This window comes from Micromys minutus (assembly GCF_963924665.1).
Source record: "Micromys minutus genome assembly, chromosome: 10".
Taxonomy (NCBI): domain Eukaryota; kingdom Metazoa; phylum Chordata; class Mammalia; order Rodentia; family Muridae; genus Micromys; species Micromys minutus.
In genome coordinates, this window is record NC_137979.1 from 10,383,763 (window position 1) to 10,656,990 (window position 273,228).

Here is a 273,228-nt window from a genome sequence, read left to right on the forward strand (position 1 = left end):
TTTTTGAGACAGGGTCTTAATCCATAGCCCAGGCTAGCCTTTTTGAGATGGGGTCATAATCTACAGCCCAGGCTAGCCCCGAACATGCTCCTTCTGCTGTGTCAGCTTTCCAGATGCTGGATTACAGGTGTGAGTCATCACAGCTGGTTTGTTTGTTGGTTGGTTTTATCTTTAATCTTTAATTTTAAATACTTGGTTAAAAAAAAAAAAGAAGATAAAAGGGGCTCAGCAGTTAAGAGTCCCCACTGCTCCTGTAGAGGATCACCATGCTTGTTGGGTGACTCATAGCCACTTGGAGCTCCAGTTCTGGGCTTCTCGTGCCCTTTTCTGGCATCTCAGGGGTGTCCTGTGAGCATACCCATAGATACACATGTACACACATAAATGAAAATAAAATAACCTTTGAAAAAGAAAGCAGCAGGCAAGAGAGCGCTGGAGCTCTGTCCACATCTAAAGCTAAGAGCAAGCGGCCGGCCGGGATACCCAGGACTTCTGCCGGCAGCTGTGGCTTGCTGCACACAGTCTCAGCCCTGAAGAGGTGGAAGAGAAGCATCCAACAGGCCCTGCACTCGAAGTGCTTCAAGATGCTGCCAGTGTCTGGAAAGGGAAAGGTGAACCCCGTCCGCCATCTTTATTCAATTCCACCCGCCACTTGTCACTTTCCCTTAATCTTGGGACAAGTACCAGGATCACTTCTGGATGTGAATGCCGTGGCCTGGAATCCATTTCTGGAAACAGAGACTCTGTCACTGAATTACACTGATACCCTTGCATGGCCAGTGAGCACGCGCCAGTGCGCTCACACATTCGCTCAGCCCGAAGGCAGGTCCCTCTCTGCAGGATCTGATTACACTGGCTTCACATCAGAATTACACGTGCAAATCGAATCCCACCGCAATCCCAGAGAGAAAGAGGCCCCTCCGCACTGACAGCAAAACAGAAAAGAACTCAAGCTCCCTGGGGTGAGGCGCCCACAGAACCTCCTTATGGCTTCAAGAGTCAGGGTTGAGTGCCTGTTGCTGGGCCCAGAACACAGGCCATACTTAGTAAACTTGATGAATACATCATGGCAGGAAAGGGAATACCAGGGGTGGCCTGCTGTGGTTTAGAAAAGTGGTTCCCAAAGTTTTGTGTTATTAAAGGCATGGTCTCAGGGAGGCACTATTGGGAAGTGGTGGGACCTTTATGTGGACCCTCAAGGGAGATCTTTATCTGGATCTTGTATCCTTGAAAGTAACTATAGGACCCCGGTCCTCTTCACCGTCTCCAGGTTTCTTGGCAATAAGGTAAGAGGTTTTTGTCCCACCCTCTCAGAGCCCTCTAGGGACCCTAGAAATGAGAGCTGGGAGAAATGAGGGCTCTCTTACTAGTCACAAGTAGGTGAGTGTTGTGTATGGTCTGGTCATACTGAGAATCTTAGCATGAGATTCTAAGCCTCAAAGCTGTGGTCTACTAGAGGCAAACCTAGTTTGTCTTCCCAGCTGGTCCAGCATCTCCCTGAAAGATGGTCATTCAACATCCTGAAACCTTCCAACACAGTGAGGAGGGAGAGGGCCCATCCTGGGCTTGGAGCAAAGCCTGTCTTCCTCACATGTGGCCCCATGGTGACCTTTATCCATCCCTCAAGACTATAGACTGGGGCAGTTGTTGAGTTCTGTGAAAACAGCTTCTTCCTACCCAATGCCACCAACTCCAACCTGCCCGGAACCAAGAAGAAAACCATAGAAAATTATTCCTTGTGGTGCACAAATCAACTCCCAGGAAGTGGTGATATCTGTATTTTCATCTGGTAAAAACTTATCCCAAGTGGCTCCCTGGTTTTTCAGTCTTGTAGCTGGAGGGAGGGGTGCTATATGCCCCAAAGTACATACAAAGTTGCTTGTTTGTTTGTTTTTAAGAAGGGCACACTGGAGTGATGACTCAGCCGTTAAGAACACTTACTGTTTCTCAGCATCTGTAACTCAACTGCTTGTAACTCCAGCTCCTTCTTCTGGCCTCTCCAGGCACTGTATTTATGTGCACATATCCCCACACATGACATATGTCATACACGTAATTAAAAACAAAATACACACCAGGGCTAGTGAGATGGCTCGAAGGTTACGAGAAGTTGGTTCTTTCTTCCTTTCTTTCTTTTTGAGAAGTTGGCTCTTTCAGACAGGACCCCAGTTTAGTTCTGAGCAAGTGTAGCACAAGGTTCAGGATCATCTGGGACTCCGATGCTTCTGGCTTCCTCCGCCTCCTGTATTCGCAGGCACATATCCACTTGCAGACAAACGTTTAAAGTAAATCCTAGGCCAGGCATGGTAGCAAACCCCTTAAGTCCTAGTACTCTGGAGGCAGAGACAGCTATATTTCTGTGAGTACCAAGCCAGCCTGGTCTAGAGAGTTTAAGAACACCCAGAGCTATGTATTAGAGACCCTGTCATACACACACACACACACACACACACACACACTAAACATAATAAAGTCATGTAAGCTCCATTGCATGTATTTATGTACTGTGTTACACATGGGCACTTCATACAGTTTTATATACGCCATGTTAAGAACAGTTTGCCTTCATGAGGTTGGTTTTGTCTTCCTCTTACCTGGTTCTATGAAGAAAAATGTGCATGTAAGAAAAATTCCCATCTCCAAGAAAGAAAGGTCAAGAACACAAGCTTTAGGGTCAGGACAGCAGAACTGTCCCATGAGAAGGGTCTCCCCGGGACTCAGTTTCCCTATTTGCACAATAAACCAAATGATTCTCAGGCACCTCCCCCCAGAGCGAGGCTCCCTACCCAGTATTCCATATTCCCCAACATGCTGCTATCACCATCAGAGGCCTTGATTTCACTTCCCTGCTCCGTTTCCACTGAAGACAGGAACCCGTCTGTCTCTCTAGTGCCCAGTGCAGTGACAATGACAGTGAGGAATGAATAAAGGAGGTAGGAGTATAGAAGACCAGTGTAAACAGGCTTTTCTTTGTCCACCCCCTGAGCCTCCTATTAGCCTGGGCTGTGCCTCAGGTGCCTGGCTGTTCCCTCCTCTTCCTGCATCTCGATGCCTGCCTGTCCTCTCCACGATGCTCTCAAGGCCAAGGACCAGCAGCCCAAGCCCTTAGTTCATCCTGGGCCCACCATTCACTACAGGCTCTTTCAAGTGGGCTTCCAGACAGTCTCTGCAGGAGAAAGCAAACGCTCTGTGCCTTGTGTGTGTGTTGGGCTCATGCACTTTTAGGAAGGTGGTAGAAGCTTTGGGGAGTAGAGCATCAAGTACTACAGGTTTTTTTTTTTTTTTTTTTTTTTTTTTTTTTTGGTTTTGTTTGTTTTTCATGACAAGGCTTCGCTGTGTAGCCCTGGCTGTCCTGGAACTCCCTCTGTAGACCAGGCTGTTTTTGAACTCAGAGACCCGCCTGCCTCTGCCTCCTGAGTTCTGGGATAAAAACCATGTGCCACCATTGCCCGGCTAATGTTGTAGCTTTTGTACCCTGGCCCTGCCTCTTGTTCACTCTCTGCTTCCTGACAGTGTTCACCACGTGACCAGATGCCTACTTCTTCTGGTAGCCAAAGCGACTCCGCCCTCCCTGACATTGCTTCTGGTCAGGTACTTTACCACGGTAACTGACATAGGCCCGTCACTGTGGCTTTGTAGCATTTTGAAATTAAGAAATTCGAGATCTCTAATTTCTGTCCTTTTTCAAGTCTGTATTGACTTTTGAAATCCTATAGATGCTGGGGACACAGCCCTCTTGGGGGAAGGTTTGTCTAGAATGTAACCAGGTGTGACGGTCCACACCTATAACTTTACCTCAGAATTTCAACGAGGCAGGAGGATCAACGGCTCAAGGTCATCCTTGGCTGCACAGGGAGTTTGATCCCAGATAAGCTACATGAAAGCCTTCTCAGAATAATAATAATAATAATAATAATAATAATAATAATAATAATAATAATAATAATAATAATAATAATATAATGATAATAATAATATAATAATACTATAATGATAATAATAATAATAATAATATAATGATAATAATAATATAATGATAATAATAATACAATAATAATAATATAATGATAATAATGATATAATAATATAATAATAATTAATAATAATATAATGATAATATAATTATAATAATTAATAATAATAATAATATAATGATAATAATAACAACAGCATTGCTCAGTGGGTAAAGATGCCTGCCATCAAGCCCTATTGACCTGAGTTGGATCCCCAGGACCTGTGTGGTTGGAGAAAACTGACTCCTGCAGATTGTCCTCTAACTTCCACATATGCACTACAGCACATTATTATGATCTGTATATGCTTGGCCCAGGGAGTGGCACTACTAGTAGGTGTGGCCTTGTTAGAGTAGAAGATGTAGAACTCTCAGCTCCTCCTGCACCAGGCCTGCCTGGATGCTGCCATGTTTCCACCTTGATGATAATGGACTGAACCTCTGAACCTTTAAGTCAACCCCAATTAAATGTTTTTATAAGAGTTGCCTTGGTCATGGTGTCTGTTCATAGCAGTAAAACCCTAACAAAGACACACACACACACACACACAGAGGGGGGGGGGAGGGAGGGAAGGAGGGAGGGAGGGAGAGAGAGAGAGAGATAAGAAGAATAAAACAACAATACAATGTAGTATAAATTTCAGGGTGGCCTTTTCTATTTAAAGAAATGCTTTTAGGTAATAATTTTCATTTCTGTTTCTGTGACAAAATGGTTTAGGAGAGAAAGGGCTTATCCAGGTTATAACTCCAGGTTATAATCCATCTTTGGGGGGAGTCAGGCAGGAGCTTGGTGCAGCTAGACTCACACCCTCTGCGAGGGCAGAGGGATCTGACGCACGCACGCCACTGCTCAGCTTCACTCCCAACGCAATGTAGTGTTGTCATTGCAGTGCTAACCATGGAGGCACACTCTAAGTCAGACTTTGAGCCAGAATTTGAACCTGGGACACTCTAGGACAGGTCCCCACTATAGCCCTGGCTGGGCTGGCTTTGGCTTCCCTCTGTGCTGACTGCAAGCCGAGAGCTCAAAGAGTATCTAACCCCAGGAGTCCTGGAGCCAGTGGGCAGAGAGGGTCCTGGACAGAGTCAGGGAGGTCACATCATGCCCAAGTCCTCAGGTGAAAGGCCCTAAACCCAGCTGGGCTCTGCTCAACCTGCTTACACATTAGTGGACTCAACGTCTGCACCTAAATCACTTGGGTGACTTTGCAGAGGAGCCCCACAAAGACCAGAGGCCCAAGGGGGAGGCAGGTGAAGATACCAGAGCCCATGGCTGTGCCTAGCTCTGCCCTACAGGGGTGAGTCACTCTACACTCACATCTGACCCTGGTGACCTTTCTGCGGGCTAGTAGCATAGTTTAAACACTTTGTGGGAGAAAGTTGGGGCACTTTCAGAAACAGCCACCATCAGTCTAAAGTGAAAGCAGGAAAAAAAAAAAGAAAAGAAAAGAAAACTGATGACTCTGTTGGTAAAGTGCTCTTCCTGCAAGAACAAGAGCCTGGGGTCCATCTCCAGAACTTCTGTGTGTGTGTGTGTGTGTGTGTGTGTGTGTGTGTGTGTGTGTGTTTGTGTGTGTTTGTGTGTTTGTGTGTGTGTGTGTGTGAGTTTGTGTGTGTGTGAATTTGTGTGTGTGTGTGTGTGTTTGTGTGTATGTGTGAGTTTGTGTGTGTGTGTGTGTGTGAGTTTGTGTGTGTGTGAATTTGTGTGTGTGTGTGTGTGTTTGTGTGTGCGCGCGCTCGAGCGCGTGTGCGGGCATGCGCCTGGCTGAGGATGTCATGCACACTAAGTACAGACTCAACATTTAGGTACATCTCAAGCCTAAGGCTGCCATCTTTGTTTAACCGAATGAATATCCGGCTTCTGTGGACTGCTGACTTGGGCCAGGCATCAGGTTACCTCCTGTTGTTACTAAGGAATAATCCTTAAACTCCAACAAATAAATCTTGATAGCACACTTATGAGATGGGTAAGGTGGCCACTCCCATTTTACAGACCAGACCACTGGAGCTCTAAGCAGAAACAGAATTGATGAAAGCCAAGGTTATAAAATATAAAGGTGAGATTCAAATCCCAACATGTCCACATGGCCATGAACTTGTGACCTTGATCATTCCTGTACACGCCTTCTTTCTTCCAAGCAGGGTTCTTGTATATAGCAAACACACAAACTGAACATGGGGCAGAAGTTGTCTGAGACAAGAAGGCTGGGCTTAAGGGTGGCCTTTGCCATTCGAAGGCCAAGGTTCAAGCCCCACGTCTGGCACTCACTAGCTGATAAGCCACTTTGATAAAGACCAAGATTACAAAGCCTGAATCCTGGTGGTGAGGGGGGAACCTCTTTTATAGGAGAACAGGTTCCGCCAAGCAGGCAGCCAAGCGCTCTATCCAAAGCAGCCTGGCGTTTCACACCTGCTCTTAAGGAGCCTGGGAGCTGATGCAGGTGCAACTCCACACAGAAATCCAGTTGACAAGACGGCTCGGTAAGTAAGAATGCTTGCTAGGCAAGCACAAGAACCCGAGTTCAAATCCCCAACAACCACAAGAACCAGACATATCCATCCCAAAGTACCACCCAAAGCAAATCCATGTGCACCTGCAAACCTGGGGCTTTGGGAGATGCAGACCGGCAAATCCCTGGGGCTTGCTGGACACTACCCTAGTTCCGGGTTCAACGAGAGGCACTGTCTGTATTAGTCAGGGTTCTCTAGAGTAACAGAACTTATGAATAGTCTCTGTATAGTGAGGTATTTATTGGTGACTTACAGTCTGTAGTCCAAAGATCTAGCAGATGCTCAGTCCCACAAGGCAGGCAGGCTGAGAGAGAGCCTTCCTTGTTCCAGTGTCCTTGTGTAGGTCTCCAACTGAAGATTAATGTTGTGTGTCACCACACCTGGATCTGGGACTTGCTTGTCCCAGATGACCTTGAGCTCAGTGATCTCCTTGCCCTAGTTTCCTAGGATTTTAGCCTCTATGCCTCAAGATCAAGATCAAAGGTGAGTTTCCCAATTCTGGATTGTGGTTCATTCCAGATATGGTCAAGTTGATAACCAGAAATAGCCACTACACTAAGGGAGTAGGGTGGAGCATGATGGAGCAGAATATCCCATTTCCTCCTACACACACACACACACACACACACACACACACACAAGATAGGGTGAAGAATGAAACTTAAAGCTAGAAAAGGAAGTAAAATTTTTCTTTCTTTTAAAATTATTTTTGATAGCCAGGTGTGGTGGTGAATGTCTTTAATCCCAGCACACCGGAGGCAGAGGCTGTCCAATCTCTCTGAGTTCAAGGCCTGCCTGATCTACAGAGTAAATTCCAGGACAGTCAGGATTATTACACCGAGAAACCTTGTCTCAAAAAACCAAAAAATAAAATAATATTATTTTGTATTTAATTTTGTTAACATACATTAATCATACACAAGAAAGAGTTTTAATGTGCATTTTCTTTTTTTTGTGTGCATTTTCTTTTTTTTTTAAGATTTGTTTATTTTACTCATGTGAGTACACTGTTGCTGTCTGCAGACACACCAGAAGAGGGCATCGGATCTCATTACAGATGGTTGGGAGCCACCATGTGGCTGCTGGGATTTGAACTCAGGACCTCTGGAAGAGCAGTCAGTGCTCTAACCACTGAGCCACCTCTCCAGCCCTAATGTGCATTTTCATACATGAACATAATGTATTTCCATCATATCCTATTTGCTTTCCTGTCTCTCCCCACTCCTAATGGTGTTCCCCCTTCTACTTTCATCTCTCTCACTCCCTCTCTCTCTCTCTCTCTCTGATTTTATTTTTTATTTTTTCAAAACCCTGTGAGTTTTACTAGCATTGCTTACAGACTCCCAGATTGCTACATTACTGAATAAAATGTCTCTCCCCACTAACCCCAGAACTATTGCCTGCCTGTAAATCCTCAGGGCAGGGTGGAACATCACAGCTTTGATGTGAATCCTTACAAGCAGCAACAGTGTCACACCCAACACTTGGCCTTCTTCCTCTGGCTCTTACATTCTTTCTGTCTCTTCTTCCTCCATACTGAGATGGCTCAGAGATTAAGGGCACTGACTGCTCTTCCAGAGGTCCAGAGTTCAAATCCCAGCAACCACATGGCGGCTCACAACCATCTATAATGTGATCTGGTGCCCTCTTCTGGCCTGCAGGCATACATGCAGGCAGATCGGAGGGGGAATAGAGATGGCCCATTTTAGGGCTCCACAGCACAGTAGAAATGAGCCTAACCACCACTAGGAAGCCACTCTGGCAGGAGCACTGTCCGTGGACACGAGCACACAATTCAGATGGCGATTTGACATCATGTCCATCCAGTAACACAGTAATCTCCATATTAGCACCTATGGCCTCCCCAGCTATAGTTCTTTGACCAAGTCTACAGTACTAAGGATAAGTTCCGCACTATGACGGAGGTTGCAAATCCAATCAGAATGCCGCTGGTTACAAACAACCTAAACAGTCATGCCACGACTACACCAGATGGCACATCTCACCTGGCAGGTTGGTACACAGTGTCCACATCTGACTTAAGGTAACTGCTGGCAAATCCTCTAGTGGGCTGCATAGCACCCTCTGGCACCGTGAAAGCTAGCCAGCAGAAAGCAATTGCCAAGTCAGTTTCAACCTGCGCTTTTTTTGTTTGTTTGGTTGGTTGGTTTGGGTTTTTTGTTTGTTTTATTTTTTTTAATGTCCTATAAGTTAAACCTGTGGTGACTTCAGCAACCACGTGTTAACTTCTCACCATCTTATAGTAGGCAACCAAGAACCATGGTGATAGCCTATATTGTTTTGGAGCCTCAGGGACCTTGACCAACTTGTAAGTAGGGTAGCTCTTCCATGCATTGGGGTGTTATTTACTGCTCTATGGAGTCTGGGAACATCTTGCCCAGAATGGAAACTTGGTAAATGGTGGCGGTTCACTACTGCCTGGCATTCTGTACCCCACTGCCTGTACCCGACCACCATTCAGGCTGAGAATAGGTCCTGTCACTAACTGTTCGAGGCATCTCCGATGGCTCTCATGAGTACATGGATAAGTGGGTAGATGGATGGATGAGTGGATGGACAAATTTCTCAGGAGTAAGAATGGGTTCGGGGGCCAGGCTTGACAGTACACAGCTTTAATGAATGAATGACAGCTGTCCAGTCAGTTACCAGCCTGGAGGTTTTACCCTTGTAGTTTCTTCTGTCTGGATTATTTTCGGAGATACACCCTTGGCCTCTCTCTTTTGGTTGATTTAGCTCTGATTACATGCCACTTCCCCGGAGTGTCTTCGCAGAAGCTGAAAGCACACTATTATAAATGGCAACACTGAGTCATCTCTCCATCTCTTTACCCCCCCCACATACACACACACACACACACACATACACACACACATACACACACACACACACATACACACACACATACACACAAATACACACACATACACACACACATACACACACACACATATACACACACACATACACACACACATACATATACACACACATACACACACATACACACACACACATACACACACACACATACACACACACACATACACACACACACACACACACACACACACTGTGGCACACCTGTGCCCACCCCCACAAGTATAATAAAAAATGTTAAGAATAAAATAAAATAGGAGCTTGTTGGCTGAACATGGTGGACCGAGCATTCTCAGTGTGGAAGAAGGATGACCAGGACTTCAAGGCCCATCCTCAGCCACACTGCAAGTCTGGGGCCCAGTTGAGAAGTATGAAAACCCATCTCAAAAACAAACAAATAAAAAAGCCCTAAATAAGTGAATAAATATAATGCTTGCCCCCTGCAGTGCCTGGAGGAGGGGTAGGAAAATATGTAAAGTGCCATGAGAGTTACTGTTCACAAGGTCCCCATTGTGACTTCAAGGACAACTTAACCTCTCCTGGCCACATTTTGTGATACCTGAGTACATCATAAAAATGGAGGAATGGAAGCAGGGTGTGGGGACACATCTTTAACCCCAGCGCTCAGGAGGCAGAGACAGGTGGATCTCTGAGTTCAGGGCCAGCCAGGGCTACACAGAGAAACCCTGCCTCGACAAACAAACAAAAAATATAGGAACAGGGCTGGAGAGACGGCTCCCTTGTGAGAGTTCTTACTGCTCTTCCTGGGGGCCTGGGCTCAGTTCCCAGGACCCCCATCCGGCAGTTCACAGCCACCTTTAACTCCAGCTCCCGTGGTATCCGCCACCGCCACCATCTGAGGGCACCTGCGCTCATGTGTACACTCCCATACACAGGTGCATAATTAAAAATCAAGATGAATATTAAAATTTTTTGAATGTAATAACAATAAATGGATCCTTACCAGTGGGCATTAAATGAAATAAAACATACACAGAACCCTGAAGCGGGGATTCATAGGACGTAACAGCCATTGTTCTAATGGATTTTTATTATTATCTACTTCAGGATTTGAGCTGGCCAGCAGATCCCTGCAACTCCGAAGCCATCTGCTGCTCCCTGCGGAGGGCGGGTCCCACCAGAGTCTCTTCCCACCCCCATCCCTGGCTCCTTTGAAGTCCCCTGAGGCCCGGGCCATGATAAATGTCCCAGTCCTATAGGTTATGACGCGCTGCCAGATTTGACGTTAACCATCACGCCCTGGTCGGGTGTTTGAAGAAAGTGGCTAAATGCTTCGGCCTGATGGGGAGATAGCAGCCAGGGAACCCGGCTTTGAAAGGCCCCCAGCCTGCCGGCCGCCCTGGCTGCAAGGAGGAGGCCGGCTCCGCTCAGCTGTTTAGTCTACCAATCACGGTGGTGACACCGAGTCTGCCCTGGCACCCAGGCTGACCGCCTGCAGCCACCGAGGGACCCCTGAGCTTCTCCTCCCTTCCTGGGGTGTGCCTACGGCTTCACACCTTCGCCAACAGCCGGGGAAAGATAGGAAAGGAACAGCCTCGGATAGTCATCGAAACTGAAGCCACGCCTCCCCCTTTGTCACTCAGGGAAGGGATTGTGATCTGCAGAAGGAGAGGCAGAAGGAGGTCCATATTCCAAATTTACCCAGGTCCCCCTAAATCGGCCTCTCCCCTCAGTGAGCTTTAGGGAAAGAAAGATCTTTCGGGGCCCGGAACCTCAGTTTCCCCAACTTTATAACAATGGAGTGATTACCAGCATTGTGTTCCATGGCCAGGTGAAGATGTGGTCAGATGCCCCGCGTATACCCTGGCCACCCCCATGAACTGCCAGGTAGAGCTTTCACCATCAACATGGACATAGTGGGAACGCTGTCCCCAGACAGCTGACAGCTTCCCTCACACAGCTCTTTCCCACTGGTGAACTCGTCCAAACAACTTGCATACTAAGCTGAGGAGCAACATGAGGAAAATCTAGGCAGGCAGGCACTGCTACAGCAGCAGCTGGCGGGCATTGAGCCTCATTTTTCTAAAATGGTCACTCTTTTTAAAGATTTGTTTATTTTATGTATATGAATACGCTGTACCAGAAGAGGGCATCAGATCCCATTACAGATGGTTGTGAGCCACCATGTGGTTGCTGGGAATTGAACTCAGGACCTCTGGAAGAGCAGTCAGTGCTCTAACCACTGAGCCATCTCTCCAGTCCTTTTTTTTTTTGTTTTGTTTTGTTTTGTTTTGTTTTAATTCCCATTATTCACCTGTTTGGGTGGGGAGTCCATAGGGACCAAACTCAGGTTACCAGACTTAAGTATGACTGCTTTTACCCATGGGCCACATCTCCCCCCCCCCCACACTCTCTTCATCCTTTTCCTAACATTGGTGCCGAAACCCGGGATGTCATCTTTTAACAAAACCCACTCCCCCATCTCTGGCTCTTAGCATCATGATGGAACCAATGTACACTGGAAAACAGAGACGTCTGTAGCTCGGGCTGACCTCAGACTCACTAAGTAACTCACGCTGACCTTGAACTCCTGATCCTTCTATGTTCACTAGAGTGTCAGGTTACAGGTGTACTTGAGGTACTGAGGATCAAACTCAAGGCTTTGTGCCTGCTAGGTAAGCACCGCTCTGAAGCTATGCTCCCAGAAGCTCCCCGCAGAAACTCAGCATCTTTTTTCTTTCTTCCCCTCTTTCTTTTTCTTTTCTCTTTCTTCCTTTTTTGTTTTTTATTTTGTTTTTAAGACTGTGTGTGTCTGTGTCTGTGTGTGTGTGTCTGTGTGTGTGTGTGTGTGTAGTCCTGGCTATCCCTTGATCAAGGCTGGCCTTGAACCCAGAGATCCACCTGCCTCTACCTCCTGAGTGCTGGGATTAAAGAAACACACCAACACTGGCTGGCACTGGGAACTTCCAAGAGAGAACTGTGCACTTTTTTCCAAAAAAATCAAAACCAAAACCAGTCATTGTTAGGTCACCAGATGGTCTCAATGTCTCTCCTGCTTGGGAATTTGTGTTAAATACATCTTAGCATGAGACAGTAAAACTACCTGCTACAGCCAGCCTGGGCACGCACCCAAAGCACAGTGCCAGCCAAATATGGTGGCTCCTGCCAGTAATCTCAGGCAGAGTTTGGGAGCTGGAGGCAGGAAAATCACAAGTTCAAGGCCAATCTGGGCTGCAGGAGAGCCTGTCTCAAAATCTAAACAAACAGAAAACACACAGGAGCTGCGTGTTACACACCTTTAATTCCAGCAGCTGGGAGACAGAGGCAGGTGGGAACCCTTTGAGTTTCAGGCCATCGAGAGCTATACAGTAAAATTCTGTGGAAATGAAGGAAGAAAAGGAGGGAGGGAGGGAAAGAGGGAGAGAGGGAAAGTACACAGGCCTGGGCCTGTCATAACCAGTAGTTTTCGTGGAGGTATCTTAAGGTACTCTGCAGTTTAGCCCTAATGTTCCTCATCTGGGAGACCCTCTGTGCTGAGGTAGCCTTTCAGTCCAGTAGCCCATGTCGGAGGCACAGGGAAGGAGGTGGGTTGAAGCTCTCCTCTCTGCCCCACTGCACAGGCCCACTCACTGAAGGAAGATGCCCTTCCTTCGGGAGCTCCAACAATGTCACTTTGTGAAAGGAAGGCAGACAAGTCATTCGACAGTGTAAAGCCTGGAAGGGTACGGCCCATGTCCAAAGTAAAGTCCAGGCGGCCAGAGACCATTTGGCAGAAGCAGACCCTGACCGGTACGCCCCAGCACTCCTTGCTCGAAGTGAGACAGGAGACCTGAGAGGCCCCCTCCAATTCTAGAGGCCAGACTCAGGCAGGACTTGCATATGTTCCCAAGCTGCCAGCTTTGCCCATGCTTCCCAGAGCCTGCCATGCTGTAACTATGGCTACCAAATCCCTCCCACATGTTCCCCCAGGTCCTCAGACATACAATCTTTTGTACCAGGAAGAAGGGAGCCCTCAGACCCCCAGATCTGCCGAGGAATCTGGTGAACATGTTGACTGACAAGATGGCTGAGATCGAGGGCCAATAAGGGTTCTTTGCTTCTGAAGTGGGGTCCCAGATCTGCACCTTAATAGGTTCTGGGGAAATTCTAGACTCAGCCAGATCCTGAGACCCCCACAATGGTATCCTGACCTTGTAGTGAGTCTACTCCACGAGGGGCCCTTCCTCCTCCCTCGATGGGTCACCCTTGCTGCTAGTGTCCAGTGGCTCCCATAGCTCCCCCGCCCCTGGCCTGAGGCCCTATCGCCTGAACCAGGTATGTAGAAAAACTGAGTGGGAGAGGAACCCGAGGCAGGAATACTTAATACTGCATTGAAACCTCTGCTCAGGTCCTGGAGCCTTGATTGCTCTGAGGTTTCTCTCAGGTAGAAGATCAAGGTCAAACCTTAGCAGACAGGTAATAAAGCCTTAGCCCCTAGCCTGACCAGAGAGCTCCTCTGGAACCCTGCTTCTCCTCCACCCCCTTCTTTCTTAAATAGGGCTCTATAAAATCCACACCGCAAGAGGAAGTGTAAAATTGCTGATCTGGCACATAGGAAGCCACCGCCACCTTAAAAGGGTGTGGGCCCCCAAGGGTGCCCTCGAAGGATGAATTCTTTCACATTCCCTCTCTCCCCTCCCACACACACCTCCTCCCCCAACCCTCTGCTAGTGGGGAGCTTATCAGCAAGGAGTGGCCCCCTGCTAATCGCCTGGGCTCCAGGCCCAGGATTAACCTTGCAGACCTGGGGCCAGGGTCAGCAGCCCTGGCTACCAGTCCAGCCCCATGGTCTTAGCTGTAGAAGGGGGGTCAGGATGGGGGCTCAGCTACAGACTGGAGCCAAAAGGGAGCCTCTGAGTCTCCACTTAGAGCCCTGCAGGGGTTTCCCCTCTCTGAATAGAATCCAGACCCTGCCTGCTTCAGGCCTCTCTGACAGGTCCTGCCACTGGGGTGACCCTCCCCCTCCCTCTTCACTTCCTCCTCTCTACTCTCCTTCTCTGACTTGGGTCTGGCTCCTCCTAAATCTAAACCCTTTCCCCCCCCCCCATGGCTAAAATGTCCTTTCCTGAATTCTCTTTAGCTTCACACTCCCCACAGTCCCCTACAGTCCCCTCTGTCACAATCACCCTTTTGCCCTGGATAGCTTTCTTCTTCTTCTTCTTCTTCTTCTTCTTCTTCTTCTTCTTCTTCTTCTTCTTCTTCTTCTTCTTCTTCTTCTTTTTCTTCTTCCTCCTCTTCCTCCTCCTCCTCTTTTTCTTCCCCTCTTCTTCCTCCTCTTCCTGATCTTCCTTCTCCCCCTCCTCTTCTTCTTGATTTTTTTGGTTTTTCAAGATAGATTCCCTCTGTGTAGCTTTGGCTGTCTTGAAACTCCCTCTGTAGACCAGGCTGGTCTCAGACTCACAGAGATCCTCCTGCCTCTGCCTCCGAGTTCTGGGATTAAAGCCATTGCTCATCACCTGGCTTCTCTATCTGCCTTCACCCCGTTCCCATGAGCAGAGATGACCACATTCAAGGCTAGGGTGGAGCTCAGGATGGGACCCTGTGATGGTCCGTAGAGGTCAAGGGTGTGAGGGCCATACAACTGTCCCGTAAGCCTGGGTTCCAGGCTGGGCTCAGGGTATCAGTAAAGGGAGCGTTGAGCCAGCACCCGCTGGGATAGACAGGGAATATGTGGAGCCAGTGTGAGCCCCCCGTTTGTTCTGGAGGCCAAGGGGACTGACTTGGTTTCCCCTCTGGTAGAAGCTGGGGGCATGAGGAACTGAAACAGAGAGCTACAGCTGTGGGGATGGGGAAGAGACAGGAGGTCACAGGGAAGGACAGGGCTGCCATATCCAAGATCCCAAGGTGTGTTGAGGATTACTGGTGGGCTAGAGAAAAGACTCCTCCCGCAAGACCTTACCATTTCTTGCCACATGAGTAGTTCTGGCCCTAGGCTTACATCAGAGAAAGCGCTGGTGGCTAACCTGCAGCCCAGGTCCAGCCGGGTCCAGGTTAAACCTTTGTGCCTTTCTAACTGGGTTGAGACAAGTTGGGGGGCACCGAGAGGCCACTTAGAAATCCTCTCAGAGAGGGAAATGGTGGCCTGTCTCAAGACAGAAAGTAACTCCTCTCTAAGCCGTAAAGACTATAATGGGAGAGTTAAGCAAGTTGATTCGAAGGGCTTCTGAACACCAGCCCTATCCTCAGAGCCCAAGCCCTGGCCTCTCTAACTCTGGTCTTTAGCGCCACCTGCTGTTTATAACTGGAATGACACTCGGTCGGCCATCAGATCTGCGCGACTCTAACCCGAGATTTCTCCAGAAGTACAGAAAACACCGACGTCTTGCTCAGCCCCGGAGTCTGCATCCTCTGAGACTTTCAAAACGTCCCCGGGAAGGGGACACGTGCCATCAAGAGGGACATGCTCGCTAAGTTCCGGTTGCTGCCACCGTGGAAGTGTCCTGCGGAGAGCGGACACTGTTTCCAAGTGTGAGTAGTCCGTAGTGGGCCCAGGACTCCGGTATACGGAGTCAGACGATGCTCAATCTCATCTTCCCCACGCCAGATGCTCAGTGAGCTCGGGAGACAGCTGTGTCACTCCCGCACACAGACACACTGAAGCATGCACTCCTACGTCTCTGAACCTAGACTGACATTTCCTTCTCTCTGTGTTTACTGTTTCCGCCCCTGGAGAAAGGACAAGGTCCTTAACTGAGTCCCTGGAGCCTACTACTGTTCTGGTTTTTGGGTTGGTTCCCCTCGCCTTCATTTATTTATTTTGTGTATGCATAATATGTATGTGGACACATACGTCTCAGAGGACAGATTGAGGGAGCTGATGCTCTCCTTGCATCATGTAGATCCCAGGGATCGAACTCAGATCGCCAGTCTTGGCGGCAATCGCCCCACCCACTGAGCTATCTAGTGGCCCCTCGATTACTGAATTGATGAGCCTGCCGTGCTCTCAGCTCACACCTGTACTGACTGGCAGGATGCCTGCCTACAGGCTCGAAGCTACCCTTCTGTCGCTCACAGCGCCACAGAACTGGGACGGTCCTGACACTGAGGTCAGCCATGCTCACGGCTTCCTCAGATGCACAGGAGTACCCTCTGATAACCGGAAACCCATCTGCTTCCATCCCTGGCTTTCGCTCTACTACTGAACTGTGTCTTCGGCTATATTTATTTAAACAGACTTGTGCGATCCCTTGAATTTATTGTGTAACCTTGCCCTTCTGATCCTGATGCCTCTGCCTCCCAGTCCTAGGTATGGTCCAGCACACACCGGCTTATATGTAGTGCTGGGGACAGAACCTGGAGTTTCCTGCATGCTCTGCAAACATCCTAATCCAGCCCTCGGGAGCGAAAATTTGATTAACTTTGTAGCTGTGAGTTTCTTCTAACACCCACCTTTCTATACAGTAGAGCATCAGGGCCCCGTCTCTGTTCACCCACAGTTCTCAACTAGCCAGCCAGTTCAAATGGATGTCTGCCTCCACTGTTTGACTCCTAGCAGGATGCTGAGCTCAGGGCCTTGACCTCTCTGGGTCTTCCTCTTTGAAATGTGAATGATTCCAGTACTTAATACCCCTGAGAATACCCCCAGCAAGCAATAAGGGACTATCCGAGCCAGGCAATCTGGGACCTGAAAGGTCTTGTTAGTATTTTTTTAAGATATATTTATTCATTACATATAAGTATACTGTAGCTGTCTTCAGACACACCAGATGAGACATCAGATCTCATTACAGATGGTTGTGAGCCACCATGTGGTTGCTGGGAATTAAACTCAGGACCTCTGGAAGAGCAGTCAGTGCTCTTAACCATTGAGCCACCTCTCCAGCCCTCCTGGTAGTATTTTAAGAATGATGTTCATATTGAACATAAGAGAGCTGGAGGAGCTGTTAGGGACCCTGGTCTATCCTGGTTACTGTAAGCCACAGATGGAGCACAGAGAGGGAAAGTTACTTACTCAAAGACACTCAGTGGGAAGACTGGTGAGAATTCAGTTCTTACCTACATGTGACAGTGCATGCCTGTAATTTTCAGGGAAGTTGTAGTAGGAATTTCTCAAGTTCAGGGTCATCCTTGGCTACATCCTGAGTTCAAGACTTGTTTGTGATACATAGTAAAACTCTGTCTCAAACAAACAGGACCAGCAAGATGGCTTGGGGTTGGAGCTAAGAGATGGCTCAGCAGTTAAGGGCCTGGCTGATCTTTCAGAGGACTTGGGTTTGGTTCCCAGCACCCGCAGGGCAAAACGTACGTCATCTGTAACTCTAGTTCCATGGGATCGGGCCCGCTCTTGTAGCCTCCTTGGACACTAAGCACTCCTGTGGGGTATAGACATAGACTCGGCAAAACACCCACACATGTAAGACCTTGGGTGGTTTGAGAATGTTTCTCTGATCTGGAGAATTAGATGTAGGGTTTTGTTTTGGTTTTTTGTTGTTTTGTTTTGGGTTTTTGTTTGTTTGTTTGTTTGTTTGTTTGTTTTTTAATTGGAGAGGTCTCGGGTAGCCAAGGCTAGCCTAGAATTTAACCAAAAAAGACTTGGAGCTTCAGATCCTCCTGGCTCCACCAACTAAGTGCTGGGTTCACAGGTGTGGACCAAGCTGCACTCCTTTGAAGCCGGGCATCTCGTCCGGGGTTTCATTCATGCTGGACAAGCGCTCTGCCAACTGAGTCTCTTTGTTTTTCCATTTTGTTTTGAAGACAGGATCTCACTGACCTAGAACTCAGAGCCATGCACCTGCCTCTCCTGCCGTGTGCTGAGATTAGCAGTGTACTATACAAGTCCTGAGTGAGGAGGATGAGGGTGTTCTGACTTCCGTGTTTGTATCCTGCTTTCGGCTGCTAAGAAGACCCCACACACTTCCAACTTCCCTAGTGGATCTCTCTCCCATTTCTCCATCCCAATGTCCCTCCCTTGGTTCCCAGAACTCACTTTCTCAGATTCCAGTGTTTCCAGCGGAGCTTCCCCCAAGAGCCCCACTAGCCTTAGGCTAGATTCTGCTACCCTGGGGCCCTGTGCTCTCTCCTGGCCTCTGGTTTGTCTTCTTTATCTGTCAATCAGACCCTCTGAAGGCACAACTCATCCCTAACACGTCTTCGGACTTGATCTGATCTGGTCCCCACCTTTTCTGAGATAGGTTCATCCTAAATCCTGAGTAAGCCTGGTGTCTCCTTTTTCTCTCAGAACAGCCCAGAAAGGTGTGCGCCCTTCGATAAACACAGCCTGTGTTACCTGCCCATCTGTGAAATCCCATCCATAACACCTCCCCATCTCTGGCCCTCTCAGCCAGCCCAGGCCCCTGTGGAGCCAACAAATGAGAAACCAGTGTCACTGGCTCTGGTGAAGCCTGGGCATGAGCGACAGCTTTAGTCAATTAACATTCCTTCAGGGTTTGGGTCTGCCCCCTTCAGTAGCACTTCATAAATATCAGGAGGTGGTTGGGAGGGACCCCAGCTCCTGAGGCCTGGCTGAGGCAGGCACCTAAGCTTCCAGAGGCTGACAGGACTCCAGTGAGAATATTCAGATCAAGAGTTAAGTTCTGTGGGTTCCAGAGAGATGAGCAGTGTTCACTGGAAGCAGGAAAGCTTTCCAGAATGGACTGTGGTTTTCCTTCCGGGTCAGGAAGGCCCAGCCTAGCACGTGGACAAGAGGTGACAAGGCTTTGCTCTTTCCCACAAGGCCCAACTGCATTGTGTGAATGGGAGATGTGTAAGCCTGGCAGCTTCCTGGTGACCAAGAACTTAGAAATAATTTCTGCGGAGACTTTGAGGTAAGACTAATGTTTGTGAATTGGTGGCTAAGAAAAGGGACCACCTCCCTCTGTGATGGGCTCCTCCAACCCAGGGGAGACCTGAGTAGAACCTAAGGTCAATCAAAAAATTCTGTCTTAGTTTGGGTTCCATTGCTGTGAAGAGACACCATGGCCAAGGCAACCCTTATAAAGGAAAATGTTTAAGTGAGGCTGGCTCACAGTTTCAGAAGTTCAGTCCATCATCATCATCATGACAGGAAGCATGGCAGCCTGCAGGAGACCAACATGGTGCTGGAAGAGCTGGGAGTTCTACTTATTGATCGGAAGGTAGCCAGAAGGAAACTGTCTCCTGCAGGCAGCCAGGAGGAGGGTCTCACTCCACACTGGGCTGGGCGGAGCTTGAGAGTAGGAACCCTTAAAGCCTGCCTACCTGGTGACATACTTCCTCTAACAAAGCCACGCCTCCTCCTCCAATAAGGCCACGCCTCCTTCAAAAGGTCATACCTCCTAATAGTGCCACTCCCTATAGCTGAGTATTCAAACCTATTCAAACCACCACAAATTCTTTCCCCTGAATTCTTTTTCCAGCTGACATCACACACACACACACACACACACACACACACACACAGAGAGAGAGAGAGAGAGAGAGAGAGAGAGAGAGAGAGAGGCTAGAATTTTCCCTGTCAGAACTTCAGGCTCCTGGACCCACAGACACAGACCTGAGCCACATCAGGGCCTCATCTGTTTCTCAGGGTATCAGCTGCAGCCATGGGTGATCTGCGTCCACCATCTTTTGAGACAATGCTTCATGGGAAGTCTCTTTCTTGATCTGAGTCTATGCTCCTCCAAGTATGTTTGAGGATTCCTCCAAGTCCAAGCCTGGTTTCATTGATGTCTGCAGGTGAGGCCTCTGGGAGGTGACTGGATTCACAACGGAACTGATCCTTCCTTGGGGTGCTGGGAGATTGTGTGGGAGGAGAACTACCAGATAGGAAAGCTTGTTTTGTCTGCCTGGTGATGATGACACAGGCCAGGTCTCACCAGAAGCTTGCCAGATATTGGCACTGTGCTCTGGAGCCTCCCCAGAACAAAGTGACAAATAAAATTCCATTTTTTAAAAAGTAAATCCACCAAGCTAACGGAAAACCCTAAGAGAATGTCTAAGAATTAGAATGTCTAAAATTTACGTATGGTAGCTCACACCTGTAATGGCAAACTCAAGAGGCTGAGGCAAGAGGATTGCTAAACATTCAAGGCCAGCCTGGGCTACACAGTGAATTCCAGACTAGCCGAGGCTACATAATGAGATTCTGTCTCAAAACATAGACAAGGGCTGGAGAGATGGCTCAGTGGTTAGGGCACTGACTACTCTTCCAGAGGTCCTGAGTTCAATTCCTAGCAACCACATGATAGCTCACAACCATCTGTAATGAGATCTGACACCCTTCTTGTGTGTCTGAAGACAGCGACAGTGTACTTACATACATAAAATATATAAATAAATAAGTAAATTTAAAAAAAAATAGACAAGTCATTAAGTTGCCTCATAAGGTAAAGACCCTTGCTGCTAAGCCTGGCATTGAGGCATTGAATTTGATTCTCAGGACCAACATGGTGGAAGAAGGGTACTGACTCTCAAAAGCTGTCCTCTGACATCTATATGTGCCGTAGCTCACATGTACCTACACACATATGCACATAAACAGATATACACATAGATAGATAGATAGATAGATAGATAGATAGATAGGTAGGTAGGTAGATAGATAGATGATAGATAGATAGATGATAGATAGATAGATAGATAGATGATAGATAGATAGATAAACATAGTTTTAAATTTTAAATAAAAACAATAAGACAGTATCGCTTCTACCTCCTCTTCCTTTTGAATGTCCTGTCCACCCTCACCTCAATTTCTAGGTCCCCTCTCTGAATAATTATTGGTTTCGTTTGGTTTGATTTGCTGTTTTTCAGGGGCTCTCTGTATAGCTCTGGCTAGCCTTGAACCTCTGCCTCTGCCTCTTCTGGAAGTAAAGGTAAGCACCCCAATGGCTACGTCCATTGGCAATGCTTTGGGACTGTCCGTGACCCTGACCGTCACCGACAGTCTATCACAGCAGCGACAGTGCTGTGGCCAGAAGAGCTGGTGACAGATGAATGTTGGTGCTCTGAATGGTTCCTTTTTGCATTCCATCGAAGACCAAGCCATGGTACCTCCCACGGTTAGGGTATATCTTCCCACCTCTGTTAGCCACATGTAGAAACTCCCTCCCAGACATGCCCACAAGTTCGTCTTCCAGGCGGTTCTAGATTCTGTCAACCAGTATTAACTGTCAGACCTCTCCCTCTGAGTTCAGCCTACAAGACACCCCAGATGGAATCTGGAACCTTCCATGGTCCTGGCTCTCTGCCTTCTCTGTATGTCTGTCTTCCTGGCACTTCCTGGACTTCTGAAGGCTGACTTCCTATTATTTGTTTATCTTATTTATATATTTATCCTGAGATAAACAACACCTCTGTCCAAAGACTCCTGAATGTCTGGTGGGATGGAGCAGTGTCTGAGACCCCTGACCTCTCCGTTAGGAAGCCCCATATTACAGGCCAGGAGACCCCAAACCACCAGGCTTACCTACATCCCCAACAATTGCTGCTAACATGACATCCTCTTGGCCCCAGGTCAGAGGTCCTGTGACACAGAAGTCCCATTTCTGCATCTGATAAAATTCCCACACCTGAGGGAGAAATGGCTCCTGGAGTAGAGGCTACAACCTCTTGAGTCTCTCCTATGTTGTGTTTCCTGGACCGGGCCCATGAAGCGGACAGGTAGTCCTGGGCTGTCTCAAGCTGAGAGGAAAAAGGACAGGACTAAGTCACTGTGTAGACTTGACATCCAGAGGAGGAAGGAACCAATCATCTTCCTGCCGCAGGGATTGCATGAGCCACAGCAAATCATTTTGCCTGCCCACACCTCCGTCTGCCTGGTTGTACAACCAGGAAAGACCCATGTCCTATCTGTGGGCCAGAGTAACCGGGATGTTTTATCAGGGCACGCGATGTGTTCTTTTCATAGCCGGTGTCATCGTAGAACTAAAAGTGAGCCTGGGTACCAGGATGAAGGATGCAGACTTACATCAAAAGCTGCAGTGTTGTTTATTTCTTCAAGTGCTCTCACAGAATACTGAAGAAGCATATTAAGGAGGAAGTGAGTCGGGAAGGGGGTGGCGCACACCTTTAATCCCGGCACTCCGGAGGCAGAGGCAGGAGGATCTCTGAATTGGAGGCCAGCCTGGTTTACAGAGCGAGTTCCAGGACAGCCAGGTGCTAGAGAGACAGTCTCCTGGTTAAGAGAGGCTTGCTGCTCTTGTAGAGCACCCAAGTTCAGTTCCACCCACATGAAACGTCTCATCAAAACCCTGTAACTCCAGTCCCAGGGGAGCCAATGCTCACTTCTGGCCTGTGTGGACAATCAGCTTGCACATGCACACTCACGCACACACAACTAAAATTAAATGGGGGCTGAAGAGATGGCTCAGATGTTAACAGTACTTGCTGGTTTTGCAAAGGCCCTGGATTCAGTTTCTAGCATCAACATGGTGGCTCATAAGTATCTGTAACTCCAGTTCCAGGGGACCTGACACCCTCTTCTGGCCCCAGGGACACTTGTGGTATATATATATATATACATGCACCACTTGTAAACATCAAATAAATAATCTTTAAAAGAAACGTTTTTTAATGTTAAAGGAGGCAGGTTCTCTCGTGGCTGGTAATCTCAGAGGGCTCAGCTTTCCTCTGGGATGGGAGGAGTTTGCAACAGTGGCTGCTTAGGTCTTCTCTGACCAGAAAACAGGACGCTCTGGTCAAAGTAGGTGAGCCTGAACCACAAAATGCTACAGTGACTCATTTCCTCCCAGGAGACTGAGCTGACTAAAGGTTCCACAACCTTTCCAAACAACATGAGCAGCTGCAGACAGACTGAGTGTCCAAATACATGATTCCTGAAGGACAGTCCATACTCGAACCACACTGGACAGCCCAGGGACCGTGTGTGTGCTCAGCTGGTAATCTCTGAATTCCAGGTCCTAAGAAAACATGGCCCTAAGAAGCTCACCAAGAGAGATGCATGTAAGCTCACATCAAAGCAGATGCTAACACACACACACACACACACACACACACACACACACACGTGCATACACACACGAGTACATACACAGAGGATGTTAGGCCAGAGGTGAGCAGATTCTTATTTTACAAAGAAGCTGCAAATGTCTACAAGACTGGCTGACCTAGGGGTTCTGTTCCATTGGTTCTTTTGAGATTGTTCTCACTGTGTAAGTCAAGTTGACCTTCAACTCACAGCCATCCTCCTGTCTCTGCCTCTCCAGTGCTGGGATTACAATTAAGTGCCACTCTGGCTGGAGAGACGGCTCAGCGGTTAAGAGCACTGAATGCTCTTCCAGAGGTCCTGAGTTCAAATCCCAGCAACTATGTGGTGGCTCACAACCATCTGTAGTGGGATCTGATGCCGTCTTCTGGTGTGTCTGAAGACAGCTGCATGTACTCATATACATTAAACTAATAAATCTTAAAAAAAAATTATGTGCCACTAAACCCAGTGGTTTTTTTGTTGGTTGGTTGGTTGGTTGGTTGGTTAGTTGTCTGGTTGGTTTTTTTGAGGCAGGACCTTGCTCTACTTAGCTATTAAGTTCAAACCAGGCTGCTTTTACTTAAGGCAATTCTCCAGCCTGTACCACTCAGATGCTGAAATTATAACTCATCATCCTGGCTGTGTCCTGATTTTATTTTTTTATCTTTTTTTTTTAAAGATTTATTCATTTATCATATATAGGTACACTGTAGCTGTCTTCAGACACACCAGAGGAGGGCATCAGATCTCATTACTGTGAGCCACCATGTGGTTGCTGGGAATGAACTCAGGACCTCTAGAAAAGTAGTCAGTGCTCTTAACCACTGAGCCATCTCTCCAGCCCTTATTTTATTTTATTTTATTTTTGAGACAAGATTTTTCTGAGTGTCCCTGACTGTCTTGGAACTTACTCTGTAAACCAGATTAATCTCAAACTCACAGAAATCCACCTGCCTCTCCTTCTTAGGTGCTGGGATTAAAGGTGTGTATCACCACCATTCAACATTTTAATTTTTTATTTATATATTTTTTAAAAAGACTTGGAGTTTATTAAAATGTTTACAGTTTTTAGTTTCTTATTACAGGTGCAAGCAGGTAGTTTGTTTTCTTTTTGAGTTGTTGTTAACTTGACACACGTTAGACTCATTTGGGAGAAGTAGGAATTATAGACAAGTCTGTCCACCATTTTCTCAATGAATGACTGATGGGGGGCCCACCCACTGTACCAATGCCAACCCTGGGCAGCTGGTCCTGGGTCACATAAGAAAACAGGCTTAGCAAGCCATGGGTGAGCAAGCCTTGCTTCTCCTTGACGTCTGCATCAGTTCCTGCCTCCAGGTTCCTGCCCTGGCTTTGGTGGTAAAGTTAGAAGCTGGGCTGGAGAGATGGCTCAGTGGTTAAGAGCACTGGCTGCTCTTCCAGAGGTCCTGAGTTCAATTCTCAGCAACCACATGATGGCTCACAATCATCTGTCATGGAATCTGATACCCTCTTCTGGCACATGGGTGCACATGCAGATAGAGCACTCATACATAAAATGAAAAATAAATCTTAGAGAGAGATAGAAATTGAAATAAATCTTTTCCTCCCCAAGCTGTGGTTTTTATCACAGCATTAGAACTAGAAGCTTAAGTAAGGAGTGGGAGCTAAGAGGGGAAAATAAAATGCACAGAATTCAAGTGCAAGCGTGAGAACAGAGTCAGAAATGGGCAATGGTGGCACAAGGTTTTAATTCTAGTGCTGGAGAGGTGACTCAGTGGTTAAGAGCACTGGCTAAGTGGTCCTGAGTTCAATTCCCAGCAACCACATGGTGGCTCACAACCATCTGTAGTGGGATCTGATGCCCTCTTCTGATGTGTGTTTGAAGACAGCTGCAGTGTACTTATATACATTAAATGAATAAATAATTGTTTTTAAAAATATTTTTAATCCTAGCACTCGGGAGGCAGAGGCAGGAAGATCTCTATCCCTGTTAGTTCTAGGCTGGTCGGGTTGGTCTACATAGGGAACTTTAGGGCAGCCAGGACTATAGAGAGATCCTGTCTAAAACAGAAAAGTATGAATAATAATACTTCTTTGTCTTCAATGGGTTGGGGGAGTGTTCAATGGTGAGAACACAAGCTAATCTAGTGCTACTTCACTTCTAGTTCAAGTCCTAAGCAGGGCAGTTCACAATCTGTAACCCCAGGGAATCTGACAGTCTCTTCCGGCATCCTCAGTACATGGCCGACACAGACACACAGACACAGACACGGACACACACAGAGAGAGGTAGAGAGGGAGAGAGGGAGAGAGGGAGAGAGGGAGAGGGGGAGAGAGGGAGAGAGGGAGAGAGGGAGAGAGAGAAAAAGCCATTGAAAAAAATTTAAGAAATCAAAACTGTCGTAGTGGTGCACACCTTTAATCCCAGAATTCGGGAGGGAGGCAAAGGCAGGTGGATCTTGTAAGTTCAAGGCCAGCCTGATGCACAGAGCAAGTTCTGGGACAGTTAGGGCTACCAAGTGAGACCCTGTCTCAAACAGAACAAAACAAAAGGTTATGTTGGCAAGCCTTGAAATATGTGCTTTATCACATATGACCAGTAGGTGGCAGCAAAGACAGGAAGACGAGTCAGCCTTTCCCTAAACTTGTCTTTTTGGGTAGGTGAAAATTTTTTCTTGCTCTGTTTCCCTAAGGATTTATGGGATGAACGTTAGGACACAAACAGACAACAAGAAATTAATTATATGTGTTCTTACCTCCTCTCGCCAAGTGCCATTGCTAGTTTATAAAGGAGGACACCAAAACTAGAAGTTGTCACTGCCCAAGGTCACAGGTATAAAATGTAACAGACAAGTTAAGCATTTGGTGTGACCTCACAGGGTTTCCCTGTGTGGTCCATACTGGCCTTTAACTTGTGGCAAGCCTCCTGCCGCAGCTTCCCTATGCCAGGTTTACAGTCCTGCTTCACCGAGCCCCACAGAAATCTTGTGTTTGGCTTTTGCTCTAGGCTGGAGGAGAATGTGAGCAGGCATCTGACTCCCTAGACCACTCCTTCTGTGGAGCGCGGGGTGTGAAGCCTGTGGGAACAGCTGATTTAAAGTGAAAGGAAGCAAAGCAATGATAAACTACTCACCTTTGAAGACTCCAACTGAGTCATCCCCAGAACCGAGACTACTGACTTTAACAGCTATCTTTGAAAGGTGGGGGGGGGGGATGCAAATGTAAAAAGAGGAAATAAAAGACAAAATTAAGGGCTGGAGAGATGGCTCAGTGGTTAAGAACACTGACTGCTCTTCCAGAGGTCCTGAGTTCAATTCCCAGCAAGCACAGGGTGGCTCACACCCATCTGTAATGAGATCTGATGCCCTCTTCTGGTGTGTCTGAAGACAACCACAGTGTACTCATATAAATTGATCAAAATAAATAAAAAACAGATTTAAGGTAAAGGTAAGATGAAGGTAAAATGGGGGCGTGGCAGTGAAATCGTCATTGATCCCAGCTCTCTTGGTAAAATGGTGAAGGGCTGAACAGCTGGGAAGACTGAGATCCCATATGGAAAACTACGGCAAGGGGGTAAGGACATAAATTAGGATTTTGAAACTGCATTTATTGCAGGGCAAAGGTGGTGAACTCTGCCTTCAAGGCCAGCTAAGTCTACACAAGTTTCAGGACAGCCAGGGATATGAAGAGAAACCTTGTCTGGAAAAACAGAAGCAAAATAATTTTTAAGACCTTTATTTTTTTAAGACTTATTCATTTTATCTATATGAGTTCAATGTAGCTGTCTTCAGACACACCAGAAGAGGGCATCAGATCCCATTACAGATGGTTGTGAGCCACCATGTGGTTGCTAGGATTTGAACTCAGGACCTTTGAAAGAGCAGCCAGTACTCTTAACTGCTGAGCCATCTCTCCAGTCCAAAGCAAAATAATTTAATCAATCTAGTTTTACTTTCATGTGCAGGGTGTAAAAGGATGACTTTTGTGAAGTCTGTTCTCTTTCCATGTGTGGGTCCCAGGATTGAACTCAAGGTGATCAGGCCTGTGTGACAAGCCCTTTTACCCACTGGGCTATGTGGTGATATTAATTCTGAAAAGAAAATGGTAAGTAAACTCATTGAGATTAAAAAAAAAAGAGAAGAGGAACAGGGAGATGGCTCAGCGGTTAAGAGCATTGGCTCCTCTTCCAGAGGTCCTGCGTTCAATCCCTAGCAACCATGTAGTGGCTCACAACCATCCGTAATGAGATCTGCTGTCCTCTTCTGGTGTTGTTAAATAAATACATCTTTTCTAAAAAGTAATTAACAAAGGCTAGGATTTCAAGCCTGAGCCACTCCACCTGGCTGGAGCTGTCTATCTAATGAAGCTCTGCAGGGGAGCACTCAAAGCTCTGGAGAGAAAGGAGGACCCCTGCTGTCCTTCCTCCTGAAGGGGTACACACACGGAGCAGGTGTCCACCCACATTGGAGGTCTCAGTGTGCAGGTCCCATGACCACAGCCAGATCAGATGCCCCCCAAGTTGCTTTAGGCTTTCACCAACACATGAGAAGTAAACTGAGATCTGGCTGCAGCAGGGAGAGGAGACCTGGGGTTAGGGTGGGGGGTGTCAGGGAGAAGAGGCTGGTAGGGGAGGAGAGGTGGAATTCCCACCCCACCCCCAGCTCTGTGACACCCAACAGGAGAGTATGTGAAGCCTCCTTGTACAAGAGTGGGGAATTTCCAGACCAGAAGATATTCCTAGAAATGAGGCCACCCCCACCTGACGCTGGGTGACATTGGAGCTCCCTGCCGCACCTACTCAGGTAGGAGCTGTGCTTTCCCATTCTACAGATAAGGAAACTGTAGACCAGAGAGGGAGAGGTAATCACGGATGGGTATGCATAGGAAGTAACAGATGAGTGTGGTGGCTTAAGCCTGTCACACCAGCCCTTGGGGGGTTGGAGTCTATATAGTATGCTCTAGGCTAGCTGGGTCTACACAGCAAGACCCTCTTTTACAAAAACAATGGCTGGAGAGAGTGCCTGCCTAGCCCCTAGAAAGCCCTGGGTTCAAGCCTATCAGCACATAACATGAATGAGGTATGGTAGCCGGCACCAATAATCTCAACACTCCAGAGGCAGAAGCAGCCAGCCTGGTCCATAATAAATTCCCGAAGCCAGGTGGCGGTGGCACGTACCTGGCTTAGTACTTGGGAGGCAGAGACAAGCAGATCTCTGAGAGTTTGTCAGCCTAATCTACAGAGCCAGGTCAGAACAGCTAAAGATATATAGAGAGACTCTGTCTCATATATATATATACATATATATATATATATATATATATATATATATATATATATATATATATATATATTCTTTTTAATTAACTAATTAATCCCAGGATAGCCAGAGACAACATAGTGAGTTCAAGGCCAGCCTGAGTTACATGAAACAAGTTCTCAAAAGAAAAGGGAGTGTAGGCAAGTAGATAGGGCATTGGCCCAGAGGCTCCTCTATACCTTGTGGGGAGAGACAAACATTCCAGACAGATGTCCAAGGCCCCTGAAGCAGCATCCACACCCCAGCATTTCCTGGGGCTGTTGCCCCTCCTGTAAGTACAGCTATGAGACTGAAAACAGCTGCAGATTCTCACCTGCTCTGACCCTCTCTGTGTAAACAAGCCCAGGTGGCCTTCTGCCCAGACCTTGCAGGGCCCAGGCAGTTGTGTACGGAGGCATTTGGGGTCCAGAGGGTACAAATGGGGTGTCTCAGTACATCTGTTGTGGAGTCAGGAGCCAAGGACACCCAGGCATCAGAGGTGGTCAGGACGGTTCCTGGACCCAGTCTCTTCCCTTTAAGAGGACCAGTTGGGGCTACAGAGTTGATTCAGAGGTTGAGAGCACTGACTGCTCTTCCAAAGGTTCTGAGTTCAATTCTCAGCAACCACATGGCAGCTCACACCTATTTGTAACTCCAGTTCCAGGACTTCCAACACCCTCACACAGACATACGTGCAGGCAAAACACTTATGAACATAAATAAAAATAAATTATGTATTAAAAAGGGAGAGAGGTGGGCTGGAGAGAGACGGTTCAGCCGTTAAGAGCACTGACTGTTCTTCCAAAGGTTCTGAGTTCAATTCCCAGCAACCACATGGTGGCTCACAACCATCTGTAATGGGATCTGATGCCCTCTTCTGGTGTGTCTGAAGACAGCTACAGTGTATGCACATAAAATACATAAATAAATCTTTAAAAAAATAAGGGGGTTGGGGGGTGGGGAACCAGGCTACAACCAGGAAATCCAAGAGGCTTCTGAGGACCAGAGAGGGCCGACCTGTGCCCAGACCACACAGCAGACAGATGAAGGCTCATAGACAGGTTTTCATCTTATGGGGTAAGGACTCTCTAATAGCTCAAATTACCCGTCTCCCTACTGCAGACCCTGGTTTCAAGATCTTTCATTGTTCCCATCCTCCACCTCCCCACCCTTCCCCCCCACCCCCCACCCCCGTTATCTGTGGGACCCTGGAGCCTGCTGACTCTTGGGACCCGGCCCACCCTCCCTGGGAGGACCAGATGGATGGGCTGCTGTGGTCTGATAGGCACCAGCCGGCCTGGAGGCCTCTGTGGGCTTGGGGCTCCCAGAAGACAAGCAACCCTGCTTAGATGAGGGAGAAGGGGTCCTAGGCTTTTGCTAGTACAGACCCAAACACCAGATGCAGACACTACAGAAAGAGAACCCGCCTTCCAGACAGGATCCTGTGGCCCAGCTAGATGCCACTTCCTGGATCTTCTTTGTACCCTCAGATGGACACTGCGAGGCATTTAGCGACTGGGCCTGTAGGCTTCGACAGTGTGGAGGCTCAGGGCGCTGCAGGCCCCGGCTGGTCACGGCACACTGCTTATCTCTCAGATCCCCCAGTTCCTGCCGTGGAACTCTGTTTCCAGAGTGACGGACACCCTCTTCTGGCAAACATGCACCAGGTATACAAATGGTACTTAGACACGCGTGCACCGGAAGCATCTGAACACGTACAGTAAAAATACTTTTAAGAAGATGGCGCCAAAAGCGAAGAAGGACGCTCCCGCAAAGCCGAAGCCAAAGCGAAGGCCCTGAAAGCTAAGAGGGCAGTGCTGAAAGGCGTTCACAGTCACAAAAGAAGAAGATCCGAACATCACCCATTTTTCGGCGACCCAAGACTCTGCGGCTCCGGGGGCAGCCAAAGTATCCTTGAAAGAGTGCACCCGGGAGAAACAGGCTGGACCACTGTGCTATCATCAAATTCCCACTGACCACTGAGTCAGCCATGAAAAAAAGAGGACAACAACACGCTTGTGTTCACTGTGGATGTTAAGGCCAACAAGCACCAGATCAAACAGGCCGTGAGGAAACTCTATGACATTGATGTGGCCAAAGTCAATACCTGATAAGGCCTGATGGAGAGAAGAAGGTGTATGTTCCCTTGGTTCCTGATTTATGATGCTCTAGATGTTACCAACAAGATTGGGAGCATCTGAGTCCAGATGGCTAATTCTAAATATACACCTTTTTTTTTTAATTCACCATTTTTTAAAAAAAGTACTTTTAAACTCGTTTTAGTTAAAAAATAAGGCCAGGAGAAGGGAATGGAGGTGCACTACACCCCTTAATCCCAGCACGAGAGAAGCAGAACTCTGTGAGTTCAAGGCCAGCCTGATCTACATAGTGAGTTCCAAGATATCCAGGACTAGAGAGAGACCTTGTCTTGAGGTTCAGGAAGATGATTCAGTGACTAAAGATACCAAAGATGCCAGCTTGAAGAACTGAACTGTATCCTTGGAACCCAGGGTAGGAGAGAGCTATAAGTTGTCCTGAGACCGCCACTCAAAGGTACACATAACAAGTGAATAAATAAATCTTTTAAAATAAAGGAAGTTATTACATTAAATTAAAGTCTAATATGGTGCCACATGCTGAATCACAGTACCCGGAAGACAGGGGCAGGCGGATCTCTTGTGAGTTCATGACTAGCTTGGTCTATATTGAGATACCTTGTCTTGATGTTCATTAATATAAATGAATTAGTATTAATATTAATTTATTAAGATTTAAAAAGTCAAGTCTGGGGATGTAGGTCAGTTGGTAGAGCGCTTTGCCTAGCATGCATGAGGCCCTGGACCAATCACCTACATTGCTTAAGCCAGGCACACCAGGACATTCTTATAATCCTGGCACTTGGGGAAGTAAAAGCAAGAGGATCAGGAGTGCAGGATCATGGCCATCCAAGAAAAGGGGGCAGGGGACCTAATGACCTAACACCAGTTACTGGCTCTTCTCTTTATTAGGACCTAGAGATTCTAGAGATGGAGCCTAGTCTCCTCCCATTATTTTAAAGATTTGCTGTATATTTTTTTTATGATTTATTTACTCATTATATATGAATACACTGTAGCTGTCTTCAGACACACCAGAAGAGGGCATCAGATCCCATTACAGATGGTTGTGAGCCACCATGTGGTTGTTGGGATTTGAACTAAGGACCTCTAGAATAGTCAGTGCTCTTAACCACTGAGCCAACTCTCCAGCCCCAATTTCCTGTATTTTTAATGATGTGTATGTGTTGGGGGCAGGGTCATGTGTGAGTTAAGGTACCTAAGAGGCCAGAACAGATCCCCTAGAACTGGGTGCCAAGAGGTTGTAAGCTGCCCGACCTGGGTGCTGGGCACTAAACCCTTTAGTCCTCTGAACTGCTGAGCCCCTGCTTGTTTGTTTCTTTCTTTTGTCAAGACAATAGCTCTGTAGCCCAGGCTGGCCTCCTGTTTGCTATGTAGCCAAGAGTGACCTTGAATTCCTGATCCTCCTGTCTCTGTCTCCCTAGTGCTAAAACAGTAGGCTTCTCTCGGTAACTCCTTCCTTTTGATAACTTCTTTGTTCCTATGTGGGTAAACCGTCATTTGTTTTACTAATTAACTTTATTGCCGTATAATTCACCTCCGAGAAAACTTACCTATCTTAAGAGCACCCCTTGTTTTGGGCAGTGGTTGCACTTGCCTTTAATCCCAGCCTTGGGAGGCAGAGGCAGGAGGATCTAAGAGTTTAAGGCCAGCCTGGTCTACAGATCAAAGTTCCAGGACCTCCAAGGTTACATGGAGAACCCTATCTAAAAAACAAAACAAAAACAAAAAAACAAAAGGAAAATACGAGCACATGTTGTCTGACGATGCTTTCCCTGAGGAGACACAACACACACATCTACTCACCCAGCCAGACAGGGAGCCATGACAGACCCAAAGTACAGGTACCACCGACGTCCAGCTTGGTGAACCAATGAATTTTGTTGGGGTTACTTCCAGGAGCAGAAATGACTCAAAGACAGTTGTATCGCCAAAGCCCAGCCCAGCATGGGTGACATCTCACAAAAGATGAAAACTTGGAGATCACTGCACAGGCTGCAGGCAGCTTAACGGGCTGGACAGTAGCCATTCCTGGTGCTTCAGATAGTCTAAACTTCTTCCAGGCAGCTTGGCTGGTTGCTGCTTCTAGGCCACTGGTCTGGTTTGAATCTTTGCAGCTTTGCTTGTCTAACTAAAACAGACTCTCACCTTTTGTTACTTAATCTGACAGGGAGGATTGTTATAAATCTGGTGAGTTTCAGGGACTTCCTGAAGCTTTTAAAAATTTGTTTACCTTCCTGCTTAAGGGGCTTCTTGCAGAATAAACTGTTTTAATCTCTGAGGAAACTGTTCCACAATAGCACAGTACAATAATTTTTGAAAAGGATTGCATCTCTGTAGGTACTGCTTCAGGGAGCTGCCAAACATTCAGATTCTTGACAATCCAACTCATGGCCACCGCTTCTGTCCCTGTGTACTTTTTGACCTTGTTTAAAATATCAGTGGAGTCTTACAGCAGCAGGTATCTTGAGGTGAGGCTGTTTCTTACAGTGTTATAGGGCACAGTTTCTTTATGAGTTTAATTTATCACCACCCCCACCACCACTACCATCATTATTTTATTGAATGAAAATGAGAGCATGACAGATCCTAGGTAGGGTAGAGAAATGCTGTTTGTTTGTTTGTTTAATTGCTTTGTTTGTTTGTTGTCTTGAGAGAGGGTTTCCCTGTGTACCCCTGGCTGTTTTAGAACTCATTCTGTAGACCAGGTTGGCTGCAAACTCAGAGACTACCTGCCTCTGCCTCCCCGGTGCTGGGATTAAAGGCATTAAAGACATTCACCAAAACCACCTGGCCTGAGAAGGGCTCTATTGCAGTTGTGAGGGAGAGTTCAGCCAGAGGCATCTGGAAGAGTTCAGAGGAGAGAAAATAGTCGACTGAACATGACCATGAGAAGTGGGGAGCAGAGAGGAAGAAGAGGAAGGGGAGAGGTGCCCAAGGGCCAAGAGAGCACAAGGGCCTCCTTATGTCTTCTTAGCTTTTAGAACTTATTATGTAGACCAGGAGGTCCTCAAACTCACAGAGACATCTGCCTGCCTGCCTCTGTCTCCTGCATGGAAGGATGAAAGACAGACCACCACACGTGCAGTGTCCCTATTTGAAAGCTCATTTAAAAAACTGACATGTCTCTATCCCTTCAGTTCTTTTCCTCTAGGAACCTCTGACTACTAACGTCCTGTCTCAAGAAACAATTAGGCGGTTCTCTGAGATGCCCATGCCAGAGCCTCACATTTTTTTTTGGCTGCATTTTATTCCTTCCTTCAACAACTTTTTAGATTTACCTCTGGGCTTAAGTCTATTTCTAAAATCTCCTTTTGACAAACTTTAAATACTGCTCCTAAATAAATAAATAATCCTGGCAAGGTGCCTCAGCAGGTGAAGGCACTGGCTGCCAAGCCCTAATGGCCTGAATTTGATCCTTGGAACCTACATGGTAGGAGAGAACCAACTCCTGCACACTGTTCTCTGACCTCAATCTGCACGTGTGCAGATGGGCACACACTACAAGAGATAAGTGAATGAATTCATGCATAAATACAAGACTAAATAAACAAGCAATAAATCAGGAGGCAGATGAGCAGAGGTGACCACCTGGCTAAGGAATGCGGAGATGCTCTGAACCAAAAGCTTTCTTTCAGGTGACACTAGTTCAAAATTCCATGCTAGTGACTCCAAGCCTCTCTTGGCCTCATCCCCACCTAGCCTTCCACCTCCCACCCCTCCCCCACATCCTGTGTGTGTGTGTGTGTGTGTGTGTGTGTGTGTGTGTCACATTGGCCTCTGCCTAGAAACTGGGTGTGACTGCCTGCAGAGAATTCTCTGAGTCCAAAACAGTCTTCACATAATCACACCTGAAAAGGTGAGTTTCCACCCCCAAATCATTTCTGGTTCTGGGACTCAGGCTGATACAATTTCTCGGCCTGCTATAAGAGGAAATGGAGAATGTACTCCCTGGGTCCTTCATTTCAACGGAAGGTGTGGGGTGGTCAGAGAAGCCCTCTCCAAAGAGATGAACAGGCCTTAGTGTGAGAACTCATATCCTCGGGAGGAGAAACAAATATATATAGCCTGGAAAGCCTTGTGGTAACCCAGGCTGGCCTTGAACTTGCTAGGTAGCTAAGGAAGCTTTGAACTTCTGACTCTCCTGCCTCCTCCCAAACGCTGATTCTATTCCAGGTTCATGACCACACCTGATAGGATTTTTGTCTCTATTTTAAGAATGTGGAAGAGCCACTACAGGGTTCTCTCACACAGGGTGTGGCCACAGGTTCTTACTTCTGGTCATTCTTGGTTAGGGAAGGGCAGGCTGTGGAGGCAGGTGCCGGGAGGAAACAGGAAACAGCAGGGGAAGGGGGTGTGTGTGTCATAATAACCTAAGAGTGCCACAGCTGCGGGTGCCTGCTATGATAAGGGGAAGCATGGAGCTCAGCAAAGGAAAGGAAGGAACAGGGCTGCATCCTTCACCAGAAGAACTGAAAGCTGTCTGAAAAGGTAGTCACAGAACTGTATAGCGACCGAGAGCTCAGAGGTCATTTTCCAGTTTTAGAGAAATTGTATTCCAATGAGGGTCCTGAACTTTACCCCCACTGAGTCCCAGAACTGGAACGGGGCATGACTTCAATGAACTCAAAAAAGGAAATGACCAAGGTGCTCTCCCACCCCTACCCCAGGACTCCAGGGAGGCTTCCCGGACAAGGTGCATCGGGTCAGCATCAAGATCTGGTAGTGGTGATGGGTGTGGTTTACTATCTGCAGGCTGCTGGCAAGGGTGTTACCAGTTCCAGACCAGCCTGGCCCAGACTAAGGGTCAGAGAGACAGTTCAAAGATGCTTGTCATCTGAATTTGATCTTCAGAACCCAAATAAACAGAAAAGAACAAATTCTACAAAAGTTAATCTCTGACCTCCACTTGTGCACCTTGGCACATGAACCCACCCACCCACATGCATCATGCATACACACACAATAATATACGTTTTTTTTTTAAATCACTGATTCCTTGTATAAAATCATCAATACATTAGTTCCCAAGAAGAAGCTACCTGTCCCAGTCTTTTACCTGAGGCCTTTACTTGTGTAAAGCAGGAGGGGCAGGACCCAATCCCTGGGAGCAACTCCAAAAGGCTGGGCCAGGAGAGCCACAGGAAAGAAGGCAAGCCAGGTGCATCTCGGTCCCTCTCTGGGACTTTGGACTTTCACATCTTACTGCTCTTCCCAGTGCGCCCTTCCCAGTATGCCCTGGGGGTCTATGAAATAGACCAGAAACAGTGCCTAACAGCTTTAGTGTTGCAGGATTTGGTGGGGTAGGAATGTAAGTGGAAACCTTGTGTGGTGAGCAGAAAGCTTACCAAGTCCATAAAAATCACCAAATCCAGACAAATAGAGAGACTGCTGTTCATTAACTGCTTGACACACCCCTCAGAGATTTGGTTTTGTGTCTTTTGGCTGTGTGCCTCTTGGTCCAAATGACTTGGAAAGGCTGAGGCAGCTGAGGGGCCCTTAGGTTAAGCTTCAAGAACTTATCTATAAACACACACACACACACACACTCACAATTTTGCTTTGTTTTGTTCTGGATTGTTGTTTGTTGTTGTTTGTTTGTTTTCTTTGAGACAGTGTCTCTCTGTGCAGTCCTGGAATGGGCCACCACTGCCCAGGTTTATTTGTTATTAATAGTTTTTGAGGCAGAGTCCTGGTGCTTAGGCCTGGTTGACCTTTAACCAAATACTCTGTTGCCGTAGGCTCTGGAACACAAAGATCATAGGCATTCAGTGTCACAACCAACATTCAAGCATCCACTCTTTCTTTTCCACTCTCTCTTTTCCCACTCTCTCTTTTTCACTCTCCCTTTTTCAGAGCGTCTCATCAGATAGCCCTGTTGGCCACAAACTCACTATGTGAACCAAGAGATCTACCTGCCTCTGCCTCCTAAATGTTGGAATTAAAGGCATGGACCTCCATACCCAGCCAGGATATTTTTTATTTACACAAATAAAATCATTCTGGGCCTGATGACAAACTTCTGTAGAATCCTAGCACTTGGTAGGCAGAGGCAGGAGGACCTCTGAGTTTGAGGCCAGCCTGGTCTCCAGGACAGCCAGGGCTACAGAGAGAGAGAGACTCCATCTTGAATATATAATCACATTAACATAAATCCTACAGCATAAAAATGGAATTACTTGGGCCCAACACTCCAACCCCTTTTCTTACCCCCCCCCCCCCACTGAGCCAAGAAAGCCATTTATAACAGAGTCCACAGCTAGGGGCCAGAGACAGCCAGCAGGCTCAAGTGCTGAGCTCAGGAATCTGCTGTGAGTCCAAAGATGAGTGTGAAAGGATGGAGCTGTGTACACAGTGCCTCACCGTGCGTTTTCTGGCATGAAGGGCTCAGAGAAATTGGGTTAGGACCTGGAGAAGTAACTCTGAGAAGTAAAGTATAATCAAATACAGGTCTTCATCTTGAAAGGCTAGGAAGCTTGCATGAGGGCCTGAGTTCGAGTCCAGGTTCAATGATGTAGCCCACTGAAAAGCAGAAGAAAGGGAAGGAGCCCGTGGGCCCTATTACTCAGTACTGGATGTATCACATGAGCAGTCGCCGGCCTCTTGCCTCTCCTTAGTAACGAACAGTTCTGCCCCGGAGGCTGACCATGCCTGCTGAGTGCCTTGGGCAGGCATGTGTACCTTCCTGCTCCTCAGGCGTTGGGAGTCTTCACTGAAAAGCATGTGTCCCCATCTTCCACGGAAGAGTGCCAAGAAAAGCCAAAAAAGAGGCAACTTGGCATCCAACCTGAAATTCCTGCTGGGTGGTGGTGTACAACTTTAATCCCAGCACTCAGGGGGCAGTAGCAGGCTGATCTCAGTTCAAGGCCAGCCTGGTCTACAGAGCCAGTTCAAGGACATCCAGGAGTACACAAACTCAAAAGCAAACACCTGTAATCCCAGCATTGGACTGGAGACTAGAATATTAAAAATCCAAGGTTGGGCTGGAGAGATGACTCAGCAGTTAAGAGCACTGACTGCTCTTCCAGAGGTCCTGAGTTCAATTCCCAGCAACCACATGGCAGCTCACAACCATCTGTAACAGGATCTGATGCCCTCTTCTGGTGTGTCTGAAGACAGCTACAGTGTACTCAGAGACATGAAATAAATAAATCTTAAAAAGCAAAACAAAACAAAAACACCCAAGGTCATCTTCAGCTACAAGGTGAAAGCCCCAAACCAAAGAAGATATAAAAACACTGAGACCTGCCTTAAGAAATAAGGGGCTTAGCTGGGACTGCTAAGAGCAGGTAAGAGCACTGGCTGCTCTTCCAGAGGTCCGGGGTTCAATTCCCAGCACCCATATAATAGCTCACAGCCATGTGTAATCCAGCTCAGCAGGATTTGGTACCTTCTTCTGACCTCTGTAGGCACCATACATGCAAGGGATACATACACATATATGCAGACAAAACACTGATGATGATGATGATGATGGTGATGATGATGATGATGATAATAAAAAAATAATAATAATAATAGTTGGCCGGGTGACCATGCCTTTAATACTAATACTTGGGAGGCAGAAGGCAGATCTCTGTGAGTTCAGGAATGGCCATGGCTACACAAAGAAATCTTGTCTCAAAGGGGAAAAAAAAAATCAATAAATAGATTCACAAAATGCTGTTTCCTAGAAACATTCCATCTTTTGTTTTTTTTTTTTTTTTGTTTGTTTGTTTGTTTTTTTTTTTAACTCTAATTACAATGTAGTCCAACCTGGCCTCAAATTCCCAGCAATCCTCCTGCCTCTGCCCTGTACACTAGGCTGTAGCTCCTGAAGGCATGCACTAGAACATCTGTCCTTAAGGGTTTTGTGTTTAATTTTCCTACTTTGTATTTCATTTTGAGGCAGGGTCTCCAGCTAACCTGGAACTGTGTAGACCAGGCTGTTCTTAAACTCATCCTTCTATATTCCAAAAAAAAAAAAAAAAAAAAAAAAAAAGCTGTGAACACTGTGCCTTCCAGATTCAGCCAGGAGGCAGACTCTTTTTGCTTTCAGTTCCCATCTGCGGTGCTCCGGGTAAACCGTCTCGGCCTGCACGCCCCTGGGTGCCGGGCTGAGTCCCATCCTTCCGTAGACTCCGGCTCAGGCGGGGCCCCTCGGGAGGCCCAGTTCACCCTGACAAAGGCACCGGGGCTGGGGGTGTGGCCACGGGCGAGCGCGAGCACACGGCGGGGATGCGGATGAATGGAGATGAGGCGTGGTACCTAACACTCCTGCAGCGGTGCCGGGCTCTCTAGGTCGCCCTGCCTATAAAACACCCTCAGCTTCCTGACCCAGGAGGAGTCCTGTTGTCCTTCCTCCCCCTACTCCCCGTGCCCTCCCTTCTCACTTTAGTCACTAAGGTCCTCCACCCCCAACCCTACTCCCGCCCTCCCAGTCCTGCCTCGCGGCTCGGGCTGAGTCATCGCTCTCCAGCCACAGAGCTGCTAGCAGAGCGTCAGAAATTCAGCTGGGGCTCAGTCAAAGCATTGTCCTGGGGCTGGCCATCACCCCTACTCGCCCCTGCTACCTCTGCCTTAATATATTCTCTGAAAGGTCTACGCAGGATGGATCTACAAAAGCACAACCGAACGTGAGCGGTTGTCCAGAGAGGCACTGCACCTAGGCAGCCCGCACCTCATCTTTGCCCCAAACAGTGTGACCAATTGCCAGTATTAAAACACCATATATTTGATAGGGAAAGCTATATTTCCAATTCCAATAAAGATAGCCTGTTTTTAGTTTCGTTCCCCGCCCCCTGGGGTGGGGGAGGGGGCATGTTCAGCCAGGGTCACCGGTATCCAGTACCTCAAACTCACTGTATAGCTGAAAATGACTCCTGATCTCCCGCCTTCATCTCCCAGGAGCTGGGATTACAGGAATATGCCATGCGGTCTGCCTCCTTTCCTATACAAATTGAAGACAAAAACGGGTGACAGAAATTGATGAGGGGGGTCGCGGTGAATCCCAAAATCCCAATTGTGAAACAGTTTGGCTCCATCATTGACCTTGAGGACCGAACTGCTTCAGATGTATTTCTAGAAGAGGGCAGGGGCTGCCGGAAGCCTGAACAGGAAGGAGCATGAGGCAGTTGCTTCCCACACTTTCCCTTGGAGTAGTAATGGAGACAAACCTGGGACAGGGTGGTGGGTACACTGAGGGTCCAGGCTGTGGTCTCAGGGCTGCAAAGACATTGGCTGTTTCAGTTGGCATAGGACATGGAACCCTTCTCAGCTTCGAAGGAGCAGGTGCTGAGGCGGTAGGGTGAGGTTGTTTCCAGATGCTGAGGCGGTAGGGTGAGGTTGTTTCCAGATGCTGAGGCTGTGCAGTTCCAGCCTTTGCCTAGAGTGGTGAGGCCTGACTCCTGGACTCTGGTGTAGAGTGGCTGACCCGGGGTCCTGGCATGACGATCTGGCCAACCCCACCCTCTGCCATTCTTACCCATTCAATTGGAAGCCAAAGGCTACAGAGACTAAGACTGGACAGGTGTCTCCTAGTAGGCTCTCTAAGTGAGAGTTCCTTATTTTTAACCTTATTATAACTCTTAAAATGATCTGTTTTGAATATATATGTTGAGTGCAGGCATGCTTGCTCATACCACAGTGCCCAAAAAAAAGTGTTCCCAAAAGTGTGGAACATGACTTTGGGGGAGCTGGTTTTCTGCTTGTGGGTTCCAAGAATTGAATGCAGGTCCTTATGCTTGTAAAACAAGTATTCTTATTGAGCCATCTGGCCAGTCTAGTTGTGATGATGATGATGATGATGATGATGATGATGATGTGTGTGTGTGTGTGTGTGTGTGTGTGTGTGTGTGTGAATAATGCACATATAGAGGTAAGAAGATAATTTTGTGTGTGGGGAATCTGGTTAGGAAGAGAGTTAGGCTTCCATTTGACAGACAAATCTCTCTTTTCTTTCTCTCCCTCCCTCCCTCCCTCCCTCCCCACCCCCCCTCTCTCTGACCTTCCAGGTGTGTTTACTACAATAACCCCCTCCTGTCTTTGTCTACCCATCAGCCACAGTGCCTCCCCCTAGGTCTTCAGAGGCCTCTGTAATTCGATTTATTTAGTGGTGTTTGAAGGTAGGATGAGAAAGTCAACACCACCTGGTGTTCTGCATCAGCTCTGGCAGGCGAGCGGAGCAGGCTATACAATCTGATATGGCAGGGAGGTCCTGCTTTCCTGGTGACCCGCTTAGTCCTCTCCAGACCTGGAAACATTTTGAACATTGTATTAGCCGATTTTTTTTCCTCCCTGTAGCCAAGTTCTTGACACACAACTTTTTTTTTTTTTAAGTGTCCCTTTTTTTTGTTGTTGTTTAATTTTATTTATATGAGTGCACTGTCGCTGACCTTCAGATACACCAGAAGAGGACATTACAGGTGGCTGTGAGCCACCATGTGGTTGCTGGGAATTGAACTCAGGACCTCTGGAGGAGCAGTCAGTGCTCTTAATTCCTGAGCATCATCTCTCCAGCCCTCCTTTTTCCCTATACACAATTTAAGACAGGACCAGAACCTGGGACTGTTATGGCCAGCTCCTTGACAAACACTGTCACCATGACAACATCCTGTGGAGGAGGCTGCTCACTTCACAGCAGGCAGGAAGCAGAGGGAGAGGAAGGGACCTGATATGGTTGCCGAAGTACCACTCCCACCAATCCAGTTCACACTGGTTCTGGAACCCTTTAACCCACCTCTACCCAGTCCTACCCTGCTGGCACAGCCCTTTATGGTATAGAAGCTGCTGAGACTCTTGTAAAGCAGGACGGAAAGCCTGTTCTCAGGCTTTTAAGGGTATAATTCAGAGGTGGGTGGAGCCAGGATTGGAAAGATGGGAAAAATGGACAGAGCTCCCAGAAGGCTGGGTGCGGTCTCAGAAGTTACTGATCCTGATTGAGAGGCAGTGTTGACACAGAATGTGGTTTCATTTAGCCTCAAATGTTTTCAAACAAACACAGGGCAGTTATAAACCCAGCACGGTGTTCCCTTCTCTCCAGCAGAGCAAGGTGCCCCCTTTCCTGCCTGCCCAGCCTTACAGTAGTCAGAGATCACTGCCTCACCCTTGTTGGACAGGCAACATCAGCATCCTACAAGGATGCTGCACACCTGAGGCCCCTGCCTAACAGCTGTCCGAGTCTAGGCGTATAGGAAACCCAGGGGCTGGGGAACACACAGAGGCAACCAGAGAGTCTTGAAATATGGAATAGTTCACAGGGTAACTACTACAGTCTCTTCTAAAAGATATATCTTAGGAGCTGGAGAGATGGCTCAGTGGTTAAGGACACTGGCTGTGCTTCCAGAGGACTCCCAGAAGCCACTTACAACTATCTGTAATTCCATTTCCAGGGGATCAAAACGAACACTACAGATGCCCAGCATGCACGTGTTACCCAGCCGTACCTGCAGACAAAACATTCATGCATAGCAAAAAAATAAATCTTAAAAAAAATGAGGCAAGGGAGATATGATCTCAGCCTTCCAAGTTAAACATTAAAAAAATAAATAAATAAACTTTTTTTAAATGGGAAGAAAAACAATTTACTCATTTTAATTTTGAGTGTATAGATATTTTGCTTGCGTGTGTGTCTGGGTACCACATGCAGTAACCCAGGAGGACAGAATAGGGTAATGGATCCATTGGAAGAGACAGTCTCGAGTTCATCGGGAGCTGAACCTGGGTCCTCTGGAAGAGCAGCCAATGCTTCTAACCATTGAATCATCTCTTCAGCCTTTAATTGCAAGGATCTCAAAGTCAGTAGTTGATAGCACCAGAGAAACTGAGGCAGGAAGAGATCTCTGAAAGTACATGGCCCTCTCAGACTCAGTTACACTAGTTGTTTACCTGCAAAAACAACACACACAAAAGTCTTAAACATTTATTTACTTATCCTCTCTGTGTGTGTGTGTGTGTGTGTGTGTGTGTGTGTGTGTTTGTACAGGTATGTGTGCATGTGTTAGGGATCCAGTATGGAGATCAGAGGACATCTTGTAGGAATCCACTCTCTCCTACCATGTTAGTTCCAGGGATCAAGCTCAGGTTGTCAGGCTTGGCAACCACTTTATTTACCATCTCAATGGACGCCTCAATTCACAGATTGTGGCCCTCAGACACAGATGCTACATTAGTGAAATCAAGTCAATACTGACTCACAGTACCTCTGTATAGATTAATATTCGTGTTGCCACTAGGATTCCAGAGTATGAGCCCCTGGGGATAAAAGAGACAAAATATAATATATGTAATATATTTGATTGATGGATTGATGGGTATTGATTGATTCATTAGACCAGGAATTTCTGTAGCCAGAGTAATCTTGAACTTACTATACAGCCCAGATTGGCCTTGTACCTGTGAGCCTTCTGCCTCTATACATCCCCTCAAAGTGCTGGGGTCATAGACTTTTTTATTCTTTTTATGCAAGTACATTTCTTTTGGTAAAAATATTTTAATACAGACTTAAGCAAGAGAGCTATGAGAAGCAGTGGTGGCCCACACTTTTAGTCCAGGGGAGGCAGAGGCAGGAGGATCTCTGCGTTTGAGGGCAGCCTGGTTGGTCTACAGAGAGAGTGCCAGGACAGCCAGGGCTACAGAGGAGAGAACCTGTTTTGAAATACGAGAGAGAGAGAGAGAGAGAGAGAGAGAGAGAGAGAGAGAGAGAGAGAGAGGGGGGGGGGGGGGGGAAGGGTGCTCAGAAAGAAAGAAGCAGAAGCGACTGACAGAAACCTGCTACAAAGCTGCACTTCCAAAGCCTGGGTGAATTCCCTTGGCGTGCTGACTCCACACTCCCAGGAACCCATTACTGTACAAATAAGAAACCTGAGAATTCAATGAATAATTCCTGAGCTCCCTGGGCCCTCTCTGGAAGGAGAGAGTCGCAGAGGCAGTTTCTTCCGGAGAGAAGTGTGGGGTGTATAGTGAGGGGAGGAAGCCAGGGTGCTTGTCTGGAAAGGGGCCCTAGAGACCTCACTGCCATCTGGGTCTCTCCATTAAGTGGGTTCATCTGACTGCTCCCTTCCAGACTGGGGTATGGTGGTCCCTGTCACCCTAGCTCTTGGGAAGTAGAGGCAGGTGGCTCAGGAGTTCACGTTCTTTGGTTCTTTGTTCTTTGGCTGCAATGGTGCGTTTGAGGCCAGCCTGGACTACATGAGACCCTGTCTCAAAGATCAAAGACAAACGAACAACAACAAATTACTGGGGTTCTGGGGAAATAACGTGTCAGTGGGGTGCCGACAAATAGAGAGGAAAGAACTCCTGTTCAAAGTGCTGATTCCGGTGGCAGGTGAGATGTCCTAGTGGTTAAGAGCACCTTGTGCTCTTAAAAAAGGCCTGAGTTCAATTCCCATCACCCACATGGCAAACACAACCATCTGTAACTCCAACCCCAGGGGATCCAGTGCCCTCTCTGCCCTCCAAGGGAACCAGGAAGTCAAGAAACACCCAGACCCCTGAGTTCATGGCCAGCCTGGTCTACAGAGTGAGTTTCAGGACATCCAGGGTTACACAGAGAAACCCTGTCTCAGGGGTGAAAAAAGAACACAGACATATATCTGCAGGCAAAACACCATATGAGTAAAGACAAAAAGGAAGTACTGCTTCTGACACCAGGAATGTAGCTGAGTAACAGAGTGCTTGCCCTGAGTGCATGGGACCCAGGTTCAGTCTTCAACTTTGAAAAAAAAAAAAAAGCATTTATCTATTTATCATAAATATGTGGTTCTCTCTTCCTACCTACCATGTGGGTCCTGGGAACAGTGCCAGGCTGTCAGACTTAGCAGTGGGTGCTTTCCTGGAAGAGCTTGTCAGAAAGAAGGGCAATATGACTTCGGTTGGTTTGTTGGTTGATTGATTGATTGGTTGGTTGGTTGGTTGGTTGGTTGGTTGGTTGGTTTTGATACAGGGTTTCTCTGTGTTTCTAGCCCTGGCTGTCCTAGAACTCGCTCTATAGACAAGATTGTTCTCCAACTTAAAGATCTACTTGCCTCTGCCTCCCAAGTGCTGGGATTAAGGTGTGCACTGTCCTACCACCGATGGTGACTTTTCTTTTTCTTCTTCTAAAATAAGGGCCAATGTAGCCCATGTGGCCTTGAGCTGGTAAGATGAAAGATGAACTTAAAGCTCTGTTTAGAGAAACCAACTGTCAGAGAAAGCTACCTTTTAGCTCTGGAGTGTCTGGGATCACAGGCTAATCTGCCTTCTCTACCCCATTATAAGCAGTGTGAGAAAGAAGAATCAAACTCAGAGCCATATGCATAAAATATGCTGAGCTGACTCTTTGCCGCAGAAGTGTATCTCCAGCCCTGGTAGTTTGTATTTTGAGACAGGGTCTCATTTTGTTGCTCTGTTGGGTCTGGAACTTCCAGAGTACATAGGATTACAGATAGCCCCTCTCCCCAAGAGTGGAAAGTACATTTTAAATAAAGCACTTGAGACTTGAAATATGGCTTCCTGTTCTTTCAAAGGACTAGAGTTTCAGTACCCAGCACCCACAGCAGAAGGCTTACAACTGCTTGTAACTCCAGCTCCAGGTGACCTGAAGTCCTCTTCTGGCTTCTGCAGGCACTCACACATATACTCACAAATAAATAAATTAGGTTCGTGAACCAACTATGATGACACACACCTGTCTGTGATCTTGGTTCTTGGGAGGCTGAGGCAGAAAAGGTGACATGAATTTGAGCCCAACCTGAGCTACAGACTCCCAGGGAAGTCTGGGATGTAGAATGCAATTCTGTCTCAATAATTAAATAAAAAACAAACAAATTTTAAAAAAGTATTTGCAGGGCCCTTAGCACTGAGGACTACTGTGAGAAATATGCTAAACTCAGGACAGAAGGACCAGAAACATTCATTTTCTCTGGCAGAAAAAAAAGAGGGGCTGGGTACGGAGGTATGCTGTGAGTTCACAGAGTTGACCACATTGATGGTTTTCCTTCTTGCTGGGAGTGTCGCAGGATTTGCACAGCTGCTCCTGGTCTCATCAATATGTTAAGCCAGATATATTCACAGAGATGGCTTTGCTTTCAGAGGCACAGTTCCAGAGCTAAGCAAGCTCTCAGAAATACAGCAGGGATACCACCTTTGATACCTATTGCTGAGAAATTAGATGTGAGGGACCCCTGGAAAACTGCAGCTGAGTCTGCTGAATGTTGGTCACACCATCTGTGTTTAGTGGGGTTTTTCTCCGCCTCTGTAAAACAAAAGCACCAGGATGTTTTCTGAACATTTTCGTTAAGGAAGGGTCTGCAACCTCAAGAGACTGCCTCATTAGCAGACCATTTACATTGTAGATTTGACCTCCATTTTGGGTTTTCTACCTGATCATGGTAATATCCAAAAGAGATGTCAAGTTTACCGTGATTTAAGAGTGAAAAAGAATCACCCAATAAATAGGCCACCTGCCTCAGAAATATTCATCATCATCATCATCATCATCATCATCATCATCCACAATGTAGAAAGAACCTACTGGACTGCAGCCTATCTTAGGGCTGCCCATTCCAGTCTTTTTCTCTCTTTAATCCCAGAATTTGGGAGGCAGAGGCATGAAGATCTCTGAGTTCAAGGCCAGCCTAGTCTCCAGAGTGAGTTTCAGGACAGCCAAGGCTGCACAGCAAAACCCTGTGTCCAAATAAATAAATAAATAAATAATGGAGCTGGAGAGATGGCTCAGTGGTTGAGAGCACTGACTGCTCTTCCAGAGGTCCTGAGTTCAATTCCCAGCAACCACATGGTGGCTCACAACCATCTGTAATGAGATCTGATGTCCTCTTCTGGCGTGTCTGAAGTCAGCTACAGTGTACTCATAAATAAACAAATCATATATATATATATATATATATATATATATATATATATATATATATATATGTGCATCTATACATTCTACTGGCTTATATGGATGTGCACCACATGCATGCAGTCCTCAAGGAGGCCAGAAGAGCACATCAGAAACCATGAAACTGCAGTTAAAGATGGTTGTATGTTACCTTGTGGGGTGCTGGGTATTGAACACGGGTTCTCTAGAAAATTATCTAGTGCTTCACTACTGAGAACTCTCTCCAATCTCTATTTACAGGGCTTGCTTCACTAAAGAAACGTGTGCTTAAACGATCTTCTTTGACTGAACTCTTTCTTTCAAGAAAACATAATAATGAGAGATGCCATAATGCCACACAGGGTTTATTTTCTCCTCCAGACTTGGCTCACTCTTCATCTTATAAAACAAAGCAGCCTAGTCAGTATTCTATTGCTGTGAAGAGACACCGTGACCAAGGCAACGTTTATAAAGGAAAGTATTTCGTTGGGGCTGGCTTACAGTTCAAAGGTTTAGTCCATTATCATCATGGCAGAAACATGGCAGCCTGCCGTCAGATATGGTGCTGGAGGAGGATCTACAACCAGATCTTCAGGCAGCAGGTAGAGAAAGACACTTGGCATGGCCTGAGCTTTTAAAACCTCAAAGCCCACCCGCAGTAACATACTTCTTCCACAAGGCCACGCCCACTAATCCTTCTCAAGTATCTCCATTCCCTAATGATCACAGATTTAAGTATATAATCTTTTAGGGCCATTCTATTCAAACCACCGCACAAAGGGCTGCCTGCCATGTACAAAGCCTTGGGTTTCATCTTTACCACTATGTAAAACAGATATAATGTTACATACCTATAATACCAGAACTTGGAAAGAAGAAACAGGAGACTGTAAGCTCAATCCAGGTTTGAGGAACCAAACTCTGGTACACTACAAGAGCAGCAAGTACCCTTAGCTGCTGAGCCACCTCTCTAGCTCTCCATGTTGATTTTTAAACCTGGTGTTCTGGTATAGCAGCTAGTCCAAAACAGTGGCTTTGGATCTGATGACAATCTGGGTTTCATATGTATCACCCCACTGAGCACAGGGTTGATTCTGCTGATCTGGTTGGCTAGTCCTGTGGTCCTTCCTCCCTCCTGCATCTGTGGATGAAGAAAAGGAGCGTCTCCAAGCTTCCTTGGATGGTCTTTGGTCAAGAGTACAGAAGTAACCATGTTCCCTCTGCCAATGCCTTCAGGCGAGCAACCTGAGTAGGTTTCATTTAACAAAATCCAGACATTTTGGGTCACAGGGTACACACCCAAACTGCACTTGGAAGTTGTAGTTATTTATTCTCCCAGCAACTGGGGTACCCCCGCCCCCATCCTTCCCCTAATTGAGACTTGTCAGAGTTAGCAAATGCTAGCAGTTAAATAAGTGTGAACGGAATGGAATAAATATATTTTCACTACTCATAATAGCAATTACAACGAAGGGGGCTGGAGAGATGGCCCAGAGGATAATTGCTTTTTCAGAAGCTCCTCTAGCACTCACATGGAAGCTCACAACTGCCTGTAACTCCAGCTCAAGGAGATCTGGGATGCCTTTGGCCTTTGCGGGTACCTACACATACATGCATACTCGATTAAAGCTAAATAAATCTTGCCAGGTACAGTGGCCCTTGCCTTTGATCCTGGCTCTCGGGAGTCAGAAGCAAGCATACCTCTGTGAGTTGGGAGTTGACCTAGTCTACATAGAGAGTGCCGATGTAGTTGGAACTACATAAGATGACCCTGAGCCTTTAAGATGGCTCAGTGGGTAAAGATACCTGTCACCTGTCCTGATAACCTGAGTTCAACCCCCAGGAATGGTGGAGAGAGAGAGAGAGAGAGAGAGTCAACTCCTTCAGAATGTCCTTTGACCTCCACATGGGTGCCGTAGCTCTAGAGAGAACTAGGAATTCCAGCAAAAATATTTTCATGTCTTACTCAAGCACATACAAAAAGCATCTATTCAAAGGGCACTTCTGTGACATGTTCACTTTAGGTAATACGACCGTCTTTAGTAGTTAGAAGTGACAAGCCTTTTCAAGGGAAAATCATAGTCCTTCACTGTTGGGTGTCTGGTTTTATTTTGTTTTTTTAGGGCCAATGGCATTCTTGGAAAAGCTGTGTTTATTTAGAAAAATGTGGACAACTGGTGTATCTGAAGTCTTCCAGTCAGCCGCAGTAACTTTCCTTGCCGGTGCTCAGACCTCTTGACTCACCAATGAGTGTATCTCCTTTGACACGGCTACTCCAGCTTCCTTGATGGTATCAGGAATTGCAGTTTCTGCAGCAGACAGAAGCTGTGATTTCCTTCTTCCCCGGCATTTCTCTGTCGTGGAAAAATGTGCTTAGAGCTAACGGTCTGTGCTGGGAGATGCTAACTGCTCGCCCAAGGGCTGGCAGTGAAGAAATTGGGCTAGCTAGGGCTTTGCTTTCTAATGCACAAGGAAGCTTCTGTGTCCAGAAGCTTGGGTGTTGCTCAGCCTTAGAGTATTTACCTAGCCTGGGGGAGGCCCAGGGGCCCAACAATAACTGACTGAAACTTGGTGGTGGAAACCAACAGCTCTTTTTTTTTTTTTTCTTTCCCCCACCCCCCAAGGCAGTTTCTCTGTGTAGTCCTGGATGTTCTGGACTGATTTTTAGACCTGCCTTTGAACTTGGAGTCACGCAGGCCTCTGCCCCTCAAGTGTGGGCATTAAAGATGTGTACCACCAGCACCACCCGGCTGAAGGCAAACAAACCTCTGAAAGCAAAAGTAGGAGGAACTTAGACCATACCAGTGCGGATCTTGTGAAGATCTCCTCCCTCTCTCCTTCCCTCTTCCTTCTCCCTCCCCTTTTCTCCTTTCCCTCCCCCTCTCCTACCCTCTCCTCTCCTCTCCCCAGGATCTTACTATGTAGATCCCAAAGGTGCAAGCTACCAAGTCAGGTTTATGATTTGACCAATACGTAATTCCATGCCCGCTCTCCATCTCCCCACCCCCCACTTCTTTCCCTTTCTTTGTTTTGAGACAGGATGTCACTATGTAGGCCTAACTGTTCTGATGACTCTCTAAGTAGATCAGGCTGGCCTGGAATTCAGAGATAGGACTGCCTCTGCCTCCCAAGTGCTAGGATGAAAGTCATGTGCCACCACACTGGGGCCAGCCTCCCCTTGTTAATGCATAAGGAAATGGTTCTCAGAGGTGACTGGATTTGTGCAGAACTCCCTCCTACACTGCCTCCTTCCCCCTTTATCTTTATGCTAGAGAGAGATGTTGATGCTCAGAGCTCACTTGCAGCACCAGTGCAGTGCCCTAGTCTATATGGCCAGAGCCTCACGCCCCTCCCACTCACCACACTAACCAGCTGGCGCCAGGCAAAGAGATCCATTAGTAGAGTGCTTAACCAGCAGTAGAGAAGCCTGGAAGGGACTTGCCAAGGCCTCACAGCCAGCGAGGGGATGTGGTCCAGGGGCACTGTATCAGAAGCCCAAGGCAAGGGGGATCAGGCGGATGAATATCCACATTCTGCCCCATACTGTTTGCCTTCCTCCCTAGTATCCTGCAAACTCGATGGGGCCCCCCTCCTCCTACGACTGTATTTTTACTTTATTGTATTTGTCTGTCAGTGGTGTGTGCATATTCGAGGGGTGCACAGAGCAGGGCTCAAGGCTAGCCTCAGGAGCTCCTCAACCACTTCTCCAGCCTGCTGAGGAAGCAGCTTGCTGGTTGAGCTGGGCTGACTGGCCAGCAAGTCCCCCTGGACCGTCTCTGCACCCCGCTGCTGGCTTAGACACAGGCACCATGGTGTCTAGATGTTTATGTGGGTTCTGGGGTTCTGACCTCAGGTTCTCATGTTGGTGCAGCAAGCACTGGTGTGGGTGTGTGCATGGGTGTGATTGTATAGGAGGCATGTTTTATTTGTGTGTGTGTGTGTGTGTGTTTGTGTGTGTGTGTGTGTGTGTGTGTGTGTGTGTGTGAAGTGAGATGCGTTTGTATGTGGTGTGTGGGCAGGGTGTTTGTGCTTGTATGCAGGCAGATGTTCGTGTGTGTGAGGGCTGTTTGTATGTGGTATGAGGGGCACCACTTGTGTGTGTGTGTGTGTGTGTGTGTGTGTGTGTGTGTGTGTGTGTTTGAGCCATTGTCACTCTGAGTAGCTCAGGCTGCCTAGGAACTCATGTGTGGTATTCCTCCTGCTTCCAAGTGCTGAGAGTACAGGCACCTGCTACGTGAAGGTAACATAAACTCACACTCCCCCTTTGGGGATTAGAGGAGATCAAATCCAGAGCCATGTACATCTTGGGCAAATGTTCTGTCACTGAGCTATCTGCCCAGCTTTCTGTTTGTTTTTGTAAGAGATCTTTCTTGGCCAAATCTAGCCTTAAACTTATTTTATAAAGAAGACCTTGAGGACGACCTTGGATTTCTGACCCTCTTGCCTTCACCTCCTCAATGCCGGAATTACAGAGACAGATGGCCATACCCGACCGTGTGGCCTTTTGCCAATTCCTTGCCACAAGTCGTTCCCTTGTGGGGTTAGGAGGTGAAGAAGGAATGCTGTAGGGAGGGCAGAGTCTGTTGTTTACTCTCTGGAGTCCAGGTTCTGCCCCCAGCCTGGCGTCTCTCACCTGCTCAGGTGAAGAGCTGGAGGTGCCCCATCAGCCAATGAGAGGAGGCGGGTCTCTTAAAGGCAACTGGCAGCAAAAGTGGTGTGCCAACTGGCGAGCGCCAGCTACGCCAAGGGGGTTACCTGTGGGATCCAGGAGTCACACACTGTGACCCCATCTTAGCCCTAGGGCCCAGTCACTCCTGAAGGCAGCCCCCACCTCACTCAGACCTGGTTTCCCAGGAGGCTCTCCTGCGGAGCCCTGGCCACCTCCCAGGAAGAAAAAGCTGAGTGGCCTTGGCAGCTGCCCCAGGGAAGGAGTCCACAGGTGACGTGGAGAAGCCATTTCCCTATCCTGACCCACTTCAGCAGCCCTGGTGAGTCCAGCCCCCTCAGACTTTGTGAGCCTCGGGACCACAGGGTTTGGTGGGATGATCCCTGTTGGGGCAGAGAGCCAAGGTACTGCCTTTAGCTGCTGAGTACATTGAGCCAGTCGCTCTAGCTCTCTGAGCCTCCGGTCCCCAACCTGGGAAAGGAGCCCAGGTTCCCTTCTGCAGTTTTCCTCCGTCGTCGTCGCACCTTGTTTTGAACATCTTCCCCGCCGATTTGCACTTCTCACAAAACGAGCTGTTGCCACAATTGCCGCCCTCCAGGAGTAGCCAGTGTGTGATTCCTGGCCAGTGGGAAAGTACCACTAAGCTGGCGCAAGGTTAGCCAAAAGTAAAGAGATGAGGCGTTTTAGTTGGTCTGCGAGGCTCTTATCAAGAGTCAATATTTGATTTGTACTTGACCTTGTGAATTAGGAAACGAGCTCTGTGAAGAGATTTCACTATGGGGACCATGGACAAGGAACCTCTAGATGCAGCGCCTACAGGGTTGGTATCAAATGATGCTGTCTCAGATACAGGTCGGGTTCAGGGTTCATCCTCGGAGGTGGGAGGCTGGGTCTGAAAGCCTTTTGTTTGGGTATCAAAGGTTCCCTGGGGCTCCACATCCGGTTCATCTAATCTCTGCACTGGGAGCCATGAATGGAAGAGGTGAGGTCTCCAACCTTTGCTGAGGTGTGGCTCGGACACAAGTGGGACAGGTGGTGGTCGGGGCCCCAAGGCGCCCTCAGGACTGGGGATTTCAGGACAGGGCTGAATGTCTATCTCTGCATCCCCTGACTCTGTGACCTCAGACCAGCTGTCTAACCATGCTGACCCTCAGCTTTCCAGCTGCATGTGGGAACTGTAAACGGGACAATGCTTTTTCACCAGGATTATTCTTAGAGCTAAATAAAACAGTATATGACATGGAAGGTTAACCTGCACAAACTTAAAAGCTAAAACTGCATTTTAGGAACCAGGCACATGCCTTTAGTCTCAGCAAAAGCAAGCAGATCTCTGTGAGTTCAAAGCCAGCCTGATCTATATAGTGCGTACCAGGCCAACCAGAGCTACACGGTGAAACACCTGTCTCAAAAAACAAACAAAACATAGCAAGGCAGGAGCTGGAGAGAGAGTTCAGCAGTCACTTCAATTCTGAGTTCATGTCAGATAGTTCACAACCACTGGTAACTCCAGCTCCAGGGAATCTGGTGGTGCCCTTTTCTGACCTCTCAGGACCCCAAAACTCGTGTGCACACACATATGCAGACACACACAACTAAAATAAAATAAGTCTTTTAAAAAGCAGCAAGACACTTAGAAGGGGGAATAGAGGATTAAGCAATATAGAACTTGCAAAATGTTATGGTTATTTAAACATTAAAATATAAACTACATAAACCAATTGAAAAAGCAAAGAATCAGTAAAATCAGGCAATGAGCATTTTATAAAATATAGTCTATGTAACACAGCAACAATTTTTGTTTGTTTGTTTGTTTGGAGACAGGCTCTTGCTATGTAGCTTTGTAATAATAAATATTGTCTATGATTAAGAATAATTGTGTTTGTAATGCATGCCTGTGATCCCAGTATGTGGGAAACAGAGACAGAAGAATAAGGAGTTTACAGCCAGTCTGGGCTGAGACCCTGCCTAAAAGGAAAAAAAAAAAAAAAAGGAAATAAAAGAAAGCAAAGAAAAAGAAAAGGCCCCCTGTTCAGTCATTTGGACTTAGCTGCCTATCCTCTTGTCCCCTGCCCTTCCCCACGAATCAAGGTGTGTGGGTTCTGAAGCTGTGGCACTGAGTGAAAGCTAGGACAGTTTCCAGACACAGGGAGCTACAGCAACACGCAGGAGCGAATGAACTTCTAGCGGAACATTCTCTGGCCCCTGAAGAGTCATGCTAGCCAGTCCCCTGCTCCAGGGCAGACCTATCTTCTAAGCAACACTGCTAAGTTGGACCCTAGGGAAGGCTTTCAAACAGCTTTCCTTGGTAACCACAGCCTTGGCATCTCAATAATTCTCCCAATGGGGAGCAGAGCTCTCTCTCTCTCTCTCTCTCTCTCTCTCTCTTTCTGTGTGTGTGTGTGTGTGTGTGTGTGTGTGTGTGTGTGTGTGTGTGTGTGAATGTTTGAGTGCAGTAAGTATTGGGGTTAGAGAGTTCCAGGTGCACTGAGCAGCCAAAACTTGAAAAAACTTGGTATAGTAAATACATAAAGCCCTGGGTTCATTCCCTTCTGCTGAATAAACTGGATGTGGTGGTACACACCCATTATCCTGGCATTGGGGAGGTAGGAGGAAGAGAACGGGGAATTCAAGTCATTTTCATCTGTATAGAGTTTGAGCTTGAAGTGCTGTGGGGACTGGTGCTCCTCCCTCTGGGAAGCTGGGAGGCACTCTTCAGGCTTGGCTGGGTTAGCTAGCACTTGCTGGGCTAACCATTGAACAGTACCAGTGCATTATCTTACAACACTAAGGCTCAGGGAGTGGCCCAAGATTTAGCTGGTTCCATTTACAGACAGAATTTTGTTTCTTTGCTTGTTTGTTTGTTTGGAGACAGGCTCCTGCTTTGTAGACCATGGCAACCTCAACTTTATAGGGGTCCCCCTGCTTCTCTCTCCTGAGGGCCCAGATTATAGGTGTGCACCACCATGGCTTGTAAATTTTTTTTTAAATTTTTAATTAATGAGAAGAAAGGTCGAAAACTAAATGTGGTGCGCACGCCCCTTTAATCCCAGCACTTGGGAGACAGGCAGAAGGGATCTCTGGGTTTAAGGCAGGAGGATCTCTGAGTTTGAGGCCAGCTGGTCTACAGAGTGAGTTCCAGGACAGCCAGGACTATAAGGAGAAACCCTGAATCAGAAAAAAAAAAAAAAAAAAAAAAAAACAGCTGGTAGACCTGGGTTCTATAAGAAAGCAGGCTGAGCAAGCCAGGGGAAGCAAGCCAGTAAGTAACATCCCTCCATGGCCTCTGCCTCAGCTCCTGCTTCCTGACCTGCTTGAGTTCCAGTCCTGACTTCCTTTGGTGACAAACAGCAGTGTGGAAGTGTAAGCTGAATAAACCCTTTCCTCTCCAACTTGCTTCTTGGTCATGATGTTTTGTGCAGGAATAGAAACCCTGACTAAGATAATATTCTTATGTAAATGTGCAAGAGTAGAGATCAGAGGACAACCTCCAGTGGGTCCTCCTTGCCTTCCACTTTGTTAGAAATAGTATTTCTCTTTTTAGTCACTGTGTATCATAATGGCTAGTCTACTAGCTTCCAGAGAATCTGTCTCCACCTCTCCTTAGGAGCACATGATTACACATGTGTGCTGTTGTGCCTGCTTAGAAACACTGGACTGCAGATGTGTGCTGTTAGACCTGCTTAGAAACACTGGACTGCAGATGTGTGCTGTTGGACCTGCTCTCCCTGAGTTCTTGGGACTCTGACTCAGGTCCTCAGGTCTCATGGCGTTATCCACTCAGCCATCTCCCCAGGACATTAAGTGTTTTTTGTTTGTTTGCTTGCTTTGGTTTTTTTTTTTTTTTTTTTTTTTTTCAGACAGGGTTTCTGTCATGAACTCCTCTGTAAACCAGGCTCACCTCAAACCCAGAGATCTGCCTGCTCCGCCTCCCCAGTGTTGAGATTAAAGGCATGTGCCACCACCGCCTGGCCATTACTTTAAGCAGAGCAAGTGACCTCTAGCCTACCACCAGCTGCACCACTCCCTGCTGCCCCAGCTCACTTTCTCATGTGGTGCATCATCTGCCTGGGCCTTTCTCACGTAGGATACCCCCAGTCCACTTTCCCATCAGGCTTCTCTCCACCTCGGGTCTGTGGTCACCCAGCTACTGCATGGCACTCTGCACCTCTTTTGTCCACTTGAGCCCCCGACATAGTGCTGACTGGATGGACTGGCTGTAATGTCAGCTGGGTGGTGCCACCTCTGGCCCCAGTTCTGACCTGGGTTGGCTGCCCTCTGAGATAACTCTGTGGGGTTGCCTTTGAGGCCTCTGCATATGGAAACTCAGCTAGTATTCGTTTACTGTTGTCTTTGCTGTGCTGTCTACCTGATGGTCCTGGTTCTCGTGGTATGGGTCTCCTGGGGACAAAAAGGGTACCATGGAACACTAGTTCCTGACTCTTTGACCTGAGAGGCTGGCTTCCGCCTACCTCCTTCTGTTTGTACTACACCACCCAGGAAGGACTCTCCCACTATTCACATCCTGGCCTCCACTCTCACCTGAGTTTGCTGTAGGGTACATGAGAGTAAACACGCGCGTGCGCGCGCGCACACACACACACACACACACACAGAGGCATGCACTCACGAACACCAGAGATAGCCATCTATATAGCTCTTCACATCTGTCTAATATTGTATTTGGGTTCTAGGATGTGATCTCTCTCTCTTTTTTTAATATTTTATTTTATTTTTATTTTATGTGCATTGGTGTTTTGCCTGCACATATGTTGTGAGGGTGTCAGATCTTGGAGTTTCGGATGGTTGTGAGCTACAATGCTAGTGCTGGGAATTGAACCCAGGTCCTCTGGAAGAGTGGTCAGTGCTCTTAGCCACTGAGCCATCTCTTCAGCACCAATGTGATCTCTTTTAAAATTTTTATGTATTATTATTAGTAGTGTGTGTTTGAGGCATGGAGTACACGTGTGTTGGGGTACACATCAGAGGACAACTTGCAAGAGTCACTTTACTTCTCCCACCTTTGAGGGGTTGCACTTAGATGTGACAGCAGTCACCTTGCCTGCTGAGCCATCTTACCATCTTCCGAGATCAGATCTATAGAGATCTACAGTGTCAGAAATGGAAATGAGTGTGGAATCTAAGATTTAGATGATTTAGGAATAACAAGTAGTTCCCACTGTCCTTTCATAGGAAAAAAAAAACATTTTAAAAACACTTTTTGCTTATGTATCTGTGCCTATGTGAGTTTATGTGCACTTGTATAGAAGTGTGTATTTGGGGCTGGAGAGATGGCTCAGAGGTTAAGAGCACTGACTGCTCTTCCAGAGGTCCTGAGTTCAAATCCCAGCAGCCACATGGTGGCTCACAACCATCTGTAATGGAATTTGATGCCCTCTTCTGGTGTATCTGAAGACAGCTACAGTGTACTCATATACATAAAGTAAATAAAATATTTAAAAAAAAAAAAAAAAAAGAGGTGTGTGTTTGTCCTCTATCAGTCTCTGTTCCTTTAGAGCAGAGTCTCTCCCTGACCCTGGGCTTGTGTTCTAGGTGCTGAAGTTCCAGGCATGCATTGTTATGAGGGTTCTGGGATCTGAACTCTGGTCCCCATGATTGTGTAACAAATGCTCCTAACTGCTGAGACGTCTCTCAAGCCCTCCATTTGCCATTTCTGATAGATTACTTAGTTCGTAGTCTTAAAAAGAAAAAAGGCTTCCAAAGCCTCAGATAAGTGTGGACTGATCAGGCAGGGAGATCTATTAGTAATATCTACTACGGATATGGCTTGGAAGAGATCTATTAGTGATGTCTACTGCAGATATGGCTTGGAAGGATAACAGTATGTATGCCAAAAAAAAAAAAAAAAAAAAAAAAAAATGTGTCTTTAAATCAACCAGCCATCTCATTAGACACATGGACATTGGTTTGAGAAGGGGAGAGGACTTGTCTGAAGTCCAGGGGCAAAGTGGCAAGCCGGGCCAACTAAACCCAGAGGAAGGCCCATGCTCGACCTTGAAGCCATCCTTCTTCCCACTCCAGTGACTTGGAGAAGAAAATTAAGATTGAGAAGAGAGATGCTGGAAGCCAGCCTGGGCCCCATGAAGCCTGGGAAGCCTGGCTGAGGTAGAATGAGGAATCCAGTTCTGTGCCACCAGACTGAGATTTGCCAGCCGGGTGCGTCGGCTTCTGCTCTACTTCTCGGAATCCCTTTGCTCCTGTCCCAATTTCCTGAGTCATTTTCTTTGGCCTGAGAGTGCACACGGGAGCAGAGGGGCCTCAGGGGACCCGAGCCCTAAATACCCTCCTTCAGCAGCCTTCATCTGGCTCCCCAGCTCCCTTTTTTAGAAAGAGAAGTCCCAAGACAGAGGTTCTTAACTCTACCAGTGCAATAAACACTTCTGGCAAGCTGGTGAAGTCTATTCACCCCTTTTCCAGCACGCTTTTTAAACATAAAATAAAACAGGCTTGGTAACCCAGGCTCGTGATTCAAACTTTTAGGATGTAGGAACAGGGTCAAGGCCACCTTATACCAAGTGGGACCCTGCCTCAAAACAAACAAGACAAACCCCCTTTCCTGGCCCTGGGCTCCCCATTCATATGACATAACACAAAGCTGAGGCCACAGGAGCAAAGGGGGTTCCCCTGCTTCCAACTGGTAGCCAGGCTGGTTCAGGAAGAGAAAGTGTGAGCGTCAGGGAGCACAACTTCCTTACACCCCAGCCTATGTCCACGTCAGCGAAACAGCCTGTCACAGTCAGATTCAGGGCCAAGAGTCAGTGAGCTGAGATTTAAACTCGAGTTTCTGGCTCTCCCTCAAGCTTCTCATCTGTAAAACAGATGAGAACACTCTGTGCTGAAGTGAAGAAAGGATGCTCTCACTACCATCCCATTAAACACTGGCAATGCAGCCTGACCTATAGCTGTGCCAGTCATCCGGCCGGGACACCTACCTTGTAGAAGCCAGCCTACCAGAGACCACCCAGACACCTCCTCTTTGCTGTTGCCATTACGTTGATGGACCAGCAACATCTCTGACAGCACCCACCGCCCCATCTCTTTTTACATTCTAGTTGTTAACTTATTTATTATGGGCACACGTGTGCCCTGGTCTGTGTTACAAGATCAGAGCACAACTTGCAGGAGCCACTTAGCTCCTTGCCCCATGTGGATCTTGGGATTGAATTTAGGTCATTAGGTCAGCCCACATTGTTCTGCCTCCAGTCTTTCTAAGTCCCACTTCTCAGCATCTCTATGTCCGTGTGCACAGATGTGTGCCTGAGTGAGCACATGCCTTCACAGAGCTGTGGACACCTTTTATTTTGTCCTCTGGGCCTTCTCCATTGCTCAGGACAGTGATGTGACGCCGGGGAGCTAGGAGCAGAGGGATGGTTCCAGAATATTCTCCAACAGAAGCTAGTGGAAAGGCATTAGGACAAATTCAAGGAATTTTTGCTGGGGAGGGAGGAGTGAGATAGAGTCTTGGTTGGGTGGCTGGTTTTAAGACTGAGTCTCAGCGTAGCTCAGGCTAGCTGGCAGTTCTATGAGTATCTGAGGATGCCCTTGAATTCTTGACCCTCTTGCCTCAATGCTCTGTACCACAGCATCCAGGTTATGAAGTGCTTGGGACAGAGCCAAGGGCTTTGCAAGCATTCGACACGTGCTCTGCCAACTGAGCTGCATCCCTGGGCCCTCTTTCTGTTTTGCTTTTGTTTTTGTTTTGGACTGATCCGTCTGCCTCCATCTTCCAAGTACTGAGACAGCAGGGCTGTAGGCCCATGCCATCATCCCCAGCCAGTAGATGGGTTACTCCTCAGAGGCCAGCCCACAGATTGCAGAGAAAGCTGGAATCCCTCGCACAGCTGGGGGAGAGCCTTCCAGTCTCCACGTTTTTTGCAACTAGGTCAGGAGGCACAGAGGGCGGCCAAGTAATGTAGGAGTCATAGAAGCTCCGATTCCTAGAATGTCAGAACTGGCCTCTGAGAGCTGCCTTCAGGTAGAAGTTTCTAAGAGGAGAGAGTGTGCCTGGGGCTGAAGAATGACTTGCCTAAGGCCACAGGTGAAGCAGAGGCCATCTGGTCTAGAGCTGACATCTGATTTCCTTCTGACTTTTACCAGGAAACTGACAGTTGGATCTGGCGCTGACTGATCCACAGAATGTTCCTCTAACGATGCTGGACAGTGTGAATTCTGAGTCTCACCACGGATGGTGAACACCTTAGCCTCTGGGTCTAGTTGGGGGACAGTGACAGGTCATAAGTCTGTTGAGATATAGTATCCTCTCAACATGATGACGGGGGACCCAGAGAGCTACTGGAAACCCAGTTTCACTTTGGAAAGAAGTCTCTTCCAGGGCTCATATGACATCTGAACAGTAGTCACCATGAAGAGGAAATTATGGAAGTTGGGCATGTTTGCCCATACCCAAATCCCAGCACTTAGTCAGCTAAAGCAGGAAGGTTGCAAGATCAAGGTCAGCCAGCATTGGCTTCTTTCTAAAGCAAGTAGTAATAGGACTGAAGGGCCAGTAAGATGCTTTAGTGGGTAAAGGGGATTGCTGCCAAACCTACCAACCTGAGTCCAGTGTCTGAAAGCTACATGTTGAAAGGAGAGAACCGATTCTTACAAGGTGTCCCTCTGATCTCCTTATGTATTGCTTTAGCCATTGAAAAGCACATACATACAGGATAAATGGAATGTAATCTAAGTACAGGACCGGGGAGGCAGTTGGTAGAGTGTGTGCCCGGAATGCATGAAGTTCTGGGTTTGATTCCCCAGCACGGCATAAAATGGCTATGGTGTCTCAGGAACCCCAGGATTCAGGAAGATCGGGAGTTCAGAGTCACACCAGGCAATCTAAAAGAATGAACATCAAAAATAAGCATGATTCAGGAGGTCGGGGGAAGACTCGGTAAGGATGCTTGCTGCTAGAGCTGACGACCCGAGCTCCAAGCTCAGGTCCTGAAAGGTGGGGGGAGAGGACTGACACCTACCAGCTGACACCTACACAGGTACCATGGCATTTCTGGCTCTTGCAGATGACATGGGTTCAGTTCCCAGAACCCACATGGTGCTCATGGGGACAGGATGCCCTTTTCTGATCACCAAGGGCACCAGGCATGTATGTGGTTCATATACATTCAGGCAAAACACTCATACATAGAAAATAAAATTCACAAATCTAAAAAAGTTAGTATGAAAAGATTTAGATGCACCAGGTATGGTGGCTCACTCCTTTAACCTTGGTACTGGGAAGTTCGAGGCCAGTCTGGGCTTCAAATCGAGTTTCAGGACAGTCAGGGTTACGCAGAAAAATCCTGTCTTGGAACGGGGGTGGGGGTTGGGGGGAGAGTGTGTGGAGACTGATCCTCTTGGAGATGGGAGAGGAGGAGGTATGGGATGAGGAACAGTCAGAGGGTGAACCGGGAGGGGGATAACTACTGAACTGTAAAAAAAAAAAAAAAAAAAAAAAAGGCTGGAAAGATGGCACAGTGGTTAGAGCACTGACTGCTCTTCCAGAGGTCCTGAGTTCAAATCCCAGCAACCACATGGTGGCTCACAGCCATCTGTAATGAGATCTGATGCCTTCTCCTGGTGTGTCTGAAGACAGTGACAGTGTGCTCATATACATAAAATTAATAAATCTTTTTTTAAAAAGAAAGTAATCAGTATTAAGTAAGAATTTAAAAATAGGATTTAAAGGAATTTAGATGCAAGCCTAAGCTGGATTTCTATAGAGTCTAGGCTAAACTCCCCAACCTCATGGACTTGACCGGAGAAGGTCAAGATAAGGAGACTTGATGTTCAGAAAAGCTCCTTGGAGTCACGACTGCTGTCCTCCACCCTGACTACAGAGACCTGCAGCAGGAGGGATGCAGGCAGGAAAGCCCTGAGAGGATTCCTAAACAGTCAGCACTACCCCACAGCTGCCCTCCAGCCCTGAGATTGTTACCCACACTGGACCTGATATTTTGCGTTGCTTTATTTATTTATTTTCTTTATTTATTTATTCATTCTTTATTTATTTATTTATTTATTTATTTATTTATTTATTTATTTATTTATTTATTTTGAGACTGGATGTCCTGTAGCCCAGACTAGCTTTGAAGAGTCTGATACAACTGCCTTTTACACTATCCAAGGTCTCTTGAACCATTCTTGAAGGGAACCTGAATCCTTTCCAGAATTACTGGGTAATGAGAGAGACCTCCACACTGCAGGGAGCAAACTACAGTAAGGACTTTGTTTACCATGTTAATTCCTCCCGGAGCAGTAACCTCTACATGCAATCCAGTTCCTTTGCCAAGTACTCCATACACACTGCCCCCTGCATCTACCCAGCAGCAGTATCTGGAACAGCTTGTTTCCTTCCCACCAGAGGAGGGATCTGCTGCTTCTGGTGGTTGCAGTCAGTGAGTATCAGAACAGACTTGTCAACTCAGGTCCTTCTGATGCTGGAGCCTATGCTTTTTGTTTGGTTGTTTGCTTTGTTGTTGTTTGAGACAAGGTTTCTCCATCCTGGAACTCACTCTGTAGACCAAGCTGGCATTGAACTCACTGAGATCTGCCTATCTCTGCCTCCCGAGTGCTGGGATTAAAGGCATGCACCACTGCCACCCAGCTGTCTGTTTGCTTTGAGATAGAGCCTCACTATGTAAACCCTGGCTGGCCTGGAATTTGTTGCGTAGACTGGGCTGGCTTCCAACTCACAGAGATGCACTTTTCCTGTCTCCTTAGTGCAGATACTAAAGGCACGTGTTAACATGCTCAGCTGAAGGTTTGAACGGCCTAAAAAGCTGAAAAGGACTTTTAGCCTTCACTTTTCCTCTCATGCTGGAATAATTAGCCTGCACCATCACACCGGTCAGACCACGGGTCTGCAGAGGGGACTCTGGGCTGTCTTCTCTGGGTCCCTTATCTAGGACTAGCGAAGGACTTCCTTCAGTCTACAGCTGCCGATAAGAGTGAAAGAAGTTTACAAATTATCAACTTTTAAAAGACCTTTAGATAGGACCGAGGTAAAGCAGCTTCCCCCACTGAGAGCACAAAATAGAGGCAAGCCCAGCAAGTACTTTCAGTTTCCGGAAGGTATTAGAGGACAATAAAAGAGATCAAGTGTGGAGGTTCAGATCTGTAAGCCAGCACCACGAGGCAGAGGTTGAAGGCCAGCTTTAGCAACAATGGAAGACCCTGTCTCAGAGAGAGGGTCTGAAGAGATAGATGGCTCAACCATTATGAGTACTGGCTGCTCTTCCAGAGGACCCAGGCTTAATTCCCAGTACTCTTTTTTTTTTTTTTAATGTGTGTGTGTGTGTGTGTGTGTGTGTGTATACTATAGCTGTCATTGTCAGACACACCAGAAGAGGGCATCAGATACCATTACAGATGGTTGTGAGCCACCATGTGGTTGCTGGGATTTGAACTCAGGACCTCTGAAAGAGCAGTCAGTGCTCTTAACTGCTGAGCCATCTCTCCAGTCCCCCAGTACTCTTATAACTATCTGTTATTCCAGTTCCAGGGGATCCAGAACCCTATTCTGGTCCTTCTGAGCACCAGGAATACATGTGGTCCACAGACATACAAGCAGTAAGACACCCGTACTCAAAATTAAAATTTAAAGTTGTAACTAAAAAAAAGAAAAAGCCACAAATGAGGACTATCAAGACAAACAAGCCAAAACAGGTGCAAAAGATTACATTGTATTAAAGACCTAAAAATCAGTAGGAAGAGTCTAGTTTGGGCATGCTCCTGCTGTCGGGCACTTGGAGAGGGGGGGGGGGGGGCAGGGTGGAAGCGGGAATACCAGGAGCTCAAGACCAACCTCAGCTACAGTTTAGTGAGTTATAGGCCAGGCCGGGCTATGTGAGACCCTGTCTCAAAAAAGGGAGGGAGATAAAATAGAAACTGGAGATGGCTGGGGGTTAAGAGCACTGGATACAGCTGCAAATGCCTTTAATCCCAGCACTCCAGGGGCAGAGGCAAGATCTCCGAGTTCGATACCAGCTTGGTCTACAGGGCAAGTTCCAGATTCCATAAAAACCAAGTTCAATTCCCAGTGCCCAGAAGGGAGTTCACACCTGTCTGTAACTTTAATTCCAAAGAATCCTACACCCTTACATAGACAGATATTCAGCTAAAACACCAATGCACATAAAAATAAATGACCAGATAGATAAATAAATATAAGTAAAGGCCAGATGTGGTTGTGCACCTTCAGTCCCAGCATTCAGAAGGCAGAGGCAGGCAGATCTCCATGAGTTCTAGGCCCAGCCTGGTCTATAGAGCCAGTTCTAGGATGGCCAGAGCCGCACAGAGAAACACAGTCACAAAAAACAAACAAAAAAGGGGGGGAGGGAGACTCAGCTTATTAGGCTCATCTCTGCTTTTTGCCAGGACTACAGTTCAACCCCTAGCATCTCCATGGCTACCTACAAGTGTCTGCGACTCCACTTCTCCGGGATCCAATGTCCTTCTCTTGCCTCTGCTGGAAGTAGCCATAAATGACATTAGAGTCTTATGGAAGGCAGGCCGGGTAGCACACACCTGGAGCCCTAACACTCAGAAACCGCGGGCTACCCGGAGGCAGACACTGCAAGGCCGGCAAGGGACACATTTCAAGACACTGCCTCAAAAACAAAACAAAACACAAACCTAAAAGCCAAGGGAACATGGAAAAGAAATCTAAATGTGTCCCATTGAACCCACAGGGAGAATGAAGGGGACATCAGGAGATGAACCTAAATAAAGGGAGAAAAAAACTGAAGGAACGAACAGTATGTTTTAGTTTTTTTGAGACAGGACTTCACAACATATCCCAGTTTGGCCTTGAACTCCCAATCTTTCTGCTTCAGCACCAGCAGCGCTTCGATGATCATCTCCCCACGCCCAGCTAGAGGCAATATTTGATGATGGTTAATCATTAAGAATCACTCTAAACCCCAAATAGGATAAATAAAAGGGAAAGTAAGCAAGGGCCTTAGTGTGCAGAAACACAAGGGCGGGGCAAAACCTCCAGGGCGGCGGTCAGGACGGTAGGAGCTTTTGAGAAATATTGGAAGCCGGAGGCCGTGGGAGGATAATGGCAAGGTGATATGAGCCCCGGTTCAACAGTTCCCAGACTGGGATACTGCGGACTTCCTGGAGAAAAGGACACTGGATTCTCGAGTCTCACATCCCACTCCGTCCGGGTACTTGGACTTTGCGGCTCTGGACTAGAGTCAAGAGCATGTTGCATAAGCATTCCGCTGCTACAATAAAGGAGCGGATCCGGCAGTCAAGGGGTGGATCTATTTTTCCTCTCTATGGATTCTGGTTGGCCCTGTAGCTTATGCTGAACAACAGATATTAGTTGAAGTGATCTTATGGTGTTTTATTCTGAAACAGTTGTGGGCTACTGTCTGAAACCCACACAGGCTTTGCTTGAATTTGTGAATCTCCTGTCTCAGCCTCCTGTGTGCTGAGACTTCGGGTGTGACCCGCCAAGCCCAGCTGAAGGCGGTTTTTTTTTTTTTTTTTTTTTTACATCTGAGCTTTGGCTTCAGGCTACCTTGTATTTTCATGGTTCCTGTGGTGGTTTCAGTGACACGTCACCTGTAGTTTCAGGCATTTGAGTTCTTGATCCCCAGTGGATGGTGCTGTTTGGGTACGAGGTGTGGCCTTGTTGGAGGAAGTATGTTCCTGGGGCAGGCTTTAAGAAGAGCCCTCTCCTGATGCTACGGCAGCTTCCTGCCTCTGCTATGCTTCTCTGGGATGGTAATTGTCTCCTATCCCTCTGGACCCACAAGCCCAAATAAAACCCTTCTTCTTCTATAAGGTGCATTGGTCATGGTGATTGATCATAGCAACAGAAAAGTAACTAACACAGTAACACTGCCCTTTAAGAACTCAATTTCGAGGTAACTAAGTTCAGCCTACCCTGCTGGAAATGTTGAAAAAGGCTCAGCGTAGGGTCATCACCAAACACTAGAAATTCAAACTCATCTCTCTGGGTTTGACTTGGAGAGAGAAACCACGTAATACCTCAAGCAAGGAAAATCTGACATAAAGAAATATTTGGACAGGGTAATAAGCACCTCTGATTCCAGCACTTAGGAGGTGGAGGCCCGAGGGCCAGAGGTTCAAGACCCTCCTTGTAGCATAGTGAATTAGAGGCTATCCTGGGCTACATAATGTCCTGTCTCAACAACAAATAGTTCTGTCTAGATGCTTCAGCAGGTCTTTAAACAGGCTTGCCACAAAGCCTGACAGGTTTCCTGAGTCCAATCCCTGGGACCCATGGGGTGTACAGAAAGAATTGACCCTTGCAAATTGTCCTGTGCCCTACAAATAGATGTTGTGACACACAGATACATCAAGCAAGCAAACAAACAAACAAATATACTAAAAATGGACTAAGGATGGTTTAGTGGTTAGCTGAACCTTTACCTCCAGCTCCAGAGATGCCTCTGGGTTCCACAGATACATCATTCACACACACACACACACACACACACACAGAGAGAGAGAGAGAGAGAGAGAGAGAGAGAGAGAGAGAGAGAGAGAGACTTAGGAACATAGGAACTTTAGCTATCACCCATAGTGCTGACATAGAATCTGCTCAGGTAGTTATACTCCAGAACTGGGATCTAGATTCTTCTGAATAGCTCCTGTCTGTGCTCCCCTTAAGGGGCAGAGGGGCTGCCAGGCCAGTGGAACCTGGAAGAAAGCATCTCTTGAGAGTTGCTATAACTGTTCCCACTCAGGTGCCAGGGAAATGACTTGTCTGAGACACAACTTCACCACACCACTTTGGAGGGACTCGTGGGAAAACGGCCATGTTGTTGGCCAGCTGCTACTGGTCACAGTGCCTCACGGGGCTGACGCTAGAGAAGGCACCTGTTCTGCAGGTCATGGGTGAGAGCTACTCACATGGTTAGATGGTGTAACCAGGAAGCCTCTTCTATTACTAAAAGTCCTGTTCACATGTGCCTCTCTGTGAACACGTGCATATTTCTCCTGGCTATTCCCAGTAGCAGAATTACTAGGCTATGGGTCATTGATTGTCATGATATATTAAGATCAAAAAATTAAAGAAATAAAAATAAAAATATAAAGCTGGGCATGGTGGTGCATTGTGTGAAAAAATATTAATGCTAATACTAAATATTGGCGACAGCATATGTCTGTTCTTGGTATGAAAAATACCAGATAAAGCTGAGTGGTGATAGCACACGCCTTTGATCCCAGCACTCAGGAGGCAGAGACGGGTGAGTCTGAGGCCAGCCTGGTCTACAGCTCAAGTTCCAAAACAGCTAGGGATACACAGCAAAACCCTGTCTCAGAGGAAGAGAGAGAGAGAGAGAGAGAGAGAGAGAGAGAGGAAGAAGAAGAAGAAGAAGAAGAAGAAGAAGAAGAAGAAGAAGAAGAAGAAGAAGAAGAAGAAGAAGAAGAAGAAAAGGAAGAAAGAAAGAAAGAAAGAAAGAAAGAAAGAAAGAAAGAAAGAAAGAAAAGAAAGCCAGAAGATGAAGAAAACTCTTGTCATATATTGACAACATGGTTGATGGGCAAAGAAAACAGAAGTGACTTTTCCTCATGACATTCTGTGTCTCCCAATAATTGTGTCATAGCTTTGTACTATTCTTATAATCAAAAGAGACATTTAATCCTATTGATCTCCTGAGCCTTACTCAAATGCCACTTCCCTTCAACCAGCCATAGTAGAACCAGCCTGTGTAGTCAGCCAATGGCTTATTTTAAATTATTATTATCATTGTCATTGTTATTGACAACAGGGTATTGCTATATAGCTTTGGCTTACCTTGACCTCTCCATTTAGACCTTGACCTCACAGAGATCTGCCTGTGTGTCTCCTGAGTTCTGGGGTTAAAGGTGAATATCTCCAAGTTCAGCCCATTTTAAATTTTGTAGGTAGGGTAAGCCCAGACTGGCTTGGAACTCACTATGCATTTCAGAATGACCTGAACTCCTATTCCTCCTACTTCCACATCCCGAATGCTGAATTATAGGTGTGTGCCACCATGTCTGGGGTAAGTGCTATTAAGGGTTCGAACCCAGGGCTTCGTGCTAGGCAAGCACTTGACTCCCTGAGCCACATCTTTATCCGTTGTTTCTCTTTTGTACACCCCCACAGAAGCCATGTTTCTGCAGTCACTCAGGACCTTGAACTCTCTCTAACAATCCCTCTCTTCTGCTCATTTTCTTCCTTTTATTTGTTTGTCTGTTTAGTTTTTTTTTGTTTGTTTCTTTGTTTGCTGAGACAGGGTTTCTCTGTGTAGCCCTGGCTGTCGTCCTGGAACTCACTCTGTAGATCAGGCAGGGCTTGAACCCAGATTAAAGTTGTGCTCCACCACTTCCCCTCAACACTCCGTTTTCTTAAGAGTAACAAGAATTTGAACCTCAGATTGAGGTCTCCATTTTTGCCTTGAAAGCTGATGTTGAAAGTGTCTAAACAACAAGCTGTCTTTCAGAAGATGTTTCTAAGGGGATCATATGAGAGGAATCTAGTACACTTCTGGAATCTGCAAAAAGAGATTAACGGGGAAAAAATAAAAATAAAAACAGGGCACCGTGGTTGGTGCTTACTTTTAATCCCAGCATTCAAGAGAGGCAGGCAAGCAGATTTTTGTAATTCAGGACTATATATCATATATCTAGACCCTGTCTGAGAGAGAGAGAGAGAGAGAGAGAGAGAGAGAGAGAGAGAGTTTCCTCAGGGGACGCTGCCTGTCTGAAAGCCATTCTTCTCTCCTGTCCCAGGGTTAAAAGTGATGAAGATTCAGGATAGCGAATAGGATTTTATATCCTTGGTGGGCAGTGGTATATCCATGATTATATTTTTTAATTTCTTTCCTGAGGAGAGGATGGGGCATCTCTTTAGTCCCAGAACTCAGGAGGTGGAGGCAGGAGGATTAGAAATTCAAAGTAAGGTTGGAAAGGTGGCTTGATCTGCACTGCCCTTACAAGGACCTACGTCCAGTTTCCAGCGCCCTAGTCGGGCAGCTCACAACCATCTGTAACTCTATTTCCAGGGGCTCTGATGCCTCTGGTCTCTAAGGGCACCTGCATTTGTGTGTACAGACGTATGTATATACATATAATTAAAGCTAAAAAGTGAATCTTAAAAAAATATTTCAAAGAACCAGGCTTGGTGCTTCGTGCCCTTAATACCACCATCTAGAAGACAAGCAGGCAGAGGCAGGCCAATCTCTCTGAGTTTGAAGTCAGCCTGGCCTGCAGAGTTCCAAGCTAGCCGGGACAACATGGTGAGATCCTGTGTCAAAACTAACTTAAATTACAATTTAAAAGATTAAAAGAGTTGAAAGCCAACCTTTACTAGATAGTGAATTGGAGGCCAGCCTGGGCTACATGTTATCCTGTTAAAACAAAACAAAACAAAACAAAACAAAACAAAAAAAAACAAAAAAAAAAACAAAAAAAAAAAAAGGAGATGCCTGAGAGAAGTCCACGTCCCATGGGAAAGATTACAGGGGTAGATTAGTGATTCCTAACACCAGTGGGGATTTAAAGCTGGTATTGTGTTTAATCAATGTTCATCTCTTTTGACAAACTGCACTTTAAGGTCCTTCCTAGACAGCTCCATGCTCAGAGTACAGTCCTTCCCAGACAGCCCTGTGCTCAGAATGCCCAGGCTGAGACCTACTCCTGTGTCTGGTGGCCATCAGACTCATCCTGAAGGCAAGTCATAATTCCAAAGGGGGAGTAATTTTAATTACCTACTGAAACCATAGACTGTCTGCAGCAGAGCATATGATAAATATTTAAATATTCTTCACATCTCTCAGAGCTCCTGAGAGAAAAAAAAATGTCTGTGATCAAAGTATTAATTACATACCCCAAGTCATTCTTTTGAGATAAATTATATGTTGTAATTACCATACTTGACAGCCTTCCCTGACTGGATATTGTTCTACCCTCAGCTTGAAGCTGGTCCTGGCTGATGGGTGTAGGCACAGGTTGCGGTGGCCCAAAGAGGCAGAGGACACGAGTGTCTTGGGCTCAGCTCCACAGTTCAGATTTCTCTGCTTCTCCAGCACGCTCTCACACACAGGTTCTGTCTAAATCCACTTAAAGTGTTACGCGGTTTAAGACTTCTGAAAAGAAGTGATGTAGGGTGGCTCAAACCTGTGATTCTAGCCCTCTGGAGGCTGAGGCAGGAGGATTGCATGTGTTTAAGGCCAGCCTGTATTATTCTAGCCAGCCTGGGCTATAGAGTAAGACATTGTCTCAGAAAAAAAGGGGAAAGGAGTAACAGGATGACTCATCAAGTAAAGGTGTTTTCCTCTGACAGCACCCGCCCAAAACCAAACCAACTAAGAAATAAGTGCAATTTAAAGATGAAATAAACCCTGCAGTCGACTCTTTTCAAAGAAGGAGGAGGAGGAGGAGGAAGAAGAGGAAGAAAAGGAGGAAGATGATGGTATAGGATGGAGAGAGAGATTGATTCCAGGAGAAAGTGGGAAGTGGTCCTGGCTTATCTCTCGATCAGTATAACACATACACCGTGTATTTACGTGACCTGTGGATCTGTGTCTGTTGAAGGGAAGCATGACTAAGAAGACAGGTAAAGCCACAGCGTTGGTATAGTGGCCCTGCCAGACTGTCACTGTATCACAGGTTCTGGGGTGTGTTTGCTATGGCTTTGATCATGGCTGTGATGTTTCTGAGTTTGCACAAGCTAGTCATTCTCTTCTTATCCTCAGAATGGGCTCCACACGGGCCTGCTTCCCATAGCTGTGACTGGCACAAGGGAGAGAAACAACTTAAAGAGAAGAGTTGTGGATGTAGGCTCACAGTTTCAAAGCCTCCAACCCCTTAGGCCTCACCTTCATTGATTTAGGCCCATGCTAAGGCACTGCATTGTCAAAGCAGAAAATGAGACAGAGGCTGCTCACCCCCTGGTGAACAGCAAACAAAGACAGAAGAAAGGACAGGACTGGGCATAAGGCACACCCTTCTAATTCCTCCAGCTAATCGACCACCGCCCTCCAAAACCAGTGCCCCCAGCTGGGGGGGTCAAACATTCCACACATTCCTCCATGAGAACATCCCATATCCAAAGGTGAACTAATTTTGTGCTGTGTGTGTGTGTGTGTGTGTGTGTGTGTGTGTGTGTGAGGTGTGGTGTGTGTGTGCATATGTATGGAGGTCAGTGGTTAATTTCCTGTATTTTCTTGGCTACTTTACACATTATTTTTTTTAACTATATTTATTTACTTTTACGTACACTGTCTCTGTCTTCAGACACACCAGAAGAAGGCATCAGATCCCATTACATATGGTTGTGAGCCACCATGTGGCTGCTGGGAATTGAACTCAGGATCTCTGGGAGAGTAGTCAGTGCTCTAACCACTGAGCCATCTCTGCAACCCAGGAGTCTATTCTTTACTCCCACTGTGTCCCAGGGCTGGAATACAGGTCAGGCTGGCCATCCCACAAGCACATACCATTATGATCTTGTTCTGTTTTGCTTTGTGACAGGGTCTCACTGCGTAGCTCTGGCTATTTTAGAACTCACGATGTAGACCAAGTTGGTCTTACAGAGATCTACCTACCGCTGCTGCATGAAACACTATTTGGCTTCATTATAATCTTACCATGGGTCCTTAGCAATATGCTTTGAATTAAGTACAAAATAGTACCTCAAAAAATGTGACTTCTGCTTATTCAAGTTTGTGGGTTATTGAGACAGGCTGGGCTGGAGGTAAAGTTTTGTAGCAGTTTCTGTATGTAGCATGATCCTTATCCAGAAAAGAACACAGATGAACAACACCATACCTCCTGAGATATTCCAGAGAAGATGACTTACAATCATTACAACAGAAAAAAAAAAAAAAAAAGACAAAGACTTGATCTTACAAATGATACTACATTGTAACATTGTAACCAACTGCTTTCAGTGAAAAAGAGCACATGCATGATGTTGTTGTATTTTTGAAACAGAGTCTCAGTCAGCTCACAAGCTTTTAATCCCAACATTGAAGAGAAAGAGTAAGCAAGTCTCTGAGTGAGTCCAGCCTGGTCTACAGAGTGAGCTTTATGACAGCCAGGTATACACAGAGAAACCTTGTCTTTGTTGATCTGTTTTTTTTTTTTTTTTTTTTTTTTGTTTTTTTTTTTGTTTTGTTTTGTTTTGTTTTGTTTTTTTTTTTTTTTTTTTGAGGTAATTTTTCTGGAATGCTCTGTGTAGACCAGGCTGGCCTTGAAATCACACAGATCCACCTGTCTCTGTCTCCCCAGTCCTGGAATTAAAGATGTGCCACCCCCTAAACCTTGTCTTGAGCCCCCCAAAACCACTCCATAAGAAACCGTGAAACCCTGTCTTGAAAAGCAAAAACAAAAACAAGAAGGAAGGAAGGAAGGAAGAAGTCTCCTATAGCTCAGGTTGAACTGAACTCTTGCCACAACCTCCTAAGTGCTGAAATTATAGCTCCTAGAATTGGAGTTACTGAGGGCAATAAGAAAAAAAAAAAAAAAAAAAAAAAAGGCAGACAGGATCCAAACCAAGACCTACTCCTTGCAGGTGGGAGCCTAAAGGCTTATTAGCCAAACTGGGTGAAGGAGGCGGACAGCTTTAATCCCTGCACTAGGAAAGCAGGCACAGGTGAATCTCTGAGTTTAAGGCCAGTTCACCGCCTGCACAGAGCGATTCAGATGGCCAGAGGAACACAGTGAAATCTTATTTCAAAACAGAAAAAGACACAACGCAAAGTCTTAATGCTTTTGCTTTTTGGTCAAAGTACTAACACGGATGAATGTTCTTAGGGGATTAGCTTTGCGTTCCCAGGAAGCTCCACAAACACATGACTTGCCAAATAGATTGAGTTTAGTTTTTTTTTTTTTTTTTTAAATAATTAAGACAAATAGAAAATTACACTCATTTATTTACCGGATCAACCACGGCTCACCTGTGGAGGGCAGAGTAGATCTCTCTCATGGGACTCAGTTTTCTCCTTCCTTGATGTGGGTCCCAGGCAGATCAGATTCTGGTCCTCTGGCTTGGTGAGAAGTACTTTCCTTACTTGCTGAAGCAGCTGACCATGCCCAGATTAGCTCCTTTACTGTCTAAAGCTAGTGTGATGTGCTCCTGGAGCTAGAGCTTCCCGGAGGGAAGGCAGCCCTTGCATGTGTGTGGTGTTCACTTCCAAAGCCTTCCTGTCCATTTTGCATTAGATCTACTCACTGACTTTGTGCAGGAAGCAAGAGACAGGGTTGCCCATGCCCCGCTGCTATTCAGATGAGATTCTCGAAGCTCCAAAAAAGGAAGTGAGGTGCTGCGGTGCACACAGCTGGGGCGCCCCCCAGCCCTACATCCAAACTTCAGCCTTGAGTTCTTTGGGCTAGGTTCCACTTTCCCTTTAGCAACCATCCATCCAACCAACCAACCAACCCAGAAAGCATCTGAATTCAAGGTAGCGTTCAACAGATAGCATCTAACAGAGGAGACATTCCTTCCGTGTGTAAACACGGCTTAGTGTTCCAATAGCGTTTTCTGTTTCACAGACAGGAAACAGAGACGCAGATTTCAGCCTTTCAACTGAGGATGGCACAGACAAGTCCCTCTGGCCTAGGGGTCCCAAGTTCGAACAGGCCTTCCCAGTCCATCCCACAGGTACTTCCCAGTCCATCTACGGCACTGGGTTCGGTGAACGTGGTGGGGGGGACAGGTGACCGTGCCCAAGAACTGAGGAAAAGGAAAGGCAGGATGCTAAACGACAGGGTACTGAGGCCTTGCTTCGGAAATGCAACGCGTGCCTCCATTCTTTCTGGGCCTGAGGTCCTGGTATTCATCTCAGAGACACAGCAGGTATTCAGCCATGTCTTTTCACATGCAGAGATGCAGAGGTCCAGAGGCTCAAGACCACGTTGCAGTCAATCAGTAAATACTGAGAACCTACCTTTACCTAGCGTGGTGCCCGGGATGCCAAGGGAAGTGTAGAGCATCCTTAGTAGCAGAGTCACACAAAGTTGCATCGTGATCTAGCTATGAAAAATAAGGAGTATACCAGCCAAGCCGTACTAGGGAGATCCGCCTGAGAGGAGTTTGCTTAAGCTGAGGCTCGAAGGCTAGATAGATAGCAAGGGTAGAGAGAATGAGGAGACTGGGGTGCAGCTGGGGTGAGCCTCCTGGAGTGGCACTTGCTGCAGTTTGTGAGAGATCTGTTTGTTGTTGTTTGTTTGGGAACAAGGTCTGATGTAGCCCCAGGGTGGTCTCAAACTTGATAGGTAGATGAAGATGGTGATGATGATATTAAACTTCTGATCTTCCTGGCTTCACCTTCTAAGGGGCCGGGATCATAGGTTTGTATAACCAAGCCCAGGTCCTGGAGTCAATTCTTGTAATAGGAATCTATTACAAGTTTTGTAATAGTTTTTTTTTTTTTTTTTTTTTTTTTTTTAAGATATACAAATTGGGCATTTGGGAGGCTGAGGCAGGAGGAGGATTACTGAGTTCAAAACTAGTCAGGCTTAGATAGTTTGGCCCTGTGTCCAAAAAACAGAACAGAAGAAAGAGGAAGAAACTGAAGGTAGATAGGGGAGAGGGAGAAAGAAGGAGGAGCAGGAGGAGGGGGAGGGGAAAGAAAGAAGAGGGGGAAGAGGGGTAGCAGGAGAAAACAATGGCATACCAATCCCAGCTACCCATGCAAATGAGCTTGACTTCCCTCTGCTTTTGTAAGCAGGTCTCTGTGTACTTTACTCAAGTGGGAATTAGGCCACTCACATTCATTGGCAGTTTCTTCTTCCTCCATGTATCTGGGGTGGACATAGAGATCCAAGGAACCAGGAATGTGCAGGCCGTGTGACCTGTTGCAGTTCACAGGCACAGGCTCTCCGGTGGCCTGCAGCTCCCCACAAGCTCTCCTCCCCTTACTGAGATCAAAGGCCACTGCCATGAATGGAAAAGGGCAGGACTATACACCAGAGGCATGCTAAAAATGATTTAACCCTATGTTCTCTCAGTGAGCTGATGCCGCAGGAGTAAGGTTTCCCCCAGAAACTGCGATCCAGGGCTTGCCGGATAGTTGCCACCGAGCCTGAGGACCTGGGTTCAAAAACCATGTAAAGGAAGGAGAGCACAAAGCCAAGAAGGCCAGCCTCTGTTTCCACACATGCGGCACAGCAGATACAGAGTGAGTCGGGACAGCCAGGGCTACACAGAGAAACCCTGTCTCAAAACAAACAAACAAACAAACAAACCCATTTTAAAAAAATAAAATAAAAGATGAACTGGCTGGCTCAGCAGTTAAGAGCACACTGGCTATTCTTCCAGAGGACCTGGATTCAGTTTCTAGCATCCACACAATGGCTTACAGCCGTCTGTTACTCCAGTTCTGGGGGATCCCGTACCTCTTCTGACTTCTCAGACATCAGGCACTCTTGTGGTATACAGACACATATACAGTCATAACATGTATCCACAATATAATAAATACATCTTTTAAAAGAAGACTGCTAGGAGGTGGGGGGGGGACTTGTAGAATATGTAAGTTGAAGTTCAGATTGAAGAAAAGGGACTATTCTTTCTAGATTTTACTGGAAGCAGTAACAGGAACAAACGGCCGAGGGGAAGGCTGGGTGTGGACCTGAGCCAGTGGTTCCCATGCAGGTTTGGGGACCCGTAGGAAACCTGTTCTATGGCTCATGGCTTTAGGGAACACAACTGTCCCCTCCTCAGGAGGATGCTATTATCAAATGTTTATAGACTAGAAAACTGAAGCCAGAGGGAGACAAAGGGGACTGGGAAACTTATAAATAAATAGTGGTTCATTTAATCTTTTCAGAGGCAGAACAAATTCTATCAAGGGATTAGTTTCGATTTATTTTGAGTCTCCCTAACTCAGTACAGTAATAAACCTATAGAGAGATCTGCCTGCCTCTGCCTTCCAGAGGCTTGTATTAGAGCATGCACCACCACACACAGCTTTTTCTTTCCTTTCCAGTTTATATCTGAAAACACTAAAACTTGGGGAAGCAAAGAAACTACTGAGGTTCTGTAACTAGGAAATGGGCAAGAACAAAAGCTGAGCCTAGAGCCAGGCCTAGTACCACACTCCTGCAATCACAGCACTCAAGAGAAGGGATCTGCAGAACAGATGTGGCTCAGCTGTTAAGGGAATATTCTGTTCCCAAAGACCCACGTCTGTCTAGTTCCCATACTCATGTCAGGGGTCTCACAACTCCTTGTAACTACTACAGCTCTGACGGGCATGTGGTGAGGGCGAGTCTGACACCATCAGGAAGTACCTCTTCCTGGGGTATTTGCACTCTGTGTGTGCACACATTTAATTACAATTACAAAGCAATAAGAATGAATCTTTGCCTGGTAGTGGTGGGACATTCCTTTAATCCCAGTACTTTGGAGACAGAGGCAGGAGGATCTCTGAGTTTGAGGCCAGCCTGGTCTACAGGGCGAGTTCCAGGACATCCAGGGTAACACACAGAATCAGTCCTGTCATATGGGGTGAAGTGGGAGCCAAAAGGGAGGGCATGGAAAGCTTCTTGCCTGGTACATTGTAGATGTTCATTTAACACTGAGAAAACAGTGACTAGCCCAGTGTTTTATCTTTCCACATTTGCTACAGTTTCTGTTCTTAAAACTACATTTACCTATTTTTCCTGTGTGTGCCTTCTCTTGAGGGTGCCACTGGGTGTAGATGAAGGCCAGAGGACAACTTGTAACCACAATCGGTTCCCAGGAATGAACTCTGGTCAGAGTCTTGCCGGCAAGCACCTTTACCTTCTGAGCTGTCTCCCTGGCTAGATCTTCTCCTACTTGCATGGAGTCTGTTCTTTCCTTCCACCATGTGGGATCTGGGAATGAAACTCAGGTTGTCAAATTTGGTGGCAAGGCTCCAATTTCACCCTCTCCGTGCTCATCATTGTTATGCAAATTAAGCCTTCCCCCCTTCTGTGTAACCCTGGGTGTCCTGGAACTCAATCTGTAGACAAGGCTGGTCTCCCTAGTTCAAAAGATTCACCAGGCTCTCTGCCCCTGGAGTGTTGGGATTAAGGATTAATCCCAATGGGCACCACCAGGCCTGGTGTGGTGCCTTTGAGGCTGGATCATTGTCCCTTGTATTCCCACCTACTTTGCTTTTTCTGGTTGATGGTCACCTAGGCTGGTCTAAATCTTGGCTGCTATAAACAGTGTTGTATTGCACAAAGGGTATGCATTCATCCCTTTTGTCTGTGCTGTGGACATATCATTTCCTGATACGTACCCAGGGATGTTATAACTAGATCATACCAATAGTTCCATTTTACATTTTTGCAGGAACCACCAACAGTCCACAGTGGCTACAGTAGTTAATACTCCTTCAGCAATATATAATAAACAGGTCTTTTTCCACCACATTCTTCCCAACATATCCCCCTTTTTGTTCTCTCTCTCTCCTCCCTGACCCTCCTCTTTGCTTTTTTTTTTTTTTTTTTTTTTTTTTTTTGATGAGAGCCTTTTTTTCTTTTTTTTTTTTCCTTACAACAACTTTATTTTAAAAAGAGAAATACATGTACAGATTTTTTAAAGCATTTTGGCATAACACTATATGAATATATTTTTGTCAGTACTTAATTCTTTTAGAGGTTTGATAGCATGCATTGAAATCCTACTAGTTACCATAAGCATAAAGTACATGTAGAACAGAATGTAACATGGAAACAGTCAGTTTTCTTGGTGTGTATAGATTAAACATAATGATTTTTGAATACCAAAAATTGCCACAAGGCTATATTCTTAGCTCTTGGATTATTAATAATTTAAGGTCCAGGTGTACCACACAATGAGAGGGTGCTATACATTTTTTTTTTTTTCCTAAGAAGGACTGAGGCTTTCACTTTTTGGCCTTTGTTTTTCTTGAGCTTCTTATGAGAGCCTTTCTAACTCAGGTGTGATGGATTTGTCATATCTTTTGCTTCTCCTTCTTGGCTCTAGGGTGGCTTGCTGTTGCTGGAGGGCAGAGAGGGAGGGACTAGAATGACAAGGGGGATCCGGAAGCAGGGACCAGGAAGTGCTGGGAAGAACACCAAGCTGCTGAGCTGAGCTGGAGCTTGTCAAAGTCCATCAGAGCAGCCAGAGGCTGTGTGATGAACTTCACACAGTAGGTGGCCAGTGGGAGTCCCACCTGATAAACACAGGTTGCCAATGTAGTTTACTTCCTAGTGAACTTGCCTAGTTTGTAAGAAGCTCGGAGTTCAGTCCCTATGATTGTATGAAGTGTGGTCTGGTTATGGTACTGTCTGACTATATTTCTGGTGCTCAAGGGTAGAAGGTGGATTAGGAATTTAAGGTCACTTTCAGCTTTGTTGTGAGTTTGAGGCCAGCCTGGGATGGGGTGAGATCTGTCCTGAGGCCACTGTGGGGGGCAGGATGGAAGAGAGTTTGCTTAAGTAGAATTGATGAGGTAAAGGTTAAGCTGGTGCCAGGGGTAGAATCAGGGGCAAGTTTATGGAAAGCTGGTGCTTTCTCTACTGCAAACCGTCTCGCCATGACTCTGGACCTCTTTCATGTGTAAGTAGGGTGCATCATTGTCCTACTTGGTAGGAAAAGACAGGTCGCAGAGGTGATCTCAGCTGAGCCTGTCTTTCCAGGAGCTGAAGTCATTGCATAGCATGTGCTAGAGAGTCTGGGAGTCTTTGGGACTGGAAAATGCTCCCCAGCTGGCATTGTTTGTTCTGCCCAAGGTCTCTCCCCATCTTACCCCTGCCCCCATGTTGGCATAGGCAGTACTGTACCCGAGAGCTGCCAGCATAATTTCTTCTAGAAACCCAAGGTCCTTTGGAAAATTAAACTCGAAGAGAGATACAACTGTGTGTTCAAGGCCAGGTGTGGAGGTGCTGTATGCCTGTAATCCTAGGACCTGGGAAACAGAGGCAGGAGGATTATAAGTTTATGGTTGGGGCTGAAGAGATGGGTCAGCACTTGCTACTCTTTCAGAGGACCCCTTAGGTTCAGTTCCTGGCATATACAGGGGTGAGGGGGTCAGATCATGTTTAACTCCAATTCCAGGGGATCTGACAAACTCATCTGGCCCCCATAGGTACTAGACTGTACATGGCACACATATGCATAGGCAAGACAACTTTATACATCAGAAATCTATTTTAAAAAAAATCTATCTGGGGCTGGAGAGATGGCTCAGTGGTTAAGAGCACTGGTTGCTCTTCCAGAGGTCATGAGTTCAATTCCCAGCAACCACATGGTGGCTCACAACTATCTATAATGGGATCTGATGCCCTTTTCTGATGTCAGTGTACTTATATGTAATAAATAAATCTTTAAAAAATCTATCAAATAGCATATACCTTTAATCCCAGCACTCAGGAAGCAGAGGCAAGCACATTTCTAAGTTGAAGGCCAGTCTGGCCTATATTTGTGATTTCCAAGACAGCCAGAGCTATACAGAGAAACCCTGTCTCAAAAGAAAAAAAAAAAAAGCTATGAAATAATAAAAGATACGCTCTTGCATGAGCAAGTGTGCTCTGAGCTACGGCATGGTGCTTCCTGCATTTATCCCTGGCCCTAAAATAAAGCAGAGCAATGGTCCTGGGCTAAGGGGACTCCCCAAGGCCTCCACAGTTCCAGAGTAGGGACTTGGTTCATCGGACAGTCTCCTAGTCCCCTGGTCTTTCTTCTCAACTCTGCCTCAGTTCAGGAAGTTCCCAGGACTAGGAGCAAACATACATATTTAACTACATAAAGGTATTTTGACCCACTGTGTGTTTTTACTTTTTTTTCTTGTCATGGGTAATCTAAGTTATAGATACAAATATGTAGACAAGGCTAACCTTGAATTTCTGATCTCCTGACTTCACAACCTGAATGCTAAAACTTCTGGCTCCAAGAAAGCAACAACAACAACAAAAAAGAAAAAAAAAAAAAAAAAAAAAAAAAGAAAGAAAGAAAGAAAGGAAGAAAGAAAGAAAGAAAGAAAGAAAGAATCTATGATTCTGTCCAGTATTAGATTTAGGAAAAACTCTGTGTTCAGAATGTTGTAGTATGTCAGAAACTAGGATCTGGGCTGGGGGTGTGGGCTCAGTAGTCAAGGCCTGGAAAGTATAAGGCCTTGAGTTTGATCCTTAACACTGCAAATAAAATAAATGTCACTCGAGTCATTAGCCCGAATTACTCAGTGGTATCGTGGTACAGCGTGTGCTTATCATGCAAGAAGAGAGAGCGACATTCACTCTTTAGTACTGGGGGTGGGAAGCCTGCTCCTGTTTTACAACTCAGCTAGCTCCTTTCCCTAGCCTTCCTTTTTGATGGTGCTATATAGGAAGCCCAGTTACAGTACTATACTAGCCTTCTGTATTTTCATTTTTATTTTGAGACAAGGTCTTGCTGTTTAGTTCCAGCTGACCTGGTACTCAGTCTGTAGCCCAGGCTAGCCTTAATCTCTTTCCAATTCTCCTGCCTCAGCATTACAGGCATGTGTTACCTCACCTGTCTTGCCCTTTGTTATCTTTTTTTTTTTTTTTTTTTTTAAGATTTTTGTGTCTGAGAGCTTTGCCTTCTAGTATGTTTGTGTACAACATGGGTACCTGGTGCCCGAGGAGGACATCAGATTTCTTGGGACTGTAGTTACAGATGGTTATGGGTACTGGGAACCAAACTTAGGTCTTAACGACTGAACCCTCTCTCTAGCCCTATTATTACTAATATTATCTTGTTTGTTTCAAGACAGGGTTTCTCTTTGTAGCCCTGGCTGTCCTGGAACTCACTCTATAGATCGGGTTGGTCTTGAACTCATCGATCCCTGTGCCTCTGCCTCCAGAGTGCTGGGATGAAGGGTGGGTACCACCACCACTCGATTTCCAGCCCTCCATTATTTGAATGTACGAAAAGCCATTTGTCATGGACAGGCCTTGTGACCTTGGATAAGGAACTTTATTTCTCTGAACTTCAGTGTCCTCAGCTTCAAAACAAGAAGATGAAATAATTATTCAGTTTGCCTTCCCAGGGTTGAGTATCTCTAGCTGAGGATAGTTCTAAAGGGTCTAAGTTCTAAGTTCCCCTACACCCCATCCAATGCCTCTCTCTGGCCCAGAGTAGCCCATCTCAGAGCCCCAGTTCCCACACAGCAGGGTCTGGCCACTTTTGTTGGCACTGAGAGGCAGCTAGTTATAAGCCACACAAAGCCCTGCTATGCCTACAAGGTGTATGAGGGTATATCTCCCCTCTATATCCAATTAGTAAGTGGCATTTGACTTTAATCCCAACACTCTGGAGGCAGAGCTGGTAGGATCTCTGTGAGTATGAGGCTAGCCTGGTCTAGAGAGTGAATTCCAGGACAGCCAGGGATACAGAAAGAAACCCTGTCTGGACAAAACAGAGAGAGAGAGAGAGAGAGAGAAAGAGAGAGAGAGAGAGAGAGAGAGAGAGAGAGAGAGAGAGAGAGAGAGAGAGGAAAAAAGAAAGTATTTACTAATAACTAAAAGTGAGCCCTGGTGGCAATGTATAATGATGTGCTCTTTGAATTTTGATTAAGGGAAGACATGCCACACCTTTTTGTTAAACACTGCGTAATCTAGGTGGTGGTGACACGTGCCTTTAACCCCAGCACTCTGAAGGCAGAGGCAGGTAGATCTCTGAGTTTCAGGCCAACCTGGTCTACAGGGTAAGAGTTCTAGGATAGCAAAGGCTACCCAGTGAAACCTTGTTCCAGAAAACAGAAACAACAACAAAATACTGCCTAAATTCTCTATTCCCTTTAAACCATATGTTCCTCTGCTCCTCTTTAAGCATTGGCTTTAGTGTGTTGTGCCTTATAGTAGGGGGCACTTTGGCTGTCTCATTGATTACTTAGTCAGGCACTAATTTTCCTCTGAGAGAGGGGCTATCAGGGAAGGGTGGAGAGCTGTCCCAGGCTTGCAGGCTAAAGACTGGAGTTGGAACTGGACAGATCGCTATGAGCATGTTTCCCAGTATTCCCAATGTCCACAATACCAGGGCCTGCCGTGCAGGAGCTCTAAGTCTTTTCAGAAAGCCTTGCCTTCCACCCAGGAGATGACCTGTTTTCTAATCCTTCTTTTGGAGAGTTCGCCAAACTTCCAGGCTGTTTGGTTCTCAGATTTCTAGATCTGAGTTTAAGGAAACCTTCCCTCAGCAACTAAAGAAGCCAATCTCAGTCAGGTGGTGGTGGTGCACCACTCTAATCCCAGCACTAGGGAAGTAGAGGCAGGAGGATCTCTGAGCGTTAACAAGCCTGATCTAGAGGGGGTGGGGGTGGGGTGTGTGTGTGTGTTTTAGGACAGCCAGAGCCCAGAACTACACAGAAAACAAAACAAAACAAAAAAGTCTGCTTGCTTGAAAAACCAAAAACCAAACCAAACCAACCAACCACCCGAACAAACAAAAAGCCGATATTGTCTACTTCATTTCAGCGTGGTGACTACAGGATAGAATTTGTTTTTCCTGTTTACTGTGTCTCCCCCACCTTACAGTGTAAATTCCGGGAGGACAGGTGCTTGCTAGACTGGTTTATTGGCAGACCTTTCTAATAACTTTGCAGGCCCCCAGAGCATGAAGTCAGTAAATATTTATTGAACTGAATGACAGTGAAATTTGAAACCGCCTGGCATAAATGGTTCCTTCAATTTACAATAGAGAAATCGAGACCCAGGAAGTGGATCTGACTACTGCAGTTAACCCAAACAGCAATGGGGTCAGGGTTACGATACAAATCCCAGAGCTTTCTGAGTCCCTCAATTAAGTGTCAGTTCAACCCCACCCTAAACAATTTCTTAGAAAAAGCACAAGCTACTTGAAAGAAAAGCCATTTCCTGCCCATAAAACACTGGGTCTTGAGGGGCTGTATAACATGGCACTCCTGGGAATTCTGTTCTCTTTCCGAGACACTCGCTGCCCCTATGGGGTAAGAACTCCCTTGGACCCATTACCAGTGCCCTGGCCAGGCTGCAGCTGGGCCAAGGTCACCAGAGTGGGGCCAGAAGCCACGCACAGGGGGCGGCCTAGGAACCCCTTTGCATCATTACCCAAGTCAGGGATGACATATTAAAAGACTCTTTCCACGGAGCCCTGCAACCCTTGTCACCAGCGTTAGCAGGCCGGGCTGGCCGCGTGGCCAGATCCCATGTGCTCCACCTGCGGCTGCTCTGGGCTTCTGGCCCTTTAAGGCTCCTCCCCCACCCCCGCCCTCCCGAATTGCATCAGGCACGTGCTCGCCCCCGTTCGCTTACCGCGCCACAGGAATGGCCGCCGGGGGGCGGGGCCGGGGCGGGACCTTCCGCCCTGCGCGCGCGCGCCCGTAGCCGCGCCGTCCCCGCCCCTCGCGCGCCGCGTCGCGAGGCGCGCGCCCGCCCGCCGCCCGCCGCGGATCGCGTGGTCTGGCTTGGCTCTCCGCGCCGCTCCCCCCCGGGCCGTCCGCACCACTGCAGCCCCCCGAGCTGCCCCGGGCCGGGGGCGGGGGGACGCAGGCAGCGGATCGAGGTCCGCCAGGCCGGCTAGGCGCGCCGGAGCCCTCCGCCCGGCGCGCCGCTCAGCGACCGCCCGTCCGCGCCGCCCCACGTCCGCGCGGCCCGGGCCCCGGCGCCCCGCCAGCGGCCTCGAGCGGGGCCCGCGGCGCGCCCGGCCCCTCAGCGCAGATGGCCACTCAAGTGGAGCCGCTGCTGCCGGCGGGCGCCGCGCTGCTGCAGGCCGACGAGCACGGCCTGGCGAGGAAGAAGCCGGTGCCCGACGCCCAGGCCGAGTCGGGCCCGGGCGACGGCGGCGGTGAGCCCGACGGCGGCGTCCGCAGGCCGCGGCCCGCCTGCGCCAGGCCTGGCCGCGACGGCGCGGAGCGCGAGAGCCCGCGGCCACCCGCAGCTGCGGAAGCCCCAGCGGGGAGCGACGGCGAGGACGGCGGCCGGCGTGACTTCGTGGAGGCACCGCCGCCCAAGGTGAACCCGTGGACGAAGCACGCGCCGCCGCCGGCCGCGGTGAACGGACAGCCGCCTCCAGGTAGGTCTGCGCGGCGCGGCACTGGCCCGCGCAGTGACGCGGGCGTTTCCCTCAGAGCCGGGCTGCCCGGGCCGCAGCGGTTGGTGGCAACGGCATGCCTCGGGCCTAGCTTGCCGGACTGGGCCGGGCGGGGCCGCTCGTGTGCCCTGTGCTCCCTATGCGTGTCCGCGCCTTGAGAGTGGGTGTTCAGTGAACATGTGTCACGGCTCTGAGCCGGGCCTGTCTTTGAACTTTGCAACTTTGCGCTTCGGGGAACCCTGTGAGGCGTGGGGAGCGCGGAGCCCTGCGTGCCCCGGAGCCGGTGGCGGCCTGCGGCGACGCGAGGGGCGTGTGTGGCGGCGAGGGAGTGGCCGCGCCGGTGCGGGGCGGGCGGGTGACAGTTGGGCGCCATGCGCCGTGCCAGGACTGTTCGCAGCGCTCGCCGGTCTGAGGTGCGCGCGGGGCTCCCCTCCCCCGCTGAGTCCGGGCGGGAGGTGGCTAGGGAATCCTGGACCGGCAGGATCGGCGTGGGCATCTAGTGGCGCACCACTCGAGGACAGCCTCCGCCTGGGTACTCCCGGGTGTCTGGTAGTGATCATGGCCCTTGAGTTTGACCGTCGGAGTCCTGGTACTTTTACTTAAAAAAAAAGAAAGAAAGAAAAACTCCTTTTGGAGCTTTAGTGAGGTTGCCTAACTTAAACTGGGCACTGAGGAAGTCGGAGCTAGCCTTTTTCAGGTTCCAGAGTGCGGGAAAGTGTAGGCCTAGCCCTGGGGGAAACCAGCACGTTGGTTGTCCTTTCGATTTCTCTTAGGGTTGCTTCATAAGGAAGAGGGCACATGGAGTTGGGGGTGTAGTGTAGTATCAGAGTTTCTCTCTTCTTCCTTCTAGAATCCTCTTATGCAAGGGGCAGTACTGAAACCTCCATTTTCTTTCATATCCTCGCTTTCCACCCACAGAGTGGGGGAAACAACTTTAAGACACTCTTTGGTCCTGCCCCTCTTTAAAATCAGAGGTATAATCATCCTCTCGAGCCGCGCTCCTCAGAAGTTTAAATGAGGCTGTTCGCTCAGTTCGCCGCGCTTAGCTACTGGTGAACCGGCCTTGTGGGTTTTAAATCAGCTGTGACATCAGGCAGGATTGAGTGCCTGAGCTGGCATTTTGTGTAAAGCCAGGGGCCCTTGATACCTTGCGTCATTGGAGTTATTGATCGTGGGAAGAAGACAGTTTGGCTGGCATTTCAACTTTTCCTCCGGATAAAGCCAAACTCAATTTAAGTGACCAAAGCACACATTTTAGGTATGGTATATCTGTTCTGTTCCAGTGTTTGCTTTTTGGAATCTTTAAGAGTGACTACCAGTTAGTTTAGAATCTTTGGAGTAATATTTTGACAGACTATCAGAATTAATTTGATGTATATGTGCACACTGTCTTCAAACACACCTTAAGAGGGCGTTGGATCACATTACAGATGGATGTGAGCCACCATGTTACTGTAAATTGAACTCAGACTTCTGGGAGAGTGAGTAGTCGGTGCTCTTAACCACTGAGCCATTTCTCCAGTCCTGGGTTCTTTTAAAAGTGAATTCTGTGATTGGGTTGTCTGTCTGCTAAGGTTAGATGGTGGCCTTATCTCCTCAGCCAAAGGGATCTGTAGGTCCCTTTTCAGCTCTGATTTTATTTGCAGCCAGGCCATCTTCAAATGTGACACTAGTGGACTGGTTGTGTGGTCTTGGAATTTTTATGTTCTGTGATGCATATGTTTTTGGGAGTGTACAGAAACGAATGCCTCATAAGCAAGCTAAGCTTTCCAAAGCTTGATGCAAATGCCTATTTTTAGCCTTCTTTTGGCTCAGATGCTGGTGTTTTAGTTTTTAAGGGACACAAGCAGTAACTAGTAATAAAATATATTTTACCCTCTCTTCCCTTTCATTTGGCGTTTTCTATCTTATTTAAGCTTCCAAGTCCTAGGTTTGTATGGGGGGGGGGGTGAGGGCATGGTCTTAATATAACTCAGGATGGCTTGGAACTTAATCAAGACTGGTCCTAAACTGATTCTCCTGCCTCTGCCTTCCCTGTACCTGGCTTTACCCCCACACCCACCCTGAGCATGTGCTTGCATTTTGTTCCTTAGTCCTAGTTTTATTTTCTTCATACATTATGTCTTTACTGAAGTTTCCCCTTTATTCCTCGAATTTCTCCCACCCTACCCCTACCCCGTTTTAGGTTTATGGTTTTAAGTTTTAGGATTTACTCTTTTGAACACCTTTCTTAACAGTATTATTTACATTCTTTTCCTTATTCTAGCCACATCCCTTTCAATCTTTAGTGCCCAAATGGGAAGAGATGTATAGGTTCTGGGGTCAGTCTGCACCTGTTCAAAATGCTAGCTCTATCTCTTAGTTGCTGAGTCTCACCTTCCCCATTTGTGCAACAGGGATTAGTTTATGATGTGTGATGTGCATGCCTCTCAGGATAGTGGTGATCCTTCACTGTGATAACAGTGGTTCCTAATGCTGTTACCCTTTACATACAGTTCCTCCTGTTCTGGTGACACCCCACTCCTCAATAAACTTATTTTGTTGCTACTTTATTTTTTTTAATATATTTACTTTATATATATATATATATGAGTACACTGTTGCTGTCTTCAGACACACCAGAAGAGGGCGTGGGGTCCTATTACAGTTAGTTGTGAGCCACCATGTGGTTGCTGGGAATGAACTCAGGACCTCTGGAAGAGCAACCAGTGCTCTTAACCACTGAGCCATCTCTCCAGCCCATGTTGGTCTTTTTTAAAACTTGTGAAGAGAAGGCAGAGAATGCATATCTTTTGTTTTTGTGTATAGCTTAGCACTCCCATTGCTTTAAAGTTGACCTTTGAATTAGATGTGGTGGTTCACACCTATGATCCCAGTAGAAGGGTGGTCAAGGAAGAAGGATGACTGAGAGTTCAGGGGGTGAAGATACTCCTTAAAAAAAAAAAAAAAAAAACAAGAAAAAACAAGAAAAAACCCTTTTATGCACCCTTATAATAAAAACCTTTGATTGGCCATGGATGGAAAGCATATGCATGGACACTCGTCATCTTCCTCCTCCTCCATTTATTTTTTGTGTCGCATGTTCATTTATTCACTCATTCAATTTTTTTCTCATTATAAACCATGGGCCTTGAATTCAGAGATCCACCTCTCTGCCTCCCCAGTGCTGGGATCAAAGATGTATGCTACCACTGCCTAGCTCTGTCAGGACATTTTATAAGAGTCTGTTCTCTCCTCTCCTTCCATCATACACGGTCTTGAGAACTGAATTCAGGTTATCATGCTAGGTGGCAAATGCTTTTACCTGCTGAGCCATTTTACCAAACCTTGGTATCTACACACTCCTCCCCCTTCTCTCTAAGTAACAACCCTAAAACTGGTTTGTAGACTAGGCTGACCTTGAACTCAGAGATCAGCCTACCTCTGCCTCCCAGAGGTTTTTCTAAGTTTATTTATATGACTACAGTATAGTTGCCCCCAGACACACCAGAAGAGGCATCAGATCCAGTTACAGATGGTTGTGAGTCATCATGTAGTTGCTGGGAATTGAACTCAGGACCTCTGGAAGAGCAGTCAGTGCTCTGGCCCCCAAACCAAGTTTTAATTCGCCTCAAATAAGCTTTAGTTAATTTGCATATCTCCAAGATCCAGGGAAGCATTCACAAGAGTTCATATACATGGCCTGTGTGACTCTGTTTCATATCTGCCTGAGCTGGGGATAGAATCTGAGACTCAGTGCTTAATTTCTGTTTGTGTGTATCTCTTTGAAATAGAGCTGATGATTGTAGTCTGGGTTACAAAACCAGCTAACTGGCGTTCACAGACCCTGTCCTGCCCCTGCTGCTATGGTAGTTGGTCACCACTAGGGCCGCTCAGCATCATTAGGTATTCAAAACTTTTGGCTCTGGAAACTGGGTTTACACTTTTGGTCCCTAGCTAAGTTTCTAAGTTGCTGGATAAGACAATTTTGGAATTGTGTACCTCTCCGAGCCACTGTTAATTTACTCCTCTAAAGAAGGGTAATGGTGATGGTTTTGGAGTGTTGTGAGAATTAAAGGTGGTAAATGTTTACAAAGTACATGTGTCAGACACAGTGGAAGCCCATAAATGTTGCCTGTAGTAAATACTAGTTTAAAATTATTTTTGTGGGGCCAATGAAATAGCTCATCAGATGAAGGCACCTGGCACCATCTAACCCTGAAGACCTGAGTTAGATCCTCAGGACCCACATGGTTGATACCTGTAAGTTGTACTTTGACCATACACACAGAAATAAAAAAGTAGTATTACTTATCTGATAAATAGTTATCGTGTCTTAACCCCACTCAATCCCACTGACATGAAGTGGTCTTTATTTATTTATAAAGTGATTTATTTCTTTATTTGCAGGGAATTAGATTAGATAAAAATGTCTTTTAGGTTCCAGTGTTAAAACTGTTCTTCCTGTTAGAACCCCAGGCCCACTCCACCCATCAAAGCAAAATTAAAGTAGAGCTTTAAGTGCACATGTCTTCAAATTTGCCAATGTGCTTGGGAACTCGTGAAGGCTGGAGAGACTCTTTGTTTCATTAAATGAGGGTGGTACCTTGGGAGGGAGGACATGTGGTAGAGTGATTGGCCTTATTGTATGGTCATAGCAGCACTGTGGGAATACCTCCTACCCACAGTGCACTGAGAAAATAGGATGACCTTGAAGCCCCCATCCTAACACCTCACAAAGTACTGGAATTAAAGGTATGTGTGGCCAACTGAGATTATCCAGTGTTTAACAACAAATTCTGTACAATTTTTATCAGTAAAGAAACAGACTTTTAGAAGGGTAATGTTAAAGATGAAGTCCAGTTATGCATGGTAATGAATCTTGTCTGGATCTTTCTTTATTGAACAAACTGGACCATAAGATGTTTTGAAGCAGAGTTTGGTGGCTTATGTCTGTGCTCCCATTACAAAAATACTGAGGCAGAAAGAGTTGTCGGTCAGTTTGGGCTAGATTGAGATCTAGACTCTTAAGCAAATAAACTTCTAAAAAAGTCCTGATGATAAATGAAATTTGATCATTTTAGTAGAACCTAAGGAAGTTATCCTGTTTGTTAAGAGTATATGATCATCCACTTGGTTTAGTTTGTTGGTCATGTTATGTTATTGCAAATGAGCACTAAGAACTGTTAGTACAGCTTTAGTAAATGAGGCTTAAGACTTTCCTCACCCTAGTTCATGTCACTTTTTTCTGAAGAAGACACAGTTAGGATTCTTTTTCAGGGGAAGGGAGGTGGTTCTGGCTCTGAACTTCCTCAGAAACTGAGTCGTTGCTGACCCCTCTAGGACTGAAGTGGGTCCCAAGCCAGAGTCAGTATTTTCCAATGTTACTCAGCATCTCTTTTTCTCTTCCCTGGGAAACAAGCAGAGAGAGAAGGAGCAGTGCCCCAAACCACAAAGCCCTCTTAAACATGGAGAGCTTGGCAGATGGGAGTGCCCCTGTTCACAAAATCCAAGAGGAGATCAGAGGGGTAATTAGGTGTTGCCGTTCTGGAAAGATTTCAGTCCAGGCTCATAGACCTTTGTTGGCTGGTCTGGAGTGATCTCAAGAAGTGGCCAGGAGAGAGGGTGACTTTAACCTTCTAGGCCTGCAGTTTTGATAACAGCTAATGAACTGGAGGGAGAAGTTGAAGAAATTTAAACTAGAACCTAGGCAGAGTGCTTCTTCCCTGTCTTTTATGCTTTCCTTCCTAGCTTGCCTAGCCTCTCCATTCTTCATGAAGGTAGGACTCATGTAGTGCTGCTGAAGTTCTGAGGATCTAGTCCATTGGCACAGCATCTCACACAGGATTAATTGGCTCATAGCCAGAAGATGCATTCCATAACTAGATTTTTGTAGACTGAGGTGGATTGTCTTGGGGGGGGGGTGGTATTTCATGCCTTTACTAAATGAGTCTGAATTTTGTGATGGCTAGCTTCCTTTGGTGGGTGACCTGAGGTGTCTCCCTGAGGGTTTTTCATGAAATAATAGGGACAGTCTTGTTGTGACACCTTTGTCTTTTAGCTGAGTCTTTGGACTGGCTGAACTCTGGGTGTGGGGAAGGGCCTTTCTGGTGAATTAGGTAAAGCTGGCCAGGTGGTGAAGGTCATCTTCATCATCTTAGTCTGGAGTACTGTGAGTTGCCGTTAACCACCAGAGGGGAGGGGTTGGGGTCCATTCGTGCATCATCCTACAGTAGCTAGGATGTATAGTTTTTTTAAGTTTGTTTTACTTTTAAAACAGTTGTTGTCTCGGCGTGGGTTTCTTCACCTGATTCCCATATGAAAAACAGACTCAGATTTGGCAGCGGAAAGTGTCCAGAGAAACTTGAGGCCATCCTGCACTGTTTTTGTCAAGGCACATCTAATTCATCAGCACAATCCTTTTCAGGCCTTAGAATTTGCTTCTAGGTCTAGATAGTTCTTTATACTCTGAGTGTCTGAATTAGAACTTAGGTTGTCCCAGCAGCTTCTTTACTGTCTCCTGCTAACTCCTGGTCAGAACAGTCCTTAGTCTGGCCTAAGACTTTGAGCTGAGTCCCCTACCCATCATGCACTATCTATCTATCTATATCACGGTCTTCCTTCCCAGGAGTGACTGTAGTGTCTGATAAGCTTTTGCTTTGGGCCTTTGGTTCTGGACTGCTTGCTCTTCCTCTGGATTGATGTCATGGTGAGACCTTCCCAGACCACCCTGAATAGTCTAGAAACCCTAGCCTTAGATTGCATCCCCTCCCTCTCACCCTGCTTGTCTTTTTTTAAGCTTTGTCTCTATTTGGTTAAGCTGTCTGTAGCACTACAGTCAAGGCTGACAGGTAGTGGCAGCTCAGTGAACACATGCTGATGAGCAGGTAGATGGGTGGTGTGCTTTGTGGGCTTGCTATGTGTGAGATGTTGAAAATACCATAGTAGATAGGAGAATGTGTACCTAAAGTTTAGTGTGAAAGAAAGTGCTATGTGGGGAGAGCATATGTGGTACAGCAGAGGTATCCTGTGCAGTTCAGCTCAGTTGCTGGGGAGCAGGGCTGAGCTAACATGGGAAGGGTGAGTAGGGTTGCTGAGCAAAGACTGTGATCATTTCATTTTTGGTTGAGCAGGGTGGGGCCCAGGGAGCTGAATTCCCTGTGGTTGGAGTATAGCCAGCTAAAAAGGTGGACAGTCCCATTTCATAGGAGTGCCAGGTTCCAATTTTAGCAGAGTCCATGGGCAGGCAGCCTTAGAGGGTTTTAAGTGAAAAGAAATGTGGTCAGACTTTTTCTTTTACAAGATGACCTTGGCAGAACGTCTTAATTTAAGATAGATGGTTTGGTTTCATGTCTGATCCTTTGGACTACAATTCCCCCCTTACAAAAAGGAGCTCCACGTGCTGTTCTGCTTCCCAGCCACTTTGCAGCATAGTCCCTGGACAATTCCCATGTGCAGTTTTCTGCATGTCTGAATTCAACTGAATTAACACCTGTGCTCAGGAACTGGGAGTTTGCATTGTCTCAGAGAGGCTGCTAAGTATCTTCCTTAGAAGACTGGCCTAAGGAGGTGGGCTTTGTTTTAGTCCAGACACTAGTTGTCAGCTCTAATCTGGTAGTTTTGCCTTGGTATTTGGTTTTCCTCCTTCTCTTTTAAGAGAATGGGAATTACTAAAACGGGAAGGGGCTGCAAAGATAGAATACTCCTTCACAGGATCCTTCATTTGCAGAACAACTTAGATGGGAGGTGTTTCAGAGGGTTGTCTTGAGACTGGGTTACTTTGGTGTGAGATAGAGTGAACATAGGACAAGAGGGGTCTGTAGAGGAGGAGACTGCTACCTAGGAACAGAGTGAGGAAGACACTGGGCATGTTTCCAGTCACTTACAGCTCAGTCTCCATAAAATGTTTCTAAAATCTCCTAAAATTGTACCATGCCTGTAGGGGACATTGTATTCAAACCATGGCACTCACCTACTAGGACCAGTAGGTGAAGGTGAGTTTAGCTGAGCGTGTAAAGAGCTTCGAAGGAGCCTGGCCAAGAAACTGGAGTTTTATTCTTTTATTTGTTTGTTTTATGTGTGAGTACACTGTTGCTGTCTTCAGACACACTAGAAGAGGGCATCAGATTCCATTATGGATGGTTGCTGGGAATTGAACTCAGGATCTCTGGAAAAGTAGCCATCTCTCCAGTCCAGAGTTTTACTCTTGAGGCCTTGAATTTGGCTTTTTATTTTGCTTAACAGAGAATATATTTGAAGCCATTCTTCCTCATGACCCAGCATCTTCTATCACTTGATCCCTAGAATTTGGACCTGTGCATAGAAAGGGAAGTAGTTTCTGTCACATCTTTCCTCCTGACCCTGCCCTCTGCTGGATTATCATAGAGGTGAACTTAAGAACCTTGTAAGAAGCCCAAATGGAGGTGGGGTGTGTGCACGTGTCCTCACCTGCCCGATTGCTTGTGTTTTGAGGTCAGAGGACAACTTGCAGGAGTTGGTATTTTCCACTGTGTGTGTCCCGGGGGTTGAAGTCAGTTCTCCTTTAGCTGCTGAGCTATCTTATGCCTCCCCGTGCCCCTCCAAATTATGGCTCTTAGAATTTTTAGTAGTAGATGAGCCTGGATGCTTTGTGGTAAAACTGTCCCTTTAGTGCTTTGGTATCTTTCCACAGCTTCAGATTTGTTGTAGACAGAGGTCTCCTCTTTCCTGTGTATGAGAAGGTCGGTTGGCATTAATAGCAGTCTTGTTTTGGAGTTAAGTCATACCATCTCATTGACCTTATGGTTAAGTTAGATGTGGGGGAGCATTAGTGGATTTTGGCTTGGTCACTTGCTAACTTTGAACAGTGTCCCCAAGTGAATGTAGCAGGTGTTGAGGCCTCCCTCCCACCCCTAGTAACTATTAGTTAGGTGGTGATTTCCTGAAGAACCTTTTGATTCAGAAAATTTCTAGACTATTAGCTGTCAGTGTCTTCTAAATTAAGTAGGAAGCAAGATAAATTTGCCGTGGTGGGTCTTTTATCTGGAATAAAGAGGTCAGAAGTGTGCAAGTATGGTAGTGTACATCTTTAATTCTGGATCCTGAAGGATTATCATGAGCTTGATGCCAGCCTGAGATACTATAGCAAGAGCCAGGCTAGGTGGGGCTACAAGCCACACCAAAAACAAACAAGTCTGTACAGCAATGGCAGGTGTATGGGTCTCTGAGTTTGGGGTAAGCAAGGTCTCTACATAGGGTGTTCCAGGACATCCAGGACTTTGAAACTGTTAAAAAGAAAAAAAAGTCACAAAGTGTCTGCCTGTATCTCATGCCCAGTTTTGCTTCCTGACAGTTTTCAATTTATTTGCTTTAAGAACACTTTAAAGGAGCCATCTGTATTTTAAAATTGGGAAAATGAGGTTAGGTATGGTGGCACACAGGCCTGCCTGTAATCCCAGCACCTGGGGGTGGGGTGGAGGCAGGCATATTTCTTTGAGGCTAGCTTGGTGTATATAGTTAACTCTAAGACAGCCAGGACTATGTTAGAGACCCTCTCTCAAAGGCCCACCTCCAGAAAAAAAGTCAGTCTGTCTGTTTAAGTGTAGGAAGATCCAGTTTTGCTTATAAAAAGACAATGAATAAAGCCATGCTGAATTGCATGTGATACTGGGTGAGGGACATAGTCTGGTGTCTAAGTATGTCACTGTAACTGATGGTAGAGGACAGCTACCTCAGGACTACTGGCCAGTAGCTGTCTACAGGCAACTCACTGCTAGGCCCTTGCAGGCCCTTGAGTTTGCATCCCTCATTAAGCTTCCTCCCAGAATGAGGCTTGTGGGTCATCATAAAAGGGAAGGAACAGTGTTCTGTCCAAGGTAAAAGTCAAGGAATAGCCTTGTAGACCAGTTGAGAAAGAGTTGTTAGATGAGACTTCAAAGCTCTCCAGAGAGAGCTACTTAATCTACTCCTGAGGGAGAGCAAGTGTGGTGAAGACATGATACCAAGAGCATTGTGGCCTGAGGCCCTTGAGCAAAGCTGAGGATGAACTTGCCAAGAAAATTGTTGTTAGGCTCCGGGTAGCCTTTCCTTTTCTGCCCTCTGCTGTGGATGGGGTATATAAATAGCATCATTGGTTTCAGTCTGTTAAAGCCCCATGTACCCGTTATCTTGTAGGTGTGAGAAGGACTTCTTCTAACTATCACAATGGAAAGGGATCCTGGGTAGACTCTTGTGCAGTGTGGTCCTGTTGTTTATAGGAAAGGAAGCCAAAGCTTCTTGGAGCATTTTTCTGGATAGAAGCTCATTCTGGCAGTGTTGTCCTGTGCTCTCTGTAGCAGGGAGGGAAGAAAATGAGAGGAAGATTGGAAGGTCAGCTACTTAGCCTCAGCTGTGTATCTCATTGAAAGACTTGGGCAACTTAACTGAATGTCTCCGCTTCCTTTCCTGCTTCCTGTGAATGGAAGTGGTTGAGTCACAAGGTCTTTCAAGACTTTCCCATTAGGATTAAGTTCACTGTATCAATTGAGTCAGAAAGTTAAGACCCTGATTGTTGAGATCTTATTCATAGATGACTGGCTCTCCTCTCCAGAGCTACACTAAGGTAAGTGAGTGGGTCTCTTAGATATATGTATGGCATTGTGCTCAGATAAGATGGACTGCCCTAGGTGGTAAGTACTCTGCAGCAGACAGTGATAGGCACTTGGAAGGATTCTTAGATCTAATTCAATTGGGTCATTCTTGAGAAATCCCCTTTTGGCCTGAACATGTAGAACCTAGGGCTGTTAGAAGCTGGGGTCCAAGCTTTAGTCAACTTAGCAGAACAGAGGCAGACCTAAGAGACTCACTAATTTTCCAATGTTCAGGCTTGTTCAAACAGGACCTATGACTTGAACCTAACCTTTGTGTGACAGGAACTGCTTGGCTCTCATAAGTTTGAACAGCCTACTAAGAGTTAGTTAGGCCCTGGGAATTCTGCTGTGAACTAGACAGAGAGGTCTGGCTTCATTGTTTACATTCCCACAGGGAAGCAGTGAACTACCAATTATTGTTTCTGCCTAACATCACCTCCCAAAACAGCAGCTCAAAGCATCAGCCATCTTGAGGGTGTGGTGTACAGCCCTGTTATCCTAGCTACTCTGGAATCAATTTTTTTATAAAGATCTTCTCAGTTCATTACTTTTAAAATTTGGTTATTTGTTTTCTTTCCTTTTTTAAAGATTTATTTATTTTATGTGTGTGATCATGGTATTCAAAAAAGTGAGATTTCAACAAAAAATTGTCCTTTTGCCTTCTGTTAAAAGCAGAATGCAGTCAGGGTTTTTATTTATACCTCCAAGTTAGAAAATGTGTGGGACTGGAGAGAAAGTTTAACTAGTTAATAGCATTTTCTGTTCTTGCACAGGACCCCAGATGTGTTTTTTCATGGTCATTGTAACTTTAGCTCCAGGGTATCTAATGCTTTCTTAGCATCTGAGGGCACTGCACTCAGTGAGTATATACACACGCACGTAAACACATAATTTAAAATAAAATATACTATTTCTATTTCTTTTTTTTTTTAAAGATGTATTTTATGTATACGGGTACACCATTGCTGTCTTTAGACACACCAGGAGAGGGCATCTGATCCCATTACAGATGGCTGTGAGCCACCATGTGGTTGCTGGGAATTGAGTTCAGTATCTCTGAAAGAGCAGTCAGTGCTCTTAACTGCTGAACCATCTCTCCACCCCAGGATTTTGTTTGTTTGTTTTGTTTTGTTTTGTTTTGTTTGAGACAGGGTTGTTTCTCTTTTGTACCCCTGGCTATAACCCAGGTTGGCCTTGAAATCAGAACCACCTGCTTCTTCTCTGCCTCCCCAGTATGGGGATTAAAGATGTGAGCCCTCACTGCCTGGTCAAAATAAAATGGATCTTAAGCAAAAAGGAAACACCAAGAGGTAGGAAAAAAGGGACCAAAAGACTAAGACAGGGCCATGGAATCAACCAGAAGCATTTTTACTAAAGTGTTCATCTGGCCCTTCCAGTCCCAAAGAGGATTTAAAGATGGAGGCAGAATCTCTTGTAGCTCAGGCTACCCCCAAACTCATCATGTAGCTGATGATAACCTTGAATACTCTATGCCTCTCACCGGAATGCTGCCATTAGGAAGTACGATCAAGTGTCAACATGCCAAGCAGGACTTAATTTTCAGTCTTCTGCTTTTTGTTTAAGATAGGATGTAGCTGTGTAACCTAGACTGGCCTGGAACTCTGGGTAACCCAGTCTGACTTAGAAATTTGTGATCCTCTCTTCTTGGGTATGTGCTATCATATCATGTCAAGCTCCAGAGAGGGATTTAGGAAGGAAAGCCCGTTTACTAGTCATGTTTGGGTTGTGGAGTGCGCCTAGCTAGATTCATAGTTAGGACCTGGTGGGCCTGAAAAAAAAATTCTTTTTTTCATTTTAATGATTGTAGAAAAGCTCTAACCTACATTCATTATTCATTTGATGGTACTCCTGACAGGCTCTTTCTGCTTCTGCAGAAGATCTGTGGTTGTAGCTTTGGGCGTCAGCCACTGCAGTATCTTGTGTGAGTGGGGGACTCAGTGAGGCTCTGTGCCCTAGGCTTGGTGGATTATATAGAATACTCTGTAGGCAGCTGGAAGGTGTAGAGTTTGTCCTTAGCCTTCCTTTTTAGAGGTATCTCGAGAGTGACCTTTATCAGAGGGCTGTCCTGATGCTTGCTTGTCATATGATGGTTGTGAGTCAGTCTCCTGGTTCTCTTTTTTTCTTTCTTGATTTTTTTTTTTAACCAATTCGTGTTTCCCTGTGGATTGCTGTCTCTTATTTCCTCTTCACATCTCAAGTGCCTAGCAGCTGAGATAGTGTTGCCATGCCAGTCAGACAAATGGGGTGTTCCCAGATCTCTTTAGCTAGTCTCTCTACTTTCACCTGCTTGTTCCAAGTTTCATCCTCCTGCTGGGTGGAAGTGGAGTAAGATGTGGATGGGTGGCATAGGACACCAGCAGCAACAGGGCAGAGAATCACAAGTCCTGGATACACTATGGAATGATTATGACCCCTCCCCCCAATTATTTTAAATTGTTTATGTATTCCTGCAGAGTCACCCTGACGGGAATTCAAGGAATTTAACTGAGGTCTCAAACTCCATTCCTTTGTAAGAGCAATACGTATATTCTTAACTGTGGAGGCATCTCACCAACCCTAACAACCGCAGGTCTTAATAGTTTTCTGTTCTTCTCAGGACAGAGACTGCCTGGTCAACAGCTGTTGTGGGTTGTTGTTAGTGTTAAAATGCAGCTCCGGTTGTCATGGAACTCACTATGTAGGCCAGACTGACTTGGAATTCAGCCTCCCAGGTACTATGATTAAAGGCATTTGCCACCATGTTGGATCTTGCTGTGGGGATTTGACCAACTAGATAAGAATTTTTTCATCAGTGGGCCCAGAGCGGGCTGAGATGAAAAGCATGGAACCGCCAGTTCTGACTTTGGCCTTTACTCATTCTCACTGTGAGTGTTGTACACAGATTTAGCCAAGCTGCTGTGCCTCTGTCAGATCTTAGTTCATTAGATCTGCCTCATGAGTGACATAGTTGCCCTAGAGATTCTGGTCAGAGTGTTGGATCCTTACTTCTTGAATGCTTATCAGACCAGAATTCTGAGCCTCCATCTATTTCCCATTCATTATCTCCATTCATTTTTACCATAGTTCTGAATATGATCCTTAAAGGAAAATTAAGCTCTAAGAGATTCATACATTAACTTAAGGTTGAGTAGCTGAGATTTGCCTATAACACATTGACTCTAGAGACAGTGCTATTCCTGTGTTGCTTAGCCCGTGTTTCTCCAGACCAAACTTCCTACACAACTTAAGCTGTTTCTGGAAGGAAGGGGCCTAAACTTACTTTCAAGCTACAGCCTGGAGGCCTCACTTCCCCTTTGGCAGGCTGGTCTCTCTGGGCATAGGACTAGTGGGTATGAGCCAAGCCCTGGGAACTTTGGATCCTGCCAGAGAGAGTTGGCCCTTCTTCCCCAAGAACTGTTCTTTTTAGTTACACATTAGGGCCATGCAGATATGCTAGAAGGAGGGATGGTGACCTTGGGACCTGGTCTGAAGAGTAAGAAGGATGGGCTGGCTCCAGGTTTTGTGATGTCCTTTGGGTCACCAACTATTATGTGCTGGGCCTTTTAGCTTTTTGAAGTGGAAATTTTTTTTAAATCAATCAGGCAAGAACAACTTATAGAAAATGTCTAAATAGATTTTAGCAAAAGGAAAACCTTGTCATTGTGTCCCACCAACCACCATGAGTACTAGTAAGCACTAAGAGGATCACATCTTTTTCTTAAAAAAAAAAAATTAATGTTAGAAATACAATACAGTGGGCTGGAAATGTTACTCAGTTGGTAGAGTGCTTGCTTAGCACATATGAGGGAAGTTCTCTAGCTTCCAGCAGGCTTGGGAGAAGGAAGGCAGGAGCTCTTAACTAGTCAGTGCTTGACAGCTGTAGGGAGAATACACACACCTGTGGCCCTCACTCTTTCACTGCCCTTTTGGCTCCCTGAGCTCTGTGGGAGGTTGTAGAGTCATGCTCAGAATTCATGGGCACTGAAAGAAGCCTGGCAGTGTAGGCTCTTACCTTTGCTACCGTGCAGGATCAGTGTTCTTTCATACAGACCTTCTCAGAGTTCCTACAGCCTACTTTGGCTTTGGAAGTTCATATAGAAGAAATCAGTGGAAGGTGGCAAAACGCCCATCTGTGCTTGTACAGGAGTGTCTCTAAACCCCCAGTACACCCTTGGTAGATGCTGCTGACTATTAGGGTTAGAATAGGTACATGGCTGCATGGCTGCCTGTGCACTTCTATTCAGTCTCCACATGGAAGTCTAGTCTACTGTGATCAAGATGCACAGGAGCCAGTTTCCTTGTTTCTTCGTTCTTTCATTCTCAAAATGAAACATGTCAGGCTGCTTCCCTGGGTACTGGTTACCTGCTTCCAGACAGCTATCTCTTTTGAAGGAGGCTGGTAGTTTGCCCCTGCAGTGACCATGATAATGTACTTGGAAAGAAAGCATGAGTGGCAGTGAACAGTGTAGATGCTGTTGGAATTTTGCTGGAACAGCCTGTGAATTCTGTGCTCCAGGTGTCTTTGGGCTGCAGTGCTAAGGTGGGCCATCCTTGCCCAGTCCTAGTCTTACTGTCCTGCCCCATTTCCATTGGACTGTGTCAACTTGTTCTCTTCAGTCTGTTGTTATCCCACATAGATGCTGTGATGAAGGGCCTTTGTGGGGAAACCTTAAATCAGCCCTCAGCCTGAAAGAGAAAAGATAGCTGGTGATTAAGGTCTGCCAATTTGGTGGGCCTAGGGAAAACAGCCTTCTCCAGACTTGACTGTAGCCCATCCTTGGTTATCGCCCTCATGCCTGCCACTGTGAACAAGTCTGCAAGCTAAGAAGACTCCAGGTGTTTGTGTGCTTTGTTGCTATTTTGTTGGGTTCTTACATCTCTCTTCCTTTTTCTAACCTAATTTCTTCCAACCCCTCAACACTAGGTAGGAGAGAAAGAAGGGTAGAGAAGAAAGGAGGTATAGATCTCTATAAGCTACTTCTTGTTGATTAGGGTCCTCCAGGTTCCTTGGGGTAAGTCTTCATTGTCAGAATATCCAGCAAATGCAGCAGCAGGGTACAGCAGCTGCCATGGCCCTCAGCTCTCACATTTGTACCTTCTCCAGAGCTCCCAGAATTAACCCATATACAGTTGGTAAAAATCATGCCCTCCCTAGAGCACAAGACAGTCATAGCTAATGCCTGTGGGCAAACGGAAGCAGCTTTATGTTCTACATCTGGGATTAAAACAAAAACATATTCACATAAATGGAGTTTTTAAGAGACCTAACCTCTCACAGCATCTAGGAATCAAAAGTTAGCTTGCTTTGCTTTTCTTGAAGCTCTTTTGCCACGAGGAAGGATGTTGCTTGAGGCTGCCTTGGCCGACCAGCTACTTTGTCCTGCTGGTGGCTGGGATTGGTGATCTAGGAAAAACCAGTACCAAGCAGTTTGTCAACCACTATCTAGGTCTTCAGAGTACTTAGGTTGGGTTTCTGCATTTGTTTCTTCCTGGTTTTTCATCTCTTGGGAAGAGCCCAAGTCTAGAGTTTTAAGTCTTGTTTTAGGACAGCATGGTCTTTGGAGGGAGACAGCACGGATCCCATTGTCAGTTCGATATTGGAAAAAGCTCAGACCTGGGATCTCAAAAACAGTTTGCTGGCAAAACCAGTCTAGAGCCTTAGAGGAGTATTGGGTGAGGTTTATCACTGAGCCACATCCATGGTCCAGTTCACCGCAATGGAGTATGAAGACAGCCGGTTGGTTATTCTAGTGAGATAGATGTAGTGGTGGTAAGGAAGTACTTAGCCCTGGTCATTAAGGGTAAGGAAAGGTCACATCCCCCATTCAATTTTCCCCTGGACCTGAGGGCAGGCCATAAATGCACATCCTACCTAGCTTTTCACGTTCCTATTTGCTGCCTCCTTTTTTGGCATTTTGATCTGTGGGCTCTTCAGCTTTCTTTCTGTACCATCTGTCTCAATTTTACTCCTAGAGGCAAAATTCTCTAGGGATTTGGTTTTTGCTTGAACTCAAGACCTTGCTGTTTAGTACTAGGTCATGGGGAATTGTCTTTGGAATAACAAGAATTTTGACTCTGCCCACCTCTCCAACCAACCCCTTACCCCCATAGATGAGATAATTTCAGAGACCTGACTTTCCAGTGAGTGGCCTCATTTTCTGTCAGATTTGAAGGCATAGCAGGGTGTGGTAGTAATCTCAGCATCTCTTTAATCTCAGCATTCAGGAGGCAGAGGCAAGAGGATCTCTGAGAGTTCAGGTCATTCTGGTATACACAGTATGTTCCAGGATAGTCAGGGCTGCATTGAGAAAATCTGTCTCAAGGCAGATAAATAAACACTGATAACAAAACAAACAAACAAACAAAAAGTTCTTTGGAGACATTAAAAATAAACAAAATGTTGGCATTTATTTCCTGTATTGCTCAAGTTTCAGATCTTTGGACTCACATACTTTACTACTCTGTGCTCTTTGGCTTTAACTTTGAACCTCTTCTAAAATGGGGTCTTTTACTGTGTTGATTGTAAAGGTAATGCATAAAGGCTTATTCCAGGAGGCCTGGTTTTTCTGGAGTAAGTACTTAGTAATAGCCATTATTTTAAAGGACTCAGACATGGGACATTGAGGAGGCAAACAGCAGATTTGGAGGGAAGGGAAGGTGGAAATGGTAGCTATATAAGGATGACACAGATGGACAGTGACTTTGGGAGGTTGGTGTGAAGCTAAACCTCAAGCCTAGCCCCACTCCCTGTGGCCTTGTATCTTTCACAGCCTTCAGCTCCAGAAGATTCTGGCTTCTCAACCACACCATTGTTTATTCCTGGAGCTGAAGTACAGACTGGTTGCTAAATTCCTCTTTCTTAACTATGTTCCTATCATTAAACTTCTCTTCAAAGTGTGAGCCCTTAAGCTGGGCTGGAGACCAGGCCCTTTCTCTATGGACGGGAATTCATTAAAACTGGAGCTTGCAGCATTGGTCTAGAAAGAACCTATCCCTATCTGTGTTTGATCCTTAGACCACAGAAATGCCACGGTTCTGTATATCTTAGTGGTCATATTTCCACAGCTGTCAAAAGAGGCTTTTTCATACTGGTCTTTGTTCTAGAATCTAGTTGAGTGTCAAAGTTGGGAGGACTTAGGGCATTTTTCTGTAGTAGCACCACCATAGTTTTGTTTTGAGACAGTTTGTCTGTGTACCTCTGGCTGTTCTGGACACAAACAGGGTGGCCTCTATTAGGAGAGCCCCCTGCCTCTGTCTATCAAATGCTGGGATTAAAGGTGTGTGCTACAACCACCAGGTGTACAGCTCCACCATACTAGTATTATTTTTAGAAGCTCTTAATATACAGAGCTTCTAATAGCCAGGAGGCAGTGGTCTTTACCTCCTGACCCCTCATGGAAGCCAGGTTTAGCAAATAACATAGAACAACAATTAAGTTTAAGCTTCAGATAACTGAACTTTATGAGTACTTTAGGCTTGACCCGTTTCCCTCTTTTTGGGTCCTGAAAGATGTGACAATTGTTCAAAGATATGAAAAGGAGCTGCTGTGGCCCCTGAGCTTATTTCACAGTAACAGTCCTGTGAATATCATGCAGTCCCAACAAGGTGTCTGCTTGGCTCATGTGCATGAGTTTATCAGTCGATGATATGTTACTCATTTAAAGCTTAGTATGTTATAGGTATGTGAGATGTATTGGTTAGTTTTGCCCAGGCCTTGTGTGTAAATAGTGGCTGTTGGTTAGCACATTCAAAGATGGATATCAAAGCCCATGCCTTTAACCCAGTGGCTTGGTAGGTACGTGGTTGGTGAGATTGGCTTGGAATCAGATCCCCGCCACCACTCTGTGTGTGTGTGTGTGTGTGTGTGTGAGAGAGAGAGAGAGAGAGAGAGAGAGAGAGAGAGAGATGGGTTTCACTGTGGCTGAAGCTAGCTCCAGATTGTGAACTTCCTGCTTTTCCTGCTGAATCAGAGATGATCTGGCCACTCCAGGCAGTCCTTCCACATCTGGGGAAGGGATAATGTGTAGTGATCTTTGAACAGGATTTGAAGAATGGAGTAGGTAGGACAACATGCTAGCTGCTCTTTTGCCTCCCCCTCCTTTTTTTGGTCAGAATTTTGGTACATGTGAGGAAGCAGATGTGTAATATAAGCTCTGTCGGTGGCACAGGAAACAACAGTTCTTGTGAGACTGTTCCCCTACCCTGTGAGTGGGAATAGGTACACACAGCTTCCTGGGGAGTGTATTGGCTTTCCTAATTTAGAAAAGAGTTCTACATTGGGAAGGTGCAACTTCATGTCCCAACCACCTCAATAGCTATTCACTGCTGATGTGACTGCCAGGTTGTTCACAAGCTGCAGTCTCTCCAGGATGCCATGAGTATTTTTATTTCCTTTTTAGTTCTAGTTGGACAGGTTGGATCAGGTGTCGGTGTATCCACTCTAGTAATTGTGACAGTAAAATGTCATTTTTTGGAAAGTCAGAACAGAAGTCTGTCCCATCAGAGATTTAGGGCAGTAGAAATGAGCTTTAGGTGGTTCATGTTGTCAGTACTTAAGAGGCTGAAGCAGGAAGAATTGACACCAGCCTGGGCTCCTCCTCCCCCTTATTTTTAATTAATATGTATGAGAGTTTTGCCTACATGTATGTATGTGCCATGCCATGCAATTTTTTGTTAATCGTTTTTCGAGACAGGGTTTCTCCATGTAGTCCTGTTTCTGAGCTCACTTTGTAGACCAGAGTGCCCTCGGAGAGATCCCTTGCCTCTTTAATCCCAAGTGCCGGGATTGAATTTTTATCCCAAGTGCTGGGTGGGTCAACATCACTAGGCTGCAGCCATTAATCTCTATAACCCACTTCGATTTCTCAGACTCTGTTTCAAAGATTTTTTTCTTAAAGTTTGTAGAACTCTAAGCAGTTGGTCATCACTATTCAGAAATTATCTGTATTAGGGTATCATCATCATCCTGGGGACAGTGACAGTGGAATCCAGCTTGCATCAGAGCACCCTTTTGTCTGTGAAGCAGGATGGGGCTTGGAAGTGACCTAGGAAGTCATGGGAATATAGCTCATGGAAGTGTTTTCAGGAATGAATTTTGGAGGTAAGGATACTAATGTATGCCTTTGTCTTTCATCTCAGAACTCATGAGGTGGATCTCTGTGGATTACAGACCAGTTAGAACTATACAGTGAGATACAGTCTTCCCCCAACCCCCAATCCCCCCAAAAGTGAATGAATTTTTTAAAAAATATTTTATTTTATTTTACATACATGAGTATACTGTTGCTGTCTTCAGACACACCAGAAGAGGCTATCAGATCCCATTACAGATGGTTGTGAGTCACCATGTGGTTGCTGGGAATTGATCAGGACCCTCTGGAAGAGCAGTCAGTGTTCTTAACTGATGAGCCATCTCTCCAGCCCCAAAGAACGAAATTTAACAGGTGGCATTCACCTGTAATTCTAGCAGTTGGAAGATGGAGGTAGAAGAGTGAGAATTTAGGCCTGCTTGAACTACTTGAACTGAATCTCAAAGATCCTTCCTCCAATAAATAGTGACTTAACTAAATAGTATCAACCTGTATAATTTTGCAGTTTGCTCTTGCAACAATAAACCTGTGTTGGGGTAAAGGAAACACTGCAGGCTTGGTGATGGTATATAGTACTGTCTAGTGGGCTTCACATTAAAGCCTATGCTTGGGAGTTTGTTGTGCTGATTCACCTACTGTACACTTTCCCACAACTGGCCCTGGGTGTTTAGAATGGTGTGAGAGACCAGCTCTCACATGTGTGTGTGGCCTGGCTGCATAGTTGTAGTATGTAGTATCCCTATCCCAGAGAGTTGAGAAGTAATCATGTTTGGTCAGTATTTAAAGTGAGCTTTTGACACAAAGACTGTAATTCTGGATGCTGGGAACCTGCACTTGTAGGGTCCTCAGCAGTTCCACTCTTAAGACCCATGCCCTGCTTGTGAGGCAGAATGTGCTGGGCAGAGACTACCTGGGTTTTAGTTCTACCTCTGCTAGTTGAGTGAGCTTCTTTGAACCTTGGTTTCCTTGTCAGTTAACTGTCATAATGATACCCACTTTCTTAAGTGGTTGTGAAACACTGTTTGACGCTTTATAGGATGTATGAACTGGTGATAATGGTCCATCCCGCACAAGAGATATGTTTCAGATGCAGGCACTTCAAGGTGTCAGTGGGCCCTTGGAATCCCCAACACCACAGGCTGAGTTAGAACCTGGTCTTGAATTGCTTTCTAGATTTTTTTTGTGGGCAGTGGTTGAGGGGGGGGACTCCTGAGGAGTCTGCACTGAGACTTTACTATGGTGAAGCAGCAGCCACTTTGCTTTAGCATATATCCAGTGTGAAGGAAGTCTTTTTCCCTGTTTGCTGGTGCTACAGTGCATCATTCCGCAGGCCCCAGGCAGAGGGTAGACCTGGAAGCAGTCACGTGATGTTTGCCAGGCCAGCCAAGCCCAAGAGACTGACTATCTTTAGCTGGTGGTGACCCACAAATTCAGTGTTCCCACTCCTCCTGCCCAAACAGGGACCATGCAGTCCAATGGTGGCTGTGGCCACCCCAACAGCTGGTACTAGTCCCTGAAGTCTAAAAGGCTGAAACCTAGCTCCCTGATTGGCCTTTTCTGAAGAGCACACTGGACTCTAGTCAAATCAGCAGCTACTCCCTTCTGCACACTAGCTCATGCAAAGACCGAGTAAGTATCTTCTAATGAGATACCACTGATTCCTTTCCAAAGGATGCTACCTTCTAGTTCCCAGCAAACAGAAGGAAACCCACCTTCTCCTGTCCACAGCCCCTCCTGTGTTTTATCTGCAGACCTGGGGACCAGATAGAGACAGGGTAGAGGAAGGCCTCTGAAATGTGGTAGCCAAAGCCACAGAGAGCTCATTTAAGGTATGGAAGCTAATTGGACATCATAATTGAGAAACATATTAGGAAGTTGCTTAGGTTTGTAGGGATTGGACAAAGACAGACTTGTCTGTCTCTAGGTTTTGACTTGACTCTACCCAGGTTGGCTTTGGAGGGAGAGGCACAAGTGTGTCACCCTCCCTTTCTATGGCTTTACTGCCTTTCCTAAGTCAGAGGTCTGGGCTGGGGTAAGGCAGACCTGTACTCTGGTTAAAAGATTTGGCTGAGGAGCCTTTCTGGAGCAAAGTCTGTGATGGAGGACCTGGGGGGGAGACAAAGGGGGTGATCAGGTCACTGGCACTCAAGGCCATCGCCATTTGACCTTCGTGGTCCCCAGCTTCTTCCCCACGGATTCCTGGTGGTTAGAGCATAACCTTTAAGATCTGCTCCTTGACAACTCTGACCTTGGCAAACACTTCTAGCCTATGTCTTGATTTTCTTGATAATGGGACCAGTGAAAGGAACGAACTCATTTGACTTTAAGGATTGTGAGATCCATGTCTTGCTTAACTGTAGCTGGATCATAAGGATCGCACACCCTGCTTGGAGTGAGGTTTCAGCTTTTTTGCCTTTTCTCTTATACTTACACAGACTATCAGCTAAGGAAGGTGATGTTGCTGGGATGGCTGGCAGTTCTCTCACAGTCATGCATCTGATAGAATTGGTGCCTACCTAGCCTCAGGGCCTCAGAGCCAGTAATGTCTAGGCTGCTTGTTCTAGGAAGGCTTAAACTAAAAGCCAAAGGTTGGCAGGACCTCACAAGAGCCTAGTGAGGCCAGGCCCAGAGCTAGTTATTGTGCTTCCTATTGTGAGAACAGTCTGGTCCCTGCACTCACCAGGAACCCTGTTGTCTAGAGAGGTCACTGTGGTAGTTAACATGTACTGTGTCCTGAGAGTAAAGGGTCTTGGCTTCACTTGTGTTCTGGAGGTCTCTCAAAAGGACATTAATTTTGGCCAGGTAGGGGAGGCATGGCTGGAGGTAGGGGTGAGGGTATGGCTGGCTGGTTTGTAAATCTTTCTCTGCTAAACTCAGCTTGTGAGACACTGCTCTTTATTTACTAGCATTAGGTAAATCTGGGACCTCCTGTTTTGGTCCCATTCTGGCTGGCCACCCATAGACTTAATTAACTAGCCTGTCCTATCCCATCCCTCCTTCAGTACTGGTCCATGATTTCAGTCCACACTTTTCCCCCTACCCATTCTTTGTGCCATGGCCTAATTGGGTTGTATTATTCCATACCTGCTTCACCAGAAACCTTAAGTTCTTGCTTGGTGGTTGAACCAAACCCTCAATTCAACTAACTCAGGAGAGTTCCAGCCCCTGTGGGGTAGTCTTTGTTACAAAAAAGTTAACAGCCTTAGGTATTTCTAGAACTGGACAATACAGAAAAATAATTGGTAGCCTTTGTACCAGGTGTATATGGGTTTAGCCCCTTCACTGGATTGAAGGGATTCCCAGAGGCCTGAGTTTTTTTTTCCTCTTTCTGAGTGGAAAATTGAATTCTGGAAATTGAATGGAAGGAGCCCTAGGCCTTGCTTCCTCTCTAGCAAAGCAGAGCTTTATGCCAAAGCTGTGATGGTAAAGGACTAGGTTCAGTAGTCAGTAGTAAATTTCCCCATATTTTCCTATTTAAACTGTAGAACTCTGTAGGTTTTCTTCTTTCCTGGGGAGGGGAGTGTTACCTTGGAGACAGGTTTTGAGGAGTTGGGGGCATCTGATTTGTGTTTTGAGGTGGGAATTGAAGCTGACTGTTTAGAGACCTAGCATGGTGATCTTCCCGTGGAGAGATGGCTTGGCCATCTTTTTCACTGCTGAGGATGAGGGTCATTGGTAGATACTGATTTCTTGGGGTGTTCACATTGTAACATTTAACGTGTGTTGAGTGCTTTTACTGTGTGCCAGGCATTTTGTGCTTTGTTTACTAAAATCAGTGGGCCTTTGACATCAGTATCATCTTCCTTCTTACAGAGGTCTAAACAAGGGGCTCATTTCATGTTCTTAACTGTACCATATGTCTTTCCTAGGTATTTGAATAAAGGGCTGTACACTGGAAATTGGAGGTTCAGACATAAAACCCTTTGATATGTCCTGCAGTGTAAGGGACTTTCCTACTAAAGTCCACCCTTCCATAGCTTCTGCTAACGCCCTGCAGCACCCACTACCAACCACCCGTCTTTTGGTCCTTTCTTTACTCTTCAATAATGGGCTCTTGTATCCTTCACTCAAAAAAAAAAAAAAAAAAAAGTACACTGTAGCTGACTTCACAGACACCAAAAGAGGGAATCAGATCTCATTATAGATGGTTGTGAGCCATCATGTAGTTGCAGGGAATTGAACTCGGGACCTCTGGAAGAGCAGTCAGTGTTCTTAACCACTGAGCCATCTCTCTTTGAATTATTTTATATATGAGTACACTGTAGGTGTCTTCAGACACACCAGTAGAGGGCATCGGATCCCAATACTTGGTTGTGAGCCTCCATGTGGATATTGGGACTTGAACTTGGGTCCTGGAAGAGCAACTGCTCTTTATCACGGAGTCATCTCTCCAGCTCCTTTATTTTTTTTATTTGTATGTACATAGTACACATGTGGAGGTTAGTTGCTGGAATCATTTCTCTTCTTAAATCATATGGGTCAAACAAAGGTGCTATATGCCTTTAATCCCAGCACTCAGGAGGCAGACAGGTGTATCTCTTAAGTTCAAGGCCAGTCTGGTCCAGGGCTACACAGAAAAAAAAAGCTAATTAAAACAAACAAAAACATGGGGTTTGGGGTTGAACTGAGGTATCAGGTGTGGTAGTAAGCACCTTTACCCACTGAGCCATCTGACTGGCCAGGCCCCCCCCCCCCCCCAACTTTATAACAAACTCTACAGAGGACTGATATCAGACTGTTTGTTCTGTGTGACCCAGAAAGGCCACTTTCCTCTCTCTTTAGTTGGATTTTCAGATGAGCAGGCAGGCTCCTCTAGGCTTTCTCTGTACTGAAGACAGAATTTGCAGTCAGTCTGTGATTATGTTCTGCTGTGATCTCAAGGTGATTCCAGTCAGTACTGTTCAGTTTTGAGAGTTTTTATAAGAAAAAAAATGGCCAGTGGGATATAGGTCTGAAATTCCAGCACTTTGTAGGTTATGGCAGGGGAATTGCTAGAACTTTGATGCTGCTTTGGACTACAGAGCAAGACCCTTCCTTAAAATATTTTGAGAAAATACCTTTAAAAGGCTTTATTACCTTTATTTGTTTGTTTGTTTGTTTGTTTGGGGGCGGTGAGGGGAGCACCATAGCATGCATGTGGACAGCTTGTGAGAGTTGATTCTCCCTCCATTTCCTGTCGAGGTATATTTACCCAGACCAAAGAACTTGAAAAGACCAGGGTCTGGAAATGTATGCCCTCTTTTCAGAGATGATTTTCAGTATACCTCACTTCCAGTCCTTGTGCATGGAGTTCCTGTTGTAAACTTTGTCACTAGCCCTGGGGCTTGCTTTCCTGCTAGCACGTACCTATGCTGTTGAGCAGCAGGGCTGACTCCAGTTATAGCTCAGGTGGGCGGGCACTGCCCTGGCCCTGGGCTGATTTGGATGAAGATCTTTTTATTTGTTGTAAGATGCTCTCTCTGTATCCCTGGCTGTCCTGGAACTTGTTCTGTAGATTAGACTGTCCTCAAATTTCCCCAGATCCTTTGTCTCTGCCACCTGAGTGCTGGCATTAAAGTTATTTACCACCACACCTGGCTCAGGTGAAGATCTTTAGACCAGTCAGGGAACTTGTAGATGGTTATCTGGGTTAACCTGGGGTCAAAGGACAGTGGTTTTCTTGCAATGGAGATTTTCTAGTTTTCTGCTGCTTGGGGCTGGAGGGTGCTTGTGGGCTGGGCTCAACTCCAGCTATCAGAAGGCATATGTCTACCACTAGGGGGCAGTGGCTCCAGTAACAGGCCAGAAGCCAGGAATGCATTGGCTTCACAGTTAGGAGTTGGGCAAGGACACTTTCTTCTCTCATTAAAGGACATGGTCTGATGAAAAACTTATTTGTGAGGCCAGCCAGCCAGATTTCTGTGCTTGGAGGCTGGGGCTGTTCCTGCCCTGGCGTGGCAGAGGAGGGAAGTAAGCAAAGTAGGTGAGCAAAATCTCAGGATGGATTTCTTCCTGTGGATCTCTAGAGGAGGGATAAGACACCCTTGGTATTCAGAACTTTATCAGGTGCAAACTAACCAGAGCCACTTCTTTTAGAAAAGACTATGTCTGTGTTCCTTAAAAGTCATCCTCATCTTTGTAGAAAAGTTAAATCTATGCCCTGTGGATGCATGCTCCTCTGTTCTATAGAAAGCAGGTGAAGTCGTCCTCTTCATGGTGTCCATCTTCACATAACCAAAGACCAGTGTATTTTAATGACTATTGTGAAAGCAGATGGATTGAAATTTGGTGATTTCAATACTGTTGGGGCTGAAATTGTGCATAGCTCTTGTCTTGCTTGTATTATTGGGGTTAAATTTAAAAGATGAAACTGGCCAGGTATGGGTAGTGTGCTTGGAAGGCATAGTATGTGTTGGGGGGAAGATCTTTGTGAGTTCAGCAGTCTGATTTGCATGACAAGTTCCAAGCCAGTTAGGGCTACACTGTGAAATGCTGTTCCAAAAGATGGAACTTTAGAGTCAAATTGGACTATACCTTTTCTTTAGAAACAGAGAAAATAGTTCTTGCTTCTACTATATGTCGAAGACAAAGCAAGCCTTGGTATGGCCCTGGACTTGTCCATTTACATATCTTTAGCTTCCTTTTCTTTGGGCTTCCAGAAGTATATAGAAGGCTCTATTTCCTTTCCTTATAGACTTGGAGCCCTGAGCTACTGTGTGGATTTGGTTTCGGGCCTTGAGTCTCAGTTGGTATTTCATAAAAAAGCAGACTTAGACTCTAAGTCTGTTTCTCAGAGTTGGGCACCTTGGCAGCTGGGCTGTCAGCTCATTTTGTTGCCCTTTCTGCTGTGGCTCCTCTGGGATCCTGTAGGTGCTAGTGGTGGAGTGGACATGGTAATAACATAGGCTCCAAACAGTTGATTCTTTCTCTTTGTTCCCACAGAACCTTCTGTTCCAGCCAAGGTGGTGAGGGCAGCTGCTCCTAAACAGCGTAAGGGCAGCAAGGTAAGGATCAGGGGGAGTGTCTCCTATGGGTGATTGTTATTCTTGTTCTAGTAAGCACTCTGGCCCTTCTCTAAAGAGCATAGACTCCTTTATGGGTGCCAGTGTGTGGTGTCTGAGTGTGCACACTGATGTGGCCCCAATCTCTAAAAGGAACTTGAGCTTGGGTGTGGAGTGAAATGGCAGGCAGAGTAACCCTGAGGCCTTCATAGACTATACCTTGCAGGTTGGTGACTTTGGAGATGCAATCAACTGGCCTACACCTGGAGAGATAGCCCACAAAAGTGTGCAGGTGAGTGTGAGGAGGGGTTTGGCAGGTTCAGGTACTTTTCATACAAACTCAGTTGGTTTTTGTCCAAGAGCCTTAAGCCCCACCTTTCTTGATTTTTTTTTTTTTTTTTTTTTTTTTTTGAAAAGTAGTAGTCGATGGGAACAATAGTATATATGCTTCTGAAATCCCAGCTACTCTAAAGAAGGATGACTGTATTCAGTCCAAGAGTTCAAGGTTATCCTTTGTGACATAGGACACCAACCCCCTTCAATTCTGAATAAACAAATGAAGACTAGTTCTAGAAGATGGACGGCAGTGAAATAATTAGGAATTACCATCATGTGAGCCTTAGCCTGGTTTCAGTGGTGCCAGGCACTGTTCTTTTTTGCCTTTCAGTCATGGCTCAGTTGGTTTAGGAAACAGCTGTGCTACAGTTTTCCAAAGCCCATATTTTTCCATTACCGTCCCAAGTTTTTCTATGAGTAATTGAGAAAAGGGGTATCAGTTGAGGTAATGACTCCAATTTGGGAAGTGTATTTAGCTTCCCTAGACCCTAACAGTAGAGACTCATGGTCATTTCTGCTCTGTTCAGCACATTTGTTCTGAGCTAGTGACTATTGCAGTAGGTCCTTTATGGTAGAGGTGGTACAGACAGGCCAACATTTCACAGATTAAGGTAGCTAGAGAAATCAGTTGTTCCTCCTTCATGGCTGATATGGTTGTGTCTTGTAGTGGTATTGTCTGAGTATGAAAGCTAGGCCTTAGGATATATCTAGTGTAGCCTGCCCTCATACCTTCCCAGTGACCACATGTGTCCTTGCCTCCTGTAGCCTCAGTCTCACAAGCCTCAGCCTGCCCGTAAGCTGCCACCAAAGAAGGACATGAAGGAGCAGGAGAAAGGAGATGGAAGTGATAATAAGGAGAGCCCAAAAACAAAGTCGGATGAATCAGGGGAGGAAAAGAATGGGGATGAGGACTGCCAGCGAGGCGGGCAGAAGAAGAAAGGTAAGTGGCTTGTCCAGGAGGTGTGTCTTTCAGAACTTTGAAATGACATAAGTCTGAGCTGCTGGAGGATCTTCAGCCTGACTGCTTGGAGCAGCTGTGTGCTCAGCCTTAGTGCGATTTCTCTTAAATAGGCTTTTTATTGCTCTAAGAGTTTCTAAAACCTGCTGAAATGATGCAGGCCAGGCTTAAGGTGGCAACTCTTAACTCATTCAGAACAGCAGCCTCTCTCCATCCAGGATGGCTCCCTGGTTCTTGTTTACTCTATCTAGAATGGCCCCACAAAGTTTTCACAGGCAGTGATGTGGCACATGTGTGAAGGGAGGCTGGAAAGTTAGTTTTTATTTGGGGCTCCAGAAAGTGATTCTTACACCTAGAGCCACTGGTTTCCTTATTTTAGAGATTTAAGCAAGAAAAAAGAGGTCTGGTGTTTGGAAAGGATGTGCCTATGTCTACCAGATGGGTAGTTGAGCCAGAATTTTTGGGGAAGGAAGGAGCCATGTCTATGGGCCTGCCATATCTCTCTGACGTGCTTATGCTGTCCCTCAGGGAACAAACACAAGTGGGTTCCGTTGCAAATAGACATGAAGCCTGAAGTACCCAGAGAGAAATTGGCCTCGCGTCCTGCTCGCCCGCAGGAACCAAGACATGCGCCTGCTCTCCGAGGGGAGATCAAAGGTATGCACTGTCTGCTATGGAGGGTCTAGATGGGGAGGATTCTCTCAGGATTAATTTGTGTTCCTTCTGACTGTAGGATCTGAACCTTCCACCTACATGCCTGTATCTGTGGCCCCACCCACCCCAGCCTGGCAACCAGAGACCAAACCGGAGCCTGCCTGGCATGACCAGGATGAGACGTCGAGTGTGAAGAGTGATGGGGCTGGTGGGGCTCGGGCTTCCTTCCGTGGCCGTGGACGGGGGCGTGGTCGTGGACGGGGCCGTGGACGGGGTGGCACTCGAAGTACGTGAGGCCTCTTTGGGCTCCGGGATGTCCAAGGGAGTGCGGCATGGGTAGTAGGCGAGATTCTTCTCTCTCTAATGATGCCCGTGTCTCCTGTAGCCCACTTTGACTACCAGTTTGGCTACCGAAAGTTTGATGGTACAGAGGGGCCCCGCACCCCCAAGTATATGAACAACATCACTTACTACTTTGACAATGTCAGCAGCACTGAGATTTACAGTGTGGACCAGGAGCTGCTCAAGGATTATATCAAGCGCCAGATGTGAGTGTGCAAGCTTTTCTGGGGCCATGCTGGAATGGGGCCCAGAGCAGGGTCTAATATGTGATCATTAGAGTAGCCCTGTTGTGAAAGATGGCTTTCTCTACTGTTACAGAATTCTGTTTGTTAAAGACTAAAACCACATTTACGTTAAAGAAAGTAGAGACTACTACAAACAGTCAAGCAGCCTTTCAACAGCATGGTGGATGCTGTCAAACATCTATGTTAGCCATCACTGTATCCAGGCTCTTCTGTGTTTGTAGGGTTTGTTCTTATCCCGTCCTATAGCTTTTGCATGCTGGGCTTATATGAGCTGGATCTCCTGTCCCTATTTTATAGGGGAACAAGCAGGCCAGTACCTCATCCAAAGTCACAGCTAGTAAGTAACAAAACACAGTGTTAAAGCTGTTTCTGTCTGGCTATTCTGTTTTGCTCTTATTCATACTAAAGTGCTGGCTTACAGATCAGAGGAAAACTCATATAAGGAAGTGGGTAGTGTAGTTTAGAGGGTTAGTGTTTTAGTAGCACAATAGTGTTGGAATGGGGTTCCAAAGAAGGAATAGTTTGTTGGGCTCACCTGATAGCTAAAAGACAGGATGATTTGGCTCAGAGTAGCAGCAGTACATCATTTCTTTTCAGCCTTTAAACCAGTGGTGGTACTCTTTAATATAGTTCCTCATGTTATGGTGACCCCAGCCATAAAATTATTCTTGTTGCTATTTTATAACTGTAGTTTTGCTACTCTTATGGATCATAATGTAAATACTTATGTTCCCTAGTGGTCTTAGGTGACCCCTGTGAAAGGGCTTCTCTCACACATGCACGCATCTGGGGTGTCACAAACCACAGGGTGAAAAGCAGCTGCTTTAAGCTGCAGAGCAGAAGAGTGAGGTTAGGGATGTGAGGGTGCTGGGGCAGATAGGGAGCAGGAAAGGCCCATAGCCATTCAGTGATAGCTTTTTTTCCCCCCACTTAGTGAATACTACTTCAGCGTGGACAATTTAGAGCGAGACTTCTTCCTGAGACGAAAAATGGATGCTGATGGCTTCCTTCCCATCACCCTTATTGCTTCCTTTCATCGTGTACAGGCCCTGACCACTGATATTTCACTCATCTTTGCGGTATGTCTCTTCCCTGGGGCGATGATGGGAAAATAAGATCCTTGCTATGAGTCCTGAGTTGATGGGCTAAACCCTGACAGAGTTCCCACTGTTTCTCTTGAGTCCCAAGGTGTCATCATGTTACAACAAGCACCTCACCAGCTTCAGCAAGAGTCAGCTACAGCTGGTTTGCCTGCATACCCTTCATCTGCGCGCCCCCGCCCCCCACCGTGCCTCTAGGTCTTCCTAGAAAATCTAGCATCTTGGTAGACACGACATCATTATCATTAATACAAATAAAACAGGTCTATAACAACATCAGATACCCAGTTTCAAATTCTCCCCAACTGCTGCCAAACATTGTTAAAAATGGTTTGTAAATATTAGAGTTCACTCTTACTCTTTCTTGCTCTCCTTCCCTTGCCCCCCCTCTCCACATTTCCTCCCCCACCCCTCTACATGTGCTCATGGCCGGCCTCTACTTTTTCTACTCTCCTCTCTGCCTCTATTACCCTCTTAACTTCCCCCATAACCTGAATAAACTCTATTCTGTACTTTAAAAAAAAAAGATTATAGAGTTCAGGTCAGATCTGTGTGTTGTCTTGTATTTATGCCTACCCTTTTATTTACTTCTTTCTTGATATTGTAGGGTAGACTGGGTTGTATGTCCTATGCATGCCTGCATGTCTCACAGGACAAAGGTATCATCTTGAGTATCATGTCTTGAGATTGGATAACTTGAAGGCAGTGAGATTCAGGGCCTTGTAAATGGCTTGTGTTTTTTTTTTTGGGTAGCATATGACAGTTATCTCCTGAGATAAAAACTACTGCAGTTATTACAGGAACAATTTTTATAGGGCTTGCAAAATAGTGGTACTATAATCCCTTTAGTCAACCATGGCTTAACTTTTGAGGAGACACCTGCTTCTTAGTTGTTTAGTTACCAAGAGGTAGAACAGGAAGAATAGTCTATGAGTTTGATCCTGTCCACCCTGTGGACAGCATTTTGAACTGAGGTGGTTTCCAAATTCTTCAAAGGTAACTTGTATGCTGTAAGCAATATAGATTGCCCTGTATCCTTTCTCATTTCATTATTGGATCACACTTTGCACCCTCCAGGTAGGCTGCCTTTTAAAGAAACATTAATTCCTCTTCTGAGGAACTGGTTTGCTGTTCCTACTTGGTTGGCTGTTTCTAGGTTAAGTAAAACACAGTAGGATATGACAGGTTTTTTTAGAGACAGTCTCACTATGACATCCTAGTTCTGGAACCTGCTATGTAGATCAGGTTGGCCTGGAATACTTAGAATCCCACCCACCTGCTTCTGCCTTCCAAATGCTGGATTAAAGATGTCTGCAACCATGCCCAGCTTTTTTTTTTTTTTTTTAAATTCCTTGTCCCAAATTGCCGATTTATTTTAAAACCCAGAGTATACACATACTACTTCTTAATGATTCGCCAGCACTGCAAACTAATTTTTGTTTTCTTTTTTGTAATCTACATAGTTACATAGTCAAGTGAATGTTACTCATGTTTTTGTTTTGTTTGTGGTACTGTGCCTTTAATTTGATATGTATTAGTTTTATTTTGGCCTTAAGCTTTGAGGATTCTATCAGTCATCATAATTCTCAATTCTAAAAAAATATAAGTAGAACATAAATGATTTCAAAGTCTCTACATGGTATACAAGTATTAAAACTCATTTTCTTGGATGGGGAATACCCTCTCAGAGGCTAAGGGGAGGTGGGAAAGGGAGGGGGCAACATTTGGGATATAAATAAAATAATTAATTTAAAAATTGTCATTTGGGGGCTGGAGAGATGGCTCAGCAGTTAAGAGCACTGACTGCTCTTCCAGAGGTCCTGAGTTCAGTTGCCCAGCAACCACATGTTGGCTCACAACCATATGTAAAGGGGATCCGATGGTCTCTTCTGGTGTGTCTAAAGACAGAAACAGTGTAGTGTACTCATATACAATAAAAAGAAAAAAAAAGTCATTTTTACCTCTTCTGGATTCACCTCAGGTAGTCTGCAACCTTTTTTTTTTTTTTTAATTTATTCTCTCTCACACACACTCACTCACTCTCACACACTACGCGCACGGTTTGTTTTTTTTTTTTGAGAGATTTTTCTATGTAGCTCTGGCTCTTTGTAAACAAGACTGGCCTTGAAGTCACATGTATCCTCCTGCCTCTGCCTCCTAAATATTGAGATTATAGGTGTATACCAACACTGCCCAGCAACAATACAGATAAATTCTTACTGGTTCTCCATTGGCCTATTTTTCCCATTTTTGTTATTTCAGTTTATGTATCTGGGAGCTAGCTGCAAAATGATGTAAAAAAGACACATGTTCCCATTCTTTTAAGTTGGACAGTACACCATCCATGGTGTGTTTCAACCATTTAGTCATGGTTGTTTCCAGTCCTTTGCGGGGGTGGGGGGTGGGGGGTGTATATATGCGGTGCCTGCAGAGGCCAGAAGAGGGCAGTGAATTTTCTCTGGGACTAGAATTACAGATGGTGTGTGGGGCCGTGTGGGTTCTGTGAATGGAACCTCAATGGAAGAGCAGCCAGCTCTCTTAACTGCTTCCAGTTTTTCACTAATATGCCAACAACATATGTCTATAACAGATGGCCTTGTGTATTTAGTTTTTTGTCTTTGGCAAAGATTTCTAGAAAGTAGGGTGGCTGATCCAAAGGTGAACCTGCATAACCCTGTCTAGATGTAAATCTTCTGTACTCCCACCTGCAGTCTCTCTTCCTTTGGCCATAATGACTGAGTTACCACATGTTGAGCTTTTCTTTCCTTCTTGCACTCAAAAGATTTCAGAGCTTACATAGGAAATGTTAAAGCTAGACATGATGGTGCTTATATTTATTTCCAGTACTTGAGAAGCAAAGGTTGGCAGATCTCAAGTCTGATGCCATGTTGGTCTACAACATGAGCTCCAGAACAGCCAGGGCACACAGGGAAACATTGTTTTGAAGAAAGTGGGGACAAGATGGGACTGAAACTCTAAACTTCACTCTTGTATCTAGAGATAACAACCATAATAATTTAGCTGTGACTCCTAATAACAGTTGTATTACACAAATCTGTTTTCCTAAAATTCAAATCAAAAAGTCTGTTTTTTACCCTGGGCTATACCTTATGGTTTAAATGATGGCAGGTGCTTTTCCTATTAACAGTTACTGTCACTCAACAGCTTTTGCCTAAATGTTGTCTGGAAGTTGACTTGTAAGCTTACTGAGTAATTTTGGGTTTCATGTTTGTACCTTTTATGTTCCTATTAGTCAGGGAAGATGTGCTCAGATATTTACTACTATTGTTGGCCTCCAGGTACTTAGGGACCTGGTTGTCTCCAGATTCCCGGCTGTCCTAAGTGGTCCTCTTCAATTCTTTTCCTCCTCTTCCTCTGTAGGCTCTAAAGGACAGCAAGGTGGTAGAGATGGTTGAGGAGAAAGTCCGAAGGAGGGAAGAACCTGAAAAGTGGCCACTGCCTGGGCCCCCAATAGTAGATTATTCTCAGACTGATTTTTCTCAGCTTCTCAACTGCCCAGAATTTGTTCCTCGACAGCACTACCAGAAGGAGACAGGTAGGTACCCCAGTGGTGGCTGAGTATCTTATCCTCCAATGTGCAGTCACCTTATGACTGCCCCAAAGAGGACTTGGATGATGAGGCCTCACTTTTTCCTCCCTTCAGAGTCGGCACCTGGCTCTCCCCGTGCAGTCACCCCAGTGCCAACCAAAACAGAGGAGGTTAGCAACCTGAAAACTCTTCCCAAGGGCCTGTCTGCCAGCCTCCCAGATCTGGATTCTGAGAGCTGGATTGAAGTAAAGAAAAGGCCTCGGCCCTCACCAGCACGTCCCAAGGTAGGTGAGGCCTGGCTTAGTCCTGAGATTCTAAGCTGAAAACCGAGGTGGTCCTGGGTTTTCTGATGTAGGAATACTGATATAGTCTATTTCTATTCTTTGGGAACCATTCTCAGGATACCCACCGCAGTTCATGTGTCTTTTCCACTGGATAAGGCCATGAGGCTGTGGCCTAGGATTCTTGCTCTGTATGTTTTTGATTTTTCAGGCCTTTCCCCAGACTCTGTCCTTGGACTTTGGGCCTTTAGAGGAGACAGTGGAAAGGGGTGCAAGTTTCCTGTAGTGGTGACTTGTGACTTTGGGAAGTTGGTGATTATAGCAAGGTGTCAGTTTCTGTCTCAAGATGAAAAAAGTCAGAGTCAAACTGTCCTAGAAAGTGGGTAGGAGAGCATGTGTTGACTTCTGGTAGGATCACTACTCTTGAGGTTCTTTGACCTCAAAGTAAAATCACTGCTCCTTTCTGGGCACCATATTAATTTCTTCTACTTCTCTAGCCTCAGCTCCCTCCTCAGAGACCTTTGGTCTGAGCCTTGTAAAGTGGCCTCAGAGCTGACCTTGGTGCTTGTGTGTGTTCTGTATAATTCTGTGCTTCTATATGTGTTTTGCCACTATGGCTGGCTCTCCCATCTCCTTTGCTTCTCACGTCTGCTCATTCCCAGAATATGTTCACTGTTTGAAATGTTTTGAGTGGACAAGCACCTTCCAAGGCCCAGGCATGCAATTGCATAAGCTCTGGAAAGATGGGAGTGTGCCATGGGTAGCTTCATTCATCCTGTGTGGTCTATCTTAAACCTTAAAGCAAATGGTTTGACGTTTCTGTAGGATATGACTGGTTCATCAGAGAATTGCCTCTTGGAAGGCATACTTCTATGTGGAAGCCATACTTCTGCTGGTATCAGACACATGGTGTTTCACCACTGGAATGTTTCAAAAACAAATGAATGCTTTTGGAACATGCTATCTTTTTTGCCTAGCCCACTCTGTACCAGCCTTTATCCTTTAGTGGCCCATTCTAGGACGCTTTTCCTAACTATACCCAACTTCAGTAGGCTCAGCACCCTTTTTGTGTGCTCTCTAGACCTATTTAGAGCCTTTGCTGAACCACACTACAGATGGCTGCTGTTCATTTTCTCCTACTGAGCTGTGAAGTTCCTTAACTACTGGGTCTTGTCTTGCTCGTTCAGTACAGAGCCTGGAACTGTTATTGCGTAGGTGCTTACTCATCAGATTGGTGTCTACTGTGGCTGGGACCCAGCCTAAGTACTGAAGGTACTGAAGCAAAGCTGCTTGCCTCTAACTTCCTGAGTGCCAAGTTGTTGAGTAGCCAAATGATGGATGGGTCAGCTGAGTTGTGCTTTGTGCCTGCTCCAAACAGTCAGTGTGTGAGCTGTGAAGATAAACAGAAACCTTTGTGAATGACTTTGGCTGTGAATGAAGGAACTGGACTTCTCTGGGGTGGTTCTCCATGAAGCTTGAATCCAGAGAGGACACCTGCGATTTGCTGGTGTTGCCAGGGTTACAGTTGTGATGTTTTTGAACTGAGAAGCCAGAGAGCCTTTTGGGGAACTAGAAAGCCTGGTCCAGGGCCTAATGTGTATTCCCAGGTCATTTCCCTTTGGTGTCTGTCCCTGTTTCAGAAGTCAGAGGAGCCCAGGTTCGCCCACCCAACTGCTCTGCCCCAGCAGATTCCATCCCAGCAGCTGATGTCAAAGGATCAGGATGAACAAGAAGAACTAGACTTTTTGTTTGATGAGGAGATGGAGCAGATGGATGGACGGAAGAACACCTTCACTGCCTGGTCTGATGAGGACTCTGACTATGAAATCGATGACCGGGATGTCAATAAGATCCTTATTGTCACTCAAACACCACCTTACATGCGTCGGCACCCTGGAGGGGACCGCACGGGCAACCACACTTCGCGTGCCAAGATGAGTGCTGAGCTGGCTAAGGTCATTAATGACGGACTCTTCTACTATGAACAAGACCTATGGACTGAGAAGTTTGAGCCCGAGTATTCACAGATCAAGGTGAGACTTCAAGCATAGCTTTGAACGAGGGCCTAGAGGGCCTAGGGTTCTTGTAACGAGGAGAAAAGGAAGGCAGGTGTGCCATGTGACTCTGGGCAGGTACCTCTGTCTATTGCCTTTTGTTTTTATGTATATGGGAGTGGTTGATGATTGTCACCTTGCCACCTTGGCAAGAGGATATGATATGTACATGTATGCAGTGTAAACAGCATGTGGGATGACTGACTGTCCTATCTAACCCATATTTGCCACACCGTTGGCTAGATCCTTATGGAAGATAAAATAAAGATTGAACTATTTATTATTTTTAGTCTTAAATCGGGCACATTTATAAAGGTCTTAAGAACCCTTCCTAGTGGAAAATGGAGTTTTTTTAAAAAAGGCATTTCTGGAGACATTTCTTGTCAGTTTTTGGAGTGGGTATGTTTGGTGCTGGGTGGGCCTAAAGGTGAGCTTGTGCAGCGAACAAGCAGCAGTGTAGGAAAAAATTCAGAATGGGCAGTCTACAGCAAGTTCTTTGGTGGCTGTTGCCCAACTGGTCTCTTGTCAGGGAAGAGGAACATGGTCAGCATTCACTGAGATCAATACCTGAGCTGAGAGATGGTGGTGGAGACTAGAATCCTGTGTGTGTGGATGGGGAAGCTATTCTCACCAGTTTCCTGCCAGTCTTGATTCCTGAGCAGCCAGAGCATCTTGCTGACTAACAGCTTCCCACTACCTCACATCTGCAGCAAGAAGTCGAGAACTTCAAGAAAGTGAATATGATTAGTCGGGAGCAATTTGACACTCTGACCCCTGAGCCCCCTGTGGATCCTAACCAGGAGGTTCCTCCTGGGCCACCTCGGTTCCAACAAGGTGAGGGGGTGGGCCCAGTGTGGGTGAGAGGTATTAAGCTCTAGTCAGAGATTTCCCTGCACATTGACCTCACTCTGCTTCTGTAGTTCCTACTGATGCCCTGGCCAACAAGCTGTTTGGTGCTCCCGAGCCCTCCACCATTGCCCGTTCTCTACCAACCACTGTCCCAGAGTCTCCAAACTACCGAAATGCCAGGACACCCCGCACACCCCGGACCCCCCAGCTCAAAGACTCTAGTCAGACATCACGTTTTTACCCAGTGGTGAAAGAAGGACGGACCCTGGATGCCAAGGTGAGGTACTTAAGCTGGGTGGAGTCCTGCATATTTTACTGCCTTGTCTGAGCCAACAAAGGGCCAGGGTCCCCTCAGGCAGCATCCTTAGGCTGAGAGCTCATAAAGTAGACTTGAATATAGGCATGGCCTACAGAGGCTGAAGGAGTGCAGACCAGATGAGAGACCTCAGGCACATCTTCCTGCTTCTCCGCCTCACCTGTGAGATAATTGGAAAATTCTTTGATCAGGTTGGGGGTGTAATATTAGTGTTACTGCTCTTGTCTAAAGCAAAAGCCTTGTGTTCAACCTCCAGTTGTACTAAAATAAGAAAATGCCTTTGTAAAATGGGATGTAGCACTTGAATACTAAGGGTGGCTTGATGTAACAAGTTCTGGTTTCATCTTTACAGATGCCTCGAAAAAGAAAGACAAGGCACAGCTCGAACCCCCCCTTGGAAAGTCATGTGGGCTGGGTGATGGATTCTCGGGAGCACAGGCCCAGGACTGCTTCAATTAGGTACTGTGGCCAGGGCAATCACCACCTAAATCTAAATCTAAACAGCAGTGTGGGAAGCTTTGCTCAAGGCCAGGGAACTGGAAGCTTCTTGTGTTTTGCTCTTTTTCTTTTATTTTTTTTTAGAAAGGGTCTAACAGCCTTGGTTTACCTTGGCTTTAAGTAGACCATCCTGGCCTTGAGTTCACAGAGATTCACCTGCTCACCTGTCTCTAGTGCTGAGATTAAAGCATGGGCTGTAATACCTGGCTATTAATAGACTCCCACTACATCTGACTGTAAAGAAATGCTGTCATAGCCACACAGAACCCAATTTGAGGTTACTTGGGAGTGAAACTTTGAATTTCCTTTCAAACCTGTTTACTGGCTGCCTAGAAGTAGGGAAATGGTCACTCTGCAGGACTGGGGGTGCTCAGTGGTAGCTAGCTGCACATCTGCCAAGACTGTTCTGACCCCAGCACCATAGTTCACTGATTGAGCCACACAGTGTGTAGATACTTTTTAATTTTAATTTTGCCAAATCTACTTTAAAATAAGGCACAGATTAGGTAGGAGTCACCAGTCTGTGTACTCAGCTTCCCATAGAGATGGCAGATATTAGAAAGAGGTAAGATTTGATTAATACATGATGATTGATTAAAGACAGTATGATATTGTGAGTTTCTTTTGGCAGTGGTAGATTTCTGCCACCCCTGGACCACTGGCCCAGGTCCTATGAGCCTCAGTGACCTCTGAACTCTCCAAAGGTGCCACTGCACAGCTGGTGGCTATAGGTTAGGGCTAGTGCAGTCCAAGACTGCTGTGGCTGGTAGGTTAGAGGAACCTCTCCTAACCTTGGACTGGAGCTAAGTGGGAAATTTGTGACTGGTGACAGCATCACTCTTCTGGCCTCCATAGCTCCAGTCCTTCAGAGGGAACACCTGCCGTCGGCAGCTATGGCTGTACCCCTCAGTCACTGCCCAAGTTCCAGCATCCTTCCCATGAGCTGCTCAAGGAAAATGGCTTCACACAGCATGTCTACCACAAGTATCGGAGGCGCTGCCTTAATGGTAAGTAAGTGCTAGCTCATTTGTAAGCTAGTAAGTACCTTGGCCATTGCTTAGGGATCATCCAAGAGTATAAAAGCTGGTTGATGCTGTGCTGGCAGTAGTTGACTTTTTCTTGACTCTCACGGGTCTTCTTGGTTCTCACAGTTGTAGTCACAACACTCTGGAAACTGTGCTGGGGGGGGGGCAGGGGGTTGTCTTAAGTTGCAGGCCATCCTGGCTCCATTGTGAAATTCAAACATTAGAACTACTAATGTTAGACTTAGGTGAAATAGTTTTTAAATGCAGGAAGCTTAGGGATTAGCCCCAGCCTTTCTGTCCTATAATCATCAGTATAGGAAATGGCAATTTTTGCTAATTTCTTACAAGATTGCTGGGTCAGCTGTTGCCAGAATAAGCATGTATCCCAGACATTTTCAGGGTTGGGCTAAGGCTAAGCAGAGCTTTCTAGGTAAAAGATTTGGGTCCAGGTTAGCCCATGGTGGCTCTGGAATTTAGACAACTTTTCTTTTGAAGAGGTTGTAGGAAGAGAAGAATAATCTGTGACAGACTCTGTTACCTATGACGGCTGAGTGCTTATTCTCTGCCCCTTTTGAGTGTGGAAGATAGTAAAAGGTAGCCTTGGGTAGAGTATCTGGTCACATGAGATGTGTTAAAGGTGTAGGGCTTCAGGTAGGTTGTAAAGCAGTTGGAGTTTTCTGTTGTGATGGTACCATGTCTGTCTTGATAACTTTTCAATTACTGTGAGGAGACACTGTGACCAAAGTGACTTATATATAGAAAGAAGAGTTTACTGGGGCCTTGTGGTTTCAGAAGGTGAATCCATGACAACAGTAGGAAGCATGGTGGCAGGTACGGCACTGGAGCAATAGCTGAGAGCTTACATCCTTATCAGCAGGTAGAACACAGAGAGAGCAAGACCATCTCCAGTGATACCCTTTCTCCAACAAGTCACACTTCCTAATCCATCTCAGTTACACTAACTGGAGACTCAAGTATTCAAACATAGGAGGTTATAGTGGTCATTCTTATTCAAACCTCCAGAGTCCCTAACTTGAACATGGGCCTTTGTTTTCTCCACATGCTCCCAGACTTGCTTTCTCTTTACATAAGGCCATCCTGGCTCTGCTCTGCCTTGTCTGTGTTGTCTGTTCAGATTCTCTTTAGTTGGCTTATTGTCAAATCATTCTATAGTAGGAGTTGGGGGGGGGCGGAATTCCCTTTTTTTTTTTTTTTTTTTTTTAAAAAAAAAAAAAAAGACACACCAGAAGGAGGACATCAAGATCTCATTACAGATGGTTGTGAGCCACCATGTGGTTGCTGGAATTTGAACTCAGGACCTCTGGAAGAACAGCCAGTGCTCCTAACTGCTGAGCCATCTCTCCAGACTGGGAAGATTCTTCTTAAATATATTTTGAGTCAGGGTCTCACTTGAACCTTTGATTATCCCGGCTGGCTGTAAGCTCCAGGGATCTGCCTGTGCATATTGTTCTGTTAGTCAAGTTAGTTCTGGCCTTGAACTGCTGTCTCTAGCCCCCAACAGCTGTAATTTGTGTGTATGAGTATTTTACACACATATGTATTTATTTACCATGTATATGCATGGTGCTGTTGGAGGCCAAAACGGGGTATTGAATCTCTTGGAGCTAGAATTATAGACAGTTGTGATCCAGCCACCATGTGAGTGCTGAAAACCATGTGGGTGGATCCTCAACAAGAGCAGCCAGTGCTTTTTTAAAATGTTGGGCCATCTCCCCTATGTTTCTGCTTTCATATTAACACACTATACTTGCTAAAATTAATTAATTTGTCAAAAAGTGATTATTTGTCCTTTAGCTGTGTTCTGCTTGTTCCTTCAAGTTAGCGGATCTCAACCTGTGGATCTCTAACCTTTTAAGGGTTTTGTATCAGGTATTTACATATGACTCATTGCAGCAATAACACAAATGATGTTATGGTTGGGATCACAACATGACCTGTATTAAAGGGTTGCAGCATTAGGAAGGTTGAGAACCACTGCTCTAAGTGATAGCAGGTGAAACTCAGAACTAGACAAATGGTCAGATGAGAGGCTGGGGCAGCCTGGCTTGATGACCCTCTTCTCTCTTTGCATCAGAGCGGAAGCGCTTGGGCATTGGCCAGTCTCAGGAGATGAACACCCTCTTCCGCTTTTGGTCCTTCTTCCTCCGAGATCACTTCAATAAAAAGATGTATGAAGAGTTCAAGCAGCTGGCACTGGAGGATGCCAAAGAAGGCTACAGGTGAGTGGGCCAGGGGCTCTCTATGGGGTGGGAGTAGTTAGGGCCCCGGTGAGTCAGCTTCTGGGGCCGAAATTGAAAATTTCAAGATGAGCAAGGGATTCAGAGAATTTAAAAGGTTATGTGGTGTGTTTGTGCAGGCAGTTCTTCATTCTTTACCTCTTTGCTCCTTGCTCTGTTCATTGTATCCTTACACCATCAAATCTACTTGGGGAACGGGTATGGATGGGTACGTGTTTCCATGTAGGGTAAGCTCTTGACTCTGTCAAGAAGCAAAGGGGTTCATCTGCACAGCACTGTGAAACACAAATGTTACATACACAGCATCATTTGAATTTTTTTTTTTCTTTTTTCCCCTTTATCTCTCCCACCCCTAACTCTCCCCCCCCCCCCCCCATGGAATTTCTCTGTGTAGCTCCGGTTGCCTTGGAACTCACTCTGTAGATCAAGCTGACATCAAAATTCCTAGATCTATCTGCCTCTGCTTCTTGAATACTAGGATTACAGGCATTTGCCACTAACACTACCAGGCAAATAACCCCCCCTCCCCCCAGACAGAGTTTCTCAGTGTTAGGCTTGACTGTCCTGGAACTTGCTTGTAGACCTGGCTGCCTTCAAATTTAGAGATCTGCTTGACTCTGCCTCCCAGTGCTGTGAAGAAAAACCAATTGTTAAAAGTTATTTTAACATTGTAAGCCTATTTAACTGGTTCTAACAACTTCTGTTACTTAGAGTTTTATATTTTACTCAATTGTGAATACTTCTATGTATCTGTAAAATACAATATTTTTGGTTGCTTCTTTGGTGTCACATTCCTGGTGGTAAACTTTTTGACTAAGGTAGATGAACAAACCTGCTGATTGGTGTGGGTCAGAGAGTTGGTGTAGGAATGAGTGTGTTTTCCTGTGAACAGATAGATGGGAGGTGTTTTTTGTCTTTATGTACTTAAAGATCTGTCAGGGCTACTCTACTGCTTTTGAAGCAGATCATTGTTAGCACAACAGATCAGGGTGGGCAGAATTGGCTGAGTCCTGAGAGGCTAAACAGCTCTTCTGGGTCTGTTTTGCAATGGATCTGTCAAGTTCCTAGTCCAGATTAGTTCACTGTCTTAACTATTCCAGAGTACCTTTGTAGGCCAGCAACACACCTTTCCCATTCCATTAAAGTGGGTACTGTGCCAACTTCACCATTTCCTACCCTTCACAGGTACGGTCTGGAGTGCCTTTTTCGATACTACAGTTATGGCCTAGAGAAGAAGTTCCGGCTGGACATATTCAAGGATTTCCAGGAGGAGACTGTGAAAGACTATGAGGCTGGTAAGAGTCTGTCAGAGCTGCAGGGGCCTTCCTGTGTTAGATCCCACCTTTATCTCTTCATAATTTACCTATCCATTCTTTTCCCACAGGCCAACTCTATGGATTGGAGAAATTCTGGGCCTTCTTGAAATATTCCAAAGCCAAAAATTTGGACATTGACCCCAAACTGCAAGAATACCTTGGCAAATTCCGCCGACTAGAAGACTTCCGAGTGGACGTGAGTGAAAGTCTCTCCTGAGTCCTAACTGTCCTGTAAAGAGAGCATCTCTCTCCTGTCTGTGACGTACACATGACAGTGGACAGCAGCAGGTGCTCACTAGAATTGCTGTTCCCAGCTTCCTTCCAGTTTTCACAATCCACCTGCTTATCCAGGCCCACTACTGCTAGTTTGTGTCAGGATCAGGACCAGCTACTCTGATAAATATACTGTTCCTTCTGGGAAAAGAAATTTGTAAATTAATGTCCAGTCCGTTGTTTAGAGCACTGCCTGAACAGTGACATCCTGTGGTGAGTCTGGATATTGCTTCTGAGTGTGTCAACAGCTGCCTTTAAAGGTAGCTTAATTGACTCATCTTTGGTGTCTGTGCAAAGTGCTTGAAGTGAGATTTTCCTTCAAGAAGTCTGTGGTGCTGGGGGGTTACCTCAGTGATAAGGTACATGTTTAGCCTATTGAAAGCCCTGGTCTGATGACCAGCACCAAAGAAGACAGAAAGGCTTTTAACCAAAAAGTTTATTTATTTTATGTGAGTACACTTTTGCTGTCTTCCGACACACCAAAAGAGGGCATCGTATCCCATGGCAGATGGTTGTGAGCCACCGTATGGTTGCTGGGAATTGAACTCAGGACCTCTAGAAGATCAGTCAGTGCCCTTTACCGCTGAGCAATCTCTCCAGCTCCATAAGAAGTTTATAATGTAGCGGTCTCTGGTACTCAGGTTGTTCTCTTGAGCACTTTTAGCAGAAAGCTGGTGAGTGTAAATAAGTAGCAACAGCAGGCCTTATTTTAGAACTGACAATTCCTGTTGCCCAGACTGCAAAGCACACTGTTCTGGCCATTCTGAACCCCTAGTGGTAAACATAGGTAAGAGTGTCATCAGTTTACAAATTGGTTAACTGAGCTTGTTTTTACCTACTCTTGGCAGGGGAGAGTATGTGCTAAAGACCATTGGCTGGACCTTAGTACCTGGAAAATACTTTTGGTGATAGTAGGTCACAGCTGAATCACAGTCTTCCTTGTTGGCTCATGGGCCTGGTGAAGGCTGGAGTAAGAGCATTCTAGTGTATGTGGCCCTGTGGAGTCCATACATGCACCATGCTGCATTCCACATACCACAGGTCTTTTCCTAAGAGAACCTTTGTAGAAGGGGACAATAATTGATAGGATCAAAACTTCATCTTTAGGATATGGACCTAAATATAGGAAGCCTGTGACAAATTATTTAATGCGTTTGGTCCGTTTCCTTGTTTCCGATAGTGTCCACATGAAAGGACAGGACATAAACCAAACCATTGTCTACATTTGGAGGTGGAAAGGAAACCTCTGATTGGTTCTGGAAAGTGGTATGGCTAGTGTTCTCTGACCACTTGTGACTCCTCTGTTGCAGCCCCCCATGGGCGAGGAAGGCAACCACAAGCGACACCCAGTAGTAGCAGGAGGCAGCGGAGAGGGCAGGAAGCGGTGCCCTTCCCAGTCTTCCAGCAGGCCTGCCACTGGGATCAGCCAACCCCCTACGACACCTACTGGCCAGGCCACTCGAGAAGATGCCAAATGGACAAGCCAGCACACGGACACACTGACTTTGGGAAAGTGAATGGCCAGAAGCCCTTTGGGGTTTGGGATAGAAGGGTGGGGTGGGTGAGGATATATAGGGGTGCCCAGGCCCAGGAGAGTGAACAAGAGATGGGACAGGCCTAGAGTTCCTAAGGATAGGCCTCTGAGCTAAGTAGCTGTGAATACCATTTGGGCTATTAGCGGTGCTCCTGGGCAGGAGCCTCCAAATACCCTTCCCCTCTTGTCTCCACGACCTCCATCATAACTTCTAAGGGGGGAGGGGAAGGGGAGAGATTTTATATCTATATATATATATATACATATATATATATCAAGTTTTAAATTATTGATAGTTTGTCTGGATTACCAAAATCTTTCTTCAGCCCTTCCTATGGCTGTTAGGCCAACCTGTCTCCCCTGCCTCTTCCCACTTCCCTCAAGCCAACTATGCAGCCCACCAGGAGGCTCTAGCGGTGCCCATGTGGGCCCTAGAAGCACCAGCCCCTTGATCACCTGGGGTTTGCCATCACCGTGTCCCTGCTGTTCCACATGCCCTTCTGCCACCTCTGGGGGAAGGAAACCAAAGGATCTCAGTGGGGGATTGGGGTGCTTCAAGCCTCGCCCCCTCGCCCCACCCCAGAGAAGCTGCTCACACCAGAAGAGACTATTGAAAGATGATTCATTTTATTTTTTTCTCTTGACCTTTCCATCCTTGGGAAAACCAAACAAAAAAAAACAAAACAAAAAAAAACAAAAAAACAAAAACAAAAAAAAAGAAAAGAAAAAAGAAAGAAAAAAAGAAGAAAGAAAAAAATGACAAAATCGACCACTTTAAAAAAAAAAAGACAAAAAAATCAGAACCCACCTAATCCATAGAAAGTGATGTCTCTCCCCCTCCTTGGAATTTTTCTTCTGTTCTGTTTTTGAAAATAATATTTTTTTAAAAGTTGCCTTATTGTGGAGCGGGAACCTGAACTAATGCCCAAATGCCTGTTTTCCTTGAGTCTCTGGAAGAGCCCTACCTGCCTGGGATGTGGATTTCCCTGGGCTTGGACTGACTAGAATTTTTCTTGGGACTGAGTTGCATGTACCGGGCCTTCTGCCTGGAGGCAAGAGCGTTGGGGCAGTTCTATCAGAACTGTGCCCAGGACACCCCTGCTGTTGCATTGTCTGAAGCCGATGTCCCGTGTCTGCACACTGTTGCCACTGTCCTTGTTCTGCTTGCGGTTGCCTCACCAAACTGCCCCACTACACTCTACCCTACCGTGCCCTCAGAACCCCAAGGCCAAGTTTGCTTCAAACTGTTGTAAACAGAATTGGTCTTGCCTGGTACACACTTGTCCTCAGTCTGCACATCTCCCCATCTCCAGAACAAGGGGATGAATACCCACTGATGTCCACAGTTTAGATCTGTGTCTAACCTTAAAAGACCTTTGGCCTCAAGGAGGTTTGTATCACAAGGTGGAGAAAGGTACCATTCTCTAAGGGTCTGGTGTGGTCTTCCCATCTTAATACCATGACCCCCTGCAAGCCATCTCTGCCCACCATCTCATTGACCCTGCCTGGGATCAAGGGGTAAGAGGAACCAAGGGCTGGGGGATCCTGCCATTTGGTGAAGCCCCTTGGCAGGAAGGTATATGTGGACATAGAGTATACCTGACTTCTCTTCAAAAGCCACTGACTGCCTGAGCTGCACTTCAAATGCCAGAGGAGTGGCTGGAGGCTGCTGTCACCAGGAGCTGAGGAGGGCAATAAAGGACTGAGCACACAGGTTGGGGAGACTGCATGCTTACCCCACACTGGGATCTGGCTGGCACAAGGGGGTATGGTCTTTTTACTCAGTTAATTGAAACTTGTATGACCCTCCTCATCACTGAGTTCCTCTATTGTCCCAAAAGTTGGGACTAAGACAGTATCCCAGGCTGGCAAGAGCCTGCCCTATGTCTTTGGGTACCTTGTTACTTTTAGCTCATGCCTTGTCCCACTCTTGTCCTCCTGGTGCTTAGAATGTGTGAACCCCTTGTCAGCTCCTGTGACTCACTTGTCTCAAAAAAATACGGGGTCAGGATCTGCTGCTAGGATCTGAGACCTTCTCCTGGGTCTGGTACCTGCCCTATGGTGCACCTTCACCAGTGAGCTCCCTTTCCCCTTTCCTTTCCTTGCTCAGCCCTATCCTGTATATCCAGCACCACAGAATCTCAGGGCTTAAGGCCTGCCCAGTGTGTCAGGGAAGGTGGTTTCCATCTAGATTATCCAGGCTAGGTTTGCCAGCCATCCTCTCCCAGATCCTCTGAAGGAAGAAGCCCCTCTGGGGTGGGAAGGCGAGGCTATCATCTCAACACAGGCTGAGGGGGTTGTGGTAGGAGAGAGAGAGAGAGAGAGAGAGAGAGAGAGAGAGAGAGAGAGAGAATGTGAGTGTGTGTGTGTGTGTGTGTGTATTTTGTGACATGTTAAGAGTTGCTGTTGCAGAGTAGTTTACATCTTCACCTTCTGAAGACACTTGAATTTAGGACCGATGTATCTGTGACAAGTATGCCAGGAGTGGCGGGGGCCACCAGAGCAAGCCACTTCCCCATCACCATCTTCCCATGGGATCGAAGACCTAAGACAGAACATCCTCTGCCTGTGCAGGGTTCATCATCCTCCTGGGCCCAGCAAGGAGCAGATTGTGGTTTGCCCTCTGAGCCTTGGAGTAAATTTGCTACTCGAAGAGAAGGCTACCTGCCCCTGCTCCAGCCTGGACACCAGGTTCAGACAGAGGTGCTGAGCCCCATGTCAAGTTGTTAAGTGTTTTGTTCTGTAGCTCCTTCCCACTCCTTTTTGATAACATTTGCAAAAGAAAGCAAGCTGCTTGGAAGGTCTGGACGTGAGGGAAAGGGCATGAAGACAAGGCTAATGGTGGGGAGTGCTAGAGGTTTGGGTTACCTGGTCTGGTCCTCCTGGATGGGACCCCAGAGTCTCTCTTGTTAAAGGGCCCCTAGGTTCTCCCCAGCTCCCACCCTCTCCTCCATCCATGGTGATGGCAGAGGCAGAAGAAAACGTTAAGCCCAGTTCTCACATAAGGAAAACTCTTATGGGCTTTGCAGAGAAGGTTCCACCTTAACGCTCGTACATTGTCTTTACCATGTGCTAGGATATCACATTCAACAGGACAAAAAAAAATGTAAAATACTTGAATGAGCTTGTATTATAACATTAATATTATTGAGAGTGTCTGCTTCCAGGCTGAAGTGATTCATTCATTATTCTGGTCCTGCTCTAGTCCTTTGTAATTGGTGGTAATTATTATGCTTTTCTTTTTAATACAAAAAAAAATGTATAAAAATAAAAACTTGAAAAGGCAAAAACACTGGCTGGTCTCCCATCTGGGACACTGCTGTTGGGTATGAGAAAAACTTGGGAGTGTGTCCCCAGATGGAGCATTAACTCTCCAAAGAAGAGGTTGCTTTTGGCTCCAAGGTATCTATCTGTTTAAGGCAGGGCCCTTGGTGCTGCTAGTGCATTCAGGTGTTTGGCCAACCTTGACCCTGCATGCTGTGAAGCTTGAGAAAAGGTAGACTTGGGTTTTCATTCCCTGGGGTATATGCAAGAATTCCTTATGTAGAGTGTTTTCTTTCCTCCAATACCTGACACCACCAGTGGCCTATATTCTGTAAGGTACCTGACGAACCACACCCACCTTAGTCATTAGGAGCAGCAACTTAGTTCCCAAGTGTTTGGGGTCGGGTGCCATTGACAACAACACAATCTACTGGAGTTAAATGGAGGCTTTATTACGTGTTGTGTTTGTCATATATTTTTGTGGAGACATCAAGGCCTTGTTCGCCAATATTCATGCCTTATAGGGACAGACCATGTACCAGGACAGTACATAGTGTCAGCATTTCTCCTGATTATGTGAAGAAGGGAATAGCTACCAACCAATGATGGTGGGGAGCAGGTTGATACTTGAAGGAATCCAGGGGGACACGTCACCCAGGTCAGGGGAGATAGACTGGCTGAAAGGTATTCCGGTTTGCAACTGGCCCATCAGACCTTGGGGTTTTTGCTCTGTTGTACAGGCTGGCTCTGAACTGGGCCTAAACCCTAAGCAGCTGGGAGTACAATGCAAACCACTGTACCCAACTGGGTTATTTTATATAAGCTACTATAGGAGTTTTCTGGACTAGCCTTGAATCTGAAAATGTAAAATCACACTTGTGCAGAAATTGCCAAATGGTAATGGTGGCAGCCTCCCAGATCCAACCTAGATGCCATGCCAAGTTCTTAAGATCTCAGGGTTTTTGTTTTTTTATGATTTATTTTATATGAGTACACTGTAGCTGTTTTCAAACACCAGAAGACATCAGATCTTGTTCCAGATGGTTGTGAGCCACCAGGTGGTTGCTGGGAATTGAACCCAGGACCTCTGGAAGAGCAGTCAGTGCTCTTAACTGCTAAGCCATTTCTCCAGCTTAATCTCAGGATTCTTAATCATGTGCTGCCATGGTGGGACCTAGTTAAATTTTTCTGGAGAAATCCTCCAGCTATCATACTTCCTGAGCCTATTTACCATCTGGAAAAGATGGCCTGCCCTTTGGTTATGTTTTCTAAGGCTCATTGTTGGGGTAGAAAACTGATTTGGGTTTAGGGAGTAACTGACTTAGGTCCTCCCTAACATGAACAGGCTCTGGACCTGAGCCCCAGTTTGCACACTGGCTAAGGCACAGGAGTCAGTGTGCATGTCATAGCAAAAAGCTGTAGTTTATCACTGTTCCTTTTAAGGGACTTGTATCTGTGGAGGGAAAAGGTAAACCCAAGTTTTCTTGGTGGGAAGCAGGGACCATATCTAGCATGTCAACACATCTGACCTGTGACTTTCCCAGGATACCTTGGCTTTGGGTATATGAAAAGCTTTTGGAGCCCATCCAACATTCTCTATATTCTACCTAAGCCATGGGGGAGTGGAGCAGAGGACTAGGGTATTCACCCCGACTCTCGGGGATTTGTTTCCACTGGCTGGCTTCTAACCTAAATAGTTCTTCACTAAGTCCTAAGTGATACGAGAAGGAATTTGGAGGAAGTGCAGATCCTATCATGGCCTTAGAGTATGATGGCCAAGGGAGGTAAATTGTTAAGAGCTGCATGGTCCCTGGGCTGTCTAATGATGAGGGAACAGGCCAGAATGTCCAAGTGCACTCCCTGTCTTCTTTGGAGGATCGGGAATGCTTTCTGAGAGTGGGGTGAGGCCCAGCAGGATGACATGTCTCTCATATGCCTTGGTCTGCTTAAAAATGACATCAGTCCCGTGCAGGTGGTCCATCACACCCAGCACCCCATAGCACTGGTTGAACCTGAAGGATAGAAGGAAATTAACCAGCTAACACAGGTAGGAAGCTCTGCGTCCCCCTTATTTCTCAGCCCTCCTTTCCCATACATAGCACCACTGTGTTGCCCAGCTAACCCAGTAGAGCTTGAGGTATTCCTTTGAAGGGTTCCATATGATGGTGGTTTAGGGTTTTTACTGTTGATGTTTTTAGTTCACCAAACTAAACCAAAACTACATGTAACTGGCTTTGAATTCCTGGCACTGCTTCTGCCTCAGCTTCCCTAGGGATGGTATTTAAAATTGTGATCCATTATGTGTGATCATTTTTGAACTGGAGGATTGAGCCCTGGGCCTTGCACGTGCTAGACAGGCACCTACCAGCCCCCTTTCTGTGTGTATGACCATGCACACAGATCAGACTGGAGCATCAATGTTCTCTACCACTTCCATACTCATTCTTTCTGAACTTGGAGCTCACCTCTTTGGCTAAAAGCCAGTAAGCACCAACAATCCTGTCTCCTGTCCTGTTGGAGCTGTTGGTAAGCACAAGAGCAGTGCTGACATTTATGTGAATGTTGAAATCTCACTGTATCGGCCTGACTGGCCTGGAGCTCTCCCAGGCCAGGTTAACCTCACACTGAGACCACTCACCTGCTAAATCCTGGGATTAAAGGCTTGCTACCATGCCCAGCAAGCATTTCAACTGCTGAACAACCCCTACCCACTTTTACTGTGTGATTCTAGTGTGGAGAGGTTACAACTTCATGCAGACCTGACTTAGGCTTGCTCAGGTGGGCTGAGGGGCTCTCTGCATCAGAACACCATGGAAGACATTAAGGAGGCAGGATCCCAGGCTGTGCTTGACAGGTATTTCGACTGGTGAGTTTGGAATGGGACCCAAGAATCTGTGTTCTAAGTGTTCTGATGACCCAGGAAAAGCCTGGGATAAGGTCAGTAGTGGTGTGGCATATTTAATTCCAGCACTCAGGAGGTGGAGGCAGGCAGGTGTGTCTAAGTTTAAGGCCAGCAGGGTCTACATTAAGTTTTAGGACAGCCAGAACTACGTAGAGAAACCCTGTCTCAAAACTAAGATGCTTCAGTGTGCCAGGTTTTTATGCATATGGCTCCCAAGACTCTGGTTCCAGATCCCAAATCATTAAAATCTCCAACAGCAGGAAGAACCTGGTGTAGGAAACCTCAGGGTGGCCCTATCTAATCATCTTTTCTATAGCCAGGTACCTCTCTGACTGGCTCACACATTCAGACACAACTGTCTCCTGAGACTCTTGAGCAAGGGTGCTGTTGGCTTACTTGAGGTGGTGGTAGTCGTGGAACTCAGGTGAAGGCAGGAAGGGCAAGTGGTAGCCACAATGGGTGATGGAGCTGATGATGAGAACCAGGGATAACCACACAGTGATAGAGGACAAGTGAGAGCCCATTGCTAGAGGACCCACCATAACTGGCAACATGTTGGAAACCTGCAAGAGAAAAGGGGATTCCAGGAGAGGGAGGGACCCAGCTGTGTGTTCACTCTACCCAGCATGGTGCTGCAGGGAAACTGCCTCAGTTTGTAAGGGGACACACTCCTCAGCTTCTCCTTCCTCTTGAGCAGAATCTGCATGTAAAAGGTTGTTGGGGAGAATATAATAGACACTAAGCACCTGACAGCCAAGAGATGGCAGCTATTGAGTGCAAAGAAGAAAATAACAGCAGGGAAACACCAACCTCTACTTCTGGAGCTTCAGGGGCTATATTTACCACATGTTCTATAGGGTGGGCATATATTGAGATCACACCGATGGGTGTTGTCCACTCATGATGTTTCTTGTGAATTTTCTTGAATAATTTTGGGTGGTGTAAGAGCCTGGAAAGATAATTGTGAACTGTCAACTCCCCTTTTCCCTTCATCCCAAGCAGATCATCAGAAAGCCAAGGTGGAAATGTGGTCCCCATCTAAGGTGCTGGCAACTACTACTTGCCCTCTAGTCTAAGTTAACATTGCCTGACGATTCCAGTGGTGAAGCAAACATGCCCAGAGAGGACTAGCAAGAAGTGGATGGAAACTGACCCGCTCTCTATACATACAGCTATTTTTTCCCCACTGAGCATTGTGTGAAGTTGGATTATCAGTTGTGTCTCTGGCAATTGTTGGGTGGGGCCTGAGAATAGAGACCACAGTTCAGTAGCCTTTGCTGACCTGGGAGCTGTCCCAAGGTGGGGTTGGCTGTGTGCATGTAGGGAGCTCACCGATGAAAGTAGTAGAACAAGATTTCCTCCACAAGAGTGAAAAGGGCCAGCTCCACCAGGAACCAGTGGAAGGTAGGCAGCTCTCGACAGCAGGGGTCTCTCCTCCACTTTAAGAAAGGATAGAAGATGACCAGCATGGGGAAAGAGATGATGCCTTGGTTGGAGATAACTGTGCGGATAGACTGACGCAGCTTCACGGGGTCTACCTGCCAGAGGACGAAAGGAACATGGAGAGAAATAGGTTTCCACCTGCTCAAGGTGGGTTTCTGGGGGTGACTGGGTTAGTCCTCAGTCTGGGGTTGGCAGTAGAGCCCTGTCCTGTCCTTGGCAGTGTCCCCACATTGGTTCTATGGGCCAGGGACCATTGCTGCCTAGTTCTGGCCCACAGTGCTTTACACAGACAAATATCCGTTGTGACTTGAGAGCAGGCTGGCCTGCCCTAGGCTTACAAAGAGAACAGTCTCTACGTGGATTTGAGGCCTGCTGGGCATGAGATAGGCCTCTACCTCCTGCAGCGTCCTCTGCTTGGGGCCAGTCCAGTGAGGCTGAACAGATGACAAACTTGTTCTGGGAAGAAAGACTAAATAGTCTCTTAGTATTGTCAACCTTTTGGCTGTCAGCCCCCATCAAGTGCCCTTGTGGCTACATGATACCTGCCAGGAATACGAGGCCTGAAAATTAGGCCACTGGTACAATCTACCGAAACAAGAAGGAAGCAACAGCTTTATGGGAAAGAGACTTAGAAACAACAGTACTTCTCCAATGTCTCAAACTTGATACAGTTCAGAAAAAAGTTACAGGCTGTAGAGTATTTAAATGGATGAATCTGAAATGGTATGTAGATGAGTCTTGTGTATTTGCCCTATATTTCTGTCTGTATGTTTAAAACTTCCATACTATTAAATGTTTGGAAAAAAAGACAGCTGAGAACAAGGACAGAGACTGTTTAAAAGCTGCTAGAAGGCTCTGAGACAGTATAGACAACTCTGAGAGACTACTTAGATGGGTCTGTCCGAGGCCTTAAAAGGGAGCATAATGGGGGGATGGTGGTGTGTACCCGGGTTAAGTGGGGCCAAAGGCTGGTTTTGGTTTCAGGTCTTGAAATAATCTTGGGGGGCTAGAGAGATGACTCAGTGGTGAATAAACACTGGCTTTTCCCAGGGAAACCAGCCTGCATATGGCAGCTCACAACCGTCAACTTGACATCCTCTTCTCCACTCTGTGAGTACGGCATGTATTTTGTACACAGACATACATGCAAGCAAAATAGCCATCTAAAGAAACAGTGAGTGTCTTGTAGTCTTTACTGATCCTTCTGCCTCCCTTTCAAATGCTGGGATTCCAGCTGTGAGCCACCACACCCAGCCAAGGTGTGTGTGTGTGTGTGTGTGTGTGTGTGTGTGTGTGTGTGTGTGTGTTTGAAGAGATGGAACAATTGCAATTGGGGGCTGGAGAGATGGCTCAGTGGTTAAGAGCACTGTCTGCTCTCCCAGAGGTCCTGAGTTCAAATCCCAGCAACCACGTGGTAATGGGATCTGATGCCCTCTTCTGGTGTGCAAGTGCACATTCAAGCAGAACTCTATACACAATAAATAAATCTTTAAAACAAAAGAGATGGAACAATTAAAGCATTTATGTGATAATGCAAAGAGAAGCTGTTGTGGGAGAGGATGTAGGAAAGAGGGAGGAACAAAAACGCTAAGACCATTCCTGGACTAAGGAAGGATGGGTACCAGGAGACATGGCAGGCACAGATCCGACCTAAAGGAATGAAGGATGTGAGACCTGGAGAGCAGAGGGTGGGTCTTGCTTTCATTTCGTTGGTGTGGTGGAGGCCAGGTCAGAAAGGAGGTGTTGAGAGAGGAGAGGTATACAAGGAGAGTGCCTGTGTGGGCAGGCCAGGATCCAAAGAATGCCTGCCCACATCAGCATCCACTGCAGTGGGATCCTGGGACCCTTCTCAAGTCAGTACATCCTACAGCTAGCCAGGGACTAGATGGTCCCAGGGTCTTTCCTTTGTCGTCAGGCTGAAGCGCAGGTTGCTGGCCTTGGGAGTTACATGGGTTAAGAATCTGCCCCTGGGGCTGGAGAGATGGCTCAGTGGTTATGAGCACCGACTGTTCTTCCAGAGGTCCTGAGTTCAAATCCCAGCAACCACATGGTGGCTCACAACCATCTATAATAAGATCTGATGCCCTCTTCTGGTGTGTCTGAAGACAGCTACGGTGTACTTATATATAATAAATCTTTTAAAATCTGCCCCTGTGGCCTGGAAAGTTGAAACTTGAACTGATCACTCACCTCTAGACCTTAGCTTCTGCGAGAGTCCCCAACCCAGCCACTGCTCACTAGTCACTGAAAGGTTTGTAGGTAACACATACTATTCAGAGCTGGGGCCTGGTGAGGATCTGCAGGTACTCTAGAGCTAGAAGGCTCCAGGGTGGAGCTGAGATAGGGCTCAGTGGGTAGAATGCCTTCTTGGTATTCTTGGAGCTGTGGGTATGATTTGCAACCCAGTGTGAGATGGAAGGAAGATCAGGAGTCATCCTCAGCTACCTAGCAAGTTGGAGGTCAGCCTGGGCTACATGAGACCCTGTTTGGGGTGAGAGAAGAGAAGAAGGAAGAGGTTCTAATCTATCTTATCTCTAGTCTATCTCAGGGACCACGGCAAAGCCTCATTTGAACCATGACAACCAACCATCACCACGTATGGCCTTGAAGATGAAAGCATTTAGTCAATGGTGACTGCTTTGGAGACAGCAAGCCTGCAGATGAAAGGGTCTGACAGGCCAAACACTGACACAAAGGCGACCAGTCTGTGGTCTTTCAGGGTGGGCAGGAGGAAGCCCTCCAGACTGTCTGGTAGCTGTCAGAAGGCCGTTTCAGAGAACTCTGTCGGGACTCCTTTTTTTCCCTTCCTGCCTTTGGTGCCAGGCTGGGCAGACAGCCTTGAGAAAAGAGGTGACTCATGCAGGCACCAGGGCAGGTTAGGAGCTGATGATCATCAGAACAGGGTTTGGGTGGGGCTGTAGAACAGCTTGTTTTCAGAATCAGCTCTGCCCTGTTGTGTAAGGGAATGTTGGCTCTGCAGGTTGTCAGAGCACCAGAAAGGCAAGTTCAGGCTGCATTGTGGTGATTCAGTCCTACAGTAAGCACGTGGGGCTGCTCAGAAGCCAGCGCTCTTCCTGCCTTAACTGTTGTCCTGATGTCTCACACTACTGGTTGCACTAAGTAGGCACTGGATGACCAAGGAGGCTCTCCTTTAATCCCAGCACTTGGGGCAGCAGAGGCAGGTGGATCTCTGTGAATTTGAGGCCAGCCTGGTCTACAGAGTGAGTTCTAAGACAGCCAGGGCTAGACAGAGAACCCTGTCTTTTAAAGAGAGAGACAGAGAGATCTAGTTAACAATAACTATATTCCGGCTCACAGCCATCTGTAATAAGATCTGATGCCCTCTTCTGGTGTGTCTGAAGACAGTTGCAGTGTGCTCATAAATAAAAAAAAAATAAATAAATAAATCTTTAAAAAAAAACTCAAAAAATGACTATAGCTTAAAAAAAAATAAATAAATAAAAAAAAAACATTCAGGGTTGGTACCACCACTTGGCACAGTGAGGTTGCCTCCCTTGGGACAGTGGATGTCTGGTTTCAGATCTGTGGTCTCAGTGCCGTGACATGTTGCCATCTCTGAGACAGTAAAGTCCAGTCTGAGGCAGTCATTTCTCTTCCTGATATGTCATGGGGCAGCCTGGGTGGGAATCAGGAGACCAGTACATCAGTACATTGTTCTAGACTGGCCACTGGTTGAGTAGCCTTTTAATTTCTTGATAACCTTGAACTTCTAATCCTCCTGCCTCTACTTCCAGAGTGCTAGGATTATAACTGTGTGCCTTTACATGTGCGTTAGGGATGAAACCCAGGGTTTCTTTTGGGATAGACAAGCTTTCTACCAACCAAGTATACTCCTAGTTCCCTTCTCTTACCTTCTAAATTCAGGTCATCTCAGGTCACCTCACGATAAGTCTGGCTTGCCCTGGTATTGGTCCCTAACATTCCTAACACGAAGAGATGCAGTGACCCTTACCGGCTCATTCTTGCCGAGTTGGATGCGGTAGCGGGAGATGAAGGAGGGCTTTCCTGTTGTGTCCACCAGCAGTAGAAGGCCATTTAAGCCCCAGAAGCACAACCCCGGCACGAGGATAACACCTACAGCAGAGAGCGGAGGGACTTAGAGCAGCCCCAGGTACCACAGTGGCTCACCAGGAAGGAATGAAGAGGTGCACAGATCTGTCTTCTGCCTGGTGACTGTTCAAGTCCTAACCATGGAACCTGGACAAGTCACTAAGAGTCTGTATTTGTTCTGTCTTGTCTGTCTGTCTGTCCTCCTTCCACCGTGTGTGTGTGTGTGTGTGTGTGTGTGTGTGTGTGAGAGAGAGAGAGAGAGAGAGAGAGAGAGAGAGAGAGAGAGAGAGAATCTCACTGTGTATAAACCAGGCTGCCTTGAGCTCACAATATATTCCCCCTGCCTCTGCCTCTCAAATCCTGGGATTAAAGGTGTGTACACCACACCTGAAGTTTTGGGTATTTTTTTACTTGTTTTGAGTCAGGGTCTCGGTCTTTCCCAGGCCAGTTTGAAACTCGCTGGTTAGTCCAGATAAACCCCAGACTCAGGGCAATCCTCTTGCTTCGGCCGCCTGCTGAGATTGCAGGCTTGCTGCTGTGAACACACTCTGACTTGACTGCTGACAGCACCTGACCACCTGTGTGTCACTTCCTAGTGCCTGTGCTCTAGAAAACATCCTAGGAAACACCGAGCAAGAGCAGGAGGCTCAGACGTTCAATGTCATCCTCAGCCACACAGCCTGTTCTTGGACATCCTGGCATACATGAAGCTCTATGCCAAGGAGAAGGAAAGTAGAGCTTGCAGGGTGGCTCAGTGGGTAAAGATCTTGCTAAATAAACCAGAGGAGCTGAGCCCACCCCCCAAGCCATGGAAATGTGCAGAGAGCAGTTACTGCATGGTGGTTGGCTGACCTCCACACACAATGATGAGTGAGAATTAAAAAGAAAATATTGACGGGACACACTTCATCTGGCTCTTTGTATCACGCTCCCCTTCTCATGTCCTTGGATGACCCATGGCAGTCCTCCAAGGGACACAGGGGTGTTAACTAGCTGTACAGTCACCTCTTAACTGGATTGAAATTTCTGAGAAACAAGGACACTGTTTCACTGACCTCTGTCTCTGTACCCTTCCACTAGGCCTTTCCTGCCTCATCAAACATAGTGCCTGGGGCAGGAGGGGCACGGGAAGGACTTGGCTGGTGTGAGAAGGCCTCTGGTAGATCCGTTCTGCAGGACAGTTGGATAGACTCCAGAGTGAGGTAGGAGCCGGAAAGCAAGTGCACACAGGTTTGGTCAGAGAAATGCTGACACGGCATCTTTAAAAATAACAAGAAATGCCAGATGGTGGTGCCGTACGCCTGTAATCCCAGCACTTGGGAGACAGAGGCAGGCAAATCTCTGAATTTGAGGTTTGAGAGCAGCCAAGGCTACACAGAAAAACCCTGCCTCAAAACAAACAAATTAAAAACACAAGAAAACCTAAGGGCTGGCGGGGGGTGCTCAGTGATTAGGAGCACTGGCTGCTCTTCCAGAGAACCGGGGGTGGATTCCAAGTTCCCACTTGGTGGTTCGCAACCATTCCTAACTCTAGTTCCAGGGAAAACAATACCGTTTCTGACCTCCCAGCTCCCGTAGGAACGTGGTGCACAGACATACATACACTCAGGCACACATACACATAAAGTATAGCCAATAGTATGTCTTTTTTTTTTTTTTTAATACAAGGAAACATTAAAAGAAGCTGTTAGTAGGAGATGAGGAGTCTTTCATGAGACAGAACAGACCTGGCAAATTGGAATATTGCTCATGTAGATGACTACTACAAGTATTCAATGAAAACCTTGGTTAAAAAAACCATCAAGTTGGGTAGGTAGTGGGACGTGATATAATCCTAACACTCAGGAAACACAGGCAGGAGGCTCTCCGAGTTCCAGGACAGCCAGAGCTACATAATAAGACCATGTCTGAAAAATTAAAACTACAAAAGAGCAGACTGGACCCATAATAGCAGGTAAAGGTGCTTGCAGCCACGCCCGACAACTTGAGTTTGATTCCCAGGACCATGTGGTGGAAGGAGAGAACCAATTTCTGCATGTTGTCCTCTGACCACTACATGTATGTTGTGGCAAGCTCATGCCTGTCTTTCACATGTACATGAAGTGAATATAACAACAACAATAATAATAGTAAAGTAGTGTGGGGAAAAAAACCAAATGTGGAGCCCAACACAACGCTCTGGCTGGAACCTTACCTATAAGGTACAGGATCCACTCGTTGCCTTCAAATGTAGTCAGCAGTTTCTCCCACTGGGTCTGCCAAAAGTAACCGGAAGCACCCCAAAATCTTTGAAGATGCCTTGGAAGGAAAATCATTGAAGATTCTGGGAGCAGACTGGGAAGCCTGCTCTTTGATGCTGTGCCTCTCGCCCCACAGGTCTGGAGGGAGCACACTCACCATGTGACTGAGTTCCAGAAGGCCACCAACAGGAGCAGTCCAGAGCCCAGGATGAGAGCTGTCCTCCTCATGGAGCCCCAGATGTGTCCTTCCTGTAGGAGCTGAGAATGTCAGGCCAGTCAGGCTGCTGCTGGGAGTAGGCTGCTGACCTTTCCCTGTTTGTGTCTGTGTCAGGCCCTTCCCTACCATGGTTCCTGGCTTTATCTGGGTGTGTTTATGAAAATCAGAGTCTAGGTTGGAGGAGGGAAAAGGATTGCCCCAACTATAGCAAAACTATTGAGCAATGTTGCTGCCCAGAGCTGAATAGGTTTTAACAGCTGTACCATGTGTGACATCAGGCCTCTTGGTAAAGGGATCTTTGCCACTCAGTGTGTCCCACACAGAGTCCTTGTGTAGTCATAAATTGGAGCACGGTGCTCTCTGCCCAGCCACTAAAATGAAAATATCACCTTGGGGCAGCCACCCTTAAAGCCTTGTGGTATGTACGAAACAAGAGAATCAGGGCTTGGTGGTACATACCTTTAATTCTAGCACTCAGGAAGCAGAAGCAGGTAGAACACATCTCTGTGAGTCCAAGGTTGGCCTGCTCTACATAATGAATTCCAGGCCAGCTAAGGCCTTGTAGACTGACCTTGTCTCAAAGAGCAAAGGGAACAAGAGAATATGGAGCCCCAGCCGCCCTAACCTGCATAGTGGGAGGCAGGCGCTCACCTGGTTGAACCTCTCATGGCGTCTTGGGCTTTCCATGTCTCCTGTCATCTGGAAGATAAAAGTACAGTCTTTACCACATGCAGCTGAAGAGGAGACAGTGGAGGGAGTCAAGGCTGGCGCCAGACAAACTGATCCCAAAATTTATGCTGGAGAAACAAATCAGCAGTAAATCGCTAGGGAAATGCAGAAAGTGTGAGGAAAGAGGTAGAGACAAGGAGTGAGAGGTGCCAAAGGCAGAGTTTCATACAGAACTGGTTTTGGGCTAGAGAGATGGCTCAGCAGTTGAGCGCACCGGTTGCTCTTGGAGAGGACCAAGGTTCTGTTCCCAACCGTCTCTATTTTTCCTTTTAAAGATTTATTTATTTATTTATGTATATGAATACACTGAGATGTCTTCAGACACCCTCAGGAGTCAGGAAGAAACTTCGAATTCTTTTCATTTGGATCAAGCGTGCTGGTACACGGCTATGGTCCAGTCCTGGGGCTGGAAGCCAGCCTAGCCAAATCAGAAGACTCCAGGCTCAAAGAGAGGTCTTATCTCAGAGACCAAGGTGGGCGGTGCAGAGTGGTGTGTGCCTTCTGTTCTTTATTACAGCGTTGGGGGGCAACCAAGCTACATAATGATAAGGTGAAGAGTGATTGGTGAAGACACCCCTCAGCTGTGGATGGACACACGCACACTCACTCACATACAGTCTCACACACACACACACATACACTCACACACACATACACACACTCACTCACATACAGTCACACATACACTCACTCACATACACACATACACTCACATACAGTCACATACACACACTCACTCACATACACACACACTCACATATACTTACACACTCACATACACACACATACACACATATACACATGCATATACACTCACATACACACACTCATACACACATACTCACACACACATATACTCATACATACACACCCACACACATACACTCACACACACTCATACTTACACACTCACATACACACACATACACACACATACTCACACACATACACACACATACACTCATACATACACACACATACACACACATACTCATATACACACACATACACACACATACACACACATACACACAATCACACACACATAAACACACACTAACTATAACTGAGAACTAGGTAGCAATTCTCTCTGGTATACACTGTCAGCATGGTCTGATTTACAGGACCTCTAGACCGGCAGCACAGACCAACACACCATTAACCCAGAGCCCACCCTGTTGCCTGGAGCCATATTTAGCTGCAGGGATTTCAGGTGTCCTAGCCCAAGGTAGGACAAATGGAGGAACTGGAAGAATCAAAGGAGTGCTGGGAGTCAAACACAGGGTTTCGTACTCAGGGAGCACTGAGCCTTTGGAACCGTGTCCCCAGCCCAAGCATTTCTGGATTTGGTCCACATCCTTAAGGTCACAGAAACTCTCTTCACAGACCGATCTGAAAAAGTGTGGTGGGTGAGGCCCAGGGAGCTAAGAGTAGGGTTGGCATGTAAGGGCTGAGACTGTTGGCTGTCTTGTGTAGAGGAGCCAAATGTCCAGATGTCTAACCAAACACTTCAAGTTGGTGGGACTGCAATGGGGTGAGGTGGGGGGTGTGTGGTATCTATACATCTGCAGAATGGTTGCTGATGGCATAGTCCTGGTTCACGGTTTTCTCTCTGGTGCTGTTAGGCAGTATGTGCTGACTAACACAGTCAGAATGGCCCTCTAAGAGGCTAGGGGCACTTTTGGAGGGCTTTTCTTTAAGCTTCTAGAGCCATAAAGGGAACCTCCCTTACAAATCAGTCTTCTTCCAGCGTGTTCCCTATTTAACCAGCGCCATTATCTTCACCTGTGAGAAGTGACCTTTGACCTTCCAGAGGCATCTGTGAAGAACTCACTGTTCAGGGGACTGTGGCAAACTCTGGAGGTAGGAACCTGAAGGAAAACTTTCAGCTCAGGCACATAAGCCCACACTTTCCAAAAGCAACGTCAGAAGAACCAAGATAGAAGTCTAGCGATATGTCCCTGTCATCCCAACACTTGGGGGTCAGTATCAAGTCTGGTCTCTGTAATAAATTCCCTGCCAGCTGGAAACAGTAAGATCCTGTCTCAAAACTTAAAAACTGGGCTGGAGAGATGGCTTAGAGATTAAGAGCACCGACTGCTCTTCCAGAGGTCCTGAGTTCAACTCCCAGCAACCACATGGTGGCTCACAACCATCTGTAATGGGATCTGATGCCCTCTTTCTGTCTTCCGGTGTATCTGAGGTACACAGTGTACTCGTATACATAAAATAAACACATCTTTTTTAAAAAATTAAAAACTAGGGTGGAGACATGGCCGAACTGTTCTGAGTGTTTGTTGACCTCTCACAGGGGCTTGGAACTCCATTTCTAGGGGATCCAATGCTCTCTTCTGACCCCTCCTATACCCGTGTGTTTGCATACCCACAGGCAAACAGATAGAAACAAAAGCAAATCTTTTAAAGGCAACAGTAAATTAATAAAATTGCTTACAAAATTGGACTTGAGCTAAGAAACTGCTGAGGAAGACAGGAAGTCCTTGAATACCCAGGGTTCTCCTTGCCCTGAGGCATATGTCTCCAAGCTCACAGTGAACTGTTTTCTCCCAGATGGCTTGCCTCAAACGTAAGAATCTCTGGATTCAGCCTTCAGAGTACTGGGACTCTGTGTGTGTGCCATCTAAGTGGCCCAGATGAGACCGAGCTTTGAGTCAGATCACACACATGTTTTTTAGTCCAGATGTAAGGGGCTGTAACTGTGGCTGGGTAGGCAGAGTGCTCAGCCAGCACACATGAAGCCCTGGGTTTGGTGTCCAGAGCTGCATCAACTAGGAGATGTGCACACTTCTGTCTGTGAACCCAGCATTTGGGAGGTGGGAGGAGGAGGACTGGTAGCCTCAGGTCGTCCTCAGTTAGGGAGTTTGAGGCCAGCCTGAGCTACAGGAGACCTTTGTGTCCAGATAAATTTGATTCAGCTGTGTGAATGTGGTGACTGCTGTTGAAGATAATCCTTCTTGCCATTATCTGTTTCCATGGAGATGCCGCCTACTCTCAGGATACAGTTCAGTTCCACTGAGACCAGGACACAGTTCTCTCTCTCTCTCTCTCTCTCTCTCTCTCTCTCTCTCTCTCTCTCTCTCTCTCTCTCTCTCTCTCTCTCTCTCTCTCTCTCTCAGCTTTCTGTTGGGTGCATCTGAAATCCGGGTTTTTTGGGTTTTTTTTAGAATTATTTATGTGTATGCATGTTTTGCCTATGTGTTATGCTTGGTGCCCATGTAGTTTAGAAGAGGAAGTAAGAACCCATGGAACTGGAGATAAGGATAGTTGTGAACCACCATGCAGGTGCTGGGAGCTGAACCCAGGTCTTCTGCAAGAATAGCCAGTGTTCTTACCTGTTGAGCCATTGCTCCAGCCCCTCCAGTTTTGTTTGTTTGTTTGTTTTAGTGTATACATGTATGTGTGTGTGTGTGTGTGTGTGTGTATATGTGTGTGTGAGTGTGGATGCGTGTGTGAGGTCAGAGGGCAACCTCAGTGTTCCTCTTCACCTTCCACCTTGAGACAGGACACAGTGTCTGTTGACCGCTGTGCTGGCATCCTCTAGTCTCTGCCTCCCACTTCATTGTAGGTGTGCTGGGATTACAGACCCATATCATCACTGCGCCCACTCGCCCGTGAGTTCTGGGGGCTCATGTTCAAGCCCTCGTGCTTCTGTAGAAAGGGTTTTCACCTGCCGCACTGTCTCCTCAGTTCCTGGACAATCCCACTTTAACCCTCTGGATAACACGAAGCTTGGAATTAAATCAAGATTGCATTGTACTTCTGTTTATTATTTTTAAGCCTGCTTTATATGCACAGGTGTTTTCCTACATCCACAGTGTGTGCACTGCACCCACACCTCCACTGTGCTTCTTTCTATACTGTTTTCTATTTGTTCCATGTGTTGTGCAAAGGACAAATTTGGTTTCCAGTGCCCACAGCACATGGATCATAATTGTTGTTAACACCAGCTACAAAAGGATCCGACACCCACTTCTGACTTCCACTGGCACACACACACACACACATTCATGCATATCCACACACAGATGCACACACATACATATAGGTGAAGTCAGACCCTTCACCACAAACAGAAAGATGGATGGGGGAGCTTGTGGATGGATGTGACCAAGACACTATGTGGAATTGTAAAAGAATAAATATACTTTACTTTTACTGGGCCAACTAGAATCAATAAACAAATTATGGTAATTCACTTCCTGTTGTAAGAGTGGCTCCTTTTTTTTTTTTTTTTTTTTAGACCTGTAGTTTCAGCTGGCCTCACTCTGGTGACCAAGAATGACCTTGAAATCTGGATTCTCTTTCCACCTTCCCTGAGCTGGGACTCTAAAGTGTGTGTACCACATCTAGCAAGCTTGCCTTTTAACTGGAAGATAACAAATGCTGGCGAAGACCAAGGAGAGGAGGATCTCAGTACACTCGCAGAGGGACTGAAAGTAGACCAGCCATCACAGAAATCAGCACAGATGTGCTTCAGACATTAAAAATGGTCCTTGCACCACAGTTGATGCACACCTTTAATTCCAACAAACAAACCAAACCAAAACAAAGCAAAAATGGAAGTAAGCATATGAGCCAGTCAGGTTTCTCCAGGGCTCTATATACTGTATCTTAGCTAGTGTTCTACTATTGTGAGGAGACACCATGACCAAGACAACTTGTAAAATAAAATAGTTAACTGGGGGCTTGCTGACAGTTTCCGAGGGATTAATTCGGGATTACCATGGGAGGGATTGTGGCAGAAGGCAGGCAGGTGGAAAATAAGCTGAGAGCTCACATCTGATCAGCAAGTTGCCCACCCCCAGTGGCATGCCTCCTCCAACAAGGTCACTCCTCCTAATCCTTCCCAAACAGTTCCATTAGCTGAGGACCAAGGTTTCTAATATACGAGCCCATGGGGACCATTCTCATCCAAATCAGCAAACTCTGCCATAGAGCTGCTCATGTATCCGTGTCCATTGCTGCTCGATTCTCAGTACTTCGGACATGGAATGTATAATGAAAATGTGGTACCTACGCAAGATGGAATTTTGTTCAGCCATAAAGAAAAAAAATAAAATAATGAAAAATGGATGAATTTGGAAAGGATTATACTGTGAGGTAATCCAGTCTCAGACAAAAATTGCAAGTTCTCTCTCAGGTGCCACTCACAACTTTTACTGCTCGTGTGTATGTGTGTGTGGATGTGAGCGTGGGCATAGACTCTGGAATTAGACAGGAAAACACTGGAGAGGAAGCTGGGAACACAAAAGCACAGAGCACAAGAGGCAGGAAGGAGGCTGTGGGGTGCAAGAGAAAGAAGGGGGTGGGGGAGAAGGATGAACAACAACAAATTTTATTTTTAATAAAAAATGAAATGAAACTTCTCAAAAGAAAGAGGAAAAAAAAAAAGAAAAGAGTGGCCAACCACTTGTGGAGGCTTAACCCCAGCATTTGGAATTCACAGGTAGGTAGGTGATCCAGGGTCAGTCAATGGGTGTTTAATGTCAGAACACTGGGGTAGCAGGGTTAGAGGGATGGCTCAGCGGTTAAGAATACTTCCCTCTTCCAGAGGTCTAAGAGCTCTCCCAGAGGTCCTGAGTTCAGTTCCCAGCAACCACACGGTGGCTCACAGCCGTCTGTAACAGGATCCGATGCCCTCTTCTGCTGTGTCTGAAGACAGCTGCATGTACTCATGTACTTGTAGGCCAAAGGGATGGAAGGCCCTGAGCCTAGCTAAGTAGTGGTATATCTGTTGACTTCTGATTCCCTCAGGTGCTGTTTGTTTTTGAGCTATGCCAAGGCACCCATGAACTGTCTCTGGAGATGGTCATCAGGTACCAGAAACCCCTTAGGTGAGGTGTAGTTCATGGTATTTGTGTCAAGCATTTTGCCCCCTGAGCCTCTCCCTGCCTGGCATAGATAGACAAGTTTTCACAGAGAGGAAGGAAGCAGAGGGTCCTCACACACAGAAATGACCTCACAGTGTTTGCCAACAATTCACTACAAATTAGTAACTTTGCCAAGGGTAACTAATAACAGTTATTAAATATTTAAAGATTACTTTATTTATTATGTACACAGTATTCTGCCCAAATATATGCCTGTACACCAGAAGAGGGCATCAGATCTCATTACAGATGGTTGTGAGCCACCATGTGGTTGCTGGGAATTGAACTCGGGACCTCTGGAAGAACAGTCAGTGCTCTTAACCACTGAGCCATCTCTCCAGCTCCATTTATAAAAATTTAAAATAGTTCTAAATATTTAAAATGATAGTTCTCTCCCCTTCCCTCCCCCCTTTTAAGACAGGATTTAACCATGTAGTTCTTCTGTCTGGCCTGGAACTCACAGAGATCCTCCTGCCTCAGTTTCTTTAGTGTTGGGATTAAAGGGTGCATTGCCAAAGCCATTAATTTCTTAAAATTTGTTTTTTTTTCCTCTTTGAAGGCTAAATTATTTTTCTCTACCTCTAATTTTTTTATTTTTTTTTACCAGCAATGGTAGTGCACACCTTTAATCCCAGCTCTTAGGAGGCAGAGGCAGGAGGATCTCTGAGTTTGAGGCCAGCCTGGTCTACACAGAGAAACACTGTCTCGAAAAACAAAACAATTTTTTTTTTAAATTGGGCTGAGTGTGGCAATGGCTCGCCTTTTAATCACAGCATTCAGGAAGAAGGAGCATGTATCTCTGAATTCCAGGCCAGCAGGGACATGTAGGGAAACACTGTCTCAAATTTCAGTGTGTATGTGTCCTTGTGTGCCCTTAGAGGACAGAAGAGGGCATCAGACCCTCTGAAAGTTTGTTATAGGAGGTTGTGAGCCACAGGATGAGGGTACTGGAAACTGAATTTCCTGTCCTCAGGAAGGGCAGCTAGAGGTCCTAACTGCTGAGTCATCATCTCTCCAGCGGGGGTGGGGTTGGGGGGCACCTTTTGAGGTCTCCCTAATCTAAGATCTGGAAGTTATCTTAGGCTGCTCTTGTTCTGTGTGGTGGATTCCACCCTTGCAGTTGGCAGCTTGTGAGAGCAGGAGCTGAAACAGCAGGCTCTGACCTTTGCTCCTGCGTGGAGATGAGGCTTTGGCAATGCCTAAGAGGCCCTGGTGCAAAAGGCCAAGGGACAGCTCAGTGGGTCAGCATTTGCTTGGCAGGACCAAGCCTGAGTTTGATGGAAATCACATGAAAATAAAAAGCCACTGTAATGGCTCCAATCTTTAATCTCGGCACGTGGAGGTAAGATGGGGGCAGAGATGGGAGACTCAGCAGAAGTTCAGTCACAGAAAGAAAAGAGAGTGCCCGCCTCAGAGCAAGCTGAGCAGAGAGAACCAATTTCTAATCCTCTGACCACACACACACACACACACACTCACCCTCATACACACACTAAATAAATGGATTAATAAAAGATATTCTAACATTATTGTCTAGCCAGCAGCTTCCTGTGAAGGAACAAATATTTTTGTGACCTCCCTTAAGAGTTAATTCCAGTGACTGGAGAGATGGCTTAAAGGATAAGAGCACTGGCTGCTCTCCCAAAGGTCCTGAGTTCAATTCCCAGCAACCACATGGTGGCTCACAACCATCTGTGGTGGGATCTGATGCCCTCTTCTGGTGAGCGAGTGTACATGCAGGCAGAACTCTATATATAATAAATAAATCTTTAACAACAAAAAAAGTTAATCCAAGTGGTCTGTCAATCACATGGTCAGGAAATGGGCCCTATCTAAAGACTTTAAGAAATAGAATAGGGCTAGAGAGATGGCTCAGTGGTTAAGAGCACTGACTGCTCTTCCAGAGGTCTTGAGTTCAAATCCCAACAACCACATGGTAGCTCACAACCATCTGTAATGGAATCTGATGCCCTCTTCTGGTGTGTCTGAAGACAGCTACAGTGTACTTATATATAATAAATAAATGAATCTTAAAAAACAACAACAACAACAACAACAACAAAAACCCAAAAAACAAAAAAAGGAGGCAAACAAGTTCTCTGGTATTATGATAAACTGATTCTCCCCTAAAGTGAACTTGGCTTACACTATGATTTTTAATACTGTTCAGCATTAGTCTGTGGAAAGCAGATGGTAGGGGCTGTGCTGGCTTATTTCAACAAACAAAAACCAAACAACCTCAATTTAGGTAAATTATACCTTAAGATTCTAAATATTAGCTGGGCAGTGGTAGCACCTTTTTTTTAATCCCAGCACTGGGGAGGCAGAGGCAGGCAGATCTCTGAGTTCGAGACCAGTGTGGTCTACAGCGTGAGTTCCAGAACAGCCAGGGATACAGAGAGAAATTCTATCTCCAAAACAAAACAAAAATCTAAATGTAAGATAGAGGAGCCAGATGAGCTGGGCAGAGTGGGGACCGTATTGTACTGAGGTTATCTGTGGACCAAGTTTTCCAGATTTCCTTTCTGAAAGCTGGGTGTGTGCCATCTCACCTGGCCTAACTAACTCTTACAGGACAAAAAAAAGACAACCAACCAAACAACAACAACAACAAAAACAGTCTAAACCAAGTTGCTGGTGTTGCTTTATACCCGGAGTCGCAGCACTGGAAACCTGACGTGGTAGAACCAAAGAGTGTCAAGCTGTATATAGTGAAGATATACAGTATCTTCCAGGTCAGGCAGAACCGGCATCTTGTCTTACAAAACAAAAACGAGATGTGTGTAGTAGGTTAGGGCTGTCATCTCAACACTTGCCAGGAAGAGGTGGGAAGAGTTAGGAATTCAAAACTAACTAGCTTTACCCTAATGAGTTTGAGGCCATTGTGGACCACAGGAAACCCTCTCAGAGAAAAAAAATTCAACATCAAACAAATGAACAAACAATAAAACCCCCCCAAATCTAAAACTAGATCCTGATCTCAGGGTCGTCCTCCTGCCTCTGTTTTTGTAATTCAAGAGACAGACCCAGATAACAGCTTCCGGACTGGGAAGGCAGTTCAGTGAATACAATGACCTGTTGCTTAAGCAAGAGGACCCGAGTTCAAATCCCTAAAAGCCACGTGAAAATCCAGGTATGGCTGATAAGCTTTTTGCTGTGGCAGACTGAAACATGGGTATTTAGGGGCTTGCTAGTAGCCAGCCTGGTTTCCAGTTAGAGCAGATACCATGTCTTAAAGGAATAATAAGATGGTGCTGGGGCTGGAGAGATGGCTCAGCGGTTAAGAGCACTGACTGCTCTTCCAGAGGTCCTGAGTTCAATTCCCAGCAACCACATGGTGGCTCACAACCATTTGTAGTGGGATCTGGTGCCCTCTTCTGCTGTGACAGTGACTTGCATGCAGGCAGGAATACATATCTATACCTATACATGCTTACACTCACTGATACAGAGATGTTTTTAAATGACCCACTCCAAACCCTACAAGGCCTCTGGCAGAAGCCAGGTTTCTTAACATTTTGTTTCAAGCTCCATGTTCTTTAGGAATTCTCTTTCACAGGAAGGGAGATAAGAGTCAGCAACTGTCACAACGCTCTGCCCACCCCTAGCTGTTTGCATCCTAGGGTAAGAGCCCACCAGTCACCAGCGTCAGAAGCACCAGCCAGCTCAGATGAGCACTTCTGCAGAAGGTTCACAAGAGCATCAGCGGCCCTGGTTTGAGAAGAGGGTGGAAAGGTGGCTCATACTGTTAATGACTGAGAAGAAGGGCTCCCCAGGAGGTGAGACTCCCCTTGGGCAGTGTCCCCTCCCCCGTGGTGCTGCTATCCTTCAAGAGCTTCTGTCAGCTAAGTGCTGTTGTGCCCTTCGGCAATCTTAGCTACTTTGGATGTTGAAGCAGGAAGATCACAAGTTCACAGTCATCCTGGACAGCTTGGCAGAGCCTTGTCTCATAATAAAGTTGAAGGAAAGCAAGATGGGTGTAGCCTGATGGGAACTCACAGGTCTAGCACCAGCAAGGCTCTGCATTTTATCCCTTGTACAAATTAAAAAAAAACCACAGTGCACGCCTATTGTGTGCATTTACCGTGGCATTAAGGCACCAAAACCAGGCTGGGCATGTAGCCCACATTCAGGAAGCACTTGCTGAGTAAACAACCCCAACAGAAGAAAAGTATTGTGTGCTTTGTTTTTGTTTTCCTTCCAGAACATGTGGAGAACTTGTCCCTGAACAGTTCTCCATCTTTTCCTTCCTGCTAGTGACTTGCTTGGTAAAGGCGGAAGCACACCCTCCTGGCATTTATTTTATCAAATTGATTTGATCTCTGTGCTTCAGCCAGAGGCGTCTGTTTGGAATTACAAGCAAAACTGACAGCAACTCACAAGTCACAGCATCCTGTCTTGCCCTCGTGAGCACCAAAGGCCTCTAGGGCCACCCTGCAAACCACTTCTCCACTGCTAGCTTTGGTGGGTGACCTTCCAGGATTACTGATGCTCTGAAATCTGAAGCCACTGTATGTTGTCTGGAAGGCGCTTTGATCTGGCTGCCTAGCTTACACCACACACATCCTTCCAGAGACTTAGAGTGGCAGTTCGTCCCCCAGTACTGGGACGAGTTGCCTCCCAGAAATCTCTTTCAGGTTCACTTTCCTTTTGGGAACTGTTTCGCCCCGCCCACTAGCTTTTAGAAGTTGACCCAGTTCATTAGAACCATGTGAGTTTTGAGAAAAGCAATGTTATGGAGGAGACAGAAGATACAGACACCGGCAGGTGGTGTTGGCTCCTTGAGGAACAGGTAGGGGACAGTCCAGGCACATTTCACTAGCGGAGGAGGGGAGGGGACAGGCTGATGGCCAGCGGGGGACTTGGAGATACTCTGGCCTTCCCAAATAGCCCCCCCCCAACAGTACCCTGCTCACCTCTGCAGAGGGGCTGTTCCCAAGTGATCCTGTCTGCAAGCCACAGGTCCAGCCGTGGTGTTTCTGGTTTCTGTGGCTGCTGCGTAGCTGAGGCTCTACAGGCTAATCTTGCTGTCACCCAGCTCAGCTTGGATGGGTCTGGAGGCTGGCCCAGGCGATCGCATTACTTGGCTGCCTACTGGCTCTGACCATGCACGTGATGAGAAAAAGTTTAGTTCTGCGTGGGCTGGAAACAGAACGCTTTTCTTTTGGAAGGACATGTCCTTAATGAGAGAGGACAGTGCAAGAGCCGAGAAACAGGGCATGGCCTCAGATTCTGCTCCCTTTGAACTTTCTTTTCCCTTTGTCGTTTCTGGTATTAGAAAATGTAAATACACAGGAAACCTGGATGAAGAGATATAGGCGGTAACCCAAGGCACAGTTAGTCCACACTGATAAAAGGACTAGAGGACTGACTCAGTTTACCTTCGCTCTCCCCTTCCCTCTTTTAAAATTATGCAGTGCATGTATTTAAATTTTTTACATTTTTATTTTTAGGGTTGTCTGAGACAGGGTCTCTCTGTATAGACCAGCCTGTCTTGGAACTAGGTAGACCAGGCTGTCCTGAAAATCAGAGATCCCCTGCTCGCTGCCTACTGAGTACTGGGATTAAAGGTGTGTGCCGGCTGCACCCAGCTTGTCTTTCTTTACATTTACCTGTATAAGTGTCTGTGTGTGCACCACCTGACTGCAGGTACCCAGGGAGGCTACAGATTCTGATCTTCTGGTTCCCAGAAGTGGATCTACAGGCTGTTGTGAACTGCCCCATGTGGATGCTGGGAACAGAATCAAGTCTACAAGAGCAGCAAGTGCTTGTAACCTTTGAGTGGTTTCTCCAGCTCCATTGCTCATTCATTTTAGGACAGAGCCTTATGTAGCCCAGACTGGCCTCAAACTTACCAAGAAGCCAGAATTGGCCTTGAACTCCTGATCCTTCTACCTCAGCTGGCTGAGAGCTTTGGGATCACAGGCATGTACTACACACATGCCTGCCACTTTATGACAGTGTGTGTGTGTGTGTGTGTGTGTGTGTGTGTGTGTCTTTAAAAGGCTAGATCCCACAGCCTGAAGGGATCAAGCCTCTCTTCTTCAGCTCTCTCTATGAGACTGTCCTGTAACTTCACATCCTCAATTTATAATACCAGTCTCCTCCGTGTTCTTTGTTATAGACTCCATGTTGAAGTCAATTCTGTGTTCTGAGACTTCCCATCAGTTCCCACAAACTCATAAGTATTATGTTGCTGGAGGAAGTGCTCTGAAGAGGCTTCTCTGGTCTCCCTCCTCCTCCCCCATTCCTCTCCTGTAGCCTTGCTGTCTGTAGATCAGGCCAATCAAAGCTTGCAGAGATCCTCTGGCCTCTGCCTCCCAGAGGCTGGGATTAAATAATTGTGTTACAATGTCAGGACACAATGTCAGTTTTAGAACTCTCTCTCTCTCTCTCTCTCTCCCTCTCACTCTCTCTCTCTCTCTCTCTCTCTCTCTCTGTGTGTGTGTGTGTGTACCACAGGACTACAGTTCCCTGGAAGAGGGCATTAGATTAACCCTGATGTTAGAATTAAAGGCACTTGTGAGCTACTCCACATGGATGCTAGGAACCAAACTCTCCTCCTCTGGAAGAGCAGCACTGAGCCACCTCTTCAGCTCTATTCTTCAATCTTCTGAGAGACAGGTCTTTATGTGGCCCAGGCTGGGCTTTGACTTATTGTGTATCAAGATGACCCTGAGTTCTTGATACTCCTGCGCTCTGCCTACAACCTCGGTGAGATTACAGGCATGCGACAGAGTTGGTTTCTTTGGAGCTGGGGTGGAATATGGCCTCATGCATGCTAGGCCTGGACTCTAGAAAATCTTTCAAAAACAGAACATGGTTTCCATTTCATTTATTATTTTTTAAATACTGTTTGAAAAATATTTATTAGCCAGGCGGTGGGGTGCAGACCTGTAATCCCAATGCTTTGAAGGCAGGGGCAGGCAGATCTTTGTGGTTTGAGGCCAGCTTGGTGTATAGAGGAAGTTCCAGGACAGCCAGGGCTACACCGAGAAACCAACCAACCCACAAATAAATATATCTTCTATTGTGTGTGTATGTGTGTGTCTATGTGTGGGAATGTACATGTGTGGGTACAGGACTCTGCAGAGAGCTGGAGCTGCCTGATTGGGGTGCTGGAAATTGAATTCGGCAAAAGTTAAGTAGACAAAAGTTGACCAATCTCTTCAGCCTCTACTGACTGGTTGGTTGATTGATTGATTGAGACAGGATCTCAGGTAACCCAGACTGGCCTGGAACTCCATTTGTAGAGGATGTCCTTGACCCTGGTCCTCCTGCCTCTTTCTTCCTGAGTGCTGAGATTACACCTTGGTTTCTTAACGTTTGAATGTGTGGAGTTTCCCAAGTAGTGCACTGAAGAGTTGCTGTGTTTGCTGGTTGTAGTGATGCTTGCTTGTGACCCCAACTTTCAGGAGAGAGGGGAAGGAGTACCTAACACTGGAGGGCAGCTATGTAGTGAGACATTGTCTCAAAAAGCTAATGTATAGACATGTCACACTTTATTTGGCCAACAAAAACCATGTTTTGGGCTGGTGAGATGGCTCAGCGGTTAAGAGCACTGACCGCTCTTCCAGAGGTCCTGAGTTCAATTCCCAGCAACCACATGGTGGCTCACAGCCATCTGTAATGGGATCTGATGCCCTCTTCTGGTGTGTCTGACAGCTACAGTGTACTCATATAAATAATAAATAAATACATCTTTTTAAAAAAAAGGCCATGTTTTAATCAGATTTTTCTTGGATTAGTTTGTTGCATTCTGTCAGGGCTAGGTAAAACATTCAGTGCTTGGTTACAAATTAACTATATGGTCAGGTACAACTCTTCAGGGCTTTCCTCATCTTTGAGAGACACCAATATACTTTCTTCCATTTCTTAGATGTTTACATAATGAGCCTATTGTGTGTACTGATCAGATGATGTCAAGGGTCCTGGTGCTGATAGTATGGCTCAGTGGGTAGGGTACCCACCTACCATGCCAGAGGCCCCGAGTTACACATCACCGCCTAAACTTACTCTGGGTCCTCTCCTGACTCACTGTCCACTTCCCCACTCGCCAAGTGTCCCTGCCATGGGCAAACTTCCACTGTTCACTTCTGAAGATGCACAGGAACTTTCTGGCTTATTTTACTTCTGCTTGTATAGCCCCTCCCACTCAGGATAGTTCTCCTGTTCCCACCAACTCTGACACCTCTGGTTCTTTCTGTGGCTGGAAACTTTCTGAACCCCCTGGGGTCCCACTACTAGACCATTATAGAATGTTACAGTTCAAAAAACAGTTCTTACTTTTTTTATATGTTAGTCTTTGTGCGTGTTTGGTGTTCTGCAGTCTGTGTGAGGGTGTTGGATCTCTTAGAACTGGACAGTTGTGAACTGGTATGTAGTTGCTGGAATTTGAACTCAGGACCTCTGGAAGAGCAGCCAGTGCTCTTAACCGCTAAGCAACATGGTGGCTCACAAGCATCTGTAATGGGATCTGGCGCTGTCTTCTGGCGTGTCACAGTAAATAAGGCACCGGAGACTCAGCTCAAGTTAAAGAGCCCACGCAGCGCACAACCCTCTGTAAGTTTCGCTCCGGGGGATTCAATACCTCTCTGGACACCTGCGTTCACAGGGACGCACACAAGTACACATAATTTAAAACAAATCCTTTAAAATATTTTATTGATTTGGCTTCAATGTTGTAGAGCGGGTTTGCTATACGACAGAGGTGACAGGAGTCCCTGTGGGTTTCCCTCTCATCTAGTTCTTCCCATTGGCCTGTATTTTTTCCTGTGGAGGCCGAGACCGATTTTCTTCTTTGTGCTCTTTTCTCTTCACAGTAGAAATCTTTTCACAATGGCCTTAATTTTCAGTCAGTCACCTGCAGGACCCTATTGCCTTATGGGAGGAACCAGCTGCCCTTTCCAACCACGTTAGTAGAATTCAAATGATTTCCGACTTTATACCTGTAGAAATCAATGTCCTTTAAAAAAAAAAGCAGGCTGGGTATGGCAGGGGACACCTGTGATCCCAGCGTGTAGGCAGAAGGATCCGGAGTGCACTTTTGGAGCTAGCCTGTGCTACGGGAGGCAGTATCATAACCTTGTCCCTCACCCTTGAATCAAAATCAGCTCATTCTGCTGAGAACTCCAGGGTTGCCCAGTGCACTGGAGAACAGTCCTCTAGGCCTGTCTCTTCTTGACCTGTACCTCTACATCTCCTGGTTCACCTCCCTGGCTTTTCATCACCTCTTCATGAAAGATTCATTTCTTAGCCTCTGCTTGAGATGTATTTGCCCAACTTCTCATTTCTCTCCCGTTAAATTTCACCTCCTCAGGGAGGCCATCTTACCTGCTATGAGACTCCCTGCTTATGATCCCACTCTCACCCCAGAATATTCTTCCCTTTCATCTCACTGGGCTCTTCTGTGAGAGTTATTACAATTAATCATATTTTGTTTTGTTTGAGACAAAGTCTCATGTAGTCCAGATTGGCCTAGATATCAGTATGTAGGCAAAGATGGCCTTGAACCTCTGATCCTCCTGTCTCTACTTTCTGGGTGCTAGGATACAGGTGCACCACCCCACCCGCTGACATTACTTTCTTTGAGACGAGTCTCACTCACTGTGTAGCTCTGGCTGGCCTGGGACTTGCTCTGTAGACCAGGCTGGCTACAAACTTACGGAGATCCTCCTGCCTCTGCCTCCCGACTGTGGATGTTAGAGGTGTGTGGTACAGCGCCATTTTGTACTTAATGCTCCTGTCCTTGTTAATCAGTCTGTTTTATTCATCAGTGTCACTGCAGATCCGGGATCACAGCAAAGGCTCCGTAAACAAAGCCTCTTGGATAGAGGACAGGTCAATGTGATGAAGTAGGGACGTATGATCTAGTTGGTCTCTGCCTATGGCAGACACTCCTTAAATTATGAAGGCGCCCATGTGCAGTTATATGGAAATCCCACCTGAATCTGAGACAAAGGAGCTAGGTGTAAAGTGAAAGCAGGAAAAGGATTTTAAGTTGTTTTTGTTTGTCTGTTTTTATTTTGTTTTTTGTTCTGGTTGGCCTGGAGCTTTTGGTAATCCTCTGGCTTTGGGTTCTTAAATTCTGGAATAATAGGCATGAACTACCTTTTGTGTACGTGTGTGTGAAGCAGGGTTTGTATAGCTGTGGCTGTCCTGGAACTTGCTCTGTAGACCAGGCTAGCCCCAAACTCACAGAGGTCCACCTGCCTCTGCCTCCTGAGTGTTGGGATTAAAGACTTGTGCCCATCTGTCAAACTATCACTTCTTTGACCAACTTTTAGTCATCCTGTGTTCAAAGCCATCTTCTAAGTACTGGCTCTAATGAAGGGCAGACTAATATAAAGTGGCAAACTTTGAGTGACAATTGGGGTTATGGGGGGTAGCAATTATTTAATCCATAGGTTTATAGCATTTCAGGTTTTGCAAATTTAGGCACAATGAGTGAACTAACCTGGATATATTTGTTTCTATCCAAAATACTTCAAATTTAAATGTATTTTAGATATTATTTTCTTACATATATTGTACTTTTTTTCTTAAGATTTATTTATTTAGTTTATGTGTGAGTACACTGTTGCTGTCCTCACACACACCAGAAGAGGGCATCAGATCCCATTGTAGATGGTTGTGAGCCACCATGTGGTTGCTGGGAATTGAACTCAGCACCTCTGGAAGAGCAGTCAGTGCTCTAAAGCTGCTCTCAGGCCTCTATTGTATTTTTTTTTTTTTTTTTAGCAAGGCATACCTTAGTGATAGGTTATTTTGCTGCCCCTGGTGAAATGAGCCAATTTAAATCCAATTAGATTAAAGGCCGGTTTATTGGGAAGCTGTTCTCTGGTGGGCCCAAAGATGAGGCCAGGTTAGTTTCCTTGGGGAGAGAGGGGCAATGGGGGAGGGAGAAAGAGAGAAAGGGTACTGGCACAGAGAGAGCAGGAGGAGAAGGGGCAGGAAAGGGAGGGAGAGAAGGAAAAGGGAGGAAGAGGGGGAGGAGGTGAGAGATCAAAATGTCTGGATTATATAGGGAGGAGCCTCTGGAGGAAGGGCAGCCCAGCCAGACAAGTTCAGGGTTGGGGGCAGGGTATGCCAGGTAGGGATTGAGGGATGCTGGGAGAACCTGGAGGCTAGGTCTGTTTTGATATGTAAAATATTCACTTCAGTTCCTTTTTCCAGTGTCCAAAACCAAACATTTAGGAATACAGGCTGAGGCTGGAGGGACAGCTCAGTGGTTAAGAGCAATGACCTCTCTTCCAGAGGTCCTGAGTTCAAATCACAACCATCTGTAATGAGATCTGATGTCCTCTTCTGGTGTGTCTGAGGACAGCTACAGTGTACTTATATAGAATAAATAAATCTTAAAAAAGAAATAAAAAGGAATCCAGGCTGCCTATGGATAGGTACCATCCAGATCTTGAAAAGATCCACGTTATTATGATCATTTTCTTTGTACTTTCAAAACTGTGCTTTTCCAGTTGAAGAAATTTGTTCAAGCTTTAGTTTCTAGTTTCTCTTGTTTGCAGTTTGAAAGCCACTGTTTACAGTGTAGACACTGAACTCCAGTTCCTCCTGAAATACAATTAGTGTTCTGTGAAAAGCTCTGGGTGAAGGGTGTGTGTTGGGGGGATACCAGGTGTTTCCTGTTTAACTCTTTCAGAGCACACCAGGCTTATTTGTGGCAAGAAACAAAACAAGACAAAACAAGAAGAAAACAAATTCCATGCTCCTCACATGACTAGCACATACCAGGCCCACCCTTTCCTGAATCGGATTTAGAGGCTGCGCCTCACATGACTAGCTAGCCTAGCCAACACGAACACCTCAAAAGAGGCCAGCCAGTGCCAACAACATTGTTGCAGAGTCAAAGCTACAGTAACTACACAGGCCCCATTCTCTGTGGCTGTTGCTGTATCTAGGGTTTCATCCCCATCACCATTTTGTGTCTCTATTTACAGATCCTGGAGAGAAGCAGCAAAGGCTGGGCTTCAGAAACCGTCCTTGGCATTGTTACCCCAGAGGCAGGCTGTGCGATCTCACTCCTCTGGAGTAATAGTCTGAAAGGCTAGCTCTATTTAGTCAGTAAGTCTTATTTTGGAATTTCCTCTGGAATAAAAGTTTAACATGAAAAGGGCAGAGTGACTGGGAGATGGGGTGTCAGAGGGGGGACACGTGTGCATGCTTACCTACAGCCCCTTGGGGAGGAAGCACCAGGGACAGAGGTTGGAGCTGCACTACGCTTCCCACTTCCTCCAGGGGAGGGGTAGGGGCTCCTCGGAGGCCTTACGTCTTCTTGCCCCGTGGGAGAGCACGAGGTGGCGATGCATCTCAGGATGGCCCCTCTCTCTGCACTGGCAGTGATACAAACGGAGAGCACAGGCCGCTGTGCAGCGCTGCTTACACCATCTGGTTGCCATAACAACGTTCCGTCTAAGTCCTGGGAGGCAGTGCTCTGCTGACCTCACTCATGACTTGATTTGGTGGCGCTCCCCATACCCCCACCTAATTAGTGGTCATTCAGAAGGGGTTCTGTGGATAGATGTTCTGTGAATGAGTTCTGGTTGCAGTAATCGAGGGTCAGGACACCTCATGTGTCCTGCACCATCACTTCCAACCAATAGTCGTAATATGCCCTCATGTTAGGAAGTGGGACCAGCTCTAGATCCCGTCTTTTCCCGAGGCCCGACTCAGGATCCTCCAGAGCCTAGGCAGGGACACAGTTTACGCACTCTTGCGCACGCGCCCTCCGACAACCCTAATTTTCCCTCTCAGCGCCTGCGCGAGAAGGCGGGGCGCGGGTATCCGAGCGCGCACTGGGGGCGGAGCCGAGACTGACGGGCCCGCGCACGCCGGGAGTGACGCGAAGAGTAGACGAGTCGGGAGGGCGAAGGGTAGAGCGGCGCAACCCTCTGGTTTGGTGCACATCGTAGGCCGCTCTGGGCTCCGAGACTCGCGTCTCACTGTCGCGCTTGGTTCCTGGAGCGGATCCGGGGCAAGAGGGAGGAGAGCTCGGGGTCAAGGGCCGCTGCCGCCCGCACTCGGCGGGGCCGCCAGCCAGGGTAAGCAGGCTGGGTTGGCCAGGGTAGGAGCACGAGGCGGAAGTGCCTCCGTGGCGACCCATCCTACACACGGGAACACTGAGGCACAGAGGTTACGGGGTTCTTGGTCCCCGGAGTCCAACCTGGAGGCCTAACGAGTGGTGGGGGAGGTAAGAGGTCGTCCTGCTTGGATCTTGCGCTGCTGCAGCTTTGCGTGGCAGAGCCGCCCTCGGGTAGCTAGCAAGCTGGATGGGGTACCGTCTAAGTTCAGGGCCGTGGCCTGGAACGCTCCAGAGGGGACCTGTTGCCATTTCTTCTAACGGGCCGCTGCTTCCTCCTGCGCCCGTCTTGCACTAAGCCTTTTGTTTAGTCTTCTGGAACAGGAACAGGGAAGTGAAGCTTCCCTGACGCTCTGTCGAAAACAAAACCAGACGAGTAGGAGACACTCAGCTGACCTGTCTGCAAGGCTAGCAAGGAGAGCATGTTTCCTGTGTTCGTGCTACTCGCTCTTCAGAGCTCACCTGGGTGCACAGAGACCCTGCTCCGAAGTTTGGATAATCAGGAGCTATCTCAACAGGTTGCTTTGCAGCCTACACAGGGCAGAGGGTGTGTGTGTGTGTATGTATGTATGTGTACATGAGTATGTATGTGAGAACACTGGCCAGGGTGTGTGTGTGTGAGTGTGTGGACACCTTTCCTTTTGCAGTTTCAAATGTAGCTAGTTTGGGGATCAAGTTTTAAAGTCAGTGTGTGAGGCAGACATTGCCTGGGGATCACAGCTTTCCTTTAAGGGTTGGAGAGATCGCTTAGCTGTTGATGTACTCAGCCCCCCCTTTCACATACTCATAAATAAATCTTTAAAGGAGAATGCAGCCTCGACCTCCGAACCTTCCTGAAGCATTTTGAAGAATAATTTTTTAGGGATTAATGCTTATTAATGTATGAATTTATAATTAATGTCACATATACGTTGGCGGCAAAAATAGGCTGAAAAGGTGTCAACAAACTCCGGAGCTGGAGTTAGAGGCGTTTGTGAGCCAACTCATGTGAGTGTTGGAAACCAAACTGGTCTTCTGGAAGAGCAGTAAGTGCTCTTAACTGCTAAGCCGTCTCTCCAGCCCTTGTTCGTCTTTAAGCTACTGCTATTATCATCATTATTACTGTGTGTACACGTGTGCCAGGTTGCCCAAGCTGCCTCACTGGTCGGTTTAGTTTGCTTCTTTTTAAAAACAGGGTCTCAGCTGGTTATGATGGTGCACGCCTTTAATCCCAGCACTTGGAGGCTGAGGTAGTTGGATCTCTTGAGTCCAAGGCCCGTTTGGTGAATGAGGTGAATTCCGGCACAGCCAGGGCTATAGAGGAAAACCTGTCTCAAAGGACAAAACCGAACAGATAAAAGGGTCTCCTCCGACTATAGTCCAGGCTGGCCTCAAGTTCCTGGTGATCCTCCTTTCTCAGCCTCCTGAGTTGGGGATTGCTATCTTATTTCTGTGTATGTATAACTCAGGATGTCATTTTTCCCTTTGAGTTGTGAAATTCATGATTGTTCTCCTGGTTGTAATTTCAATAATTGTTGAGGGGCTTTACAAGCATTTCAGGGGCTGTTACACTAATAACTGTACTTGGAAACATGGACTCATTCCATCTGAGATGTGGGAAGGAGAGGCTGCTGCTTGGAGCCTGGGTTCCCTGGGTGGAAAGTGCAAGGAGGCCCTTGGCCTGTATTGAGTTGCTGTTTTCTCTCTTCCCTGTGGCCAGCATGTCCTGGGCTCAGCTGCTCAGTTAAATGTGCATTATGTGATCTCCCTCATGCCAAGGCTGATCCGGAACTTTCTAAGTCTTTGCTCAGGCATGAGCCACCACTCTTTTAGTTCCTTTTCCTGGCTGGAATCTGCCGATCAGATTTGCTGCAGGAATGGCTTTTGAGTCGTTGGCTCCGATTTACCTGATAATGGGGAAGTGATTAGCTTCCTGAAACAAACTTTTTCTTAAATAGCTTTAAGCATTTTGTTTGTGTCTTATCTTTCCTTCCTTCCTCCCTCCCTCCTTTCTTTCTTATATGAGTACACTGTAGCTGTATTCAGACACACCAGAAGAGGGCATCAGATATTACAAATGGTTGTGAGCCACCGTGTGGTTGCTGGGATTTGAACTCAGGACCTCTGGAAGAACAGTCAGTGCTCTTAACCACTGAACCATCTCTCCAGCTGGGCATTTTGTTTCTTTATGCCTGTGTTTTAATGGAGACATCTTTCAGAAGTCCAGGAGAGACACCCACTTACTTGCTGTGTGGTTTGTGGCTTGCTTAGGGAAACAAGGTTGCGGTCTCTGTGTCAGTGACAGGACATGGGAAGTGACCTCAGGAACCAGCTGAAATGGCTCATGCTGATGACTACAGCACTTGGGAGGCAGAGACAGGAGAAATCTTACAAGAGACCAGCCTGGAAAAGAGTAAATATTTCTCAGTTGTCAGGAAGTTGAATTTACTGTGCATTCATTGAACGAACATCTTTCCTATTCCCTGCTAGTTGGCTTGTAAACCTTTATTAATAAAAGGAAAGCAGGAGAAGTGGATTGTACCTTTAGGAGGGAGCTGCTGTACGTGTGTGTTGAGAGCCACCACACAGTTTTCAGTTTCAGGGAAGCGTCTGTGAAGAGTAGACTGCCTTGAGTGAATGAATGGTCCCCTCAGGAGAAGACAGCACTGAGAATGATCCTCAGTGTCTTCTGGAGTCTCTACTGCATGTCAGTTCTACAAGGATTTCCCTTGCTCTCGTCTTTGGGACCCCCTCACGGTTTACTGTTGCTGAGCGTTTTCACACATGTGCTCTGGAGCTCACCGTTAGATACTGTTATAAGGAAGCTCATATGCCATTATGCCCTCTTGCCCAGGGTTTCCCTATATTGCTACACTGGCCTCTAACTTGTGTTTAGTTTGTGTGTTTGTGTGTGTGTTGGGGCCAAGGATCAAGCCTGAGGTTGTTAAGCATGAGCTCTATCATTGCCTTTTGTGTTGCTTTGCTGTGGTGACAGTGTGAGCTTAGGTGATGCTGACCCTGCTGTGGTGCACACCGCCGGCCATTCTGCTCCTGTTTGAATTATTCTTACTGGCCACCTCTTTTTTTTAAAAATTATTTTACTTTATGTGTATCAATGTTTTGCCTGCAGAATGTCTGTGTACCATGTGTCTGTTGGTGCTTGTTGAGGCCAGAAGAGGGCATCAGATCCCCTGGGACTGGAATTATGGTTGGATGCAAACCTCCATTTGGATACTAGGAACTGAACCTGGATCCTCTATAAGAGCCACCAATGCTTTTAACCTCGTAGGTGTTACTTCAGTCCTACCACCCTCTGTATCTGTGGAGTTTACTATTTAACTTTTTATTATGAGTTAAGAATTAGACATCACAGGGCTGCAGACATAGCTCAGCAGTCAAAACCATTTTCTGCTCCTGCAGAAAATCTAGGTTTGGTTCCTAAGCACCCATATGGTGGTTCACAACCATCTCTAAGTACAGTTCCAGAGGATCTGATGCCTTCCTTTGGGCTCTGTGCACTGCGTTCACATGGTATGAATAAAATAAAGATAAATTTAAAAAAAAAGTAGATACAACCCCCCTCCCCCTCCCCTTTTCTTAGACCAGCCCCTGAGCAAGCAGATATTTTCAAGATAGGGTTTTTCTGTGTAGCCCTGTTTATCCTGGAACTCGTTTGTAGACCAGAGATGCACTTCCTCTGCCTGTGCTGGATTGAAGGTGTGTGCCACCACCACGCCCAGCATAACTTTGCATTTTTAATGTCATGTTAAGAGTTCAGGTCTTCAGGTAGGGTTTTCTTTGTATTGACAGAACAAACTTGACAAAGGCAAGTGTAGGAACTTCATAGGTAATGGGAGCTGAATGCATTGACTGCTAGTGAAGTCATGGTAGAACTCTGCTTTGTGGTACATGTTTTCAGACAGGGTCTTGATACGTAGCCCTGGTTGACCTTGAATGGACTCAGTATGTAGTCCACGCTGGTCTTAAACTCTCCATCCTTCTACCTTGGCCTCCCGAGTGTTAGGATCATGTGTCTGGGTCACTGTATCTGACTAAAATACAACTTTGATGTGTTTGATTTGTTGACATCCTATGCCACAGTGTAAACTTAACGTGATTTCAAAATATCTTTAAATCTAGATTGGATCCAGTGTGGACGATTAAATCAAACAGAAGGAGGCTTGTTCTTTTACATAGTTGGCTCACAGTGGCTCCTCAGGTGCCTTCAGGATGCCTGCGGCTCTTGTAGAAAACAGTCAGGTCATCTGTGAGGTGTGGGCCAGCAATCTTGAGGAAGAGATGCGGAAGATCCGTGAGATTGTCCTCAGCTACAGCTATATCGCTATGGTGAGTAGGCTCTCCGCACCAAAGCCAGGGAAGGTTAGACTGATGGAAACCTATATTGCTTTTGAGTCCGGGCAGCTAACTACTCTGAGGACAGCTTCTGACACAAGGTTTGGTAATGTTCCTCTGATGGAAAGTTCTTTATATTTTTAGTTTTGTTTATTTAGATGGATCTGGATATGTAAACCTTGGCTAGCCCAGCACTTGCTAGGTAGCCTAGGCAGGCCTTGTGTTTATCCTCCTGCTCCTGCCCTTTTGGTGCTGAGATGTGTGTGCACCGTTGTGCCAATATGTGTGGTGCTGGGCAAGTGGTCTAGTGTCTGACCTGCCTCAGCCCCTTAGGTATATCTCTTCACACATGTGAATTTGAGCACATGTTTTTTTTTTTTTTATTTTTTATTTTTGGAGACAGGGTTTTATGAACTTGCTATATATCAAGAGGATGACTTGACTTTCTGATCCTCCTGCCTCCATGTCCCAAGTGCTAGGATTATAGGCATGTACCAATATGCCCAGGCTATGTTTCAAAATATTCAAACATTTTATTGCTAGAACAAAATAGGCAGGGGAATCCAATTTCAGATCTGGCATCTCGGGGCTAAGTGGGAGGGACTGGTACTGTGTGGCTCATTTTCCTGCCTGATGTCAGGTTAGGTGGTGCTTTTCTTAGAGCAGCCCCTGAGCAAGCAGATATTCTGTCTTCAAACCCTGCCTTCACTCCTCTATCCATAAGAGGCACTAGTCTCACAAGCTCTCTCAGCAGGTTAGGGTCCTGTGGGGTGAGGGTGAGGATCAGGAGGTCAAGACCAATGCGTATAGTCAGGTCTGAGCTTTACAAGGGTGAAAAGGGTTTTATATACACAGGGCTGTGAAATAGTCACTCAAGAAAAAGAAAGGCTGCATTTGTCCTTCACAGAAACACGAGACCAAGGTGGGAGCCCTCAACAGCAGGCCATTGGCCAGGCTTTTCTTCCACGTGTGAGTCACACACCAGGGCTAATGTGAAGGAGGGAAGCTCCTGTGAGCCACCACATCTACTTGGCTAGATTTGTATTTAGCTCATATTGGAAGTTCCTCTCTAGAGGCTGGAGATACTTGTTCTTCCATAGGACCCAGGTTAATTCACAGCACACACATGATGTTCACAACTGTCCTTAACTCCAGTTCCAGGGGACCTGACACCCTTACACAGACGTATATGCAGGTAAAACACCAGTGCTCGTGAGATAAGTGAATAAATTAAAAAAGAAGTTCCTGCCTGATGCGCATCTCCCTCTAGTTACCCAGTCACCTGCCCTGTGTTCTGTTGTGTTCTAGGCCTTGGGGAGCTTGTCTTAGGGCTTCTGTGAACTGAAGAGCAATTTTGCCGTGAATTGCCAAGCACCCACTCATTGGTGAGACTTAATGGTGAGAGGCTTTTGTTCCTAGGACACAGAGTTTCCAGGCGTTGTTGTACGACCGATTGGTGAATTTCGAAGCTCCATAGATTACCAGTATCAACTTTTGCGGTGCAATGTTGACCTTCTAAAAATCATCCAGCTGGGCCTGACCTTCACCAATGAGAAGGGGGAATACCCATCTGGAGTCAACACGTGGCAATTCAACTTCAAGTTCAACCTGACGTGAGTGTCTTGAGAGACCTTTAGTGTTATTAGATTAGTGCACTGATTGCCATAGTTTTACTAATCGTGTTTTTTTTTGGGGGGGTGAGGCGGGGGGAGCCATGGTTTTCTCTGTTCTGTAGCTCTGACTGTCCTGCAACTTGCTATGTTGACCAGGCTGGCCTTAAACTCGGAAATCTGCCAGCATCTGCCTCCAGAATGCTGGGTTATAGGTGTGTGCCATCATGCCTGGCTAATTATATTTTATTATTGAACATAGGGTAGGTGAGATAGGCAAGAGGAGTTTGTTTTTTTTTTTTTTTTTTTTTTCTTTCTTTTTTTAAAGGTTTATTTATTTTATGTTTATGAATACACTAAGCTGTCTTTAGATGCACCAGAAGAGGGCATCAGATCCCATTACAGATGGTTGTGAGCCACCATGTGGTTGCTGGGAATTGAACTCAGGACCTCTGGAAAAGCAGCCAGTGCTCTTAACTGCTCAGCCATGTCTCCAGCCCCCCTCCCCCCTTAAAGACAGAATCTTTATGCAGTTCTGGAGCTTGCTATGTAAACCTGTAAACCATGCCGGCCTCACAGAACTCCACCTGCCTCTGCCTCCAGAGCGCTGGGATTTTAGGCATGCAGCACCATTCCTGACAAGCTTTTCTTTCCTTAAAACCTTTTGCAACTTAGCCTAAAACATATACATAAAATAAATATTTAAAAAAGATTAAAAACAAAACTAAAAAAAATGTGTGGCCTAGTTGTTAAGATACTGGCTACCCCTTCCAAAAGATCTGAGCTTGGTTCCCAGTGCTCAAATGGTGGCTCCCAACTGTCTAACTATTCATTTACTTAAAACACATTTTTTAAGTGAGAGAATGTAGATAGATTTTTTGTAGTTAGGAAATACAGATCGATTGGTTTGTGGACTGTTTTAGGAGTGCTGTGTTTCTGAATCATAAGCTAACAGTAATATTTCTCCTGCTTTGGTCTCACTGCCACCAGCTCACAGGGACACCTTGTTTTTCAGAGAGGATATGTACTCCCAGGATTCCATAGACTTGCTTGCAAACTCAGGGCTGCAGTTCCAGAAACACGAGGAGGAAGGGATCGATACACTGCACTTTGCAGAGCTGCTTATGACATCGGGAGTGGTTCTCTGTGACAACGTCAAGTGGCTTTCATTTCACAGGTCAGTCAGTGGGAACTGTGGCCCGTCTCTTCCTCATAGCTTCCCCCTTCTGACTTTAGGCTGCTCTGGGGAGGAACTAAGTTCTTGTTGATTTTCGTCTTCCTGGCTGTTTGGCAGCAGCAGTGGGAGGTTGGAGGTGGTGCTGGTGTTCTTGTCGAGTGTTTAGGAGCACTTGAGCTTGCACACATTGCCCCATGTGACCTGCAGCGCTTTAGTGGCTGTCTTCCAGGTGCATGGCAGCTGCTGTGGGCTCACTTATTTTCAGCCTGGTAGGGATTGTCCTTTGAATGTCCTCAAATACAGATGTTCTTTCAATACTTTGAAAGGTTTTTATTTTTAAAGTGTGTGTGTAGAGAGAGAGAGACAGGCAGACAGAGAAAGAGAGAGAGAGAGAGACGGACTGGGAGAGAGAGACAGATAGACAGAGACAGACGGGGTGGGGGGGAGATAGATAGATAGATAGATAGAGAGAGAGAGAGAGAGAGAGAGATATGAGTATGTATAGGTATTTGTGTGCACACCTAGGGAGTCCAGAAGAGAATGTTGGGCTGTTGGAGGTGGAGTTGCAGGCATTTGTGAGCTGTCCAACATGGCTGCTGGGATTAGAACTCCGATCCTCATAATAGCTCCTTTAGGTGATCCTTCTTCTTGGCCCTTACATCCTTACTTTTGAGTTTTTTTTTTTTTTTTTTTTTTTTTTAAAGATTTATTTTGTATATCTATCTATAGATAGATAGATAGAAAGATAGATAGATAGCCTGAGATAATTTTTTAAGTCTTGAGTGGTTTAAAGGCTGGGCTGAGGCTGCTTTCAGACATCTGCTTCATTCTTCCTGTAGTGGGTATGATTTTGGCTACATGGTAAAGCTGCTTACAGATTCTAGACTGCCAGAAGAAGAGCATGAGTTTTTCCACATCCTGAATCTTTTCTTCCCATCCATTTATGATGTGAAATACCTCATGAAGAGCTGCAAAAATCTTAAGGTAACAGACGGCATTCTCCTTAATGCTAGCAATAAAACAGGCAAGCTCCCAAACTCAGACTCGTTTTGTGTTAATAATGTATTCAGCATGTTTTCTTGAGGCCTGCCAGGAGCTAGACTTCTAAAGAGGATGTTAATCTTGCTTGCTCTTTCTTTAGCTGTCTTTGTTGGTGACTCAGGCACCCACTTTCTTGCATCCTGAGGCTGGCTGCCTTCCTCTTAGGCTTGAGAACCTCACAAAGTAGTTAGTAACATGAAGCCATATGCAGTATGCTGTGACTGTCCCACATCCTCTGAGGGGTTCTTCATTCTTAAAAAGTTCAAGTTGGTTCTGGGAGATGGCTCACCGGGTAAAGGTGTCTACTGCCAAACTTAATGGACCAGAGTTTGATCTCTGTGCCCCATCTGGTACAACAGAACTGACTTGTGAAAGTTGTCTCTCATCTCTGCATGCACACAGAGCATGCAGCAGGGTATTGTTTGGAAAGAATAAGAGTGAAGGTCTGAAAAATGTCTGCTGAGGCCTGTTAGATGAAAGGCCTGTCCCACTGCTAAGTGTTCATGAGTAGACTTAGCCGAGTCCAGAATAGTGTTGGTATGTGACACCCCTGTTTTCTGCCCCCTAGGGAGGCCTTCAGGAGGTGGCTGATCAGTTGGATTTGCAGAGGATTGGAAGGCAGCATCAAGCAGGCTCAGACTCTCTGCTGACGGGGATGGCTTTCTTCAGGATGAAAGAGGTAATGCTCCAGTGTGAGGCCTCCGTGTCCGAGGGGCTCTGAGATGACAGCTTCCAGGTGTGGGGTCTGAGGCCTGAGTTTTGAGATGTTGTCCCCTTTATTTTCTTCTGCTTTCTACAGTAGGAATTTGTTAGTCTATCCACTTAGGCTGAGTTCTGTTAATTACAGAATATTATTTCTCTAAGGAAAAGTGAATTCTCTTAGGTTTTTGTTTTGTCTTTTAAGATGTATTTTATGTATGAGTACACTGTAGCTGTTGTCAGACACACCAGAAAGGGGCATCAGATCTCATTACAGATGGTTGTGAGCCACCATGTGGTTGCTGGGATTTGAACTCAGGACCTCTGGAAGAGCAGACAGTCTTCTTAACCAATCATTAAGCCACCTCTCCAGCTCCTCTTTTAGTTTATTTACCTACTTTTTTAAGTTTTAAAATATATTTGAAGAGGAAGACCCAGAAAAATGACAGTGAAAGCTGGGTGGTGGTGTACAACTTTCACCCCAGGACTTGGAAGGCAGAGGCAGGCAGATCTCTGAGTTCAAGGCCAGCCTGGTCTACAGATCAAATTCCAGGATAGGAAAAAAAATAAAGAAAAAAGAAAAATGACTGTTTTGTTGATATTTTTTCTTTTAGTTGTATTTAATTAGTTGTTTGCTTACTTACGTATATTTTTTCCAGACAGGGTTTCTCTCTGTAGCCCAGGTTAGCCTTGAACTCAAAGCTCCACCTGTCTCCGCCTCTGGAGTGCTGAGATCAAAGGCATTGGAAGATTTTGATGATCTTTTAAAGGAATGAACGTTGGTATTTTTAAGAAATGAGACGTGTCTTGGGCCTCATTTTAGAATAGAGAAAATGCCACTTCTTTATTATTATTTTTAGACAGGGTCTCACTGCGTAGCCCTGGCTGGCTTTATACTCAATGTAGAGATCTGCCTGCTCTCTGGTTCTTCTTCTGGAGTGGGGAATTAAAGGCTTGTGCTTGGCCTTGAATTCATGGCTCTCTCCTTGCCTCAGCCTAAGGGCTGGGATTGATTATAGCTGTGAGCTGCAGTTCCTGGCTCATATTTCTTTTTTGCTTTTAACTACTATTCTAGTGTTTAATTAACTGGTTTTCTGTGGCTGTAACAAAATGCCTGAGGCCAGGTTCAAAGGAGCAGTTTATTTAGGTTTACAACTTGAGACATTTTAGCCAGTGGTTGGCTGGCTCTGTTATGGCAGGCCAGAGCATAGTGTCTGTTCATCCTGTAGTGGTTTGGAAACAGGAAGAGCTGAGTACAGGGCCCAGCCCTGACAACCTCAAGGTTTTACCATTTCCCCGTAACCCTATCAGTCAGTTGGTGCTAAGCCTTTAGCACAAGGACTTAAAAGGAACATTTTAGATCTAAAGAGTAACAAGTGTATCAGGCTGGTCCTTGCCAACTGGCTCATTTGTTGATGCCTTGGAGATGTTTGTTGTACCTAGCAGAGGTGGCACTTCTGGCTAGGACTATGCTTAACATCTTGTAGTGATTGCACTGGACAGCTCCTGCCCAGTGATGTTAAGGTTGAGTTGTTTGCTGAGTGCCTAGTGTCCATGGTCTCCTCACAGTAGTCACTTTCTGCCTCAGCTTCTAGGGTGTGTGTGTCACCACACCTGGGTTACATGACTTGATGAAAAGGAAACCATGATGGAATGGAGCTGAAGTGACTTGGCAAGCTTGAGTCCTTGCCTGGCAGTTGTTAATCTACACAGGGACTCCAGCACCGACAAGTCATAGGAATGCCAAGTCTGTTTAGGAAGCAGAGCCCAGATGTAGAGAAAGGAGCAGAAAAAAGTGTGAGGGAGATGTTTGGTGTCTCTGCTGAGTTACTGTCCAGTGTGCTGAGTGAGTGTCAGGGCATAAGAAGCTGGGAGGTGGTGTGACTCCTGGCCCCCTACTCAGCTGGTTTTGTCCTGTTCTATAGCTATTTTTTGAGGACAGTATTGATGACGCCAAGTATTGTGGGCGCCTCTATGGCCTGGGCACGGGGGTGGCCCAGAAGCAGAGCGAGGATGTGGACTCTGCCCAGGAGAAGATGAGCATCTTGGCCATGATCAACAACATGCAGCAGTGAGAGTGCACCGTGCGTCCGCGCCGTCTGCCCAGCCAGCGACCTGCATCTGCTCCAAGCAGAGACTTTGGGTTTTATTTAAGGATGCCTTTATTTTAGATCCAGGAGGGGTTTGCTCTGAATTTGTAAACAAGTCTTCCTTGTCCTCATGCCCACACCCCTCTGCTGCCTCCTGCCACCAGCATCCATGGCTCCATGGACACCCTTTTACATCTACAGGATGTCTGAAACAAACCAGTAAAATGTCTATGACTCTTATGTGTTGTCATTCTTCTTTTGGCTTTGCTGCTCTGATGAAGATGCTCCGATGAGCCGAGGCTGCTAGAGAACAAACAGTCTGTTCTTGGGAAGCAGGTCTGTGCCAGCAGGCTCTTTGCCTTGCTTGTGCTTCTTCAGGACAGAGCAGTCCTGCAGGTACAGGATAATAATGGCCGTGTAAGATCTGGAGAGAGTTCTGTCTCCCGTGTTGTTAGGCTGGCCCGAGCTTCACGCTGTTCACCTTGATTTTCAGATGAACTGCCCTAGACTAGATCACACTCCAAGTCCATCTTGCTCTCCGCAGGGCCATCTGTCAGCTGTGCTCTCTCAGCCTCCATTCCCCTGGCTGCATTTAGCAAGCCCAAGATGTCAGAAGGTGGCAGAGCTGAGCTCTGGAAAAGGCACAGGGATCTTAGAAGTTAGGGGATTCACCTCAGAACCCATGGAATCCTCCCCACAGCTGTGCTTGGAAGCCTGTTGACTGTTTGTAAGGTCAGGCATTTAGGAAGCACACAGCTTTTTAAATGATTACAGAAAGGACAATTGTAAGAACATAAAAACTTTGGAAGGCAGAGACAGACGGCAGCTCACTTAGGAATGGTCTTACCTTTTAAAAGCGGGTGGGAAACTGAATTTGAAATAATAAAATGTCAAGTATTAAAGCTGATATTTAAGATGCTTGTAAATATTATTTATGTTTTTAATTTTGTAAAATAAAGATTGCTTTTTAACCGTTGGCATGAGGTGTGGTCTTTGTTACCTAGAATCTGATTGATGTCTGGTAGGACTGGCTCACTCAAGAGCCTTGGAAGGTACTGAGCGAGCACACATGGAATTCACACCTATTTCACTCTATACCCTGCTGGCCATGGGCCTTCCTAGGGCAGTAGAGTAGCTTTAATAGTATTACCCCTGGCTACTCACATGTGTATTAAAGTCAGTGGAATTCTGTAGGAAACGCTCAACTTAAGACTTCCTGATTTAGTTTTTCCTCTCAGCCTTTTCTGTTGGCACAAAAATGTAAGCCAAGTACTAGGGCCCTTCTAGATTTGATTCAGGATCTTGTTCCCTAGGCCAGCCCTGAACTCCAAGCCATTCTACCGAATAGCAAGCAGTGTAGGCTTTCACACCACACCCAATAAATCTAGAGTTTTGGCTGGCAGGTCTGCACTTGAAGACAGTAGGGTGGCTTCAGTAAAGGTGCCCTGGTGTGCTGCTAGGTCTTATACAAGGACTCAAATCTTTGGATTAAAAAACTCAAATTTTCCTCAGAGGGCAAACCAACCTGTCCTCTAAAGTGCCCAGTTGAAGAAAGGGACTGTCTAAGCTTTACACAAGAGGGCCATGAAAGGAAGGGGTGGGGTGTAGTCTGAGATGGTGCTAGGGTAGGATGAAGAGAACAGTCTTTGTGAGCTGTCAGTCTGTGTGCTGCTGACCTTGGATACCTGTTTGCAAGGTTGGGTATCAACCTTAGTCCTCTTGTTAGTCAATGTTGGCATATGTGAGAGCCCCATGTTTCCAAATTTCCAACAAGTCCCTTAGTTTCCTGATTTATTCAGCCAGTGAGCTTCCATTAACTACCCACTAACTATTCTAGTAGGTGCTGGGGCGAACAGAGAAGCTTGCCTTGTTGCCAGATAGTAAATGTCTTATACAATCTTTTTGTTGTTGTTGGGTACACTGTTGCTGTCTTCAGACACACCAGATGAGGACATCAGATCCCATTACAGATGGTTGTGAGCCACCTACAGTTGCTGGGAATTGAACTCAACCTCTGGAAGAGCAGTCAGTACTCTTAACCACTGAGCCATCTCTCCTGCCCCACAAATATTATCTGAATTGTATAAACTGAGTTTAAGGTCTAGGGATCGGGAGTGTTTTCCGGTGAAAAAATTTTAAGCTGAGGTTGAGGGATAAGTCAGCTAAGGTGGCAGCAGCTGGGCCAGAATTGACACAGGGCTTGGTGCTGACAAGAAAACCCGAGGGGGAAGGAATGCAGTCACTGTTGGAGGAGTAGGGAGCCACTGAGAGCAGATCCAGAGTATGAGGCAGTCAGAGGTGGATAGTGCTATCAGACGGTGGCACACACTAATCCTAGTATGAGACAGGCAGAGAGGCCTATCTCCGTGAGTTCGAGGCTTCTCTAGTCTACTGAGTAAGTTCCAGGGCAGCCAGGGATATACAGAGAAACCCCGACTAGAAAATCATGGGTTTGGGGGAAAGAGGTAACTGAACTGGTGGTCTAGTAAGGGATGACACCCCTTACCCCCAAAAGGAGTAATACATGTTTCCTGCTAGAACCTGTCTTTGTGGTTCTTATAATTAGGGTTACAGAAATAATAATATTCAAGTAATAGCAAATTGACATATATTATTGAAAAGAGCAGATAGGAGGAACAGTTGCCATTTAAAAAACTTCCTATTGGGTAATTTTACTTTAGGTTTCTTGTGGGCTAAAACCACCCAGGTCCAGTGAAAGAACAGCTAGTATTCTTAACCCAAGCCCAACTCTCTAGTCTATTAGATTACTATTTTGAGACAAGATCTTTCATTGCTCAGGCTTGACTTGAGCTCCTCCCTTCTGGGTCTTCCTCCGCAGTGAGAGGCGTGCACAGTGTGCAGGGTTACTCCCAAAAGTGCTTGTTTCAGCAAACCAAAGCCGAGTTGTTTACCAACTGCACCTTATTCAATGGAGGGAGCCAGTGCTTCCCACCTCTAGATGAAGCTACTTGGGTTATCCAGTCTTCCATGTAGTCATGCCCATTTACATCTTTTCTTTGTCAAGGTTCTTAAGACCAATGCATCTTCCTTGAGTTCACATGTAAGGAAACCATGTAAGGCTTGAGACAGTCTGGCAGGGGTTCTTAGTGACCCTGGTGGTTTTTCCCTCCACTACAGGAAGCCACTTGGGAGGCTCCATTGTGAGTGGACTCAAGCTTCATCTGTACAGTATTGCCTTTTTGGGAGGGGCTTAGCATATTTTAGACCCCAAAGCTAGGTACACACAAATATCTCAAGATATGTGTCCCAAGGACTTCCAGTTGGAAAATGGCTTGCTGCCCAAAGACGAAGCCTGTACAATGGACCTCAGGGAGAAATAGGAAGGGATGCTCTTCCCACCTGACCTGAGCACATCTGCTTCTCTTGTTTTAGAAACCAGTGGTGATGGAGGCACAGGTCTCTGACCTGTCTTGCTGGGTGATAACTCTGGCAGCCAGCCCAGGACTGGGAAATAGGTAGTACTTGGGGCTTCAGGGTGTAAAGTAGGAGTCTACTATCTTGGGAGGCACACACAAAATGAGTATGCATTGCTCTCCAGGCTGTGTTTTAGTCAATTCTCAAAAAGTTCTACGATCCCAAAAGATTAAGGCCTACTAAAGAGTGATTTCTTCCTGAGCTGTCTGACTACTGTCAGTGATGTCACAACCTTGAGGACCACAGATAACCTCATTAGCTCTGTTCTCAGAAAGCTTTAGCTACTTGTCCATGTAACCAACTCCATAATAAATAAAACCCTAATGTTCTAAGGCTAATTAATTCCTTTAGTCTTTGAAGTGGGCAGGCCCAGTTAACAATGTAATTAAGAACTCCAAAACCCAACAGTGATAGGTATGTGTCAAGTGTACCTCCCACAGAACGAGACACTTCTGATGGTGAGGATTTATAAAGGCAGCTGCATCTGGGGTGGACAGACTTTGGGTGAATACAAAGGCTTCTCTTTGGGGAAACCATGTAAGGCCTGAGACAAATCTTGGCAGGGATTAGTTCTTAGCGACCCTGCTGGCTTCCCGTCCACTACAAGAAGCCACGTGAGAGGCATCAGGCAGGCTCATTGTGAGTGGATTCAAGCTTCACCCTCATCTGCCAGTTGGATCACAGCATCCTTCCATCGAAGGTCAGGGTGAAGGCCTGGTGAGCTGAGACTGAGGTGAGAGCTGTCATGGGTTGTGTGGCACAGCTTTCTGGCCTCTGGAAGTTCATGTGTGTGGAATCTGGCAGTGTCTTCTGTAAGCTCTAGTGTGGCCATACTTCTGAAGGAGCTTCTGGGCCTGTTGCTGCATCTCAGGGTTCACAGCGCCAGGACACTGGGTCCCAATGTGAAGCAAGACGAGGCAGCACTCGAGCACATCTGGAAAGGGCCATGCCTATACAAACGACAGGACAGACAGATGTCTGTGGAGGTACATTGACAATTCTACGGACATTGACAATTCTACGGATAGGGATAAAAGTGGCGTGTCGGGTGTCATATCCTCACGGGTGAGTCTCCTAGTGCCCCAGATGAACTCCCACACACCACTGTTCCCAGTACCACACCACAGTCCAATGCTGTGTTGTCGCCGCCCTCCCCCCAACCCCCCACCCCCTGTCCTGGGCACAAGCTACCATCTAGCATCTGAGGTGAATGTTTTACCCCTCAACCATATGTAACTCTTGTTTGGTTTTCCCCAGGACTGAGCTGTAAGCCTTCCTGTGTGATTAGTATTGCTATTTTCACAAATCACTTTAGGGAAGCAAAGACAGAGGTAACTGTCTTTTTTCCCTTTTTTCCTAAATAAGGTTTTTCTGTGTGTAGCTTTTGTAATTGTCCTGGACTCAAGAGACTCACCTGCCTTTGCCCCAAGTGCTGGGATTAAAGATGTGTGCACACCAGCACCCCTAGCTTATGTCCTGATGTTCTAATCACATGCACTGACAACAGATGTAGGTGACCTGGGTGTGTGGTGACGCAGCTCCAATTCCCTTACCTTTACACTCTCTGGAAACTCAGCGATCCTCTTATTTGCCTCTGTGAGCCTTCTGGTTAATTCAGGGAGAGACACTGGTGCATTTCTTTCTTCTCTGCTTTAAGAGCAACAATAAACTGAAGTCACATATGGTGGTCACCTTACTTTTTACCCCAGGTGTTTCAATTAAAAAATAAATCGGGCTGGAGAGATGGCTCAGTGGTTAAGAGCACTGGCTGCTCTTCCAGAGGTCCTGAGTTCAATTCCCCACAACCACGTGGTGGCTCACAACCAACTATAATGGGATCCTATGCCCTCTTCTGGTGTGTCTGAAGACAGCTACACAGTGTACTCACATACGTTAAATAAATAAATCTTACCCAAAAAAAAAAAAAAAAAAAAAAAGGAAAGAAAGAAAGAAAGAAAGAAATCTTTGGGGGCTGGAGAGATGCCTCAGTGATTAAGAGTACTGACTATTCTTCCAGAGGACCTGAGTTCAAATCCCAGTACACATGGCCGCTCACAACTGTCTTAACTCCAGAATCTGATACCCTCACACAGACATATATGCAGGCAAAACACCAATGCATATAAAATAAAAACACAATCTTGTTTGCTGTACGCCTATTTGAGCAGTCATGGTTGTAACTGCTTGCTATGATGTATACACGTGGAGGTCAGAAGACGAGTTTTGGGAAATGGTCCGCTTTTTCCTTATGTAGGTTTAAGTTCATCAGGCTTGGTGGCAAGCGCCTTTACCCACCAAGCAGCCTGCCCTTTGCCCAGTTTTCATTATGGTAAAATAGTTAAAACCATTTCAAGCACCTAAAACATACCTCTATTCATCACGGTGTATAACCACCACTTCCGTGACTACAGCTTTGTTTGGGGGAGGGGGGCTGAGGGGGGTCAGGCCTTGATTTGTAAAGCAGATCAGCCTCTGAGTTCTGGAATTAAAGGCATTCACTACCACACTTGCTCTTGCCCTTTCAAGGTAATGTTTGTCTCTGTTCTCGCTGCTGTACAGTGGGACCATTATTATGCTGAATGCCATGACCTGCTTCCTTCCAGACTGGGCTGCTTCCCTGCTTCAATGCTACATGCACAGTGCTGCAGATGCTCACACAGATAGGATTTCAAGTGTTTCATTGTCCATGTGTTTATTTAGATAGTATTTGTGTAGCTCAGAGTGTTTTCAGACTTGGGGTCCCGAGAACCATGCCAGGCTGTCCTGTTTCAAGTCTTCTGACATAGGAGCAGAATGGCTAGATCTCACATTGAGTCTTACTTTCTAATTCCCAAGGAACTGCTACAGTGCTCTCACCAAGGACAAAGGCTCAAGCTGTGTCACCCTGTTTTTGGTGGCAGCCATAGCACACTGGGAACAAGTGCTAGTTGAGTGCAGTTTCAGTTTAGCTTTAAAGGCGGTGTCATGTAGGCTGGCTTTGGACCGCACTGCGTAACCAAGGGCCTGACAGTCTTGATCCTCCTGTTACCTTGGTCCTACCCACCAGTGCTGGAACTGTAGGCATGCAACCACCAAGCCCCTTTTCTCCAGTGTGATGCTGCTGATGGAATCCTGGGCTTCCTACACGCTGGGGGCAGACTCTCCTTATTCAGCTATAACCCAGACTTAAAAACCATGTCTTGGTTTCTATGTCCCGCCTGGCGAGAGTGACAGTGACTCTTCCTGGGCTCACTGGCTATCTGTCTGTCCTTTCTTGAATTCAGCCACTTGTTATGCCTGAGTAACTTCAACTCAAACATACAGAGATCAAGGGCAGGGAAACAAAATGGATAAGATGCACACCTGGGAAGATGTAGTTCATCACTTTTCTACTTGAGATATAAACATAGGGCTTTAGAAGAAAGACAGCCAGGAATGGCATCCTGTGAGCAAAGGTAAGAGCCAATCTGAGGGCGTTACAGCATTTGTTTGTAAAAGCAAACCTGGCTTGCACTTGGAAGGCTGAGGTAAAAAGAAGGGTTGCTTCAGGGGAACATCTTGTCTTCCACATAAATAAACAGCCAACAGAACTGCCTACAGCTGGCTGGGATCTCTACATTACAACAGACTATTTTCTAAGTCCTCAGGAGACAGTCCCACATTTCCTAGGTGACCACAAATTCAATGTGACCTTAAACTACCCCTGAAGCTCCTGCCTCTAACTCTGGAGTGCTGAGATTACAGGCATAGGGCTTTTCACTTTTGAAGATATATTATCTATATGTATGCACGTGTTTCTGACTGGGTATGTGCTCATAGTACCAAGTGTCCATGGAGGTCAGAAAAGGGAGTTTTTCTTTTGGAGCCAATGTTACAGGCAGTTCTGAGTCCCTGGGAACTGAATCAGGTCTTCTAAAAGAGCAGGTACCTTCAACTATACCCTGTCTCTCCAGCCCCATAAAATTTAAAAGTTAATATAACCTCTGTAGGTTTACTGGTATTTTCTAGGTTCTAGCCTGGGGAATGTAGTCAAGATAAAAGGTACTAGAAGCACAGTGGCCCAGCCCTGTAATCTTAGCGGTGATGCTACCATAGTAATCTGTAGAGCTTCGGAAGGGCTGGAATTAACTGTCTGACCCAGTCCTGCTGCTTCCCAGAGGCCTAGTCAATGGTATCACATACTTATCTGGACAACACGCAATTGTGGTCCCAGGCCTAAACTTACGTTGGGCTGGGAGGTTGGGGAGGGGCCTGCTCTGCTTCCTGGCTGGGTTCATCTCTGTTGGAGCCATTGCAGAGCTGACTTTTTTGGTGCTGGCGGATCAGTTCTGCCAGTGTCTCTTGGACTTCAGCAACAGTCCTCTGGGAGGTCTGTAGACTGGCGTGCCTTTCTGAGAAGAGTTCCTTGCAGGCACCCAGCAAACGTTCACTCTCTGCACTGAGCCTTAGGCCTGGAGGCTGCTCCCCATCTTCAGCACTGGCACTGTCCTCTGGCTTGTTCTGTTTATCAGAGACCGAGCTTTCAGCTGACCACACCCAGACACTCGATTCAGGACCAGTTCCGCAGAGTGACCACCAGACTTCATACAGTTGCCCATAAATAAAAAAGGCCTCTAAGCTTTTGAGAGCTGCCATGGTAGGAGACAGGTCAGCCAGTTTGTCTCGTAGGTGGTCACAGCCTAGAAGAAAAGGACCTTGGGATATGATGTGCATTTCTTTATCTGTGAGAAACATGGCTTCTCACCCTTATGGTCTGTCACCCAAGAAAAAGGGACAGTAGGGGGAAAGGGATGACATTTGAAATGTAAACACAGAGAATATCCAATAAAAACAAAAGAAAAAGAAAAAGGGACAGCAATGTGACTCTCGCGATTACACCCCTTTGCCCAAAGCCAAAGGAACTAATCATTTCCTTTCCTGCCATGGACAATGCCGTCACTGCCACAAAAGACATCACTCAGCACAGCAGAAACGCATCGTTTCACTAAAATCCCTGGGGCTGCACGCTGGAGCTGGGGTGCGAACCATACTGTGCTCTGAAATTTGAGATTAACTTTAGGGACTAATCACAAAGTTAAGGAATGCCTAGCCCCATGTACCCTCCCCTCCTCCTGTAGCACTAGTAGTGAGCTGAACAGGATCTCGTGTAGCCCAGGCTGGACTTACACTTACCATGTAGCCAAAGATTACCCCAAAATGCTGATCTAACCCCTCCAATGATGGGATAGTAGGGGTGCATACACCCCATGCCAGCTCTGTTTCTTTATCTTTCCAACTGAGCTTTAAGAGAGTGAGCGGGGCCAGGTGAACAGCCTAGTGCAAACACTTTAACTTTGTTTTTCTCTCACTTTATAACTTCGGGAAACATGAAAATCTCTGCATAGCTCAGAATTTGTGGTGGCCCTCCTGCCACATTGCCTTTTAAAGACGTTGCCACTCCCAGTCCAATACCATTTGAGGTGGTTATGTTGTGTTATAACGGGAGGACGCCAGGCAGAGGTGTGGTGTGTGTGTGTGTGTGTGTGTGTGTGTGTGTTACTTACCTCCTGGGAGAAAGGCTGAGTAGATTTCCTGCATGAGGGTGAAGTTCCCTGAGGTGTAGCTCCGAACCACAGCCTGCAGCAGTGCAGGAACAGTGTCCTCCCAGGAAGCAGCCTGCTGGCTCAGCACTGCCAAGGTTAGGTCATGGCAGACATGAAGCAGCAGCTGGAAAGAGGCCAGAATCTCAGTCACCTGCTAATGCCCCCCTGTGGCAGAGACTTGACAAGCCTGGACCCATAGCTAGGAACTGCACTAGAAACCAATCACATCTATCTCTGGAAAGCTCCTTTCTCCCACTTACCACCCTCTGCCTGCTGGTAAAGTCTGAGCATGCTGAGGAAATCTACTCAGCTGTGCTTAATAAAATCAAAAGTGAAGGCAAAGTAAGTGGGCGTGCCAAAGGAGCTGAGGCAGGAGCAACATGAGCTCAAAAGCTTGGCCTATAGAAGTGTCTGTCTTTAGACTGTAAGTTTCTGGATTAGAGAAATAGAATGGTGGAGGGATGCGGGAAGGCTTAGTTGGCAGTGCCTGCTTAGCTCATACAGGGCTCTGGGCTCAAGTCCCAGCATCACATATAGTTGGTATGGTAACACACACCTAGAGTCTTAGCATTAGGGACCAGGACTTCAGGGTTATGCTCAGTTTCTGAAGTTCCTAGCCAGCCTGGGCTATGAGACCCCATCTCAAAACAAAACAAAACAAAGACAATCAACAGAAATAATGGAACACAAGCCCATTATTGATACCAATCCCTTTAAGCATGTGGAGGTCCGAAGTACAGTGTCAGGTGTCTTTCCTGATCCCTCTCCATTTTTATTTTTTGTTTTGTAAGACAGGATTTCTCTGCGTAGCCCTAGCTGTCAGGGAACTCTGTAGACCAAGCTGTCCTCACACCCTGAGACCTGCCTACCTCTTAGTCTAGAATGTTGCGATTAAAGGCATGGTATATGCCATCACTACAACCTGGCTCCATTTTATCTTTGGAGACAGGGTTCTCTGAACCAGAAGCTCACCGATTTGCTAGACTGGCTTAAGATCAAGCCCTTGGGTTCTACCTGCCTAAGGCTGGAACACAGGTGTAAGCTGCCTTTAGAAATTAAAGACAGGGCCTCACTCAAAGCAGCTTACCTACCTACCTGTGCCATTTCTCCAGCCTTTAGGGTATGAAGTTTGAAACGTTCTGACAAGTTTACAGCTACCATCAACAGGAAGGCACAGAACATCTCTGTCCGTCCAAACCATTCCAGCAGCACTATTCTCTTCCTCTCCCTCCACACTCCTACAATTCATGTAAATGGAGCCACACTCTCACAATCTTTTGGGACTTGAGACTGTCAGAATAATTCTGGGGCTTGCTGATAATGTGCACCAGAGGTCTGTTCTCTCACGTGCCTGCTCAGTTTGGCTGTTGTGGACAAAACGTGCAAATATTTATATTAGATCTCTGAGAGGCACCTTGATTTCATTTCTTGTTGTGAACCACCCAGTCACTGGGCTGCCTGGGCAGGAGTGTGGATCTTCGTAAGAAACTGCAGAAGCTTTTCTATTTTGTATCCATTTGATGAAGTCTCCTTACTCAAGAGTACAATGTCTTTTGATTTAAAAATTAGAAAGTAGACAAACTGAGGCATGTTCACAAGATGAATATGGTGGGATATATGTCAGCTTGGCAGCTATGCAGGAGCATAAATGACTGTGGCGGGTCCTCTTTCTGGTGAGTGGGTGTGGCAGAAGTGGAGGACAACAGGACTCCAACTGTACTGAAAGTAGTATTTGCCTGTATGTATGTCTGTACTAGATGTGTGTGCCTGGTGCCCATGTAAGCCAGAAGAGAGTGCTGGATGCCCTGGAGCTGGAGTTATAGACGGCTGTTAGCTGTGTATGGGTGCTGATAACCTGACCTGGATCTTCCATAAGAGCAGCCAGTGCTCTAAAGCACTGAGCCATCTCTTTAGCCCCAAATGAACAGACAGCTCAAGGCCTGCATCTGTGGGGTTGTCCCAAGGCCTGGACTGCCTTGTGCTTTTTGAGGTACAAATTATTCTACTGATTTTCTGAGAGATAAAAACCATCTATCCTACATGGCAACTGATAAGCCTGGGGATGCGTCGTACCTGTCTGAAGGGAGTGTTACTTGTTGCTGATGGGTACTTAACATCCTGCAGCTTTTGCAAGGCGGCCCGACACTGCTCCGGGGTGTCCACACTGAAGGCGCTGCACCACACACCAGTTACTCTCTGCACCAAGGTTCCCTCAGAACCTGTGGCCCACTGGTGGTAAACGGAAGAGGGGCCTCTGACCTCTGGAGGCTGTTTTTCTTCCAAGTGCCGGCATAGAAGCTCAAGGAGGCAAAAAACCAGTCTCTGGCCCTAGGATACAGCAACAAAGAGGTGTGACACGGGGAAACATACATGACACGGCTTGTAAGAGTTCTTCAATGGATGCCCATTGAGCTTACACTCTGTACATGATGTACCTAAGTCTCCTGGCAAGCCTGCTGCATCACTGGAATCATATGAAGGTATGATTCCAGGTAACTCTGAAGTCCAGGAAACAGAGGATCCTTAATGACACCCACAATCTCTAGCCTGGAAACCACATCCAGGTCTAACCCCCAGTTCTATACCATCAGGTTCTCCCCCGCCTGTCAATCCAGTGATATTGGAACACAAGTTTGGCAGACTCGGGAGCTGGGCAGCACAGAAAAGCATTACTTGCTTGATTTCTCATTGCCATGAGACGTCTGGCGCACCCTTGAAGCTCTTCAGTTAGGCCTGGGGCACTGGCATTTTCAGTCAAAATGATGCTCCCTGACTGAAAGGCTACAGAGCTGCTTTAGTTTTCCCTTTGTCAAGGATGCTGCTCGAGGAAAACGAGAGTTGAGAGAGCTACTGGGAAAGCCTTTTCTTAGCTGTAGGCAAATGACAGTCTAGATTTGCTCATTTTATAACTCATGTTCCCTGTGGCACCACTTTCCACTTCTGAAGAAAGCTAACTACCTATATATCTTCATTGACTCTAAACACTCAGCTGGGTACTGTTTTTAGGTCTTATTGCTGTGCTAGGGAAAAAGGAGCTTAAATAGTCCATGTCAGAACCGGTTTTGTTGTTCACACCTGGAAAGCCAACCCCAGAGAAGCTGAGGCAGAAGGCCACCCTAGGTAAGGCCATTTACGGTAAGCCTGGCCTGCAGACTAGACCTCAGTTCTCATGTGTCAGACAACTCAGTGGTACCAGTGAGAATCGGAACATGCCAGTGAAAACTGTCGCTTGCACAATTGGTAGAGCTTGCTAACTCATTAAACTGCCATTATTATCTGAAGTGCTGGGAATGGAACCTGGGCTCTGCCCATGCCAGGGAAATGGGATATCCCTGAGGTACATCCCAGCCCATGACTCATTTCTAGCCACATAGGAATAAGCCTTTTAGAAACTAGACATGCCAGAGGCCAACCACTCTCCCCGTAGGGAGACGATGCTAATGCAGGAACCCTGGGCACTGCCCAGATGTTCGGATGATTTGTACAAAATTGTAAGTAATAGGAGTCACTGTGAACAGTGGGCTATCTCTTACCCCAGCATGGTAATGAGCAAGCTGTAGTATTTTGGTGGGAGAATAGCCACTATGACTTTTGGGCACTTCCTGAACTGGAAGTTTGTCTACTGGGGACTACTTTGGCCAGAGAGTGACCCAGGGCCCCTCCCATCCTCAGACTCCAGAGACTGACCTGCAGGCTTTCATGCAGTCCCAACGCTTCCTGTGCACCCACCCAGTTCTTCACCAGAAGCAGCTCTTGGGCACATCTGAGAGCCAGGGAAGCAGCCAGCTCATTTTCTCCTGCTATGGCAGCAAGCTCTGCAGCTGTTCTAAGAGAGGCTGCATCTCCCTTTCTGGCCAGAACTTTGGCTGCATCATAGGCAGAAGTGGCACCTAAGTAGCTGTGGCAAGAATGAAACCCAGTCACCAGCCATAATTGCCTTCCCACACCCCAGAGCCTCCTGTGTTCATGTGACTGCCCTCTGGTGGCCCTGCTCTGTCTCTGTGAGGTCATGATAGCCACATGCTGTTGACTTGTGTACTGTAAAACTCTATAGGTGTGGGCTGACCCACACCGAGGGCTCACCCCACAATCTGCTTATCTGATCAATGAAAACAGGCGTGACCTTCAAGTCAGCCACTGAGCTCTACTGAGTGAGCGTCTGTGGAGTGGTGCCGTTGGGCTGACCCTTCCCTGCTTTTTACATTTCTAGTCATGGCGCCCACTTCTACACTCAAGGCTTTCATTCTGTTGTGTTCCTGGCAGATACTAAGTTGGTCTTGACCTCTCTCTGCTTACCACTTGGCTGCAATGGCATAGTGGCCATCTCTCTCCAGGATGGACGCCCAGCTGAGGTATAGGTCCTTCAGAACAGGATCCTCAGGGCGCAGCCGAGCCTTGGCAACTGCAATAGCTTCTCTGTAGAAAAATACGCGTGTTAGCCCATCTTTAAAGGCTCCTCCACAATTGGTTCAACAACCAATAAGAACAGTAAGTGCCCTGGTGAGGAAGCCAAATAATTAATCTTACCAATTCCCTCATCAGCATTTGGCCCTCACCATTACAAAATGGCAAGAATATTTATTTTTTTCCTGGCATTATTTCAAACCATGTCAGTCATCTCTGGGGAAACCTGTAAGAGTGCTTTTTACTTTTAATATTTGAGCGTGTGTGCATGCACGTAGATGTGATGTTCTTGTGTACACACACGCACACACACACACACACACACACACACACACGGAGGTCACCGAGGATGCTGGGGTATCCTCTATCACCCTTCATCTTCCTCTCCTTTCAGACTGTGCAGAGATCAGACACCATGCAGGAGCTCGCTCAGGCTTTCCACAGCATTGGTCCACAGTCCGGGCAGCCAGAGGCTTTACCCACTGTGCTTCCTCTTTAATACAGGTTCTGCCATTAAAGCAGCTGATGCTGGGGTCACAGGTGCAGGCCGCCACACTCAGCTTTTCACTGGGTGCTGGGATCCAGATGTACCTCATTTCTTTTTTGTTTTAAGATTAGTCTCAGCAAACAGAAGGAACAAACACAGATAGATCTCTGTGAGTTTCAGGCTAGCTAGCCGGTTCTACATAGTGAATTTCAGAATAGTAAGCTAAAGTGAAACTCTGCCTCAAAAACCAAATAAAATTAACAGATAAGTAAGCGAATTTAATTTTGTGTATTTTATAGATATTTTTTCAAAAATGAACAAAGCAAAGCATGTCATTTTATGTTGCTAATGATAGTTTATGCTTTCTGGGAAAATGAGATTTTCGAAAAACTTGTGACCGATATTGTGACTCAAGAGCATTCCAAAGTTGAAAACTTTTCTGATGAAAGTGATCCAAGACTAAGAGGCGTGGCATTTTTGGTATTTCTAACCAAGCATCTCAGTATATGGCAGATCTGGGTCACTTGGCAAACAGCATCTAAGTGCAATTCAGCTTGGGCAGCAGTCACCATGAAACTGTAGGTGAAAACCAATCTAAAGGACGTGGAAATGACTTGGGTGCTGGGTGGTGGCAGTGCACCCCTTTAACCCCAGCCCTTGGGAGTAAGAGGCAGGCACATCTCTGAAATTCTTGGGACTTCTATTTCTAAGCCCGGCCTTTTAATCCAAAGACATGTAGCAGCAGAGGAGGAAGCTGTTGAGTCAGAGGTGGCTAGAACTCTGCTTGTGGATCCTGCTGGGTCTCTGGCCATACTGGAAACTCTGAAAGGCCAAACAAAGACCAGGGAGGTGGGAGCTGAATGATGCCCAGAGCTTGCTGCGACTTGCTCACTAAACGAGGCCTGCCACAGAGAAACCAGAAGGGAGGAGACCCACAGCAGTCTACAGTACGGAATCTATAAATGTGCCCTTCTGAAATGAGGGAAGGGTGTGCCATCTCAGCATTCCAGAAGACAACATGGCCACAGATCTGAGGCTAGCACTGTTACACTTTTTCTCTATCTCCAAAAAAGATTAAGGTGAACCACAACAAAACGTAGCTTTCTCTAAAAGACAACAAAACCCAGACAAGATAAACAAAAGGACCAGCTCACATCATCACATTACTGAAAATCAGTAACAGGGAAAGGCCCAAACAGAGAAAACCCCATGTTCTCATGTAGTACAAAGTCACACCTGGCATGGAGTGTGTGCCTGTAATTTAAGCACCTGGAAAACTAAGCCAGGAGCTTCAGGGCTAGCCTGGGTTACATAAATACAAAAGTGAAGTTAAAAACAATACCAAGAAACCTGTGTGGAGGATCCTTGTAGGTTCTGGTTTCTTGAGGTGCTGAATTATATGTGTACACCACAACTTAAAACCATCTAGAATAGAATTTTAAAGCTAGAAAAGATCCCTTAAGATTAAGTGAGGGCTGGAGAGATGGCTCAGCAGCTAAGAGCACTGACTGCTCTCCCAGAGGACTTGGGCTCAGTCCCCAGCAACCACATGGTGGCTCAGAGCCATCTGTGACTCCCCCCCAGATTCACATTCAGGCAAAACACCAATGCATTTGTATGGAGAGCTTTTGGGGCCGCCCGGCAAGAATCTGAATTGGGCCAGGCAGGGAAGTAGCAGGAATCTGATTTTAGGCTAGAACGGGAAGAAAGCTCAGATACTGATAAGCTCTTAGAAACAGAGATCATGGGACTTTGTTTACTGCCCAGCTTGATCCTTGACTATTTGTGTTTATTGTTTTGCTTGTTCCCTTAACCTAGAACTGACCTTAATACTTACATGTAATTAAAATGGTATAAAAGCAGAATAGGAAAAAGTAAACCCGACTCAGAACTGGCTGGGGTCATGCTACAATGTTCTCTAATTGTCTTTTTTTCTTAATCCTCACTCCTGCGCTAGAGAACCTGTTGACTAGGTCGCATTTGAAATAAAAATAAATAAGTTTAAAAAAAGATGAAAGCAAAATTATACGCTTTCACGAACAAAGTAAGTTTTAGAAATTATCACCAGTAGAACATATTTTAAAAAAAAGGAATTGGGGCTGGAAAAAAGGTTAAGAGCACTAACTGTGGGAGAAGGCGCACCTTTGCGGAGACAAGTTAAGGGAGAGAGGGAATGGGAAGGGGTAACATTTGAAATGCAAATACAGAAAGCATCCAATAAAATAATAATAAAACAGCAACAATAATACCAAAAGCCTTGCGCTAACTGCTTTTCCAGAGGATCTGGTTCAATCCGTAGCACCCACACAGAGGCTCACCTCTAACTCCAGCTCCAGGAGACCAATGGCATCTTGCAGTCTCTTCAAGCACCAGGCACCCTTGTGGTGCCAATATATGAACAAAATGTCCACACACATGACAGTAAACAAACTCATTTCAGAAGAGACAGCTACAAAGTCAAAACAGCTATCTCTGCCCTTTCTATAACTTTTTTGGAAGCTGTGCTCCTGCGTATCCTACATATAAGTAGTATTTATTTCTACTCAGGTCCCTGATGGGGTTGAAGACTAGATGTTTAGATTTTAGGAATATGTTTTAGGTCTATCTAAGAAAATATTTTAAAGTTGGTATTACAAATTAGAATAGAAATTAGGATAGATATTAGATACAGAATTTTGAACTCACCAGAATAGGATAGGTAATATTTTCTCCTGAGTTGCCAAATATAAAAAGACTCTGCTTTTGAACGTAACTCATACCTAATAGTTGTCATAATTGTATTCAGTTTAAATTTGAAAGAAAAGGAGACTTTCATTGGACTAAAAAGGGGAATTATAGGGAGAATATCTTGTATACTGTGTGGATAAAATGAACTGTCAATTAAAAAGCCTATGGCTCAGGCAGGAAGTAGAGGTAGGTCATCTGTAGAGAGAAAGGATTCTGGGAGAGCCAGGCAGGAGACTGGCTGGGAAGATGTGAGGAGATGGACAGGCGGTACCTCAGCACAGGTAACATGTGGCAGAATATGGGCTAGAATAAATGGGTATCGTAAGTTATATCTACTCCGAGAAGAGTCTAGCTACACGGCCAAGGTATCTATCTGTAAATACATTTTGAATCTGATTCTCATTTCTGGGAGCAGAACCAGAGCTTAACTTCTACATAAGACAGAAAGAGCAAAGCGTGTAGATTTTGACCCAATCACAGCAAATTAAGTAAAATATCACTGCTTTAAATACCCCCACTTAATGGCAGACATGGTGACAGAGAGAACCAAGGGTCTAAGGTATATATGCTGTCCAGAATGGCCTTTTTCAACTGTGACTGACATTTATACAAGTGTTACACTGAAAAGAGATACCTGTTACCCCAAAAACAGAAAAGAAAAAAAAAAAAGTAGAAGAACCCTTCATCTAAACTGAGAACTGTGCTGGTTGGTTTTTATCAATTCACCATCTTAATGGAGAAAATGGCTATATGAAGGCAAGTCTGTGGGGACTGTCTTGAAAAACGATTGATATAGGAAAGCCCAGCCCACTGGGCTTGTGCCACCCCTGGGCAGGTGCTCCTGGTATACATAAGAAAACAAACTGAAGAAGCCAAACAAGAACAAGGAAGTAGGGCTAGAGAGATGGCTCAGAGATTAAGAGCACTGTCTGCTCCCGAGTTCAATTCCCAGCAACCACATGGTGGCTCACAACCATGAGATCTGGTGCCCTCTTCTGACCTGCAGGCATACATGAAGGTAGAAAGCTGTATGTTATACATAATAAATAATTAAGAAAAAAGAACAAGAAAGCACACAATGTTTCTCTATGGCTACTGCTTCAGCTCCTAACCTGACCTCCCTCAGCACTGACACTATTTCTTCCCCAAGTTGCTTGTGCTCATGGTGTTTATTATAGCAGTAGAAATGCTAAGACAGTTATGTTGAATTTTTCTTAAAAAAAAAAAAAAGTTGAAGAGAGAACCAAAGAAATTGCTCAGCAGTTAGGAACATTTACTGCTCTCCTGAACAAGACCCAAGGTTGGTTCCCAGCATGCCTGGTAGCTAGGTCATAAGCTCCTGTAAATTCATCTACTGCCTGTGGCCTCTGTGGGAACCTTAGGTCATGTGCAAATACCTTTTACACTCATATAAAGAAAATCTTTAAGAGAACTCTTTTCAGGAGTCATCAAGACTCCAACTAGTTTTACACTGTTTTCTCTGTTCCTATTACTTTGCTAACATTTTAGATCCCAATATGTTGGATGCTGCTTGAAGCCCAATAGGCACAGACCTGTAGAGATGGTTTGACTTGAGGAGCTCCACCGCTTCGTACACTTTGTGGATGGATAGCAGGTAAGAAGCAGCCTTGACATACTGGTCCTGGAAACACAGCTGCTTGGCAAAGGCTTCCACGGCCCACAGCCACACACTGTAACCAGCTAAAACAAACCAAGGGGGAGGGTGTGCAGGAAAGGAGGTACACTTGAGTTAAAACTGCCTTGTTTTATTTTAGTCTCCCTGCAGGCAGGTGTCCCAAAGCACTTTTGTGCTACCTCCCTTTCCACACCCATATTCTGAAACAGGAACTGTTTCTTTGACTCTGTCATATAAGAGGTTCAGGGAAAGCGTCTGGGTGGGAGTAGACAATCATAATGGGACGAGGTACACCTTCTGCTGAGGGTGCTGTCCAGAGAGAGCTTCTGGCTGGGCTTGTAAGACACTATAGACCGGTTTAAGTGTGTCTCACTTAGCTGTCCATTACAGCACTAACAGCTCCACCTCACAGCCAGAGAGCTGTATACGCAGCACGGTGCCCCAACTCTAACGCATTTTACTCACAAGAAGACAATTTTTTAAAAAATAAATTCATCCTTTCCTCCACCTCTTCCTGTACAAGGGTGGCAGGCCTGTTGTTAGCAAACTTCTATTTCATCTTCGCCATGTTGGTGACTTGACTTTCTGCTGTCATTTCTCACTAGCTCTGTCTGTTCTTTTGAGATAGGGTCTCATTACATAACTCCAGCCGGCCTGGAACTCATTCAGAGCCTGCCTCTGCTTCCTCACGGCTGGGATTAGTGTGCAATACCATGTCCGGATGGCTTTTTTACATCTCTAATGGGAATGCCAGTATTTGTGGTAGAGGAAGGATGGTCTCATTGTAAAGGGAATAGGGGGACTTTTCTCCTTGCTTCCCTGAGCTGGGCCTTAATTCTTCATTTCCTAATCACAGTGTACTTCATCTGCTTTCATCATTTCACCAAACTTACATTACTCTTTGCTTGACTTTCTTTCACCTCTCACAGAACTTCTTAGAAAACTGCAAAGCCAACTAGAATGTCCAGTGTTTTCTTAGGAAGACATAAACGGACATCCTGCCCTTTGGTTTCTTGGGGTCACCTTTAGCCATCCTGACTGAATGGTTCATAGTACAGCACAGATCAGTGCTCCTAGGCTCATGCTAGTTGTCTGGGTGAATGCCACCTTTATTCTTCTTATATACTCTGGAGCTCACTCATGCTAAGTCTTTGGGTACTTGTAAAGGTTTCTAATCTGTCTACCTGACTGGACAGGTTGCTTACTTATGGACATGCAGGTCCTTACAGTCTTTTGTTATGTCAATGAGCGTGAGCTGAGTATAGTTTATTTTCTATCATTAGAACTGCTGAGCCAAAGATTTTAAACATTTTTAAATTTGTCATATATGAACCAGGTGTCCATCAATATGTGGTTTCTCCATCAATGGCTTATGAGCTAGAGACATCTCCAGAAGCTAGGAACTGGTGGATAGTAATTAAAAACCAGGGCAGCGTTCCTGGATAGACTGACTGCTGCTGATGTGTGGAATCATCTAATTCCTATGAACCATTAGAAAAAAAGTAAGGCATGGCTCAATCGGCCTCATCCACAAGGCCAGCCTGTCTCAACTGTGGTCTCAGATGCTTGTCTCGTCAGTCTCTCACCTCCATCTGAACACCGATACTGCTGACCAGGAGGCCCCCACCACCGCTGAGCAATGCAGGCTCTGGCTCCCCAGCCTCTAGAACTGTAAGCAACATGAAGCTTTCACAGAGCACTGGTAGCTCTTGTGTGTAGACTGTACATGGTGGACCGTCTATTTGTGAGGGACTAAGCTTAAGGCAAGTGCTGACAAATCATCATTCCCTCTTTGGCCCTGACCTGGTGATGCCTCTGTTCCAGCCTCACAGGTGCTGGCGCTGCAGCTGTGTGCCACAACACCACATACGTGTTGAGGCATCTTTTATGGGGACATCTTGGAGCTGACACTTTTAAAAGCACATACCCACTGGCGCCACGGCCACGAGGCTGTCCGTCAGCTCGCCTCTCTCTGCTGCAGCCTGAAGAACACCTTTCAGATCTCCTTTCCAGAGCATCAGCTGGTGGAAAAGCTCGGGGTGCCCACTTTCCAAGTGACCTTTCCCTGTTTAGAAGAGACAGTATCTGAAAGCTATGACCTCTATAAAACAAAAGTCACATTGGAAGAAAAGCATACAGACACGTCCTGACCAGGATGCCATCTGATAAAATGATTTTTAAGACTTAAGTTATGTGTGTTCTGAGAACTGAACTCAGGTCAGGACTGCACTTTTACCTGCTAAGCCACTCTCTGCTCCCTGTTTTTGTTTTGTTTTTGAGACAGGGTTTCTCTGGGTAGTGCTATCGGTCCTGAAATTTATATGTAGACTGGGCTGGCCCTGAACTCCTGAGTGCTGGGATTTAAAATTCTGTGCCACCACCGTCTGGCTCTTTTTTTTTTTTTTTTTTTTAAAGACACAGTCTCCTCATAGTCAGGCTGCCCTAGAACTCAATGGATGGTCACACAGGATGGCCTCAATCTTGTGATGCTCCTGCTTTAGCCTCCGGAGTGCTGGGATTACAGGAATGAACGATGGACAAAAACAATGAACGGGACTGGTACCCAGCTGGCAAGGCCTTCATGTGCATCACACTTGTTAGTGGTTACTGGTCTGAGACTGATGACCATATAGAAGACATATGGTTGAAGCCAAGATGGCAACATGGTTTAAGCAGATCAAGCTGAATGGCATGGCAACGTCTACACTGGCAGTCACAGAGCCACAAGTCAAAATTAGGGAGACTGAGGACAGACGGCAGAGAGGACTGAGCGGGCCTCACCTTCTGTTTCCATCATCCTGTACAGAGTAGCCCTGTCTGTGAAAAGGCCCAAGTGGAATCGTTCCTCAAGGTCGGCAGACACGTCTTCATTCAGTTCTGTTAATTAGAAAAAGTCAACACAGCAAGTGCTAACACAGCTCCTAATTTCTGGATACACACTCAACACCTACTGTTCTCCGGGCCCTCCGGCCCTCATTTACTATACCCAAGAGACCTGCTACTTACACAAAGGTGGAAGCCTTTAAAACTCAGCTTGGGAAAAATTCAATGTGACATTACGTTTTGTACTTTAGGTTAACAAAGACTTGAGGGAAAAAAAGCACTAAAAGAGGATTAAAAACTCAACATGTGGGCTGGAGAGATGGCTCAGTGGTTAAGAGCACTGACTGCTCTTCCAGAGACCCTGAGTTCAATTCCCAGCAACCACATGGTGACTCACAACCATCTGTAATGGGATCTGATGCCCTCTTCTGGTGTGTCTGAAGAGAGCAACGGTATACTCATATACATAAAATAAATAAATCAATAAAAAAAATTCAACATGTTTTAAAAACACTGTTTTAAAAAATAAATCCAAATTAACCAGAGTGTCCCAAGAATTCCCTAGAAGCCAGGTGGGTTATCACACACTTTTAATCCTAATGCTAAGCAGACAGGAGCAGGGGTGACTCTTAAAAAAAGACCTATCACAAAAGGATCCAATACTCACTCTCTACCCTTTAAAAACAGTCAGTTATGTCTGTGTGAGGCTCAATGGTAGGGCACTTGCCTAGCACGTAAAGGTTCTGGGCCACCCACTCTCTCCGAGAATGTTAAAACAAACCAAAAACCCCTAACTTCCAGTAAGTTTAACTACTGTTAACCAAGGATGCTCTAAGCTGCCTCAAAACTCATAAAACAGGCCATACCTACTAAAAAAAAAAAAAAAAAAAGAAAAGAAAAGAAAAGAAAAGAAAAGAAAAAGAAAAAGAAAACAAACAGGAAAAAACAGCAGCAGGTAGTGGTAGTGGAGGGGACACGGGACTCACTTTCTTTGGATTCATTGAATTGTGTTTTATTGTGCTGTTCTTTTCAACACATTGAATTAAAAACAAAAACCCTAAATTGCTCAGATACCAAAACAGTGGCGGTGACACACAACAAAACCAAGAATCACTTGAAAAATGAAACCTTGATGAAACACATTATGCCACATTATGGGGAATTTCTAGCGAGAAAACACCTTTTTAAAAAACCCTAAAGATGCTGGTAGGGAAGAGTGAAAAGCAGACTCACACCAATATGTGTAGACACCTTGCTGAATGTGCACAAAGATATCTGGGTGGCCGACTGGACACGGGAGCAGTGACTGGCTGACAGGATTATGGCAGTGGGGCAGGGAGGCCGACGGTAAGGACAGCAGGGAGAAAAGTGCAGGCAGTAGGAATCTTAGACATCTGCCTGTTTCCTCTACGCATAGCACCATTATCAACTGAGCGTGTGCGAGTACAAGGAGCAGCTTTGTACCTTTGGCATGTGTTGCAGTTGCTAGTACCAAACAGTCTCGATGGAGCTCCTCTTTGGACCTGTGGTCTAGGCTGGTGCTCAGAGGGAGCATGGAGCGAGCCTTCCTCTTCTTGAGCAAGGCTTCTGAAATACACGGTATGAGAACAGGTCAGAGACAGAACTGAAGGACCACAATGTGGGCAGTGAGTGTGGCACTGAGCAAGCGTCACTCCCAGACAGCCGTTACACCACACTGGCGGGTACTGTTATACAACATTGCCTTTGCTAACGTTAACAAGTGCCAGCAACAACTAGAAGACATTTCGAGTGCTCAGAAAAGTGAGAAAAAACAAGAGGAAATGATGCCAACCATCACCAGAGCCAGAACACCCTGTGCTCACGCAAAGGCATCGAAAGTCAGGTAGGAGTGTTCAGTGAAGTGTGCTGACAGATGACACCGACCTGGTTTCTCCTTAGGTGGCTCCTTTTTCAGTGAGGTGGCTTTACTATTAACACTGACTTTTGACTTTTCAAAGCCCAAGGAAACGGCAGTGTAGAAAACAGGTTCTCCACAAGCTACATCAAGAGAAACAAAACAAAACCAAAACAAAAGGTTTGAGACAAGGCAGTTGACAAGGAGACTCACACCTGTAACCTCAGCATTCTGGATACTGAGGCAGGGTAACTACCATTTGAGGCCAGCCTGGGCTACACTATGAGTCCCAGAACAACCAACTAAGATTACAGAGTGAGACTTTCAAAATATACTGTGGAGTCTAGCTGTTGTTTCAAGATCATTAACAGGGAGTAATCCAGTTCCAGCAACCATGCCTCACCTGCTTCAGAGACTATGATTCAGGAGTGTCTAAATCTATCACCCTGATGTTGATTTGGAAACTGCTCACATGACCAGATAACTTATGCTCCACTGCACAAACAGGAAAGGGCTTCCCTAATAGAGAAGAGCAGGTACATGTGACAGTCACAATCCTAAGCACACAGACGGTTTTCTGACCTTTGGAGACAAACGATGTTTAGTTTAGCCCTTATATAACAGCATTTACAATTATCACAGTATGTGCTCTGTATTTGTGGAGGTCAGGACAATTCTTTGGGGTCAGGTCTCTCCTTCCATCTTTCATAGGGGTCGCAGGATCTGTGTGGTATGCACTTTCCCAGTGGCCATCTCACCATCCCCCAAGATAAGGACATTTTATCTATAAACAGTTGTGGTAGTTTGTATATGCTTGGCCCATGGAGCGGCACTATTAGGAGGCGAGGCCTTGTTAGAGAAGGTGTGTCACTGTGGGTGTGGTTTTAAGACCCTCTTCCTAGCTGCCTAAAAGTCAGTTTTCTCCTAGCTGCCTTCATTCAGATGAAGATGTGGAACTCTCAGCTCCTCCTGCACCATGCCTGCCTGGATGCTGCCATGCTCCCACCTTGAGGATAATGGACTGAACCTCTGAACCTGTAAGCCAGCCCCAATTAAATGTTGTGCTTATAAGACTTGCCTTGGTCATGGTGTCTGTTCACAGCAGTAAAACCCTAAGACAATAGTCATTTTTCTTCAAACATGCAAAGGATTACAATGAGAGCTAGTGACACATGCATCTCATGACAAATGACATAGCTGAACTGACTGATCCTTTATGATGCTTTGAATAAGAATGGCCCCACAGGCTCATATAGGTGTGGCTTTGTTGGAGGAAGTGTGTCCGTGGGGGTGGGCTTTGGGGTTTCAAATGCCCATGCCAGGCCCACTCTCCCTCTCACAGTCTGTGGATCAGAATATAACTCTTGGCTACTGCTCCAGAGCCAGTGCTGCTATGCTCCTCACCATGAACATACTGGACTTAGCCTCTGAAACTATAAGCAAGCTCCCAACTAAACGTTTTCTTTTACAACACTTGCCTTGGTCATGGTTTCTCACCATGCAACAGAACTGTCACCCTTCTTAGCTTTTCGCTGGCAGGAGAAGCTAAGCACAATCTCAGGCAGGGCAGGGAAAACTTGCTCACTCCCATTGAAGTAGGAACATTTAAGTTCAGCCATTCAAGGGACAGTGTTTTCTGTCACACATGTGCCCTCTCCATTCACACCTCGGCTCACACACTGCCTTGTCTCACTGTGCCCAGTCTTAACCTGAGCACTGAAGCTGTTCTGCATATTACCATCTCCACCGCAATCATCCACCACATCTCCTATAACTCTTCAAAAAGGCTTTTAGAGATTTAAGAGATGGAGAGATAGCTTAGAAGTTAAAAGCACTGGTTGCTTTTGCAAAGAACCTGGGCTCAGTTCCTAGCACCCATATGGCAGCTCACGGTTGTCCACAGTTCTATGTCTAAGGGACCCAGTGATTTCTTCTGGTTTCTATGGATAATGCACCCTTGTGGTACACAGACACAGATTCACAACACTCACACACATGAAACAAAAATAAACCTTAAAAATCAAGACGAACCACACTCCCTTTAAACAATGCTAACAGTTTGCAAAGGTTCATCAGATACAGAAGCAGGTAACTGAGGAAGGACCTGCTACAAAGACACCTACCCACGGGAGAGGGAGGCAGATCTGGCTCCTGGGCTTCCTCCTCACCATCCTGGTCTGACAAGCCGTTCTCAGCAGGCCCCATGCTCTCCCTCACACGCTCATCTTCATCGCCAATGGATGAGTCTTGCTTTACAGGCAGTCTCAAGGGAGGTTTTTTCTTCTTTTTAAGTTTTGGCTTAAACTGAGAGAGCCGTTTTTTCTCTAGTTCAATACTTTTTTTCCCTACAAAGACACAATGAAAATAGACTAAAATACACACCGTGAGTCAGAAGCACCCTGGTGAAGTCCTCCAGAGCCCATACCACTCTTCTGACAGGCCCACAAACCCTCTTGCACTCCCTGTGACATCACAGCCACATCCTCTATCAGGTCAACCCTCCTGGAATCCATTGATTCTACTCATGTCTTCCTTCCACTCTCCATGGGGTGCAGACTACATTTTCAACTGGCCAGAGTCAAGACCACTTCTCTGGGGTACTTGGGAATTAGTACATTTTTTTTTTTTTTTTTGGTTATTTTAATCATATGATGAAAGTGTCCTGACAGTGTGCTATCCATAAACACACCTCTGGTCCCATCATCTTGACTGGGACAGTCACTATCCCAATCAGCAGGCACTTGTGATTCTCTGGTTAGAATACACTGGTTCTCAGTAGAGGCCTCTTATACACTCCAGAAGTACTTACTAGACTTCCTTGTGATTCTGGAACCTGGAAGTATGATTCTTACGCACCTGGTACTTACTAGTTTGCAGCATTCAGTACTATTCTTTCTTCCTTGTTTGCGCAGTCATTTCTATCATATTTCAACTGCTTTCAGCAGATTCACAGCAGTGTAACCCAGCACTCCTACCATAAACCAGATATGAAGTGTCCCCTTGACCTAAGACTCCACCTGCCATGAAGATGCTCTGGCTCCCCCATTCCAGGTTCCTACTGATCTGTCACAGGTTTGAATGTCACCTGTTCTAGGTTTTCACAGAAATAGTACACACCCTGTGCAGTCCCTTGATCCTGGCTGCTTTTGCTCATGGTGGTTTGTCAGAAACTCATCAATTCTAATGCATTTATCAGTGGCTGTTCTCTGTCTCTGTTCGGTGGGTGTTGAACGAGGCATTGTACACATGACATGCTCTGTACTGAGCTGTACCCCTAGCCTATAACTTCTTATGGCTACTTATGTCCAAACATTCATTAGCATTTGAGCTGTGTCCAGGTTCTGACCACAGACAAAGCTAATCTGAGTATTCTTTTACCAGACTATAAGAGAATGGGAAATGCCATCATTTGAGATATACCTCTTCATCTCCTGTTTCTAGTTGTTTATGGTATGGAGACATGTCAGACATCAGTTAATCTTTGATAGCTGTATATGCAATTCTGCTTATTTTCTTTAAATTAAAACAATATTCATAAAATTTACACTTATCTTTGTAAATTTGTGAAATCTGCATATAAATTATAAACAGTACATTTATAGTGTGTCTGAGAGAGGGGCAGGGGCAGGGGGAGAGCCAGATCTATTCAGAGGACAGTTTGTGGGACTCGGTTCTTTCCTTCTCTTCTACTGTGTGGGTCCCAGGGTTCAAATTCAAGTTGTCAGGCTCAGCAGCAAGTACACTTTTGTATGCAATGCTGTGTATCAGTGACTCTGAGGTCCAAACACTCCCTTCTGCAGGGACGCTCTTCACACAGGAAGGCAAATAACTCAAACAAGCCTCAGAAGTCCCTGAGACATGGAAGAAGGAAGCCTTAGCCTTTTGCCTGCTGGCCCTTACTCTTGTCAGACTGAAGGCCAGCAGCTTTCTAGCAGTCTCTCCAGACACTCTACAGCTACAGGAGTCAACTGCTGTCACACTATCCAGACCACAGCTTGTAAAACACTAATACCTACTATCACTTCTGTTCCTTTAGAACCCTGAGTAACCCCCCACCCACCCTCACACATCTTGCTGGCCCCCTGTCAACTGTCCCCTTTTGTTTAGTAAGGTCCCCTTTTAAGCTGATCCCCATACTTAAGAGTCTCAGTTCTTTGAGTACAACTTTTCTTTATGGCATAAGATGTAGGTTCCTTCATTTCCCAATCCTTCCCGTGAAGAATGAGGCCTGACAGCCCTGACAAGAGGTCAGCCACACTTGTTACAATCTGGCAGTGCTATCCTTGGCCCTGTAGGTTGCAGACCCATCCTATTCATGCTGGGTGGGTTCAGAACAACAATTACTAAGGCAGAGAAAAAGAAAATCAAAAAAACAGTGTACAGGCCCTCCAACTTCTTCCTGACCAACCTTGAGGAGGCCTGGAATGGTCCTGCATGGAGGTCAGCCACCTGTAGACACAGAAGTCATCTGCACCTGAGTAGATGCATTCTGGATCCACTGGGGACCACGCAACACACAACAGCCGGCCTCGATGTCCTCGGAAATTGAACAAAGGCTCTTCCCGGAGGGCATCCCACACCTAGAACCACAGCAGTGGGATAGAATGGACAATTGCTGATTAGTCTATTATTCTGGGACATAAACTGCTCAGTTACAAATACGCTCATGATAGGCTTTTATTTCTCATGTGATTTGCCTTCATTCTAAGGCATTTATGTGACTAGGTGAGGAGATGTTGAGGGGCATTTTATGGAAACGATTCACTGGTGCTCTGTAGACTACACTGCCTCAAACCAGAACTGTGTTAATATTGGTCCTGGGGAGTTGGGCCAGTGGTGCACACCTACAATCCCAGCATGGAAGGTTGAAACAAGAGGCTTAAAGCTTTGAGCATAGAATCATGAGACAGTTCAGTGGAAAAGATACTTGCTTCCAAGTCTAATGACCTGTGTTCAATCCCCAGTTCTTACATGATGGGAGGAGAGCACCAACACTCACAAATTTTCCTGCCTCCTCCAGCACGCACATAGACTCATACTATCTGTCTTTATCTGTTTCTCTCTCTCTTTCTCTCATGCATGCAGATACACACAAATAAATGTAATTAAAAAAAAACCAAAACAATACAAAATAAAAAGCTTTAGCACAGCCTGCCTTGCACAGCAAGACCCTAAAGTAAAGGCCCAAACAAAAAAGTGCCTACAGTTACCTAAGATCTTTGTGTTGGTTTGGCTGAAAGACTTTTTGGGCAACTTGGGCCCACTGGGTAATCATGTCTTCCAGATCAAACTATCTTTCTACAGACAACAGAAGGGGAATGAAAACAATACAAACCAGAGAGGAGAGGAGATTAAGTCAGACCCTGAATCAGGACACAGTACCTGAGCTGTGCCATCGTAGCAAGCAGACACCAGTCTTCCATCATGATGTGGGCTCCACGCCAGACTGGTAACTTTGGCTGTGTGCCCCGAGAGGGTCCGGTAGGGCTCAGTGATGCTTACTGGAGACTCAGGATTGCTATCTGAAGGGCAAGAGGAAGAAGTCACAGTGAGAGCCACAGAAAGAATGCACAGGAAGACAACACGGCAGGAGACAAGGCTTTGTAAGATCTTAATGATGAAGAATGTAGCTCATTAGATTATAAGAGACACATGATCAGGGAACTTGCTGTGAGATGGTGTTTCCTTTAAAAGACCATGACGTCTTCCCAATATGGTTGCCCAACCAAGACCCGAACAAGGAGGACAACACTAGGCATGCTAATGTAGGAGGGAGAGGCTCAAGATGCCAACTTGAGACAAAGAACTATGGGCAACTTAGAAATCCTGACAGGGAAACACAGTCTTCTCCAGGGAAGAACACATCAATTGCTTATCCAACATTAAATTGTCAGTCCTGAAAACATAAACATACAAACACTATACAGACTAGGCAGGTAACAACAATTACATATTTGGGAATATGTATGTGCAGCAATAATTAAAAATGAAAAAAAAAAAAAAAAAAAAGAGCCCAAGAACTTGAAAGAGAGCAAGGTGGATACACAGAAGGGTTTGGAGGGAGGAAAGGACACGACTGTACTGACATGCAGGCTACCACAGAAGTGTACTATGCAAGGGCAGGAACACAAAAGCAACCCATGTACATATCCACAGCCACACACAGTAGTCTAGGTAGTAACAGATCATCTGAAGCCGCTTGTGAGAAAATACCAGATAAAACTGCAACAACAACAACCAAACAACTGTTCTGTGTTTCTAGTCACTACCGATCCCTTTACCCAAAGAAACCCAACATTTTTTGGTAATATGGTCTGCTTTGCTGGTGACAGATTACCTCATCTTAAAAAAGGGGGGTTGAGGGAGCTGGAGATGCTCAGTGGTTAAGAGTACTGGCTGTTTTTCCAGAGGTCCAGAGTTCATTCCCAGCACCCACAGGATGGCTCAGGACTATCTATAAAGGGACTGATGCCCTCTTCTGGCACGCAGGTGCACATATAGCAGAGCACGCATGTACATAAATTAAGTAAATGAAGTCTCTATACCTATATTTTAAAGGATCTTTCCCTTGCAACGGATCCCAGATTCTAGTTGGACATGGAAATGTAAGGTGCAGCACTCAGAAGGCACAGGCAGGACAGTGTTCAAGGACACATGAGGCCAGCCTGGGCAACCTGAGACCCTGTCTCAAAACCCTGTATCACCCCAGCCCAGAAGTCAATGTTACCTAGGACAGCTTTGAGGTTGTGCACGTAGATAACTGCATTGTTGGAGCCAGAAGCAAGGAGGCAGCTCAGCTCTGGACGGCTGCCATGTTCATGGTGCCAGACTATGGCGTTCACAAGCTTGTGGTGCTGCTGGATGGTGCAGAGCTGTCTCAAGTTGGGGACCTGGAATATTTCTATTGATCTGGAAGAAGACAGCAGGACGAAAATGATGGCTCTTCAAGTTATAATTTGTGCAAAGGCCCCACCCTGTCTCTCAGTCCAGGACACAGTACCTGTGTTTCTCAAGTCAGACAGAAAGTATGGGACACACTATGCCTGGCAGAGGTGCTGAGGGTGGAGGTGTGGGTGAACGAACTGTGAACTAACATCTGAAGGACTACAACTATAGTAACATAAGGACAATACACTGTGAGACTCCAGTAGCCAACAGGGTAGGGAGACACTGCAGCTGAGCTGTAAAGAACAATTCTGTCTTCCCAAAGATGCAGAGTCCAGATCAGCAGAAGATATCCACAGTGAATCCTACCACAGAACACAATGGAGCTACAACCGGGTACTACAGAAGCCTTGGCCAGAGAATGCCGCAATCAAAGGCTTTTGGTAAAGGAAACACTCACCCATCTTCATTACCAAGGGCCATGACTTTGCCATCCCCTTTCCAGCTGATCTCTGTGTGTACAGGCAGCTTGTACTAGAAAGCAAAATGAGCCAGGCATGGGTATAAGCATTTTTTCCCCACACTCTTTATCTTACAATGACATCACGAGGAAAAAGACAATGCTCTAATTAAAACATGCTCTAATTATGAAGGGCACATTTCTAGACCAACATCACACTTAGCCAAAAGTTAGTAACAAGTATCTGACTATAGCTTAACAGCCAGTAAGTACCGTCTGCAGCCTTCAACCTTGCAGAGCAAAGCAAACTAAAAGGATTCCTTCTACCTTGACAGTCCCTTAGCAAATGACACACTCGCAGCATCTTCCCACTCCTCCACTGCTCACAGCAGATCAGGGTCCTGTTAGGACCTTACCTACCCGCTTGCTTTTTTTAAAAATTATTTTAATAATGTCTGTGTATATATGTTGTTCACAGCATGGGTGCATGCATGTGCGTGTATAAGTCTGGGGACAACTTTGGGAGTAAATTTCCCCTTCCCCTTTATGTAGGTTCCTGGTCAGAGCTCAGGTGGTCAGGTGTGGTGGTATCACCCGCTGAACCACTTCATTGGCCCCATCAGCCAATTCTTACTGGTTTCGTTTATCTACTCCATGTATGCCCACAGCTTCTTCAAAACCACTTATGTAAAGAGGTTCAAAATGTCTATTTCCTGCACAGAATCCTTAATTGAACTCTGATGCAGCTGCCACCCAACTAAAATAGTGTCATGACAGGAAGTTTGTTGCCAAATGTTAATATACAAACAACATAGAAGAAAATGAAAGAAGACAATCAAGTACGATTTACTACATTACCTTGTGATAATTATACAAAAAAAATGATAAAATTATAGTTGCCCATTTTCAAGGATAAAGAAATCTCAATATGGGCTGGAGAGATGGCTCAGTGGTTAAGAGCACTGACTGCTCTTCCAGAGGTCCTGAGTTCAATTCCCAGCAACCACATGGTGGCTCACAACCATCTGTAATGGGATCTGAAGTCCTCTTCTGGTGTGTTGAATGATTCAAATTCTCTGACACAAAGTTAAAACAAATGTGATTCAATGTGACTGAATGCATGAACACCCCTGTAATCCCAGCACTTGGGAGTCCGAGGAGGCTGAGGAACTTGAAGCCAGCCTGGGCTTCAAAAGAAAAGAGCAAATGAGGTCTGAACACAAGCACAGTCACACAGCAGAGCACTCAAGTTGAAAGGGGTAGCTTCAAAGGGACGCTTCTCTTAGCTCCCAGCACTTAGGGACAGAGGCAGGTGGATCTCTGAATTTGAGGCCAGTTTGTCTACATAGTGAACCCACACCATCCATGACTACATATGGTGAACCCTGTCTCAAAGGCCGCTTTACAGTGAAGATGTGAAAGAATTTTATTATCAGTGCAATTAAATGGCTCTCCTGCACTTAGTGACTTGTAAGGGATAGCAGCAGCCCACAAGTTCCCCAACAGCTTAACCAGCATCTGACGAGTCTGACTAAGCATGGTGGGCATTGTTACAGACGGCCCTGAGTAAGTAAGGCAGAAAACCAAAGAAAGCTGAGTGGACGTCAGCCCACTAGAACTTACTCTAATGGAATTGGTGTCCCTTATGAGTTTGTTGATGTCAAAGGCCTCCCCACTGAGCTTCCAGGGGTTATGTTGCAGCACAATGCCTTCCCCTCCACAGCTGTACAAGGTGAGAGAAGGCCTGTCTCCTTCCCCTCCTGTGAAAGAAAAAGCCCTGAGTGATGTTTCTCACTTCCCCTGCACACCTGCTTCCACAGCTACATCATCAGCGCAGCACCGCACACTGTTAACACGAAGATGGGCCTAGTGTGGGAAGTGATCCAGCATGTTGGGACAAAGCCACCCTCCTACCAATCTAGACAGCGTGGGCAGAAGAAAATGTATTGTTAACAGGTGAGATACAGCGTTCACTGTACAGGCTTTCTGACATTCAGGTGCAGTGCCACTAAAGATGTGACCAGAGGAAATGCCATGGTCTCAAATGACAAAGCTGTTTTTTGTCCAGAAATGATTCTTATTGTTTGTGAAAATACAGAGCCCAGGACTTCCCATGGCCAAGGAGCTGTCTCAAGGTACAGCCTTTAGTTGTGAGCTATCCTCCCATTTGCAAGGCAGCTCTCAGCACAGTGAGAAAGAGTGTCGAAACTCCTGACTCATTTTAAAGATAAGAAGAACATACTACTTTAGGGAAAGAAGCAATGGCCAGGGTAGGGAAATGAGGAGAGGCAGGGCTACAGAAGAGAAAGGTGCAGAACTTAGCAATCAGAGGCCAGTACCCAAACTAAGGGTATTCTGCACAGTGGAAGACCGGGTTCAAAGATAACACTTCAGACTTGAAGGAGGCAGCAGGAGTTAAGGCTTTCCACTAGCTATCATGACCACCCACATCTGACTACACAAGCGCGTGCGCACACAAACACACACACACTCTGAATGCTAACTATTGGAACATCTATGACCTCAGCTTTCAGACTCTAGAATTAAAGTGGAAAAATAATACTTATGTGTGTTAAAAATGACTCAGACACTTACCAAGTGACATGGGGGGCACTGGTGGCCCCCAAGCCAACCTATACACGGTCTTCTTATGATACGTGCTTGAAATCTGTGGAGGTCTGTAGATGGGGAAAACAGGATGATCTGAAGAAAGAGGCCCACTAGAAAACAGACCATCTTCCTCTGAAAGGTCCTTCCCATACATGTGGTTGTTTATTAGAGAAAAACAGTTTACCCTTGTCCAAAATAGTTAGTTCTAAAGAGCAAGCACTTAACTTACTATGTAATAATGTCTTCTACCAAAACAAGTCCCTAGTGCATTGCCCACCCAGGGTGCCAGCCAGGATTTTTTTCTTCTGTCGGTTTAAACAGCCTGTAGTGAAGCAATGTCAAAGTACAGAGGCTGTGACAACTGCAATCACCAGGCTGAAGATGAGAGGCTACTTCACCTCCATGCTCTGCCATTCGCCCCTTCCCTCTTTCTGAGACAGGGTCTCGCTATGTAGATCTGGCTGTCCTGCAAGTCAGAGGTCCACCTGCCCCCTGTCTTCTGAGTGCTGGCATTAGAGGTATATACCACCAAGTCAACCAGCTAGATCTCACTCTTACACTGCATAAAACCAGAAGATGGAGAGATTAACTAAAGCTTTTTACTGTCTTTTAGGGGCTCTTGCTCTTAAGGGGCATCAAGGTGGGTTGACTTCTTGGGAAGACAGCACTGGTCTAACTTTTAGTGACAATCGTAGTCTAGCTATGGATATAGAACTCCAGAACTGTGGCTGACAGAGATATGCGACTGACTGAATGGACACACTTAGAACACTCTGAGAGATGGCACTAATCTCTTTGGCTCAGAAAAAAAAAATCTTGACCATCTAACAGTGCCATTTTCCATCCTAACACAGCCTAACTAGCAGCAGGATGACGAGCCAGCCTTTGGGGTGATTCAGTCCTACTTAAATCAATACAGTTTTGTTTAGTTACATAACCCTTTGAAATAGCTTTTAAACAAAAGGGAGAAATAGTTAAGCAGACATTGGTTCTACAAATACTTAAAGCACTGCATATAGACCTGGGGATTCACCTTGGACGATTAGCGTCCATGAGGCCTTGTGGAGGTCTGAACGAGAGTGGGCCCATAGGCTACTATGTGGAACTGTCTAGAAAGGTGTGGCCTTGATGAAGGTGTGTCACTGGGGGGGGGGGGGTGACCTTTGAGGTTTCAAAAGCCAGCGCTGTCTCTGCCTCATGCTCTCAGTTACTTGTTCCAGGGCCGTGCCTGACTCCTGCTACCATGCCTGGAACTGTGAATCCCAAATAAACTCTCTTAAGTTACCGTGATCATGTGTCTACAGCAGTAGAAAACTAGCCAAGACAGATCTCTAGCACAGCAAAGAGACAGAGAGGTAAGGCAGAGGGAGGGAGGACACACTGCAGTAGAAATGGCTCTAGCATCCTTTCAATAAGGGGCAGTGAGCAGGTCAGGCTTTATAACCGTGTGGTCTGCCGTTCATCCAGGGTGTGGCAGTAGTGTGGAAGGGCAGGCAGGATAGTGAGCACGGATGAGCTCCTACAGGTTTTTATTTACACACTGAGATCTGCACCCTGCTTCTTCCTATGCCACAGACACTGAGTCCACCCTACCCCTACTTTAAGAAGGGAGCGACCCGAGCCACACACTGCTCTTGTGATCTGAAATGTGGCCAGCATAAACAAAAACCTTTATTTCTAAGTACATGTAATTTCAACCACTTTCAGTCATGTGTGGCAAGGGGCTGCTGCACTGAGCAAGCAAGTCTAACCTGAAACCAGGGCAGCTCTGTCCAATATATAGACTGAGCCAAAACAAACCCCAAACGTAACCTAGAACTCATTAGAAGCCTCAGTCAAAAAAGATCAAAGGACACCAGACATGATCCCAATGAGTTCAGCCAGGGATACCTAGTAAGATATTTCAAAAAGAACAAGAACTTTGGAGGCAAAAGCAGGCAGATCTCTGTGAGTTCGAGACCAGCCTGGGCAGAATAAGTTCTAAAAAAGCCAGGGCTACACAGGGAAACTCTGTCTCCAAAAACCAAAAATCAAAGAAACAAGTGATAGTTGACTTAGAATACGGCAACTCACTAAAGTATATAAGGTGATGCACACCTGTAATCCTAGAACTTGAAACGTGGAGGCAGAAGGATCACAAGGCCCAGATGAGTCACTGCTACGGAGTTAGTTCAAGACCAGCTGGACGAGACCTTGTCTCAAAGCAAACTAACTGTAATAGTAAGATTCCTTATAAGCGATTTCCTTCTTTAAAAGTTGTTTATTTTAGGCACGTGGGTGTTCTACATCCATGTACATTTGTGTAACAAATGTGTGCCTGGTGCCCATGGAGGTCAGAAGATGGCGGCAGATTACCTGGAAAGATCTGGACAGCTATGAGCCATCATGTGGGTGCAGGGACTAGAGCTTTAGTTCCTCTGGGAGAGCAGCCACTGCTCTAACCCCTAAGCTATCTCTCTAGCCCTATTTCACACTCTTCATAAACACTAAGACTTTCCATGACACATACAGCACATCACACTTGAGCTCAAGGCTCTTCCACAATTTAGCAGCCAGGCTCCTGTGCTCAGTAACTTGCAGGCAGTAGAAAGACTGCGTCAGGAGAGGACTTCAGTCCAGAGTAAACAGACAAGCACAGGGTGAAGTTAAGAAGACGCACTGAAGATCTGGAAATGCCTAGCATACACCTGCTTTGACCTGTCTTCACACTGCCCGAGCTCAGGTGCCCTGCATGTACTCTACCAGCCAACCACAGACTCACACGGGACATCAAGAGCCACAGACAAAACAGAAAAGGCACAGGCATGTCTCAACATTAGTCGTTCACCTACATGTGGATCTGGAAACTTTAGTAGAAAATGCGCCTGGTTCTCTTAGTGTTTCAATACCAGGCAGGCTACCCTGTCATCAACTGGAAAACTAATTCTTTTTCTTTCTTCTTATGTAGACAGGGTCTCTGTGTAGACTGGGCTGGCATAACTCTTGATCGTTCTGCCTTTACCTCCTAAATGCTGGAATCACAGATGTGCACTTTTCTCCTAGTTTCTGAGGTCTTGAATATTAAACCCAGGACTTCATACATGGTAGTCAAGGTCTCTACACTGAGCTGTGTCCTTAGCTCAGTGTTTGTTAACAAAATTCTGAGTTCTGCACCTCAGTATCAGAGCCAAGACTTCATTCCTGAATCACTTTATTGTGTGCCAGGTTTATGAACTCCCAGCTAAATTTGGTCACCAAGCTGAAGGAGCGTCACCATACTTACTTGTTGGAGCAGGTGTCATACAATCCCACTTTTCCGTCATCGGTCCCGAAGGCTAAGCAGCCCTCCTTGTTTGGGTGCCAGCAGAGCTACAAGAGAAGTTCCCAGATAAGAATATGCCAAACACACAGAAAGGAGTTGTGTGCAGTCCTCAGTGCTCTAAGGAAAATGTTCTTCCTCTTCACTGAATTCTCAGTGTTTAAAAAGGAAAAGAAGGATTAAACAGTTTGTGGCCACTAATAGCTCAGCAGGTAGAAGCAACTGCCTCCAAGCCTTCTACCTCGTAAGACCTAAGACTCAGCTTCCCCTCCTTCATGTTGTAAGGGCAGGCAGACAGACAGACAGACCAACAGATACACACACACACACGCAGCAAAAAAAGAGAAAGTTAAAATCCCTGTACTCTCACAACTCAGCACACCCCTGGCTGATCCCACACACATCAAACATTTAAGCGAGGTGCACAGTACTCTGTAAGTGAACAGAGTCTAGGACAATTAGAGCTTTGACAATGAGAAACATTCATTGATTTCTAACAGAATTTACACAAATGGGTGTCTAAGAAGAATTTGAACAAATCTCCCAGAATCGCCCTTACCGCTGTGACCTTGGACTTGACTCCCTGCCAGAAGTTTTTCACATCGTAGTTGTTTTTTATGGAGAGTGTATTCCACACCCGGATCATGCCATCCCCAACACCTATGGCCAGGGAGCCCACATCCACAGGAGAAAAGGCTAGGCTGTAGGCAAAACCTCCTAGAGAAGGCAATGTCCAACAGCACTCCAGGTTGGCCATGTCCCAACATTTTACCTAAGAAAAGTAAAGATTAGGAAAAAAAAGGTTAGGAATTATTTTTTTCTTTTCTTTGTTTGTTTTGAGACAGGGTTTATCTGTATAGCCCTGGCTGTCCTTGAACTTGGAGTCCACCTGCCTCTGCCTCCGAAGAGCTGACATCAAAAGTGTGTGACACCACTGCCCAGCTAGAATTAAATGTTTCAAGTAGGATTTAATTTAATAATTCTTTTAGAGGGAAGTGGAAGAAGCTTCTTTTAGCAGGAAAAAAATCTGCACAAAGTAATCTGGGAGCACATTCACTTCTAGGAATGCTTAAAGAATTCTGCACCCTGCTATCCAATCAGTGTTGAGAATGCAGGCTTGTCATCTCCCCAGCTAACTTCCTCTCACCTCTGGAAGGATGCACATGGTCTCCAAAGGAACATCAAGAACATGTCCATGAAGTCCTGACAAGTCATGGACTTCACGCCCAGGGGGTGCAAGAGAAAAACTAAGCAGCTCAGTCGGTAGAGCACCTGCTTACCATGCAGCCATGGCTTCAATTCCCAATAACACATAAACCACATTTGGTGGCTTGCCTCTGTAACGTCAGCATGGGGAAGGTGGAGGCTAAAGGGTCAAAAGTTCAAGATAAAGGGGAAATCAAAGCCAGACTATTAGAGACCAGACCCCAAAAGTGTCTCTACCAGCATTTGACAGCCTTGCTGGTAACGTCCTCCTCAGTGCACTTGCTAGCAGGGGCTCTCAACTGGAGGGCAGAGATGTGTGTGAGGACAGACACCTTCTCCCTTGTGACATATCACTTCTCTGAACAAAGCTAAAAACCAGTTCTCACATCTCTGTCCATGGACGTGGACAACAGCAACTGCTTGCCATCCTCAGTCTTCAGAGGACACAAATTGAAGACAATTCTAGAATGATTGTGCCCTTCTGCTGAGGTGCTGAAGAGTGTGTACTTCCGTCTCCATGACTGGGTGAGGTCCCATAGTAGCAGCTCCCCTCTGAAAGAATAAGAGCACACCTCTTACCAACTAGCCAGACTGTGGCCATCTTGTCAGGCCTGGAACCTTAGTGGTATAAGAATATGCTAAATGCTTGATTGGTAACTTCAAACTCCAAAAGATTAGTAGGGTCAAGAGAGAAACTAAAGCCTCTTCTTAGCATCAGAGGCTCGCTAACAGGAAGTGGAATGCCGCATAGATCTCACAAGGAGAACAGACTCTGTCACAGGGAATACTCTTAGAATCTAACAGTAGACTGATCAGTTTCTGACAGAAATTTATAATCACCTTAAACTGTTGGTCTCAACTGCTGGGCTGGTCCTATCTTAGGCCTGCAGCATGTCCCCTTCCTTGATGGCCACACTAGAACTTTTTTTTGGCCAAGTGGTGGTGGCGCACATCTTTAATCCCAGCACCGGTAACGCAGAGGCAGGTGGATCTCTGTGAGTTGAGGCCAGCCTGGTCTGCAGAGCAGGTTCCAGGGATACAGAGAAACCCTGTCATGAAAAATCAACCAACCAACCAACCACCACCAGAAAAACGTTTCTGAACTAAGTATGATGGTGGGAACTCAGTTACTGAGAAGGCCGAGACGGAAGGACTATAAATTCAAGCTCTACTACAAAGTGAGAGCCCCCTTCCCCCAAATTAAACTACATGTGGTGCTACATATTCAGCACTTGGGAGGCAGATGCAGGTAGATTTCTGTGAGTTTGAGAACATGCTCATCTATATAGTTCCAGGATAACTACAACTATATAGTGATGCCCTTTTCCAACAAACATCAACAACAACAAATAAACAAAAGGCTGGTGGTGTGGCTTGGTGGGTAATGCACTTGCCTCCAAGCCTGAGCTGAATCCTATTTCTGTAATCCACACAATGAAAATAGAGAACCAACCCTGTAAAGTTGTTCCCTCAACTCCATACACATGTCATGGTGTGCATGTGCAAACACATACAACAAACAAAGTCTTTGAAAAACGGTTTTAAAAAATGTTATTGGTGTTGTACCCTACCTCCATGTATGTCTATGTGAGGGTGTCAGATCCCCTGGAACTGAAATTATCAATGGTTATGAACGTCCGCGTGGGTGCTGGGACTGAACTTGGGTCCTTTGAAGAGCAGCCAGTGCTCTTAACTGCTGAGCCACCTCTCTAGCCCATCTTCAAAAAATTTTAAAACAAAGCAAAGAAACTGCAACACACGCCATCTTTACTTTTATCTATGGGAAAGGCAAGGCTGTGCTGCCTCTGAAGGGAGCAGAGGGAAGGACACTTGTGTGCTTGAATTCTTGAGACTACAATGTACAGGGATACGTTTTGAAAAATGTGTTTTTGAGGGGCACTGGCTAGTCTTCCAGAGGACTGGGGTTCAGTTCTCAGTACCCACATGACAGTTCATAACCATCCACAACTCCAGTTCCAGAAATTTGGCCCAGACATACATATAATGCAGGAAAACCACCAATGTACATAAAATGAATTTTAAAAAATTGAGATGGGAGTCTTGGGATGTATCCCAGGCTGGCCTGGAACTCACTATATTCCCCAGGCTAGCTTTAAGATCTTCCTGCCTCAGTCTCTGGAGGACTGGTTATTTTAGGCATGAGCTACCATATCCATGGGCTATCTTTTAAATACATTTCTTTTCATATTTAGCTTTAATTCATAAGTCAACCATACTTGCAAAGTTCAAGATTTACCTTTTTTGAGGGAGTAGTCAGGAGGGGATGTGGCTAACATTCTGGGCAGTATGTATGTGCTTTTCTGTACTGTCTTTTTTTAAAAAAGCAGGGAACTGGCCCATGAAATTCTCAGTGTCTCTGGCAAACAAGGCATCTTGACACTGTGGCATACATATTTATTCTTTGTTCTTTTCTGGCATGTATCTCTGCAGCAGTATCTTTGTGCACGTTAAGCTGGTAGGTACAGTCTAGAGGTAGCTTCAAGATGTGGGCTAGTCACTTAACAGACCCAGGCAGGACAGAGAGGGGTGGGACTTGTGGTCCCAGTTCCATCTTAGAGAAAGAGAAGGGGTCAAGATAAGCTAGTCACCGATGGCCAGAGATGACATCAATCATGTCTGTAAAGATGATCTCAGAAAACTTCAAGAGGAAACAGAAAGGCTGTCTCTCTTCCCCTGCTGCCCTGTACATCTCAACTGTACCCTTGGATGTCCGTATTCACAGGTGAGGTTTGTGAGTGGCTCATGCCAGTGAACTGACAGAGAATGAGGTTGTGGAAATCCTAGATTACAGCAACTCAGGTTAAACCACCTCAGGTTTTCAACTAGCATGTGTACGTGTGGTAGTGGGGGAAGGGGGGGAACAGCATAGTCTATAAAGATGCCCCAGGAGTCATTCCTGTTAGTAAACAGCACAGGCCTCATGAATTTCCCGTCTATCACCCTCAGATGGCTGGGCAAAGTGAGGCACTTGAGAGGCTGAGGCAGAAGGATCTTTCAAATCCTCCATAGATTGTTCTAGGCCAATCTTTGCCATAAATGAGGCGCTGTCTTAAAAAAAAAGAAAAAAAAAGAAAGATCAACAACATAAATCTTGGTTATTTCTCTATTTTCTGAACATACAAGCCTAGAATTTCTGAATCTGAACAGAAAAACACTATTTATTAGAAAGTATGACCCCAACACTTACCCAAAACAACTAGATACCAGCTGTGTTGGTTGGTTCTCGGGCCAATGAAGTGTCAACCAAAGACGTTCTTTAACTGTTGGGTCCACACCCCCACTTCTTCTCTTCAGAAAGGGCAATTTCAAAATCATCACACCTGTAGATTAGAGAAAAGTCAATTCGCTCTCAAGACAGTCAAACAGTAATGTGACCCTCCCAGCCACCCCCAATTCTATGGTTTACAAATTGTTTGGCTAATTAACAGTAAAACCCTGGGGACTAGAGTGATGAAGTGGTTAGCTTAGGTCCCTAGCACCCACTGAAAAAGAAGCAGGAGCCTGGTGCAGTGGGGGTATACCTATCACCCTACTGCCGTGGTCGGGCACAGATATAGGCAGATCCCTGAAGCTGCTGACCAGTTGCTGGTCTAGCCTCATCACTGAACAGCAGGTTCAGTTAAAACCTGTGTCACAAAACAAGGCTGACAGAAAAACAAACATGATGAATCAAGACATGCAATATCACCTCTACATACATGTGCACATACAAGAAACAACATGCCTTTTTATTATGGAGACATTACTATGATAGAGGTTAACCACATTTAGTCCAAACCAACCTTTTCAGGCTATCTTTGAAAGTGGGAAACTTGTATCTTTGTCTGGACAGGCTTGGGAGACAGTCTGGCTCATAAAGTGCTTGCCTTACAAGCATTAGGGTTTGAGTTTGATCCACAAGACCCATTTGTGAAACCAGGCAGGTAGCATGTGCTTGTTCGACTGCCAGGGATAGGAGACAGGGCTCCCTGGCTAACTCTCCTGCCTAGCCGACTTGTTAAGTTCCAAATCTTGTCTGTAAATGGTGCCTATGCAATGGCACCAAAGGCTGTTTGGCCTGCAGATTCACGAACATGCCAGTATCTTTGTGTGGGAAATTAAGTTTCTAATTAGAATGAGAACCTAACCTGAGACTTTTCAGCAACCGCAGAACAGTAGAATTCTAGTTAACTCCTTTTCCTAGTTCCATGGTTCTCAATCTTCCTAGTGTTGCAACCCTTTAATACCCCCGACCATAACATTATTTTTGTTGCTACTTCATGACTTATTTTGCAGTTATAAATCATAATGTAAATAACTAATATGCAGGATATCTGATATGAAACCCTTGTGAAGGGTCACTTAACCCTCAAAGGGAAACCGTCACCAGCACTGATCCAACCATCGGTACTGGCTGAAGCACAGCACAGCTTTAAAAACATACATGCCAGCTGGGTTTGGTGGGGTGCACCTTTAATCCCAGCATGCAGGAGGCAGAAACAGGCATATCTCGAGTTCAAGGTCAGCCTGATCTACAAAGCAAATTCCAGGACAGCCAAGGCTTCAGACAAACCCTATTTCAAAGAAAACAAAGCAATACACACTAGGATCCAAGTTCAGAGATGTGACTCAGGAGATCCCACATAGAACACAGAAAACAGTATTTTTCTGACCTCTCTAGCAGGTCTGCTGTGCAAGAACACAAGGTTGCTGTGGACAACTTTCATGTCCACAATTCTCAAGATGGGTGTCTTTCGGGAAGAGGCGTGTTTAGCCCAATTTGAACAAAGTAATGGTCCTGGCGAGGTGATCTGAGCAAAGTGCTTGCCACAAAAATATAATGACCAGAGTCTGATTCACACAAACGTGAAGCCCCATTCCACACGATAAATAAAAATGTGAAGACAATGTAAACACAGCAAGCCTGTTCACGAGCTCACTGCACACGTCTGCATCACTCAGGCTTTCCATTAACACTCAAGGAAAGCCCATCAGTCCTGTTCTTACAGACAGTAAAGATCTTGCTCTCAGGTGGACCTCTGTGAGCCTGAGGCTGGCTCGGTCTACATAGCAAGATCTAGGACAGCCTTACTCTGCGTGGCAGGCAAGGCAGATTTTTTTCTGTAAATCTGGGGTTCTTGATTTCTTCTGGAAGGAACCAGAAAACAGACACAAAGGCCAGATGCCCAGAACAGAGAGGTCCAACCAGACTATAGGGGACAGCAACTTCCTAGTAAGCAAGATTTTGGACAGATGGCATTCTTGGAGCTAGATGAAGCAAACGAGTAGATAATTCTACTGTAACCATACACGATCTGCCACCAGAGACACACTGTGACAAAACAGAAAACCTGGGAGAGTCTCAGTGAGGGATTTTCTAGGTTAGTTTGGTCTCCGAGCATGTCTGTGGGTGACTGTCTTGATTGTCAACTGACACAAGAGGGCCCAGCCCACTATGGGATGTGTCATTCCTTTTGTAGGCAGTCCCAGGCTATCCAAAATGCCAGCTGAGCATAAGCCAGGGAGTGAGCCAGCACACGGCTCTCCCCCACTGGATGGCTTCTGCTTCAAGTTCCCACCCAGACTTCCCTCAGTGATAGACTGTAACTTAGAAGCCGAAACAAAACCTCTCCTCCCCCCAAGTTTCTTTTGGTCTGTTGTTTTATCAGAGCATCAGAAAGGAGCTAGAGCACAGCCTGCAGATGGGTGGTACTGTTCTGTGAGCTTAGGTCCTGAACTATTAAGAGCAGAGAAAACTAAACAGTAGGTGGGCATGCAATCCCTCTCTCCTCCTCACCTAACTGTGGAAGAGACAGACTGTTTCATTTTGACTGTTCTAAACAATGGATTGCAGGAGCAGTGGAGAAAAAGGGCTCATCAGTTAAGAGGATTTGATGCTCTTCTAGAAGCACCCACATGGTAACCTATTAACAGTTTATAGCTCCAGTTCCTAAAGAAGCCAGTGCCCCTTTCTGGCCTCTATGAGCACACAAATAGCACACAGACACATGTCTATGCAAACACCCATACACATAAAAGCAAATCAATCCTTAAAAAAAAATAACAAAATGATGAACCAGAACCTGGAACTAAGCTGCAATCACTCTTAGTCCCTCCATGGTGGTTTGCTGTGCTACCTAAGCAACAGAAAAGAAAGCAGGATAAACTCTAGGCATCAACCTTACCCCTGCCTCGGGAACAGCTCCAGATTCGAATGGTCTGATCCTTGCTTCCTGTAGCTAAGTAGCAGCCTTTTGTGATGGGAGTTTCTGCTAAAAGCTTCCCATTGGGAATGTCAGGTTCTTCTAGGAAAGAGATAGAGATTTTATTTTTTAAAAAGATTTGTGCATTATATATATATGAATGCTCTGCCTTCATGCACACCAGAAGAGGAAATCAGACCCCATTACAGATGGTTGTGAGCCACCATGGGGTTGCTGGGAATTGAACTCAGGACTTCTGGAACAGCAGCTAATAACCGCTTATTTTTAATTTACACTGAACATGCACTTGTGGTTAAAAAGTAACTCCCCAAACTCAGCTCTTTCCCCTTTCCTAGTTTGATCTGTGAGGCTCACAGTCTAAATGTAATTCAGACGCTGTAATTAACACTCAGTTCATTAGGTCGGAAAGAGCGAAGCTCCCCTTCCATCACCTTACCCGAGTTTTCCTCCTGGTTCACAGATAAGCAGTCTTCACCAGACAAAGGACACCAGGCTATGGAGTGGATTTCATCATCATGCCCTCGAAGCCTGTGAATAACTTCTCCCTTCTTACTGATGTCAATGATAACTACTATGCCATCTTTGTAGCTGAAAAATAAGTTACAAATATTTCAGGGGCCTGCAGATTCACACTGCCAAACCTCTCACCTGAGTTCTAATTTAAGCAACACAACTTCCTTTTTTCTTTCTTCTAGTCTGTTGAGACAAATCCTACATATGCTTACCCTGAGACTCTAAGACTCTACTTCTTCCAAAGACTCCCTTCCACCATGCTACACCTCCTTTTACAGACGTTTTCAGACCTCCAAGGCAGACCCTACCTCAAGAGACAAGGCTTTTTCTCTTCTTCTCTACCCCCTCTCTAGTACCCACTAAGTTTACAGCTTGTCTGCATTGCAAATGCCCTGAGAGAGGAGAAGATTTTAGCAATAAAAATAGTTAACTAATAAACTTTTCTTTTTGAGACAGTTTTATACATCACAGACTGGCCACAAACCTACTATGTACCAAGGAGGATCATGAACTTCATTCACCTCCCAAGGAGTGAGATCACAGGCATGAATCAACATATTTGCTTTATAGAGCACTGGGGACTGAACCCAGGCCTTTGTTTGTGCTGCACAAGCACTCTGCCAGAGGAGCTACACCCCTAGCTCCACAAATGATACTCCTTGCCAACAACAAACTTAACAAGAACTGTTCAACTGTAGCTTAGAACTATAGTTGTCCTAAGTGTCAATCTAATGCTTTTTAAAAAGTGAATTATTCTGAACATATTAAAAAAAGTATCTACTGGGAGCTAGAAAGATAGTTCAGCACTTAAGAGCACCAGCTGCTCTTCTAGAGGAACCAAAGTCCCAGTATTCATGAGGTGGCTTGCAACCATCTGTCATTCCAGTACCTGGGGATTTGGTGCCCTCTGCTGATCTTCTAGGGCACTGCAAGCACATGGTACACAGAACACATATGCAAGCAAAATAATACATGGTAAAAAGACAACCAATCAAAAAACCTCAATCTTTAAAGCTTAGAGTATCTTATACTTAGCATAAGAAAAATAAATAAATAAATAACCACCCAAAGAGCTTATATCTACTCCTATCAAATCTCTGCTTTGATTTCCTAGTGGTAGCCAATGTTTCTGAGTTATAATCTAGCATCCCTGGCCTTTCTTTACAAATGTTCCCAAGTAAGACACAAACTATTCAGTACATCCAAAGACTTCATAGATGGTATCATGAACCTGGCTTTCGCTGTCCAGCTTGTGAGGTACATGTTAGGATACATACATTCCCTAGTTCAGGTACATGAAGCAGAGTCACCTGACACTACAATTAATGCCGCATCCGAGGACAGTCTATGTCAGCCAAGAGTGAAAGAAGGCACTTCTAACTTTTGGCTGGAAAAATTAAGACAGAAAAAGGGAAAAAAACAAAGTATCAGAAAGAGGGGAGCAGAGAAAAGCCTGGATCTAGAGATCACAGGAACATAGGACACTCTGAAGACTGAGGCATACAAGGCAAGGGGAATGAAAAGCAGGACCATAGATTAAGCCAGACCATCAGCAGATAGCGCAGTACTAGGTACTCACCCAATGGCTACTAAATTTTCGTGATGAGGTGAACATGTTAGACAGAATATGGTCCTGGGCTCTGTGAAGAGGTGCTGGCTGTCATTTCTGTTAAGCCAGTAACAGAAAACAACTCCTTTTTCATCCCCAGAGACTATCAAGTCCTTGACTGTCGGAGACCAATGCAGTGCTGATATGGTATGCTTCAAACAAAGCAAAGCCAGATGAGTCTCATTTGTCAACCAGTCTAATGCTACTCACATTACAGGCACTTAAGAAACATGCTATAACTACCTGTAGAGCAATATATAGTCTAGCAATAGTAAATCTAAAGTTAGAACCTTTTGTGTGGTTTTCAGACAGTCTCACTTTGTAATCCAGGCTGGCCTAGAACTCAAGGCAATCTTTCTGCCTGAGTACTAGAATTGCAGACACCCATCTTCATGCTTGGAGACACACACTGATATGGCAGGTATAAGCCATACACTCACTCATACACACACACACACACACACACACACACACACACACACACACCTCTCTCTCTCTCTCTCCCACACACACACAATTTTTACTTATGTGTTTCTGTAAACACATGCCATGAGTGTATATGGAGGCCAGAAGAGGTCACTGAATTCCTTGGAGTTGGAGTTGGTTATGAGCCAACCCACAAGGGTGATGGGAACCCAACTTGGGTCCTTTGGAAGAGTAAGGACACTCTTAACCGACGAACCATCTCTCCAGCCCCTATTTTTTATTTATTGTGTTGGGGGAGCATGTGCCACAGCTGAGCATGTGGAAGTCAGATGGTTCCGTGTAGCCAGTTCTCTCCTACCTTCATGTGGACTCCGGAGATTAAACTGCTCAGGGGGCTGGAGAGACCACTCAGTGATTTAAGAACACTTGCTGCTCTTACAGCTTTGGTTCCCAGCACCCACATGGTGACCAACAGTCACCAATAACTTCAGTTTTCACCTGTTCTCACCACCATCAACACCAGGCATACAGGCAAATACTTATACACATACGCAATTCAAATGAAAACAAAACAAAATATCAAAACCCAGGTCACCATGCTTACGGGACAAGCACTTGGACCTGGAAAGCCGTCTCATCAGCCGGAGCATTTATTTTATGTGGACCTACTGGCTGTTAAGACTTTGTAGGTCATGCTCTCTGTCACTGTTCCTCAACTGTGTTGTTATAGCATGAAAGCAGCCACAGATAAGTGTCTCGCTAGGGGCTTCACATGTGGCTCAGTGACTAAAGGCACTACTCATCCAGAGGTCGCAGGTTCAAGTCCCAGAGCTTCCATGTAGTTTTAACAGTCTATAATGAACTCTATAATGCCTCCTTCTGATGTGCAGAAACTCATCAGAGAAACTGCCCACATATATAAAAGACTGACTAGATATAGTCATACTTTAATGTTACTTTCATAAATAGCTTACTTAACTCATTCCCTCTCCCTCTCTCCATGCCCAGGGCTTTGAGTATGCTAGCCAAACACTCTTCTGACTGAGTTACATCCCCTATCAGAAACTGTAAAACATGCATGTTAAAAAAAAAAAAAAAGGTTTTCAAAGACTTTCCAATGTATCTAACTAACCAACACAAATTATTAGCATTCCTTCACATGGATGAGACACACTAAAACACTGACTCAGGATGCACATTACCTGATGGAGTGCGTGTTCTGTCACGACAGCCCTGGTCTCTACATCCCAAATCTTCACAGTCCCATCATCTGAGCTGGTGGCACAGAGGTTGTATTGTCCAGGGTGATGAGAAAAAGTGAAACCAGATACTCTTTCGGTGTGTCCCACCAACTCTCCTACAACTGCAAGTAAAACCAGTCTTGGTTAACTAAACCACTACTCAGACAATTAGACTGCATGTTGCTGGACCAACAACAAATGGTTGAATAGGAATCACTTAACACAAACGGAACAGAAACATCCAAAGACTAATAACAGAAGCGCTGGGTGCCCGTGGTGCCTGTATTTGGAAACTTTAGGCAGGTTCATTTTCTCTGAACCTCAGTATTCTCATCTATGTTCGTGTCCTTTGTCGAGCTAGGTTCAGTCCTAGCTCACGGGTGAACGTGAAAAATATACTTTTTACCATAGGTCATAAGGAATACAGTAAGTTGGCATTTCCTAATGGAAGGAAAAAAGATCAATCCTTGGTTTTTGTTTCCTTTTCTTTAGGATCTTGCTATGAAGCCTTTGGTTGGCCTGGAACTCATTTTAGATAGACTAGGCTGGTTTTGAACGCGCGGCAATCCTCCCCACTCAGTCTCCCAAGTATTTGGGATCACAGACAAGCATCATCAAGTCTGTCGCAAATTCAGACTCAGCCCATTCATCAAGCAGAAGCCAGCATCTCGTAACTGCCCAGCAGAAGCAGAGAACAGAGAACAGCCCCCACCCCAGGGGGCGTCCTAGGGGCCCGCAGGGCCTGGGCGAAGTAGGAAGGCCAGGAGCGTCGTAAACGCCGGGTCTAGGCTGGGTCAGCCCTTCCAAGCGTGAGGGGCCACGTGCGCGCGTCGCCGGAGCCGGCGACTTACAGACCCCCAAGAGGGCGGCGGGAAGGACTGCGCCGTCCCGTGGGGGGGCTCACCTCGAAACGGGGGCGCCCCTGGGCTCGCGCCCGCGCCCGGACCCACGCGGACGAGGAAGACGGAGGTCCGCGCAGCGAACCCAAAGATGCCTCCGGGCGCCGCGTCGCTGCAGCGCGCGCAGTACCAGTTGGGGGACGGCGGTAGCGTCCGCGGCTCTGGTTTCATCTCCGCGGCCGCCGAGGCTCAGCCGAGCAGCTTCGGTACGGTGGTTCGCAACCGCGGCGTGTAGCGGGAGGGGGCGGGATCGAGTTAAACCCCGCCCCTGAAGGCGGGCGCTACGGAGCGCGCCGAGGCCCAAGCCGCGCCTCTCACTCGAGGGCGCCGCCTGGGACAGAATTCTAGGCCCGAGGTTAAACATTTTCCTTAATTAAGGATTTAGACCTGTTGAACCTGCCAACCAGCCACCGAGGTTTAATCTTCAAGGCAGTTCACTATCCCAATTCCGTTTTTTTTTTTTTTTAATGCTACGTAGCGGCGTTCTTTGCCAGTTTTGAGAGGTACTTTAAGGACAGTAGCAGAGTATATTAAACTAAAATACTAAATAAATGAATCTGAGCTTTGGCGCAGCACTCGAAAAGCTGAGGCAGGAGGATTGCCATGAGCTCCAGGCCAGGCAGCCTAGGCTATAGTGTGGGAGCCTTTCAAAATAAACAAAATGAGTCAGTAATCAGAAAGGGCAGGAAGAGATTCTGTAGTTGGGTGGGGATTCTGAGTCTGGGTTTTTGATACTCAAAGATTAAAGAGCGGAGGTTTGACATTCCGCTTCCTGCTTGCTGGAGAGTGCCAATGCTGTGAGGAGAACTGGCTAGTGGCATGGAGAAAAAACAACTGGACTCTGCTTACAACTCAAACAGGAACAACTTGCTCAGATTCGACTGTCTGACCGTATTGCTGTTTGCCCTTCCTGAATGTGTCATAGGAAAACTTAAAATGTCTGTCATTAATGGAGACATAGTCTAAGGACACTAAATTCAGAGTCACCTGGCTCCACATTGATCACTAATTTTGCCAGGAGCTCAAGTCCAATCTGTGACTTAGGAATATTACTAGCCTTGCTGGATTTCTGGACGAGATAAGGAGATGTAGTAAAATACAGGTATTTGGCAGTAAGTGCACACACACACATATTAGCTTATCTCTTAGCCTGGAGGTTAGTAGAAACGGGATTTCACATCATGTTGGTCTTGGTTTTTATTATTTAGTGGGGGTGTGTGTGTGCACACTCATATTTCACAATGTGTGTGTATGGAGGTCAGAGGTCAAGGAGTTGGTTCTCTTTCCATGCTATGGGGCCTGGAGACTGGATTTGGCTTGTCAGCCTTGGTCGAAAGCTTCTTAACTAGCTGAACCATCTCAGTGACTCCCCACCCCCATTGGGTTTTGTTCTGTTTTTTATTTTGAGACAGGATCTCATTATACAGCTCCGACGAGCCTGGAACTTGCTTTGTAGACCAGACTTCATTGAGTTCACAGAGGTCTACCTGCTTCTGCCCTGCTGAGTGCTGGATTAAAGGCATGGGCCACCATGCCAGGCAATGTGGTTTAAAGAGTTTTCTCAGTAATGTTCACAAATTTGTGTAAGTAGAGTGATCTTTCTTTCCTTCCTCTTACTTCTTTTTTTCTTCTTCAAGATAGAGTCTCACTGTTCTAAATGGCCTGGAATTTACCTCAAACTTGTGGAGATCTTCCTGCTTCAGCCTCCCATCTGCTGGGGTCACAAACATGTGCCACTGTGGCCAGGCCTCTTTTCTCTTGAGACAGAGCCTGGGTTGTATGTCACGGTGATTCTTTAACACCAGTCTCCTACATGCTGATGTTACAGTTGTTTTTAACAAGAACCCTGAGACCCACTGAGAACACAGTTTGATGAACTAGTCTGCCTCCATTATAGGCTTAAAAGCTATCTTATAGTAAAGACAAACTAGGTTCATTCTTGTTTATGATTAATCCTCTGTTTCTCACTGACTGGGCTATGCCCCCACTGGTAACCTTAACTACAAGTATTTTTATGGGGTCCAGGAAATGGTAACTATGTCTTTGTTTTAAAACCATCTTGTTAGTTAACCCTACCTTTGTTTCAAAAGGGTTTTATGACTACCTTCTTAGGACCACCTTGCGATCACGCGATCACGACTTTGTTTCAGGAGGTCATTATGAACTAACTTATTAGTCTGCTCCTGGTAGAATTCTGCTCCTGGCAAATCCATTTGAAAACCTCCCAACCCCTGAGCTATAAAAACCTGTCTTCTTCATGTCCAATGCTGCCTTCTCAAACACCTCCTTAGGGGGAGGTAGCTCCTGTACACGAATAAAAAAGCTTGCTTTAATTAATTGCTTGATTTAATTAATTTGGCCATGATGATTTGGATCAGTAGTCTTTCTCATTATCTTTGGCCTCAGATATTTGGGATTTACAGGTTCTCTTGCCCTTTTCAGGCTGTTATGAGGAGAGACCACAATTTTTCTGATTTTCAATCTTTATGAGGTCATTCACTACAAAACAAGGCTAGTCTGACTAGACTTTACATAGGACGACGCATTTCTGGTCTCCATGACAACGCACTCAGAGGTTCCGGGTCCCGGAAGCTAGCCTCGGTCTGCGCACGCGTGCAGCCAGCGGGCGTTTGAACTCCGAGGCTTCCGTAGGGCCAAGCATGGCGGCTGCACTAGTGCGACAGTTGGGTAAGTCTTAAGGCTTTCTTAGAATTTAGGGATGAGGAGATAGTGAGAATCAAAATTGACAGCTCGTATTCATATTGCAGGTGCACTGCGGGTACCTCACCAGAGGATCTGGGCAACGCAGACGCTGCGGTAAGTGTCCCGCTACGAAGATTCTAGCAGGCTGCACTAGGTCTGCATCCTTCACAGTGCGCTTGAGTACCAACCGTGTTTTTGACCTTAGATAGAGCGCGGCCCGGCCCGAGGGTGCTTTGTAACCCTGTAAGGACTATTGCCTCGGAGGGCTCCTCTCAAGTGTTTTCTGAACAGCCTTTCCCTATTCTATGGCCACGATTCGACTCTTCCACGTTGTGTGGTATACCAACAAACATTCTTTCACTGTTATTTCACTGTTCACTTACTGTGGGCAAGGACTGTTAGGAAACTCGAGGCTTCCCTGACATTGTACACTCTTCGGTGTGGTTTCTCAGCGCCACAGGCAACTGAGTTTTGAACCCTTTGCTCTTAAGAGCCTCTGGAGAAAGCTGTTTGTTCGAGTCTCTATAGGTCAGTCTGGCATCTGCTTACCAATCAGAGTCTGGGATCCCAGGCCTTGCAACGTCTGCTAGGAGACAAGCGTTCCTGTATGGAAGTTAAGGAATACAGTTGAGTTGGCATGGATCCATAGGGTATATAGGAAGTTTCGATTGCATATATAGTACTTGCAAATTAATTGCTTCGTTTGGAGTAATATTTTGATTTAATTTAATTATAGTAGTTTGCTACTTGCTTGATTCAGTTTAAGACACATTTCAGCCTTGAGTATTCTTAAAAACCTATAAGTATTCATAAGACTTTGTCACTATTAATTCATGGCATACTTAATTTACCAACCATCATATTAATTGCCAAATCTATATTGAGGTTTTGAGAAATGCATAAGGGATGACAGGCAGTTATGGAGTTCATTCTGAAGAAGTCTTGTTTAATAGTTTGTCATAGTGGCTTCTTAGGACTGAAGTCAGAGCTGAGCAGCTCATGGTTCTGTCATCCTGCTGTGAGCTATGATAGAAAATGATGTCAGAAGCCTTAGAGACATCGTCTCTTTTCTCTTTCTTACATATATGAAAACCAAGGCCCAAAGAAGCGGCAGCGTACCCACTGGCTTTAACTGTAGAAATGTAAGCAAGCATGATTCAAACTGGAGAAGAAAGTTTGAAGGTGTAGAGATCACAAGCATGTTTGGAGGGGAGACAAGACAGATAACTGTTTGGTGGGTTTCATTTTCATTAGCACTAGCCGTCAGTGCAATGCAGTGTTAGATACTGCAGGGTGCAAAGCATTAATTAGCCATCCAACAGCAACAGAATGAAGCTCGTTTTGCTCTCATACTACATATAATTATATCTGAAATTTATTGAGAGTCCAAAGTGTCAGGTTAAGGATTTTACTAAATATCTCATTCGTGCTATTTACTATGGTCTTAAATATATTTAATAGGCTTAGTTATCAGAGATGATACCATGAAGGTATTATCTTTACTAATGCTTGGGTTGTTCTATTTTGGCCTGTGGGGTTGTCCATAGGTGGCTCCTAAGAACCTTTCATGGGCTTCTGTGGTCTAGCTTGCTTGGTTTGTGGTCTGGAAAACTTTATCTTGCCTGTTTTGCATGCTTTCTGCTTTGGATCTTGTGACCAGCCATTTCCTCCAGAGGTTTGGTTCTTTTCAGTAGGAAATATTTAAGAACATAATCTCTGGACTAGAGTGGTCATCACTTCCAGTTGGGTCACTGTTTCTAGGCTTCATTTAGTATGGGAAATTTCAGTTCTCTTGTTATGTAGGTTATCTGCTAAGATCCCCAGTTGTCAGTGGGACCAAGAAATAGAATTACAGATAAAAGATGGATTTAATCACGGGATCTGGAGAGATGGCTCAGCCATCTGGTTGTTCCTTCAGAGGCTCTGGGTCCAATTCCCAGAACCACAAGTTGGCAAACAACTGTCTGTAACTCCAGTTCCAGGGCATCCAGTGCTCTGTTCTCTCCTCCAAGAGTAATGCATATCCATGGTGCTGATGTCCTTACACACAAAATACCCAAATGCATACAATAAAAGTAAGTCTTTATAATATATAAATTAGGAACTGGGGTCGGTGGTACACATCATTGGTTCCAGCACTCAGGATGCAGAGACAGATGAGGGTTGAGTCTATAGAGAGTTCCAGGATGGTCAGGACTACATAGAGCCTGTTTCAAAAAAGCCACACACAAGATTAAAATTTATAAACAATAAAATAATTACTTTTCTTACCTCAACAAAGGATTCTCAGCTGAAGGAAGGACATGAGCACCCTTGTTTCAGAAGGGGCTCCATGCAGTGCTCAAGCACAAGAAGAGGGGTTGGAATTTGGAGAGATGACAGGAGAGGCTACTGTTGCAGTTGTGGAAGACAGCAGTCCTGAACTAGGGTGGGCAGTAGGAAGGAGGTGAGGCCAAGCACTTGAGAGAGTTCTTGGTAGCATCATTAATACTTGGTGTCTGGCTCTGACAGAGACGTTAAAGATGCACAGTAGACCATCCAAGAAAGGTTTATTTCGAAATGTAGAAGATTGGCTGGTCCTGGGGAAGACGGGAGGATAACTGGACATTTGGGGTGTGGAGGCCATGGAGTAGTGAATTTAAGGTTTTTTCAACCCCCACTTACCTCTCTGATGGCTTCAGTACTTGACACTCACTGATAGCACTGGCCTCTCCTGTGATAACACAGTCTTCAGTTCTGTCCCTTTGCACAGGTGATGAGGACCCCTCGACTGTGGGAGTACGTGTCTTCATCCTCATCTGGGTCAATCTTTCTTTTTTTAAAGATTAATTTATATGAGTACACTGCAGCTGTCTTCAGACACACATCAGAAGAGGGCATCAGATCCCACTACAGATGGTTGTGAGCCACTATGGGGTTGCTGGGAATTGAACTCGGGACCTCTGGAAGAGAAGCCAGTGCTCTTAACTGCTGAGCCATCCCTCCAGCCCTCAGTGAATCTTTTTTAAGAGCTATCTTTCCGGATGTGGTAGGGCATGCCTTTAATCTCAGCACTCGGGAGGCAGAGGCACCAGATCTCTGTGAATTTGAGGCTAATCTGGTCTACATAGTGAGTTCGAGGACAGCCAGGATTATATCTGAGACCCTGTCTCAAGTTCATCCCCTTTAAAAAAGTTGCCTGTAGTCACTCTGCAATCCTCTGCTGCCTTTCCTGTGCCTTCTGGTTCTCTTCCTTATTTGTCTTGTGTGTTCAGCAAGATTGGTTCTGCACAGGTCAGATAAGGAATAAGTCCATTGTATCTTCTTCCAGTCTTTTTTTAGGACTAAGTTGACTTAGCGCAGTCAGTTAGCATTCACCAGTCAGTCAGGGCAGAGTGTGGGTTAATACCAGCTCCCATTTGCCTTCCATGAGTTGCTAGCATTCACTCTTTTCCCCAGTAAACCAGCTCTGTAGTCTAGACCAGATGTAGTGTCTAGATGATGTATTCTGTTAATAAACTACTGATTAAGAGCCTGATATTGTCAAGGTGGTGGTGATGTGGCTTCCAGAACTGCAGAAAAGTTCCAAGTTTCTGTCGTCTTATGGGCTTCCTTCCTTTCAGAGTTTTACCCCAGTTGTGTATCCACACAAGTAATTCTCTTGACATTTCTCGAAAATGGGAGAAGAAGAATAAGATTGTTTACCCACCTCAACTGCCTGGCGAACCTCGGAGACCAGCAGTAAGTTTATAGGTAGAAGTAATCCTCTGATTTTTTTAACTTACTTTTGTTTTCTTTTGAGTCAGGTCTTATGCTATTTTTGAATTCAACACTTAACCTAAGCTGGTTTTGAACTCACAGAACTCTGCCTCCCAAGGTACCGGGATTGACAGTGCGTTCCACCATGCCCTGCCTGACCAGTACGCATGTTCTTATGTGCCAGGCAGGGAGATTTTTGTTCTGGGTTAAAGGGGCATTGGGAGATAATTTCCATGTTCTAATTAACTGACCTAACCATACCAGACTGTCTCTGGATCGTAGATTGTCGGTGCTGTGGCTTGTTTGCTTGCCTTTATCTAGCCTCCTAAAGTGACCTAAGGGTTTGAGAAGCTGATTTTGACTGTGGAGGCTTGTTGGTAATGTCGTCGTCGTCATCATAATCATCATCATTGGGCTTTTATTTGAGACAGAATCCATGTATCCATGTATCCATGGTTGTTCTAACTATACGGACCAGGCTGCCCTCAAACTCACATGTCTACCTGCCTCTGCATCCTGAGTGCTGGGGGTAAAGTTGTGTGCCAGCACACCCAGCTGATAACTTACAATAGTGAAGTATAAGGAAAATGTTGCTTTAACCATCATGCATTAGAATTAAGGCGCCATTACAGTTTGTTTCTTCTTGTGATGCACAAACCTTTAAACCTCAGGTTTGTATTGCATCATTGGATGCCTACCAAAGACGTACCTTATTTTTAGCTGCTCAGTAATAAAATGATTATGTTGCGTGCTTCAGACTGTCAGAGATTATTCTAGTGTCATGTAAAGCAGAGTCCAGCATGAAGTGAGTTTGTGGAGGCATGTATACAGCACTGCTGAAAGGTTTGGGAGTTACCCGTGAGCACTGCTTCATCCAGTGTGTGCAGTGCTAGGCTCAAAGCCAGGGTGAGGTGAACATTCCAGTAGCTGAACCACAGCTCCAACCATCTATTAAAAAAGACTTTTAGTTAAAAAATTTTTTTAACTTAAAAAGATTATTTATTTTATGTATATGAGGACACTGTAGCTGTCTTCACACACACCAGAAGAGGGCATCAGATCTCATTACAGATGGTTATGAGCCACCATGTGGTTGCTGGGGATTGAACTCGGGACCTCTGGAAGAGCAGACGGTGCTCTTAACTGCTGAGCCATCTCTCCAGCTCTAAAAATATTTTTAAAAAAATATTTAAAAAAAAAGGAGGGCCAATAGTGGGAAGAAGGTGAACTTTAGAGTCTGCAGAGAGCTTTGGGAGTGTCTTAGTTAGGGTCTCTATGGCTGTGAAGAGAACCATGACCATGGCAACTCTTATAAATTGGGCCTGGCTTACAGTCCAGCGGTGTAGTTCATCATTGCCACAGTGGGCAGCGTGGCGGCGTGCCGGCAGACATGGTGTGGAAGAGGAAGCGGCGAGCTCTCCATTCAGATCAGACACCAGAGAGAAAGAAGCACGGGGCCTGACCTGAGCTTCTGAAACCTCAAAACCCACTCACAATGACACACTTCCTCCACCAAGGCCACATGCACTCTAACAAGGCCACGGCTTGTCCCAATCCTTTCAAATGATGACACTCCCTGTCAGCCTGTGCTTTTCATTCAGACCACCACAGGAAGCACCCATGCTGGACCTGGCTCCTCCCATGCTTGGCTATTCCCTCTGCTCACACACTTGGTTTGTCAGTTTCAGTTTATTAAAGGATTATAAGATGGCTCCTCTCCCAACTGAACTCATAAAAGTGCTTTGTGAATTATGAATTATTCAGTATCTACTTGGTTTAAAAAATTAGTTTCAGGCTGGAAAGATGGCTCAGTTGTTAAGAGCACCAATTGCTTTTTTAGAGGTCCCGAGTTCAATTCCCAGCAACCATGCATGGTTCACAATCATCTGTAATGGAATCTGATGCCCTCTTCTGGTGTGTCTGAAGACAGCGACAGTGGACTCACATACATAAAATAGATAAATAAATCTTTTTTAAAAAATGATAGTTTCAGGGTTGGGAAGGTAGCTTAGCGGTTAAGAACACTTGTTCTTGCAGAGGACCTGAGTTCAATTCTCAGTAGCCTTATGTAACTCCAGTTCCAGGGGAAGCAGTGCCTTCTCACCTCTGAGGGCACCGGATATGCACCTGATGCACATCTATGCAGACAGACATGCATACATAGAAAGTAAATAAGCCCCTCCCCCCTTTTTTAAACATGAGACTTTGCATAGAAGGCAGATCTGTGTAAGGACTCTGCAGAGTCTTTGTGGTGCTTTGTTTTATTTTCTGTGGTAACAGTTTTGTCATTGGCACAGAGTGTGTGTTACTGTCACTCTGAAGAACCTGCTGTGACATGTTTTTCTTTTTTCCTTACTTGCAAGGAAATTTACCATTGTCGAAGACAAATAAAATACAGCAAGGACAAGATGTGGTACCTGGCAAAATTGGTAAGCTAACATGACTATTCCCATGGGATGCCCAGGAAAAGAAGCTGTGCTTCCTCCTGAAGACTGTAATATGAACGATTATTATCCCAGTTTTCCCCAGGAGCAGGGAGTCATTGTATGTTCAGTGACCAGCAGGTGATCAAGAGAGACACTAACTCACAGTGGGAACCTGTACTTGAACCAGAGCAGCCAGAGGACCCAGGGTACCTCCTAGCTCGCCTGCAGTAGTTTTAAGGTTGTAAAGCAGGAGGTCCTAGTGAAGAGGGAAAAGAGAACTCAGGACACTTGCTTACTTGCCTGTACAAAAAGGTTTAGCCTCAGGATACTGTTGGTTCTTGTGTATTCACAGTGGGGAGCCAGAGAGAAATGCAGCAGACACAGAATCATTTATCCCATGTGAGGACTATGGCTGGCGACACCTGTCTCTCAGTCATGTCTGCCTTGATAGTTCTGAAACCATTACACACAGAGCTGTTGGTTTTATCTTGCAGCACTTAGGTTTTAACTAAGACATAGGACCCCTTTCACACCTTTTTTTTTTTTTTTTTTTCTATTTTGCTTGGGTTTAACTCAACCGCTTCCAGAACTAACTGTACTGTAAGGCTCTTACTGTCACCGAAAGGGAATGCTGCTTTTGAGTTTGTTCGGTCATTTGTCCCTCTTTAGATACGAGGCATGTCCATCGATCAGGCTTTGGCTCAGCTGGAGTTCAGTGATAAAAAGGGAGCTCAAATAATTAAAGAGGTAAGACTTGGTGGTTGGGAGGGATGGGTATGTGGCTGTGTTTAAGCCTAAACCTTGGATTCGTGAAATTTGTGGTGTACATATTTTTTTTAATGAGATATAGACATGTTGCTCCCAGTTTTATTAAGTTTCTCACATCCTTTGTTCCTGAGAAATAGGTGCCTTTTCACGTGAGTTTTCTCCGTGCCGTTACATGTACCAGACACTGTTAAAAAATGTTGGTGGAATGATTAGAAGCCTTTTTGTTTTGTTTTGTTTTCTTTCTTTTTTCTTTTCTCTAGAAGCTAGCATTGTGGCTTCTTTTTTAAAGATTTGTTTATATGAATACACTGTAGCTGTCTTCAGACACACCAGAAGAGGGCATCTCATTACAGATGGTTGTGAGCCACCATGTGGTTGCTGGGAATTGAACTCAGGGCCTCTGGAAGAGCAGTCAGTGCTCTTAACCACTGAGCCATCTCTCCAGCCCTAGAAGCCCTTTAAAAAAAATGATTGGGGCTTATTTTGAGGGTGTTACTGAAGGTAAAACCCAGGGCCCAGTGTTTGCCACAATGAGAGATTATGATTTTATATGAGTAATTAAATGGAGGAAGCCGGGGCAGGACACCAGGAAACTCAGAGGCGTGCTGTCCCTAATACTTCTCTTGTGGTCATGGGTTTGTACTTGTACATAGTTGGGCCCTAGGGTTGCCAACGCTTCACTGGGTACAGTACTAAAGTGTAGGCATGTGGCTGTCTTTGTTTTGGAATCCTGGAGTCCCTGGCTCAGATGCTGTGTTCTTTGCCAGTGACATGGCCTAGGGGTGTGGGCTGTCCTCCCTACACAGCCTCCAAGGTTCAGAGGATGGATGGTGGTTCTTAATTACTTCTGAGGAGGGAATCTTCACTGTACCACTTGATACAAGCAGCTGTTGAAGTTCATTGTGGCTGGGTGTAGTTACAAATGCCTTTAATCTCAGCACTCTTGGGAGACAGAGGCAGGCCAGTCTCTGTGAGTTCCAAGGCATCAAGATGTACAAAGTGATAACTTGTCTCAAAAACAAAGCAAAACCCAGCAATAAACAAACAAACAAACAAACAAACAAGTAAATAAAAGATCACCGTGCAGTGTAGGCTCGAATAGGTATATTTTAGACAGCAAATGATGAGATATTTAATTCCACTTTAGTTCAGAATCAGCGATATGAGCCAGTTTCTTTGTCATTTAAGGTTCTCTTAGAAGCACAAGACATGGCAGTGAGAGACCATAATGTGGAATTCAGATCCAACTTACACATAGGTAAGACTTCTTCCATCTTCAGCACCTGGGGTTCTCTGGTATCTGAATCCTTGCCTGTTGGCAAGGACCTTCTGTAGCCTTTAGCACCAGTGTCTATCCCACGAGTGGTAGACTGACTAGTGTCTCACTGCCCGTTGTAAATGGGGCTGAGGTCATGAAGTCTCTCACCGGTGATTATTACACAAGGATTCTACCACTGGCTCACGTTGCCACCTTTACTCACAGTGAGACTGAGAATGACCACAAAGTACCTAAAAGCTGGATTAATCTTTAATTGTGGTGCACACTTTTTAGTGCCAGCACCTAGGAGGTAGAGGCAGATGGGTCTCTGTGAGTTCAAGGCCAGTCTGGTCTACTAGCAAGTTCTAGGACAGCCAGAGCTACATAAATTATTGGGGGCAGATGTGGGTGGACAGAAAAGATAGATGAATTGTCAAATGGAAGGATGTGGATAAAGGCCCACTGTAAACTTTAAGGGTCATTTTTGTTTTGTTTTAAAGATTTATTTATTTTGTTTATGAGTGCTCTATCTGCATGTCTGCCTGCAGGCCAGATCCCATTACAGATGGTTGTGAGCCACCATGTGGTTGCTGGGAATTGAACTCAGAACCTCTGGAAGAGCAGTCAGTGCTCTTAACCGCTGAGCCATCGCTCTAGCCCTTGAAGGTTGTTTTATAATGTGCCCTCTGTAATAAGAATGACTAAAATGGAGTCTTCTACTCAGGCTGAAAGACCTAATGATCTGTATAAGAGAGAAACACAGACAGAACAAAACCACTGAATCATCCAATCAATGAGCAGGCAAATGAATTACATAATTTTTTTTTAAAGATTTATTTTATTTATATGAGTACACTGTAGCTGTCCTCAGACACACCAGAAGAGGGCATCAGATCTCATTATAGATGGTTGTGAGCCACCATGTGGTTGCTGGGAATTGAACTTGGGACCTCTGGAAGAGCAGTCAGTGCTCTTAACCACTGAGCCATGTCTCCAGTCCTACATAATTTTTAAGAGAATAATATAAAATACATGAAAAAAGTTTAATATCCTCAGCCAGGTTGGGTAGTGGGAGCCTTAAACACTCAAAAACTAAAATAGACAGAGCACCTGGTACAGCTGCACCGTCCTGAGCACACACCCAAAGGGCTCTGTGTCAGCATACCATAGACAACTGCACAGCCATGTATGTTACTGCGGCACTGTTGAGAATATCCAAGGTGGTACGTACGTACAGGCCGTGGTGTGCACCATAGATGGGGTCAGAAGGCAGTTCTCTGGAGTCACACCTCTTCACGCCTTTATGTGGATTTCAAGGGCAAACTCATTGTCAGGCTTGAATGACAACTGCTTTATGTACTGAGCCGTTTGCAGTCCCTGTTCCTGCCCAGTCTACCTGGGTGCTGGGATGAAATTTTCCTTTGCTTGGGGGACCATATATAATCTGTCCCCCATGCTCATCTCATCCCTTGTTTGTGTGCCCCATCGTTTGCCCAAGCAAGCTGAACGTACTCACATCAGAACAGGTCAGGTTTCTCTCTCTCTCATGGATGACTCTCTTATTTTTATTTCTGATACTTAGTCTCATGTAGCTCAGACTGGCCTCAAACTTGCTGTATATAGTTAAGGATGACCTTGAAATCCTGGTCCTCCTGCCTCCTTCCTGGATTATAGGTCCAGCACCATGCCTAGTCTCAGGGATACCTCTTGGCATCTCTTCCACCCTGTCAGTCTATGTCACCTTAGTCAGATTTGTTGGATTCATGAAACTTGCCGTTAATTGAGGCCGTTACTATATTTTCTGTCTTTCTGTTCAACATAATGTGGCAGTGGGTCCACGCCTCATCTAGAGCAGTGCATGGTTCCTAGTTAGTGCTCAGAGACTTGTGTTTGAGAACTGTGTACCACCAACCAGCAGGCTCTTTGTCCTCTTAGGACCTACTGAAAGATGGGTCAGGACCTGCTTGGCTGGTTCAGGTGCAGTCCTATGGATAGCAGGTGTTTCCATAATTCTCTTTCCTTCCTGCAGCTGAATCTACGTCAGGTCGAGGCCAGTGCTTAAAGCGCATCCGTTACCATGGCAGAGGTCGCTTTGGCATCATGGAGAAGGTCTATTGCCACTATTTCGTGAAGCTGGTGGAAGGACCCCCACCCCCACCCGAAGCTCCCAAGACCGCAGTTGACCACGCCAAGGAGTATATTCAGCAGCTTCGTAACCGGACCATCATCCATTCCCTATGAGATCTGTGACGGCCATTCTGGCTCTGCGCTGTCTGTGCTTTACATTTATTTTAAAAAGTAAAAACAAGGGATTTTTATGTTTTTCTTTGAATTATTGAAGTGTATAACTGCACAGTTATGTGAGTGGGTGGGTGGGAGAGGGTTTGATCCAGATCCAGGTGCGCATGTGCAGAGGACTTGAAGCAACCTTAGCACTGCATTCTAAAACCAGACAGTAGGTGGCGCTCTCCTCATGGCAGCAACCGGTTACCAAAGTGCTACTGTGACTCATAGATACCTCCCTCCCTGAAAATGGTGTTGGTTTGGTGTGGATTGCTTGAGTCTGTCTCATAGTTACTCATAGTAGGAACACTTTAACAAAAGCCTCAATCCCAGGCTCTTCCTTTTATTTGTTGTTGTGTATGTTTGTATTTTAGATTTTTGAAACAGAATTTCTCTGGGTAGCCTTGGCTGTCCTAGAACTTGCTATACTTCTTAATCCTTCCAAAACAGTTCAACCAGCTGGAGGCCAAATAATGTAATATCTGAGCCTATGGGGACATTCTTGTTCAAACCGCCATGGTTTTTCTTTTCATTTAATTTTATTACAGCAAAGTGGGTGGAAGGGGAAGAGCCAGTGTTTACTAATGAGAGACTGACAAAGTGAACTGTTGCACACAAGGAACCACATGACCTGAAAGTTGATCCCGGGAGTGGGGCGGGGGGCCTGGTGGGCAGGCAGCACACATGCTGTCATTAAGTATGGGAGTGCCATACTGAATGCTGGTCAGAGGAAGACAAAGTTGCAGTGGCACGAAATGCCATCAAGTGCATAACACACGTGCACACAGTGTCAGGAGACCACTGTGCAATTACAATATGCTAGTGCAGTTAACAGGAAAACGTGCAATTGATATGTGTCAAAACAATGAAAAAAAAAAGGATTCTTTTTAAAAATCTGGATGGTACTCCATGCTAACATAAGAAGTGCAGGGTCCCTCCCAGACCTGCCGTATATGTTCTCTTTGCAATAAAACTAAAATTGTAAATCTAGCACTTTCTGAGTACCAAGAACAAGTCTAGCAAATTGTTGAGTCTAAGCAGACATTTGTTTTTATTTCCTATGTGGTATCTTGCTGGGAGCCCATAGTTTGTAAATGAGGAAACTTGAGAGAGTTTCAGAAAGTCTGCACCCAGGTCAAGAGGTCTAAAGTAAACACATCACTATCCCCATGGAGACTGGTTGTGCAGATCGGGGAGCAAGGCCATGAGTGGGTTTGTGGGCTCTGAGTTCTGGCTCAGCTCTTTGATGGCATGAATACAATCTGGAGTCCAGATGAAACTTCCCGTTCCTCATTACTTCATCTTCCCCTTGACTAATGGACCCAACCTCTGACCCTAGTGGCTTTCATTTTCTATGCCTAGAAATTTTTATGTTAGGAGAAACCTACTTTCAATTTCATGTTTCTGGAAGTTCCTATTCTGTTGGCATTGCTAGAGTGCCTCCCTCCCTCTGTTGGCTAGATTACTGTGAGGGCAGGGTAGCAGCTACAGATAAACCTCATAATTCTTCAAACACAGTTCCGTCTCTTCTGTAGTAGTCATGAAACACAGCACACTTGGACTTCCAAGCAAAGACAGATCTGTACACGTCTGTGTGCACTTGGCTGCGCTTACTGCAGAGGGAAGCTCTTCACTGGACTTGACTCTTTCGCCAGAAATCTCTCTTTCTCAGAGGAGCTGGTGAGATGCTATATATGTTTTTTTAATTAATATAGATCTATATCAGAACAGGATTCTAGGTTGTGGGTCTGGATGGAGCTGTGGGCATGCTTGATGTGGTTGGGGGAACCGTGGGCTTAGGCTGAGAGGCGGGATGGGCGGAGGACAGCTAAAAGCCATTCAGAGAACTTAGTATCTGGGATGTTTTTAGGAAGCAGTCATATCCAGGCTATGGAGAAGTCGAGGATATTGATGGGTAAGGGATTGTACTGGAGATCACCTCACACCAGACACCATCCATCTAATATCCAAACACTCTTTACTTGGAAGACAAGGAACATAAGCTAAGCACAAACTCAGGAGTCCATGTGTCTCCCTGAACTCTGATTCCTCCCAAACTGTAGGCTTGCCCCTGCCTCTGCAAAGAATTCTGAGCTCAGAGGGACAAACCTCAGCCTTGAATCCTAGCACTGATCTTAGTAAACAGTAGGACTCCCTCCCCCATGTGTCTTAACTTTTCGCTTTCTTTGATCCTTAATTTTAAGGTGGAGAAGGCTTAGGGCTGCAACTCAGTGGTCAGGTACTTAGCACTCCCAAGGCCATGGGTTCAATCCTTAGTACCCTACCAAAGAAGTGTTTAATTTTAAGGTGAACATCATTACACTGTGCTTGCAGGGTTGTCAAGATGAAGTGAGGCAGTGTGTACAAAAGTGTACTTGTTCACAGGACACATTCCCTCTCATTTCCCCTGGCTTCTCAGTACATATATGCACTTTCAATGGTTAGAAGACAAGGTTCTGGGAGTCCACCCTTTTTGTACCCAGATATGTTCGTTCTAAGACTTAGCCCAAATACTCAGAGTTGCCACACAGTGGCATGCTGTTGGCACATGTCAGATGCCTAAGAATTTCCCGATTCCCGACTGTTCTCCCCACTCCTGTGTGTTGTGTGTGTGTGTGTGTGTGTGTGTGTGTCCACAGAATTATGTGTGTGGGTATTCATGCTGGAAACTCACAGGTATGCACGGTGTCTGACAACTCCCTTACCCATCCAGTGACAAGCCAGATGTCTCTAGTTTTGTTAAGGAGAATTCTTACCATCCCTGATTGTATACACACCTAACGAGACCTGTATACATACTCAGAAAGAATTCTTCCCCAAACTACCCTTTTCCTCTCCTCTCTTTCTGGAACAGGTGGCTGCCAGGGAGGCTCCAGTTAAAGTACCTGCTCCCTCACAGGAGCCAGAGAGCTTCCTTCTGCCTGCCCTCTGTCCCAGCATCTCCTCTGACTGGCCTGGTTTCCTGATCTAGCATATCCCCACCCCTCCTCTGAGGTTCAGTATTGTGGTTTTGCTTCTCATTCATTATATTTAGCCCTGGGTGTGTGATTCCTTCTTGTGTCCTATGTCAAAGTCTTCTGTGTCCCGAGAAGTTGTATGAGTTCCAAAGTGACAGAGGAATCTTCTTGACATCACAAGCAATGTCCTCTTCAACCCCTACATTCAGACTGTCTCTTCTGTGACACATTCTGCTGCAGTCAGTCTCCTAGATGACTTCCCGGCATGTGTTTGAACTCTTTATACACAAGATGGAACAGGGTGAGGAGTGGGGTCTCAGCTCAGGCAGACTGACCCGGACACAGCCTGGTGACTTGAATTCTCTCTCCAGGCCCCACGTGGTAGAGCATGGTAGAGGGAGAGAACCGACTCTCACAAGTTATTTTACCCCTGCATGTGCACCCCGCCCCCACAAATCAATAAAACGTAATTTAAAAGAATTTTCTTAAATATCCCAAAGGGTTGTTGTCTTTTCTGTAGTGTTTGTTGTTGTTTTTTTTTTCTTTTTGCTTTTTAATCAAGGTTTTACTTTTTAAGAGAAGTTTTAATTCCACAGAGGAAAAGAAAAGGTATTGGCTTATACTGCTGCCTTCCGTGGTCTCTCTGGCCCGTCACCGGCATCTCCTACCAGAATGGACTGCCTCTGACACATGCTTGGACCGAAGACCGCATGAACATTTCCCTCAAGTCCTATACATCCAAGATGCATCTCAGTAAACACCCAGTTCACTCGGGCCAACCACTGACTTGATTTTTCCCCCTATATTTTGTCGCAAATGGAGGGCCACTCAGCATGTGTGATTTGCTGGCAGAGTCACGTTGCCTGTGCAGCCTTCTCGTGGCTTAACGGTTCGGCTCTTGTGCACAGTATGAGGTCGTCTCTGAGATCCCATAGCTGTTTAGTTCATTCGCCTACCAGAGGGCACCCTGGCTACTTCCAGGGTTTGTAATTAGGAATAAGCCCTGTGGAGACATTCAGTTGCAGGCTTGTGTGCGAATGCCAAGAAGCATGCGTGTTGACTGTAATGTAGTGCTGAAGAAACTGTCATGCAGTCTTTTTCATTTTTATTTTAGTTTAGTTTTTTAAGATAGTGTGCTTCTGGTTAGCCCTGGCTGTCCTAGAACCCACTCTGTAGACCAGGCTAACCCCAGACTCAGAGTTATGCCTGCCTCTGCCACCCAAGTGCTAGGATTAAAGGTGTTTAATCCATCCAGTTTTTGATCTATTTAAAAGAAGATGCTGTTTGTTTTTTTTTTGTTTCCCAGTTTTTTCTTTCTTTTCTTTTCTTTTTTTTTTTTTTTTGTGTGGGGGTTCAAAACAGGGTTTCTCTATGTGGTCCTGGCTGTCCTGGAACTCATTCTATATAGACCAGGCTGACCTCAAACTCAGAAATCCACCTGCCCCTGCCTCCCAAGTGCTGGGATTAAAGGTTTGCACCACCACTGCACGGGGCTGTTTGTCCTTATTGTTCCGTCTCAAGAGTTATTTATACATTTTTGGGTCACAGTCTTTGATTGGATGTGACCTTCACTAATATTTTCTCCCAATCTGTGACTATCTTGTCAGGGTCCTGGTACTATAAGCTTTTATAGAGAAGTATAGGGTTTATTTCTAAGGCTTATTTCATTTTTTATTCACGTATATGTGTGCTTGTCTTCATGTGCGTTTGTGCATATAAGTGTCCCTCGGAGTCCAGAAGTTCCCCTGCAGCTGTAGTGACAGGTAGCTCTGAGCCACTTGATCTGGATGTTGGGAATTGAACTTGGTTCCATGCAAGAGCAGCAAACACCCTTAGCTGTTGAGTCATCTCTGCAGTGGGATTCCATTTCACACTGTTGTATTTGTTTGCTCTTTCAACAACCCCACAGTCTTACTGTCTGTATTAGTCAGGGTTCTCTAGAGTCACAGAACTTATGGGTAGTCTCTATATAGCAAGGTTGGTGACTTACAGTCTGTAGTCCAATTCCTTAACAATGGCTGGCAGCAGCCGTGAAGTCCAAGGATCTAGCAGACGCTCAGTCCCACAAGGCAGGCAGGCAGGCTGAGACTGGGGGAGAGGGGAAGAGAAGAAAGAGAGAGCTTTCCTAATTCCAATGTCCTTATGTAGGTCTCCAACTGAAGGTGTGTCCCAGTTTAAAGGTGTGTGTCACCACACCTGGATCTGGGACTTGCTTGTCCCAGATGACCTTGAGCTCAGTGATCTCCTTGCCTTAATTTCCTAAAATTCTTAACCTCTATGCCTCAAGATCAGGATCAAAGGTGGGCCTCCCAATTCTGGATTGTGGTTCATTCCAGATATAGTCAAGTTGACAACCAGAAATAGTCACTACACTGTCTTACAACTTTATAGTAAGCCATGACTGTTGTGTGTATGTGGTAGTGTAGATTAAACCTTGGACCCGGTGCAAGCTAGGCAAACTGCGCACCTCTGTGTTACACCCTTGCATCTCAAAGTCAGGGACTGTCACTGCACAAATGAGCTGCAGTGTGGTGGCATTTCTCATTTTTCTTATTAGATGGTGCTGTATCCCAACTTTTCTTCTTTCAAAATAATGAAAATTTAAAAAGTTGGGAAATGATATAGTCTAGAAAGTTTGGCTTGAGAAATCAGACATCGCAATTAATGAACAATCTTTTGAGAAAGCAAAGCAGCCAAGTCCTAGAAACATCAATGAATTGAGCAGGGAAATGTTCCCAGTCCTAGTGTAAGTTTGGAGCAGCTTCTGCCCTACCTGCAGAGTCGAGTGTTTCCATGATGTCCTAACCTTTGACCTTCTTTCCCACTCCTGCCTTCTTTCCAGTGTCCTGTGTGCTCACCGCCATGGGTCAGTCTTCTTCTACACCTGTTGCAAAGACCCACGATATGGCCTCCAGCTTCAGTGAATTCTTCAAGAGTTTCAAGATGGAAAGTAAAGTCATTTCTGAGGAGACCATCAGCTCAATTCAGTCGCATGTGCAAGAAGGAGACATACAGAAGGCGATTTCTACAATCAACGCTGCCTTGACAGACATTGAGAAAGCCCCCCTGAACATCGCAGTGACGGGGGAGACGGGGGCGGGAAAGTCCACCTTCATTAATGCCCTGCGGGGAATAGGACACGAAGAGACTGAATCAGCTAAGGTTGGAGTGGTGGAGACGGCCATGGATAGGGCAAAATACACCCACCCTAAGTTCCCTAACGTGACCATCTGGGATCTCCCTGGGGTCGGGACAAGTAAATTCAAACCAGAAGAATATCTGAAGAAGATGAAGTTCCAGGAGTATGAATTTTTCCTTATCATCTCTGCCACTCGCTTTCGAGAGAATGATGCCCATCTAGCCAAAGCAATCGAGAAGATGAAAAAAAAAATTCTATTTTGTTCGAACAAAACTTGACAGCGATTTGCAGGATCAGAAGAGATGTAAACCCAAGTCCTACAATAGGGAAAAAATCCTGAAAGAGATCAAAACTGATTGTGTGGAGAAGCTGCGGAAGGCCAACATAGCCTCTCCTTCTGTCTTCTTAGTCTCCAGCATTGAGGTGACACAGTTTGATTTTCCTTGCCTGGAGACCACCCTTTTGGAAGAGCTGCCGGCACACAAGCGTCACATCTTCATTCAGTGTCTCCCTAACATTACCGAGACTGCCATTGATCGCAGGAGAGATGTCCTGAAACAGAAGATCTGGCTGGAGGCTCTCAAGTCTGGAGCGTCTGCCACCATCCCCATGCTGTCTTTCTTCAGTGATGAAATCCAGGAGTTCGAGAGGACCCTGGCCCACTATAGGGCTTGCTTTGGGCTGGATTATAAGTCACTGGAAAACATGGCGAAGGAATGGTCCATGTCTGTAGAGGAGCTAGAATCTATCATTGAATCACCCCGTTTGTTGTCAAGTGAGATGAATGAATCTGTGGCAGATAAGCTTGTGAGAATCATGGAGAAAGTTTTTGCTGCCACTGGCGGATTTGTAGCCACTGGCCTTTACTTTAGAAAGAGTTACTATATGCAAAATTATCTTCTTGACACAGTGACTGAGGATGCTAAAACTCTACTTAAGAAAAATGTCTACTTGCAGGACAGTGTGAACTCTGAGTAAGGTTCTAAGGACAGAGAGTGAGGCAGCTGGCCTGGGGTTTAGGTGACTTTAGTGTTTTCAGAATGCAGGAGAGACAGCTGAGGGTGTGGTATTAGGTTTTGTGACCTTTGGGAACATAACAGTATTATGCTGCATACAGTTATGTCTCTCCTAGCATGAGACTAGTACAAACTCTCTGGGCACAAAGTTTTCAGAAGTGATTTTGTTTGTTTTTAGATAGGATCTTACTATGGCTCTCCTGAATCTCCTTTTCTACAGAAGTAGACCAGGCTGGCCTTGAACTCACACAGAAGTCCTCCTGCCTTTGCCTCTTGAGTGCTGGGATTAAAGGTATACACTACCCCACCTGGAGGAAATGATTTTTAAAAAAATACATATATCTACCATGTGACTTGGCTTTGTACTGCTCTGCTGAGAGCATCCCCAGGCTGACAGACATCACGGTTTCTTTTTATAGTTGTCATATATGTGGTTACATGAGACAGGGATGCAGAGATTACACCAGAGAGTCCTCACATGTTAACAGAGGATGCTTTGTACATGAATAAGACCCTAGCGATCTAAGGGAAAATCCCCCCCCCCCCTTAATCATGTGCAAAGATACTCAGTTTCTCAACCAAAGCTGAAATGTAAATTAGCAGTCGAGCCACTTTTAGGAAGTCCAATTTGCGAGTGAGATTGTAGATAAGCAATTTCTGTGATGCAGTGTTGCTGTCGACACAAAAATCATGACACAGCCATGGGTAGTGGTGTGACCTCTGGGGAAATGACACACACAGTGACTCGTTGACCCTCTTTAAACATTTTGAAACAGTGCAGACAGGTATACTATGTTTTGGGTTATCATCTGTGGAACTTTAAGGTTGATTGCATCTAGGGACTGGAGAGATGGCTCTGAGGTTTAAGGCCACATACTGTCCTCATGTAGGACTGGAGTTTGGTTCCCAGCACCCACACCAGGCGACTCACAATCCTCTATAACGCCAGCTCCAGGGGAATCTGACGTCCTCTTCTGGCCACCACGGGCACCTGCACACACAAGCACATACCCCCACACAGACATAATTAAACGTGAAAGCAAATCCTTAAGAAACATGGACAAGCCTATAAACAATGCAAATGTTCCTTGATAGGGCACCCAGGCTGTTGCCTGACAGCCAGACAGGAGATGTAGTCTCCTTCCTAGATGCAGGTCCCTAGATGTAGGCACAACGTGCCCAGTGAGTCTCTGCTGCTCTGTGTAAATTCGAGATTAAAGTATATTTCGGTACTTATCCTAAAGAAAACAATCCGATTACTCTTTAGGCGGAATTATTCTGCACGGGGAGCGGAATAAACACTGGGTTTTACTGAATACGAACCAGGGGAAGTAGAGCACAGCTTGAGACTGTTTCTGCAGAACAAGCAAACACGGGGCTGATTTGAGGCCCATGCATGTGACACTCGAGAGGGAAACCAAGACGTGAGATAAAACCAACGATGCTATAGGAAAGCTAAGGTGGCGTGTTGGCTCTGAAATGCGGTAAGGAAACTGTGAGAGAGGGAATCAGTGTGCGTCTCTCACTGTCCTCACAGCGTCCAGCTTGCCTTGCTTATATAGATTATACTCTAAAATAAAAACTGAAGGGAGGGCTGGAGAGATGGCTCAGTGGTTAGAGCACTGTCTGCTCTTCCAGAGGTCCTGAGTTCAATTCCCAGCAACCACAGAACCTCACAACCATCTGTAATTGGATCCGTTGGCCTCTTCCTGCAGGCAGAGGTAGGTAGTGGGGATGCATTCAGCTAGAGCATTCATACACATAAAAATTTTTAATTTTCTTTTTAAAGTTGAAGAGAGGTCTTTCTTTTTCAATTTTCTTGTTTTCTTTCTTCCTGTTTGTCCATCTTTTTTTTTCCCCGTGTGCTGAGATTGAAACTGCCATTACCCTGACAAAGGGAGATTTTTCTCTGTATGACATTTCCATCGATAACTTAGACTGTTCACACCCCAAATGGGAAAAAATAAGAAAGAAATTAGAGAGGAGGCCATGACTGCTCCTAGGTATGGAGGAGGAGAAGGTTTATTGTAGACACAGCCGACAGCAGAGCCAGGTAGGGACATCTAGGAGAGTCCAGAGTGAGCGTGACCCTGAGCAGGACCGTGTGAGGAGAGTGGGGAGGAGAGAGAGGAGAGTCAGGGGAGCAGGAGACCAAAAGACCAGGAGGGTTTCCAGTTGGATTATATAGGGAAAGGCAGCTATACCATGAAACAGGTATGGACCGAGGGATGCCGGGAGAACCTGGCAGCCAGTTTCACTTTGTTAAATAGCCACTTCATTTAGCCATTGGTCCCAGGTTTGAGACCTAACCCGCCCCCTCCCCTGTGGATAGCCATGCGCTGTCTATTCGGTGTAAGTCATTTGGGTTCATGATTCTGTATGTTTTCCATAGGTAATCACAAATACTGTTTGTTGAGGTCTAGATGACCTCACCCCTAAGGCCTCCCACTTGTGATGAACCCAGCCCAGAGGATGACACCCTTAAGGATTCTACCAACGATGATAACTTTGCAGGAGGAAAGACACATTTAAAACATTAGCACTTTGCAGAGCTTAAAGAAGAAACTTCGGTGTGTGTCCACCAAACCCTGTGTCTTTTTTTAAATGTCAATTATGCCTCAATAAAGTTCAAGCAAACAGAAGTGGGCCTAGATGGTGATTCTTTGCCGTGTGTTAGCTTTCTGTTGGGGTCCTTGGTAGTATGGGTCACCAGAGGTAGGGGCTGACAGGGCTGGAGGTCACCACAAATGGAGGTAGGTCCTCAGGGGTGAGGCCACCAGGGATGGGGTCACCAGGTGTTTCGGTACTCAGAGTTGGAGGTTCTCAGTGGGGTGGGATTCTCAGGAGTGGGTTCCTTGGGGCTAGGATTCATCAGGGGTGAGTGTCCTTACAGATGGGGTCCTCAAGAGTGAGGTCACCAGAGGTGAGGGTTCTCAGACAGGAGATACTCAGGGGTAAGGTCGTCAGGGCTAGGGTTCATGGGGGTGGGAATCCTTATCGGTGGGGTCATATTAATCTCAAAAGACAGTATTTGCTTTGTGATTACCTATGAAAAGCATACAGAGTTGTCAGCTTGGCAGTCTACAGTGAACACTGCCTGATTCTCCACGGGAGGCCTTGTAAGGATCCTAAATAATCTAAATATTTCTTTAACTTTCTAGCAAAACAGCAAGCATCTTCAGACCTAGGCTCTATGGAAAGATGGCAGCCTGACTCTGGGCCTGTCCGGAAGTTTTGTCTCCAGTGCTCTAAGTACAAAATGCAACCCCCTTTCCCTTCAGGTCCAAAGGTTTTATTTTTTATTTTTTGTATTTTTGATTACATTTTATTCATTTATTTTATCTCCCACATGTCATCAGAGAACAACTTTGTGGAATAGTTGGGTTTTTTTGGGAGTGGGTAGTGGTTCTTTTTCTCTGTGGGACCCAGGAATTGAACTCAGGTTACCAGGCCTGGCAGCTTTTACCCTGAGCTAGGCATCTGTCCATCACCCTGTACCCTGAGCCTTCTCTTTGTCCTTCAAAGGGTTCTCACTGGCCAAATTCATAAAGAAAGGAGAGGAAAACAACACAAAATAACAACAACAAAACCCAAAAACCAACCAACCAACTAAACAAACAAAACAAGCAAGCAACCAACAAAAGCCCCTTCTGGTACCAACTAGGTCCAAAATTTAAAAATTTCACCGCAACAGTGGAAAATGCTGAGCCTCTTGAAGTGGCTCCTGCAGCACAGGGTTCCATCCCACAAACACGTCCCTCCCCCAGAAGAGCACACACTCCTGGGTCAGCACGGGAAGCAGGGGGAGGGGAATAAAAGAAGCCCCGGAATGAGGCTGGAAGAAAGGCCTGGAACAGTTTCTGGCTCATGTCCTTCTGTCAGGAGGAAGCTGACTGGTTGAGAATCACATTCACAAACATCAAAAATGAAAGCAAGCAGGCAAGCACTGGCTTCTTGCTGGGCAGCACAAACATTTCCAGGAAAAGAAAACTGTTCTTGTGATTTTAGGTTCCTGAGACCTAGAAGAGGACCTGAACTTGGGACTCCCAGGCAGCTGGACCTACAATAAAAATGTACGTTGATAATTTATAATAACATGGCATCAATAATGAACAGCTGCCAAAACACAAAACAAAACCTACAGGAAGATAAGACCACCCAAAGTGACAACAGGACACCAGAGGGACAAAGGTAGAGGTGAGTTGCTGATTACCACGCACAGGGCTGCAAAGCATCTCTTGATCTCTGGGACTTAAGATACTGGATTGAGAGTAATTATAAGAAGGCTATGGACAAACAGCACCTGCTTTGCAGGAAATGTGTTCCAAGTGGATGCACCTGTTGGTAGCTAGGCATCTGCCCATCACTTCTGTGCTCATCCTTTCTGATCCACAGTGCATGTGGGTGGTCCAGGCTTTACTGTTGGGGGCAGAGGAATGAAGGAAGAATAGATAAATGGTCACAATTGCAGACTAGTTTGGAAGATACTTTTTTTTCCTTGTAGAATACACACACAGTAACAGTCTGAGGTCACTGTTACATACTAGCCCTTATTTCTTGGGAGAAAGAAAAGTGATTACCTCTTGGTCTGGGAAACATGACTCTATTTGTATAGCAGGGACAAAGAACTTGAGTCAAGGTGTGATTTCAGTGCCCACCAGCAGAACAGGCTTGCACAGGTAAACACGAGAGCATCAGATAGCAGAGTACACCAACTGTGTCTTATCTTGCTAAACAGCAACACAAGAAAACTAGTCTGTTCCCCTTTACCTGGGCACTCAGTGGTCCAGGGCATCATTGTGCACAAAGATGCTACCCAAAAAGTGGCAACTGAGCACACAGATTTAAATGTAAAGTTTTTCCAAACTCAGAGAAACCCACGGGCAGAAGGAGACCACTTAAAGGTGGTGTATTCTGTTGGGACCACATGCCTTGATCCTGGCTAGATGACAGGGTTAGAGCAGGGCAAAGAGGTTTCCTAGTAGGTGGGATTTACAGAAACCCCAAGGAGCAGCACTGAAGGGTGAGTAGGTCTCCAAGGACCAGTTTCACCGGGTCTCGACGATGTGGTGCCATCATCAAGAGGGGCTCCGGGAAGGGAGGCAGCAGGGTCACACCAGGCGGCTCTGACTGCAGTTTGGATAGCAGGGTTCCGGGGCAGACTTCTGACCCCCACGCCTGGACATCGGACAGACCCCCCCCACCCCCACTCTATGAAGAACGTGGAATCTGAGCTGCTAAATTCTGAAAACTAGCCATTTCCAGGAACTGAAACTGAAAGCTGTTCTGTCAGCGGCCCCGCCCCCCGGGGTGGGGGTTGAAGCAGGCAGAGCTCATGCCTAGAAGCTTGGGAGCTGCATCAGGACCAAGGTAGAGCAAGATCTGAGAGAAACCCAGGAGCTCGGGCTGCCCTTCAGCTGCTCCTGCCTCTTCTAATCGCTCTTCCCCACAGCACCCTGCCCCTCTACACTTCTATTCTCTCCCTCCTGACCATCCTGGGCCCGGGTTGCAGTTTTTTTGTATGGCCTCTGAGCAGGTAGGTGAGTGACTCCTGCTTGGCCTATAAAGTTGCTCAGGGCAGGGGACCCTGGGGTCAGGTGTTTCTCTGGGGCCGGTGTGCAGCAGGCACCACTGTCTTCAGGACCACAGGAGTGCCTGCTGTTTTGGGTGTTTTGGCTGAATGGAGCCCTTCCGGCTTACCGGCACAGAGACAATGTGCTCCTTTTTACCTGCATATCTCTGGGTCTTCTGATGGTGCCTAGTTTATAGAAAGCAGGTGGGATTTTACTCATATTCTCTTGCCCAATGTTTGGATGTTCCCTCTGGGGCCCAGAGTCCAGGATCAGAACATCCTACAGGCAATATAGGAATGTCCTGGAATTGTGTAACGTGTATGGAACACGCAGGGACAAGGACTCCTGGTTTGGAAGGCTGGGTCCGGAAGGGAACTTTTTGTCTAACTCAGTTGGGTATTTTCATCTGCATTGGAGAAGCTGGTTCTTCATCAGACTGCCGGCATTTAACCTTTTGGAAGAGAATTTTAACAAAACACAACCCAACAGAACACGGTAACATAGAGTAGATCAAAGGGCCGCTGTGCAAACTGCATATATGACCTTTTTGTGAGGGTGTGAGACTATTGCATTTGTGTGTGCACTTGTGGCTGTAAGTGTGTGCGTGCCTGTGTGGATGTGTGTGTAATCCAGAGGCTGACATCAGGGTGTTTGCTTCAGTCACTCTCCAATTTATTTAATTAATTATTTTATTTTGAAATAGAATCTCTCAATGAACCTCGTGGCCTGACTGGCTGGCCAGCAAGCCCTCTGGGATCCTCCTATGTCTACCTTCCCAGTGAGGGTATTTTAGGCATAAATATTGGATCTGGCTTTTAAGTGGACGCCAGGGATTCAAACTCCTGCCTGTGAGACAAGAACTTTCTTCATTCCCTTTCCCCAGAGTGTTTAGAGACATCTGGATCTTTACGGAGGGTTGTACTCAGCGTTAGATCAATCAGAAGACTAACCAGGAACTGCTTGGTGTAATTCAATCCTCCTTCCTTTCTTCTTTTGTCATTTTGTTTTCTGAACGGTCCATGGAGGCTTTTTATTAGGTTTTACATCTCTAGAAAAATAACCCCAGGATCTCCCCTCCTGTGTGTTTTCCTCTTGCTTCTTCATGGTCCAGGACGATGGCGCCACACTGACAGGGAGTACATTGTTCTGTTGTTTCTCTAGGTCCTTGACCTGTAAATCAAATCTAGGGGTGTTCAGTCCATACTTGTTCAGCCTGCCTTTGGGGTCTACATGGTCCTGGCTCTGTAACCATCAACGATGCATGCTTCATCATCTCAGTTGCCTGGGCAACACGGCCTGATGAGGGCCTGGCGCTCGCCCCTCTTCTCAGCATGGTTGCTGCTCTTTAGAGCACCCAGTAGGGCATTCATGCGTACCATGGTGATCTCACAGAAAGATGAGACAATGGACTCCTTATGTATTTCTAACAATGTATTTCCCCATCCGTCACCAGCTTGTGAAATATCTTTTTTCTAATAGGTTCTGAAGAAGAGTAAAGATCACAAGGCCTATACCAGACCCACACAGTTGAAGGGAGGAGAAAGAACCAGAGGAACATCATCAGCTCCGCCATTTGAGTTAAGACTACAGAGCGTTCACACAGACAGCAGAGAGCCGTGTAGGGAGCACCCCATGGATTTCTTCAGGAACTTGCCAAAAAAGGTATGGAACGTGGGTAGCGTGGCTTGCCCAAGGCACGATCAGAAAACAGAGACCTCAGAAACTTGTTGGGGCTTGCAAGGGGCTGGGGGAATCTTCAAGCACAGGTTGGGGCTCTTGGCTGGTCCCCTCCATGCTGAGGTCATGTCCAGACTCAGCCACTGTGTAAGTAGCAGCAAACTGTTTGGGGAGCTGAGCTGGACTCACCTCAGGAAGGGAACCAAGGGAGGAAGCATCCCAGGAAAGGACTGAGGAGAGAGGCCACCCCAGGAGAGAACTCGGTAGAACCACCACAGGGAACTAATCAACACTCCGAAATTGTTCCCTGGAAGTGGTCCCTCAGGTAGAACGGTGGGCCTTATGGGGCAGACACCTGGGCTCTTCAGTGTAAGGATAGGAAAAGTGTCTTTCATGGGAGCTGTTCATGTAGCAAGCATACACTTCATGAATCAAAGATATGGTCTTGAGTTGGGGAGTTTTAATGTATTTATTTATTATTTTTTAAATTTATTTTTGAGATAGGGTTTCTCTGTATAGCCTTGGCTGTCCTGGAACTCTGTAGACCAGGCTGGCCTTGAACTCAGAGATTTGCCTGCCTCTGCTGGGATGAAAGGTGTTCACCCCCACATCTGGCTGATGTAAGGTTTTAAGCTGTTGGTGGTGAAGCACACAGAAAAGGTTATTTATTCTCTTCAGACAGGGTCTCATGTAGTCCAGGCTATCTTCAAACTTGGTACAGGAGAGGATGCCTTTAATTTTCTTATCCTCCTGCTTCAACTCCTCAGTTCTGGGAATACAAGCGTATGATACATGCCCTAGGGACTGAACGTATCCCTTCATGCATGCTAGGCAAACAGCCTTTCTCAAATGAATGACACCTCTAGGGGTCTCTCCCTCTAAGGAATTAGGCGGTTCTGGAGCCATTTTGGATTTCCATGGTCTAGGAATAGAGGTTTAGGTTACCTCACGTTCATGTTATAACATGGAAGCTTCAGGAAGCTTTTATAGTTTCACACAAAACAGAAACAACAACAACAAAACCTAAATCAAGGTAAATTTAAAACGCAGAGAGGCAAGATGGGGGAAGCTTTTTAGTTGGCACAAGATGCCATCTGATTATTTTAATAGAATTTTTCTTTTCTTAAGGAAATAAGAGATAGTTTGTTCTGGAGCTGTTTTGATCATGGTTCTGGAAGATGGATTTAGGTTTCCTCAAATTCTATGTTCCAACGATCCCTGTTAATGGTGGCATTGTGAAGAAGGCCTGTTGAAATGCTTAATTAATAGTTCCCAGCAATGAGTTTGCACCTGCCTCAGTGGTTTATGCTCCCGAATGAAAGACACACACACAGCTTTTATATTTTGATATGCCCTAGTCAGCACAATAGCTGGGCCACTGTCTAACCGTCATTGCTGATAGACTCAACCTCCCACTGATAATTCCTAGTTACAACTTACTAAATCCCGTGTTCTATTTTGGCTACTTTGGACCCAGTGGGCTGCCCAGCTGGGCTATGCTCTGGGCTGTGCTTTCCCGGCTCCTTCACGCGGTGGCCATTACCCCTCTGTACCACACTCTTCTCAGACATGGCGTCTCCACTCTCCCAGCATGTGAGATCTCCCTACCCATTTGCAGAATAGTACGAATTAGTGACAATGTCAACACATAGGGACACATAAATCTTAGTGTTTATTAAGAATCAGTAGATTAGGGCCAGAGAGACGGCTCAGCTCTTAATCAGACTGGTTGCTTCTGCAGAAGACCTGGGTCCTCTTCCCAGCACTGTCCCTCAAAACTGTCTGTAACTCCCATCTCAGGGGATCTGAAACTCTCTTTCAGTTTTTGGGAGCACAAAGAGCACATATGGTATATAGATGGTATATATATGTGCATGTAGGCAAAACACACATACATACAAATGAATCTAAAAAAAAAATCAAATAAGCAATTAGGTTATTTGGGAAGTTTGATTTGACCTGTCTGCTGATGTTGATGGGTTTTGGGTATTTCCTATGCAGGTAATTATTGATAAGTATCATTCCAAATTTCATAGTGTGATTATAAATAATTCATTTACCCAGGTTGGGGAGACAGAGTACATGAGGAACTGAGTTCAATCCCCAGAACCCACGTGAAAAAAGCTGGGTGTAGCGGCACATGCCTTTAATCCCAACATTCTGAGGCAGAGGCAGTTAGATTTTTGAGTTCGAGTCCAGCTTGGTCTAATGAGTGAGTTCCAAGGCACCTAAGGCTACACAGAGATACCCTGTCTCAAAAGACAAAACAAGCAAAATAATAAAAAAGACTTAGTCCACACAGAGAGTTCCAGAGCAGCCAGGGCTATGTAGACTCTGCCTAGAAAAAAAACCCAACTCAACCCAACCTAAACCAAAACCAAAAAAAAAAAAAAAAAAAAAAAAAAGCTGAGTGTGGTCCCAGTGCTGGGAGGTGGAGACAGTCAGATCTTGGATCTTGGGGGCTCCTGGACAACCAAATCTAACCTTATCCATGAGGTCCCAGTGAGAGACTCTGTCCTAATAAACAAGGGCTGGAGAGAAGGCTCAGCTATTAAGAGCACAGGCTGCTCTTCCTGAGGACCAAGGTTCAATTCCTGTGACCTTGTACTGGCTTCCAAAAGTTTTAGATACACACATGGTACATGAATGCGCACATAAGCAAAATAATAAGCAAAAACACACACACATACAGAGAGAGAGAGAGAGAGAGAGAGAGAGAGAGAGAGAGAGAGAGAGAGAGACACGGAAAAACAAGCAAGATGAGAGGCTCTTGAGAAATAGCAGCCAAGGTTGATGTTTGACATGCATGCGCATGAGCAAGCACACACACAAACACACACACACACACACACACAAACACACACACATGGATGGGTGTTTGCACATGTGTGTATTGGCAGACACATACAAACACACAAAGTTAATCTCTTTTTTGGAGGCAGGGTCTTCCTATATAGTTCTGGTGGGCCAGCCTGGCCTTGAACTCACAGAGATCCACCAGCTTCTGCCTTCTAAGAGCTGAGACTAAAGGTGTATGCCACCACACCCAGCTGAATATTTGATTTTCTTTTAAAGATTTATTTATTTATTTTATGCATTTGAGTGCTCTGTTTGCATGTGTGTCTGTGTGCCAGAACAGGGCATCAGATCCCATCACAGCCAATTGTGAGCCACCATTTGGTTGCTGGGATTTGAACTCAGGATCTCTGGAAGAACAGTCAGTGCTCTTAACCTCTGAGCCATCTCTCCAGCCCTTGAATATTTGGTTCTTAAAAAAGAACCACAGTGGGCTGTGCTGTGGAGAGCCGTGGTCAGCCCCGCACCCCCATTTTCCCATTGAAGAACCCAGCTGATGTTCTGCAGCTCAGATCCAAACATCTTCAGTCCTGTTGTAAGGTGAGAAATGTGAATGCAGCCAGAGAGCAACCCCATCCCAGAGAAGGCACCACGCTCTGTTCAAGGGAGGGGCCTTTGCTGTCTCTGGCAGCAGATCTGAAAGCGTGGCTGGGGTACGTGACATCTGTGGGTTCCTCTGTCATCCTGAGTCTGACTCTCTGGCTCTTCTCTTCTGCAGACTTATACCCTTTTCAAATATGTGGCAAAATCCCTTCTGCTATTTATCTGCCCATCATCTAAATCCACCACTGCTGGTGAGTCATTCTATACCAGCCAGAACTTTCCCTCTGCAGAAGCCATTGAGAAAATCGGTAAGGCTATGGCAGAGGGGGATTTGCAGAAAGTGCTATGGATAGCCAAAGATGAAATGCAGAGGAAGTCTAGACACACATTAAAGATCGCTGTGACTGGGGACTCTGGCAATGGTATGTCATCTTTCCTCAACGCCCTTAGGCTCATTGGACACGAGGAGGAGGATTCGGCTCCCACTGGGGTGGTGAGGACCACCCAGACACCATCCTGCTACTCCTCCTCCCGCTTTCCCCTTGTGGAGCTGTGGGACCTGCCTGGCACCGGGGCCACAGCCCAGACCATGGAGAGCTACCTGGATGAGATGCAGTTTAGCACATGTGACCTCATCATAATCATCGCTTCTGAGCAGTTCAGCTCCAACCATGTGAAGCTGGCCAAAGCCATGCAGAGCATGAGAAAGAGGTTCTATGTCGTCTGGACCAAGCTGGACAGGGACCTCAGCACAAGTACCCTCGATGAACCTCAGTTACTGGAGAGTATTATAAAGAATATCAGGGAGAATCTTCAGAATGAGGAAGTGAAGGAGCCCCCCATATTCCTGGTATCCTGCTTTAGACCACTTCTCCACGACTTCTCGGAGCTTAGAAATACACTGCAAAAAGACATCTTTAGCATCAGGTACTTAGATACCTTAGAGACCCTTAGTGAAGTCTGCAACCAGTGCATCAGCAACAAAGCCTGCTCTCTGCAGAAGGATCAGATGTTCATGAAACACCTGGAGGCAGGTCACAGCCCCCCATATAATACTGCTGTCCTGGAGAGGGTGTTTCAAACCTACCAGAAGCTCTTTGGTGTGGATGAGGTTTCACTCTGGCGGGTAGCTCAGAGCATAGGGAGACCGGAGATCAGCTCTAGAGTCCCACGCCTTCAGGACATGCTCAGGAGGTACAGGATACTGTCGCTGATGATGAGTTTTCCCGTGAACAGGATCCTCAGGGTTCTTGCAAGCTCATGGTGGTTTGGCTTGTGGAACTTCGTCATCTGCTACTACAGATACAAGACATACACGTGCATCATTGACATAGTTGCTAAGGAGACCAAGACCTTCCTGAGGGGTGCTCTAAAGGACTACACCCTCCCTCCTGAAATTCATGGCTAACCCTCAAGTGGGATTCAGGTTGCCTCAGGTTCTCTATAGCAACGCCTTATAAATAATGCTGAATAAATTGAGAGGACTTTAGGAAATCGCTCTTTTCCTTAAATTCAACTCTAATACCCAGTTCCTTCAGGTATTTGCCGAGATAATTAGCCAAGTTTTCCTAGATCAGTACCTTGATTCGTGTGCTTTCAGTCTTTATTGTAATGCAGGTTTAAATAAAATCCTTTCCCTCCTCAAGCATTATCCTTTGTGGATACTGTTTCATTTTTATCTTTATCTTTCTCCAGATACCCCTGATGGCAACTTGTACTTGGAAATTTGGAGGGAGGAGAGGGTGATGGCAAATGTCCCTTAAAATCTACTGTTAAAATCTACTGCTTGTTGGGTCTGTGTGTATGTACGTGTGAGTGCAGGTGTGTGGTTGCCTGCATTCCACAACATGTAGAGTCAGTTTTCTCCTTCCACCATGTAAGTTCTGGGGACTAAACTCATGTCATCAGGCTTGGCAGCAAGCACCTTTACCCACTTAGCCTTATTGCTGCCCTGCTAAAGATGTCCTTTAAACATGAGGTCACTGTTCAAGGAGATCAGCAAGGGAGTCGAGCTCCGTGCCAGCATCGGGAAGAGAGGCTTCCTTGAGGTCTGAACATCAACTTCTTAGTCTGTTTTCTGGTGCTCCAATGAAAACAACTGTGCTTAGGTCATATAAAAGCAAATATGACTTATTAAGTCATAGTTGCGGAGCCTGGGAGTTCCCCGTGGAGGACCCATCAGGTTAGCCTCCAGTGGTACCATCACAATGGCAGACACTCATGTGTAGAAACCCGAAGCACAAAAGATCCAGGGAGCAGGCTTCTCTCTTCTTTCAAACACCTTAAAGGGAAGCTGCTGAGAACGTGATTGGTCCCTTGACCTACTTGTCTGTCATGAGGGCACATCCCACGCGTGCATGTGCATGCATGTGGGTGCTGTCCTCTGTAAGAGTTGCCTTGGTCAAGTTGTCTCATCACAGCAACGGAAATCCTAACTACGATGAGTCACAAACTATGTGGTTTGATCCATTGAGAGTACTGGAGAGTCTGAATCCAGTCTGTCCCAGGACAAGGTAGGGAACACTTACCCACCCTCTGGCCTCAGTTCAATCCAGTCTGTCCCAGGACAAGGTAGGGAACACTTACCACCCTCTGGCCGAATGTCCACAGTTCAACCTGTAGGCTACCCTGTCTTGTCATCAACGAGAAGTGCAGCACAGACCTCTTGGACTGAGGTGGACTTCCCCAGGAGGACCCCTGTCTGTTCCACATGTGTTACCAGAGCACATTTAGCAGCCCGGGCTGGGTTTGTTCTTTTCTAACTTTGTCCCTCAGCTGTTTGGTCACACAGGCACTAAGGTTTTCCTAATTCCTTGTTGGCATTTGCAGTTTCCCATCAAAGCAGCTGAAAGTTAACTGCTGAGGTCGTCCTGTTAGTTTTCCGTTTTGTTTTATTCGTGTTGCTCAGCGGCAACTGTTCCCTTGCCTTTTCTCCTGGCTACAAACTGCTACATAGTGTCAAAAGCCTTTTTGGACCGAGGAAAGTGATGGGTTTGGCATCTGCCTTGTGGCCAAAAGCAGAAGACTTCTGGCAGTTTAACTCCTGCTGATAGCTGCAGGGGATTAGAAAAAGAAACCTAGTTACTTTATTCTTCCTTTCACTGTGGTGCTGGTTAACCCTTTGTGAGCCGGTGAGAAAGGACAAAAAAGTAAGTCAGGTACACAGATGAACACACACAGGGTGAATCAGAAAAGGGTTATACCAGAACTTTATTATTGCTCTCAGCTTTTTTGGGGGGAAGATAATTTTGTAATTATATTTATGTACCGAAAACTTAGTGTACATTTAACCCAGTTTAGTGGTGAGTTCTTCAGCCTTTGCCTTTTCCAGCTTGGCAATGCGAGCCACAGACTTAGGACCCAGAGTGTTGCCTCCCCAGTGGCGGCGGATCTTGTCATATCTGTCATTATAATTGGTCCTAATAGCTTCCACCAGCTTAGCCAGAGCACCCTTGTCTTCTGAGTCAACCTGTGTGAAGGCAACAGTGGTGCATGTCTTCCTGTGGACCAGGCACCCCAGCCTGGTCTTTCCCTTGATGATGCAGTAGGGCACCCCCATCTTACAACACAGGGCAGGCAGGAGAACCGCCAGCTCAATGCGGTCTACATCATGGGCAATCACCACCAGCTGAGCCTTCTTGTTCTCCACCAAGGTGGTGACTGTATTGACTCCTGCTCGGAGGACAGGTGGTCTCTTAGTTGGGACGTCCCCTTTGCCAGCAGCTTTCTTCTCAACACGGGCCAGTAGCCTTTGTGTCTTCTCTTGCTTTTTGTCTCTGGCCTGTATTTGTGGGCAAACTTAAGCATCTGAGTAGCTGTTTTGTTTGCCTGTCCAGGGCCTGGATGAATTGGTTAATGGCTGGAAGTACTTTGAGCTGCTTATAGAGGACGGCTCTTTGCGGCTGCAGCCTGATGTAGCAGGGCCATTTGACAAATCGTGTTAGATCCTTTTGGGATGGATGTCCTGTTCAATGCTGAAGTTCTTGGGTCTTTTCTCAAAGGATTGACCACCTTTTTGGCATTCTGCTTCTTGACCATGGCGGGGGGCTGGAGCTACCTTCTTCCCCTTGGCCTTCTTTCCTTTGGGCATCTTGCTTAGCTGGAGGAGCTACTTTCAGCTTTTTATAGAGCTTTTTGACAAAGAAGTCCTTCATGCAAGAAAAATTACATCATAAATAAAATCTTACACAGAAGGGGAGTTGCAGAAGGATGCTGACCGTAAGTTCAAAGCAGTGTTCATTCTGTAAGCTCATTGTAAGCTCAAAGCAACAGTGTCACATGACCTTGCTTTATCACAGTGCACACCTGGGACTTCATCTTGGGACCTGACCTAGAATGAATGTTCTTCCTTGATCACAAATCTGTCCCAAGTCTATTTCTCTTCTTAGTGCAGTTTATGAAAGCTCATTGCATTTCTTATTATGCACCCTTTACTTACTAGTCTATATGGATTCTGACTTTATTACATCTTTCTGGCAAAGCAACTAAAACCATCTCCTTAAGCTTTCCTCCTAAAATTATTTCAGTCAACCCAGGAACTCTAGAAAGTCTTTAATTCACCTAAACAGCATTGATTCATGAAAGTTCATCTTCATATTGATCTGCAGGAAATTTGCCCAATAGGGTGGGCTATCACCCAGGAAGTAATCACACCAGCTATTGGCTGTGAGGGTCTCCCGGTGTCCACTCACACCAAGCTAAGTAGGTGTGGATTGTGGCAATGACCTATATGAGCCAGCACATCAGTAGCAAGAAGCAATCCTGGGATGAAGTCTCTGGGGCTGCACTTCACCAGAGCACACCCATCACAGCCGAGCAAGATGGTGGGCCGTCTCCAGGGAGCTCACCTGCGCACAGCAGCTCTTCCTGCCTGGCATCCACCGACATAGATTTTTGAAAAGAAGAATTATTTTATTTTTATGTCTGTGTATGGTGTGTGTGTGTGTGTGTGTGTGTGTGTGTGTGTGTTTGCTCATGTGTGCATGTGCATAGGCTCTCTTGTATCTTAGGCTGGCTTCCAACTGACTGTGTAGCCACAGATGGTCTTGAACTCCTGATCCTTCTGCCTCTACGTCCTCCTGTGTGCTGAGATGAGAAACATGCAGCCCCTTCCCCAGTGGATTCTGTTGCTCTCGTTGTTGCCTTTGAGACATGGTCTTTCTGTGTAGCCTTTGTTCTGTAGACCAAGCTGTCTTAAAACTCAGAGACAGGCGGCGGCGGTGGTGCGGCAGTGGAACGCAGTGACTCCCTCCCACAGGAGATGAAATGTGGTCCGAGGGTCGATATGACTACGAACGACTTCCGAGAGAACAGATGCCTCCCAGGAGCCATCCCAGTGATGGCTACCATAGAGTAGTTAATGTTGAGCCAAAGAGACCGCCTCTGCTAGACAAGAGACCGCCTCTGCTAGACAAGAGACCGCCTCTGCTAGACAAGAGACCGCCTCTGCTAGACAAGAGACCGCCTCTGCTAGCCAGACCCGATGAAGCAGGCTGCTGAGTATGTGACGAGGGCCGCAGTTTTTCTCATGATCGAAGAAGTGGCCCATCTCACAGAGGAGATGAATCCGGCTACAGATGGGCAAGAGACGATCATTCCACAAGCCGGCAGCCTGACTACAGGGACATGAGAGATGGCTTCAGAAGAAAAATGTTTCTACTCTTCCCATTACTCAAGAGATCGTTCTCCCCATAAAAGGGACACCCCTTTCTTCAGAGAATCACCTGAAGGCCGGAAGGACTCCCCACACAGCAGATCCGGCTCCAGTGTCAGCAGCAGAAGCTCCTCACCGGAACGGAGCAGGACACACTCCTTCCGTCAATCTCAGCACAGAAGTAAAGAGATCCATCCAGTCTTTGAAAACTTCAAGAGATACTTCACCCTCAAGTTCGTCAGCAGTTTCTTCATCCAAGGTGTTAGACAATCCCAGAAGGCTAACTGAGAAGGAACTAGCTGAGGCTGAAAGCAAGTGGGCTACCAAAACCCTAGAGAAGGCTGACGAAAATGGCTGAAATTTCTGAGTTTGAGGAGGCATCCACAGCACCCTTCTTTATCGACCAGACAGAAGAACCCGAGTCAAACACCACAGATGGCACAGAAGTGTGTGAAGACAGCCAGCTCAGCAGCCGCTCTAAAGCCATTGCCTCCAAAACCAAAGAGATCGAGCAGGTTTACCGACAAGACTGTGAGACTTTCGGGACGGTGGTGAAAATGCTGATTGAGAAAGATCCCTCGTTAGAAAAGTCTATCCAGTTTGCACTGAGGCAGAACTTACATGAAATAGGTGAGCGCTGTGTTGAAAAACTCAAGCATTTCATGACTGAGTACAATAATTCTACTCAAGATTTTGGAGACCCTTTTTAGAAGAAGTAGTTCCCAGGTCAAGAAAACTTTTTAGATTTTTTTTTTTCCTCCTTGGATTGTGTAAATCCTTACCATTTTGTGATGAAGAGAAATACTTTATGATAGCTGACCACATTTCTAGTATTAAATAAACATCTTCAATAGCTTTTAAAGTATCTTAATTAGAATGTTTCCCCTATGTGTAGGATATTCTACGCCATATATCTTCATACACTTCCTCCCTCTAAAAATAATGTTATATTAATCTTCAAAAAAAAAAAAAAAAAAGCAGTTCTGGAGAGCAGCTTCTGAATTTAACTCGTGTTCCATAGTCTTCCGTGATATTTTAGGATAATAATCTTGTGCATCATATAAAGGTTGTCTGTGTGTGTTGATTTCTGAACTGCAGAGTGCCGAGTACTGTCGGGACTTTGGTATTGTCATCCTACATTGTCAGCAGAGTCGGCACAGTCGGTAAACATTCTCCACCACCTTCTCATTGGTTTCATAAGGCACTGGCCGCCTATAGGTGAGGAAGGAAAGGCAGGACATCAGGGCAGAGATAGGAACTATGGTAAGAATTTGTGCAGGGAACTTGCCACCCAGACACAAAGGAAGTCTGACTTTCAGGGACTGAATGAGAGGTCACAGGCCACGTGACAGACATGGACCAAAATAAATGGGTTACTTAAGTTATAGGAGCTAGTTGGGAACAGGCCTAAGCTATAAGGCCTAGGCATCCATAAATACCAAAACGTCCCTGTGTTATTGTTGGGAGCTGGTGGGTTGAGATAGTCTGATATTGGTCATTGGGTCTCAGGAGCTTAATCTGGAGTTAAGATCATTCAAGGTGGCAAACGATAGTGACACTGTTAGCATTTCGAGTTGGTGATGTCAAAATATGCCGTCTTAATGGATTAGAACTTTGCTATCGTACGATATTTGCTTTGAGAATATTTCTTATTCAGTATAGAAAAAAAGCACTTGAAAATCTGTAAGGATGTATTAGAACAAAATCTTTCTCCCAAGTCATCTCCTCCACGAAGTGCTCCTGAGGCTCCTAACTGCTCTTTCTAGACAATATTATAGACTCTCTAGACAATATAATATATAGGAGGGGTACTCTGAGATGCAGGATGAATTTTAAGGTGAGATGTCTCAGAAATCCTTCTGATGGGTATAATAAAACATTAGAATATGCAGAGCACTTAAGTTTTGTTTTAGGCCCACACTGTATCAAAAAAGGGACCTGACAAGGCACTCATGCTTGGGATTACGTTGCAGATTACTGTTAATCTCCACCATCTCAGTTCTATGGGGCTAAAGGGTCTCACTCATCATAAGTGTCCTCAGATAATGAAAGTGAGCACAGTGAGGCCAACACAGCAGCAGTAAGTGCAGAGACAGTGAGTGCCTCTCGCTCACTCCCTGTTTCTTCCAGCATTCATTGATGCAGAATACAGAATTTGTGATATTAGGCACCTTAAAAATCACTGTTTTAATTACTGCCCAGTCCCATTATCTTTTTTTTTCCCCCTAAGTCAGGCTCTTACAATACAGCCCTAGCTAGCTTGAATAACTCTGTGTAGACCAGGCTAGCCTTAACCTCTACCTCCTGCATGCTGGCCTTATGTCCACGTGCCACCATGCTGCGGCTCTTTGGTCTTATTTTCATTTCATTCAGTTCTGTCCTTTTAACTTTTTAATTCAAGACAGGGTCATGCTGTATGTCCTAGGCTGGCTTCAAACTTTCCTGCCCTGGCCTTTAACTCTTGGGATTCCTGCCTCGGCTTTCCTGAATTGCAAGTGTGAGCCCCAGTGCTTGCCTTTGTGTTCAGTGGCCTCTGTGATCCTGTCTACAGAGATACCCCTAAATCACTTACAGATCATATTTAAAGTAGAAATAGCAGTATGATTAATTTTAACAAGCCCTGCAGTGGATGTGTTAAATATATGTATTATGCCATTTTGAAAATTATAAGTTCCGTAAGTGAGTACGCATGGAGTAATTTTTGGTATTGAGATTCTTTTCTTACCTTTTACCTCTTCCGTGCATGTGGTGGTCAATGCTGGCTCTTCAGTAAGACCACACACTGTTTTTCCTTTTTTCTTCCCACTAATTCTCAGCTCTTTAAATCAAGTTGTTAACAAGCATAACTATAAAATTTGAGAAGCTGCCAAGGCAAATAAATTGTTCACTTGGTAGAAATTCATTTAAAAAGAGTCTTACTAATAGATTTATTTAAATAAAGGTCCAACCAGTGATCTTCTTCCCTCAAATTACACTCAGCATTTGAAGCTATGTCCAGCTCGCCATCGACATTGTTCTGCTAGGCTCGTCAGCGTTAAATGTTTTCTTTATCTTTGTTTTTTTTTAAAATGTCTTTTACCATCTAAAATTCATGTTTACTAAAAAATGTATTATATAAAAAATTTTTGATTCTATGGAGATGTGATTGTAAATTATCCATTGTTTTCAGTATACCTAATTCCTGTAATAAGTTTTCATTGTCTTACCGTAAGGCCTTGATGATCAATATGGGGGAAGCAGATACTGTAAAATGCAAAATGAAGTATCCAATACTAAAAATAAATAAATAAATAAATAAATAAAAACCTCACAGAGACTTACCTGCCTCTGCCTCCAAAGTGCTGGGACTAAAGGCATGTACACAGTTTAATGTGGTGCTGGGATGGAGCCTGTGGCCTGTGCACACTCGCTAAGTTCTTTGACACCTAAGGCATACGGAAGCCCTTATTATTAACATGAATTAGTTGCAAGCATTAATAACATTCACTGTGAAGGATCTTCAAATGCATGGCCATGCCCGTCTGCTGCTCCCATCTTAGAAAGAGGACAGGAGATCTGTGGAGAGGCTACAGAGCTCTTAGGGGGCTCGCAGACAGTAATAACCACTGCAGTCTCCAGCCTCTGCTTTTAATATTTTTTGCTGACTCAGCTGACCTACTTTGGGTCCGAGACAAGTGCACAGAGGTGAACTACTTGGGCAGGTGTGAGGTAGGAGATGCTGAGCTGCATAACAGGAGAGTCACAGAATCTCCGTGCTGAGCCGGGTGCTCTAGAGGCTGTGCTATTCTGGAAACGGGAAGCCAGACATCAAGGGAGTTGTTAACAGGGTCCGGGGACAGTGCAGCTGTCTCACAGAGGCCACCTCAGGCGGAGGGCTGGGGAACATGGTGTTGTGTGGCTCTGGGAAGCACTTCTCCATCTGCCGGTACAGCTGAGGCGGGGGCTCGGAGGAGCTCAGAGCAGCCCAGATACTGAGGGTGAGGGAAGAGGAAGCCAGGGACTGGTATAAGGTAGTTTTGTCACACAGGATACCCTCGGGAACTGGATATTGATGGGTCAGTCAATGAGCCTTTCCCTGAAACCCCCAGACCTGTTCGGGCTGTGGTGTGAAATCCGGCTCAATATCTCTAGTCCTCTAACTCCAAGGACATCCATGACATTAATAACAGCAGCAACCCTTCAGGGAAAGGGTGAGCCAGGTACAGTGTCTCCTGAACTCTGAGGAATCCCAGGTGAGATGAGACCACACTGGAGACAGGGTAGACTGACAGGGGAGATTACAAGGTCTCCCCCTGATCTGAGGAAGAGAGTGAACAAGGGGCAGCCTTGTGAATGTTATGCTGCTCTTGAGAGCTCCACTAAGAAATAAGAACCCCAAGAATAAAAATAATAATAATAATTCCCAGGGGAAGCACACCGGGCTTCTTAGAGGAAGGCACGGACAATAAGCCTAGATGTACTGACCCTGATTTAGGGAGGGTAGTGGAGCTGAGTCCGCTCCTGGGACACTTAGGTAGAAGAGATAACAAGGCAGGAGCTGAGCTGGTTCTGAAATTCTTCAAGGTCTCACGGAATAAAAAGAAACGAACATAGTAACGACCCATATTGTTCTAATGTTACTGCTTTGCTTCCTACTGATCTTATTAAAGGTTACCCGAGGCTTCTGCAAAACTCCCCCAGCCCTGCATAAAAGCCCCTTAGGCTGCTCCACGTTTTTGAATGGTTGGCTTCAGAAATCTGGTAACGTCTTCAGAATAAACATTCTCTGCCTTGGCATACTGTTCGAGTCTGGGTCTTCCTTCTAGTGATTTTTGGACCAAATCACCCTCTAGGTGCTGGAACTCACTGGGTCTGAAGATGGGCATCTCCAGGGTTAGGTGCTAGCATTTGAGCAAGAGGAGCTCTGGGAAGGGAGGCAGCAGGGTCAGACCAGGCCGCTCTGACTGCAGTTTGGATGGCAGGGTTTCCGGGCAGACTTCTGACCCACACGCCTGGACATCGGACAGAGCTCCCCCCACTCTGAAGAATGTGGAATCTGAGCTACTAAATCCTGAAAACTAATCTTTTCCAGGAATTGAAACTGAAAGCTGTTCTGTCAGCAGGCACCTCCCCTGGGTGGGCAGACAGAGCTCATGCCTAGAAGTTGAGGAGTTGCTTCAAGGGCCAGGGTGGAGCAAGATCTGAGAGAAACCTAGGAGCTCGGGCTGCCCTTCAGCTGCTCCTGCCTCTTCTAATCGCTCTTCCCCACAGGACCCTGCCCCTCTTACACTTCTATTCTCTCCCTCCTGACCATCCTGGGCCCGGATTAAAGTTTTGTAAGGCCACTGAGCAGGTAGGTGAGTGATTCCTGCTTGGCCTATAAAGCTGCTCAGGGCAGGGGAGCCTGGGGTCAGGTGTTTCTCTGGGGCCGGTGTGCAGCAGGCACCACTGTCTTCAGGACCAGAGTGCCTGGTATCTGGTGAATTAAGTCTTTCCAGTCCACCAGCAGAGAAGCAATGCGCCCTCCCCCCCCCCTTTTACCAGAATATTCCTGGGTTTGTGGGTATTCTAATGGGACCTAGTTAAGAGAAAACAGGTGGAATTTTACCCAGGTACTGGCCAGAGTCCAGAACCTCTCACAGGCTGTAAATATCCCTATGTCCTGGGATTATGTAAACACATTGGTTCTTCATTTGGAGCAAATAGAGACTGGGACTTTAAAGACTGAGTTCCTGAGGGAAGCATTTTGTATACTTCTCAGATCAATTATTTTATAGAATGTTTATTTGGTGTGTGTGTGTGTGTGTGTGTGTGTGTGTGTGTGTGTGTGTGTGTGTTTGTGACGGTCAGAGGACAACTTAAAGACCTGAGTCTGTTCTTCTACAATCAAACTCACATTGTCAGGCTTGGTGACAAGTGTGTTTACTTTTAAGCCTTCTCATGGGCCCTTTTAAAACTAATGGTGTTGGAGAGATGGCTCAGTGGTTGGTTAAGATCCTGAGTTCAATTCCCAGCAACCACATGGTGGCTCACAATCATCTGTAATGGGACCGGATTCTTTCTTCTGGTGTGCATGAAGACAGATACAGTGCACTCCTAAACATAAGATAAATAAACAAATAATTCTTAAAAAAAAAAACCCTCAAAACTCACAAACTAAATAAACAAACAAACAAACCCAAAATATCCCCAAAATATCAATGAATAAATAAAAACAAGACAATATCAGGTCAAATATTTCATCTGCTTTAGGAAACCTGGCACACCCTAGGTACAAGCTCAGTGCTTCATAGGTCATCACAGTATTGTGGGGGGGGGCACTTTAAACACCATGTAGCCAAAGCATGCTGGGTTCAAGACTGTCTCCACTGACCCTTTCCTAGAATCAGTGAGACCTGGAAATTTCCAGTGTCCCAACAATGGTGAAATGACAAAACACAGTGTGGGGTTGAGACTCCACTAGGGTCTGTGTTTACAAATGTCCTTGACTGCTCAGATTCACAACTAGTTTAGGCTGGTTCCCACATTTCTGGAAGCCCCTTTCATGGAGGCTCAGGAGGAATGAACAGTGTGAAGTACTTTGTGGGCAAATTCTTTAAGTGTGGGTTTTCAATGTTGGCATAGTTGGGCTTGGTGGGGTGGCTCACACTGGTAAGCATAGGACTTAGAAATTAGGGCAGAAGATTCAGTTCAAGTTTCCACAGCGAGTTTTCAACTAGTGTGGGTTATATTAGACTGTGATTTACATTTCAAACTGCATGCGATTTATTAGTCTATGATAATTGCATAAAAGAGTGGGTTGTGGGCCAGTGAGGTGGCTCATCAGGTAAAAGCGATTGTTTCCAAGCCTGAAAACCCAAGTTTGATCTCAAGGGCCCACATGGTAGGTGAGGACCAACTCCCACAAGTTGTCTTTTAACTTCTGCAAGTGCAGCTGGCATGCTTGACACATCTCTAGCACATTTAAATAAATGAATGTAACAGTATATACATGTATGTAAATAGATATAAGCACAAATGTATAGGTATCTATAATAACATTTTAAATAAATATTTAAAGTATTTAATACATTAGTATTAATTAAATCAAATTTAATAGATATTTAATAACAGGTTGTATCACGGCATGTTCATGTATGGGTAAGAGTGGTCTTCATAACCTTTTCGATGTGACAGAATTCTGGGGTGAAGCAACTTAGCAGAAGGGTTTGTTGGCTCATGGTTAGAGAGGGTACAGCCCTCTACAGTAGTGAAGGCATGGCCTCATAGGTAGTAGTTAGCTGAGCTCAGGATTCCGCAGTCAGGACAGAGAGAGGCAGACGTTGGTACTTAGCTTCTTTCATCTCTTTGCCTTTTAAAACTAGTTCCGGATCCTAGCCCACAAGATGGTGATGCCTACATCCAGGGTAAGTCTTGCCCCCCACCCCAGGTAATCTGGAAACACCCTGACACATATATTTAACTGTGAACCTCACTGATGTTCTGGGTGATGTGATTGTGATGCAATCAAGCTGACCACTGAAACTGACCATCACGATGCTTATGTGATATCCCTCCCACTATTACCAATAGTTCTGAGTTGGCTTTACTTAAAGTGTAAAATGTCGGTTGGTTATCAGGAGCATTTTAGTAAAGTGGTACATTTGGAATAAATATAATAAAACACAAGTCTCTGGGAAGGGTGACACATGCCGTCAGTCCCAGCTCTGAGGAGGAAGAGGCAGGTGGATCTTTGTGAGCGTGGTCTATAGAGTGAGTTCCAGAACAGCCATGGCTATGTGGAGAGACTCTGATCTCAAAAAGAAAAGCAAAAATAAACAAACAAACAAAAATTTGAGCGAACTGAACCTAGCAGAGTAACATGTAACCTTGGTGAATAATACGGCACAACACTTGTGAGTGTGCTTTTGAATGCAGAGACATGAGCTGTCAGCCCACTCTTTCCATGTGGAGACTGAAGCCAGGCCGGTAGGGTTGAAGAGTTGGTAGTATGGGGAGCAGTGCTGGCTGGAAGGCAGGGCACCATTGCAGGAGGTAAGTAAGGGAGACAGAGGATGCTCCCATTTGGAGTATGGAGGGCAAAAAACTGTACCAGCAGACTTAAGGATGTCTCTTCCAGACTGAAGAGCCCTGGATTTCTTGGGTGGACACTTGGGCACAGTTCTAGTAATTATATGGGGTCTCATGAGTAAGTCTGGCAGGGAGCTCCTTTGGGTAGGAGGTTGGTGTTTTTGTTGTGGGTTTTTTTTTTTTTGTTTGTTTTTGTTTTTTGTCTTTTGTTTTTGAGACAGGCTTTCCCTGTGTAGCCCTGGCTGTCCTGGAACTCACTTTAGACTAGGCTGGCCTCCAACTCAGAGATCTGCCCACCTCTGCCTCCCAAGTGCTGGGATTAAAGGTGGGAACCACCACCACCTGGCTGACAGGGAGCTTTTTAAAGACAGAAGAGCTATGTGAGACTCAGGAAAAAAAAATTCAAATACATGGTGCTAAGTTTCAAATGCATATGCACACAAACCAAGAAAGTAAACCGGCGAGGGAAAGAGCCACAGGAATCAATTGTAAGTGATCTCTGGGACCAGAAGGAGGTCTACAAAGGTTAACAGGGGTGGGGGAGAATATAATAAAATTGCACGATGTACACGGATCCAAATGTCATAATAAAACCCAGCATATGTATCATAACATACACTAAAAACACTGAGTGTGGTAGCACACTTTTGATCCCTACATTTAAGAAGGAGGCAGACCTCTAAGTTTTGGGCCAGCCTGGTCTATTGAACATGTTCCACAACAGCCAGGGCTATACAGAGAAACAAACAGACAAACAAAAGCATAAATGCTACCCAATAAGAACAAAACAGGGGTCTGGAGAGATGGCTCAGTGGTTAAGAGCACTGACTGTTCTTCCAGAGGTCCTGAGTTCAATTCCCAGCGACCATATGGTGGCTCCCAACCATCTAGCTACAGTGTACTCATGTAAATAAAATAAATAATTCTTAAAAACAAAAAGAACAAAAAAGGAAGATGAATTTCACTCTGCGTTTTAATAAGAACAGCAGCAGCAGTGGTAACAGACAATCTGCAAGCTGACTTAAGACTGAGAGAATTATTTTTTAAAGATTTATTTAATGTTTATTTATTTATTAATTTATTAATTCGTCAGTGCCTATATGTGCGCATGTGCATATAAATACTCTTGGGGTCCAGAAGCATCCCTGGAATTGGAGTCTCTGGTGTGGTGAGCCACCATGTGGGTGCTAGGAACCAACCTCAGATTTTTTTTCAGTAACAGCCACTGCTGAGCTGTCCCCTCTCCAGCCCCTAATGAGATCATTAGGAAACCATGTGGCTTTGCTGTTGAAGCTGATGTGCAGCCGTTTGTCTTAGTTAGGGTTTTACAGCTGTGAAGAGACACCATGACCAAGGCAACTCTTATGGTTGAGAACATTTCATCGGGCTTACAGGTTCAGAGGTTCAGTCCATTATCCTCAAGGCAAGAACATGGCAGCATCCAGGCAGGCACGGTGCAGGAGGAGCTGAGAGTTCTACATCTTCATCTGAAGGCTGCTAGCAGAATACCAGCTTCCAGGCAGTTAGGATGAGGGTCTTATAGTCTATGCCCACAGTGATACACAGACTCCAGTACGGCCACACCCTCTAACAGTGCCCCTCCCTGGTTGAGCATGTACAAACCATCCCACCATCACTATTGAATGTCACCGGGGAAAAACGAACACTTTTCAGAGTGTAACTAGAACAAATAGCCATTGATGGAGAAGGTGTGTGAACTGAAGAGTTGCTGGGTCCCCTAGGTGGGTACTGGATTAGGCTGTTCGCTGTCCTGAACACACTTTCTCTGGGTAGCCCAGGCAACCAGGAACATGGACATTTTGTGCCCAGTGAGTGACCTGCCTGACATTCCAGTGTTCGGCTTTGGGGTTTAGTGCTGCAGTGACAACTGTAGAGCTATCCTTGCCCTCCAACAATGTGCTTATGCCCAGAAGGGCTCAGCTAGCTCTGTAATGAGCAGGTATCGGCGTAGGATAGGCTACGGATCTGGAAGTCTCATCATCAGTGTTTTCTGTGACTGCCGGTGTCCACAGCCATCTCAACTCCCTTTCAACGTATTTGCAGGTTGCTCCGTTGCTCACCCACATGGAAAAGGCAGTTGGGTCCCACGAGGATAAACAATGTGCATGCTTCTCCGATGCTGTAGTCATTTCCCAAGACAACATGACTTTATCTGTAGAAGTCGTTCAGAGCATCCAGACTGCCGTGGCAGGAGGGAATTGGGTGGATGTGGTTTCTATAGTTGAGAAGATCAAAACGGAAGTGTCCCTAACCACAGTCAAGATTGCTGTGACTGGGGACTCTGGCAATGGTATGTCATCTTTCCTCAACGCCCTTAGGCTCATTGGACACGAGGAGGAGGATTCGGCTCCCACTGGGGTGGTGAGGACCACCCAGACACCATCCTGCTACTCCTCCTCCCGCTTTCCCCTTGTGGAGCTGTGGGACCTGCCTGGCACCGGGGCCACAGCCCAAACCATGGAGAGCTACCTGGATGAGATGCAGTTTAGCACATGTGACCTTATCATAATCATCGCTTCTGAGCAGTTCAGCTCCAACCACGTGAAGCTGGCCAAAGCCATGCAGAGCATGAGAAAGAGGTTCTATGTCGTCTGGACCAAGCTGGACAGGGACCTCAGCACAAGTACCCTCGATGAACCTCAGTTACTGGAGAGTATTAAAAAGAATATCAGGGAGAATCTCCAGAATGAGGAAGTGAAGGAGCCCCCCATATTCCTGGTATCCAACATTAAGCCTTTATTACATGACTTTCCAAAGCTTAAGGAGACGCTACAGAAAGACCTCATTGCCATTAAGTACCATGGTTTCGGAGAAACTCTTTACGAAATCGGCGAGAAGACTATTAATGAGAGAGTAGAATTCATTGAAAAGAGTATAGATGCAGGTAACCTACAAAGAGAGCTCACGATCTCGGATCCAGATGACCCGATAGAGTGTCGGAATGCCTTCCAAGCCATCTTTGGTGTGAATGATGAATCTCTTCACCAGTTGGCTCTGAGAATGGGAAAGCCAGATACATATTTCAAGACTACCCTGGAGTCCCAACAAGATGGCAGGACCTGGGCTTGGTTGTGCCGCTCTGGAACCCAGTTATTCTCTACAGGTCTTAACTGCATGCAATGCTATATTTACCCTCGTCACCGTAGATATATGCAACAGAAATGCGCACTTGATGAAACATCTGTGAAAGCCAAGAACATTCTGTCAAAAATCCTGAACGATCTCCGCAGCCCTATACCTAATGTGTACCCCTAGTTGAGCTAATCTTCCACCATGGGTTCCAAGTTCCTTGAAGTTAAAAGGCTGACTTTTCTCATTATGCCTGTCATGAGGCATCATAGTGGCTTTGTTTGGTTTTCCTAACGGAACTGTCTGGGATCCCAATAGAAGAGGAATTTCCTTTCCTAATTGCTCAGACTTTCACGTTTGACACGTGCTCACCTTAGTGCCTATGAATAATATAATTCCTCTTAGAGGCCTCTTGGGTTGCTTTTATCTCTTTTCTCTCTTTCCTTCCCTGATCTGGAGCTGAACAGATGGATTCTCAGGACCCTACACTACCCTCAGTGGAGTCAATGGTAGCCCAGTCTTATATTGGATTCAACTTCTTCAGCCGCTCCTGTCTCTGCGTGCTCCACCCCCATCCAGACACACGTGGAACCTTCTCGCTTCCACAAGGCGCTGTACTGTTTCCGTCCGTGTCGTTCCATATTTTGTTGTGTTCTTCTCTCTCAGCCAGGCTCTCAATGAGCATCACTGTGAGCCCAGCCTCTCTAATGGTCTCAGACCTTTGCCCTCATCTTCTCCTCTTTCATCTCTTTGCCAGAACGCTAAATGCTTTCCCACTTCCAACCGTGACCAGAGTCACACCACAGTGTTTAGTTTGGGCTCATAGTTTGCCAGTACAGCCCATCCCGGCTGAAAGTCATCACAATAGGAGCACAGAGCATCTGGTTCTGCCTGTCTGCAGTCAGGAAGCAGAGAGAGAATAGGGCTCTTAGGCCCAGCTTCTCCTTTTTACTCAGCCCAAGACCCCAGCCTATAGAATGATAGCGTCCACATTCAGAGTGAGGTCTTCCAACTTCCATGAACCAAGGCTAGAAACTCCCTCATAGCCATGCCCAAAGGTCCCTTTCCATAGTGATTCTAGACCCTGCAAAATTGACACCCGATATTAACCACACGGGCACTGAGGGCATAGAGGAGTTTTATTGGTTACTGGTGGGAAGAAGATTGGGTGTGGCTTAGTTATACAGTGTTTTCCTAGCACATGGAAGGCTACGGTTTTGATACCCAGAAAGAAAGAAAATCTGGTCTGAGATGGAAAGAGAACGCTAATTGTATTTGTTGAGAAAGAAAAATGCACCATCTATATCATCTTGCTGGTACAGGTAATTTACAAAAAAGCATCACTTAAATGTGAAAGGTGGGTTCACTTTCTATGTTGTGGACTAAGATAGGTTGGACTGAGAAGTCTCACAGTGGTGGGATTGCGGGTGCACCAAGTTCTGCTCAGACTCACCCTTCACCTGTTCATTCTTTTGTTAACGTGGTTCCATGGACTCACAGGGAAGGTCTGCAAAGATATCACAGAGGTTATGGTCTTTGTCTGTAATTGTGCATATGTACTTACATCATTCTTGAGGTCACCCTTATAGCATAGATCCCACTCCAGTATGTTGCCTGTAGAAAGTGAGCTTGCCCTTTTAAAGCTCTCCTAAGGTTGTATGTGTTGGTTATGGGGAAGCTAACCTCACCCCAGCACTCAGGAAACTGACTGTGATCTCACTGTTAGCCTGGCTGGAGAAGGGTGTGATTGCTCCCTGTCTTAGGTCCTAGACGTAGATTTTCTCTTTGCTGGTTGTATGTGCATAGCTATCTTTATATAGATACAGAAATATATTATTTCTATATTATATTATTATTAAATATATTATACAGATATTATACATTCACCATACACATATAGCATGTATTGTATAACATACATGTTGTGTTAGTCTCTATAATAAAATAAATCATCACAGTATGTTATTTAAATAGATGTATTATCTTTGTTCTTTACTTACTGATAACTTCATATATGAACCCTGTATTTACGTTACCCTACTCTTTTCTTCCCCCACAAAAATCTTCCGGCATTCCCCCAAATGATTTTAATAACAGATTTTAAAAAGATTTTATATATAACATTTTAAATTTTAATGTATTTTTTAAAGATTTTATAAAAATATATATGATGTATACCGTGTGTGTGTGTGTGTGTGTGTGTGTGTGTGTGTGTGATGTGCATCTGTGTGTGTGTTTCAAGATAGGGTTTCCCTGTGTCATTATCCTGGCTGGCCTTTAACTCAACAGAGATCTGCCCATTTCTGCCTCCCAAGTGTTAGGATTAATGGCATGCACTACCACTCCCTGGCAATATATTTTATATTTAAGTGTGTGTTTGTGTGCATGTGAGTAAGGATGCCTAGGGAAGCCAAAAGCATTGGATTCCCTTCAGGTGGAGTTAGAGGCAGATGTAGGTGATGGGAACAGATACACACACACAAAATCTCAGACACACACACACACACACACACACACACGCATGCAAACACATTGCACACAACCTCTCTCATACACACACACGCACACACCTGAAATACCACATACTCTCGTATACACACACACAAACACACATGCAAACACACACACACACACCATAGCCTCTGTCTCACACTCACATACTCGTGTACGTGCATGTAAATAGATAAATGTGGTAAAAAGGACACCTTGAAAATCTATTATGAAATGTATTTTTGTACAATAACCTAAAAGATAAGAGCCTGCAAGTGAGTCAAGAGCCAGGACACCCTTGCAGATGGCCCTTCTGCTGGATAATGTCTTTCTGTCTCATCCCAGCACTCGGGTGCACGGTTCCTCTCCTGGAAGGAACTGTAATTCTGAAAGCTGCTCTTTCACCTTCCTCTTTCTGTGGGGTTCTCAACTAGAAGCAGAATATCTGGAACACATGTAAGAAACACACAGGCAACATTTTCAGGTGCAAGCTGACAGGCAAGGCTTGAAGTTGTTCTCTCTCTCTCTCTCTCTCTCTCTCTCTCTCTCTCTCCCCACCCTCTCTTTCTGTTTCTCTCTCTCCCCTCTCTCCCCCCTCTCCTGTGCACTCCTTGCTCTCCTTTTCTTATACCCCAACACTCCCACACACCTCTCCCCTCTAACTTGCCCCAGTCTTTTATTGTTACTCCAATAAAACAGGCAGAAGGAGAGACATTGTATAATCATTACCAGAGGGGTCACATCTCACAAAGAATTTAGAATTATGATGGTTCCCCAAAGTTTCAAGATCCCCGATTTTCCCAGGCCAGTGGCCAAAATAATCAGGGCAAACTTTTCACTGTTTAAACTTTAACTTCTGACTTGTTAAACTTCACAGCTCAGAGCTCTGAGGTCAGCTACTTGCTGTTTCCTGGGAGCTCTAATGATAAATGTAGGCAAAGGTGCCAGGCAGTGGTTATAAAAAGCAGGTTAATCCTTAACTCAGCGAAGCTTCTTCTTCTGTGTGTTGCACAGGATGACTCTCCGAAGAGTCCCAGTGCTTTGACTTAGTTTTACTAGTATAAGATTTTATTCATTGTGTATCTTCTTTCAAGAGTCTAAGTTTTACTTGGTATTCATACATATTAAAGGAGACCAGGGACCACTCTCAAATGTTGTAGAAAACTCATTTCATAACTTCAGTAGCTTTTTCCTTTCTCGGGGTTCCAATATTGGCTCTGCTTCATTTTCTTAATTTACTTCTGGACATAATTTCTTCAAACTTTCTTTGCAAGTCAAACATTAATCTGAAACTACCAGTGTGCAGTTATTACATTGTTCCAAAAATGAGCACGCACAGCACACACCTGGGCCATTAGAACTATGCTGTGCTGCCCCCTATGCCTCAATTTTTGATTGTTTAAGAATCATTATATATAATTATGCACACTAAGGCCAATTGAAAAGCAGTCACGCACAAATAAAATCTATACAGCCGTTGTCTGGGGCCGAGGTCAGGAGAAATGGGAACAACTTTTTTAGAAGTGAGCTGCCCCTCAGGCTTCTGAAATGTCACTATCCAGGCCTACTGGGGGGGGGGGGTAATTTCTTATTTCTGATGGCGGTCCCGTGGAGGGATGTGTCGGGGGATGTGTCTCAGGGTCCCAGGCACCATCCTTGTCATGGTATGCTGTCCTTAGCAGTTAAGGATTCGGGGCTCTGGGATTCCAATGCTGCATTGCTGTGTAGATTCCATGAAGGGCACCGTATGGGCAAACAACCACAAAAAGGCAGCCCCAGCCTGTGTCTGAAAACAGCCCAGAGCAAACCTAGGACAGAAAAAACGGGAAGTCGGGAGGCATTTAATTGGCTCCGCCTAGTGGAAGGATCGGCAACCTGCAGAAGGAACTCTCCATGACCTTTCTGGGCTCTGCTGGTTTTCATTTGGAAAGCTGATATAAACAATTTTATTTTCAGCTGGGTATCTTTCCACTCTTGTCTCTCAACAACCCCTTCCCCCCAAGTGTGGTTGGTCATTCATCCTTTTCTCAGACTCCTCGTGGCAGGTACCACACGGAGCGTGGAGGAGGCAGTGGCTGGATGGAGTCTGCTTAAAAAAAAATAAAACAGAAACCATTTTGGCCCCATTTGAACAACATAAGGCAAAGTTTAGTAAGAGTGACCTCTAAACAAAGGTCCATGCTGCAGACCTGGTGACTTCTCAAAATAATTATTGTTTCTTCATCAATCGAATGCATGTGTACATTGTTATGTCTTGTAAGTATGCTCTGGAAATGGCTTGGTTTTAGGTATTTATAAATTTATAAAGTTTCCCAACCTAGGGTCAATCCCCAGAACTCACATGAAGGTGGATGAAAAGAATTGATTCCACTAAGTTGCCATCTGCCCTCTACACACTTGCTATGGCTTGCACGTGTCCACAGACACACTTCCAAAACC

The 273,228-nt window shown here is 45.9% G+C and overlaps 8 protein-coding genes and 2 pseudogenes across 18 annotated transcripts; 8 read left to right on the top strand and 2 right to left on the bottom strand.

Annotated features, from left to right (window-relative positions):
• The first annotated feature begins 30,342 nt into the window (after positions 1–30,342).
• Positions 30,343–30,803, top strand: LOC308425612 (large ribosomal subunit protein uL23-like; annotated as a pseudogene). Its single transcript has one exon. The product of its transcript is annotated as a large ribosomal subunit protein uL23-like (transcript).
• Positions 30,804–82,554: 51,751 nt separating this feature from the next.
• Positions 82,555–129,872, top strand: LARP1 (La ribonucleoprotein 1, translational regulator). The gene is made up of 19 exons (XM_080923184.1): positions 82,555–83,192; positions 109,807–109,868; positions 110,092–110,157; positions 110,967–111,141; positions 111,688–111,816; positions 111,893–112,099; positions 112,199–112,361; positions 113,335–113,479; positions 116,882–117,056; positions 117,165–117,334; positions 118,972–119,364; positions 120,096–120,219; positions 120,306–120,511; positions 120,903–121,009; positions 121,904–122,055; positions 124,169–124,313; positions 125,517–125,626; positions 125,716–125,843; positions 127,231–129,872. The coding sequence occupies exons 1-19, from the start codon at positions 82,838–82,840 to the stop codon at positions 127,435–127,437; spliced, it is 3,219 nt and encodes a 1,072-aa protein (XP_080779310.1). The 5' UTR covers positions 82,555–82,837; the 3' UTR covers positions 127,438–129,872.
• A 1,277-nt stretch (positions 129,873–131,149) lies between these two features.
• Positions 131,150–153,252, bottom strand: FAXDC2 (fatty acid hydroxylase domain containing 2). Of its 3 annotated transcripts, none has more exons than XM_080923187.1 (9): positions 153,125–153,252; positions 142,243–142,290; positions 141,532–141,632; positions 141,329–141,389; positions 139,037–139,158; positions 134,953–135,158; positions 134,464–134,569; positions 134,017–134,183; positions 131,150–132,730 (listed from the first exon to the last, which is right to left on the bottom strand). In XM_080923187.1, exons 3-9 carry the CDS (start codon positions 141,532–141,534, stop codon positions 132,538–132,540), a joined length of 858 nt encoding a protein of 285 aa, XP_080779313.1. In that variant the 5' UTR covers positions 141,535–141,632; positions 142,243–142,290; positions 153,125–153,252; the 3' UTR covers positions 131,150–132,537. The 3 variants fall into 3 exon arrangements, with proteins under 3 accessions (XP_080779313.1, XP_080779312.1, XP_080779311.1); XM_080923186.1 differs by having other exon boundaries at positions 134,953–135,059; positions 141,329–141,432; XM_080923185.1 differs by having other exon boundaries at positions 141,329–141,432.
• A 7,900-nt stretch (positions 153,253–161,152) lies between these two features.
• CNOT8 (CCR4-NOT transcription complex subunit 8) lies at positions 161,153–173,226 on the top strand. Of its 4 annotated transcripts, none has more exons than XM_080924087.1 (8): positions 161,199–161,412; positions 164,411–164,565; positions 165,421–165,627; positions 167,053–167,246; positions 168,259–168,420; positions 169,260–169,404; positions 170,030–170,140; positions 172,086–173,226. In XM_080924087.1, the coding sequence occupies exons 3-8, from the start codon at positions 165,511–165,513 to the stop codon at positions 172,233–172,235; spliced, it is 879 nt and encodes a 292-aa protein (XP_080780213.1). In that variant the 5' UTR covers positions 161,199–161,412; positions 164,411–164,565; positions 165,421–165,510; the 3' UTR covers positions 172,236–173,226. The 4 variants fall into 4 exon arrangements, with proteins under 4 accessions (XP_080780212.1, XP_080780213.1, XP_080780211.1 ...); XM_080924088.1 differs by having other exon boundaries at positions 161,230–161,263; XM_080924086.1 differs by lacking the exon at positions 164,411–164,565 and having other exon boundaries at positions 161,153–161,263.
• Positions 173,227–174,481: 1,255 nt separating this feature from the next.
• On the bottom strand, positions 174,482–220,793 carry GEMIN5 (gem nuclear organelle associated protein 5). Of its 2 annotated transcripts, none has more exons than XM_080922703.1 (28): positions 220,576–220,793; positions 219,633–219,793; positions 217,975–218,156; positions 216,319–216,470; positions 215,844–215,963; positions 212,867–212,999; positions 210,045–210,210; positions 209,012–209,224; positions 208,417–208,502; positions 205,140–205,222; positions 204,168–204,304; positions 202,545–202,618; positions 201,927–202,108; positions 200,582–200,721; positions 199,608–199,779; positions 197,323–197,544; positions 195,229–195,342; positions 194,788–194,910; positions 193,282–193,377; positions 192,428–192,565; positions 190,418–190,565; positions 185,543–185,662; positions 184,934–185,144; positions 183,320–183,574; positions 181,208–181,370; positions 179,890–180,343; positions 177,239–177,332; positions 174,482–176,635 (listed from the first exon to the last, which is right to left on the bottom strand). In XM_080922703.1, the coding sequence occupies exons 1-28, from the start codon at positions 220,739–220,741 to the stop codon at positions 176,468–176,470; spliced, it is 4,473 nt and encodes a 1,490-aa protein (XP_080778829.1). In that variant the 5' UTR covers positions 220,742–220,793; the 3' UTR covers positions 174,482–176,467. The 2 variants fall into 2 exon arrangements, with proteins under 2 accessions (XP_080778829.1, XP_080778828.1); XM_080922702.1 differs by having other exon boundaries at positions 177,239–177,335.
• Positions 220,794–223,223: 2,430 nt separating this feature from the next.
• On the top strand, positions 223,224–233,774 carry MRPL22 (mitochondrial ribosomal protein L22). 3 transcript variants are annotated; one of them, XM_080922919.1, is made up of 7 exons: positions 223,224–223,258; positions 223,339–223,387; positions 226,876–226,993; positions 229,375–229,440; positions 230,107–230,184; positions 231,394–231,463; positions 233,493–233,774. In XM_080922919.1, the coding sequence occupies exons 1-7, from the start codon at positions 223,231–223,233 to the stop codon at positions 233,702–233,704; spliced, it is 621 nt and encodes a 206-aa protein (XP_080779045.1). In that variant the 5' UTR covers positions 223,224–223,230; the 3' UTR covers positions 233,705–233,774. The 3 variants fall into 3 exon arrangements, with proteins under 3 accessions (XP_080779045.1, XP_080779046.1, XP_080779047.1); XM_080922920.1 differs by lacking the exon at positions 226,876–226,993 and adding an exon at positions 227,059–227,129 and having other exon boundaries at positions 223,239–223,258; XM_080922921.1 differs by lacking the exons at positions 223,224–223,258; positions 226,876–226,993.
• Positions 233,775–239,565: 5,791 nt separating this feature from the next.
• On the top strand, positions 239,566–240,820 carry LOC308425492 (interferon-gamma-inducible GTPase 10-like; the record flags this gene model as incomplete). The annotated part of the gene is given in 2 exon segments (XM_080922833.1): positions 239,566–240,084; positions 240,086–240,820. Coding segments are annotated over 2 exon segments (1,254 nt in total).
• An 8,857-nt stretch (positions 240,821–249,677) lies between these two features.
• LOC308426310 (immunity-related GTPase family M protein 3-like) lies at positions 249,678–252,915 on the top strand (the record flags this gene model as incomplete). The annotated part of the gene is made up of 2 exons (XM_080924042.1): positions 249,678–249,701; positions 251,683–252,915. The coding sequence occupies 2 exons, from the start codon at positions 249,678–249,680 to the stop codon at positions 252,913–252,915; spliced, it is 1,257 nt and encodes a 418-aa protein (XP_080780168.1).
• Positions 252,916–256,772: 3,857 nt separating this feature from the next.
• LOC308425456 (periphilin-1-like) lies at positions 256,773–257,870 on the top strand (annotated as a pseudogene). Its single transcript has one exon. The product of its transcript is annotated as a periphilin-1-like (transcript).
• A 9,502-nt stretch (positions 257,871–267,372) lies between these two features.
• LOC308426311 (immunity-related GTPase family M protein 2-like) lies at positions 267,373–268,485 on the top strand (the record flags this gene model as incomplete). Its single annotated transcript, XM_080924043.1, has 1 exon — positions 267,373–268,485. The coding sequence occupies one exon, from the start codon at positions 267,373–267,375 to the stop codon at positions 268,483–268,485; it is 1,113 nt and encodes a 370-aa protein (XP_080780169.1).
• Positions 268,486–273,228: the final 4,743 nt, after the last annotated feature.

Coding starts and splice junctions, on each gene's coding strand:
- LARP1 (XM_080923184.1), top strand. CDS start 82,838: ATGGCCACTCAAGTGGAGCCGCTGCTGCCGGCGGGCGCCGCGCTGCTG. Junction 111,817..111,892: donor TCTCCGAGGGGAGATCAAAG/GTATGCACTGTC, acceptor TTCTGACTGTAG/GATCTGAACCTTCCACCTAC. Junction 125,627..125,715: donor TGTGAAAGACTATGAGGCTG/GTAAGAGTCTGT, acceptor CTTTTCCCACAG/GCCAACTCTATGGATTGGAG.
- FAXDC2 (XM_080923185.1), bottom strand. CDS start 142,290: ATGACAGGAGACATGGAAAGCCCAAGACGCCATGAGAGGTTCAACCAG. Junction 134,570..134,952: donor TTGTTCTACTACTTTCATCG/GTGAGCTCCCTA, acceptor TTATCTTTCCAG/GCTCTTACACCACCCAAAAT. Junction 132,731..134,016: donor CACGACTACCACCACCTCAA/GTAAGCCAACAG, acceptor TCTATCCTTCAG/GTTCAACCAGTGCTATGGGG.
- CNOT8 (XM_080924086.1), top strand. CDS start 165,511: ATGCCTGCGGCTCTTGTAGAAAACAGTCAGGTCATCTGTGAGGTGTGG. Junction 165,628..167,052: donor GCTACAGCTATATCGCTATG/GTGAGTAGGCTC, acceptor TTTTGTTCCTAG/GACACAGAGTTTCCAGGCGT. Junction 168,421..169,259: donor AAGTGGCTTTCATTTCACAG/GTCAGTCAGTGG, acceptor TTCTTCCTGTAG/TGGGTATGATTTTGGCTACA.
- GEMIN5 (XM_080922702.1), bottom strand. CDS start 220,741: ATGAAACCAGAGCCGCGGACGCTACCGCCGTCCCCCAACTGGTACTGC. Junction 213,000..215,843: donor GAGCTGTTCCCGAGGCAGGG/GTAAGGTTGATG, acceptor TCTAATCTACAG/GTGTGATGATTTTGAAATTG. Junction 202,619..204,167: donor GGGACACCAATTCCATTAGA/GTAAGTTCTAGT, acceptor TTTGCTTTCTAG/TACAAGCTGCCTGTACACAC.
- MRPL22 (XM_080922919.1), top strand. CDS start 223,231: ATGGCGGCTGCACTAGTGCGACAGTTGG. Junction 223,259..223,338: donor TGCACTAGTGCGACAGTTGG/GTAAGTCTTAAG, acceptor TTCATATTGCAG/GTGCACTGCGGGTACCTCAC. Junction 226,994..229,374: donor GCGAACCTCGGAGACCAGCA/GTAAGTTTATAG, acceptor CTTACTTGCAAG/GAAATTTACCATTGTCGAAG.